The following is a 287,296-nucleotide window of genomic DNA, read 5'->3' as shown; positions in this document are numbered from 1 at the left end:
TAGAAAGCCTGCAAGCCCCTTCAGCCAAATGCCCAAGCACTAACACTGCACAGAGCAGGCCTCCTTCGACGGTGGGTTGGAGGAATCAAACCAAAATGGCACAGGGATCAGTTCAGTGCAGCGTCCAGAAGCAAATACCAGGGTGAGCTCATCAGCTCTTGCCCACACGAGTGTTACTAAAGGGATAATTTGGGCACTTTTGTTTTAAAAAGCAAGATAATACTGGGTCTGTTTTTAAAAACAGTCAGCAATCATTGTATTAACAGAATTGGTGCTGATGATTTCCTAGCAGATGTGAAGATCCCCTAGTTATACTATTTTAGGGTCATGGCATATTAGGTCTTCAGTGTTGAGAGTGTGTGGCATGTTCGTTTTCTGTGGGCATGATAGGACCACTCCAGGGATATTTTGATTTAGCTATCGGAGAAGCACCACGATTTCAGAAGGTCCTTGATTACATCCACCTCAAAGCCAAGACTCTTTCCAGCTCCTCGTTCTCATGTGCCTTGCTACCTTTGCAGGGCATTACTGGCTGATCGATGACCACAATGCCAGCTCCACAGTATGAGTTGAACTCTAAGCTATCGCAACACGAAGAAAAAGATCTTTTTTTTTTTTTTCCAGAAGAGTCATGTGTAACCTTTGAGAGGTGTCCTGACTTTTGGATTGCATCTGTCCCTCCATTCCCTGGTGTAACGGTGCATGAAAATTAGAAGGTGAAGACATAAGCAAAGTTTAAGTACAGAAGCAAAACTGAACTCTGAATTGTGCAGTCATTCAAAGACAGCTTTTCTCTGTGCCCTCTGCAGGGTACTACCTTCTCATCTTCCTTATCCTCGTAGTAAAAATGAAAACCAGGGCACATTTTTATTATCGTATGTCATCTCATGCATTGCACAGAGCTTTGATACAAGTGGCAAATACGTGTTGTTTTTCTCATACAAGGCTGGATCTGAGATTGCCAGGAGCATCGCTGTGCAGGGCTTGCTTTCCTCACCCATTCTCCCAGCTTTTGTTTTTCCTCTGAAGACTCACCCTAGCCCTTTGGTGAGCTTGTCCTGTTTGCCCAGAAGTGGGGTGGAATCTGTGGTTCCAAACAGTGTGACCCAGAGAGGGAAATCCACCTGCCTCTGCCCCTGCCCCTTTCCTTCTCCTGCTGAGCTCCCCTCTGAGCAGCTGAAGATCTGCCACCAGTCCCTGGTATACCACAAGACCTCAAAATCAGCCTGGAAAACCACGGAAAAATAGTAGTGCATCCATACATGCATATGCACACCGCTGAGCGAAGAAGGGACATTCATACTCAAGCCTAGTTTTATTTGCTTATGAATGGAGACAGTTATGGGCACTGCTTGAGGTGCTGCACAGCTTTTCATTCAAAACCATGAAAAAGCACTTGAAGAAGAAGGGATGCAACTGAAAGTGGGGCATGTGGTCTAGGAAACAAAAACCAGTTACAAATATTTTGGGGCTCCCCACCCATTTGGCCACGGATCCCTGGCAAAGGGAAGGCATCTTTCTCCAGCAAAAACGCACAGAATGACAGATAAGCACCGCTGTTTTCAGAAATCCTTAGGCAGGAGCACTGGCACGTAAAGCTGGTGGTCCAGGGGGCACCTCTGCAGCGGAGCGTTGCTCTGAGAGCAGAGTGGGCTACAGCTCTGCTTGCGCTGGCAGAAATTAGCTTGCAAGGAAGCAACTGCAGCAAAGATGTGGCCACATGGACTTTGCAGTGCTCTGGCAAGGACAGCGCATCTCCAGGGTACTTGGAAGAGTTTCCATCTGATGTGCTAATGCTCAGCAAAGCCTCTGCACTCTTCTTCCCTGCCGGTGGTATTCTGCTAGCGTAGTTCAGCAAGCACAGGGACCTAGCATGCCTTGTCATCACATCTTTACTTGCTGTGTAGATATGGCCAGGTACCTTACAACACAGTTAAATGGACACAAAATGTGAGTAGAGGGCAGTGGCAAGTAGCACTTCAAAGGTTAGGTGGCCAATTTTGTTTCCTTGTGGAGTCTCGGTATCTATTTACCCCTTTTCACTGGAATACAACAATCCTACATCTGCAGGAGTAATACATTGGCACAAAGGGACCTGAAACCAATTTTTTTTTCATTGCACAAATCAAAAGCAACATAGAAAATGCAGAATGAGACAAAACACTGGGCAGTTCCTAAGGTTTTGGGGCCGATATTTTTGGAGGAGCCTTGTGGAGCTGCAATGCCATGCACTGCTGGCATGTATCCCCTCCCGGGCACGCTTTAAAATCCTGGCCTTAAAACTCAGCTTGAACAAAGTGCTGCTGTTAGTACTTTTAGTAACAGCAATAAAGATTTTTTTTTATTGTTGTTTCATATAGGAATTTCACAGCGTGTCCCTATTGTTATTTTGAGGTCACTCCTCAGATCCAGCTGCTACAGCTGCAATAATTGAAGAGGGCAACGCCGAGCGTGTTCTGCACAGCATCAGGATGGGCTGTAGCCATCTGTAAAAAGCTCTGCTGGAGTGGAGAAGGATGCTCAAATTCCCTCGATGTGGAAGCCTTGGGAGCGCCTGTGGCTGCTTCCAGAGGAGGACTGAGCTCTTGGGAAAGAGCTACAAGGCTTCATGCAGTGATTTCTCTAGCAGAGAGCCAGGACCGTAGAGATGCGTGGCAATACCTGCGCTCCCAGTCGGCTCCCAGTCCCCGCCATGCCCCCCGCCTGCCCCGCAATGGCATGGGGAGCTGACGGTGACTTCACAGCGTTCATCCCGCCCGGGAGTTCAGCAGCTCGGCCCCTTCACCAGAAGGGTCGGGGCACTGCGCGAGCTGCTCTTTTAACATTCCTGAACATAAATCCTCCCTCTAATACACCGACAATTGATGTGCACGCTGTTTCTCTTGTAGCTCTGCAACGATGCCCATCTGCCAGGGTGGCACCGAGCCCACGAGGGTGTAACGCCAGTAACACGGCTGAGGTGCCAGCTAAACAAGCGCGGAGGGGAACAGCCTGCGCGACACGGAGAGCCAACAGATCCTCCTGTTTGCAAACAGTGCCAACTTTGGGCAACTCGCTTCACTGCAGAGCGTGCATCTGGAGCAGCTCGCGGGCACTACACCGCTGGCACGCGCCTCGGAGCTGCCGCTTTTCTGTCCGGTTGCCTCTGCGCCGGCATTTCTGCACGTGGGCGGCGAGCTGGGAAGGGAAAAATATGTTGTTCGCTTTTCAGACCAAGGGCAAATGATAACTCATTGGAGCAGAGCTTCTCAGGCAGTTTTTGCCAAGAGCTGGCTCATCAGATGTTCCCGGTGCTTTTCCTCCCTCGTTTCCAGCTGCTAAGCTGCCCATTCTTAGTATTCACTTTCACCATGAGTTTTTCATGCTGGGGGAAAGAGAAAGGTAGTCCCCGTGGTTGCAGAAGGTGGATTCATTGCCTGTCATACATAGTGTCGTGGTTTAACCCCAGCCAGCAACTAAACACCACGCAGCCGCTCACTCACTCCCCCCCACCCAGTGGGATGGGGGAGAAAATCGGGAGAAGAAGCAAAACCCGTGGGTTGAGATAAGAACGGTTTAATAGAACAGAAAAGAAGAAACTAATAATGATAATGATAACACTAATAAAATGACAACAGCAATAATGAAAGGATTGGAATGTACAAATGATACGCAGTGCAATTGCTCACCACCCGCCGACCGACACCCAGCCAGTCCCCCGAGCGGCGAATCCCTGCCCCCCACTTCCCCGTTTCTGTACTGGATGGGACGTCACATGGTATGGAATACACCGTTGGCCAGTTTGGGTCAGGTGCCCTGGCTGTGTCCTGTGCCAACTTCTTGTGCCCCTCCAGCTTTCTCACTGGCTGGGCATGAGAAGCTGAAAAATCCTTGACATTAGTCTAAACACTACTGAGCAACAACTGAAAACATCAGTGTTATCAACATTCTTCGCTCTGAACTCAAAACATAGCACTGTACCAGCTACTAGGAAGACAGTTAACTCTATCCCAGCTGAAACCAGGACACATAGGCTCTGCACTAAAACATGGTCTTCACTGGGAAACATGTATGGAAACCGCTACCTTTGAAATGTAAGCCTTGATGGGAAAGTTGCTCAGGTCCTCGTGCCAAGAGCCGCCTGCCCATGGTGAGGGCAGTTTTGAGATCAGAAGGGGTGGCAGAGATGGCTGATGCTATTTTCGGGAAGACTTGAGTTCCCAAGTGTGCAGATACCCTCTGCCAGACCTTTTAAGTTCCAGATAATTGGAAGGGATCATCTTGCTGACGGTGCTTGTTCATGGCCTGGTGCTCTTCACTGGCAACTGGAGATGGTAGGAGTTGGAGCGAGGATTTGTTTGATATTAGGTATCTGTCCCAAATCATTATTTTCTGCATTTGCACTAATCTTTCTCGGAAAGAGGCAATGCTATGCAGACATAACGATGTTCAGATCATAGCTGGACTTAGGGAAATACTTGTCATCGTGAAATCTATTTTATACGGGTACCAGTTAGCTTGGTCGTGTAGCTGAAAGGCATGAAGGATGAGTAGGAAAGCAACTGTGACTAATGGAAGCTTTTCTCAAATGTATGTAGTCATAGGAGTTAATGAAAAGAGGAAAAAGAGCTGGCTCTTGAACTCTCCATCAGGAGAAGTGAAGTGTAACGCTATGCAGAAAAAGGAGCTATCATTTTCAGATTCCTTTCCAGCAATTATTTTGTATTTTCAAGTCTGTCCGAACTCTCAGATCAGCTTAGGAAACTGTACTTTCTGAATATTTCCTGGAAAGACCCAACACTGCTGCAAGAAATCCTGCTCTCACCATGTTCCTACTCTTCCTTGCAGAAGCAGCAAGCACAGGGGAGGATTAGCTGAACTCCTGTCCTGCTGGATGCTTATCCCAAATGAACTATTTTATCACCCTAAGCCTGGCTCTCGCACCTCTCCCTGCGGTATCTGGCTGCCACTCATGCAATAAGCGGCTCAGCTACCAGTTCGAGCCACCCTTATTTATTGCATTAAGGAGCGTAAGTCCGAGCAGCTTAACTTCATTGCACTAGGAAAGTTTGCAGGAAAGGCTCCTCTATGAAAGCAAACAGGGGAAAGCAAGCAGCACCACAGCACTGAAAAAACTCATGGTTTATGTGAAAAGTTAGAGCTGGATTAATTATTTCTGGCTCTTTGTAAGAGATGACTACATGTTGCACAGTGGATTTTGAAGTCTTGCAAACAAGAGCTCCCTTCCTGCTCTTCAGTCTGGGGAGTAAGATTGAAGAATTATTTTTTCTACAACTGTGGATTAATCAGCACTTAATCGAGGCTCTGTCCTCGGCGGGTCGCTTGGCACATGGACCGAGCACACAGCTCGCAGCCTGGGAGTCTCTCCACTGCTTCCCGTATCCTCTAGACCCAGACCATGTTGCTCGTGTCATACTGATCATTTAGTTAGCATCTGTTTCAGACATTTAAATGGAAAATGCCTCACATGATGCATTTATTTGATTAATGCAAAATATGTCCTCCAAATCCTGAATTCAAGCATTCCAACTGGAGCTTTGCAGCAACCCCCCATGCCAAAAGAAGCCTTGGGAGTTCATGCCTTCCCAGGCTAGAGGTAAAGCATGGTTTTCTCTGGCCTGGAGGGAGAGGAGCACTCAACCTGCTCAGCACCCGGGGTGGACTGTGCACCTCACGAGCCCAAAACCCCAGGGCTGCCACCAGCCGAGGAACCACAGCGTGAGCAGAGCTCTTGGCACGTCCAAACCCTCCAGTCTGTGGAAAGGCAAAGATAAAAGGAGCTTTCTTGAATTTGGCTCTTTTATTCCAATTTGGCTCTTTTATTCCAGTTACATAAAGCTATTACCCAGCTTCAAGAGAGCTGGCCTATACCCTGCTGGCTTCAGCTTGCATCTACCCTGACAGATAAGAGCAAAGCTGCCTGCTTCCATCAGACAGCAAACAATCTGGGTACAGCAGGTGCTTAAAATATCCACAGGAAGAAAAATCAATTAAAGAAATGAAGGGCTGCTGAGGGAGGCCAGGTGGTTAAGGACTGGAGGAGGGTGAGGATAGGAGCTGGAAGGGCTTTGGGGGGGGGGGGAGGGAATGCTTGGGTAGGGTAGAAAGGAATAGGTGGGGGGATGGTGCTGTTGGCTCTGCATGAGGGAACCATCTCCCTGCTCCTATGTGTAAGCTGAGCCTCTGGGCTCTCTCTGTCTCTTTTATCTCCCCTTGATCCCCATTTCAGGTCTGGAAGGCAGCGTGTTTGTAACCTGACTGCCTGGGTCTCTGGTGTGGGAGTAGGGAGACCTACAAGGACTTTCTACCTGCTTTAATTAAGCTGGTTTTTAACAGGAAATCTCCTTGGGTAAAATCTAGCTCTTATAATAGTTAATAGCAAAACTTTATTGACTATAGAGGAGCTAGGATTGTCCCTAATTAGTCTTTGATAAGCCTGTTTTTTTTTTTTTCTGGTTCTCTGGACCCAAGGGCTCTGACTGTGCAGTGGGGCTCGCTGATCCTTGCTACAAGAAGATTTGCTCTATCTTTGCTGGGGCTGCACAGCCCTGTGTCCTGTCCCCATGCTGCAGCAAGCACACACCCTTGAGAGGCTGCATCTCTGCTGCCCTTCCCGAACTGCCACACGTGCCTCGGAAATCCTCGCAGACACGCCGGGGTGGTGCGTGCCATCCGCAGCAAAGGCGCATCCAAGCCGGGTGAGATCTCTGTAACGAGTAACTGCTTGAACCCATCCCTTGTGTTTCTACCTTCTTTGCCAATATGGTTTTTAACCTGTGCCCTTGTTTGGGGTTTCAGTTTTAAAATCAAGATTACTGCCAGCTGGGAGGCAAGTGGCAGCAGGAGCTGCAGGAAAGGAAAGTGATGGGTGAGGCAGTTTTGGGGACGGGCAGGGCTCCAGCAGTGCTCTGGTTTTATATCACCTTCCTTTGCTTCCTCTTTTATAGTGCTGGTGAAAGAGCCAGGCTGAATGAGGCTGGGGTTTTACTGTTGAGGTTTTTTTAAAGCTTCTTCCTTTTTCCTTTTTTATCAATAAGCCAACTTTGAAAGAGAGGCAGCGAGTTTCCCAGCTGGTGTCTTTGGGGGTTCTTGGTGACTGCGATAACCGTCAGACATTTATACGGTTCCGCATTTTGTACAACTGAACCTACATCCCAGCTTATTTACCAGAAACTGTGTTAGATTCTGGGTGTATATGTTATACTCTGGCTGTTCCTTGTTTTCTAGCTTTCAAATGTGTTGGAGAGGCCCATTGAAATCAACAGCAGCATCGACAATGGTTTTGCTGTGGATTTCATCATCCTGGTATTTCAGTACAACTCAGGGTGTATTCGTGGACGCAGCTGAGGAGCGGTGTTGGACATGCACCCTGGGGTGTGTAGCTGGCTGTTGGGGGGACCCAGGGCACCCAATGAGCACAGGGGACACCTCCACATCTGTGGGACCTTCAGGCAAATGAGTCAAACCCTAAAGGTGCTGTGGGCTTGGTGCTTCCCATGTGCATCTCCTGTAAATTACGGTCTGGAAAGCAGCAATGTACCTTTGTGGATCTCAATGTGAAAGTCTCAGCTGGCATTGGAGGAAAAAAAAAAAAATCTGCAAAACATTGCTAGCCCCTAAAATTAAGGGGGAAATCCCTGGGGCTCAGGGCTGGTGAGTGAGACCTAGCATTTATTTAGGTTTAAACCTTCTGATATTTGAGACCCTCATTTTTGGGGGGAGCTGGATGCTCATTATTGAACGCTTGGAGTCAGGTGCTGCCACCAAAAGCATTGGTCTCCCTTGACCACTGGCAGAGGTGGGTTTTCTGGGGCTGCACTTCTTTCCTGCTCTCTCCCATAGGCAGATATTCACACCAAGACAAAGTGGGGGCAAGTTATGCCCCACGTGAGCCGTGTTGGTGTAAATGACTCCGCAGAGATGCAAAGCAGTCAGTGGCCCATGGGCCCTCTCCATCCCTGTGCCACCGCCTGTCTGGGGCTCTGGGTGGTTGCAGAACTGGGGTATCATTCCTGCGGTTCAGGTGGCGATGGCCCTGGGGAGGCATCCAGCACAGGGGGATGAGTTTGAAGAGCTTGCTGTTGCATGGAGCTGACAGTTGTTCAGAACAATGCTGATGACCTGCTACAGCCTGCCCAGCAGGCAGATTTGTAATGACCAGGAATAAACGTTTTGGTGAAATGCCGGGGTGAGCCTTAAGGACATTTCAGCCCTTTCCCCTCGGGAGATATTAAGCAGACTGTTTGCTCAGGCAGCAGTTGATGCCGTGTTGGCCTGGCTAAACAAACAGCTGAATCCAGTCCAGACCTCCTTCACAAAACCATCCATCTCTCTCTCTCTCCTTTTTTTTTTTTTTTTTTTTTTTTTAAAAAAAATCCCTGCACTTTCTCCATGCTCTGCAGCAATGCTCATGCATCTCAGGGCAGGCAGCACACCCAGGCTGCAGCCAAGCGTCAGACTGCATGGTGAGGGACATCTGAGGCAAGACCCTGCCTGCTGACTTCACGCAGAGCCAAAATTCAGCCCACCGAGTACCGGGTGAGATTTGTCACCTTTACTTTCCAGCAGTGCAGATCAGTCCAAGTAGTGCCAGTGGATTTGCTGCCCTGAGTCCTGGCCGGGTGTTTTGCTGGGGGCTTTGCCCCATGGAGGGGGACTTACTGCTCATCACAGCTTCATCTGCATTGGGTCATGCCCTCACTGGCTTCTTGTGTGCCCAGGACAATCCCCAGAGCTCACCGGTCAGCCCCATTTGTTTAGGGAGCAATCCCTGGACAGTCTTCTCCCTGCCAGGTGGCCCCCAGCACACTCGTCAGCTCTCCAAAGTTGATTAATGAATTCACACCAGCAAATAGTTATCTCGCTTTCACATCTGCATGTTCTTGCCAAAATAACTTTATTTCTTACAGTCGGTCCGGGATATCCTGCCAAAGGCTGAGATGGGCTGCAGGGGCTGAGCCTGGCTGACCCAAACCCCTTGCTCCAGGGTGCTGCCTTCAGCTGCTCGGTGCAGGGCAGGCAGATGCTCGAGAGAGCAATGAAACAGCAGCAGCATCCTCCTAATGAAGGGGTTAACCCACAACCTCGCTGACCAGGTGCTATGTTGCACTTCTTGCTGAGTGTCCTGCAGCTGTTTTGCGGCTGATTTCAGACTGATCTCAAAGTTGGGAGACCCCCAGGTTGGTCTGAGCCTCTGCTGTGGCGCAGGGCAGCACAGGGGATCCTCTGGGGCTGTCTGCTGGGACGGGACCCGCTGCAGGCTGCAGTGCTGGGAGGGTGAAGGCTGCACGTGAACAGCAGGACTTCAGCGGGACATCCCTCATGAGCCACTGAAGTATCTTTTGGCTGTTCTCAGGACCTCTCTGGACTGGAAGAATAAGGATGCTCAAACCCTCCAATATCATCAGGTGTCTCTGAAACACATGAAGATGTGGTCTTCATTGAAAGACCTGTGGCAAACTAGCTGGGAGACTGAGACCAGGACATCCCTAGGCCACCTCCTCTGCAGCCTGGCCAGCGCGGGTAGGTGCTGGACACCCTCTTGCTGCGCTCTGCTCAGTCTCCAGGCTTTCCTTGCAAGTCACCTTTAGACGTTTCCATCTAAATATGCTCCCAACACCAACATGCTGTAGCTGGAATGCAACATTTTTGCCATCAGCCATGGATCTGCAGGTCCCTGATGTTTCCCGTGCCTCTTGCCCACTGGAGGCAGCTGTTTTGGCATCTGGCTCTTGGGGCCGGGGGTGGCTCTGAGCTGCGATAAGCTGCGGCATTTGGGGTGTAGGTGAAGCAGATCACAGCAATCGTGATGGATCTTGGTGGCCTAGAGAGCAGAGCAGCCTCCCATCCTGCCCTCGCTCCCCGTGCTGGTAGGGCAAGGGAGCAGGCAAAGGGGTTGGTCGCTTTGGGAGAGGCCATAATGAAGTAAGAAAAGTTTCCTTTCCAGTGTCTTGTTGAATTTTTAGGGTTTGATTAAGGGCTCTCCCTGAAGCAGGCAGGGACATCAGAGGCATCTTTAAAAGGGGAAAAATAGATGTTACCTGCTGTTATGCTTAAGAGAAAAAATGATGGATCCCAGAGACTCCTAATGCTCACTCTGGCCAATTTAAAGCCCCTGAGATGGCAATGTCATTAGCTACACAGCAGGACAAGCATTATCTCTGCCTTCCACCTTCCCCAGTGGAGTCATCCAAAACCACAGAAGCACCAGGAGATGATCCCAGGCGGGTATTCCTGTTGCTGATACCTGCAGCAGGAGACGGTGGGCACAGCTGGCTGAAACGTGGGCTTTCCTCGTCCCACCCTCATCGCCAGCCCAGAGCATGAAGGACACTAATGCTCTGTAGTCACAAGAGTTATTTCTGGTTTTTCCCAAATTCAAAAGCATTTCAGAGTTTTCCAACTGCCAATCACAATCATATTAAGGATTGTTTTTCATCAGTACCTGCACAGACTGTTTTAGAGGCTTACAGCATCTAAACCAACTGGCTGCCTGGGAGAATGTACCCTGCAATTTTGGGATCTGGTGAGCAGGAGTACAGTAAATACTGAAAGCCATCAGACTGAGGTTTCCAAAGGACTCTAAAGAGATTGATTTCCCCAAACCCCTGTGACTGCAAATGGAAATTTCATGCCAGCTTCCTTTCAACCAGCATTTCCCAGAGAGTCTAAATGTGGAGCTCAGATGTACTTGACAAAGTCGGGACTCGCAGTTCCCCCGTTAGCCGCTGTGCCGAGATCCCTCTCCTTCTTAGCAGTAGCTGAAGTACACGGGCTGCTAGCAACGACATGCTGTTCTGCTCAGACATGCCATGCTCTAGTTTTTTCTGTGATTCAGGATGTCTGATCATGTTGTTTTTCCTGTTGGCTCCCTCCATGCATCCTCCATCTCCCTTTTTTTTTTTTTTTTTTTGACTGAGGGTAAAATCTGGCGTCTCCAGCCAGAACTCCAGCACTAAGAAGTGCTGGGATCTGGGGTAGGAGGAGGCTCTGGCTCTGTTTGGCAGGCTTGCGGGAGGCTCAGGCTGGGAAGACGCGCTTGGCAGTTGGGATTACCCAGCGTGGTGGTGGAGCTCTCCTTCTTGAGAGCCTCCACCTCCGGGCACAGCACCAGGTTGGGCGCAACACCCTGACCAGCACAACTCTGAGGCTCAGCCTGCTCCCAGCCGGTGGGCGTCTGGCCCTGGAGCAAAGCCCGGCCCAGGGATACGTCGCCGCAGTCCGTCCCTGCAGACAGCAGTGGCCACGCAACCCCGCTGTTCGCACCCCCCTGATACCCCATCACTTCACGCGCACTGGGGTGATGTGGCAGGGGGTCTTGCTGCTGGTTTTCAGAGCCTCTTGCAGGGCTGAACCTTGGGTCGTGGCACCAGGAGGTTGCCCTCTTGCCGCCAAGGATCCCTCTCTGCTGACCTTGGGATGTTCCCAGGCTTTATGGGATGGCTGGTACGTCCCAGGCGGTGGTTGGTCTGTCTGCCCAGCTGCCCCGAGTCCCCTCCCTGGCAGGTCTCTAGTGAGGGAATGGTCTATGATAAGAATTGGAAATTGGGCAGATGATGCATCAGGCACGGATTTGGGGAACCTATGTGCTTTTCCCTACTTATTCAGGTAGCAGATCCGTGCTCTGCTGCTGGTATCTCCCTCCCGCTCTGGTTTGCCACAGCCCTGCATGTCCCTGCCCAGACAATTTGTGTTCTGTGTAACTATGGTGTTTTTCCAGGGCTGGATATTAACATTAGCGAGGAAGAACCTGATGCCAGGGAGCTCATCGGGCTTCCTAAGTGCGTGCAGCAGGTGAGGACCAGAAGGACAGACACCCTGGAGCCTTCGGGTGGCATCCCTGCCCGCCCATCCTCATCTCACTGGTCCTGGTACCTACCTGGAGGTGAGCAGCCAGGTCGCACCAGATGATCAGAGCACATAAAATGCCCCATGGCCATGGAAGGGGTGGATGCCCCAATGTGCGGGGCAGTGGGGAGCACCAGTGACCCCTGCCTGCATGGGGCACCCTGACCAATTCGGCTTTAAGCCAAAGAAGTATCGTGTGGGAATTTGGATCTCTCCTTGCGATGATAGCGATCGTTCCTGTCTCATGGCAGTGAACTTCAAGAATAGTCATCGTCCTTTACTGCCTCGGATGCCGGAGCAGACAGGCACTGTTATCTCGGCGTTGGTGGTAGGGAAATGGGGGCAGAGAGAAGGTGCTGACTCAGCACGGGCTGGTGCAAGGCTACAAGCAGCTCTCCTGCTCCTGGCTGGGACACGGCCCCTGCAGCCGCTCATATTACAGACTCGGGAACGTTTCCCCAGCTCAGCCCAGAAACACTAAAACAGGCTCTGCCTGTGCTTGCCCGAGGCCAAGCGTGCACTCGTGAGCAATCGTACGCCACGGAAGGCAAACTCTGTAGAGTAAGGCCAGAGAGCACCATGCCCAAACCATGTCAGGCAACATTGAAACAGCACTGGCTCCAAAGAAAAATCAGGCAGGATGAAAAGAAACAACATAATGATGTCAATGCAAATTCAGGCTGAAATGATGTGAGTGAAATCCCCAAAGATGCGATGCCAAGAAAAATAAAACCCAACAGAATGTCAGAAACCCAAATTGCAACAAATAACATAAGGGGGATGGGGAGGAAAGAAGAAGAAAAGGACTAATTTTGTGGAACAGGCAGAAGAAAACGCAGGCGATTGGCAGAGGCAAGTGGCATCAAACCGGGCGGTGCAAATCCCAATGCCAGCCAGTCACCGGGAAAAAAACCCAGAGGAGATGATGAGCAATGCAAAGCAGAACCAGGGCAGAGTGACGCTGCGCAGAGCAGAGATGGGGCCGCGTGGAGGCACAACGGGCTGGGAGTGACTTGCAAGCCAAGTAGCGATTCAAGGGCAGGAATAAACTCGTCTGAAGAGCAGAAGGTAAACCGCAAAGCAGAGCGATGTCATGCCAAGCGCAAACAGCCAGGGCTCCTGGAAATGCAGCTGTTTGAGCTGGATCGACGCTTAGTGACAAAGAAAGCAGAGCTGGGATGAGAGCCGGGGACAGGGATCTGGCTCCATGCACACTGGGGCATCATGACTCCCAGGACAGGGCTTGCGAGGTGCCTTTGCCACGGGGCTGCCAAACACTGCACCCGCGCTCACTGCAGCCACCCGAGGGAGCTCAGCCACCCCGTTCTGCAGATGGGGAAACTGAGGCACAGGGAGAGCAGGCAGCATGACTTTCAGGTGCCTTCCTTGATGTTCTCCCAACCCTGCTGTCAGCCCGGGGCCAGGACGGGAGTGGGAGCATCGCCCAGGTGCAGCCCTAACATCACCGTCCCGTCCCTGCCACTTCCCCTCCTCTAAACCTCTGGTTGCCTCTTACTACAACTGAGAAGCAAATTATACAGCAAACCTTGATTTCTGTATTTGCCCTGATAAAAAGCACCAGTAAGCGCCTGGCCCAAGGTCAGGCAGTGCTGGGGAGGTGGGAAGGGCAGCGTGGATGCCAGAGCCGGCTCCAACCGCTCCTTCCCGCAGTGCTCGTGCCACGCAGGCAGCCCTCCCCAGCACAAAGCCCTCGATGTTAAATTCATGCTGCATGCCTTACAATAAATGGAGCTGCGGAGACAATAGCAATCCTGGTACATTTAGTACATAAATAACTTTAAAATATCAGTATTGTGGAAGGAAAATCTCTGTCATCTCACTGCAGTACTTTTCCATCAATGCCAGGCGCTGCCTGCCCCGTGTTTTGTGGCTGGGCAGGCAGGGATGCGCAGGCAGGAGAAGGCAGGGCTTGCATGGGTAGGGCCAAGCTGTTTGTCTGGAACCGGGGCAGCCAGGGAGGACGTGGCTTCATCTTCCAACAGCTGCACCCAACATTTTGTGTTTGGGTTTATGGTGGGTTAATTTTGTCCTATCACCCTGTAACAAGATGGGGAGAAACCCTCACCCCACCCGTGAGTGGGAATTTGGGCTTTAATGAGGCCCTGGCTCGAAGCAGCAAATATACCAGTTTTCCTTCTAATTTAATCAGGAAATCTTTGCTCTCGAAGGCTAAGTGACAGCATGAAAGCTGAGAAGTCACCTGGGAGGGATCTGAACTGATATGGACAAAGCCCAAGGGAAGCCTCTCATCCTGCCCATTTTCTTCCTATGCTCTCAGCAGCCTGTTCCTGGGGGCTTGGGGGTCAAGGACCAAAACTGCCCTGTCCCCATCCCATTCCATCCCCTGCCTCTCAACCTCCTTGCAGTGGGGACAGGCTCATAATAGTGCTACCAAAGCTGTTAGTCATGCGGGGAATGTCACCCTGCAGTGGGATTCATCCCTCCTTTGTAAATAACTCCTTCCTGCAACCTCAGTTGGAGGATTATTTGTATCTGGCATAAATCGTCCCCAGCAGGAGAGTGATGGGAGGCCACAATGCTCTGGAGAACACCCTGGCATGGGGGACATTGCCTTCCGTGGGGAGATATGATGGGGTGGCTCTGGGCTGGAAACACCCTGGGCCAGCCCTTGGGTCCAGCATCTCAGGCACCGGAGCTGAGCCTGCCTGGGATTGATGCTCTAAAGGAAAAGCTTCTCACGCGGCCAGGCTTCCCAGATCCCCAAACCCAGACTAAAGGTGGGTTTGGGGGCTGGCAACTCTCAGCCCTGCCCAGGCTCAGGGGCACATAAGCGTGCTGAAGGATCCCTCCAGCGCTGGCACTGCTGGGTCCCCTCTCCCCATGCCAATCAGGGGCTGCTGCTGGGGTCTTTACTGGTGTTTGGAGTCAGCACTGCCTCTCAGTGCCAGGAGTTTCATCCCCATGGGTCCCTCGGCGCCTAAATGGTTGTGCTTTAGGACACCATAGGAGATGTAGCTGCTATACCAGCCAGAGAGGGGTCCGGTGGGGCAGCATTTACCAGCTAGAAGTTACTTCCCTTCCCTTTAAATGTTGTGCGTTGAAGCTTTTAAACACCAGTGGCTTCTGCAAATTAAAAAAAATAAGCGCAAGAAAAGGAATAAATATTTAAATGGTAAGAAGCCCATTTAGCCTCTCACAAACATCTATATCCCGGAGCAGTTTCTCGGCGAGCAATTTGCGTTTCATTACAAGGAGAGTGGACATGTGCTAGCAAAATCCATCCTTTGTTTATACCTCCAGTGACCGAGGCACTAAGCAGCCTTCCTATCTTCTTACAGCAGCCTCCCAGCAAATCAACCTGCTCCATGGCCCATTAAAACCTTTAATCAGCCACCTTGGTGACTCGCAGCAGCCAAAACACAAACAAACAAATCCTGCCACAGCGTTAGAAGGACCCAGTGCCGGACTTTTGGGAGCAAATCCTGCTTTCAGCAGGGTTTGGTGCGATGGAGGTCCCAGCAGTGTCTCGGTGCCCCCAGGTGCTGCCTCGTCTCTGCGTGCGGGGATGAAGATGCTCCCCAAATGCTCACCCAGGGAGGCGGGAGGGCACGTCCTCCGCGAAGCTGTGGTGGGACCAGGTATGGAAAGGGCTGCGGACAGGCTTCTCCCCTGGGAGCGAACCCTGTGGCGCGGGGCTTGGGCACGTCCCGCTGATGCCAACTGGTAGGGATGGAGGTCGGGCAGGAGCAGGCAGTTTCATGGGGCTGCATCCCACAGGGTTTTGGATCTGCCATTCTCCTGGTTCCCAGCTCCCAAGTGGAGAGCGATGGAGAGGCTCAGGCTGGCAGGGATGGGACTCAGCCCAAATCCTGCCCAAGCCCTGGCTGCTATGGGGGAAGCAGGAGCTCGACCCTGTTTATCTTCTGCAATGAGGACAGGAGAGGTGGGAGCAGCAGCGTGGCTGGTCCCCAACCCCAGGATGGCTGGACTTGTCCCCAGCCAACCACCCGTGCCCCAGCAGAGCAGCAGGTAAGCAAGGAAAAGCCAGCTCACACTGATGCTTTACACCGTGATGTTTCCCAGAGCCTGGGTCCTCTGCCCCAAACAAGCGGTCTAATTAGAGCCCGCGGTACAAGGACTGCCCACATGCAGATACAGACCCTACGTGCAGCTACAGACCTGAGGAGGGGACGGCTGGGTTTAATCAGCCCTCCATGCTGAAGGATTAACAGCAGCAATCTTGTTTCCAGCCAACCTCCAGATGATACAACATAATAAGACATATAACAGCCTCTTGGAAAAAAGAAAGTTATAGTTCCCACAGCAACCGTAACTCAGCCATATTACACATATATATATATTAAGGCATAAATTTAACAACATATATTTTAATGCAAAATACCAGCAATGCACACGGGGACAAATAACAGTGGTTGAGGGATCCATAACATTTGGCTCTCCCCACTTCCCGCTGCTTGAATCTCACCGGCAGCGGCACAGCGAGGAAGATGAAGCTGTCCTGAGTGTGGACCTTCTTCCTCCTGCTCCCATGTTTTGGCACAGGGAGCAGCTCAGGGACACGCACACACACCTGTCTGCATGCATAGACACCCCTATCCGTGCACCTACAGGTGGTCACCCACGTGCATGGACGTGGCGTGATGTATGGAAAAGCTATATAGTGTAATAGCGCATCTCGCGGGGCACCAACAAACGTGCTTGGATGCAGCAAGGATTTCTCCTGTTGCTCATCAGGCTGAATGCAGAATGAGATCCTTTCAACAGATTTCTGGGGTTTTTTTCTACTATCTGGTGGAATTGCACAACGGGGATATAATTCTCTATTACATTTTATGAAATGGCTCAAACCCATGTCATTTTAGCTCATTTTGCCAGCCGTCTTCTGGACGCCGGCAGCAAAGCATGCGCGGTGCTTTCCCCGCTAATGCCACACAGGTTGCTCCTGACGACTTGCAGGGGATAACTGCAGCTGCAGTAACAGAAAACATTGTGCCGGCAAGTGCCAGTCTGGTTGCTACCTCTCCAGGTCCCCTTGCAAACGGAGGTCCCCTGCTCTGGTCCCCTGCAAATGGAGTGGTGCAGCCAGCGGGACGCATCCCGGCCACATCGTCACTGCTTTCCCTCTCAGCCACCCAAAACCCATCCTGGAGGAAACAATTCCAGCTGGGAAAAGAGAAGGGGATTAATGCATGTCATAAAAGTGCATGAGAGGCTCTGAGCATCAGGGTCCTGATGTGGCACAGCTGTGACCAGGGCTCCTGCTGCTGGGGGCAGGTGGGTGCTAAGGAGATGGGTGCTAAGGAGGTGGGAGCAGCCTCATTGGGGACCTTCCCCCTTAGCTTGAGAGTTGCATTTAAGCTTTGCTCCTTGCTTGAGCTGTGGGGTGGTTTTGTTAATTGTCTTGCCAGTCCTGTTTTGTGGGCATGGTCCCCAGGTTTCCCCTTTCTTCTGTCCATTGCTGTGGCTGGTGCTATCAGAGGGCTGGCTCCGCTCACCTCCCACAGGTATGGTGGGTCTGCACCCTGTGGGGGGCTCTGCTGCTCTGCGGGGGGTCCCTGAAGCAGGGAGATGCCAGCTTCCTCCTCTTGTAGCGTTTTATGCCTATGTCTTAACTCTGCATGGCTTTATATCATCTTGATATTGCAATAACAGGAGCTGAACTACTGGCTGCAGTTATGTCTGATGTTGCCTGAGTGTCTGTGGTATAAGCACCTCCATTTGCACTTAAATTAGTTTGCTTAATTGCATCATAGCCTATATGGCTGTATTATGGGGAGGGCTGGTCTGTGTTACGATGCTTTGTTGCACTGCCATGTCCCCTCTTCTGAGCTCCAGCAGGGAGGCAGAGCTGGGACCTCTGCAATTCTGAATCCTGCACTGCCTGATTTAAAAAAAAAAACATATATATATATGTATGTGCACTGTTTACAAAGCAATCCCAGCTAATCTCTCTATCTAGCCAGGGCTTTAGGATGTCCTTTCAGCATGGATTTGTAGAGTTTGCTACAGTTATTTTCTAAGAATGCATTACTCGGGGTTTTGGATGAATAATGTAGGTCCTTGTTCAGCAAGTTACTTACAAATGTCGAACCTTAAACCGCTGAAGTCAATGGATCTACTTGTGTACTTAAAGTTAGGCACAGGCTTAAGTGCTCCAGTAAATCAGGGCCTTATAGCCTAATCTGGCACTCCTAATAAGGTCTGCTGATATAAATAGCAAATGGTATTGACCCAAGGGTATGTTTGCCTTGGTCAATGCTGCATCCTGCAAGACAAACGCTGATGGTGGCGGCAACCAAACCAAAATGTCTGTGGGGCTCCGCTCCGGGTGTCCTCAGCAGATATGTGGCACAGCTGCCCTTCCAAGAAACGCCGGGTAAACTCAAAAGTGCCAGTGCTCCTGGCCACGGGTCTGTGCTTTGCAACCCTGGGGGGCTTTTCATTCTAAAACCCCCGCTCTAAGGAGGGGGAGGTAGTCCCCTCCCTCCCTGGACGTGACGGATACGTGCGCCGAGTGCCCTTCCAGGAGCAGCTGAGTTGACCTAAGGGTTTGCTGCTGCCGGGAAGGGGATGGGAAAGCTTGAGCACAAATGCTTGAGCTAGTAATACTGGCTGGCCAGGCCAGGAGCTGGCTGTCCCCTGGGAGGTCCCCCTGTGCTGTGCACTGCTGTTCCTCCGCCACGGAGGAGGACGGGCCTCTCCGGGAAGGGGTTTGATGCCGGAGCTGGGCAGATGTGCTGCAGAGTCCCTTGGCAAAGCTTGCAGGAATAAAATCCCAGCTCTGCTCCCTGCAAAACCCCAAGGTGAGGGTGCTCCGGCAGCGGGGTCCCCCTGACAGCTGCTGGCCCCGCTTTGGCTGGTGCTGGAGAAGTGGATCTCTGGGCTCGCCCTAAGGCGTGCAGAGCCATCCCAACTGCAGGGGCAGCTTCACCCCTGAAGGCTGAACTGAATAAATGGGGAGCGCAATAGATCTCTCTTGGATGTTCCTGGCTCAGTGCCCTTGGCGGAGCCAGGGCTGTGGCTCTGCCCAAGTCAGCGGGAGCGTGATGTGAAATGCTTTGGTCTTGTCAAAAGTGATTTTTTTTTTTTTTTGTCTTTTTTTTTTTGGCTCGTGTGTGTGCAGCACGTGTGCTGCCAATGGGGTGGCACAGGCAGAGGGACCCCTTGGAGCATGAGGGACCCATCTCAGAGCACAGCCCACAGGCACAGAGCAGAGGCAGTGTTTCAGCAGAGATCTAATTAGCGGTTCTAATTAGCCCCGATTTCCTTGTCACCTGCAGGTCTCAGCTACTGCTCAGGCTGCATTGCAGAGCTCAAATATCAAGGGCTACATATGGGCAGGGGATCCCTCACAGCAAAAGCACCATGGGATGGCACAGCCCTCCTCACCTCTCCGTTTCCACGTCCCCTGCTCATCCAGCCCAGCCGCAGGGACACCGGCGGGTGCAGGGGAGCAGGCAGCGAGGGAGAAGAGCGCTGATTAAACTCTTCTCTAACCTCCGCCATGCTTTGGCTGGCAGGGAGCTACTCCAAGGGGAATAGAGTCACAGTAGAGTAGAAAAATGAGGGCATGGGGTAGAGGGGCAACAAGGTGTAAAATCACAGCTAGGCAAAAGAGGATGGAAAACACTTGCAAGCTGTGAGCTTTGCTCTCTATTTTTTTTCTTCCCTGAACAGCCCTGGGAAGTGATGCTCCCAGGTCACAGCCAGCCCATCCTTCCTGGCACAGCTTGTCCCATATAAGAAGCAAGAACCAAAGTCACGTCTTTATCTCAGACCTGTTGGGAAGTGGCTGGGACAAGCAGCACGGTGGTTGGGATGCCTTTTGGACAATGTAGAGCAGGAAAAAAGCAAAGCCAAGCTTAAAGCCTATAAACCCATGGTTATCCTGGTGAAGAGGGAGTCGCAGACATGGTGCAAAGCAGAGGGAGAGTCCGTGCCCCCTTGGAGAGGTGGGTGGGCTCTGGCTGCAGCACTGGGAGCCTGCAGGCAAAAGCCTTCATCCCCCTCACGCTCCCTTCCCCGCTCTCCAGAGAGGCTCGTGCTTCCCATGATTGCTTGGACAAATTCTTGTGAGCGAGCCAGCAGCTCTCCTCTTGTCTCTTGTAATTACTGTCCCGGTGTTCTCCTTGAGAGAGACCATCTGCTACTCCTCCATCACCAGTCATCTTCCCATCTCCCTGGCGTAGCCCTTTCCCTGGAGAACGTGGCTAATCGTGCTAATGGTCCATCTCCCGAGGTCCCGCGCTGCTTGTTACGCTCAATCAAATCAAAGGTGGCTGCTCCATCGGCTGATGCACCAGCCATGTGCTCAGGGGGCTCTGCTGCACCCCCCAGCCTTGGACAAGACACACTGGCCAAGAAATGAAGAGCCAGGCTGGTGCTCCTTGCTATGAGCAATGGGAGCTGGTGACCCCGTAAACCTTGCCCCCGTCCCTCCATGCCTTACACGGCTGCTGAGCGGACCAAGGCTGCGGCTGTAGGGGAACCCCAGGACCTTTTCAGAAGTCAGCTGGGGGGGTGAGATGTCCCCGGGGAGGCAGGGGCTGGGTGAGAATGGGCAGCCTGCGGCAGACATGGGGACCAGCCCAGCATGGGGTGGTTGGGAGCACTGGGGTGACACTGGGTGCTGTTTGGGGGTGTAACAGGTGAAACAAGCAGTTTGGGGATCAGAAACAAGATACTTTTCGGAGAGCTTTGGGGCTCCCAGGAGCAGCAGGGCCGGGCTTCAAGTCGATGCACCGGCAGCAGTGCAGGCGGGAAGCGGTACAGCGCTCGGCTGCACAACAGTGCCCCGTGCTATTAGTCTCTTGCTTTTAATCAACAGCAAATGAGTCTCTGGGGGCCTATTCTCTCACTGCAGGATACCAGAAACTTTCATTGAAGTCAATAGAAGTTACTTGTACCCTTAGGCAGAAGACTGTGGTCCTGGGAAGTTGCTAGGGAGCCGTGATTTATGCTGCGTGTCGCAGACTCGACCAAAGCTAGCGCCTGCCTCTTGGTATAATTCAAAACTAAATGTACATTTATATAAAAAATACAGTAAAACCATCGCATTTTATTAGGGGAGGGCGTGCGATAAATTTTTACGTCAAAGCTTCCAGCAGCCAAAGATGAAAAGCATCTTCAGGAAAATCACTGCCATGGAGATAGGCTTTCATCCTGCCGTATCAGGTGGCTCGTTTGTATTTTTAAGGAATCTCATTAGAGCATTAAATGATCTGTAAAGGGTAAAACATCATTTTTTTCAGTGGCTCTGGTGCTGGCCAAGCTTTGAGCACCACAGAGCAGGGGGTGGCAGACACGCAGTCCCGGGCACATGCCGAGACCATTGAGGTTTGCAGCCCCGTTCCCAGCCTGTCCTCAGAGCCAGGTGAGAGCGCTCGTTGTTTATTCATGCTGGCAAATGTCCTCCTAAAAGCCCCTATAAAACTGATTTTCTGTCTGTTAATCAAAATTATTGTCTACAAAAATACACGTGCACCTCCTCCAGAATTTATCCCAAAGCTTTAGCTGTGTATTTATATCCCTGTGCCTGCAGACGAGCCAGGTGCCACCTGCAAGTCTCCTCCGTCCAGTTTGCCCATGGCTTTGCATTGGCGCGTACATGGTCCCGTGTGCCGAGCACCGCGTGCTGACTCCTTGCAGGCAGCATCCCACCCTCCGGGCTGGGAAATCTGGCTCCTGGCTTTTGCTCCTGCACTCTCCCCAGTCCTGCTGTCCTCGCTTCATTCGCTTTCATCCAAGAGCTCGCACCCCTTTCCCCTCGTGAAGGCGCCTGCTTGCCCATCTGCGAGGCTTTGAGAAGGGCTTCCTGGGCTCCGAGTGGCCCCTCTGCTCCAGCTTCTGCTTTCCCCTCCCAAATCCCACGGCATGACTTTGTAAGGCAGTTGTATGCTGCAAATGAATGATTTTTAAAGACAACCAAGCATATAACATCAGAAATTCTTAAACTGTTCCAAGGCCAGAAATAAAATCTATACCTGAAGTCATGGAAGTATTTCAATGCAGTGTTTCAGGTTTAAAACTGCTTGAGAGCTGGTGAGGACAGTTTAAGCGTTTACAAGCTATGAGGCTCACTGTATGAAGGAAGAAATAAAATGCTCAGGACAGCAAGAGATGAGCGATTTCACAGACATTTGTCCCTTCTTTTAGCAGCATTTCAAGGACATCTGGCACCACCTGGACTTGAGGAGCTCAGTGAGTGCAGCAGCTCTGTGGAGGAGCTGGGAGACCTTCTCTGACAAGACAATGCACTGAGGGGACACGTCGGCAGCAGGGATCAGCCCTGGTGCAAGGAAAACCTTTGCAACGAGCCCCAAAAGCTCCTGTTCACCCCAGTCTGAAGTGTGCGGTTGTTGCATCTCCAGCAACCCTGGGCCACCCGCAAGAACCAGCCCGGCTGGGCCAGGAGAGGCGCGGGGAGGGAGCCGATTGCAAACGTCTGTGATATCTCTGTTATTCTCCATGTACCGGCTCCCAGAAGCATGCAGTTAATTCCCATGAAATCTTTCAATTCATTATTTTATAAGAAGATTGGTTTTCACAAATGAGCAGCTTTCAAAAATGTCTGAGTATACATAATCAGAGCCTCCTGAACTTAGTCAAGGTTGGACGTAAAATAAATAAAGGTGTGTGGTTGCTTTGCTTGCACGCATACTGTATTTTTAAAAAATGAGTAAGTCACAGAAAATTATCCCTGTCCCTGCACAAGAAGGACTTGCAAAATTTGTGAAGTAGTATTTTTTATGAAGTGTTTCTAACCCTCTTTTTTTTGTGAAGAAAAGCTTGGCAGAGGAGAAGCTTACCTGTTCATAAATTAGCAGGCGTTTTAAAGAGGATGTACAGTCTTTATTTTTTTTCTCACTACGTTTAACCCAGCTCAGGCTTTTAAAATATTTGGGGGTGGTAGGCTGCAATGGTGCTCCAGGAGGGGAGATTTGGCTGCCAGGCATGAGGCCAGGACCGGCCAAGAAGCAAATACGGCTGTGCCCGACTTGCCTCCATTGCATCACTTGGGTCCCTGCCCTGCATTTATAACAGGGAAAGGAGAAGCGTCGCTGTGTCATTAGCTGCTGAAGTGCTGACTGATGGAGCCTGGGAGCATGTACCAAGGGCAGGATCATTTTATACGTGGCCTGGATCCTATATTTTTCCACTGGCTTTTGCTCCCAGGCTCCATGGCACTTGGCCGGGCCATGAGCAGCCCAGCTTTGGCAGCCTTTGCCCTCCGAATATGCTCCTGGGTTTCACATCGCATGGCTGCCGGCACTGTCCGTTGCAAAGCTCCGTTAACTGGCATTTTAGCCTCTCATTAAAAAGGGGGAGGAGGCTGGAAAAAGGAACCTCAATTAAGAGAGGTGAAAGCTAAAACATCAAGAAAAGCTTTTAATTGAAGAGCAGCCCTGCAGGGAAATGCAAAGGCGAGTCGCTTGTTTGGCAGTTTTACAGATGATGATAATGTCACACTTTTAAGAGAAAGGAGAGGGGAAAAAAGCTAGCTGGGGTGGTCAGGAGCTTTGAAGAAGTAGGACGCGTACAAGAGGAATGAGAGGGAAGGGAGAAAGCACCGCTGCGTGTTGGCTGCTGGCTCCCTGTCGCAGCCTGCCTCCCAGAGATGGCCCCATCCCTGGGACCCAGCACCTCCATCCCTCCGGCCGGCACCCTGGTCCTGGGGTGCAGTGGTGCTCCTTGGAGCCGCCCGGCTCAGCCGGCACACAGAGAAGCCCCGTTTGCCCTGCTGAATGTGTGCGACTCCCCAGGCTAGGAAAAAGTTTCCCCTATTTAACAAAAAATGTTAAGGAAAAATACAGTTTCCTATTAATCATATCACGTAGTATTGGTGCAGCAGCCCCAGCCAGTTTGCCATGCCTGCCCGGATGCCACCTTGGCAGCAGGGACCCAAGGGAGCAGGACTGCTGCTACAGCCCTGCAGCTCTTCTCTTCCCTATTTTCATTTGACTTTCTTTCTTCTCCTCTTTCCACTCTTTCCTCTCTTTTATTAATTCTAGCTGCAATTTTTTGTTGCCCTCATCCTGTCCCTGGGGACTCGCCCCGAGTCAGGAGGCACAGCCAGCAGCGGCGTTTTGCACAAAAATGCCTTCCATGTCTCTAGTTTATGACCTGGAGGAACAATTAAAGGAAGGTTTGAATCCCCCCTCTACATCCTTAGAGAAACCACCCCAAAGCTCCTTTCCTTTGCAAATGGGGTGGGAATAACTCAGATAATTCAGTATTTGCTGGATTTTGTGAGCTCAAATTTTTGCTTCCAAGGGTTCACCGCTAATAATTCCTGGTCGGCTCTCAGCGTTCACTCTCTGACATCCCGGATCCCTGATTACTGCTCCCAGGAGACATTGCCTTCTGCCAGAAAGGGTTGCAATGGCTTTTGCCCACGAACTCAGAGCTCCCAGGAAGATCAACATTTTATTTTCTTTTTTAGGATACGGTCACCAGGGTTGAATTTCTCTGATTACGAGCACACTGGCACTACCCCGTCCCTGTGCTCACTCGCTCATGCAGAGCGCAAAGCCAGCACGGGCTCGCTGATGGAAAGCACCTCAAGGAGCGCAAGGAATGGCTCAACCCCAGCTTAATCAGTCTCAAGAACATAAATACTCCCAGGGGAGGGAGTTACAGCCGTGAAGGTCCTGTAGCTCTTGAGATTCACCTGGGTTTTATCTCGGCTCTGAATTAGTGGGAAGCATCAGCTGCCGTTCTTGTTAGAAAGATGCTTCTCTGAAGGGCACGTCACAGCGAAGAGGTGGAAACCTCGAAGCTGCTGAAATGGAGTGGGGTGCTCCCTTTGGCAGCGCCTATGCCTGGGGCTGAGTTATCATTAATATCCTAGAGAATTGATTTGCAGGCAGGAGCATTAATAAAGCTGGGATGCTTTACCAACCTGATCCCGCACTGAGAACCACGAGATCAGTGGAGGATTGTGAAGAATAACACTGAAATCACAGAAATCTCAGGGCAGGCTGGGAGCCAAATCCAATGCCGGATTTGTGGCAGGTCAAATTTTAAGTCATCTTTTCCCTAAAAGCCTTTTCTAGGTTTCATGCTCATTAAATCAAGGGAGGAGACCTCCACATCTGACCAAAACTAATCAGTCCAGCTCAGTTCTCAAATTCTGGCTGGCACACGCTTATAACAAGTTGCTGAGGAACACTCTGCAGCTGGGGAGTTATTAGCAAAAATTATTCAGTGAGTAGTTTGGAACAAGGAATAAACTTGAGAAACTTCAGCACTTGTTGGCTGATCACAGGGAAAAAGAAGAGAGAGAACTTGTTGCCTGAATTATTTGTGATGAGTTAATTACGCCGGCAAAGGATGATGGAAGATAGGAACAGCAGTCAAAATTTTCTGCCTTTTTCCACCTACGCAGTTTTCTTAGATCCATTCAAAATTAATGTGGTGTTCAATATTAGACCCTCTCAATTGCCAGGTGACTCTGAGCCTAAACATTTTTTGATTTACTACTCTGTCCAGTAGTACTGTGCCTTATTCTTTTGGATCTCTCCAAGATGTAAATCAGGTGGGAAGTGAAAGGCTTTGATAATCCATGGTTCTGCTTCTGCAGGGGCAGGTGACAGCCCTCCCCAGATGACCCTAAACACTTCAAGATGGGACACAGCTTTCACCTCGTAAGATCAGCCTAGAAATAATGCAGTCATATGAAACTAGAAAGCAAAATGCAAAGCCCAGGTGATGGGAGAGGAAGATGAGGCACAAAGACCATGAGCTGAGAACTCCTGGGGACATTTAGGGTTGGGAGACATGAGGCCAGGAGGACCATCTCCCATCAGGGTTGAGACTGGTGGATCGAACCTCCCTGCAGTCCTGAGCAGATTTGCTCCTGCTCAGCCCCTCAAGACTGGCACTGGGCAGGGGCGTCTTCTTCCCAGGTACTTGCAGCATTTACACAGCTCTAATTTTCCATCCCACTAAAAACTGCAGATCTCACAGGAAAGCTGCTTTTCCATGAGACTTCCCACTGCATCTTGTACATCCCAGGGGGCTACAGAGCACCCAGCAAGCTCCAGTATGTGTAGGCTAAGCTAAATCCAGAAGCACACAGGGTATTCCCCATGGGGGCGGGGGGGCATTACCTGCTCTTGTGCACAGAGCAGCTACCATTCGAACAGAGATGAAAACCCTGCTGGGATCAGCGCACCTTTAATTAATGGCAATTTTGCAGAAAATATTGTATGTTGAAAATGACCCTGTGAATAATTGAGGCATGTTCTCTCACTCTGTTTTTTTTTAATCACACGCACCGGGATTTATTGAGACATCCAGGCTGTGTTTTCTGAGCTTTAGGAGGCTCTTTCTATTACAAATCCATGGATTTTTATGCATTTGGTAATGGATTTCTGATGAAATTTTGAAACTGGAAAGAAGCCACTAGAAGGGACTCTTCAGGGCATCACTCTTGGCACCTAGAGAAAAAAAATGGAGAGGGAAAAACTTAATGAAAATATATATTTGTATAAACAATCAATGAAGATCGTGTTTGTGTGTTAAACAACCACCTTGAAATTGGTCTGTCTCAAAGGACTGAGCAATTGCAGACTACCTTAGCATGAATGATTTATGACATTCATGAACTTGGCAACTGCATCAGTTTTCCTAAACCTGGCAGCAAACACCACCTGCATATTAAGTGAAGATTTATGATTTATAAAACTCACCTCATTATGCAGAGGAACATGAATTGTCTTATGTGTGCAGTCTATAACTCCTGGGACAGATGAAAAGGCAGCTATGACACACAATTTATGTGTTCTTGCTGCTGAAGTTGGTGAGGGAAAAATAGGGAGAATAACTAGGTCTTTGAGTCGGGTATCTTCAAAGCTGTCCACATCCTTCTCCCTCCCCCCAGAATGATGCTGTGGCTAAAATTGCCTGCTCTCTTGGGGGGGAAGGGGGGGGGGAAGCCTTGCAAAGATTAATGGTGGAGGTCATTTGAATCAATGTACTAAACGATGCCCTCCTGCCAAAAACCACAGGGAGAGGAAACATCTGAGATGCCTCCATGGAAATAACATGCTTGGTGTTGAGCTCATTGCTCATATTTCTCCCCACCCTGTCCTTTTCTGATCTTTCTCATCCAAGGACACAGGTTCCCAGCTTCAAGGAGTGAAGAGTTTTGGTCTCAAAGAGACCAAAACATGGCATGCGGATAGGTGTGGAGCTCATGTCCCCCAGAAGGGACTGAAGCAGAAAGCACGTGAGCCAAGGGTACAGCTGGTTTCCCTCATTTTGGGTCAGGAGAGCATTCAAGAGGCTTGAAAACAGGCAGAGCTGATGGACTGAAAAATGAGTGACACGATCCAACGAGAAAACACCCCAGGGCAGAATTTACCCCTGATCTACCATGTGAGTTTGAGTGAATCGTGGTTTGTACGTCTCATTTCCTCATTTGCTTAAAAAAATGTGCCCAGAGAGCAGATGCTGGTACAGTTTGATAGGTAGTGCTGTTGGGGAGCTGTCTGGGGGCCCTGGAGCTCACTGGTTACTGCTGAGAGCAGGAGAAATCCCAGTCCAGGGCTTCCTCTGCATGCCCAGGGCATGGAGGACATGGACATCCCCTCCTTCACTGCCCCAGCTTGGGCAGGGCTCCCACAGACTGGACAGGGGCGTCTGTGCTGTTCCCAGGCTCCTGGATGTGTGCCCATGGAGCGGTCGCTGCAGCAGGGCTAGGACCCCCGCAGGGATGGCAGTGCAGGGACATCGCTGCTGGGGGCCAAGGTGTGATGCCCACTTGCCCCACCAACCTCAGGCTGCTCCTGGATCTGGCTGGTGGGTCACGGGCAGGACACAGGGGTGCAACGGGGGGATCAGGCTCCCTCTGTGCCTCCTGCTATGCAGTAGGGCAGCCACATGTGGGTGTATCTGATCTGGCCAGGCAGCACCTTCCCTGCGTCCTCACCAGAGCCATCTCCTTTTGAAGGAAGGGATGTGACCTGTGAGCAGTGGTTAGAGCACTCTCATCTGACCTGGCCCCTCAGCCACGCAGCATGCTGCTAATTACACCCAGGGGTTTTGGCTTCTCTTGCAGGAGAAAAACATGTGCGAAGACTTTGGGTTTGTAATTGGCTGCAGCACTACTTAAATCAATTTAAGCCACCTCTGTGCCTGGCCTGGCTGCTTGTGTACACCCTGTGCTGCAGTTGTCTCTGTAGGGAAGTGAGCTGGGGAAAACCAGCCTGGCGAAAGGGCAGAGAGCCCTCTGGCAACCCAGGTCCCCGCAACCTGCCAGCCAAGCACCCCCTGCCCCCAGGTAAGTGGGAGCTCCTAGAGATCAAGATGTGGAGGTCTTGGATGTGTCCTTCAGCAACAAAGGGGTTGGCTTGTGCCAAACATGTCTGTACCATAGCATGATGACAAGGCTTGGCTGAGCAGGAAGGCTCAGCAGAAGGTGAGGCTGAAGGCAGTCAAGATGTGTTCTCCTGCTTGGGGGTGCACAATTCATTGTTTATTTTCTGCAGTAAAAACCTGCATTGAAGCGCTTCAAAATATATGTTGGTGCTACTGGAAAGGAGGGAGCCAGCAATGTGAATGATTTTATGTTTTCCTCCCTTGTTGTCTTATTGCCAAGGTAGCAGAGAAGGAGCATTTCTTCTAAGCACAAATCAGGCATTTTTCTCCTCCAAATGTTACCCTTTTGTTTCACGCCTGTCTCATGAGGATGATTTCGAAATGAAATTGTTGGAACTGTACGTATTAAATAAATTGCAGGCTCTACCTGGGCTGGGTGCGTTGGCAGCGGCTGATCCAACAGGAGCTTCCTGGCACAGGCCCTGCCAGGCAGGGAAGAGTCTTTCCCTCCTGGCTCTGTGTTCAGACAGTCAGCACAAAGCAAAGCATGTTTGCACAGAGGAGCTGCACAAGGTTCATGGCATTGTAGCTTACAAAGGAAAGGACATGTATCTAGGAAATAACAAAGGAAATAGCAAGTATGTATCAATGGAGTGATTTATATTGTTTTCAGAATAAAAAGCTGTGTTCTTTCTCAAAAGACAAAGGCGCTGCCTCGGGACTTATGTGCTGGCTGGGGATTTTGGCATCCTCCAGGCTGCATCTGGAATGGAAAGTGATGGTTCTTGGCTGGTGGATACAAATCCAGAGAGCAGGTTAAATTAGCACGGGTAAAAGGACAGTGGGCAATGGGCACTGCGAGAAACTGCTCAGAGGAAATAGTGTGGTAACACACCCTCGTGATGGCCTGGAGGAGGGAGTACAGAGCACTCTAAGTTCTCATGGCTGGAAATTTGGTGACTCTGCAAATACCAGAAAGGGCAAAAAGAGCAGAGAGGCTGGGGAGGACAGAAGGCTAACAGCGAGGGAGAGATTCATGCCAACAGAGGCATGCATGTCACAGGGGAGTGATCCTTCCAAAGCCATTTAATGAGGGAGAAATTAGGGAAGCAGAAATGGGGAAACAGGTTTGGGTCTCATGCTGGGATGCTGGAGGGTATGTGGGAGAGCTAATGAGCCTATTCTGAGACACTGGGCCAGAGCAGAAGACTGGCATGTGCTGGAAAACCCCACCATGAGCCAGGGGAAGAGGATGAATCCAGCCCTGCTCAGCAAAAGGCAGAGGGGAGATTTGTGCCAATGCATGTGCAACCTGAACCCTTAACGGAGGGGTGCCCGGGGGCTTCCCCTGCCTGCAAGGTCGGCTGGCTGAGCCCCGTCAGCCTTCCCTCTGTGGCACGGCTTGGCTATGGGTGACCTTCAAGCCAGCCTGTCCTCTTGGCAGGGCTGAGACCAGCCTTCAGAGCCGCAGCATCCTTCCCAAAACCACCCTCTCTTTGTACCTCAGCCACTTCAGATCAGGGTAAAAAAATCTGCAGAGTACAGCATTTGGAAGTTTTCACTTGTAATGCACTAATTGCCCTCATTATTATGGTTCCTGGAGGCACCTCAGATCCTTGTTAAGGCAGCTGCAATCATGTAGGGGTGAGATGCAGTTTGCTGGTCCCTCCGGTCACCTGCATCCTCAGCTGAGTGACAGGTCTCTGCCACTTGCACTGTAGGAAGAAGGTCTGGTGAGCTGCTGGCAGATTCATAGGCAGCCTTTACAACTGTCTTGTTGCTGGTTTTTTGCTTCTATGTTGCTTTCTGATTTATTTTGTGATGCTCTACAGGCTGATGCTTGTTGCCAGCCCCACTGGAATCATGGGGGTGAAACCAGGGAAGCCTGGAAGGATGCTGTGGGGTTCACCAGCTCTGCATTGAATACCCACCCCAAATTCTCATGTCCCTGCTGCGATCCCCCCGAGATGATTACCTAGCCAAGCATCTGGCTGGTGGTTCATTACAATACTGGTGCATACAAACTGTTAAATACCCAAGCCAAAGAGAAACGCCTGCATCTCGTCCACCCCTGCAAATGGGAGGGCTTATTTTTGCCCTGCTGCCCTCTTCTCATTGCTCCTGTATGCTGCGGCCCACCTCTCCCCCAGCCATCCCTTCACTAAGCATTTGGGGATAACCCTGAATTCAAATACGACTTTCTCCTCCTGCGCACCGAGCATGGTGGGACTCGGTTTGTGATTCACCCTGACATAGGGTGCAGACTGATGCCATGCAGTGTTTGATCTGTCACTGCTTTTTCTATTAGACCCCATTTCGGTGAGCAGGAAAGTGCCTGAAGTGCAGCTGTTTTGGCAGCTGCCTTGACGAGCCTTTTCACACCGGTTCACCTAAAGTCCTACCATCATTGCTGAGGATAACTCCAATGCACATAGCAGCCAGCGAGCAGGAGCTGCCCTCAAATCCTTGCCGATTGGGAAATAATGAAGGTGGAGAAGCTAATGCAGAGCTCCCCATAGGCCTTGTCACACTGCCAGCAGCCCTGGCCCGCCTCAGCACTGGCAGATGCCTCCGACATACTTCTTCCACTGAAAACTGCATGTAACCTCCTTGCATTTTTGCCATTCACAGTGACATCCTTCTGAGACAGATGCCTACAGAGCTGACAAACGGAGTCAAGTGGCTTGAGGCTTTGTAGGAAAGGAGTTACGGCCCTGCTCTGCTCCTATGGGAGTCAAGCAAATGTTCTGCTGCTGATCTCTGTGGGAGCAGGGACAGGACATCCACGTGGAGGCCTGTGTTTGCAGCTGCCAAAGGGCTGCCCCGCTGCGAGACCAGCCTCTGCGGTGCTTCAAGGCAGCCTCACATCTGGCAACAGTTAACAGGAAGGAAATTAATTGGGTCCCCGCAGGGCAGCTCCTTCACTCTGTTTCTGTGTTGCTGTGTTGCAGGCAGCTGGTGCCTGGTCCTCGCTGCAGATTGTCCAAGCAAATCATATTGCCTTGCCCTGCAGTCCCCTCCCTGTCAGCCCCTCACAGTTTTTCCTCTTTCCCTAGGAAGGCTCAAGGTCAGGGAAGTGCAGGCCCAGTACCGATCCTGCCTGATGCAGAGCATCCTCTGGGTCACTTGAAGGCAGCAAGCTGGAAGCTCTGGATCTCTTGAATGGGATGCTCAATATGTCAACCCACACTGCCTGAGCACCAAGGGGTATGGCTGTGCATTTTGCCAGTGCTACTGGCTGCATAGCATGACTTGGGGAGCAGAGAAGATGAGCATCTCACATTTCAGGAGTGGAGACTGAACTTGCCTGCTGGCCTTTCCCCACGGGGTTCTGAGGGCCCTCGCTGCCTGGAATTTGCTGTGTCTGGAAGGCAGACCCCAAGGTGCTGTGCCCAAGGCTGCTGCAGGTCGTATCTGTCTCCTTACAAGCAGCCGGAGGGGTGATTTTGTGACCTTCAGAGCAGGAGCATTTCCTCTTTCTCTTGTTTTTACCATCTCCGCAGACTGCTGAAACAGATTCGCCTGTTGCTTTGTCAGTAGCTGTCTGAGCGGCTCCTGTCACGGCCCAGGGTGAAGGGCTTGTTTGCTGCGGAATGGGACAGCCTGCCTTCCTTGTCTTGGAGATGAAAGGAGAGTGGGGAGGAGTAGCGCAGACAGAGCTCCCGGAGAGCTGCTTCTAAGTGCGTTAGTGTTTTAATTGCAGCCTTGCCGACACTTGGGAGTTGTCAGCGATGTGAATTAAGCCGTCATTCTCCCAGGCTTATGATTCAGAAGAACAGCCTGAAAGCAGCGCTAGTACGGCTGGCTGCTGCCCCTTTCTGGCGATGGGAGAGGGTGACACTTGTACGTACCCTCCTACCTTGCTGGATTAGAGCTGGCCCATCCCAGGACTCCGTGTTTACATAGGCAAAGATGCCTGAGGGGTGAAGTCAGGCTTTTGTGAGCAATGCAGAAACAATCTGACTGAAGGGTTCTCATGGGTGTACGCTAATCCTGGCTCAGTTATATTGGCTGGTATTTACTGGGCCTCAGCAGTGGTTCCTGATCCTACAGAATTAACCTGCTCAGGCAGCAACAAGCAGACACAGCCATACCCTGCCTGCCCTGCCTTTCCCCGCTGCCTAACCCATGGGCAGATCCCACACCCGCAGTGCTGACGGGGACAAGGAGCCACGGCCCAGGCTGCCTCCTTCAGAGAGCCGGTGCTGGGTGAAATGGCGAGCTTCCACGTGCAATCCAGGAGTCACTGGCAAACTAAAAGGCAGCCTTTTGTGAAGCAGAGAGCGAGTCTGAGCACGTGTTGGTGGAGCACCAACGCTGGGTCACACGCTTTCGGTCTTCAGACGTGTTTAGCTGAATGTGCCTTTGAGAAAAGGGCATAAAACCGGCATGACTGGGGAAGAAACGAGGACGCAGCGCGGTGTGAGAGGCCTGCTATGTGCCAAACCCACACAGCCTTGCTTCCGGTTGCGCCTCCAGCATTCCTGGGAGCTGCGCGCAGGCCCGGACCCTGCACCGGCAGGCCCGGGGAAACGGAGCTCGCTCCAGCCTAGCAGGAGAAGACCCCAGGGTAGGCCCTGTCCCAGGTTCCCGGGCCCCGGAGCACGTTTCAGCCGAAGCAGCAGAGCAGGCCCGGCCCGCTCACAGCCCCGGCAACCCCGGGACCGACCGCGGCCTGCCCCGGCCCTTCCCACAACCTCCCGCAGCGCGCACTACCGCGCATGCGCGCAGCCCTCGGCGCGGCCACAGTGGGATGGCACCGCCCGCCCTCTCCCCGCGCATGCGCTGGGGGGGGGGTGGCAGAGCCAGCAGCGCGTGCGCGCCGGCCGCCCTGACGCAAGGCCGCTGCAATCGCCGTGCGCTTTATCCTGTCCGACCTTGAGTGCGCGGGCCGCCTGCAGGACCCGGGCTGTCCCGGCCGTGCCGGTGGGCAGCGGACTCCTCCGGCGCCCGTGTCTCGCCCCAGTCTGCGCCGGCCGGGGTAGCGACCTCCCTCACGCACTCAGGAAGGCAGCGCGCAGCCGCGCCCCGGGTGTTGGTGGCCGAGCGGAGCGCCGAGAGTGCGCGGAAGGATCAGGCGATCCTCGGAACAGCCCGCGCCGGGGGTCCTGCGCCGCGATCTCCCCCCCCCCCCCCGCGCCCCACGTGGGTGGAGGTTTCCAGAAGAGCCGCGGCACCGCACGTCCCCTCGTTCCCCCGCGCCGGCCCGGCCCGGTCCGCCACAGCCCCGCCATGCTCAGCGCCAGCCGCGCCGCCGCGCGCCTCCCTCTGCTCCTGCCGCGCGGCGCCCCCGCGCCCCCCGGGCCCGCCCAGGTGCGCGCGCGGGTCGGCGGCGCTGAGGGGACGGAGGGGACGGGTCGGCGGCGCTGAGGCGACGGGGGGGGACGGGGGAGGCCCGGAGGGGACGGGTCGGCGGCGCTGAGGGGGACGGGGGAGGCCGGAGGGGCTGGGGGGGGCATGGCGGGGGCTGTCGGTGTGAGAGGCCCGGCGGGGGCGGGCCCGGCCCCGGGCCGCGGTCCGGCCCGCTGGGCTGTTTCGAGTTCTGGGTAGATTTTATTGCAGTGGGGTGTTAATCGGGGCGCAGCAGCAGCAGCAGGCGGTGGGTGAGGAGGGGATAGCGTGTTCCACATGGCTGGGTCTGTTTTCGTGGAGTTTTATCGTAATGGGGCTCGATTCCTCGCACACACCCACCCCGTGTGAAAGCTGACAGCGGAGGTCAGGGTGGGAAAGGCAGGCGAAGACCATTTGTGGACGGGCAGCGACGCCAAATCCTGCAGCTGCCTAGTGCTCGCCGCTGTGTCCTGGGCTGAGACAGAGCAGGTCTCTGTTTCGGACATGGTGCTGGCCTGCTCTGACCGGGCCCTTGTGGCCTTACCTGCTCACGGAGTGTGGCTAGGCCAAGTGTCTTGAAGAATTAGCAAAATATTTATGTCTTGGCCTGGTCCCGTTTGCATTAAGATTAAAAAACTCATTCTCAAAACAGAAAAAGGGATAGTGCTTTCAGAGTTCTCCAAAATACTGATTTGCACGTGGAAAGTTGTGGCCGCTGCAAGAAAACTTAAGAGTTGCTGCGAAATCTCGACTGCAGATTCTTCAAGGGATGTCGTAGGTCATTTGTTGCTGACCACACATAAAGCTTTGAGAAATGGGGTTAATGTTTATCTGCTGCTGTTCATTGAAAGCTGAAGGTTCAGAGTTAATTTACTGAAATGTCTTTTGCTTGGTAGCATGTTTGTAGGCTATTTTGTATGAGCGAAATAGCTCAGTTCTGGTAATACAAAGCAGGGTTATGCCAGGTGAGTAAGTGTAGTAAGTGGGTTTTTTTTTATTGCAACCTGAATATTTCTCAAATTATTTCTTAATTTGCACTTAAGTTTTAAAAATAAAATGTTGTAGTAGGACTGTGTCACTTCAGAAGTTGTCTACCTTTGAAAGTCTTGGCTTGAAGATTATTTAATGTTTAAAACTAAATTTTCATTAGAACGTCTCTATTTTATAGACATTCTGGAATGGCCTCAGTCAAAATGTTCTCAGAGCAGCATCCAGCAGAAAATATGCGTAAGTGTTTCCTTGTTTTTTCATGTTTTGCTGTTTGATATTTATATTTGCTCTTCTCCTGATACCAGAACTGATTATTGGAGTCAGGAGATGGAGTAATGGAGCAAAACCAGTAAGATAAAACTAGAACCTATGCATATCAGTTTTCTAAGGCTGTTTCTTTATCTGTCGTTTTTTTCCAAGGGGAACTTTAAGAATTGTTCTTCCTCCCTTTTCCCACCACCAGCAGCATCCGCAAAATGTGGATTGTTGAGATTTGTTTGATTAAGAGAAAAACCAAACAACACAAAACCAACCAACCAAACAAGAATACCCCAAACACTGGTGAAACAACTTGTTTTAGACTGGCGTGAAATGAGCGTAATGAGTGGCTCCATTTCACTACAGATAAAATTTATTTCAAACAGCTTGTGCATTTTATTCACTTGTTTTTCTTGTTGCAAGGTAATGGGAAAAGAGTAGCAGTTAGTTGTGTAACTTAGTCAGATGTTTTGTGGCTGATGCTGATTCAGGACACAGGATGGGAAATGTGTTTGTGTTGGGAAAACTGCCCAGTTCTGGTTAGTACAGAGAAAAACCGAGCAGTTGCACATTTTCAAGATCGCTGCTTTATGTTACCTGAACTGGAGTCAGAGCGACTTGGCATCTTGGGGAGTGAGAAGGTGATATCCTGGTAATAAACATGGTTCTGCTCTGCCTTCAGTATGCTTTCTTCATCCCAGGACATGGCCTTGTTTATAAGGCAAAACTATGATTCAGGAGTTCTCTCCAGCTTTGAAAGGGGTAGTACACACTTCCTAGAAAGAAGGAGAAGATTCAGATTTGTCTTGTGTAAGGACCACTCCCATTTTCAGAATGAAATTAGTTTCTTGCTCCTCAGGATCAAAAAGATGGTTATCTTTGGCTCTCTGGCTCAGAGAAACCTGTGTATGGGTTTAGTAATTTGTTGTCTTTGTGTATTCTTATCTTCATGCTAAGCGGTGATAAATAAACCAATACAATTTATTATTAGCGTTTTGACTCCAGGTGGATGTTTTCAGCATGTTCTAACATCAGAAGTAACCCAAAACAAGTCCGGGAAACTTCATGTGTGTAGGGGCGAGATTAGTTATGGCTTTGTTTTATGTCAAAATCTTAAGGGATGTGGAGAGTATATGTTGTACAGATTATTCTGGTGAAGAGTAGTGTTTTATATGTTTAAATAAACAAGCAGGGATTTAGCTATAAGTGTTCTGATTGAGTACAGAGGCACAAGGTTAAATTCCTGTATGAGGCAGAGAACAGCTTAGGTCAGAATACAACATGTATTTGCTTCAACATCTGGTGGAAGAAATCACATTGTCCTGTCTTCAGGATAGAAAGCTTTTTTGCTATCTAGTTAGTTATTTTCCTTTAGTAGTAATTTTATTTTTCCCATAATATTCTTTACAGCTCAGAAGCAATTAAAGGTGCTGTTATTGGAATTGATTTGGGTACAACAAACTCCTGTGTGGCAGTTATGGAAGGAAAGCAAGCAAAAGTAAGTAAAAAATGAACACCAGCTTGCAGTAACGGTATTAGAAGTTGAATGTCCAAATTAGCATTTTCAGAGGCAATGTTTTTTGATGGCATCCTGTTACATTTTTTACATAGGTGCTGGAAAACTCCGAAGGTGCCAGGACAACACCTTCAGTTGTTGCATTTACGGCCGACGGCGAACGCTTGGTTGGAATGCCAGCAAAGCGGCAGGCAGTAACTAACCCACACAACACCTTCTATGCTACCAAGCGTCTCATCGGGCGGCGCTTTGATGACTCTGAAGTGAAAAAGGATATGTAAGTGAGGGTGGAGAGCAATTCCATTTCCAGCAGAAATGCATAAAATACAATGGTGTATAACACGACCTGTTTTAAAATATAACCCGCTTTTGGGTGAAATAGTTATGCCCTCATGTCTCAAAGGTTCATTGCTTATGTTGTGAGGGCCAAGCTGCATTTTGCTATGTTAGTTACTGATCTTTTTAGGGTTTTCAGAGAAGTCAAAGGTCCACCATTTAGTCTATCTTCCCCCACAGCCTTGCTGATGCTGTGCAAAATGGTCAGCATCTGCCAAAGGAGACTTCTGTCATTCTTGAGGTGTTTACAATCAAAGCTGTATGATAATACCTAGGGCTTGTGATTAAATGGTGTAGCTGATTAAAAGCAGTAGTAGTATATTGGTACTTTTGGGACTCCCTGGATCTGAGGCTACTGTTGGCAAGTTCAGTATTCTTTGTCTAGAACTTGTACATGTTCATCTGCTGATACTAATTGTAGGGGTTTTGTGCTGTATGCTGATACAGAAATTGAGTGTGGAATTCTTCTGTTTTTTAGTAAGAATGTTCCATTTAAAATTGTCCGTGCCTCCAACGGTGATGCCTGGGTAGAGGCTCATGGGAAACTCTATTCTCCAAGCCAGATCGGTGCCTTCGTATTGATGAAGATGAAGGAAACTGCAGGTTGGTACAGTTTGGTCTTTGCCATCTGTGCACACAAGTGTCACCTTGGTACTGGGCCATGGTAAAGGGAAGTGGCTGCAGCCATACAGATATTTTTTTGGCATGGGAATCCTTATATAGCAGGCCCTTATATGGGGCAGATCGTGGAAGGGTACAGTGATGGGCTGTTACAAAGCCTCAAGGAAGATCCCTGCCTACCTCAGTCTGGGATTTTTGGCAAGATGTTAGTGCTTTACTTAAAACATATTCTTACCAAAATTGAATACCAATTGAGTTGATACTCAATTTTAATTGAATTGAATGCACACTTACTCAGAAGGGGGAGCTCCTTTTCCTTGTAAACTGCAGTCCTTGTGCCTCCCAGGCTGCAGCTGAGCACGGGCTGTGGCAGCCAGGGTTTTGAGTGGCTTTGTTCTTATCCAACTACAAGATATGTAGCAGGAAAGGGAGTGTTCAAGGGACCTGATTATTGGGCTGAATTAATAGCTTCTTAGCCAATGGCGAGTTTGAATCTTCACTAGCAGAGAATATCTGTTGGCCTGGAGATTTTTTTTTTCTCCTTTTCAATTCCTAATGTAGTTTCTGGGGAAATTGAGTAAAATACACAGCAGTAATAGTCATTAGCTGCCTTCTGCAGCTTCGATTGGTAAACGTGCATACAGTGGTAGGTGTTTGGAGGGCAGGACTAAAGTTTGTTACTGAAGCTTCATCCAAAGATGCTATTTTTTCGGTATTAGGTCCTGGATGCTTGCTAAAGCTCCGCCCAAGAGTAAAATATGAGTATGTGGTATGTGAGCATCTAGATGTGATGAATCTGGCTTACTCTGAGGATGGTGTTCCTCTGCCTTAAGCAGGGGTCTGCTTCCTGTAGGTTTGTTGGCTTTTGGCCTGGATGCTACATGAATTGAACTATGGAATGATCTGGCTTTGCAAGCAACACAGAATAATGCAGTATGTAAGGTCTGTGTGGGGCTAGCGCATAGGCGTAAATCCTGTCTGGATTCGCACTGCATCATGCGCATTCTTATTTTTCAGCAGGTCTGAATCTGCGTTTGATGACATCCTTCTCTTTTTTTTGAGAGAAGTTTGTGGCCTTAAGTTAGGGCGTAATACATATTTTTCCTGACTTGCTATCTCAAACGCTTGTAAAGTTAGTATACATAGATTATTTGTACCATATAAAGATTACCTACAGCAGACTCTATGAAGAGGACAAAAATGAGTAAGTTTTAAGTGCATCACATGTTGAACACTCCAAAGAAATGGAAAACAACTTCACTCTCACACACTGAAAAGGCAAGCTCTCAGATGAATTCTCAGACTCACTAGTGGCATCCAGTTACTGATTGAATTGCAGAGGTGCTTTGCTGTTCCGTCAGAAATCCACAAACTATTCCATGTTGTGTGGAAGGACTTGTTTTCTGCACAGCTCCCTCTACATTTTCCCAGAAAGCAGCAGGTTCTTGAGCAGCAAGCCTGTCTTCTGTTCTTAGTTCAGGAAAATTATTTCAAACTACATGGTAATAATATTGTTACTCATCTTATAAAGATAACTTTCTGTTTTGTCTCCTTTTTCCTCCAGAAAATTACCTGGGACATTCAGCAAAGAATGCTGTGATCACAGTCCCTGCTTACTTCAATGATTCTCAGAGACAGGTATTCACCAAACTGTAAGATTTTGGGGCTTATAAATTGCATTGTTTCTCTCAGTACTTAGCACTCTTCCTCTTTTTTCCTCAGGCTACGAAAGATGCTGGGCAGATTGCTGGCTTGAATGTTTTGAGGGTGATTAATGAACCAACAGCAGCTGCACTTGCCTATGGTCTGGACAAGTCTGAAGACAAAGTGTAAGTGCCTGTTCATAACACCTACCCTGTCTTAAATAAGCATGCTGTAATTTGCTTTGTAAATGCCTCTTCTGCTTTCTGTTTTTTAAAATCATTGGTTGGGATTCTGCCAAAGTAGACTCACAGCCTTGAGTCAGTGCTATGTAATGTTACCTCTGTTCTATGCCAACCATACTTGTTAAAGGAAGTGAGTTCATAACTTGCAGCTACGACTTAATTTAATTGACACTCAGCTTTGATAATTATGTTACCTACTGGTAGCGGTGATAGGTGTGGCTAAGGACAACTGCGTGGGAGGCTGTCACCATTGGTGCTAAAGTGTAGCACGAGAGATGTGCTGAGGTTTGGTGCCTGCTATCCACAACTTGCATCATTTTCCCTGACTGCATTCAGTCACTGTTAAGGGTGGTTATATAAATGCAGGTTTTTTGTTACAGATTTTGTATTTCTGATGTGGATTATAGTGCTGTGAAAGCCTCACATTTTGAAAAACATGTTTCATAATGGTTCTGGTGTCCTTGCCCTTGTCATTGGATGTAGTGTGTCTTTTTTTGAAGACGGAGGAACTGCGCTCTCTGAAATAATGGGCGAGGTTAAGCATCATGCAGCACATCTTTCAGAGAAGACTTCCACATGGACTCGAGTGCTCAAGGAATGCATATGCTGTATAATTTGTTTACTGCTGTCTTTAGAGAGGCTTTTAACTTTTGTGGACAAGCAACATGAATTCTGCATACTTCATCTCCTAAGGAGAGTGATTTTTGAGCCACACAACTTTGTCTAGAAACTAATGTTTTCCTGCATCTGTTCTTGTAGTATTGCAGTCTACGATTTGGGTGGTGGCACTTTTGATATTTCCATTTTGGAAATCCAGAAGGGAGTCTTTGAGGTGAAGTCCACCAATGGTGACACTTTCTTAGGTGGAGAAGATTTTGACCAGGCTTTGCTACAGTATATTGTTAAAGAGTTCAAGAGAGAGGTAAGGTATCTCATCAGAATTCAATGTTGTGTTACATTGCTTTTCAACCTTGATTAACTTCTATAGAAGCACAGGAAATATTTTTAAATTATTAGGACTTGGTTTGTAATCTATGGCACAGTTGAAATTTAATAGTATTAGACACCTGTTAGCCTGGCTTCCAGTTCTTACGCTTGTTTTCTTGAGGTGGAATATTCTTCCCCTGAAAGACATAGAATGGCAGGACTTCTGCCTTTTTTTCATCTAGTGTAGCAGGACTATCCTATATACTATCCTATATACTGCTTACTTTCAATAATAAAAATCTGTGGTCCAATTGAATGTGTCAGCACGGATGCATACAGTACAGGGTTGGCTGCAGGAAACTGCAATGTAATTCCAACTCCTTTGCCAATCCAGTTTGCCTTTATATTCTGTGATGCAGCAGCTTTTCCAAGCTTTAATTGGTTACTTACTGTATAATCACTATCAGAGCAGAGTGGGCTAGCAGATGTTTTTGAAATGGTAAATATATTTGCCAGAAGTGAGAGAGATTAGCAAAAGTGCACGTATCGGGCTGTACTTCTACGAACATCTTCACAGTCAAGAGTGATAGGAAGGTGAACTGCAATGAAGAAAACTTCTCCATGACTCCTGTGCAAAAGCTGAGAGTCTGTTAACCCGTATCGTTTGTTGCTTAGATGGGTGTTGACCTGACGAAAGACAACATGGCCCTTCAAAGGGTGAGAGAGGCGTCAGAGAAAGCAAAGTGTGAGCTTTCATCATCTGTGCAGGTAGGTGGCTGGGTTCAAAGCAGTCTGGTGAAACATTCTGATACACTGAGTTTAGCATTATTTTTGTTTACAAAGCTCTATGAAATCGCTTTTTTCTTGTGGTGGCAGAACAAGCTTCTGTGCAACCAAATGGCATCACTTTAACAGAAAGACCTTTAGCAGGGTAGACTGTTTAGGAGCACAGTTAGTTGTTGGAAGCCAAGAATGTTAGCGGGTGCTGGGTTTTGCCTTTCTTCTGGCACCATGTTTTCTCATCTTGCAGGGAATGTGACCTTGTTCCCAACTTACTATGTATTTGAGAAGTATGATGGGCGTCAGGGAATTTAGCTGCAGCGAGTACTGCTGGGTTACTGGAAGCACTTGCAACTTTGTGCAGGCAGTTTCAAAATCTTGGTGCTACTCATTCCACTGAAACAGCTAATTTGTCTAATAACAAGAAATAATTTCCATAAGGAACCTTTACGTATTTCCCTATAGAAGTGTTGTCTAGACAATGGGCAACATATAACCCCTTTTTTCCACTGCTTTGTATATTAATGCATTCAAGCATGTCCTTTATTCACTACTGAATAAGGAGCTGGAGAAGCAGCAAGTTGGGGGTGTAATAGTCTCGCCTAAGTGAAATTAAGGTCAATTATATAGTAATTGAAATGGGGACACTGCCAGTTTCTAGGTTCTGAATAAACATATTTTTTTTTGATGGTGGTCTTTTTGTTGGCCAGTGGGGAGCTCATAGCAAGGAGTTTAGGCCAGTCACAATGGATGCATAGTTCTGCCAGAGACATAGCAGGCTCTGTTTTACTAGCTCAAGAGTTGGCAAATACAGTCTGTTCATACCAGGAAAAACTGAATTCCTTAACTCTTTAGCAGTGAAGGGAAAACAACTTGCTTTTGGCCCTATTTTCCCCTAATATTTTTGACCATGCTATTTATAAAGTGAATGCGCACTTCTAGTCAGTAACATGGGGTTAATTCTTGTTGTGTAAACTTAATCTCTAGAGCTTAAAGCATTAATGTTTTTAATGCTTTGCTTTGTAGTATCTTTTGATGTCAGCATGACTCAGCACTTGAACAAGATGGTTTCAATATAAGGTTTGCTTTAAAAATCCAGCATGTGAATTTGTAAGATGATTCACAAATAGCCATGAAAAGGGGGGATTATGGTCCCTGGCACTGATGAACTTTGTGTGAAATGGCAGTGGACTGGCTGTCAAACATGAGTTGTTCGCATTTAGAAAACAGTCATGAGTCACTTCCTTCAAGTACCTTACCTTACATGAAATGTTAGTCATTTGGCAAAATCTTTCGGAACTCTGAAGATGGGCTTTCTTCTGTGTTGTGCCAAAGGAAGAGGATTAAGGTTGTGACTTCTAATGTTTCAGCTCTTACCTCCTGGCTGTGATAGAAATTAAATTGTTTTTCTTAACAATAAAAGACCTCAGAATAACACAATATTAAAATTGGAACTTAACAGTTGTAACCATGAGATGTGTAACAAAGTAATTTTCCTATCTGTTGTCTGAAATGTCAAACATATAGGTATGCCTTTTGCCACTTAAAGACTGGGCTGCAGAGTGAGCAGGCATGTAGACGCTTCAGTACAGGCAGAACAGAACCTGTAACTTGATCTAAAACCTGTATGTAGCTGCCTTATTTTCCATTGCTGTTTTTCACTTTGTGTCTGATTCTGTGCTGCAGACTGATATTAATTTGCCATACCTTACTATGGATGCCTCCGGACCAAAGCACTTGAACATGAAGCTGAGTCGCTCGCAATTTGAGGGCATTGTAGCTGATCTGATCAAAAGGACAGTAGCGCCGTGCCAGAAAGCCATGCAGGATGCTGAAGTCAGCAAGAGTGACATTGGTGAAGTCATCCTCGTCGGTGGCATGACCAGAATGCCAAAGGTATGAGATAAGTCGCTGTTACAGGCAAAGCTGGCACAGCTACCCAGTGCTTTCTTTTAAGGGTGATCTGTAACAGAAAAGTTGGGAATCTGATAACTTCAGAGCTCCAGCAGCTGAAGGCCCCCAGGAGCAGAGCAGACATGCTACGTAGTCACAGGAAAGCAGTGGCAAGGGACTCTCCCATCCCTTTTAATTAACTCAGCTTGGATCTGGGGGCTGTAGCTGAGTTGCACTTTACAAAGACAAGTGGGAGGTATCAGGATTTGAAAATTCAAGTTGGCCTTCTGATGTGGGCCAAACATAATCAGCATTGTTCAGATACACAGGGTGTTTTGTCTTGTTGTGGACTTCAGCATGTGAAAAAGGTACATTTCAATGACAACAACCTGTCAAGTAATCTTTGCCTTGCAGTGGGTATCTTCCCCGTGTAGAGCACTTACAGCTAGCTGTGAAGAAATTGCACAAGCAGAACGGCTCTGTTGCCTGCTGGTAGCATGTATTTGGCTGCCTGTTTGAGGCTGGGTGTTGTCGAGCGTATTTAACTGGCTGTTCCAAACACTTGTTACCTAATACCTGGCTCTTGTATTCTGTGGTGGTAAGCACCAACAGGTAACTTAGAAGCTTGCTCTGCTGACATGCACAGTCTTGCAGATAAGGTGCTGTCTGCTGGTGATTTACTGTTCTTGTTCATAGCAGTGCAGACTTCTGCTTAGCTCCCCTGAAGTCAGAGCTGAACATGTACGTACACTGCTCTCTTCAAGGGTACAGCTTGTCCTTTTCTACAGAGATCATCAAAATCTCATTCCACAGGGATCAGTCAGGCTTGGACTATTTGTTTGCTGTTAATATTTGTGATTTGCAGGTCCTTTCTAGGATAGTAGGTGTGTACACAGTCCTGCTTGGGATTGATTTGGGGTTTGGTGGTGGGTTTTTTTCTTCCCTGTGTTAAATGAGCCTGGTGGCTGGAGGTGATATTAGTGAGTGCAGAAGGTCACCCAGGCAGGGGAACCAGAGCAACAAAATAAACAGAAGCTGCTGCTCTGGCCAAAGCTCAAGTGGAGTAACTGTGCTATACCTTCCCAACGTCCCCGCTGTTCCAGCTGGATAAAGGAAAAACTGTGTGGTTAGCTAGGTATAAAGTGATGAAAAACACTTCTAGAAGTAGTGAATCCCTTCCTGAAACATTATATATCCTTTGCGAGTGGAAGACAGTACTTACAATAAAAAATTAAAATCAATATTTAATTTTTACTTTTTTACACCCTATTTATAACCCCCAGCATCTGTGGCTTTGAGTTTACATAATGCTTTCCTGAGTGCCTGTAGCTACAGCTCTGGCTCCAAGATCAGCGCCGGCATGTTGCACACAACACAGAGCCTTCTCTCATGTACGTTGTTGTGCGTGCCTTCTTTGGAGCACTCACATGGCCAGTGCTCCAGGAAACGTACAGTGGGTGGTTAGAAATAATGTTTCTTTTGTACTGTAAAATATGCCTCCAGAGGGGGAAGACTTGCACTTAATTATATGCTCATACATAAAGTGTCTTCCTCTGTAATGAACGCTCCCGGCAGATGTCTCTTGGCTTCAGTGCAGAGGAGGTGGACATTTGCTTACAGCACAGTTTTCCAGGCACATCACACTCACCTGTGCCGATGTGTGCCTAACAAGCTGCGAGCGGGAACCAAGTCCTACACCCTTCTCTTGTAAGGTAGAGGAGTGGACTACTGAGCTGTGCTCTGGTGCAGACACCTTACTGCATTCCTGTGTGGATACTTCAGCAGTAAATCTGTTGCAATCATGAGCACGTCCTTCCGAAAGGGCAGAGCAGTGAAAAGCTAGTAACACAGCTCAGGCTGTCTGCTGACGTAGCAAATCTATTTCTCTGGTGAAACAACTCGTTAAATAAAGAGTTTGAAAATACTGTACTTCACACAATTTCCTTTTTTTGTTTCCTTTATTACACACAAACAAGATGAGCTGTCCTTCTGCTCTGGATTTTTTTTTTTACCTTCCCTGTGCTCTGCCTCCACAGCTGTACTGTCCTTGACAGCTGTGTTCTGCCCAGTGTTGGCTTGTACAAGTTCCCAGGGAGCAGTCCTTGACTCCTGCTTGATAAGCATGGAGTGATCCCTTCTGAACATGGCTGGGCTACATGAAAGGACTGATGTAGGTTGACTTGCAGCTGGCAAACTTGATTGCAAGAAGGTCTCCAGAGAAGGGGTTGTCTAGACTGAAAAGAGTGCATTTAATAGGGCGCATGGAAGATGGGGAATTAGGGAGCAGTCACAAGCCTGAAGCTTAGTATTTCTATCATGCTGCAGGGTTACATGGTAGCAGGAGCATAAGGATACAAACCTTTAGCCAAGGCTGGCACCTTCTTGTGGCCACAGCACTGGGCGGTAATGGCTCGCTCTGCATATGAGCTGTGCTTTCTCTTCATTCAGGTGCAGCAGACTGTACAGGATTTGTTTGGCCGTGCTCCTAGCAAAGCAGTTAATCCTGACGAAGCCGTTGCTATTGGTGCAGCTATTCAAGGTGGCGTGTTAGCTGGTGACGTTACTGATGTGCTGCTGCTGGATGTAACTCCCCTCTCCTTGGGGATTGAGACACTGGGAGGTGTCTTCACAAAGCTCATCAACAGGAATACTACCATACCAACTAAGAAGAGCCAGGTACAAATTGACTCTAGATGGGTGGGTCTTTTGTGGTGGTCTCAGACACCCAGTGAAGGCTACCCAAAGCATGCCAGTAGATAGTCTTGTCTCCTCTCATCTGGCAAGAAGCAGCAGCATAGAATCAGGTTTCATGTCAGCCCCTGAGTATCTCTGTTGATTATTAGTGTGCCCAAGAGGGGAGGTAAGTTGAGTTAATGTGCCAAGATACCCCAGGATGTTTGTGTCCTGGTCAGGATTGCAGTGTGTATGCCATGATGTTAACTGTCAACACATCATTCTGAAGAAGAATTGTGTGGACACCTTCTGTAACTGAGCAACACACACGTTTGAGACCACCTTGGTCTGCATGCCTCAGAAGGTATTATTTTTTTCCTGTGTTGTAAGGCCCTAGCAGACTTGGGTGTGATCCTTTCTTTCACTTTGCCTTGTCTGGGTCTGCTAGTGTGTGCTCTTACTGATAACGCTTGTTCTGTCTGGGGTGTGGGGTTGGGGCAGGAGCCCTGCTGCTTCAGGAGGAAATGTTCTGGTAATGTGGCTGGCTGCCACTGGAGCCTGCTGCTGGCACAGCATTGCCAGTTTTCATGTGCTCGAGTGCATTTAGGACAAGATGCCAGGGAGCTTGGCTATTGCTAGTCTTGGTGCCTTGGTGTTTGTCAGAGGAACAGGGGAATAACAAGCATTTAATGATTCTTTATCTCTTTGAAGAGCTTCTCGTTATTCCTTTCCTTGTTTAGTCAGCTTGTAACTGCATCAGTTCATGTGTTGCAATTTAGTAGCTATCCAGTAATTTCTTGTTCCTTTTCCACAGGTGTTTTCTACAGCTGCTGATGGGCAAACTCAAGTGGAGATAAAAGTATGCCAGGGAGAGAGAGAGATGGCTAGTGACAATAAACTGCTTGGCCAGTTCACATTGGTACGTTGGCTCCTCAGTCTTGATGACCTTAGACTTGACTTTCTTTGAGAAGTTCAAAGCCTTCTCCATTTCAGTTGACCCCTGAAGGCAGTGCTGCGGCGGGGTCATCTTACAGAAGACATTTGACCCTATTTGTAGTAAAAAAGCAGTCTCTAAAGGCACAGCCTGATTCTGGGACAGCTTTTCAGTGGCAGGGGAGCAACTAGCATTTAAGATGGAACTCAAAGTTTCTAAGCAGTCTTACGTGGCCCAGGGGCTACTGCAGCTTTAGGGCCTGGTCACGTAAAAGGGCTCTCTACTTCTGGGCACAAAGAGCTAAAAGAGCTCTGTAGTACTAGGCCTGTGCAGCAGATAACCTGTGTCATGGCCTTTCCTCTGGTGTTGCAAAGACAAGACTTGGAGCAGGCTCCGTGATACCTGTGGTCCTACGATAACCTATTTCTAGCCTAGTACTGCTTTTCTGTGAACGCCTGTGGAACTGCCCTGCTTACTGGAGAACAGATGTGTTCCAGGGATTCACGTGCACTGTATGTGGCTGCCTAACCAGCTCCCTGCGCAGAATTGGTTTGGTCAGTGTTGGCAAATTTTGGCACTGTTACAACTGTTTGTCCAAACTTACTGTTGCTAGGAGGAGCCCTGCAGAAAGGAAGGGCTTTGCCTTTTTTTTGTACTTTTGAAGGAAGCTGTACTGCCTGTCACTCTTTTAAAATTGGTAGCCTCAGAGGTAGGCAGTGAAGTCTAGTTATGTCCAGAACTGAGGAAAGAGAGCATCCTGCCATGTCCATGTCCATGGAAAAGGAGCTTGTTTAGTAATAAAGCAGAACCTGTGTCACCTTGAAACCTTGGGACTACCTCTTATGGTTTCTGAACACTGGTCCTGGGTAGAAATCTCTATCATGTTAAATCTGTCAAGATACTACTAATTCACCACATGCTGCCAACAGGTATTTAGAGTACTCTGCTGTGAGGGTTAGTTAATACTTGATTCAACTGACAGATCACCAAGATAACGTGCCCAACACTGGAGCCTTGTACCCTGAGCTCATGTCTGCATGGGAGCTAATGGCTAAGTACTTCTCGTTCTCAGGTTGGGATTCCTCCAGCACCACGCGGAGTGCCCCAGATTGAGGTCACTTTTGACATTGATGCTAACGGTATTGTTCATGTGTCAGCGAAAGATAAAGGCACCGGACGTGAACAGCAAAGTAAGTGCTCTGGGATGCTGCCTAGGGACAAGGAGAAAAGGTGTGGAGCAGCAATGGTGCCATAGCACACTGAGGACTGAGGGTAACACTAGGTGACTCCAGAGGTAATGGAGTGCTGCCATGATGGGCATCCCGCAGTCCAGGGTTGGGGACTGTGCAGCATGTTACTTGATTAAGAGTAAGGGTGACACAAGCAATCTGTTGCCAGGGCAGCTTAGATGCAGTTGACATAATCTTAGCCTAAGTGCCTCCTCTGGAAAGGAGGGCAAAGGGTTACTGCAAAATGAGGTAGGGAAAGGGAGAAGTGACAACTGACCTGTAGTTTAATTTTAAAGAAGTAAAGCTTCTGTAAACACGTAACACTGTTGCCCAATCTGTTAGCCTGCTGACAGAGATTGCTACCGATAGATGCTCTGTGCCTGGACTTTAGGCAGAGATGAAGCATCTGCCTATACCAAGGTCAAGGAAGTCCTCACTGGCAGGGTTTTACCACCTTCCAAGTCATTTTGCACTGTGTGATGGTCCTTTCTTGGTCTTGCCCTCTGCTGTGATCACTACAGCAATGTTTCAGCAGTGCACTGCTTCCTGTGGTTTCCTGTATGTATCAGCTGTGCCTCAGTCCCCAGAGAGGTGGTGGGCATACAGGTTGGCTAACTGAAGGCTCACAGGTGTTTGTGGAGCAGTGCTCCTGATGCTTTACAGGGGTGTCCTGTGTCCCTGAGGAGCAGTTTACGTTCTGCCCTACTTTACCCTGAAGGGACAGAAATTGGGGTTTGGGAATCCAGCACCCTGTGTGAGTTGTTTTGAGCTGCACTCCTGGGCATGGCATTCCTTTGGGAATGCCCTCTGCTAACACAGGAAGAGATTGCTGTCTGTTTGAGGCTGCCTGCATGAAGGTGCCAGCTTTTAAGGGAGAAATCAAATCAGGAAGATCTCTGTTGAATCCAAGGCATGTCACATACAGCTGAACAGATCAGCCCTGTGCTGAGGCCCTGTTTTGTTTCTAATTACTCCATTACAAAGGACTTGAAATTCAGGTATTTTGAAGCAGCAGGTATTTTGCCTAACCACCTTGTATATTTTCATCCATTTAGGCTGGAAGCATCTCTAAATGACAGGAGGCTTGGGGACTTCAAGCTGTCAGTATATTTTGCTCCGTAGTGCAATGAAATGTCAGGCCCAGTGTTCTGGGGTAATTAACGACATGGTTGACATTTTCGAAAGCTCTGTTGTGGGCTCAGAAAATTAATTTGAAGCATTTGTAGATTCCCCTGATACAAAAAATAGATCTCTTTTGTGCCTCTAACTGGGAAGCCTCTATACTGCCCTTCAGTTGTTTCTTGGAGGCAACCACTTGAGCAATCAAATGCATGCTCCACTTAAGAAAAATATTGTTAACTCCGTATTGGCAACTTGGAGGTATATGCTGGTCTTCACCATACTCCTTGGCTTTTAGCATAAATTTATTTCCAAAAACACTGCTTGTTACTTTGATTTTCTTGTAGATTTTCCATGTGTGGCAGCCTTCTAGCTCTGAGTAAATGTCTCCTGATAACAGGCAACCAGAATTTTTCAGCTGCCTATCTGTATGCAAATATGGTCCTAATTATAAAGCTGAACTACTCATACCATGCCTGCATTCAAAGGACACGTGTCTGTTTAGAGTTTTGTATTGTACTATGGACAAATGCTGTGTAGAAAAGTTACTTCTAATGAGGATCCTACTATATCTTTTTTTTTTTTTTAACTTTGCAATACGCAGGATCTTGGTCCTCTCTTTCCCAATGAAGTTCTGCTTTACTGCAGAACTTAGCTTACATCTAGGCTACATTTTTTGGCACAAATGGAGAAAAATAGGGGACCTTTATGACCCCACCTGTAGAATCATGTCATGTTGTCTTATCCTGCTACCAGCCTGGGCTGCTTTCCAACAGTAAAAGGAATCTCTGCCCCGGTAAAATGATTCCTTCTGTTTTGGTGGGGTTTTTTGGTTGGGTTTTTTTTTTTTTTTGCTGTGTTTTTCAGTTTGTGTTTTTAACCTGCTGGAATGCCCCTTTGGTTTGGGGGCTTTGTGTCCTCCATTTCCAGGAGGAGTAACTGAAGAACGGTCAAAGTGACTTGCAGATCAGTGGACAGGAAGTGTCTGGCAGAGCTGGGGAGCTCATAGATCTAAGATATCAGGCTTTTATTTTGCCAGCAGCATCACTGCCTCTTCAAAGATGGGCTGCCTTTGTACTGCCCACAGGGTCCTCACAGGTGCAGAGTCCCTGAGCAAGGCTGCTGCTGTTGAGAGGGTTTGGGAAATAATACTCTTCTCTCCTCAAAGATGAGAGAACATTCATTATTAATGTTTATTCTCTAATGCAGTTGTTATCCAGTCTTCTGGCGGCCTTAGCAAAGATGAAATTGAGAACATGGTGAAGAATGCAGAGAAATATGCAGAGGAAGACAGGCGAAGAAAGGTAATGTGATCATTATGATATCTTGCAGCCAGTAGTGTACCTGCTGGTTATTGCTGTCCTGTGCTATTAAGTGTGCCCACCTTTGAAGGAGATGTAGGCTCTGGTCTGATTAGTCTTCAGCTGTTTGCAGTTACCCGATTATCTGCTTGCTTCCTTATATTCAGTTTACAGTCTAGAGTTGCAAGAAGGTGTATGCAGAGACATTTGGATTTTGGGTTTGGGTTGGGTAACTTGCCCTGTGTGACTAGCATTTTAATTCCTCCCTGAAGAATTCCTGGGACATGGAGGCAGCAGTAAGCAAACTCACCTGCCTGTTGTGACAAACAGCTTTGCAACTCTAGTTATGCTTTTTGTCATCAATGCCCTTTGCTGTCCACCTGCCTCTTATCTTGGCTGTGTATTTGAAGCTAACCTACTACAGCTTGCAGTGATGTTCCATTTAAATGGAGGCAGTATGGGGATATTTAAGGTACTTTCTCTGAGTTTATTTTAAAGCTTAACTTACAGAACCTGCCAAGTAAAGTTGCACCTCAGCCTCTTCCTTCGTAAGTGGGAAGTTGCTTTCCATAGTGCTTAAAATCTCACTGTGGCATCTTGAATGCTAAATTCATCTGAGTGCAGTATTTGCCCTCGGAGCAGGTGAAGACATCAGGAGGTGTTTGAAAGCCTCACTGACTTTGTCAAGAGAAGGTGGACACTTGCCATGGTTGAGTGACTGAACCTGTGATATAATTAGGATTAATGGTTGGAACTAATTGGTTTAATGAGGGTAGTACTAATAAATTACACTACTAAATATAGAGCATTGATTTTTAAGCAGGCACAATGCAGGCCTACTCTGGGATATGGCACCAGTATGTGTTTAGCGATTGTTGGAAGGGGCACACTGAATTGATCCACTTTGTGTTCTCCTAGTCAGTAGAAACCTGTCTCAGGTGTTCAGGCAGTGCTGTAAATCTCACCCTCCATAGTGAAGGGATTAGAAGAGGACTGAAGGGGAGAATGCGTGGAATAAATTCACGTGAAGAGCATTGCCTTGCCTCAGAACGTCTAAAGCCACAAAGCATTGGCTCATTAGCATTTGTAGGTTAGATGGAGAACCTTTAAAGACCTTGGTCTGAAAGTCCCACTGTTTAAATAACTGCATGTTTGCCATGAAGCGTAGGTGGTGGCCTAGCATTTGAAGAGGCTGCGCTGAAAACTTTCCTGTAGCCTTACTTCAACTTTGTGTCTTAAACTGCTGAATAAGTTCTTCCCTGTTGTAGTCCTGAAGTGAGACTCATCTCTGTCCAGTGGCCTATCAGGTGAAGGTGATTAGGTTATTTCCTTAACTAACGCTTCTCTTGACTCGACTTGCATAACTGTAATTGTCAAAAATCTCTCGTTACACCTTTCTGATCATGGTTTTACTGCCATGGAAGTATCATGAATGCATAAACAGAGTTATCACTGTGCTGGACTCAGCATCCTGCTGTGAATTTTGACATCCCGCAAAGAAATGAAGACATAGTGTAGAAACAAAATTATTTTTCATCTGCTTTCCCCTGTAAGTGGTTAGTCTCCTGAGAACGTTATCTCACCCTTGTTCAGGTAGACTCTTCTTTCAGATGGAGAGGGCTGGGTGTCCCGGAGACTGTTGCTGGTGGAATAGTTCGTGTTGACACTGGGACTGAATTTTGTCTCAGCAAGACTACTGCTTCTCTGTGCTTAGAGCCTACCCTGTGCCCTGTTGGTTGTCTTTGCAGGAGTAACATTAGGAACTGGTCTTTCTTACCTAGCACAGTGGGGTTTTTTCCACTGTTGAAATGCTGCAAGCATTTGTAATAAGGAGACATGAGTAAAACAACTCAGCATTTTAGTAGTGTCTAGTGCCCTTGTTGCTGAAGAAGCTCAAGAATATTTTCCAAAAGGTCTGTTGCTTTCCTGAGGAGCAGAGCGAGCTGTGCTGTCTCTGCAGTTGCTGGCTTTTTCAGTGTGCCAACAGTCATGGTGCATTAGTTGCTTCTACTTCCAGGGAAGTGAGTTTGAGTGTGAAAGCGTGAGAATTGACTTGCATAGACTGCCTGTTTGGGCTTTCTGGTGCCAGAATGCATCTAGAAATGGTTTGCTTGCATTTCTTCTTGCCCCTTTGCCATTAAGAAGGACACTGTGTGGGAACTAGAATGGAGTTTGGCAGTTTGGGGAAAGAAATGTCACCTGCTAGATCATACGTACGCAACTTGTATCGCCAGTGACGTTTGCAGCAGGCCTTTACGAGCTCTTTTACCCAGGAACGTGTGGAAGCTGTAAACATGGCCGAAGGCATCATCCATGATACAGAGTCTAAGATGGAGGAGTTCAAGGATCAGCTGCCAGCAGATGAGGTAGGTAGTTTCTGATCCCATAACAGTAAAGGAGGTAAGATTCCTTACTAAATCTTTGCTCAAATTCTCACTTAACTCACAGCTGGCTTTGGCCAGTGGTACCAACTCTGTGCGTATTTCCATGCTGTGTAAAGAAGGCACAGTCATCGACTTCTGTTTTTTGCACTTGATGAGTGGGGTGAGCATGGCTGGTAGGAGGATGTAAGGACATACTTAGAAGAACATGGTTTGGATAATAGCAAATATCCTATTTCAAAGTGCGAGTTCAGTGTCACTGAAGATCTGAGAGCCTGGGAAGCTGTTAATGAAAGGTTCCGGCAGGAGTTTGTCCTTGACTTGGTGTTGCAGTGATTTGATAAGAACTGTACTGTGTGAGAGGAGAATTTTGCTCAAAAGCTAGAGATTATGAACAGCGCCTACCAGTGTGTTAGCAGAGGGACAAAGGCAAAGCTGCTGTGTGGTCCCAGCAGTACATACACAGCACCCAAGAACTTGGGAGGCAATGAAAATTACTGTATCCACTTAACTCCAATTTTTCTTCTGTATTTGGAATGAAGTGGATATTTAGTATCAAAAGAGTGCTTTTCACACCACTCTTAACAGTTTAAACTCTTGACAGTTTAATTTCTGCATTATGAATTTCAAAAGCCAAGTTTAAAACAGATTGCACAATCTTCAAGTTAACAACTCTCAGAAGTAGAATAAAAGGGCTCCTAGGGACTCCGTGAGGCGTTTGAGAGAACAAGATTATAGTTTATTGGTAGGTAACCTCTGATGAGTTTAAATGTTGTTTTTGAGCCCAGCTCCTCTCTCTGGGATGGATATTGGCTGACTCTGTGTTTGAATTTATGATCACTGGAGTTTTCTCTCACAGGAGCACAGAGCCTCAATCCCTGTTCCCTGCAGGGACCGTTCCCTGTAACATTTTGGGGGGGGAATACCAAGGGAAAGTGGGTAGTAGTGCTTGGAAGAAGCCCTGTGCTGTCTGGGTGGAGATGGTGGCCTGACATAGAAGGCATCGATCACCTTCCCCTTCCTGCGGGTCTGAATGAGAACTCTGCCCACGTTTTGACTGCGAACACTGCTGAGCAAGCACTGCCGGCACAGCTGTCCCCCAGTAACCTCTCTTCTCCAGGCCTGCCTCTCCAGCAGCGTGCCAGTCTGACAGAGAAATGCCAGACTGTGTGGAGGGTTTGACAGATGGCTACAGGGGCTGGGATGAGACCATATTGCTTTGGTTTGCCTCTCTGCTCCTTCTCCCACGTGCAACAAAGGGATTAAACAGGGTGGTGAACAGCCTTACATGTTGGCTTTCTGACAGTGCCTTAAATATAGATGAAAACCAGCTTTCTCTTCCCTTTACCCTGGCTCCTGGGGTGACTGACTCACTGGTGAGGTGTGCCAGGGAGAGCAGCTCTCATCCTTGGCGGGCTGTTCAGTCTCTGCAGGGCTTTCTGTCCTTGGCACCTCTGCTGAGACTGCAAACAAGGGGACCGATTAATGCCAACTGTGGCACATTTAGTGAAGTGGACAGGTGCCCATTGGGAACTGAGCACAGTCCTAGTCCCTGCAGACAGTATGGCTCAGTTTGAGACTTAACTTCATGCCTTCTGGAAAAAAAGTGGTACTTTTGCTGTGGCCAGGAGGTGGGTTAAAGGACAGGAATGAGATTCTCAGCGAACAAAGTGCAGGATTTCATCATGTTTGTTTGTGACTTAATTGCAGTGCAACAAATTGAAGGAAGAAATTGCTAAAATGAGGGAACTTCTGGCTCGTAAAGATGCTGAAACAGGAGAAAACATCAGGCAGGCAGCAACCAGCCTGCAGCAGGCTTCCCTGAAGCTCTTTGAAATGGCATACAAGAAGGTAGGTTCACGGTCACTTCCATTTTATAGCCGTCAGATGGGGAGGGGTGAGTCGGGACACCAAACATTTAAGTAAGATCTGTGCTTGTAGTTAATGCTGAGTCTCAGTGCAGCTCCCTTGCAGTAAGGTGACACTTGCTGAAGGGGCAGCTGTAGAAAGTCAGGAGGAGTTGAAGGCCTGAAATCTTGGCCATCCTGCTGTAGGTAGCCTGCCTCCCAGGCAATGTTACACTTCTGTACAGTGTTGTATGGAAAAGTACTGGAAGCTCCTATTAGGGAGCATCAAGAAGAACACGGACAGGGTTTTCCCCTAGGTGTGTGGAGTGCCTAAAGAAGTAACATCTGGACTTATTTTAAGGATGATTGTAAAACAGGCTACCTGTTCAGTCTGCCTAAAATTACAGTAGTAAGGCCATCAGGATTTTCTTCTCAGTCTCCTTCCCAGTGAAAGGCCCACCCATTCAAGCCCTGGCAGATGCATACTTCACCAGGATGGAAGTGGCACACTCTGCCCAGGTGACCTTGGTGGGGCTAAGCTGTCCTTACTGTGGAAAGCTGCTTTTCTAATGTCCAACTGAAAACATTCAGTGCTGCAATGCAAGCTTGTTGCATCCACTGGGCAAGCGTAAATAATGGGAAGATAATTTCTTCCCTCTTGGTAGCAGTCATGCAGAGATGAAGATAGTTTCCATTCTCCAGTGGACAATTACCCTTTTCACTGAAGGAAGGGTTTCTTCAGTCTAGAACTAACCTAAGCAGCTAGGCTAGCCAGGAAAAAGATGTCTAGGAGAAGCATTTTGTGGTTACTACAACTAATAAGCCAACTCTCTCACAGATGGCCTCCGAACGAGAGGGTTCTGGAAGTCCGGGGGATCAGAAGGAAGAGAAGCAATAAGAAGTCTCTGTCTTGCCTTGACTAGAGTATGAAGAGGAGGGCGATTTTCTTGGCGCTTGGGAGAGAAGGGACCTTCCTGAGCAGCAATGGGCAGAATTCAGACTTACTGTGTTTTGGCAGTATTCTATATATAAAATTCTTTAATGTATAAACTTAGTGATGTGTCTGCTAGATAAATTGTCACTTGATGAAAGTTAATTCATGCCAGATGAAGTTCTAAGTGTTTGGCCCTGCGGTATTCAACTGAGGCACCTGGGGATTCGCTGATCATTTATCTCTGATACTTGACACAATGGTGTACTAAATCTGATATCAAAGTTTGGAAACCATGTCACTAAATTGAAGGGTGGAGATGGAAGTCCTGCTGGAACTGGGAGGAGAGTAACATTTGTATGGACCCTCCTTGTGGATGTGAGTACTTGCAAGCAGGTAATAAGGCCTGCGAGCAGCAGTGGCAAGGCTGGTTACATTGCTAGAGAACATTCAGATCTGCAGCTAGGTTAGTACCCTTGTTCTGAAGGAGAAGGGTGACTTCAAATTTAGCTGTAACATTATTTCTTACGAAAGAGGCTATGTGGGAGTTAAATTCTTTGCTTGTCTGAGCCTTCTGCTCCATCCTGTGTCTGTTCTCTGCTTATGGTAAAACAATTTCCTTGATAATAAAACTGTTATTGGATCCATTCTGGATTTTTTTTAAATAAAAGCAGAAAAGTATCCAACATGGAGTTCTTGGTATCCTGGCCTTTGATGGAGAACATGAGCATGTTAACTGCCTGTGAGAGCTCCTGAGGGGGAACAGTCAGCCAGCTGTAGTGGCAGCAGCTTTCTGGAATTTGTGCTTCATTCATGTGCAAAAAGAAGGTATCTGGTGTCAGATTAGGGTCCATCCCTTCGGAGACTATCGCTGCTGCACTCGCACGAGGTGCCTGGAAGTCCTGCTGTGACCTGCAGTAGCAGTGGGACTTGACCTTCAGGCACTTCATGCTTGGGCTCAACCTTCTGAAACAGGCTGTAGACTCGGAGCAGCAGTTGCCTGCTGCTGCTTCTAGCAACCGGCTCTTCCAAGGTGGTGCAATCTCCTTGCCGCAATATATTTCTCTTTCTCCTTTTTCCCCTTTTGTTACTCTGTGTGTGTAATCGACTGGAAAGAAAATGCAAAGTTTACAGCTGTGTTGTCCTGACAGCTCAGACATTTAGGAGGGAGGAGAGGATTCTTTTTTCTGGCACTCTAGGCAGTTTCCTCAGTAAGAGAAGCTGTTAGGGAAGGCTGCAAGTCCTGATTCTGTGAACTTTAAGTTAATGGACTGGAAGGGACCAAGACTGTCTGTTTCAGACACTTGACCTCTCCCCAGCAGTCCTAGCAAGAAGGACTGTGAGCAGCTTCACTTTTGAGTAAATCAGCCTAGCCCATTGAAGTGGACAGAGGGAGGGGGGGAAAAAAACTAGGGAGTGACCTAACCGTAAAGTGAGAGGGAGCTTGAACCGTTTGGGCCTGGGCGTACAAGAAGGTGAGGAAAGGGGCCTGGTGCAGCCATAGGAGGAGATGAGCAGCAATGCCTTAGGTGCCCGGCCTGCGGCACTCTTGGTGTGCCATGGGGAGGGAGGCAGGCGTGCAGGGGGGTCTTAACAGCATTTTGGAGTGTTAAGCTGCCTGACTTCAGGTGGAGGGAGGAGTTCCAACCCAAAATTCAGTGCTTGGCTTTCACCAGGGGAGTTAGTGGGGCCCAGGGATCCTAACTGTTACAGGCGAGGATAGCAGAGTATGGTGCAGCATGCCAGCCTGTGGGGCTTTTGTCTGGCTGGTTTTGTGAACATAGAGGTCTTCCACAGATGTCGAGTGACACAAACAAATTGATTGCATGTGGGTCTGGGTCCTGGCTGGTTTGTTTGTTTGTTTTTTAACTGGCAGGGCTTTATTTGTCACAGACAGGTAATGACAGGCTGAGGTGTGCTTAGGTCATGGGACCAGCCATGGTTTCCTGGAAGTTTTGAGGAACGTGTGGCTAAGGATGTGCATGTTCACAGCAACTGCTGCTCCCAAGAGCTGTTTGTGCCACCTAGGCGTGCAACTCTGTGTCTTATGTGTGAAGCGATGTGCTTCTTTCTGTTGCAGTGTAACCCTGCTCCTGTTCTGTATGTGGGGTTTGGTAATGGCGGGGAGCACCTGGCTGTGCACCTCCTGAGAATAATCTCATTTACAAAACTCGATTACAGGTGAATTCTGTCCTGAAATTTCCCCCTGCTGCTGCTTCTGTCGAAAGTGATCCCCTGTATAAAGCTACAGTCTGAAAAAGAGAAGGAATTCTCTGGCAAAGCGAGTTGGGCATTTCACGTGCTGAAAGGAAATGTCCTTAAGTAAAATAGTTTAAAACCCATCTTCTGTGGAGGCTTTTCCTGCTGCCTCCCTGAAACTGCAGCCAGATGTTCCTTCAGCAGAGCCGAGGGCAGCCCAGGAGAGGGCTGCTGCCTGCGGGGGCTGCTGCTCGCACACTCTTACCTCTGTTCTGGGCTTGTAGTGGCCGTCAGGGCAAAGGTGATGGATCATCATTGCATGGCCTCCAGGGTCCTGAATCACTGATTGGGGCTGGCCTTTACTTACTCAGTGAATTATTTTCCCTGTCATATTTTAAATACATCTTTCATAGATGTTCTTTATTTTTTAATGTGCTGTTCTTAGCTCCTCCTTTAGAAGCTAAATTATTGAATTGGGGAGGGAAAAGTGAAATAGGGTGATGTGTGTCATGCTGAGAACAGTTTCTTGCTGTGAAAAACTGCCAGGAAGGCAGGAGATGCAGCAACTGGGCTGTTACCTCTTGTGAAGAGGAGCGACTCCTGTCCTGAGGAGTTAACCGCTGCCGTCCTGCTGCTGGGAAGGTATCTGTCAGCACTGGGAGAAAGGGTGTTTGGGCTTCATTGCCTGCTGTCATTTTCCATGTAGGCTGATATTCAGGAAGCCTGTAGCGCCAGCAGTGCTGCAGCTCAGGAATAAATTACTGGTCTGTGTATGACAGTAACTAAGAAAAGTTTTGCACGTGTTCTTAGGGGGAGAAAGGTGTCCAAGCAATGTTTGTGCTGTGTTCCTCTGCCTGCATGCATCCTCTCATGGTGTCGTCTGTGCATCGGAGCAGGTCGGTGCAAGGCACGGCCTCCTTGGGCTTGGTAAGTCAGGCTGCCTTAAAATAATAACATTCAGTGACAAAGAGGACTGGGATAGTAGATTCCGGTGTCACAGCTCCTGCCTGACTTTAATAGGGGAGGGAAGGCTGAGATTTCAGTCAGGTGCAGGGTATCTCCACTTGCCTGCAGTGGCTTCTTTTCCTTTCTTAAAAGCATTTTTCCCCAGCTCAGGACAGCTGCAGCGTGCCATGTTTGGGGAGCATGCCTGGTGAGGACAGGGACCTGCTGTGTTGCCTGTACACATGGGAGATGCTCCGCTTCCCTGGGGATTGCAGTACTGCACAGGGGGAAAGTGAAATGGAGTCTCTCCCCCTTCTCCACAAGACAATGTCTGGCAGCACGCTGTGAAGGCATGGCTCCTTTTTAAAACTCCTCTCTAAATAGCGCAGCAGTGTATTGAAAAAGTTCTCCCTAATTCAGTGGCTCTGCCCCCGTTGCTGCTCTCGGCTCCCTCCTCTTTCCGGCGGAGCTATGCCGGCTGTCAGAGACAGGCGCTGCTCGGCATCTGTGTCAGCCAGCCGGCGGCAGAGCTGCGGGGGGAACTGACAGCAGCGTCTGTCGCATCGGGAAGGCTGGAGCAGAACCTGCCACAGCAAAGTGGGTGCATCGGGCTGGGAGGCGGTAACTGGGATGCTCAGTGGGCACTTTTTGGAGTAGAGTGCCTGGATTGAATTGGAAGGGCAGGATTGCCAGGAAAGCGTGGGGTAAGTTGTTGTCCACTTGCCTATGTGTTTGCACTGTCCCTGTCATATCAAGCCCAGAAACTTCCATCTCAGCAGATCATCTCCTAAAGCCAGGCATAATCCACTGTCTTACTGTTCTGAGGAGGATTATAAAGGGCTGTGTGGGACCAGATGCATGTGGAAAAAAATACCTGTAAGGGTTGAAATTGTTACTTGCTCAGCCCAAGAGAAACAGGACTTTAAATCCAACCAGGTAGTTCAGAAATTCACAGCGTCTCCCCAGCATGACCCTGTCACTAGAAAAACCCAGCTTCAGGCTGAGTCCCAGACCAGTCTCTGCTCAGGTGACCGTGCTGCCCAGCTGTGCCCCGTGCCCAGCTCCCGGCCGGGCTTCAGTGCTGCTTTACCGGGCAGGGTGCCGCGCTGGGCCCGGGAGCCAAGAGGCAGCAGCGCAGGAGGAACAGGAGGCTGCAGCGGGCTCAGGCTACGGCAGCGCTTGCTGTCCTGGGAGCACGATCCCCCCACGGCATGGCGCAGCACAGCACAGAGGCCAGGCTGCCCCCGGGCAGGGCAAGGGTGGTGACCAGGCTGATGGCAAACACCAGAGCTGGGATGTCCCAGGGATGTCCCATCCACCAAGGCTGTGGATGTGTTTAGATGCAGCTCTTGGACGTGTGCTCAGACAGACACCGTGCAGGACGGGGCTGCGGGGGCACAGTTCCCCCAGCCGGCCACTGCCACCCCCACCCTGGGCTCTTGGGGCACCATTTCCCCAGCCTCTCTTAAACCTCTGGCCAGTCTTGCTGCCCTTCTCTGGACATTCACCGTTTTGTTGTCACCTTCAGAGCAGCACCCTGAGCACACGGCTGAGCTTGGCCGAGACTCTGCAGGCATCACGTGTTGCCCCTGCCCTCAGCCGTCCCCGGCAGCGATAAGGACAGCGGAAAGGTGACGTTTCCAGGGAAAGGAGAAATGTGAGATAAGCCTGTGGCTCCATAAAACACTTCCACGTCCCCCATCCCCTTTCCCAGTGCTTCCTGCCCAGCTTGGCTTCCTCCACACGTTGATGACTGGGCTGCGGGCTTTGGCCGTGCCGTGGTGCAGGGACAGGGCACAGCGGGAGGGAGAAAAACCCTATCCGCAGCCTTGGTGTCCAGGTTTGCAAACCCACAACCTGCCTTTTTTGCCCCAAAGGTGCCAGGCAGCGAGTTTGGGAGTGCCGCGGTGCAGGGAGCACCCGCCGGTTCTGCTTGTGGGACAGCCCGAAACGGGACCAGCTGGAAACACAGTGATGAAACGACACTGGAGCCATTTACTTGTTTTACCCGTTGCAAGGGGGTGGCCACAGCCCCCCAAAAGCGGCTGCTGGGGGCGGGGGGCGGTGGCCCAGGGAAGGGGGACACGCTCTGCTCCCCGGCCGGGTGGGCTGCCGGGCTGGGGAAGGGGTCCCGGAGGGTGCCGTGGGTTGTAAAACAGGTGGCACATGGCCGCGGGGGGGGGGGGCCCAGAGGGTGAAGCCACCCGGGGGGTGGGTGACACCGGAGCCAGGCGCAGGGCCCGGGCAGGGCGGCCCCGTGGCGGCAGCGGCGGGGCAGGCCCGGGGGTGCCACAGCCGGGACCCTGCCCCCGGCCGCGCCGCTCCGCTCCCCTCCCGCCCGGCGGGCGCGGTCCCTTTAAGCGCGCCCGGCGGCCGGCCGCGCGGCTCTCGCGAGAGCCGCCGTTGCGCCCCGCCCCGGCTCCGCCGAGCGCCGCGGCCGGGCCGGGGCGGGCCGCGGACTACGCGCCCCATAGGGCCCCGCGCGGAGCAACGGCCAATAGCGCCGCGGGCGGGGTCGGAGGGGCGGGGTCGGGCGGGCTGGCGGCCTATGGCGTGGCGCCCCGCTCCCGCGCGGGGCGGGGCGGGCGGCCGCCCCCCGCCCCGGTCCCCCGGAAGTGATGTCACAGGCCCCATGTGAGCCGATTGCAACACATGCAGCGCGGAGAGGGGGAGCGCGAGCAGCCGGTGTCCGACGTCAGCGCCGCCGCCAGCCGCGCGCCGCCGGGGGGGACCGGGCCTGAGGTGAGGGCGCGGCGGGCGGCGGGGACGGGACGGGACGTGGACGTGGACGTGGACGTGGACGGGGCCGGGGCCGGGGTCTAACCGCTGTGTCTGTGCCGCCGGCCCGCCGCAGGCCGCCGCAGCCGCCGCCGCAGCAGGAGGAGGAGGAGGAGGAGGGAGAAGATGGCGGACGATCCCAGCGCTGCCGACCGCAACGTGGAGATCTGGAAGATCAAGAAGCTCATCAAGAGCCTGGAGGCGGCCCGCGGGTGAGCGGCGGGGCCTGCGCCGCCCAGGGGGGCGGCCCGCGGCGGGAGGGCGGCCGCGGGACGGGCCGGCGGCCGGCGGGGGTCGCCCGCCCCGGGAGCGTTACCGGGGCGGGGGGTGGGGGGGGCGCGGTGGCGGTGGTCCTGGCCGGAGCGGGAACCGGAGCGAGGGGGCCCGGGCCCTGCCGCCGCGGGGAGGGCGAGGCGCGGCCCCGGCCCGGCGGCCCCTTCCCGGGCCCCCGGTGCCCTTTTGTCTCGCCGCGTGGTGAAGCGGCCGGGTGCCTGCGGCCGCTCGGGGCCTCGGGCTTAGAGAGAAAAGCAGATTTGCTTGGGGTCCGGCAGATAGGGCCGGGGAGGGAAGGCGGGGGGGGCCTGCGGCCCCCCCCGGGGACACCGGGGAAGGCTTAGTGGCAGAAAGGAAGCGTAACCGTGTTTCCCGCACGGGAAAAGGGCAGCGCCTGCCGCTGAGCTCCCCGCTGGCCTCGGCCTGGTGGCGGCTCGTCAGCTGTTCCGCCGCCCTCCCCGGCCCCGAGCGGACGAGTTCCCTGCGGGGGTGTCACAGGTGGGTGTCCCGGCCCCGCCGCGCCCGGCGGAGGAGTGGGGACGCGCGGGGCCCGTGCTGGCTGCCGAGCTCCGAGGCCGTGCTCCCCCGGCCGCCCCGTGCCAGCTGGCAGCGGGGAAGGGCGGATTCCAGCTGGAGTAGACGGCTCCTCTGCCCCCCGAGCAGGCCCGGGCTCCTCCCGGGGGATCAGCCGGCTCGGGGAAGGCAGGAAGGTAAGGGCAGGGGGGCAGCAGTTACTTTATTCCTTCTCTTACTGACGCTTGTTTGGTCTTTCTCCCCTTTCACCTTCCGGTGTGAGTGCTTAGCTCCATTTCCCTGAAAGCACGTTCTTCCAAAGTTCGGATAGCGTTAAATTTAATCGTCCTTGCGCTTCAGTTTCTTTTTTCCCCACCAGAAGTAAAATTGGCTGGATGTTCTTATAGCTTGCCCCATGCCAAAGGTGACATGGCGCCCGTTTCCGTGGGTAACTCCGCAGTGGCTTCTCGCATGGGTTGGGAAGCCACTCAGGCTTGAGTAATTGTAAGAACTATAGGTACCAGAGCTGTAAAATAGCAAAGAAAGCACGTGTCTCTGTATGCAACGCAATAAAATAAAAATGAAGGGTGACTCCTTAGCCAGCCTTGTGGCTCCCGTTTCCGTAGGCTCATCCGAACCTGTGTTCGTCTAGCTGGGGCAGCGCTGGCATCGTACTGCAGCCACCCAAAAGGCAGGTTGCCTTTGGACAGCTCACATAAGCCAAGACGCTGTTTTGTTCTTTCCTTAGTGCTGGCATTTGTTCTGGCGTGTGGAGTAGGCATGGGGAATCATTCGGCTGAAAACTAACCCAGGCAGGAGGGGAAAGGGGAGAAGAACCCAAGCCACAGGTCTCCCTAAATTTTTGTGATCTGACTTGTGATGTGGCTGTGCAAGGGATAGGGGTGTGGGAGAAGGGAGTGGGGAGCCAGGGTTTTCCCTCCCTGCAGCAGAGTGAACTTTTACTGCTGAAGCTGATCATTCAGCTGTGTCTTCGCACAGTGTTGACAGCATGCCTTGTACTCGCGGGGAGGTCCCAGCAAGCACGGGAGCGTGTAAATGACTTCTGCCGTGAAGTTGAAAGGGCTTGGGGAGCTACGGGCATCCGTTGCAGCTTGTGAAAAACAGCTATTGGTCCCTGTAACAGCGCTGAGGGAGGCTGGGCTGTGTTTTGGAAATGTACAGTTAGCATTTTCGCTCCCCCTGATTCAAAATGTGGTAGCATAAGCACGTCTACCTTTAGCGGCAGCGCTCGTGTTGTTTGGCATAGAGGAATGTTGCAGAGAACAAGATTAAAACTGGTATTGGAGGGCTCCTGGGAGAGGCGAGGCTGAAGAGCTAGCTTGGAGCGGTTAGGGGCTGTGAGGAGTGTCAGCTTCTTGAGGCCACAGCCCAGGTATCTTCCCTCTTCCCCATCAGTGATACCTGGCACATCTCTACTTCATGGCAAAGATGCTGCAAGCGCAATAAAATGCGTGTAGGAGGTTTAGCTGAGCCCTCTGGATCCAGCATATCTCCTAGATGTCATGATACTGCTGTTCCTTAATTTGATATGTGTGCTAGCTGCTAAACCGCCACCTGACGAAGGCTGCTGATGCTAGCAATCCTTGCTATAAGCAAGGTTATGGTGGTTATGTGTAAATGTGTGTCGTGCTTCCAGGGAGTCCTAGCTAAAATTATCCTAGTTTGCTCGGGCCCAGTAAGGGGAAGAGATGCTGCAAATTTTGCCACCAGAAGCATTAGGCTCCCCAGCACAAGAGGTGTGAGGCAGTGAAACAGGCTTTTCCGGCCTTTGGGAGAGTCGCTTCCTCTTCCTGCGAAGTAGGAAGACCTGTTCTGGGGTGGATTAGGGGGCAAAGCCTTTAAATAGGGTGATGTGGAGGGCCAGGGACTCCTTGGCGTCTCCACCTTCCCTTACTCATGTGCTCCTAATAGTGACCCAGCAGCAGTGTCCCAGATTCATGTGCTGGTTGTTCCTGCAGTGGATCAAAGGGACGGGAAATGGAGGAAGCTGGAGCTAGATGTTCAATTCGCATGTGGCGGTGGGGGCACCTCTGCTGTTATCCAGGTAGTTTGGTGAAATCTCAGTGAAATCTGAAGAATGTTATCAAAATGTTAAATGAGCATAAGAGCAAGGCAATGCTTTTATTGTGTCTGGGATAGATGAGGTGAGTGGCAGTATTTGGTCAGAAAACTAAGGGAGAAGATGAGAGCTTCAGCTGTACCAGAAGCTGATCAGCTGGAGGCCAGCAAGGGTAAGACTGCTTCTCAAACTTTAAGGTAACATCCTAGCAAGAATGTCCTGTGTTATTTTTCCAGCCCTGCTTAGGAAAGCTGGCTTTCTCGCTGATCTCTGGATAGCAAGAATCTGGCAAATGAAAACAATGAAAAATAATTTTTAAAACCCGCAAACCCTATCTCTGCTGGCAGGGAGTAGAAGGAGCTTTTATCTCTGTATCTTGCTTCCTAAAACAGAAGTGCCTGTTATCTCCTCCTAGCTCTTCCGAAGTTGAGTTGCAAACTGTCCGATACTGTACAAAGTTAATGAGCTGATTTCTCTGATTTTGTGAGAAGGGAAGGTGGAGTAGCTGGTATCTGCAGACTATGTGTGAGTGAGAGCACATGGGGCCCGAGTTCTGCACTACAGGCAATTAACCTTTCTAGCCAGAAGAAGATGAGGGTAAAAGGCTGGTGATAAGCAAGTTAAGCCCTTGTGAGAAGTCTAGCCTTGTCATTCATCTCTGATAGCTTGGAGTGCTCAGACTTTCATCAAGCATCTCTTTCAGTCCACAGTTAGTTTTTGTAAAACAGAGTCTTGGTGAAAGGCTGTGTCCCCCCCAGAAGTTGCAGCCCGGTATGCATGTGGATGTTGCAGCAGCTCAAGTAGAAGCGGTGTTAGCCACTATGTTTTTCCTTTATGCGCTCTCTCTCGGGGCTTTTCTGCTGTTGCTTGATGCAGTTTTCCAGTGTCAGTGTTAAACTGACAATCACTCTTTGTTCCTTTGGTCTCTGCAGTTCTGAATAGTTAGCAGGGCTATGGTCAGTTTTTTCTGCTAATCTAAGCTGTAAATGCTTGGCAAAATCAAGTATCAGCAACAACTAGCAGTCTCCTTGCAGGCTTAGGCCTGAGATGTCACATCTGAATCATGTTTGGAAAACTTCTCAAAGTCTTAGAAATGAGGGCTTGCTTTCTTCCTTCCTGCAAACGTCTCTGCTCAGAAACAGTTTACTAACACCTCTGCTGGCCAGATGGACTTTCTGACCCCGAGTGAGAGTGCAGCAGATGCTGATGCAGGGTGTGGAGCTGCATTATAATGGTAAAACCTTTAGGAACCTGCTCCCTTGAACTTAAAGGCAGGGCTAGACTTCTGTTCAGAGCAGCAGCCCTTATGAGTTATTTCACTGAAACAGGGAAAGAGGAGGCAAAGAGAATGGTGTTTTTGAAGGCTCTGTCTGCAAGCACAACTAAGGTTGACAAACAGACTGCGTCGAAAAACGTTTTTCCAAATTAAGCATTTTGGAATGTGGAGGGAACAGGGCATACGCAGGCTTCTGAGCAAATGCAGAAACTAAGTCTGAACAAGCAACTTATTCTGGTTATAAGTGGAAGAAATGTATCAAGGTAGGAGAATGGAGAAATGGCCAGAGAAGGGGAAGTCTTGGTATCTCCAGAGCCATGGGAAAGCAAAGCGATGCTGTTTCCTGCTGGGGTCTGGATTCTGCCGAGTTGAGACTTCCCTCTGCTATATGGGAGAAACCAAATGTGAGACAAATGAAAAGTCACCAGGAAGGGCAGAGACCTGAAAATGTGTGGGAATTCCTGCAAAATGAAACATACACTAGTTTGGCTTGAGGGTGGAAAAGCTGACCTGTTGCTTAGACATAAATTATTTGCCCAGCTTGTGTTGCAGAAAGCATCGTTTGCAGCTGGGTTCTCCTGCAGTCCGTCTGGAGCCTTGCTGGTCCTGATGGAAGGGCCCAACTTTGGAGTTAGCCTCAAGCTGCTGCTGCTTCCCAGCTTTGTGTGACAGGGACGGGAGGCTGCTTGGGAGAAGGTGGGTGGTAGGCTGTGCATCTCTGCGCCTTGTTCTGGTGTGTCCTGGGATGATGCTACGTTTGTGACCAGGGAAGCTGGCAAGGCTGAGACCTGTATGGACAACCTGGTGCTTCTGGAGAGCAAGATAGTCTTGACCTGTTCCCCTGTTAGCACGGTGGGCCTTTCCAAAAGTGACAGAAAAGCCTGCTTGCTTGTGAGTTAACACTGCAGCTGTGAATGCTGCAGCAGCGCTAGCTGCTGGGATGCATTTAGGGAATAACTGGGCTCACTTGCAAGTAGATGTCCTGTATGGGTTTGCCTTGTTCCTGATTTCTTTTGAATAAAGTGCTGGGAAACTGGTGGTGCTGGGGTTATATTGTGCCACATCGGTGAGCTGTATTTCTCTTCGGAATTAGGCAGTGCAAATGCTCAGTCACTCCTGGGAGCATCTGCAGCACTTGACTGTAGATGGCTTGTTCTGCTGATAGCAGGTGCTGTACAGCTTCGTTGCACTAAAGTTGCAACTGTGCTGGAATAACTGTTGAATAGTTGAATGTGCTAGAATAGTTTAATCTTAACTCCAGTGTGAATTTCTCTACTGCACCATATATGCATATAAGATACAGTACACCACTCTGTACTGTATGTTGTGTGATTGCAACAATACCACCATGTCTAGGCAAGTACCAGTATAACTATCTTGTCTTTAAGTGATGTCATACATCAGGAGGGGGATTTGGTGTGGTCTTTCATCACTGTGACTGGTTTCTGGCCGTGCTGCCGCAGATGTGTTGGTTCAGAGGCTCCCTCCCCTGCTCCCAGGCTGGCAGCAGATCTCCTTCCCTACCTTGTTTATCAGGATCTGTTTGTCATGGCTGTGTCGTGGGTCTGGGCTCTGGGAAACAGTTTAACTGTTGATACAGGATCTGTTTCTGCAGAGCTGAAGCTTTCACCTTAGGACGCGGAGTGTGATGGAGACCTTGAACTGGGTGCGCTGGTCGACCTGTGAAGGGCAGTGCTGTAGCAAGGTACTACTTGGCTTTCCAACTTGTGCTGTGTTAATTACGTTGCAGTGCTGATATGTCATGCTAGTGCCAGTCATGGCGTAGCCTTGAGGATCTCTCCACAGCAAGGTGATGCCTCCAGTGGACCTACCTTTGCTAAAAGTCTTTTGCTTCTGCTGAAATCAGGGCTGGGCCAGCCTTGGGGTAAACAGCTGTCTTTCACTCTCTGGAGAATGTGAGACAGATGAGTGGGGCAAGGACTGGAAGAGTAGCATCTGTAGGGTGGCACGTGGAATTTATCTTTATTGACAAGAAGTTTTCTGCTTTGGCTTTATGATCTGTCATTAAAGTGTGGCATATTTAGGGAAGAGGTTATGATTTAAGTTCTTACCTAAGCTGAATTGCTTCCTCGAAGTAGTGCTTTCTCAGCCTGCTTGTCTTAAGGGTAGTTTCTAAAGGAGGTCATGTTTCTGTTACAGAGGTAAAGGCTATAATATTAATACTGCCTTTTGCTTCTGGTAGTGTGAGGAGGAGGAGACATTTGCAGAGAGGCTGGAACAGAAGTAGTCCAGGGCAGAAGTGATACCTGAGGGCTCTGTGGCAGGTAATTGCGTAGGACGTACTGCAGCTGCTTACGTGCTGTTTTCCTGCTTTGACTGTTTGAGTCTCTTCAGGCTGCCGGTCTCCGTTGTGCTGGTGTTAGAAGCTGAATATGGATTTCATGTGAGCGGGGCTGATCAGACTTCTCGGGACTGAGGCAGTGCCTCTTAAGAACTTGTGTTTTGATGGTGTGGAGGGTGGATGGTCTGAGAAACCTGGCACAGGGAGAGGGCAGCTGAGAAGGCAGCTGGACCTGGGGAGAATGTCCAAAGGGTTGTTGACATCCTGCTGGTTGCCTGTGTTAACTGTTGTAAAACATTTCCTGGGCTTTCTCATTTGCTTGCTCTACCTGTTCCTTTTGAATTATACCAACAGTTAGGAAGTGCTGTTTTGAGAGTATGCGCTAGCAAGTGGCAGAAAATGACCTGATCTGGGAGAACGGTTACGTGTCAGACAAGAACTCCAGTGAGTGTTTCATAGCCCTTGGTAGTTCAGCAGCCTGATACCCTTTTTTTACAACTGCGTGAATCATTAGTGAACAGTGTGATTCATACACAGATCATCATTGACATAGAGCTAATGAATGAGCCCCTGACTGCTGAAGACAAACAACGTGGTAAAAGATGGAAATGAGCACCTCAAAAGAGGACAGGCTTTTTTGGCTCTGTGGCAACTGGATTTCTTTTTCCCCCTGTTAGCTCCCTATTCCCATGCAGCTCTGAGGCATTAACATCTTAACAAGCAAATCTGGATTTGTTGCTTCAGTCCCTCGGTGTACATCTTGTACCCAACTGGCCCATTAGCATAATGCAACAAGTCTTTTAAACTTGGAGCATTAATAATTGGAGAGGGAGGAGGGAGAGTAGGGGAGCTGTGGCAAAACCGAGCCTCCCAGTGAGTCACAAATGTCTGAAGTGCAGAAATGTCTGTTCCACTTACCAGTAATTGGGCATCCGGGCTTTCTGCATGAGGTCAGATGCAGCCAATAAGGCCTATTCAAAACATGCCTACGCAATTATGTTTTGTGATGTGTTGCCTTTGATCCAAGGATTTCAGAGTGGCATTGATTCACCTTCCCTGTGGGGTGTGCAGTATCCACTTGTGCTGATTCAGTGCTCTTCAGAAATACGGGATGAAGTCAGGGCCTGCTCCTGGAGCTGCAGAACTGACTCGGGATCCGGGTGCTGGTGGTTCCCTGGCTCCAGCTGGGGATGGGAGGAAGCTCGGAGGACGGAGCTGCTTACGTTGACCTCTGTGCGGGTAGCGCGTGCTGGACCAATGGGCAAGGGCTGACTGTTACCTGCTACCTGTGCAGCCTTCGGACACGTGATACCTGGCCAAATTCTCTGCTGTGTGGAGGAATAGAGGTCTATGACCTGATTCTTCTTTCACCTCCTTTCTGTCCCTGGGGAGTGATGCATGCTGAGCTCAGGAGGCAGATCCTGGCAGCAGGCCAGTGACTGCTGAGGGGGGGAAAGCACTACCTTGCCTGACCCTTGGTGAGACACTAGCCAGTCTTGCATCTGCTGCTTTGCTGAAGCAGCCATTTGCTGCCTCCCTGTGGGAAGCTATCCCTTGCTGCTGAAGCGGGGGGGCACAGAGGAAAGCAGGCTCACTTCTCTTTTTCCAGGGTGGGTTCTGGCTTGGTGCTTAGCTCCCTAGCTTGCACTTGGTAAGCTTGTTTGGCGTCTGGGGGCTTTTCCTCTTTGAGAAGGTCAGTGGGTTAGGGTAAGAGGGCAGAATACCTTTTCAGGACAGTCTTAATGCCCATGTTCAAGCTGTTTCTCGTTACACGAAGTAACCAGTAATTTTTCTATCCCATCTGCCAGCATTACAGGAAGCTGATATACAAGATTCCTGTCTAGGGCTCTGGGACAGAACTACAGCTTGAGAGCTTGGCATTGTGTGAGCCACGGTGGCAATAGCTGCATGGTCTCATGCTGTGCAGCTAAGTGATTTTCCTTTGTCCAGGGTAGAGGTGGCATTCAGCGACTGACAGGGGAATTAGCTATTGGAGTGTTTCTTCAACTCAGGGAAGGGGGGGCTCGCTTTCTCCAGTTAATGTGTAATTTGAAAAGTACTCTTGAGGAAAGAGTAACTCGGTCTCCTGGCTCTGTGATCCTCCCCTCATATCCACCCTGCCCCCATCTTGTGCTTTTTCTGTGCTTCTGAGGTGGCATTTGACACAGAGAGGTCATTGCTGCCTTATTTTTCCTTGGGAACTGGTCTCTTCCATATCTTCATACCTGTCTTTGGATGACCTGGAAACCTTTGAGGAACAACTTGTGTTGATGTCATCTTTCAGTAGATGATCCAGAGTTCTGGTGTATGCTGTGGCGAAATGCAGAATGCCTCCGAGGTGGGGGTTGTGAGCTTCTTGCTGAAATGATGCTGTAAAAAGTACTGCCAACAGCATGGCTTTCAGCTCAACTTTATATTAAACTTCAAAGGAGCTAATGGTATGTCCCATTGTCAGCTGACCAATGTTGTGTGCTCTGTCTAGGTATCCATGCAGCATTTGCCTCCTGCTTGAGCTGTGCTTTGAGCCCATCATCTGAACAGGGAGTGGGATATCGTCTATTTCTGATGGAGACATCACAAAAAGCTGTTGCTTCTCAAGCAGCAATTAGATTGAGGCGTGTTGGCTGTGTTAGTTGCAAAGCGTTCAACCGATGTTCTCACAGGCAATGCAGTCTTTGGGTAAGCTTCCAGATGACCTTGCCTCTGAAGCGCTGAAGGGATCCTAGACTCTTGTCTCTGCTCTTTTGTAGCAGGCTGACAGGATTTCCGGGAAAAGTTATGTAGCTTTTGCATCTGCTGTTGTCTCTCTAGATTTGGCATCTCAAGTGGACTTGAGCCACTTCCTAGTTGATGGAGGCTTTCTCTTATTAAAAGACATTAATTCTTTAAAGGGCACAGCTATGACCTGTTTATGTACTTCACAGCCATAATTCATAAGTTGTAAGAGCAAACACGTAGAACTTCCCTACGGCAAGGTCAACGCTGTTGCATACAGGGCTTGTATGAATAGGGAGTGTCTAATGGCCTGTGTTTTGTAAGAGAACCCAAACCGGCAATTTTGTACTTGCCTGTACCAAAGGACACTTACTTTTTATAGTACTTCATTCAACATCTCTGCTCAGATACAGAATCAAAAAAACCCTGAAATATTCTTTACTTACATCACTGCTTGTGTGGACTGTGCTCTCAACTTAGTCCTTTGCTGAAGTATCATGTGCCTGCAGCACTGTGTGGATATTTGTTCAGAAGTAGCTCTCTTCTCTTGGACCTGTGGTATGTGCCTGGTGCAGTTCTGCCTTGGATTATATAGATATTGCTGGCACCCATCTTGCAGCTGGCTGTGGATGTGTCAGTGATGGAGCTGGTCTAGCCATCGTGTAACTTCAGTAGTCTTGGCTGTCCAGGCAGCTTGGGCTCCTCGGCACCTGTGATGTCTGCCCAGTATTCCCCAGTCCTCTTGGATGGAGACCAACAGATGTTACCTTGGGAAGGTAACATCGCTTGAAGCAGTATGTGGCAACAGTTATTTCATAGAAAGCTTCCTAGCTGTGGTATGTGGTTAAGATCAGATTATCTGAAAGCTGTTTGCTCCATGGTCCTGCCAGTCTCTGGCAGTCACATATAGGCCTCCTGCTGCCCTTGGTTCCTGGGGAAAGCAAGGTGCTCATGAAGATAGCGCCCTGTAAAAATAAGCTCATTTTGAGTCATAGAGAATGACTGACCTTCCTTGCCTCCATATCTCCACATTACACAGTGTTCTATTAGTGTAAAATGTTTCATTGTGGAACAACTACAGCTGAGCTGCTGTTTGTCAAGTCTCCTCTGATACCACAGGATAGGCCAGTAACTGCTGTTTATATAGCAAGTCTGTTAAATTAATGCTCTCTCTTGCCAGCGCATATCCCAAATTCCAGGAGGCAGGTTGAGTGACTGTTCCTCCTCAGACTTCTGGTTGGGATTGCTCTTCTCTGCCAAGTCAAGGGTGGCTACAGTCGGTGCTTGCTGGTTTGGTTTTCGTGTGGTATGCGGCCATGCAGGTAGCCATTTTACTGACATAATGTGGTGTATGATGGTAGGAGTCTTTTAGAAAACTACTAGACCAGTTTCTAGTTTCAGCTGAAAGCTGAACATCTAAGGATCTGCTCAGCTGTCCTTCTGATGGGCTTTGAAAGAGCAGAAACCGAATCCCTGTAGATGAAGATGGCCACCCGGAACAGGAGGCTCAACTGCCAGCTGTAATGAAAACTGTCCATGGGGTATACTTGGCAGCTTATTTCAAATGTGATACACTGCTCGCTTTGTGCACTTGCCTTCTGTTGTGGTGGCTTCCTCATGCTGAACCGTAAAACGCGTACGCAGTGGGCACCGCTCCTGGTGCCAAACGTGGCCTGGGACTCGCACAGCAATCCAGCTGGTGTAAGTGTCTTCTGTGAAACCCCTGCTCTTGCTTCTGGAAAGAACTCAACGGTTCTCCTCCTGGTCTGCAATACCACAGCTGTCATCAGGCACGGTGAGATGCTGTCGGATGATGCCTCTTAGGCAGTGCAGGAAAAACAAGCTGCTTGGATGCTGTAGTACCTGCTTGCAGGAATATTGGCAAAACTTTTCCCTTCAGCTTTTTGGGGCTAGGTTAGCAATGATTCAGCACCGCACATGCTGCCACTCGCTGTGATAACTTGTTAACATTTGCTTTTAGGCCCCTCTGTGACTGGGAAAGCTGTTTTGTGGTACAGTTGTCTGAAATTCAAACTGTAGTAACACTGAAGTTTTAATAATAGAACAGGCTGTCCTATCCACAAACCTCAGTTTTCTAAAGAACTTGCTGTCTTGAGAGAGCAAAATGTGTTTGTTTCTGCTTCCCTCTTTGCCCAAAACAGCTCTCTGGCAGGTTGTAGGAGTAAGGTCGGAGCCCACCTGCAGTGGTTTAGGAGCAAAGTTGGAGCCCTGATCATCTTCTATCCTAGAGATACCTAATGCTGGTACCTTCCAGGCCATGCTAAATCTGAGCTAATTGCCAATTACTGGCAGGGCTGGCGTAGTGTGAGTAGTAACCATAGTACCCAGACAGTGAAGTGTTTCTACCTTTCCAGAGGTTGGCACTTAATTGCCCCCTTGTTTCTTTGTAGTGTGCGGACAGGTGCCCTTAATGCTCTTAATTGTTTTCTCCTCTCCAGTCCCTTGTGCGGTGGTACTGGTCCGGGATGCCAGTTTCTTACGAAGCAAACATCTCTGAGCATTTCGGGTCTCGATGCACGTCCTTGCATTACAATGGCAGCTATTTGGCTGCCGTGCAGGCACTCCTTAGCCCAGAATAGGGACAGCAACTGTCTAGCTGCTTAAAACTTCCTGGCTCAGTTCAGTCTGAAAGCATTACCTTCCAGCTGATCTCATATAATTTGTCTTGGGTGCACTAAAACTGGGGGGGAAGCCTCTTAGCCATGCTGCATTTTGCAATTGGGATCCTGCTGAGCAGAATATAATCTGGAGTGCTTCGGGTCCATCCTTCCTGCAGGAACACTGGGGATAATACAGGGAAGAACCAGCTCAGTGCACGTTCGATCCCGAGCTGCCAGTGTGAGCACTGCCCTTAATCTAGATTGATTACTTAATTGTTCACTGTAACAATTCTGTAATGAAGTTCTGTCTGGCAGCGTGCTCGCTAGGGGATTTGTGGTTGGCAGCAGCCTGCCAGGCAGCAAATGTCCTATGTGCTTCATGTGCAGCAGAGCCTGTTGGTTTTAGAGGTCTGCTGTTGGGAAAGGCCCCTTTCAGGAGGTCCTAGTCAGCATGATTCCCCCTACCTCCTTCCCAGAGGAAATGTACTCAAGAATCTGGTGCGCAGTTCATCTAGCAGCTGTGGAGGAGGTGTGCGATTTTGCAGAGCTACCTGTTGTCCTGTTCGGGCACAGTGGCTGCAAAGACCAATAGGAAACCTGGAAATTGTATTACTATGCAGAATAACCTATTTTTTTCTAAGTGTTTTTGAACAGCAGCTTTCTTAGAAACTCTTAGCTACATTTTGTCTTACCGTGGTCAATTTAGCAGATACAACCATGGGTATTTTTAGACCTTGTCATCCTGCGGTAAGATCACATACAGGTACAAACTTTCTTTGGGAGGGGAAAACTGCTCTTCTGTGGTAGGATAACAAGGTCTTAGTGGTGTGTGAGGGAGTTCTGCAGCCATCCTGGTCACTTGTGTGCAGATTGCTTCAGCTGGTGTCTTGCTGGTCTCAACCTCTCTGGGGCATGATCTAATTTAGTGATCAGACCCTGACTGTGCTTGTTTAAGGAAGAGGGAGATGAGCAGGGGGTACTGGCTGTTACCTTCAATTAGCTGGCTGCCTAATGAACTACTTGGGTAGATTAGCTGTACCCAGCAGGCTGCAGCAGCAGCATGCTGGCAGGGGTTGCCCCCCCTTGGGGTTCTGGGTGCCCGGAGACACAGGGTGACAAGCCGGCTGACTCGTGTGCTCCAGGCTCCAGCAGCCTGGGATGCCGTGAGGTGCTGTGGCTGCCCGTGGCAAGCTGCGTGCCTCCTATTTTGCTGGATTCCGCAGGAGTCGGTTAGTGCCTGAAATAGCTTTGGCTGTGTAAATAGTGGCGAAAACATGTCAAACCCAAGAAATGCACTTGATGTTGGTGATGGAAGGTGCTTTTGGATATAAATCCAGGGTGGAATTTGCTGAAGGGTTGGACTAAGCACAGTACTGTGCTGTGTTAAACTAGTTTGAGACTTAAATGAGGGAGAACACATCATCTAAGAGACCCTTTTCATTTATTTGTTTGCAGTAATAAATCACGATGGCTTGTGAAGTCCACTGTATTACCTCGGGTAGGGTGCTTTGGGCAGGGTGTTGCTAAGGAACAGTGATTTGACTGACACACGTGACTGCCTTATAGATAAGATGCTGTGTGTAATACAGTCACCAGTTACGGTGGCCCCTTCAAGGTGCGGGTTTGGTACAATCCAGCCAGCTCACGGTACACAGAGCTGCGCTCTGGCCGGCGGCTCTGCTAATGCCGGCGCTTTTGGGGCGGTGGAACATAACATGAGGCCCGGGGCTGGGATTTGAGGGGTGTCTTGCATTTGAAAACTGAAGGTAGCTTTAGAAGTGCTTTTTTACTGAAGAATTGGTCTTGGGAGGGCACACCTGGTCTTCCTTTTTGCTATTCCCACCCGCTCCCCTAGCTGGCTGTCTGTTCTTTCCCCTCTGTCCTCAATACAGGAAAAATTGCATGAAATCTCTTCCTAGCAGGAGAGCCATGGAGTGCCCAAGGGGCATAACGGTCCCATCTCCCACCTGCCATGTCGGGATGTCCTTAGTTTGTGCAGCAAGTTAGTTGTGATGTGCAGAGCTTTCTAATCTCTGGGAAGTCTGAGAATCTCTTCTTTCAGAGGAAGAAATGAACTGCGTGAGCTTGCCTCAAGAGTGCTACTTTCGGAAAATTCGGGAAGAGTTGCTTTCATTCTGATCAGCCTCTTACTCAAAGGAGCCTGCTGGGAATGATAGGCCATTATATCTTCCCTAAGGCTTGTGCCATTCACTGTGGTAGCTAACGGCTTTAATTGAGTGGTATATGGAGTATTCTTGGCTGGTGTGACCTGGAAGTCTGATAGCTGTCAGCATGGCTCAAAGCTCCTTCTGGGAATAATGCGTGCAAGTGTCTCTGTGACTTTCTTGATTAGTGTGTATGGGGATCTTGGATATTAAAACCAATTAGTTGTCTTTAAGGTCAGGGACTTATTTGACCTACCAGCATCCATTTCAACTTGGCCTGAATTGAAGATCTTTGGAAGAGGGCTGTACAACTTGTAAAGAGGCTAATGAAGTGCTGCTTTTTAAAGCACTTCCCTGCTGTCTCTGTAGCCCAAACACTTCAGGCAGGACGCTAGTGCATGACAATCTGAAACAGCAGCAGGCAGGTACTGTGTTAGGCTTCTCCTACCATAAGAAATGTAAAAGAGCGAAAACCTTTTTTTTTTTTTTTTTTTTTAAGGCTGAAAAGCACTTTGTTGGTTCTCTGACTCAGAATCTGGACTAGAGGTTTTTTTCAGAGCTTAGCTGGTTTGCCCTTGAGAGGGCTAGAGGACACCATGAGGTATTTGATTTTTATGCCATTACTCTAATGTGAAGTATGAGGTCTGGGTTAAATTTGAGACAATGCAGAAGCAAGTGTTCAGACATCTGGGATACTTCAATGGCAAATGGGAGGTACCTGCTGGAAGGCAGACAGGAACTTCCCTGATTTTTGTTTTGGCTTTGGAGGGATTTGAACCATGAAGCTGCTTTGGGGATTAATACCTCTGCAGGACCCACCCTAAAGCCATAGGAAAAACGAATATCATACTTATTTTTTTCATTTAATTTAAGCCATTTCTGTGATTTGTGGGTTCTTATCTCCTGACTATGTGCCTGGGGTTGGTGCTTCTGAACTAGCAGTCATGTGCTTAAGCATGCTTTATTTAAAGCAGCTGGCAGAGTTGGTGAGCTTCTCTATAAAGCAAAGTGCTAGTGGGAAAGTAGAAAAGACTAACTGCTACAAAAGGATCCTTCCAGTTGAGTTTTCTTTCTTAATCTGAGGAGAACAAAGTGTTAAAACAGTACTTGGGCTGGCTAGTGTTCCAGCTGTCTGAGAACAAATGGAATGGGCTTAATAATGTCCTTAAAGTATGTGGCTGCATTGTTTTGAATAATCTCTGCTGAGGACTGCTTACATGCCTTTAGCTTGCAGCCCTTAGCCTGTACATATGTTCTTCTTTCCAGAGTAGTATCCCAGGTTAAATGGCTAGCTTTTGGAGGACTTGCTTGGTAGTGGCTAACCTGAACGCTTGGTTATGGAGTCAAATCCTCTGAAGAGCCTGTTTTGTTTTCTTTTCTCTCCCATTATTGTCCAGCAGAAGGGGAATTACACCAATACCAGTGAAGTGAAGCATCCTTGGGGGGGAGGGAGGAGAGACAGCTGTGTGCATGGAATATGGTATGAATACACTTGTTGCTTTGGCTGGTGGCTGCTCACAACCCCTCTTTTTTCCTTTCTCAGCAATGGTACCAGCATGATATCGTTGATCATTCCCCCCAAAGACCAGATTTCGCGAGTGGCAAAAATGTTAGCGGATGAGTTTGGCACCGCCTCCAACATTAAGTCTCGAGTGAATCGCCTTTCAGTACTGGGAGCCATTACATCTGTACAGCAAAGACTGAAACTCTATAACAAAGGTAACTTCTAGCTTGTATGGATGCTGGCAAACTTCCCTTACTTGGAAGCAGCCCTAAGTTCCTGCATTATGCAGTTTTCTGCTAATCAAATCTATTGGCCTGTGCTGCTGTTTTGCACTGATATTCCAGGTATGTTGCCCATGGATGGCTACTTCAGGGGTAGACCTTGGGACTGGAATAATAAGATGGTCCTTGTCTTTAATAAGCGGGCTCATGATTCTGTCCTTAGCAGTGCTGACTCTTCTAAACTTGGCCAACCTTAAGAGCTATTCCACAATAGTTCATCTGCATTAAACTAGTGATTTTCTATCAGGCAGAAACTTATGTATGCCATATGCATGCCACTATGCAGCTACCATAGGAAATACACCCAGGTCATCTAAAATGAGGACTGGAAAAGTTTGTCATTACTATCTTTACACTGGCAAGTGGCCTTCGTTGAGATGGTCAGTCTATAAATCGCTGTATAAGAACTAGGAAAGCTTCATGGGGATGTTCAGCCTTTTTCTGGATTCTATGAGCTTGCAAGCTCATGGGTTTAACAGACAGGTACATGTTCTTGCAGCTTTGTTGCAAGTCTTTCCATCAGTGTTACCATTAGCTTCCTGCTCCAAGCTGTTTAGTATAGGTGCGCTAAATTAGTTTGTTTTCCATTGTAGAGAGCTGGGAGGGAATGAGGTGGGGGAAATGGAAAGTAAAAAACTTGGGAACTTCAATTTCAACTCTGCCTTAAGTCTCAAGGCCTAGTAGTTAGCTTTTGATGGGTACAGCTTGCAATATTTCTTAGTGATCTAAAATTGCATTGTGTCCTTTATAGTACCTCCAAATGGTCTGGTTGTTTACTGTGGAACAATTGTGACAGAAGAAGGAAAAGAGAAGAAAGTCAACATTGACTTTGAACCTTTCAAACCAATCAATACGTCGTTGTATTTGTGTGACAACAAATTCCACACAGAGGTAAGAAGTCTCCTATTGCCTGCTGGTCTTGCAGTAGTCAAAGTCAGACTGCTTTGCTAGACTCACTGGAACAGTCCTTGGTGTGCTTGGGTCCACAGTCTGTAGAACAGCAGGCTTTAATTAAGACATCCTGCTGGTGAAGCCACTGGATGGCTTGTGACTGGCTAGTATTCAGAAATGTGTGATATTTGCTAAAAGGAGTTGAGATATTGTCCAGCTCCTACTACAGCTGACTTTATGGCCCAGCTAGTAACTGCTGAGTTTGTGTAACCCACAGACATAAGCTTTTCTCTGTAACTGGAGGCAGGTTTTTTTCTTAACCTTAGAGCCCCATAGATCTTATTCCAAGTCAGGCCTTAAAGTAATGCCAAGATAATATTAGTGTTGCCAGTCTTGATATCAGATGTGTTAACTGAGACCTGTGATGGGGAACTGGCATGTGCCTAATCTGTCTGGGGTAAAGTGGGATTATTTTTATCCAACATCTACCTATCTTAGTTAAATGAATGGTTTGAGGCATATTTAAAGTAATGTGGATTACACTAGTCTCGACTGCATGAAGTCAGTTTATTGTGTCTGTTTTGGCTCTGTTGGCCATTGCAGAGGTCTCAATATTTGTAGTAGATGACTGGCTGCCTTTCACGTCTATGGCGTTCACCACGATAAATGTGTGGACTGAGACTTAATTGCCTGTCATCAAATCTGTGTGACATGGGCTTGACAGGCCCTTCAGTGATGTAGTTCTGCTTGTTTGCTTGGGTTTTGGAGGTCTGATCCATGATGGGGTTTCAAAGGGTAAGAGTAGTGCAGGAAGGAAGGGTATGCTTGTTGCGCAGGCGAGGTACATCCCTATTATTCTGTCTCCCCATCAAGGATGAAATCCCAATACATCTTTGACCTACCAGGAATAACAAAACTGCGCACAGGTACAGCTCTTGAGTTCTGCTGAGCCCACACTTCCATAGACAATTGAAAGCGAGAGGTAAATAAGAGAATTCAGGAGAGAGCCAGAGGTGCAAAGCCAAGGGAGATGTTTGTCCCCGCAGTTGTTGGCAGCGGGTAGATGGTGGTGGGTTGCCTTCTGCCCTATCAGGAAAGGGATTAATTTGGTCTTGGCTGCAGCTAGTGCCTCAGGGCACTGATTCAATACAAAAAAAGTAGCTGCTGCCCACTGGGCTGTTCCCAGGAGGCAGCTGTAAATACACTCTTGCTGGTGTGTAGCATTGCTCAGCAAGAGAGTGGCAATAACTTGAGAGGAATTTGTGGTAATTGCTGATGATGATGATGTGATTACTAGCGGCACCTTTCTCCATGGGCTGTTTGCTCTCCCGTGTCTCTTGAGTATGTGATTATTTTACTTGGTATTGTCTGCACTGCAGAATCAAATCTAGCTGTAAAAGCCTTCCATATACTATGTTGAGCAACGAGATGATGTTAGCACTGAAGTCTTGATTTATCTGTCTGTCTCATTTGGTTGTAGAGCTGTGCTTTTAACCCAGTGAATCCCCCCAACATGCAACTAGGACTCAACAGCTAGGGCATCTGGCTCAGTACATCAACAGATTTCCTATGAAAGTGAGGGTGTGTCAAGGAGCAGAAAAAGGATGTGGTCTTCACCTTTAGGCTGAAGCTGGAAAGAGGAAACTCGGCCCAGGCTGAAGGAACAGAATAAAAGCAATAGTCCCTTTTTTGTGCTTGATAGGTCAAACAGTGGAAGTGCTGACATAAAACGAATGAAGAGGAAACTGAGGGAATCACTGATCATTGGATACTTTATTAAAGTAAGAGGGAACCAAGAACATCAGAGCTGTAGTCATCTGCTGCCTGGCAAGAGTATCTGATAAGATTTCCTCTAGATATTTTATTGCCTGTGTGAAACTGAAGTAACATCCCAAGAGGGATATGAACCCTGATGTGTGTCTGAAGGGTAGGATTTACAATGACTTATTTTGATACCTTGGCTGGAGCGTTCATTCCAGTCACACGATTTGCTTGGCTCTGTCCCAGTTAAATAGATTGCAACGTAATATGCCACTTCCTCCTCTCATTCATCCCACTGCTGAGGAATTAATACAGAATATTTATTTTGGCCAGTAGATTCCATTAAGCCTTAGTGTCTGTTTCTTTTAAGCTTGAAAGCTGTAGACTTGGTTGTGTGGATTTTGGATAAAGATGACTGATGGTTTTTATTCTTTCCAGTCAGCCCAATAATCAAGCTGGCAGGCGTGCAGGGAGTTAAAGGTCCTGTGCAGTAAACCAACACCATCGCTCTTTCAGTATTAAACTGGTGACTTAAAACAATGTGGAATTTGACAAGTTCTCCATCCTGCTGATGTGTTTTTGCCAGCCAGAAAGAGGATTCTTGCTATTACATTTATTGGGCATGTATAAGTGAAGTGTGTGTGTGCTGAATGTGCCTACCCGCTCAGGCTGCCCTTGAGGGAACAGTAGCTGACAGATTCTCTGGAAAAAGGAGTGTGGAGTTTGGGTAGTTGTGGGTGTCCCACACCACCAGAACCAGGACTAGGCAGGAAATTGGACAAAAGTGACACAAAAGCCTTGATACTAAGCACGGCTTTAGTTGTTAGTCAACTTAAATGACCTTACAGGATGAATTTAGCTGCCCTTTCTAAAGGGAAGAAAATTGAAGGATAACTTCATTATCCAGCAAATATTATTGCTGTCTTCTCTATAGCCAGTTATGCACAGGACAATTATGGCTGCTGTTACTTAACTCTGCTTTGTAAGGCTGAATTTGTCATAGCCACTGTTCATCATTCTACTTTTGGGACTTGAAGTCAGCAGGTGGAGCAAACCAGTATTTGCGGTAGCTGGCAAGTTGAAAGCTGGTCTGTATTGGGGCTTTGTAGTATAAAACTGACTGACCAGTGAACTAAGCAAGTTCTGCTTTCCTGGCTGGAATGCTGGGAAAATTACTGTTCCAGTTTTGCCGACCAGAGAGGTGATGCAGCCTCGTAGAAGTGTGATCTGTTTCACTAACACTTTCTGGAGCTGATCTTTAGGGTTTTGCTATTACACCTGCCTGTGACGTCATATGATGAACTGGTAATGCTGTGAAAATAGTTATCAAGCTTAAACATTAGTTTTCTTTGTGCTCTTGGCAGCATTGTGTGAGAGAGTAATCAGGGGTAGTCTCAACTCTTGAATCTGCTGCTCTTCATATAATGTATTTGTAAAAATAGCAATGACACCTACAGAACTAAAATTTATTGAGGTATATTGTTTCTGGTAGCCTTTCTGAACCAGGATCCTTAATAAACTGGTGCTTACTGCTGACAGCATCATTTTCTGTTCCAGGCTCTTACAGCGCTACTTTCCGACGACAGCAAGTTTGGCTTTATTGTAATAGATGGTAGCGGTGCACTTTTTGGAACTCTTCAAGGAAACACAAGAGAAGTCCTGCACAAATTCACTGTGGATCTTCCAAAGAAGCATGGTAATGCACCAGTCCATCTCTAGACTGTTTGCAGCAGAATATCACGGGGTGGGATGCGAGGGTAGAAGCAGGGAACTTGGCCTGTAGATGTTTAGTTCTACTCAATTCTTTGCTCCCCTGAAATCTGACAGCAAAGCCTCTAGTCTGAGCCTTCTGTCAAAATTAATGAATCACAGTAATGTGCAGTTGATCTTCTTAAAGTGGCTCTTCTTATTTTTTGGCACAAGTGACCCTTTACTTGGTTTTGGGATAGTCTTAACTAGATATTACTAGCACAAGTAGTAATACTACTTGGTAGTATCTTTAAAGTTTGCATCTGATGGTGTTGCATGCAAACCACAGCGAAAGCAAGAAGCTGTTCCTTGCAAGAAGCACAGAAGTCTAATGGAGCAAGCAAAATTCTAGTTCTGTTACACGATGCTGTATTGTAGTGAGCCACTGATGAATTCAGCAAATTGTCTGTTAGCTACTCCTGGGTTACCGTCCCTCTCTGTAGATTAGGATGGGAAAAAATGAAATAGAAATGTCTCCCCCGTTAAGTCTCTGCAGCAGACACTTTGGAATGCATTGCAATGGCAAGAAAAGTATATGAGACAGTGTAACAAAGGAAGTTGCTTTTAATCAAGGTACAGGACATAGAAAAATGTGTACAGATGTTCAAAATTTCTATAGAGAGTTGCAAGTTTGTATAAAAAAAAAAAAAAAACCAACAAAAAAACCCCCCATATTGCCCTCTGTGGGATACATGGAGAAAAATCTCTTGCTGTGAATGAACCCTCTTTATTCACTTGCTGTTTCAATGAGTGCCCCTGGCTCTGCTTGTGGCAAACTAATTCTGAAGGCTGCATCTGCCCTTGGCTTCAGTTATTCAGGGCCCAGTTGGGACCACGTACTAATAATCTTCCTGAAATGAAATGACTTCTAAATTGCTACCTCGCATCTGTTCTCTCACAAAGGTAGAGGAGGTCAGTCTGCCTTGCGTTTTGCTCGTTTGAGAATGGAAAAACGACACAACTATGTAAGGAAGGTAGCAGAGACAGCTGTGCAACTGTTCATTTCTGGCGACAAGGTGAACGTGGCTGGTCTTGTTTTAGCTGGATCAGCTGACTTCAAAACTGAATTAAGTCAGTCTGACATGTTTGATCAGGTGAGTGGCCTTTTCTGAGCAAAGCCTAAATGTTTAAGCTGTCAGTAGTAACATGGTGATATTAGTAGTAGCTCTGGTTTAAGATGCATCTCAGGAGGAATGTAACTTTGGTGTCTTAAGTGATTTGATCAAAACTAAAAAACTGATGTATCCTAGAGAGGTCTCCCTTTCCTAATACCTCCTGCAAGGAGGTAGGATCTCCTTTTCTTAGTTACAGTGCTAATAAGAAACCTGTCCTCCCCATTTTGGAACCGGTGTTCACGTTCTCGGTGTTCCCAAATCTAAAGTAGAAGCTTTATTGGAATTAAACTCCACTAAACCTAATCTCTGTGGTACTGTTGCCTGAAAATTGTGCTTCAATATTAAGCATTCAGAGGTACCTCTGACTCAGAACTTCTGCTTGCAAGTGAAGCAAAATAGATTAATGCCGTGACTCTTGCCAGGTACTTATTCTGTGGCATTATGAAGTAGTCTTATGGCAGTGCTGTGTAACAGACTCTTTTTCATGTCTCTTCTTTTTCTTGTTTAGCGGTTGCAATCCAAAGTGCTCAAACTAGTTGACATTTCATATGGAGGAGAAAATGGATTCAATCAAGCAATTGAGTTGTCAACTGAGGTCCTCTCCAATGTGAAATTCATTCAAGAGAAGAAACTAATAGGTACGTGACTACATGCTCAGCCTTTTCCTGAGCCAGGTATGCTTGACTGAATGTGCTGATCTTGCTTAAGACCTCCTGATAATGCCTTTGTGTGCTGCCTCAGCCCCGCAGTGCTTTCTGAGTTGAGCTGAACATGACTTGTAGTGCTTCTTTCTGTTACCTGGACACCTTCTCAAATGCTGCAGGACTTCAATGAGACTTTAAGGAGTGGGGGGTTTTGTCGTGGGTGTCTGTCCGTTCCCCCCCCCCCCCCCAACTTCTCGGATCTTCTCTGCTTAACTTTTCATCAGAGATCACCTTAGTGTCAGGCATTCTGGTGACATTTGGGCGAGAGGGGAAAAAATGCCACCTCAGATTGTTTGCATCTTCAGCAAGATGAGAGTTAAGATTTATTTTGTTTTAAGATGGCAGTAGAAATGATCCTTTGTTTGACTGTCAGCAGACACACATTGCTAATCTGAAAGCACAAGAGGGCAATAGTAACAGTAGCTACCTTATATGCTGAAAAGAGTGAAGTTAAATACTGCCTGCTGGTGGCTTAGTCTAATTGATTGTTTCATAGCTAAGGTAAGCCTTTCAATGGGGTGAGATTCCCAACAGGACAGTGTTTGATGGAGTTGACTTTCTGCCAATGAATGTTGTAAATTACATGCTTTGACTTGTTATCGTATCCCTTGCTTTCTTCAGCAGCATTGCAGTCTCCTTTTCCAGTTTCTTCTTGCATCTTGCATTCAAATCAGGCTTGTTAAAAATCCACGTGGCATGATCAGTGTTCATGACAATCTCTTTCGTTGTATCCTGGCTGCAGGACGATACTTCGACGAAATCAGTCAGGACACGGGGAAGTACTGTTTTGGCGTTGAAGATACACTAAAAGCTTTGGAAATGGGAGCAGTAGAGATACTGATAGTCTATGAAAACCTGGATATAATGAGATACGTTCTGCACTGCCAAGGCACAGAGGGTAGGTAGCGCTTCTGTGAGACTGAAAGGTCCATGAGAGTTTAACACCTAAGCCGTCTCACTTGGAAAGATTACACTGGAGAAACTCCCTAAGCAGATCTTTAAGGACTTAGTCAAGGGGGTGTTGTGTAGGCAGGTCACTAACTTGCAGCTTCCCAGCTACTCTTGGGGGAAAGTCAGAAACTAGCAAGCTTCCACTGTGGAGAAAGAATTCCAGTGCTGGGGTGGCAAGTTGTCACAGAGCTAGCAGGAAACCTGCCTTTCAGTTGTGTAAGTTTAAGTGTGATACCAGTGCATTACAGAGGGGAGACTGACTTGACCCTTGTGGCCAGAAACACAATTCTTACTGACTGCAGACAAACCATATGCCTACAGCACAATCTCTGCCTTTTTTGGGTTTGGCACTACAGTTATTCTCTACTGGTGTGCCCTGTTTGGTTTTCCATAGAGCTTCAGTTAGAAAGAAAGGCAGCGTCAGTGACCAAACCCTCTGCGTCGTAATTGCTGGTTGTTGTCAGTCTCTTTCTGTCTTTAATCTGCATCCGGTAGTCTTATCCAACCTAATTTTTTTTTTCTCCCTTCTCAGAGGAGAAGATCCTGTATTTGACACCAGAGCAAGAGAAGGACAAATCCCACTTCACAGATAAAGAGGTATTTCAGCTTTGGGGCTTGTAGATTTATTCTTAGTGTACTGGTGCAGCATTCTGAATATCTGAGCTCAGTTTGTCACGAGCATGTGAGCACAGTGATCTTTCTGGCCCTCAGATGAGACTTCAAGACAGTAGCCTGTGGTTCCTCCTGTTCACCTGCAATGTAACGCCTGGATTTCTAGACTTGCTTTTCTCCAATCTTTCTTATTGCCAATTCCAAGGTCTTGTAAATGATTTGAAGTGACAGGCAATACAAGGTCTTTGACCACCATCAAACCACCTGCTAGAAGAGTTTGGTAGCCACTGTACAACATGCAGGCTAAGGTCCCAAACTATTGTTACTCCCTGCTTATTGTGTACTGATTTGATCAATACGAAGCAACTGTGAGGCTAGAAACTATTGCATGGATGTAAGTGCAAGGGAGGGTTTGCTTCTAGATACATTTGAAATGTGGATCTGTCACCGTCTGTGAGTTTCTTGCCTGGGCAGGTCAAAAAACCCTGACAGGGCGGGAGGGGGTCTGTATTACTTTGCAGAGTAAGCTGGGCAAAAAAGTGCAAAAAGGGTGGTGATCTGTCTCATATTAGGACTTCCAGGGTAGCTGTTTCCAGCTGCTTTCCCTCCTGGTGGGGTAACTGCTAATTCCTTCTGTGCACAGAAGGTTTACAATGTTATCTGCAGTAATGTAGTGTTTCTGTGCCAATAATCACTTGACCTTCTACTTAACAAAACTATGCTTTTTGCCTCTGTATTTGCATAGATCAGTATTTCCTAGAGTAAACAGTGCCTGGTTAGATGAGTGGCGATGGACTGTTTGCAGGGTATAAAGCAAATCTAAAGAAACAGTGAAAACCAAGGGTGTAGCATGAGGTGACACTTGAGCAGTAGAATAAACAAGGCATTTTCTCTTCAACTTCTGCAATAACTTCTGTAGTATGGAGACCCAAAACAAGGCCTGTCAATATTTAATTTCTTAGCACCAGAGCCTTCTGCTTCTGCCAGCAGTTGTCTGGTACAGATGTGTCAGGAATGACTACCACCTGGACCCTGGCAAGTGGTTGGGCTGCTCCAGCCTGTGGAGCATGAAGGCTGTTGTCTATGTCTTAAGACTGAAAAGACAGTGGTGATGTTTAAGCCAAAGACAACTTTTGGTATGATTTTCTCAATACCTAACATGCAGTGACTGTAACTTTTTTTTTTTTTTTCTGCCCCCCCCGCTCAAATGTCTACATAGACTGGCCAGGAACATGAACTGATAGAAAGTATGCCCCTTCTGGAGTGGTTTGCAAACAACTACAAGAAATTCGGAGCAACATTGGAAATTGTTACAGACAAATCACAGGAAGGATCCCAATTTGTGAAAGGATTTGGAGGAATTGGAGGTAAACTGCAAGAGAGAAATGTGTTTGTATTTTTTGATGGTTGATTTGATAATCTGGTGCCAACACAAGTGGGATTAATCTTACTCCTGTTAGTCACAATACCAGTTCAAGAAACTATCATGTTCATCAGGGATCTCCAGGTGAATTCATTCCATATTCAGCAAGATGATGCTGCATGTTAGGCAGCTGTCACTTTCTGTCTGTGTTCCTCAGATCCCTTTGTCCTTCAGAAGGGCTGTGAATGGCTTCACTCTGTCTCTGCACAGTTGTTTTGTGGCAGAGCATGCCCTGCTGTGTAGAAGTTGGGTATGACAAACACCAGCCTAGTTTCTGAAGCAGTTGGGTATCTGTTATTCATCTCCTGGAACTTCTCTGTACTTAGCTCCCCAGTCTTCCGCTTCTTTTCAAAATAAAAGTATTTTTAGCCCAACCTCATGGAGAAATGAGGCTTCTGAAATCCTTCGGTCCTTCCCTTGAGCTCACTGACCAGTTTCAGCTAAGTCTGGCAGAGGTACAGATAGCTTATGTGCTTCAGTCTCCAAAAATCATTAGCAGAGTAGAGCAAAAACACCTGCCATGCACCTTATTCTCCGCAGATTAGGGATTCCAGGACAAAGCTGTTGCTTATTTGCTGATAAGCCAACTGTTGCCACTTGCTGTGTTTAGGTTGATGGATGTAAAACAGAGATGAGTGTATTGTAAAGGGGAATTTCTAGGGGCCAGAAAACACCAATCAGAAGGAAGCAAGCTTGAATTGTTTGGCTACATAAGGAGCAACAGGTTTCTAAGCTTTCAGGTTTTGTAATTCCAGGAGTCATTCCTGTCCCCCCAGATCCAGCCTCTTTGCATGGAGGGATACTCTTTGCTACCATGCTCTAGTCCCTGTAGACTTGAAAGGAAATACTCCTTGAATACCCTTCACCTAAGTAAATGTTTCCAGGGATAAGGGCTTCCCAGAAACCCCAGTTGGTGTTTGGGGTGGGAAGAGTCCAGGAAGACAGCCACTACCTACTGCTTTTACTCCATTGTAAAGGTTACTTCAGTGCCAGCTGCCTTCTGAATTTAACTGATAGGCCTTTGTCTGAGCAGTTATATTAGGACAAATGATCTGTTACTGGTGGTTTTTTTGGAGATACAGTCCTCCTAGAATAGGCTCAGCTTTTCCAGAAGAAAGCTGGCCTATGCTGGGCAGGTAGGTATTTCTTCTTTTTGGCAATAAATTACATCAGGCTGTGACATGGATGTGGTGTTTTCACAGTTTTCAGCTGCGTGTCTGCTGTCGATCATCAGTTTGAGCCTAATTTGCAATACAAGTGTTAAGTCAGTTTCTGAAGATTTAATTGAGAAACTCTTGACTTGTAGACAGGGCTCAGTAAACTGTTTAAAATGCCTTTCTAGTTCTTTGAATTTTGAAGAAGCTAAAGCGTGTTGTTTTTACCAGGTATCTTGCGGTACCGAGTGGACTTCCAGGGAATGGAATACCAAGGAGGAGACGATGAATTTTTTGACCTTGATGACTACTAGGTAGTCGACCTGGGTCCGGCAAAACGTGCCTCGCCCCTCCAGCATCCAACCCAAGGAGCAAACTCATGGTGGAAAACACAACAGATCCCTGCCTTAGAATTGGAACATTTCCAGAACTTGATCCACAAGCATTGGATTTAAAAAAGCAAAACCCTACACTTTGATTTGTCATAGTGTCAGTACAGCAGCAAACTACTAAGTTCCTATATGCCACTTTGGACTAATTTAAAATGAATCCCGGTTTTTACTTTTACTCAATGGTGAAATTGGTTGCTCTTGTATTTTATGAAAATGATTTTTTTAACCTTCATGATACATTAACTGCTGTAAACCTCTTCCTTCAAAAAGTAATAGAAGTAAGATCCTACTGGTTTGTTTCTTTTTACTTTGATTGGAGAAATCAATTGCTGCATTTTGCAGCAACGTGACCCATTTACATGGCATTCTCAGCGTAGACTGCAGAAGAAGAAATGTAAGGAAATTGGAGCCATTCATTCTCTTCAAAAGAATGAGAAGGCACTTACCTAGAGTGCTAGCTTATAATGTGTGGCTTGCAAATTCAGATGGTTTGGGGAGGCTTACCAGCCAAACATGCTTTAATCTATTTGCAGAAGCACTGCTCTTACAAACTAGGAAATGCACTTCATTGATTGCGATGGAAATGCTGCTGAAGTCTTGGGCTTAATTTGGATTTGAGCAGTGCAGCCTTCAGGATTTTTTTTTTTTTCAGTCTTGACAAAAATAAACATACGATTTAAGTGAAGTAAGGTACACTTTGCTTTGTTTTGTTCCTCAGTAAGTTTCTTTTTGCTTTAGGACTGCGTAAAGTTTCCGTGATTATGTGAATTTGAACCCACAGTTCTTTAATGGAAGCAGGTGTTTTACAGGAATAATTGGTAAGAGGAGTCCTTGACTGAAACCCTTAGTACTGGTGCATTTGGAGCATTTGATACTAATATGGTGAACGTTAGCACAACCCACTGGGGACATCCATCTCCCAGCACTAAGGCAGTCTGTCGTATTGGCTCACAAGTGTCCTGTAAATCTGATGCTGGACTCTAATGTGCCCTTAATGGGTTAAAACTTCTGTTTGCATCAAGACTCAAGAAAGCTTTTTGTCATGCCTGCTATATAGAATGCATTTCAACCTGCTAGAAATGGTTAAGGGTTTTTCAGATAGTCTTGCAGGCAGAGGGTGAAGTGAACATTGGCACGAGATAATGCACAAGTCTTGCTTCTTTTGGGGGGTTTTGGGGTTCTCTGACGGGCACTCTGACATCACGGTGCCTGGTAGTTCTGTTCTTCACTGGCTCTGTCACTCCTGGTGCATCGGTCAAAAGCAGCTTCTGTTCCAAGTTGCATACCTGCCTATTTTTCCAATAATCCTGTTTCACTTGAATGGAGGGGGAGCTTGTCTTAAAATTTCTGCCACGCTGTTCTTTGAGGTCCAAAATTACTGTCATTGTGAGCAATATAATTTGTAACCCTGGTTTATAACCTGGCAGATGGCTTTGCTGTTGTTTTCACATCAAAGCTGGAATCTCTCACGGAAGGTGTGACTGGGTCTGCCGTAGATTTGCACAAACCCAGGTTTGAGCACATTTGCGGTCTTCACAGCGGTATGTTCTGGATTTTGCCATTGTAAATGGGTCTAATGTGACATGACAAGACCAGAAAAATTGGATGTAAATTTACATTTTTGAATATACTGCTTGTTGTTTCACATGATACATTAGGGTATGCAGCTCCTTTTTGTAGTTTTTATTTTTACTATTTAAGTTTGGAAATGATGCCAAATTTTTGTATTTCTTTAATCAATGTGTTCTCTTCAGTGATATATATTGCATTATATATTGATGTGTATATCAATATATACTGATATGTATTACACTTACACATACAAACACGTTAAATGGGGGTGAAAAATCCTAGCCTTCGCATACTATATAGCCTCTGCAGAGAGATCCCAAGCAGTGATATCTTGGTGTTGTGATGTACAGAAATGGAGAAGAGTATTAAACCATATTTAAGAATATAGTACGGACTCCTGATTTATTTTCTTTAGTCCAGGAAACACCTGCTTTACTCTCAGCTTGGTGCCACCTTCAGGTCAGTACTTGAGTTTTGAGGTAGCTGTTTTATAGCTGGGCTTGAACATTGTGTTTCTTCATCATACTGAGTTGCTCTTTTAAGCCCTAGCAGAAATGTAACTTCAGAAGGGGGAAAAAACCAACAACCAAAGTTGAAAGAAAGTTGTGCTCTGAGTGTTACCTAAGGTGGTCTTCTGAACAACTGAGGCAGATGGAAAAATATCCTGCAGGTGCAGAAACCTGCCCTTAATATTCCAGTCACAGAACTCCTGGGCATTCTTTTTAACAAGCCTTTTCTACCTGCCTCTTTGTGCGGGACAAATCCAGATCAGAAGCGTACTTGCTGCATGGGCCTGCCGCCTCTGGTTTCTCCTGTGTCCAAGCTAGATGTATGGATGAGTTTCCCAGAGAGGACCTGCCTCCTTCCCTAGCTGGGAAGGCGATATGTAAATGACATCATTAATATCAGAAATTCTGATGGATGCTTTTAATCATCTGCCAGCTGGTCTTGCCTGGCAGTGATTCTCTGGCTGAGGCTGAGCATCTGCCTTCTCATGCCGCAGTACCAGAACAGAGCAGGATCTGTGCCGTGTAGCTGTTCGCCTGTTGAGGTGACATGCAGGCTCCTACAGCAACAGCTCTTCCAGGGAGCTTAGGCGGACTTCAGTTTTTGTACTTGCTGCCTCACACTGTCTTTGATCTGCAGTTGTAGCAGATGGCAGAGCGTGGCTCGTGGTCCTCGGGTCTCCAGATAGCAGAAGTTTTGGAGATGCGACGTTTCTGCTGGAGCAGAAATAAATGATGCACAAAACCACTTTGCTGTATGCATCTTATGCTGTCTACAACCTCGGTACAGAAAACTGATCACCATTCAGTTCATGGTGCAGATAAAAGCATCAAGCTGAGATCAGCACAAAATATATATATAAAAAAAAAAAAAAATCCCATCAGTCAGCACCTGTCATGGGAGAAGCTATTGCTTGCAGAAAACTACCCATGCAGTCTGACCAGGTGGTAACCAGGCATGTGTATGTATATTGTTTTCAAAAAAACCAGATATTTCTCAGATAACCCTTTACTGGCAGCAACAGCAAAGCTGGTTTCTGCTTTTCAGTTTTGCATTCCAAGGGAAAATGAGGAGCAGCGAAGCCTGGCTGCTGTGGAGGGATGCCCGAGAGCTGTCTAGTTCAGTGTCACAAATACTCCACGCCAGACGTGCTTGGAAGCTGCTACTTCCTCACGTACAAATCTTCTTGGCTGGTTCTCATGTCTCTTCCCCTTCACGTTTCGGTGAGAAAACACAAGTGCATCTAGTCCGCAGAGCAGCCGCGGGAGCCGTGTGCTGGGGTTCCCTCTGTGCTCGTCTGGTCCCCTCCCGCTGGCTGACTGCAAAGGTGCTCACATCTACCTCCTCCCGGAGGCACTTCACAGTTACAGAAAGATGAGGCCGCTGGAGAGAAACGTGTTGAAAGTATTTTCTTCCTTGTAGCTGCCAAAATAAGGTCGCTGGGTCCATTTAACCCTTCAGAAAGCAGTTTCTGTTGCAGGCTTGCTGCTGACAGGGGTCAGTGTGAGCACTCGGATTGTCTCCTATTTGAAAGCGCTGATTTACAGCCGTCTTCCTTCACATCAAATATTGCAGAGCGCCGGGTGGGTTCTTCCTGGCGTATAAACATGAGCATCACCTTGCAGCGCGTTCATCCGGGGGACTTGACTGCCTTTGGCACGCTGGATTGCTGCAACGTGGAATTTGGGAGTTTGGTGGGGCCAAGTTTGCACCCTTTCAGGCATAAGTGATCAGAGGAGGCAGGTTTGTGTTTGAAAGCTAGGCAGGGTGGCTTTCCATGTGCCTCCTGTACTGTGGGCTGTTAAATAATGATGTCCCAAGAAGGGATCCTATCTTGATTAGCTGGAATCAAACGAATAAATAAAGTGTCGTTTCCTGTATGTCACATGGAGCTGCTTCTGCGCACCTCAGAGAGGTTTAAAGCGCACCCCGAGGGTCCTGTCCCTGTGCTGCTTCCACACCTGAACTTGGAAGCCGGCGTGCTGCTGGGCACGTGCTGCCGCAGCCGGCTGCGAGGAGGCTCGCGTGAGCGGTTGGAGCGGATGATCAGCTTCTGCTTGCTGTCTGAATGCAATTTTTTTCTTGTGCCAAAGGGCTTCAGCTCTTCTAAACGCTTAACTGCGTGTGCCTTAATGCCCTCAGTAATACCCCTGAATTTTTATTTTATGTATAGTAAGTCCATACCGCTCTTACTGCATTCCACGGTTCAGTTTTAAGTTGGCACCGCGTGCTCAGATATTCCGATAATGCTCTTTTTAAATGCTACTTTTTGTATAGCTGTAATTAAAGACAGAATTTGCCCTTTATAACTTGTTATTTCAGGAGCTGGAGCCCGGCCTGCGCTGTTGTTGCTAGCAGGCTACAAATGCCATTGTCCTGGGAAGCCGAGCACAGCCGGCGGCGCTGAAAGGCAGCTCTGGAATTTCACTCAGCTATTTTTAGTCGGTGGTGAAAAATTGCGCTTCCAACACTTTTGAATCTTTCTCGGTGCTTAACTAAATCAAAGGGCAAATCCTGACTTCTCACTGACGAGCGGGACGAGGAGGTGACCTTAAGCTGCTGCGGAGGCTGAGCTGGTGAAAAGGTGAAGTGCGGGGGGGGGGGGAAGAGCCCCAGCTCTGTCCGATCGCTGCCTCGTTCGGGAGGGGAAGGGGCTGTGAGGGCGGTAGGACATGGCTGCGTGGCCACAGCCACCGGCCTGTCCGGCGTTCTGCAGGTTGTCTGTGGCCATTGCTACGCTGGGGTGGCTCCTGGCTCCTTGCTCTCCTCCCCGTGCCCCTTTTGGGGCCAGTCCCCCCCATTTCCCTCTGCCTCCCCTGGGTCTCCTCCTGTGTAGCTCCGTGACGGTGCCGTGTGTGCAGGTCTGCTCTTCGCGGAGCCGCGGCGGTGGCCACCCTGGACGTGGCAACTCTTGGAATGCCGGGACCCGGAGGCAGGAGCTCCTGAAGGAAACGGTGCGTAAGTCCAGCTGGCTGCACATCAAGCTGTCATGTGTCGGACTATTCCCTTCAACCCCAACCACCTCCGCAGCTGTTAAGGCAAAACCAGCTTCTAATCCACAGTTTCTTCTTTTCAATGCCAGGGCAGGAGTTTTCTGAGAAGCTGCTTCACCTGTTTGGCCACGAAGTTTCCACAATGGCACAAAAAACCTCGCTCTGTGGCAACGGGATCCTCACAGCTGAGTTTCCTTGCCTTGGTGTTCCCTGCCATGGGCACGGAGAGTCCCGGGTGGCTGTTTTGCTGCTTTCTTTCCCCTGTGCTCTGACTTCAGGACTTGGTATGAATGGGGAGACTTTCGACTAGGCTTGGTTGCGGCTTCCAGTAGCCTCCGGTTACCCAAGAGCTGCTCTGCACATCGCCCAGGCTCCAACAGCCCGGTGAAGGTAAGACGGTACCAAGCACTAGCTCCTGGAAGGACGTTTGCAGTGACCCTGGCCACGCATGGGCTGCCCAGCTGCCAGAAAATCACAGCCGGCTCCAGGACACCCTGAAGCGTCCCCGGGGGAGGACACCCACGGCTGGCTCCAGTCCTGGATGCGGGCAGGACCGACCCTGCCCGCGCTGCTGGGTGTCACAGAGCCGAGCACCCCGGGGCCAGCCCTGCCTGTGCCGGCTCCTGCCCTGCCGCGCTCCTGGCGGCTGCTCGAAGTGCCGAGCTGGAGGATGCTGCTGGGCAGTAAAGCCCCAGCGTCACGGTAGAGGGTACAGCACAGCAGGGAGGCGGTGTCCGGAGAAATCCGGGATGGTAATGGCTTGCTGCGGGATCGCTGATCACCGACGGCGATCCCGTTACACTCGGGACGCCGCGGTTCGCTCCACCGTACCTGCTGTTACCCGTGCTGAGGTTCCCCCGCACCCCTCAGCCCGCCCCGACGCGCTCGCCCTGTCCCTGTTCCCAAACCCACCCCGAGGCACAGGACCGAGGAGACGTGTCCCAGCCCATGAAGCCTCAAACCCTGAACAGGGCCGATGGTTTCCATCTCGGTGGTGGTTGCCATCATGCCACGTTGTTCACGCAGGTGCCGACCCTTCTCCTGGCTGCTCCTCTGGGGTTATCTGCCCCTTTTGGGGATTTGCCTGGGTTTGCAGTCAGGGGGGCTGCTCTGAGCGTCCGAGCGTGGGGCCCTGAGCCGTGCTGGGAAGGAGCTGGGCCCCCGCAGCGCCACGGGAGGCTTGCCCTGTCCCCGGGCACGGCACTGTGCGGCCCCCGGGAAGCGGGCTGCAGGCAGAGGAGCTTCACCCAGGCTCCCAAAACCCCTCTGCTTCTCTCTAGCTGGTTTTGTGGGAGCTGCTTGCAGCCCAGGTTGCTGTAATTTAGTAGAAAAACTGCTGAATGCTCCCGTGTTGCTGCTCAGGCTGCTCCTCATGGGAATGCTCAGGACACGTCGGACAGCCACGCCAAACTGCTCTCCAGTTAAGCACACTGAAGGGTGTTTAACCATCTGATTTGGCAAAAGGAATTACCTCTTGCTTGAGCACTTCTCCCCGTGTGCAGCCATGTGAAAGCTCCGTCATGTCTCCCTCCATCTTTGCTTCTCTAGCCTAAACAAACCAGCTCCTTTGGTCCTTCCCCGGGGATCAGGTAGTGCCACGAGGCGAGTCTCTCTCCAAGCTGCAAGCCTGCTCAAGTGTTTCTCACTGCGAGGGGCCGGGCGCAGGATCTGGCCAAGGCTGCGCAGGGTACAGCCCGTGTCTCGCACGCTTCTCGGCCATGGGTGGTTTTGGGATGGATTTGGGGTTGCACAGGAGGACGCTGACTCAGTGGACTGGTGTGTGGGAAGGACATGCAGTATACAGACCTCAGCATTACCCCCAACAGGTCAGTTCTGCACAGTCATGTCTAAATTTACCCAAAACAGCAGAAGTTTGTATTATTTGAGGACAGGAGGGGATGGAGGCAGGCAACTTGCCTGAAAGCTAAAAGCATGTGAAAAAACTATTTTCCTAGCAAGGAAAATGGAAAGTATAGAGGAATTAAGTGGCATAAGAGAAGGGGGAGGGATTGCTGATCTCATCTGAGCGTTGCTGTAGCTGGATGCCATCCTTCAGGAACACCGGGTGGCTTTGACTGGTTGCAGACATCCCCAGTGGTGGGGGACACTGGTCGCAGGGTCCCCAGCCGCACGGTCGTGGGGTCCCCAGCCGCCTTCTCGCTGCTGATGCCCGGCTGAGATGGAGGTGCCTCCCTCCTGCATTCTCCTGCTTTTTTCCTGCTGATGTGGTGCCTCCATCCGGGCACGGGAAGGGGACACCGCAGTCCTTATCGCTGGATATTTTGTGGGTATCTGCCTTTCAGCGTAGCACATGGCTCCCGCGGCTCCCAGGTTGCTCCTCTGGGCTGAGACCTGGGTGATGCTCAGAGAAACCGGAGCTGTTCAGAGGCCTGGAAACATCCATGGTTATGTTAGTAAAAAAGCATTTTCCTAAACAAATGTCATCCTACAGGTCACAAACTAAACGCTGTCTCCAGGGAGGGGTGGAGCGATGCGCAGAGGTATTTATTTTGGAGTTGTCTGCAGGAGCCCACTGCAGGGGCTGACGATGGGGACAGGCAGAGGGAGCACTCACACCCCTGGAGCTAGTTTTCCTTAAGAAAAATCTCCATTTCTACATTGCCTGCAAGGACAGCCTAAGAAAGCTCCCATTGACTCATTGCCTGTGGAATGTGGCAGGTAACCAGCCAAAAGGACAATGTTCGTGCTTTGCATACAAGATCAAGCATGGGGACTTTCCGCGTGAAACATGAGCGTCAGGTGTAGCAAGTGGTTGCCATGAGCTGAAGTCGGTCGCCTTCGCTCAAGCGCCCCGCTTGGGAGCCAAGAACATATTTCTGGAGGGTGGGGAGGGAAGGGAGGATGCTTTAAACCCATGTCACGGCCGTCGGGCCATCACGACTGTGGGGACACCTCGCGTACCTCTGTGCTGGGGATTCTGCCGTCATTTCTCCTGTTTCATCACACGTCAAGGTGCCCTGTCTCTTCCTCGCCGCTCTGCCTTTACACTTAACCTGCTTATTTTATTACACCGGGATGGATTTTGGTTGCATCTGCGGCCGAGTGAATCTTAAATACCTCCCTCCCGTGTCCTCTGTGCGTCCTGGGTGTGACCAGGGTCCGTGCAGTTTTCCCGAGCGCATTTAGGAATGGCAAAGACGTGCTCTGCAAAGCCGGGAACAACAGGGGACTGTCTTTCTGTAGACCCACCTTTGCATTTCTATTTTGAGATGAGCCTTGCTGTGCTTTGGCCTGGCTTGGTTTAATGCCTGGGTCACGCTCATTTGCTAGAGCAGCTCCAGGAGGAACATCCCGGGGGTGTAAGGAGGGTGCTGAGGGGGAACGTGCTGCGTGTGGCTTTGGTGTGAGGAGCATCGGGAGCTGCGCCCCAGCTGTGGCTCAGAGCCACTCCAGCACATCGGGGGATGCCACGGGTCTGGCTCTGACGGCTCGTTAGCTTTTGTGTAGCATCTTACTTATCTCAAGCATATCGGCACTTATTTGTGGGCAATGCAGGGGCTGGGTTTGAAAGAGTGATACATGTGGGAGGCGAGTGGAGATGGTACTGGGACAAGCTCCTCTGCTGTGAGCGTAGCTGAGGATAATCTACATTAACTAAAAATTATTCTCCTGGCCTTTTCCTTGCTGAGGTCGACATCCTCTCACCCCACGGGCACAGACCCCAGCGTGTGCCACTCTGATGTGCCGTGGTTTGAGAGGTGCCCCGTGCCACGTCACCCACCGTCTTGTCTCCCCTGGTACAAGCCACCAGGGAAATCAAAGAGCTGCCGTAAATATGTAAAAGTACACCCGAAACTCAGAAAGAACTTTTGCTATTCCTAAGCCTCTGTCTGTGAAAAGCTGCATTTCCTTTGGTTTCTGGCCAGACGGGGGATGTGGGGGTCTTCAGGGCTCTGCATTGCTGTAGCCTGGGGGGCTCCCGAGCAGGGTTCTCCAGCCCGGGCTGCACTGCCTGGGGCAGAAACCCGGGCTGCTGGGTGTCAGCGGGGATGGCAGGGTCCGGGGGGAACCCCAGGGCACTAATCCTTCCCAAAGTCTGCGCAGGTGTAATATGTGGTAAAAAAAATAACCTGGAAATAAATTCTGATTAAGACCAAAAAAAGGCCTGGGGCTTTCCCTTTCACTTGCAAAACCAAGGGGTGGTTTAATCCCTTGCTGCGCGGTGCTGGGAATAAAGACCCTGTGTGTGAATTGCTTTTGTTCTCACATTCTTATTAACGGGGTAACTGAGCTACTCACAGTCCCTCGCCATTTTGCTTAGGTAGGTGAATGTGCCTGAAGGGTGCTGCATTGCAAAGCAAGGCTGTTCGTAGCTTTGTCATCTCCCAATGGATTATTGGATTCATGAGGTTGTCTTCCAGTTGGCAGGACACCAGCGGCCCAAATGTCACCTACTCCCGTGCAGGACGGAGAGCCAGCACCACCCGCTTCCACATGTAGGAGCTACTGTCCTGCCCTTACAGTCAAAATCTTGTTCTGGGTAAGTTGTCTGCTTCCAAGCAGTCTGTTGTCAACTCTTCTGTCTTGCCGATGGGTCTGTAAATTTAATTAAATACTGAGGACTGAGCTCTGCAGCATATTCACCACACGTGATCCAATTCTCAAGGGCAACAACCACGTAATTGCACAAACCTAAACCAAAGCTGGGAGTGCAGCGAGCCACTGCTCGCCTGATGGTCCGCCAGCTCCGCCGTTCCAGCGAGGAGACTTCATAGCACCGGTGGGGAATACGGTCAAGTTCAAGCCGAGCCAAAACAAGCTGTGGCCGAGACGAGTCCTTAGGGTTTGTGGTTGGCCGGCAGTGATGGCACCACCACATTCACCGTGCCACAGCCCACCTTGGGATTGACACCCCCAGGCTGAGCTTTGGTAAAGAAGGTTGGTTCTGTTTTCAAATCATGCAGTGACAGCAAAATGGAGGGTGATGTGCCAGGCAAGGGATGGAGCAACTTTTTTTGTCCCACCTGAAAATACAGGTGAGAGCCCTGGGAAGGCTGCAGAGCAAGGCTGGCTCTGAGGTTAGAGTGGGGATTTTGGTGCTGGCTTTGTTCTCTCCATCTAGCACAAGGTGAAAATACATTCTAATTTCTTAAGTGTCCAAAACACGCTGAAGGTGTCGAGAAAATAAAGACAATGCTGGAATAACCTGACAGCATGTCTACAGAGAATATTTCCCAGTGAGTATGGAAACAAATGTATTGCAGACATCCAAGACATGAAATAAATAATTAGAAGGGTGCATAGGGTTTGGGTTTGGTTTGGTTTTTATATTGGGGCACCAGAGCTTCAAAACAGCATTTTGATCACCCCAGGGTGTCTGTGAATGCTGCAGATAAGTCAGGAGAGAAGCCAGGCTGGGAGAAGCCGGAGTGGGGGCTGAGGATTGCCCAGGGGTGTCTCTCTGGCAGGGGGTGTCCCCCCACCGGGGCCAGGGTGGGTTCTGGCAGGGAAGGATGCGTGCGGTGGGGCTGGGGGATGCCGAGCCGCTCGTTTCCCTGTGCTGGGCTCATGCAAGGGGCTGGGGGTGACTCCAGCCCCAGAAGTGCTGGCCAGGACAGGGCAGTTCCCACACCATAAGTGCAGACCATTTTTTTGAACAAAGTGAAACAGTGTCAAAAACCTCAATTAAAGGGGGGGCTACAGCACACGGTAGTCCTGGGGCTGGGCAGCTCTGGTGAGCCAGCCAGTTCCAAATAGGGTTTATTAAAAATTTGGGGGTTTTTTTCTTAATAATCCAAAGCTGACACTCTGTAAACCATTCCCAGTTTGCAAATATCCTTCTGAGTTGTATGAGCTGATGGGTTTTTTGTGATTTTCGTATGACAGGCAATTTTACTCAATATTCAAGACCAAGCCCCATCATACTGGGGGGTATTTTATTACTGGCTTCACCTGCCTGTGTGTGAAAAGAGCAACTATGTGCTGTTTTCCTTCATCTGAGAAATGATTTCTGGGTTTTTTGGGAGACCTGAGGAGTGGTGCAACGTCTGACCTGGCTGAGCAGCAGTTTGTGAGCAGAAGGCAAGAGGGTCTGTGGAGGAGTGCGAAGGACAGCGGTTCTCCTGTGGAGTGCAGAGGGTCAGATGTTAAACCAGGCTTTGGAATGGGATCTTCTGGTTCTCTAATCTTTAGACCACAAAATTACGTCCTCCTTTATCATGTAGGACGTGCCAACTAAAGCAGCGCAACCCAAGTGCTGTGTGAAAGCGGCACGCGTGTTGCTGGAGAAGGGGAGCTGCAGCCGTGAGTCACAAAATCCAGGCACTGCAGCTGGCAGCCCTCTCACTGCCCACGCCTGCTCTTCCTTCTCCTTTCTCCATTCCTTATCTCCAAACCTTGAACAAATGAGCAAAGCCACAGGGAAGAAAAATTGGGGTGCTGGATCCCATGCTTGGAAGCATGGGTACCGAGCAAGCTCTGTGCTCTCTGTGGGTGCTGGGTGCCCCACCGCCCCAAAGCAGCAGTGCCAAGAGCCCCGTGCCCACATCCCCGTGAGCCACGGCCGTGCGAGACGCTGCCCTCGGCCCCCCCGGGACAGCCGTGCGGGTTTTGCTGCTCCGCGTCCCGCATGGTCCTACGGCAGGTGGCACCTCCTCCTTCACCCGAGGATGTGGGGGCTTTGCATTGGTTTTTTTTTTTTCCTTATTTGCAAATAGCAGTATTTTGACCCCCTCTCACTCCTAACTTCGTTATTTTAGGGGCCGTAGCAAAGCTGGATAAGGACCGGCTGCTTCTCTCTGGGTGGCGGCAGAGTTAGCGCATTTGTTATTGGGCAAGGGGGAAGAATCCTTCTGAATCTGCTCTTTCTTTCCAGATCCTTAAAAAAATCATCAAACCTAGTGTCACGCCATTTTGGCTATAAAATATTTCTTTGAAGGAAGACTAAACTTTTTCATACTTCTAGAGCAGCCCTCCCTGCCCTAAGAAGAATGTTTATTTATATCTTACTCCTATCTGCTCTAAATTCAATAATTATTCTTCCAGCAGGAGCATTTGAAATGTATCTGCCCTTGCTTTTCTCGCACTGTGACTTGTTACTGCCCATTGAGTAACCGCTGATCCCTATCCAAACAGCCAAATAAACAATCGTAAGATCTAAGATGAGAGTTTTAGTGAGTAGACTATGTTAGGCTGGGGATTTCGGGAAGGCAGCCGAAGTTTGGGAAATGGATACACGCGGAGCTGCCGGAGGATTTGAGCAGCTACCTCCCACCGGCTCCATAGCAAATCCCAGAGATTGTGTTGTTTTGCCACTGCCCGTCTCTTATTTTTCTTTTTTTTTTTCACCTGTCTGCAGCCTTGCTGGATCCGTGGTGGGACTGGGGGCAGCGCCCTTGCCTGTGGGTACAGAGGAGCCTGTCTGGGAGGCACCCGTGGTCGGTCACTTTTATCCTCGTCCTGTGGGTGTTTAACGTCAAGGGGGATCCCTGAAATAAGGGACATGCTGACAGGATGACTGCCATCTGACTGGGCTGTTCAAGGCCTAAAATATGCAGAAAATGGACGCAGGCTTAGAAGTAATTCACTTTATTATACAGAAAAGGTATGGGGAGAAAAAAATCAAATCGTGTTCTAACTGGGAAATATTTCTATACTGTGTCAGTCCCAATATCCTCCCCCAGGCGCTTTGTGGTGCCGGTTTGCGGCAGCGTGAGCTGCAGACAGACCTGCCCATGGGGGAGGAGAGGTTGGAGAGGATTAGTGAGCAAATCCTTCCATGGGGCTGGCAGCATGGCTACCTGCCAGGCTCTCCCCATGCCGCCCGCCTGGTCCTGCCAGCAGTTTGCCCTCTCCGCCTGTCTCTGAGTGCAGATGATCACAGGTAAGCACAGGGCCCTCTGGAAAATACCCGCTGGAAGAGGAAATCGGTACATCACGCAATGAACATACAGAAAACGTGGACTCATCGCCAAGTTTCGGCAGAGGTCCCAGCCCAGAGGCGGTGGTTTGGGTTGGGGCTGCCTCCCTGCGCATCCCCAGCTCATTGGGGCAGGCTCTTGCCCCCTCGCAGAGCGGACGCAGCGACTCGGATGCCCGCAGCTTTCGGGACAGTGCCAGTCTTGGGACCCACGATACAAGCTTTCCAGGGTTTTTTTAAACATGTGATTACTTTTGCTTCGATACAGTGACATCAACCTCAATGAATTCTTGCCGTGTTGCACAATGTGGAGGCATCTCCGGTTCGTTGGCACTGGGACTTTCCCTCTTCCACTTCCCCCTCATCCTCGCAGGAAAACTGGCAGAGCGAGTCCTCTTAGGCTGAAACTGCCCCACCGCCCTGGTGTGCTTCCACCTGAACAAGGTCGTCATTAGCGCTTAATGACCAGCTTTGTTCCTCCTCTGCTGATGTGCAGATGCGTGACACGGATCTGTCAGCAAATGGCAATACACACGCGCACACACACACAGAGGAGTTATTGATACAGCGTTGTGTTAACCCGAACACAGCGCGCACACCCAGAGACACGCTCCTCAACTTACTGCAGTCGTGCGGTTCGTGTAGTCATGGGAATACAGTGCTTGGCTTCATCAGAATCCAATGGGTTTGTATCTTAGAATAAGTTTATCAAAAACTTGACTTTTCATCCATCTTATTAGACTATGCCTTGGACACGTCACTGAGTCCTGATGAGCTCTTAAGTCATGAGTTGCTCAGAAACAATTTTACTTTAATTTACAGATATAAGGATCGATATCCCCTGCTCTTGTTTTTCTTGTGTTCTGCATTAAAGCCAAAAAATTTGATTTTTTTAATAATGCTTTCCTTAATTACTTTCAACATTCTTCTCTTTCTTTCATATCATAGAAATTGTTTTTTTCCACACAATTAAAAGCAGATTCCAGGAACTCAAGTTCCATCTTACAGCTCATGCCACAGTTTCAGAGACCCACGCCTGCTTCTGTAGTGTCTGTCGTTGCGAGGCATTAACCATTCAGACTGCCAGAATGAGACCACGGATTTACTCGTTCTTTAAATAAATGGAGGAATTTTTGCCTTTTTTTCTCTTTTATGTTTCTTTTCTCTTTTCCTATGCCCTGGACAATCTTTTCCACAGTCAGAAAGCTCGCCTGACTGTACAGCTGTACTTTGGGAAGTGCCATGTAAAATAGCATTGTCCCGGTCAGCAAATCTCTTCCCTGCGTATATTTAGACTGAGACATGCTGATTTTTTACTTTGGTGTCACAAACAAATATCTGCTGCCTTGTTTGATCTCCAGAGCGAATGTCTGATTACAGGGAGAGCAAAAGCAAGCTGTATTTTTTGTCCCACCTTATTCTCGGTGACACCTTTGTGAGCTCGCCGAGGTCAGTGGCGTTACACAACGTGAAGGACAGGGTATAATTGGACCTGCGAGTCCTTCGTTATAGGTCATGATGTGAAGGTGGAAAGAATTCAGCTCAGCTGCCAGCCTGGGTGCCCAGGTTTGACAGGAAAAGCCCTCGGATGTTTTTTCACGTGGAAATGGAGCATGTCTGGGTAAGGGTCAGCGGGCGCTTGCACAGCCCAAGCTGACATGAGCGCCGGTGTGTGAGTTTGGGCTTCGTACTCCCAGTTAGAGGGACTCTGGGGCAACGGCATGTTTGCTATTAGCTTTCTCCAGAAGAACGTCAATGGGGCAGCTTTTGGGGCACATCAAAGTTTCACCCCCAGACGCTGAGCTGCAGCAGCTGTTTGACGGGGAGGGAGACCTGCTGCTCTTGGTTTACGTTTTTACATGCTATGAAAAGAGTTTAGACCTCATGATAAGTATTCTTTTAAGCATTTTTTAATTAACAAAATATATTTCTGCTGACATAAATGTCCTGTAAAGCAGGTGTGTTGTCAATAAGAAAGGACTTTGCACTATTTCCATACTCCATATATACTTTTATGTACTCCATACGTACTTTTTGTTCATACTCTGTTTCTTAACCATTTGGCAGAGATTTAAACAGGTAACAGAAAAAAAAATGCTTAGCATGAAGCTACCAAGTCCATTTTCATCGCAAGCACAGAGTCGCTAGTGCTGTGCTGTTATACCAGATTGCTGCTTATGACATTTTTGCTTCCAGTTCCCAATGCCTACAAATGCATTTGGTCCCTGCTGTGTCATCAGATCGCAGCCTGCGTGCCCTTGGTCACCCCAAGCACCTGAGCTTTCAGTGTCGCCGATCCTGTAATCCCACCTGACACGCCAGCTGGCTCCCAGCAGCCGAAGCCTGCAGATGCTCGGTGCCTCTCCATGGCGGTAGTGGAGGATGGCGGCAAGCCGCAGTCTGCCAGCAGGATACAGACCCTAAAGGTTGAAAAAGCTGCTCGTTGCGAAGGGTTGTGATTAGCTAGATGGAAACGCCACCACCTTATCCACGTTTCCACATCTCCTTGCAAGCATGGCACATCTCCTTTTCAAGCTTTTGTATTTGGCCCCTTCTGTCTTCATCTAACCTAGGCTGAAAGCTTCCTCTGGCGAGGACCATCTATTTATCTTCCAAATGCTGTGCCTGCTGTCACTCAGCATTTGGTGAGTAATCCCATTTCAGTATATCCACGATGGGGTGGATCTTCATCTTGTATGGGGCTGAGCAGCTGGAGTAGCAACGCAAGCAGAAATAGGTACTCCGCTTAAAAGCGCAGACAGGATTGCCTGACCGAGCGATGCCAGCAAGATAAGTCCTGAGGCACATGACTGGGCAGAATGGGACTTCTTAAATAAGACTGTTTATTAAATAAACAGTACAGCGTGCATAATCAGCACGTGATTCTGCATATCGTAATGCTTTCCTAATTAAGTACAGTTTGCAGAAGCTGGTATTTTTCATGGGTTCTATTTTCATTTCTTATTGCTACTTAAGGAAAAAAACACCACCACTTAATAGTTTGGTAATTCTAGAAAACATGATGCTAACAAGTTTGTGTGTTCACCGTTTTATGAGGGAAGAGGTAAAAATAAAATGCTGTTGGTGCGTTGTTAAACAAATGAAGTCCCATTCTCCAAACTCGGGTCCCTACAGACTGATTTAGAGCACTGTGAAGGTGCCAAGTCCCAGGCAGTGATGCCGCCTCCCTGTTATGCCGTGGGCCATGCAGGAGCTCAGACAGGGAGGTTTCTTATTTCCCAAGGTACGTGCTGCAACTTCTCTTGGGTTTTTTAACCGACATTTTGGACTAAGTGGGTAATACCCAGCTCTGCCGCCAAGAAGAAACTCGGTCAGAGGTGCTGTAACAGCTTGCGGCAATTAGCTACAAAACCAACCAAAGTATCATTATGAAAATGTTACCCTTCATAAACCCTAACACAAATGTTACTGCCATGTTGACCTGTCTGCCAGTGCAGGGCCCGAGTTTTTTCAGTCCTTTCCAGCTTGGCCCTCCTTCCTCCCCAGGCATTTCTGAATTTTAATCAGCAGAACATAGTCCTGAGGTGTGGCACAAACACAGGGGCCAGTTTCCCCTCTGGGTAAAGTCAGAAGGATTTTAGAGCCGTTTCCTTGTGCACGCTTCGGAGGGATTCTCCCAGGGACTGGCTGCCGGAAGGTTCCGCTCTCCCTCCGTCGGCCTGGGTAGGAAAGCAGGAAAACGACATCACGCCAACTCCTGGTTCAGTCCTCGGATACCAAACCCGACTGGGACAGAATGAGTTTAGGGAACCCTCGTCCTCGGGAGCCTGGCGAGAGCAGCCGCCGTCCTCCTCGGGCCCTCCTGCTCCCTCTCGCCGTTAAGGCCCCCCCCCGGGCCCTCCCGCCTTGGGGCCGAGGCGCCGCTTTGCTCTGAGGGCGACGGCGCGGCCCTAGCGCCGCTGCCGCTCTCCCGGGAGCGACGGCCACCGCAAGGCACAGCGGGCACGGCTGAGGCCCCGCGGCGGCTGCCGTTCAGACCGGGGCCGCCCCGGCGAGGCCTCCCGCCGGCGGGCGGGGGGACCGCCGCGGCTCCCAGCACCGCCCCCCTCCCCTCCCCGTCGCGGGGCACGCCGGGAAAGCCTCCCGCAGCCAATAGCGGCGCGGGGCCGCGAGGTCCGCCGGGAGTTGTGGTCGGTTACTGAGAGGGAGCCGGAGCGGGTGACGCCTCTCCTCTTCCGGGCGTCGTGACGTCGCGGAGGACGCAGCGTGCGTGCGGCGGCGGCGGCGGCGGCGGCGGCGGGGGGGGGGGCGGGCGAGCGAGCTGAGCGGCGGCGGCGGCGGTGGGGCCTGGCGGGCGCGGGGAGGCGGCGGGGGGGCGGGCGGGGCGCCGCGGCGGAGCTGCCCGCCGCTATGGAGCCCGACTCGGTGATCGAGGACAAGACCATCGAGCTGATGGTGAGTGACCCCCGCCTCCCGCGCTGCCCACCCCCCCCCCCCCCCCCTTCTTCCCTCCGCCCGCCGGCAGGCCCCGCCGCCGCGCCCGGGCCTGCGGGGGGGCCGCCGCCGCCCCGCCGCCGAGGTGACTGTGGGCAGGCCGCCCTCGGCCCCGGCCCGCTCCTCCCGCCGCCCCGCTGTGTGTGTGGGGGGGAAGGGGGGGGATCCGCTCCCCTCCCCTCCTCCACCGCGGCCGGCCGGCCGGCCTCCCGGCGCAGGCCGGGGCGCGACGAGCCCTTTAATGCTATTAAAAGGATAGAACTAAAAATAATAAACAACCCCCCCCCAAGCCCCCCGAAAGCAGGGCCAGTCCGGGAGGCGCGGAAAACCGCTCCCCGCTGCGTTCAGCCAGAGTCAGCCCGCCCCAGCGGGTGATGCGGGCACGCTGCAAAAACCGAAACCGAAATGCCTCGGAGCACCCCGGCGGTGCGGGGATCGGGCTTTCCCTCCCCCTCCCCCCCCCCCAAAAAAAAAAAAAAAGCTGCAGCGTCTGGTTCCCGGCCGGGGCCTCCTCCCGCCGGAGCCCCCGGGGCCCGCCCCAGTGCCATATGCGAGAGGCTGGCGGGCCCCGGGGGGACACACGGATTTAAACTTCCAGCGTGAGGATTTGGGGCTCCTCTAGCAGCCGTGCCCCTCGGGTCGGTGTTTTTTTTGGGGGGGGGGGGGGCGGGGGGGCAGCTCCCGTCTTCCCAGAGCAGCACCGGTGCTGGAGCTCCGGTCCGGCCAATACGGTATTATCTAACTAGACCTAATGGGTGTATTTGTTATAGCCCCTAATTAACGCTTACGCCGCTAAATTCGGGTTAGTGGAGAGGCGGCCAGATGGAAGCAATTGAAAGAGAAGGGTTTGGTTTTTTTTAAAAATAAGCAGATCTTGGCTTTCTGCAGCCAAATATTAGGGGCCCTAGTTTTACTGCCTTTAGGGATGAATAAATTTAAGTTAGGCGTTGAGGGAGAATAATAATCACTAAATATCTTCTAATTTGTTTGTCATAAGCATAATTTGCTTTCACGTACAAAATGTCATGCAGTAGTGCAGAATCGAGTGGTAAATGCAAAAATTTGCTTTTAAGGCACTCTGAAGGTGAGCTGGGTTCAGTGGAGACATTAAATTTTTTTTTTTTTTTTTAACCGGTAGAGTCATTGCTAAACTACCTGATCTGGAAAATACGAACTTTCTTCCAGTGTTGTCTGTTCTCAAGAAGCAGAAATTTCAAAAAAAAAAAAAAAAAAAGGGAAACCCAAAAAACCTTTGTGATTCTTTCTGTATTTGTTTCTGATCGCTGAGGCCAGTAGCTTAAAAGCTGTTCTTAACGAGCCTCCTTTCCTGATCCCTATCGATTCGGTGATCTTGCACTGGGTGACATCAGAACCGTTTCCGCGTTAGTGGACTGCAGCATCAAGGACAGAGGCTGGGGGCAGCTGTGCGGGTATCCGTTACAGGATGAGTCGCCTACAGAAAAGATGTCTGCTAAATTTCCGAGGTGTAAAGTGAGTTCTAGTGGCTTTTTTCCTACCTGGGACAGAGGGTTACTAATACTCCTCAGCCTAGGGTTATGCGAGGTGCCAAAGTAGCATTTGAGGCTGGAAGGTACGTTTGCTTCGCTCAACTTTCTTGCGTGTCTTTTTGTAAATGCTCTCCCTTTTTAGAAGTTTCTTCTATTTGGGGCCACATTGTTAGCAGGCAGAAGCAAAAGTAACTTTTGCTGATAATTATTGCACCCTATATTTACAGTTGGACCTGGGAAGTGTGCTAATCGATGCAAATATCAATGGGGCTACTCAGATTTTTATTACATAGTAGCAGATTTAAGAAACAAATTTTTCTCTCTTTCACAAGAAATTAGTAAATATAAAAATTCAATAAGGCGAATGATTAATTCTGTAGTTTCCTGTAGAAAATGGTACTCTCTAAAGTGTAGTTGGTAGTTGAATTTAATTTCAACTGTAGTGGAGGCCTGCATAGAAACACTTGTGTTTGAGTGTAAACGTTTCACTAAAACCATTGAAAGTCATTCCTAAATGAAGGCATGGCTCGGAGGTTTTGCCTTCCTGTGCGTTGTAGAAGATAAGATTCTCCGGAAGATTTGTTTAAATACACAAAGCAGAAGTAGAAGCTGTATTGACTGAGTTTTCAGTCAGTGATTACAGTATTATGTGCAAACTCTTGTATCGGTTGTTAATGCTGGTGGCAAACATCCCTAAACCAGGGACTGTCCTAGTGTGTCAGACTTAGTGGGATGCTTTTCTTTTTAAGAATGTTATTGTTTACTAAAAGCAGGATGTTCTATGCCTCTCTTTGATACAGGAGATTGGTTTTGATGCGCTTTGGGTACTCGATCACTTCCCTCCAATGCCAAGGATGAATCTGTAGTAAATACAGGAGTAAATGTATGATGCAAAAGTACTGAGGAGCAAATACACTATCATTCTGAGTGGCTGATAAACAAGAGATAATGTGTCAACATGTTAATTGCACGGAAGTTTCAGAACATGATGTTCTAGCCCTCAACTGTGCCTTCACTGGATAGATCATTTGCATTTATTTAAAGAAAAATCAGTCATGGAAATAATACTGTTCTATTTTTAAAGCTGGAATGTAAGAGAAATATTTGAAGGTTTCAGAGTGACAATTTTCATTTGCTGTATGAAGTTTTAGCGAGTGTTCTGAAGTAACTGTATCTTTTAGGACAGTTTAAGGCTTTACATCTCTTGCTCTAGTTTTGCAAATCATGTCATCTAGCCATTTTAACGGTGATGAGCAACTGATTTAGTGATGACATTCGTTTCATGGCTTTCATTTGCAGATGCTATCTACGTCTATGGGCAGGATACCCGTTGCCTGTAGAGGTGATTTCAGGAGGGCACGAGGCCTCAAAGTTTAGCTCGTGTTGACTGCGGGAGGTCCAGATTTAGGCTAACAGCGTATCTGATGAGGTTGTTTTTAGTTTAGATACCTTTGTACTAGGGTGTCTCAGTTAAAAATGCTTTGCATGAGTGAGCAAACTATTAGAAAATGAGTAGTAAGGAAGTAATCCAGAACAGATGGAGGGCTAGCCAAAATGATTGAAAGGGCTCTTTCTTCCCCTGGTTTTGATTTTCTCTGTGAAATTAGATAACTGTAACCTTTTTGCTCTTTTAAAGAACCAAACGTTTTTCTTTCTTATAGTGAAGTACCAACAACAACGCTCTGTGAAATAGTTTTTTTTCCCTATAGATTCTGAGTTGTGTATAAAATCTGTATTGTTCAGTTTATATGCATTTGCCTTCAATACCTGCTAAAAGCCTTGTGTTTTCATTTTCTCAGGAGGCTTCACTGAACCATACCTCTGTTGTACCAGCAGACTTTCAAAGTAGGGAGTAATTAGCTTCTTAGTTTGTATTAAAGTGGTTTTAAAAGTATGGCAGGTAGGTTTTTTTATACAGGTTAAAAGGTATGCATTTATGGGGGGAACTGCATGCAGCATAAGATGTGGACAGTATAAAAAAAAAGAAATCTGTTGCTCCCAGCTATTGTACCCAGCAGACACCTATGGGACATGGTTACTGAAGCAGGAAGCCAACTGTGTGTAAATTCTCACCCTTACTGAGCTTATTATCATCTGTCTTTCCACTGTGTCCTTGGTGCACATGCCGTTTTCCAAACACAGATCCCTCTGCTGCAGAGCTGGCAGTTTAAATTCAATATAACACTGCTCCATGTAGTAGCACGAAAGGGTTATGGAAAGACCGTGCCGAGGAATAAAACTGACAAGCACTTGTTTACACTGTATTATCATTTGTATCTTAAAGTTATACATATGGAAAATACTCTTCCTAATATACTGCTTTCATTGTCTAGAACGTCTCTCTCTGTCTCTCATAAAAGTGTCCAGTGTTTAAGTGCCTCTCTAAATAATAAATGAAGAACTATAATTGAATATCTTGCCAAAAGTCTTTCAGTTTCTCCTGGCAGAACTTTGATGTGAGCTGAAGGTCTTCAAAAGGTAACAAACTCAGAATAAAGTATCTCACGTAGGCATGCCTTGCCAGCAGCAGCTTCTTCCGTAAATCATGCCAGCAGTACCTGAAGTTCCTTGGGTTGGTGCAACTGGAGATGGCTGTGCCCCCAAACTATTTAAAGCTTTACAGTGCAAAATAAATCTTAGCATTCTGTTTGGAAACTAAAATGCAGCTGCTGTATGTATTTCAGTAGGGCTGTAACGTTCTGGCTTTTTTCTTCCCTGTCTCAATCATTGCAAGCCAAGCAGGCAGTTACATTTTTCTGAATTTTTTTCCACATGTTCTTAGAGGAATCCTTTAAAGAGTTTACTTTCATAGCGATAGAGATACAGGCAACAATCATCTTTGCATCTGAAACAAAGAAAGTAGTGTTCTAGCTAAAATGTGGCTGGTTCTTAGTCAAATGCTGGGAGTAGATGGAGAGTTAGTAAGATGTTTGTAAACCTGTGTGTAAACTAGTGCTTTCTTCAGTGGGATAACAATCTCTTTGCAGTTATCTTTTGTTTTTAATCTTCAGTAGCTAAGTTAGCGGAGTTGAGAGCTGCATGTCAGACATTAAAGCATGCAGTTGATGGCATGCTGGACAGTTTCATACATGGCTGGGAAAAAAGGAAATGGCTAGAGCAGATATCTGAAGAGGGTTAGATGGCTGTTAGGAAGGTGCAGACGAGCCGTTGGGGCAGAGGATGCAAGATCTGTGCTGCTGCACAGGCTATCAGAGTGACAGTCACATTTCAGAGAGTGCCTGTAAGAGGAAGGATGCAAATATAAAGAGAATAGATTGCTGTGACTTTGGCAGCGGTGCAGAAAGTGGGAAGGAAGAGCTTAAGAAAATGAATTAGAGCGAGGCAACTGCATTTAGAGCCAGCAGAGTGATGATGAAGTGAGGGAAGTGGACAAAAAAGTGTGGAAAGCTGTATCTTTTGGGAAGGGTTAGATGAAACGATAGACTAATTGGGGAAATGGAGTGGCAAAGGGAAGAAGGAGAATACAAAGATGCAGAAGAGGGGTTATAAAGAAAAAAGTTATCTGAAGCTTGTGATCATTATGGCAGCAGCCATCAGTTTATACAGGCGAAGGAACACTGCAGATGCTCCATTTGTAGGGAAAATTCTGAAACTAAATTGCTTTTAGTTCTTAACAGAAAGAAGACTAAATGGGGAGACTAAACGCTGGTGTTTCACCAAAGGCTTCTTAAATCTCATTCGAGATTCGGAGACGTTTTTTGCCTCACAATGCAGTTAAATTTTGTAACATTACTAAATTTTCCAACCTTTGCAACAACGCTGAGCAAGTGAGATCCAGCAGAGAAAGTTCCCTTGCTGCCTGAAACATGTGTAGAGCTTCCTGTGTGTGTGAGCACCGCTGGGCGCGTTGCGTTTCAGGGCGATGTGTTGCCTGTGAGGTCCCGAATTGTGCTCATAAATCCAGTGTCCAGGTGTCACTGTGGAATGAGATCACATCTCTGCAGGCATGCTGGTATGCACGCCAGCTGCCCTCTCTGAAGTGCTATTGGGTTGCTCCTTTAAAAAGTTGTAAAGCACATGTATGCCATTTCTACATTTCAGACCGTTCTGACTGTATCCCTTAGGCAGAGTTGTTGAATGTTGCTAAAAATTTGGGTCACCGATGAGCATTGAAAGCAGCATCTCAGCAAAACAAACTGCCTTGTTACAAGCTGTACCCTTAGAGAGAATTGGGAATGTTCTTTGAAGGATGGATGTACCTTTTCATTTCATGTGTGTTTTCTAAAACACCTTTGCTTCTTGTTAAATCAACTTGATGTATGTCTTTTGATGCGTTACATTTTACTGCTGTGGAGTTTAGAGGTCACTGTTGCTTTGGCATTTTCAGTTTCATCTTTCTGTGCTGCTTTGAGTGCTTGTGCAGCAGCGTGCAAAGTGAGATTGCTGATGGGTTTAAAATGAAATGGATGTTGCAGCAAACGTGCCAATGAGGGAAGAATGATGTGTGGGAGAGAATAAGAGACCATGGTTATAAGAGGGCTACTCTGTGACAATTGTTTTTGTTGCAAGGGAGAAAATAAATTGAAGGGAAATGAGAATATTTACTGAGTTGTTTAAACTAATGCTGATTAGTAACAATACTTAACATTCCAGCTTTATTCTCTGGTGATGTCGTCTTTATACTAATGCCACTGTTTATGTTGTTATATAATCTGATTTCTCGGTTTGATTTTCATGGTATTGGTAGTACTTCATTATTCACAGAAAATCCACTTTTTCTGGAAAATCCCTTCCTTCCCCAGTTTATTGGTGTGTTTATGAGCTCAGCAGTGCGACATCTGACAGCCTACTCTGTTTTCCTGTACTACTTCCACACATTTCCCAGTACGAGTAGTGCATGGCTGAGACCAGATAATGCAAAAATAATGCAACACCATTTGTATTTTAACAACAGAAAAGCACTGACTCTTTTTGGAAACTTAATTTGCTTCTCATGCAGGCTAAATTAACAATGGGAGCTTTTGAAGGCATGTTGTTTCTTCATTGCTTTGTTAATCCAGGTCCCCTCAGGACTTGCATCCCTGTACTTCTACCCCAGGAAATGAACATTTTTATTGAGGATCAAAGAGTAGTTCAGCTTCCTGGGCTCATTTTTTGTGTCAATACAGACAGAAATTTGTAAGATGTAGGTAGGTACCTACTTACTAGGAATAGGGACTGGTGTGCTTTCTGGGTAAAATGGTAAAGAAAGGCTTTTCGGATCAACTTTTAGCTGTGGCAATGCTACAAGGTTTTGTTTTGTTCATTGATTTAGAGGAGAAACACAACTATATATTCAGTGTTATGAGTTGTGGGGCTGTGTTCTGAGTTTCATACTGTTGAGGAGTTCTTGAACATGGAGTTTTGTTACAGAAGTTGTGACGACTTGCGTTCAGGTTGCCTCGCACGGTGATACCTTGTTCAAATCTTCTATCCTTTTCAGTCACGCCAATTTAAAGATTTCAGACAAAAATACAGACAGCTTTTTGAAAATCTATACTCAGAATCTGTTTGCAAAATTTAAGTTACAATTACAGCTTGTATTTGATAGAGAATCTTTCAGGCAATTCTATTTGGGCGACGAAGGACTAGCCAGGGAAACTTGATATTCAGGCTGTCTCCATCACGCCAGTACTTCTCGAGACAAAAATCAGACCTGTGCTGTAACACTTGCAAATACTTTTAAGGAATGCCTTCATGGTGAAGTGCCTCTCCTTCCAACACCCTGCTGACTCTGTTGTGACTTAGCAAATCAGTACGTTATATAATTTTGATAGCTGGCTTCTTACTGAGCTGTATTGTACCCTTAAAATTCTGAGTCATATGCCTTGACATCTTATCACTTTACTTGGCAGCCTTAAAAATCATAGATTGGACACGGTATCAGGCTTACAGTGCTGCTTTGTCCTTGCGATGTCGCCCTATAATCTTTTGCTTTGCCAGTGGTAGAAAAGCAGAAAATTGCCCCACGATGAAGATGCGCCTTTCTTCGGGTAGCTCTGGGCAGTCAGGGACATGACTGTCTTCGAGACAGTGTCTTGGCACAGCTGCGAACAATGGCAGTTTCTCCGACTCTTTGCCGAGCTGCTGCTGCTTTGAGACGTGGAGCACGGTTGTGGAGGCTGCAGAACACTTGGTTCAGCTCTCTGGAGGAGTTGGAGAGCAGAGGAAATGGTGAGAGACAGCAGCGGCATATTCTTCTGTGGATGTTGCAGCATTATGTTATAGAAAATGTTGCTGTTGCTTCTGGCTGCTGTTAGGGGAAATTTTGTAGGCCACATCTCAAACTTTTTGAAGATCTGACTGGAAGGCACACAGTCTGGTCTCTCTAGGATACACTTTCTGTTACACACATAGTATGGGCTTTCCGCTGACTCCATCTTCTCTTAGGTGTTATTGTTACAGCTGCTTTAAATTAGTCACCTATACTCTTAAGCGTACTGCTGAAAGTACTGGATGAAGGCCTTTTATCATCTTGCTCAGTAAGAGGTGACTTTTTCTTGTCTTGGGAGTAGCATGCCTTGGCTTACTCTCCTCTAGTTTTAGATTGTTTTCCAGAGACACAGCAATACTGAAAATTTACTGAATTCAGTGCTGTCATTCAGATCATAAATGTCTTGAAGACTCCATCTTTGTGCTGCAGATACGTAAGGCAAGTTAGATCATTTTGAGTCTGGAAACAGGGAAATAATCATTGCAATAAAATGCTTTAGAGCATGTATATGGCAAATTAGGAGAACTGTACTGAACTGTTTTGAAAACCTGTGTGACCATTCTGGCAGTTCATTATGGAGCAGGCTCATGAAGTGTAAGCTGGCAGTTGAAGCTTTAGCATTTTGCTTCGTTATTTGCATTGTAGTTTCTTCTCATCTTCCTTAATCTTTGCAAAGTGAGCTGTAGCCCCAAAACACTGCTGAGCATTGGGTGTTTCAGGGCAGGGGAAAGCAATTTCTTGTCCCTAAAACCGTTTCTTTGTCTTAGATCCACCAATCCGATGACCCCACTAACGTAGTCATTACTGGACTGGTAAGGTGCGTAGGCTGCCTTGTCTCTCTAACAGCATTAGGAGTACGTAATTGGGATTTCGTTCAAGAAAGAAGTAGATACACCAAGCTGAAGATGATTGGCTGCTCTCTTTTAACAGACAAGTCTGAGAAGGAAAACCCATTCGAATCCCCTTTCATTCTGGATTGGTGGATCTGAAGCCCAGAAACAAAGTTTCAGGTAAGAAGTCACCCTGTACTATATCTTGCTGCTTCTGCTTAGATGAGTTTGTCCGCAAATTCAGTATCTTGCTTTAACTGCTTAATGTCCCTAAAGTGTTAGAACATACCAAGTTAGGTGCTGAGCTTACAGTAAGAAAGGGCATATTCAGTAAATGCACATGCAGTTTATTAGGAAATTGCAAATCTCCTGTGAAAAACAGACCTAGGAACATAAGGTAAACTTGCTTTCTGTGGAGCTGGAAAGCAGTATCTACAGGTACAGGGGCACTAAGCGAACAGCTTACAAATCCTACTTCTGAAAGGAGAAAGCAGCCTTACCAATGACTTCGCTGAACTTCTCAGTCAAGTTCAGGAAAGCAATAGCTATCTGCTCTGATTTCTAGCCATGTCCTCTGATGAGTTCATCAGAAATTTAGAGAAGTTGTCTAGTTGCTCGTAGTACAAATTCCAGTAGCTTTATCCTGCTGAAATGCCATTTGAAATCTTGTTGTGGGCAGCACTTGGAGTCAGCCTTTTAAATCCTTGAAGAGATTTCAACATAAAGTTCCGTTCCTAGTTGTTTTCAAAGCATAGCTGAGCCAGTTGCAAGGCACGGTTTTCAAGATGAGCTTTAAAGTTATAGTGGGTTTATTTCAGAGTAAGGGAGTGTGGTTGTATTTTGAGTCACATTCATCTGAGATTTTGAGATGACTGTAAAAGGCTACAGCATGTTATCTTAAAGACAAGTTTGGAAGGTATTTGTGTGTCTTAGGAAAGAAAGCGGGGTCCCTGGCTGATAGGAAAATAAAGTTATGCAAGTTGAATACCTGGTGCGAATGGGAGACTTGCACCTCTCCTAATGCCCAGCTTTATTGTAAGTTAGTGCTTTAATGAACTTGGCAACTTATTTCTAAAGTTAGTACGAAGCAGTATGCCTCAGTTCCTTTTGATGTTAATAGCAATAACACTAAGCCGCTTGAGTGTTCTCTTTTGTAGACAGCTATTAAAGCAAATTTTAAGGCCTCAATATTTAATCTACTGTAGAAAAAACTCTTGTAGGTGCTGTTGATCTCATATTGTTTTAGCTCTGCGTTTGTTTTGCTGGCGTGGTATTTTGTGCAAAAATTATACTTGAATTTAATTGATGAATGCATATATAATGAATTATTTGTGCACAAGGTACTGTTGTTTCCTGGTTTGATTTTTTGAGGACTTGAATTTGTTTTTGTTAGGGTGGAGAAGTCTTGGGCATGCGTAACTCTTTAAAAATATCTGTGGGAAAATCTAAGGGAAATGCTCATTAACCTTAGTCTGACACATTTCTTGCAGTCTCATCTAATACCAAATTGAATTTGTCCCACACACCAATCAGACTCACCTTGGAGTTAACACTGCAAAATAACATCTTCCCGTGGAATATTTGCTGTGCAGGGTGTGCCTTTTTCTAAAATGAGAGAATGAGGAGGCAGAAGCGAACTTGACATCTTTAATGATAAAAACTGAAAAGAGGAAATAATTTAAAATACGCTGGGGGGGTGGGGGAAGAGGAAGCATAAACGTGTACTCCTGATTAAGATACCCGATGTTATGATATTTAATATTGCTTAACTTTTTGAAACATGGAACAGTCCTATCAAAGGCAGCAGTAAAGCTAAGTTGAATTTGAGCGCAAGTATATGCAGGTTGGAGGCTTAGTTCTTGCCCAAGTTTTGAATCTTACATTTCAAAAAGTAAAATGTGAGTCAGCTATCAAAGGCTGTGTAAATATTCCTCTGCAGCATTTGGGGTACAAACCCTGAATGTGAAGCTAGCACTTTATTATGTGCTGAGCCCAGACTTCATATGCATTTAAACTCGTCAAGTTAAAGTGCACGCTGCCTTGTCTATATTAGATTCTTAGATGGGGTTAATATTATTTTTGGATTGTGTTAGGCCTCATCCTTAAAAACTTAACACAGAAAAGAGTCTAAGACAACTTTTAACTTCTTAGACAAGTTTCAGCCACATTTTTCTAAGTGTTTAACTTACTCAAAGTTTCTACTATTTCAGTTGGCAGTGTTAGGTCTGTTTTCCAAGTTTCTCTTCACCCCCCCCCCCCCCCCCCAAGTTATGATTTACTAAGAGCAGGTGTGCAGCTGTCTGTAGATGTCTGTAACACCTCTGTTCCTGCTGCATAAGACCATAGGAAAGCCATTTTTCTTTTGAAATGGCCTTTTTTATGTAGCATAGGATATGTTAATGCAGAAAGGAATATCACACTTCTGGAGTTTTAAAACTGAGAATTGGGATGTACGTACATGAAGGAAGCAAGAGTTAATCTAAATACTGCGTATTTTGGAAAATTTAGGTTATTTCAGTTAACATTCAGAGTGACTTATGTAAACATACTAGGATTTTCTTCCTAGTCTTTTGTATCTTCCTGAAAACAAGCTACTGCATCTCATGAGTCTTATCCTGATGAATAAATTATAATGGAGTAAGATTGTTGTTATATTCAAACAAAGCGTTTAATCTTTTCTCCATTGAACCCATATTCCTTTTATAGCATTCATTTGGTTGTAGCAAACGCATACTTTGATCTTCAGGAGCAGAGTGGGACTGCGTTATCGATCACCCTTCTGTGAATTCATTGTCCTATCTAGAAGAACGGTGTGGTAATGAGGAGAATTTATCTGATAAATTATTTCCCTTTGTCTTGCTTTAAATTTCCTGATTCCTCACTTAGTGTTTTTCCCCAAATGCAAGAAATGTACGTGCAGATCTTGAATGGTTATTGGAAGGTTGTAACATCGAGCGATTTTTATTTTGAATGGCAATCATTTAGCTAAATAGATTTTTCTAATGGAAGTGTGCCTCAGCTATTGGTTACTGATTTTTTTAGAATGATCTGATAACAGTAAAGGAATAATCAAAAACATTTCACAAGTTAAAATGACCTTGCTACTCTGTGAATACTTATTTTTGAGAAATTCACTTTTGCATTTGTAGTTCATTGAAGGACAGAAATGCAAGAGTAAGTTACACCTAAGACAACTTTCTTGATCTGAGAATGTAGCTGTTCTTAAATTGAAGCAGAACACTTGAATGCATATGTAAAACTCCATGGATTTTGGAAATGTATTGTACGAATGGTACTCAGCCTTCCAAATCAGACACTCAAGACTGGATGTGAGATTGCATTTTGGACATGGAAAAGGTAGTGATGTGATGGCACCGATTCCAACAAACTTGTATGGAGCATGTGAATACACTGCATCTCTCAAGGGACAACTTGGTTTTGAAATGAGAATAGGAAGAGTACCAAGTACTACTATTGGTCTGATGTAAATTGTTTCTTTGTTTACGAGTACCTCAGCAAAGATATTAAATGTTGTACCAAAATGCGCAGCATAGTGAATGTGTTATCGTGCCAAGCCAGGCTGTCACTTGTGGAACACGCGTATTTGTGTTACATGCATGCCCTCACACTTTATTTCTGATTAAGTATTCACATTTAAGAGTATACTTTGACATTTTTACTTTTCCACTTCTTGCAAATATCCAGACTACTTGTTCTGTTATCTCGTTGGTTCAACACTGTTCTGCTTGTCACTATTTTGAATAAATCACTTGAAGTAAAGACACCAGGTAAGATCTGGATGATATCCCAGCTAGCAAAAGGGGATGGAGTTTTAGTAGTTGGCAACTATTCCCTGCCGAGTGTAAAATAATACTGAAGGCCTTTGAACAGTGTTACTGCTTTATATTTTTTTATGTCTTATTGTGGTTAATGCTGATTTTTGAGAAACTAAGATCTGAGCTTGATATTAAATTTGACTTGAGAGCATATAGCTTTCATAAGCGGTCATACTGTCCTTAAGTCTAAGTTTGCTTTTCAGAATACCCCTTTTTGCAGCATTAAATCTGAGCTACTGGGGAATGTGCCTGTCATTCCCAGCCATAGAGAGGGTTTTAAGTAACAGCAGTTACCCCATGAATTTTTCAATATTAAGTGTTAATGGAAATGAAGAAGTATCAGTTCTGTTGGTCCAGGCCTAAATCAAAGTAAACTGAACAGTAAATTACTGATGTTGAATAGCACGCGAGTTTCTTATAGCTAAAAACCTGAAGACAATTCAGAATGAAGGTTGAAGTTTTTTGGTTGTACCTTTTTTGCTAGTTGGAGTCTGTTCGTAGCCCTTCAGACATCTAGAACATGAACTAACCTTACTGAGGAGCTGGCTTGTCACAAGAAAGTTGGGAAAAGCATTTCAGACTTTGTAAAGTCTTCTAAACTTTAAATTTTTACTCTTTTAAAAACTTTTAGGTTTTGTAAACTTGAATGATTTGTTAGGTTCTTATGTTCAATTTTGTTTTGTAATAAACTGCAGAAGAAACAAGTTGCAGGAGGAGTGAATTTGTATAATTAGTAATGCTCTTTAATAAAATGGAGTAAATTAGCTCCTTCATTTGATTTACTGTGTTTTTCTTTGAAATTCCAAAATACCTCCCCTCACCAGTCTTGTTTGGACTCTGCCTAGAAACTGATTTTCAAAAGCAAGGATATTTTTGCCTTAAAGAACATAATTTCCCAAACTGTAAACACACCAATAAATTTCGATTCCTTAAATTATCTTGTGTAAATAAAATGAATGTGGTAAAAAATTCTGAGTTTTGTAAATACTTTATAAAACTTCCAGCAATAAGGCTTGGTTATGTACATGCTGTCATTCTTAATTATGACACTGCAGTATTTCCATCACTGGATATCAAAGGTGTTTTAGTTCCATCAAGATCACAGGCTATAGTCTGTATTCACTTCTTGAGCAATTTAGTGGGCTTTGTAGCATAAATGGGAGATTTTTTTTTTTCTTTTTTTTTAAAGGGTAGGAAAGTGTGAGGATTTCTGTTTGGATGTAACTCTGAATTTCAAATGCACTGTAATGAAAGGTTTCTTGACTTTTTACAGTGCTTTAACAAAATAGCAGCACTGTACATCTGAGAGATACCAAGGTGAATAGTTTTGGGGTTTGGTTGGTGTTTATTTTTTGTGCCTCCATTCTCTGAGTTACTACCTACAAAAGTTGATTTATTGGAGGAACACTGCTGTGTGCTTTACTATTAATATAAGAAGTTCTTAGCATCTGACCTTTAAAGACATTGAAGCATATTCCTTTTTATTGATACTACTGAGAATTTATAGTTTTGAATGCAAGTGCAAGCATTTGCGTAAGTTTCTTAAATTTGAGATTTAAGATTGAAACATAAATCTTGAAATGTAATTCCTGAGGCTGGACCACCAAAGCAGTTCTTTGTGTATAGAATTACAGTAAATCATATAATAATAAAATTAATGTGTTAATCTTTCCAAACATAAGGCATCTAAAAGATCAGAATGAGGGTTTCTCTATTTGTCTTTATTCTTTCAGCATCATTTACTCCTTGCCATGAAGCTGTAAAGCCCCTCTTTCATCTGCTTGCTTCTTCCCTGCAAGTAGTGCATTCAGATGAACACACAGCTATCTTAATGTGAGTTGATTAAAACTCTGCATTGTGAATTAGTTTGTTCCTTAAAATTTGAGTTTTGGTTGGCCTTATCTTAACCTGTATGGTTCTATTTTCTGCTGGTGGGATTGACACTGGCTGATATGTGCATTTAATATTATGCCTGTTGGCCAGCGTCATTTTCCCTTTCCCAAACTTTATTAAATAGTGCTGTATCTCCCTGGCATCCTGACGAAAGGCAAGTGGAAAGTGAAGGCATAAGTTCAGGCACTTGTTATGCAAAAATTAAATCATTACTACACTATTATGCTCTTATTATGACAGTTCCTACGCAAGCAGGGTCAAGAAATAACATGTCAGTGAAGCACACAAACATTTGCACATTCCTGTTTTAGTGTGAAGTAGAATGCAGTACTTAATTTGTGGTACTGTGCAATATCATTGCTACAGCTAAGTGTCCAGTGATTTTTATAAACTGTTTTATTCAGTGTTCGTAATACTGTGGAAAGGGGTTTGTGTGGCTTAAACTTGGCATGGAAATGGCCTCTTTGTCTAATGTATTTTGAACTAAATTAAAAAATTGTTTTCAAGTTACCCATATTTCTCAAGTTCTTAAAGTTCAGCTTATTTAGCTAGAGTAGTTCCTAAAAGAAAACACAGTCTGATAACCTAAACCAGTGATTTTTAGCTTACAATTTTTGGATTCCTGTAGGTGTAGATTGATTATACAGATTATATGCACAGTTTTGTACACCTTATCTGAAACCCTTAGGAGAGAAGTTTGTTGTGTTTCTTGATCAATGACTTCTACTAAGTGATGTGAGCAGAATTAAAATTTTTACTGGGCCTGTACGTTTAAAAATGCATAAATTTATTTGGGCTTTAATAAATACCTGCAGTGATGCCCTGAATTTCAGCATTTTGGTGTTGCAGAAACACCATTCAGGTATTGTGCCAAATGTATGCACCCACTATATATGCATAGTACAGAACATCCATATGGAATTGCAACCTTCCCGCTGGATAAGAGGAGAGAGAATTCCAGTGTGGTTTGGTGCTGATAGGGTCATTCTTTTCCTGGTTTTGCTTTAATTTCTCTCCTTAGCACAGAGATGAAAATATTAGGCTTTCTTTTGTTTTATTCATAAGATACGAATTTTTTAAACAAATAATATGTTTTTAACCTCTTAGTTGCTCTGGGCTCCCTCCTTCCCCTCATTACTGGCACAAACCACTTTCCCTGAGTCTTCACCTCTGGTTATTCCACTTTCAACTTTGATCTGTGTGGGATTTTTCTTATAAAGATTTGGTGTTTGTTATAACTAAATTGGAAGCCTGTGTGAAAAGTATTGAAAACTAAGTCCTTGCCAAATTTTAGAGCTGGGTTTGTGCACTGCTTGATAGTGAGGAATTGAATCCTTTTCCCTAACTTTATCTGATGGTTATGTAGTGTATGTGCTATTCTGTCCTTAAAAGGAACTGTGAAATAATATCATGGAGCTATAAACGGTTTGGGGAGTCTGCATCAAATTTCTTCAGCTTCAGAAAAGAAACAAAAAGGATTTCCAAACTTTTCTGGACTTCTAGTGTCAGCAACATGGAGTCTGGTAGTTAAGCTTGGTTCTTTCTGGCTTGGGTGGTGGTATGAGTAATAAATGTAGCTAGGGTATAATTTGGCTTTGCGATACCCTCAACTGATAATACAAACTTTTTTCCCCAATAACGCATTTAATCAGGATACCATGCGTCTTGACTAAGCAGAACTTGGTCTTGCAATTTGAACTTAGCTAGGTGGTGTTCCTCTCTAAAAAATACTTAAAACCTTTTTTTGGTTGTCAGTGTCCCAGTACATAGACTGTAACCTCAGAAGTTAATGTTGGCTTTGCTGTCAGAATAAATAAGCACAAATTGTTTGAGAAAGTTGAGACAGTGCGGGGTGCCAAAGCCTAATTACCGAAGCTCTTCCAGGTTGTATTCTGAAGACTTGCCACCCTAATGAAAAGCTCCTGCACTTCTGTTCCCCAAGGGTGACTGCAAAGGTAAAAACCTCGCAAGCAATTACGGCCAGGCCAGTTCGCTGAGTAAGGCATCTTCCCCGTTGCAGCAGAACTTCTTTTGTCGGTAGCGATGTGTGGAAGCATTGCTGAACTGATGGACCCAAACTGTGAGAACTCTGATACTACTGGTAGTAAGTTAAAATGTTCAGCTGGGCATTAAAGCCAGGCGGTTGCAAATGAGGAAAATCAGCTTGTTATCCTTGATAGGACAGAGGTATGGCTTATTTTCTGAAAAGGATCTTCAGTCATTATTTTACCCTTGGCCGCTAACCTTGTGATTAATGTAGAAATAACTTAGATAAGTACCCACGTTAACATACTAATGAGTTGCCTGCCTTGAGTGATTTGTTGTGGCATCTAACTGCTTCTTCTCTTCCTTCCTTTTTGTCACCCTGCAGTGTTCTGTGCCAAGGTCTTTGTGGCTAGGCTGCTCCAACCTGGTAGAGAGCATGTGCGCACTGAGATGCCTGCAGAGCATGCCCAGTGTCAGATGTCTCCAGGTGCCTTTCTTCTTTCTTGTTGTAAATGTTATGCGTATGCTGTTGAACATTTGTTAAACTCCCAGGACTCTGTTTAATCAAATTGTTAAGTCTGCTAAATGTTTTTTGTGCATCCTTTTCTGAAATCTTCTACTTAACTGCATTGTAGGAGTGAATCTTAAGAGGGCTTTCTGTACAGTAGGTTCTGGCGGGGGGTGGTGAGCTTTTGTGTTTTATTGCCTGTTTACTGAAGTTGTGATATAAGTAGCATAGTTGTGCATGTTGCCTGCTACGTTTTGCTTTCTCATTTAATTTAAAAAATAACATAATGAGCTTTGCCATTTCTCTTAAATTGCAATGAACTGACTACCCTGTAATATTTGTGTGATTTAATTTAGAAAGGATAAGCTTTTTATTTTCTACTAAGCGTGATCCTGGTTATAGCCTTACATTACAGTCGTTGCGCATGTTTGAATGCAGAATAGTTAGCATGGAGTCCTGGAGCTCTTTGGGTTACTCTGTTAACTTAGCTTCTTAACTTAAAAAGGGAAGAACAAGGGATGGGGGGGCTTACTCTGCATAGAAGACCGCTAAATCTCAAGTTCTCTGTTGTTTGTCTTCTAGTAAGCTGTTGAAGCTGAGCCTGCGTAATTTATAGATGGGGAATTGCTGCTGTTTCTTCACTGGTTTGGGAGGGATTGAAAATGATAAAAAGGGAGATTTTGATACCAGTTAACAATTTTCAACTCCCAGGATATTTACCTTGGAAAGAAAATGCAGACCATGTGTAGTAACTGTGTGGCACTTCCTTAAGTGTTTCTGAATGCAACATTTTCAGCAGTACATAACTGTTATTTAATATTAGTATCTTTTATAACAATAGTGTTATTCTGTGCTTCAGTCTTTCATGTGTACAAAATGACTACTTAAAAGAAATTGCTTTTGTGAATGAAAACTTAAACAAATTGAGTTTTGTTTGCAGTCAGTCCATTTCAGTTCAGACACTGGATAACAGGAATGTCTTGCTTTAGAGGGTAACCATTTATTTCAAAATCTTTCATCTTGCCTGCAAAACGTGGCCACTTTAGTTCCAGCAAATTTGAGTTTCAGAATTGAAAATGTCTTCAAAATTTCTGTTAAAATACAAACATATTTTTGTTTGAATGCTTTGTGTTTCCAATTTTGAAATACTGTTCAAACGGGGGGGGGAAACCTGTGGCCAAGGTAGACATATAGATGGATAATACAATTTTATAGAAATTGGCACTACCTCATGGCCAAATAATGTTTATAGTAGATGCTTATAGTCATGACAGGGCAAAGTCACAGAAGTTTGGTGTCTGTTTTGGGAATATTTACAAGCTAGTTCTAGTCTAAGATCTTCCTGCTCTCTTTCGCTGATCCGCAGCATTTACCCCCTCACTGGAAAAGTAAAATTAAACTTTTTTTCAGTGGGAATTCTGAAAATTTTTTTCTGCTGCGGCCTAACTTGTCATTGGCCAAAGAGCATCTCAGAATTTTTCAGCAAGCTGTCATAGTTGTTTTTAGGATGGATAGTGATGTTGGGAGTAGGTTGGATGGAGTCTGGTGGGATGGGTCAGTAATCGTTTCAAGGGTTGTTAATGAACCCTGGTGAGGGATGTGAGCAGTGAGCTCGAAACAATTGCTGCTTTGCTGTCAGGAGGCTGTTCTTCGGTGCAGACCTAGGATTGCAGTTGTATACTTTCTTGCTTAATTTTTTTGCCTCCTCTTTACCTGACTTTTGAATTTGTGACTTATGCCTAACTGTAGTTAACAGTTCGAGAACTCTTTCAGGATTGGACCAGTTTTGCTGTTAATAACTCTTTTAAATGGCAGGTGTAGATCTTGGTTTCATGGACTGCAAGCATTGGGGAGGGCTAGCTGCTGGACCCACATACAGTGAATTTCGAAAAGACTCGTCAGGCAAGCGGGGTCCTTAACAAGCTCAGGTTCCCTCCTGCAGTCAAGGCCTGCATTTCTGCAAATACCTGGTTTGGAAATTGCAAGGGCTTCTTAATGATGAATCTGAGAACTTTGACTGCCACAGGTTTCTTATAAATCAGCTCTGGAAATTTCTCATCAGTTAGAACATCATGGCAAATGAACTGGTTTTTTTACCCAACTGAACTTTTTATTAAAACAATATTACAAACAAAAAATCTATATATTCAATTGAAATAATAGTAAACCTATTTATTAGGAACACTTTTTTCTTTCTGTTACAGTATCTATCAGTAGGTACATAGTAGTTAACTGTAAATTGAACAGGTGAAAGTTCAGAGCAGGCTGGGCAGTAGATTAATTGATGCAGAATACATTGCATTACATCTGTTGATAATACTGATTACAGGATAAAATACAAAACAGTTTGTTCATGAATGTACTGCTTTATACACAAGATTTTTGGAAACCTATTATCACAGATGTGGTGTCATTTATAATTAAAAAGCATAGCTAATGCAGCTGTTATGTCAGGATGTGTCACTGAAAAATTTCTCAAACCTATATTGTTTTCAGGAATTGTTACAGATCTGTCAGCTTTCATGAAAACCACATCTGAAGTACCAGTTGATTTGTGTAGGCTTTTTGCTTCATGTGCCTGTAGGAATTTAACAATCCCAGAACATTTTTAACTATATAATAGTAACAGCTGACAGGGTTAACAAATTCTAGTAATAAAGTACATTACTGCAAGGACAACCACATTTTTCAGGCTAGTGGGATTGCTTTGAAGCTGTTGGGAGCTCAGTGTGTGGAAAGAAAAAATTTTGTGTATCCAGCCTGTTGCACTGCAGGAGTTACTGAGGAGGGATTTTACCAAGGTGTTTCGCCCCTCTCTGTGTTGCAGGGCTTGTCCTTTTCTGCTGGCTGCACCCTCCTGATGGGTTAGTTAGAGAATAAGAGGGATAACTGTCCTAAGCAGATACCTGTGGGGCATGCTACTTGGTAAGGTGTAGAGAGCGCTTTGTTGTTTTAAATTTTGTTCCAAAAGAAAGACTTTTTTTTAAGTCTGTTTTTTGTAGAACTGCAACCAGGAGTAAGAGGTTTTGAATCTTTTAAAAGCATCTGTGGGAGATTTAAAAAAAAAAAACACCAAAAAAACCAACAGAAAAAGGTTCTCCTTTCAAGTGTGTGACTCAGTGGCGCCCGCAGGGGAACTTGGAAGTGAAAGTGGCACCAGCTGCTTTTCCCCGTTTTTTTATTTTTGGTACCATGACTTGCCCTTCATTGTTCCCTGAGCTATAGGCCCCCATGTAAAAACAGGTAGGGCATATATATCAGGAGATCTTTGTTCTGTCGCACACATTCAGTTAGCCTAATGATGATTAATAGGAAGTTTAACAAGGGAAATACAGAAGCCCTTCTGTGATTCACAGGAGTTATCTGGGAGTTGTATCTGTTATCTGTGTGTGTTGTGTGTGTAGAGTAATTAGTGAATGGACCAGAAAGAGGGGAAAAAACCCTAGTCTTAAATCTGGAGCCTTGTAGAATTTCTTCAGGAAGCTCTTATTCAGTCTTAGTGCTTTTTCAAACATTTAGGCTTCAAGAGTAATCTACCATCAGTCTAAAAGAAGAAAGCAGAGATTAGATTTACTCTTGCCTTTCCATAATGTTCTTAGCAATCATAAAACCTAACTAGGCTCTTCTAAAATAAAGCTGTACCATTTAAGCAAATGTCCTCTGATGCCAGCGGATCGGAGGTAGTGTTCCAATTCTCCACAATTAGTCTGGTTTTGTATTCTGTGCTTTTTCTCACGCAGTAAAACACCTTCATAGTTCCTGTAGTTTACTGGAGAAATACTTACTTTCTGCATTCTGAGCTGTTAGTGAATGGAGGGGAGAGAGAGATAATTTATTAAAAAAATATTTATTCCCATTTGTGGTACTTGAAGTTTGCTCTCATCTGTCCTGATTTTCAGTGTAATTAATATTATTTGGAAATAAAGTCCTTGACACTTATTATCACTTATTGTTGTATTGAAAAGCATATATTAAATACCAGTTCATAATACTTGAAACTACTATAGATTCTGAGGCCTTATTTTTAACTACTTAATTACCTTTAATAATGTTCTTGTACCAAGGAGCTTATGATTGTGAACACACTTGGATTCAAATAGCTGCTGTTTTCATCCTCTTTGATATGGATTTGACTGCAAGATTAAAAGTATACTGGTCTCTTATTTAGGTTTTTAGAGAAACCAGTTGTGTAATGCAACCATATGGATACATCACCTTCCATAGCTTCATCCTTGTGAAGCATTGCAGTGGTTTTGAATATATTTTTTCACGCTGATTTGGGAAATGGCTCCAACAGCGCTGTTATGCAAAGAGAAATGTCCAGTGTTCTTAGTTCTGTAAGTAAACATCTGCAGTGTGAATTGAAGACTAATCATTAAGCAACTGAAGATAAGTACTCAAACATGGCTTTGAATTATTGCGTAATGTAGGATATGATGAGATAATGCTTGGGGAATATGTTATTAAATAGAGGTAATGAAATTAACCTGGTAACCACATACTGCTCAACCAACTCTTTCTTCCTTGTATTCAGTTATACCTTTCCTTGACTTTTTTTAGAGAGATCACTGTATCTTTCTTTTAAAACTCTGCTTAGTTTTTTTCTTGCTTATTTAGACCCCCCCAGCATATTGGGGTTTTCTATACACTTTCCCTATATTGTCCTTAAAATTTTCAGCTTAATTGTATGTAGTGTCTTGCTCTTCCTTTTATGTTCATGTGTTGGGTATGTAGCTTGGAAGCTCTAACAGAGCACTGATTCACTACAGGAATAATAAACTTCTCACTTCCAGAGCTTCCAGTGTGAGAAGTTGACTTGTTCCTCCAGAGGCCAGGTCTTTCAATTCATGTAGTGGCTTTCTTAGACTTGAAGCTACCCTGACTCCTCCCAGCCTGTTTGCTCAGTGGTCCGTAGGCTTGTGATAGTGCGCTTCACTGTCCTTTATCCTTAACTTCTGCACAACGGGATGTCCAGCTCTGTAGGTTTTCCTTGATTTGCATTTTCATTCTTATACCACGTGTCCTGGTGATGGACAAGCAGTAGGAAGGTGACATTGACTTAGTTCTTGCCAGTGTCATTCCTTCTTATAGATTAAGACAGGGGTGTATTGATTTACTCTCCATAACTGGAAGCTGTCTTCACAAAAACGTGGTCTTAAAAGCCTTTTGAATTGGCCAATTCATAATTTATTACTGTTCAGAAGAACTTACTATTTGCCAGTGGCAAGTGGAGTTCTGGAGCATTAGGGTTTTAATATTTATTCCTTACAATAGCATTCCTTGCAAAGGAGATTATTTGTTAGCAATAAGGAATGTCAGTGCTATCACAGCTGAGCTGAGGCACAAAGGAGGAGGTTTATCTTCCTATTTATTGATGAGATACAACTTAGCATTAACTTGCTTAAGCTTGTATTTGCTATTTACTGATTTTGAGCTTCTGTTGGTTGATGTTTCTATTCAGATACCGGAAGTACAACAACGGAAACTATAGTTGGAAAAAATTGTATTTAAAAATGAAGAATTTTGATTTATTGACATGAAAACTTCATCATCCTTTTTTTTCACAGTACAAATTCAGACACAGATATGCAGTATTCTTAAAATGACAATGAGTGCAGTAGATGCATTCTGCAAAAACCTTTTACGGTGCATAAAATCACAAATTGGAGAATGATGAATAGCCTGTTGCAGCGTAGTTTGCATCCTTCTGAAAATGTTACTCTTCTATGCAGCTGTTAAAGTGAGTTGTCATAGTCAGACAACTGCTTTGCTGCTTCTGTTAGGTTTGAAGTAATTTACAAATACTTCTTTGACATGTTTTCTGGTATTTTGCCTCAAAACAGTGGGACTGTTACCATTTCTTTTTGGAAGCAGTCCAACAGGTCCATTAAAAAGAAATGCATGTTTGATTCCTTTTCTTTAAAGGAACAGAATGTTCTCTCCAATATCTGAAATATTTGTGCTTGTCCCTCTGTTTTAAACACACTTCTTCCTGAGACAGAAAGCTTTAAAACTAAGCGTAGTATTGTAGAAGCAATTAAAGATATCCATGCAGTAGGCCTGTTGCCATTTTGTGCTGTGAGATGGCCTGAATTACCCAGTCTGTAGATCTGATGTAAAAATGTCCAGTTTTCCCTCTGTTAATCAGCACCAGTGCTTCCCAGTATTGTTGTTACTTCTGGCTGAAGCTGGAGTCTCCTCTCAAAATTAATAGCAGTTTGGATTTTGTTTTCAGCAGTTTCTCGTAATATTTTTTTTTTTTCTTATTATGTGTGCGTTGCAGACTGAGGGCTGATGTGACAGCTCAATTTGGTGTTAGTTGCATATATTCCAAGTATTTTGCAAGTATTTTTGCTTGTGCTCCAGTGCTTGGCCATCCTGGTGGTCTCCACTAGACCACACTCCAGTATCCCAGTGAATTTCTTGTAGTGGAGTGCCCAAAACTGGGGCTGGTGCTCTGGATGTGGTCTCATGAGAGCCAGGTATGGCTCTGGCTGCAGTCTCTTATGGTTACAGCAGCTTGTTGCTAGGTCTAGACACCAGTAGGATAAGTAAATGTAAAATGCAGGGATTGGGTTTTTTCGAAGCGTGATTTATTATCTGAAGGAAAGTGTTACGATAAGCACTTTTTTCAGTCATCCTTTGTGTATCTAAGTGCTTTCAGTTTTATGACTTTAATTATTAACTAAGCCTGTTCTTTCTTAGGGGCAAGAAGAGAGACCTTCTCTGTATTGGGTCAATTCATAGTGTTTATTTTTAAGTAGAAGAGGGTGGTTACTTACTAGATTCCTTTAAACTTCAGCCAGTGAGCCAGTATTGAGCTATGAACTGGAGCTCTACCTCTTTAGTTTCCTTAGCTGAGGAGCAGAAGTGTGTTCCCTGACGTCAGAAGACTAGTAAATGGAGTAAATATCTGTCAGTTTTGGTTCCTGATTTTCCCCAGGCACAACGTACATCAGTCACTTAGCTGACTGTGGCTTCTGCTGAACGGGTCCGGCTGTATTCTGTCTGGTCTGTGGTAAGCGTGCAGCAAATGGCGACTGCGGGCTGGAGGCGAGAGGCAGGCTGTGAAACCGCTTTGCAGCTTGGGGTCATCTGCAGTGGCCTCTCCAGGGTGGGGTTGTTTGAGTGCTGCCAACCACTAACCTTTCTGCTTGTGGGTAAAGGGTTTTGCTAGTATAAACAGCTTAATATATACGAGTGCTTTTTTTTGGACTTTGTTTTCAGCAGTTTTTAGAGAGCACTGAGGATCATACACTTCATCCCCAAGCTGCAAGCTTGCTTGAACAGAAGAGTGACTCCTTTCAGGAGCCTGGTTCTCTTTCTAAACAGCTTTTCAAGTTATTTCACCTGTGGCTGTTAGTTGGTGGGCAGTTCTCTCACCTTTGTTTTTTCTTCAGAAGTTGCTGATATTCAAAAGTTAGTAATTTACTTAATCAATAATCTTTATGGTAGAGATTAGGAGGAAATGGTGATATGACTCCCTCTTGAGATATTTCACTAAGCTGCTGTCTGCTGTAGAAGGGACTTCCAAACATAGAAAAAGTAATGTGAGCTTAGAGATCTGGTCCTTGCTCCTTTGGGTGACTTGCTAGCCTGCCTTTTGCTAGTGTTTCTCTTTTGTACCATTTAGAGATCACAATATATTGTGTCTGAGACTGGGAAAGATATGTCCCTAAGGAGGCAAGTATATTTCTTCATGACGGATTCATGTATCAACACAAGATACTAGACCTTGCCTCAGTAAATCCAGAGCTGTTGCTTATAGCTCATAAATTCACATTCCTCAGAAAAGCTAACACAATCACACTAAGCTTAATGTATTTCACAAGTAGTGGGCAGGAGCTGCAAAAGACTACGTCTCTGAGTGGAGGGATGTTGTTAGCCACACCTTCATGTTTATGCTTTCTCAACCTCCTTTGGAAAAGAGGATTTTTTTGCTGTCTGATCCTGTTATGGTGCAAAGAAATTTGCTAGGTAATGTGTCTTGCGCTCTGCCTGCCTTCTAGTAGTGCCATGCTTATGCTGGCAGGGAGTGAAATCTTTCTTAGGAGAGGAGAAGGAAATGCAAGGCTGTCTATTCCAGGTATATTTGATATAGTCCTCTTCCTTTCAGGTGTTTGGTCTATTTCCCATGGAAGAATTTTCAAGGAAACAGAAAAATATAATGAAATATTTCCCACTAAGGTTGAAACTAGATTTTTGCAGTGTCTTCACACAGACTTCTTATCAGAAACGTCACCACCAGGAGGATTGGATCCCTTCCTTGTGGTGAATTAAGCAGCAGTCTTGATACCAGTGTTAGTAGTGATATTGCTGATATTTATGATTCCACTCTTAAGAGTCAACATCACAAGGACATTTCAGTGTGAAAAGTTCCTGGGGTGCTTAGCAGGCAGGCCATTCCTGGGTTTCCCTGGTTTCCTTTATTTGCATCCAATGAGCTGTTCTGTGGGTCTTCAAGGCTGTGGCATATGAGAGTCTTCACATACGTGGTTTGGTTTTTGTGATCCTTTGAAATGGTGGTAGAATTCAAATAAATCAAAGGAGGCATTGGTGTCAAGGATAGGACAGCTATCAAACCCAACAGCAGGATTGAGCAAATTTTACCAATACCTATCTGTCAAGTATGGGAGAAGTGGTACAGCAGAGAAAGAAGGAACTATCACCAAAACCTTCTACTACTTTGCATAGTATTTCTATGGTAAAATAGTCATGTTTGCAAAGCCCCACTACAGAAAGGCATTACTTTGTGGCACAGGAGGGTCTCCCAGTGCTTCGGACAAGTGGATTTTACAGATACTTCAGAAGTTTGAGTTGACTTTGTTGCCCTAGAGAAATAATATAGGTCATCTTCATCCCAACCTTTTCACTTTGTAAGTATTGAATTCTGTTCATTGCACTGGTGTTTTTAGAAACTCTCAGCTGTTGAAGCTGAACTGTTTGCTTTTTAATTCTTACATGTTTTTTGCATTCCTCAAGTTCACACACAATTTTTGATGCAATTACTAAGCCAGGCTTTAGAGATGATCCAAACTACACTTCTAACCTGGTTTTTTTTTGCATCTATTCAACTTTTTAATATTATTTTAGAATAAATAAACTCATAGAATCATAGAATGGTTTGGGTTGGAAGGGACCTTAAAGATCACCTAGTTCCAACCCCCCTGCCACAGGCAGGAACACCTTCCACTAGACCAGGTTGCTCAAAGCCTTGAACACTGCCGGGGATGGGGCATCCACAGCTTCTCTGGGCAACCTGTTCCAGTGCCTCACCACCCTCACAGTAAAGAATTTTTTCCTACTATCTAATCTAAATCTACCCTTTTTCAGTTTAAAACTGTTACCCCTCGTCCTACCACTATACTCCCTGATAAAGAGTCCCTCCCCATCTTTCCTGTAGGCCCTCCTCTAGGTACTGGCAGGCTGCTATAAGGTCTCCCCGGCGCCTTCTCTTCTCCAGGCCGAGCAACCCCAACTCTCTCAGCCTGTCTTCATAGGAGAGGTGCTCCAGCCCTCTGATCATCTTTGCGGCCCTCCTCTGGACTTGCTCCAGCAGGTCCATGTCCTTATGCTGGAGCCCCCAGAGCTGAACGCAGCACTGCAGGTGGGTCTCACAAGAGCGGAGTAGCGGGGCAGAATCACCTCCCTCAACCTGCTGGTTACACTTCTTTTGATGCAGCTCAGGATACGGTTGGCTTTCTGGGCTGCGAATGCACATTGCTGGGTCCTGTTGAGCTTCTTGTCAACCAACACCCCCAAGCCCTTCTCAGGGCTGCTCTCAATCCACTTATCACCCAGCCTGTATTTGTGCTTGGGGTTGCCCCGACCCATGTGCAGGACCTTGCACTTGCCCTTGTTGAACTTTGAGGTTCACATGGGCCCACCTCTCAAGCCTGTCAAGGTCCCTCTGGATGTCATCCCTTCCCTTCAGCGTGTCGATTGCCACACAGCTTGGTGTTGTCGGCACACTTGCTGAGGGTGCACTCAATCCTGCTGTCTGTGTCACTGACAAAGGTGTTAAACAGTGCTGGTCCCAATATAACCCCTGAGGAATGCCACTTGTCACTAGTCTCCACTTGGACATCGAGCCATTGACCACAACTCTGAGTGCAACCATCCAGCCAGTTCCTTATCCACTGAGCGGTCCATCTGTCAAATCCATGTCTCTCCAATTTAGAGACAAGCTAATTTAGAGCAATTTAGAGACAACTGTTAAATATTTACTATAAAGTGTATGAATGCAAACTTCTTTTGGCATGTCTATGGACACTTCAGCTGGTTTTCCTTATGTGTTGTAACTGATAAATGTTGAACATCATTGTACTAAATGGATTAGGGCTACTAAGAGTTTAAATTTGATAGGAAAAAAATATAAATGATATTTAAAAAAAATTACTAATGAATGAAAGTGGACTTCAAAGTTCTCTCTCTGAGTTATTCAGTAGCTAATAATTAAATGCCCTACTTGAAAAATCACTTAAACAAGGATCAAGTGAAGATATCTTTGAGGTTGTATATATGATTGCAGAATTTGAATGCACGCTTGAACTTTGAAAATCATAGTTCTTTTGTCTGCTTTTGAAGATACTTGAACTAGAGAATTTATTCGAGGCATATAATACTGAAAAAATATTTACTGTAATGTTACAGGAATCCATGTACAGTTCTGTATACTTAAGCTCAGGTTGTTAAAGCAAATGTAATCTGAAAGTCTCAGGTTTATATGTAAGTATGTGTTTTGGGAAAACCGATAAGAATTAGGCCAAATGCCTTTGAGTTCAGTACCTGAATAGTGAAAATGCAGGTTGCCTGCTGCTAAGTGATTGTCATCACTCTACTGTAGAGACTTTTATATTGTCCTGCAGTATCTATTAAATTCTTTTTGAGCCCTGCTAACTTCAAAGGTATCCTTCAGTGCAGTTTGTCGGAAGCAAAAGCCCTTTCAGATTCCCTATCAGGCCACAGAAACCATAGCTGGAACTTTGTATAATGCTATCCTTTTGTTCAGAAATAAGAGAAACATACAGCAGTTTTCCTATTGAAGTGACATCAAACCCAACTGTCTTCAGGAAGTAAGGAGATGGTTGCTGGCATGCTGCAGTGGTCACAGCTTTGGTTTCAAGGCTTCGTTGCACAATATGTTGGTTTCAGCTGTCCCCTGCCTTTTTGATCTGCTGCCCCATGCAACAGCTTGCCACCTTTCATTTACGCCACTACAAGATGGTGTGCTGCAACGTAAAGTAAGTCACTGATGTGATACAGATTAAAAATTATCTTCCACAAAGAGCAACCTGAGACATTGGGCAACTGTTCCTCCCATTCTCAAATCCTTTTCTGTAGAGTCTTATAATGATGTGCTTTTTTAATCAACTGTATTTTGAAGTCGTAGGGGGAGAAATGGTGCTGGCCTTATAGGTCAGGCGCATTTAGACATCCATTATATAAATCATGTGAAATCTAAATTATGCAATTGCACATTCCTTTTAATACTGAGATAAAATCAGCACTCGAATCCAGAGTGTCTGGCTAACCCCAGGCGAGGCTGAGTGGATATTTGAAAAAATGATTTGGGTATTTTTTTTACATCTTGTGTTACTGAAGGCATCTTTCCTTAGCTGAAGTTAGTCTGCAGCCTTTTTTGAGATAAGGTTTTCTCCACGTTTTTCGTTGCTTGGGTATCGGCAATTACAAGAACACACTGAAATTGTGTATAAACAAAAGACTGTGTTTCAGACACAATTAGGATTTCCTGAATAGTTAGGAGGGATTGATACAGTTTCATGAGTTGCCAAATCTGGAATATGTTGCCATGCATCTTTGGAGGAAAAAACTGGACTTATAACAGCACAGGATTTTTTTCTTGGAGTAGCTGACCAGTTTTAGGCTTTAGTTTTATTGAATATTTCATTGTGGTGGCTACTTTTTCTACATTTCTTTTGTGTGCAAATACCTTCTATTTTGCAAAAGACAAATAATTGAGGGTTACTGCAATTTTACTATTTCAGACTCCTCAGTGTTTTTGAGTAACCTTTTTATAACTTTTACAGAAAAAGTTTGTATGGAAACCTCTTCAAAATCTGGTTAAAGTTTTGTTGATCCTTGGGGAGGAGCAAAAAAACAAAGAACGAGAATAAATTCTGATGTAGTTCTGGTGGCCAGGGAAACCAAGAAGGGTTGTAGAGGAAGAAGTGCCAGAATCTAGTCTTAGAAAAATTAAGAGAAAATACATAGGCATGCTTGGAAGAAAGTATTGAATGTTTAATTGAAGCTCATAGCTTCTTTTGCTTCTCCAGTCCTAGTGTATTAGTATTTAATGCCAGTGAATTGTGGCTGTGGGCTTGTAGTTGTTTGGAGTGTCTTATTTTTAAATTGTTCTTCAGTTACGTGTGCTTTGATACGTGGTATTTATGTTTGCTGCTCAACCACTTTTCTGAGGCTGGAAGTGCATGTCTGCTGCTTCTCTTCCTTCTGTTCCTTTTTATTGTTTTGCTCAAGGGTTAAAGGGCTACAGATCTTTTCTCGATCTTCAGGGAAGAAAAAGGTAATAAGCCCCAGTGCATGTGTTAAGCAGTAGTGGATATGAGAAAAAAATTGATAAGGTTTTGAAAAAATGGCTTAATGATCTGGATCTTTAACTGGCTGCAGTGTCTGTATTTCTGATGCCCGTTATTGTCCTGTGCTTCATACAGCTTTTTAGACACCTTCGTGTTGAGGGTTGTGCCTGTCTTCTGGCCAGCACATCGAGGTAACTAAATTTGGACAGAGCTGGTTTCACATGGAACCAGCAGCAAAGATCTGAACCTAAATTCCCTCTGGGAATCTAGGAATAACCCTTGAAGTATTTTAACTTTGCACCAGGCAGCCAAGTTGCAAATGTAGTTAATCTTAACATAGGCTAATTTATTTTTGATGAATCTGAAGTGATCTAATTACTAGCTTAGCCTGAAATTTGCTTCTGAGATGTTACTTATCTTACCTTTAACCTGAAATACTGTTAGGGGGCTTATTAATTGTGTAGGGGAGAGTGGTGCGTTTCCTGCCTTGTTTACCCATGAATATAATGCAGAGAAAAATGTACAACTTGCAGCTTTTGTACACAGCTTTGTACAGTGTGAAGTGTAATTTGAATTTGGCCTTCCACCTGACTCAGGGTGTCCACACAGTGCAAATGCTTTTGGAAACGATACTCTGTTTGAACTACTTGGCTTGTAGGAGGTGCATGCAAGCTGGTTCAGGGCACTGAAATGTGAGTGCTAATGTAGAAGTAGTGTGTTGTAGGGATGCATCAGTTAGCTCTAAAATGTCTTGGCTGCTTATGGAGTCCTTGAAGTCAGCTGCCGTTTGTGTGCTTAAATTCCTCGGTTAAAGTGGTTCTGATGGATGTACTAATTTGAGCAGTCAGCAGTGAAATGCAACTAAGTAGTTTGTTTTCCTTTTACAAGTCCTATAAATGAATAGATGAGTTACTCTGAAGAGGTTTCTTTGCATCTGCTCTGGAAGGAAGAAAAGTTACTATAATCTTGAGCCAGTATTTTCTTCTCAAGTTTTCATTTGTCATGGGTTTTTTAATACAGGAAATAAAAGCTGAAGAGGCTCTTTACTAGGTATTGAGAGAGTTTCTAAGTAGTAAATACTACTTAATGTTTCCATTATTACCCCCCCCCCCCCAAAAAAAAAGCTTGACATATCTAATCCTCCTAACTGCCTGACAAAATCTATTTATGTAGGGTAGCTTTTGGTATACTTGTAGATGCAAATGGTCTGAACAAATATGTAGCATGGGACAAGCATCCACAATGCAGTGGATCTGAAAATGTGTTGCATTTAATTCAATAGTTTCAGCAAGTTCACTGTAGAGGTAACATGATTTGAAGTTTCCCTTAAGTCTTAAATGTACAGAGGAAAAAGTGTTTTATTTCATGATGGATTAAGATTAGAAGTGCAAATAGGTTCTACCTAAATAGGTTTATTTGGAAAATTAATTGGATGAACCATTAGCAATATTGGTAGTGCAAAAACAGTAACAGTAATTGTAGCTGAGAACTTGAGATAACTTCTCTTAATTAAAAAAAAAAAAAAAAAGAAAACCAGTACCTTGCTCCTAGTGTCTGTGTACCTTTCTACAGCCAGTTTGTCATAGCCATGTTTCTGATGTAAACATTTTACTATTAAAAATATTATTTGTAGGTGGAAAGGATTTCTCTTTTTGTACTCTAGAGTTACGAAAGTTAATTCAGAAATGTTTTAGGAAAGTGATTGCAACCATTTGCAGTGATATCAATGATAAGCCTGATGACTGCTTTAATATACTATTTAAGTATTGAGATTTTTCTGCTCTGGGCAAGAACGTGGATTTCTAATGTACTGCACACATACAGTATCTGCCAAGAAAGGCTGAGTGACCGTATAGTTAAAAGCATGAACTGAGACAGCTGAAAAACAAGCAACACTTGTAAGCTAAAAGTATAATTAAACCTCCTATTAGGCTGGGAAAGGGCTGCAGAGTCCAGCTGGTTAGAAAATAGAGCCAGTTTTCATCTGAAGTAAAACATGATCAGTAAGCTTCAGGTGGAGCATTGCATTAAGACTTGCTGGCAGCACCTTACTGCTGGATGCTCTTTCACAATGTAAGATGATCTTATTATTCTTATTATTTTTATTCTTATTATTATTTCTTCAAATTTTTTTCAACTACCAGCTTGAGCTGAGCAAGTAGGCACTGTGGCAAATGTTACAGCAAGGCTTAATGTAACCCCCAAACCTTGCCTAGCTGAATTTAAAACTGCATTTGCTTTTTTTTAGTAAGCTGATTCTGCAAAAAACTGGTACTTTCTGTTTTGAGGGGCAGGTTTAGAGAAAGTGATTAAAAATATGTGCATATATTTGGGACTCAACATATTTATATTCAGCAGAATAGTTTGCATGATGTGCAAGTTTTGCAAGGCTTCATGGTTCAGTACTCAGAATGGTGCAGGGATGAGTCATCAAATTGCTACAATTACACAATTCAGTACTCATTGTCCTTGTAAATACAACATATTAATATAGGATGGATACAGGCAGTTTTTGATTAATGACTCTTTACTCCAGACACTCAGAAAATTAAATGAGAGTTGGGGTGTCTTTGAAACAGTTACGCAAGGAGTATGTTAAGACACGATCCTGCGGTACCTGTTGAGGTAAGCCTGCCCCTAAGAAGTAATAAGCTATTACATATTTACAAAAAAAAAAAAAAAGCATGGAGAACTTGAATTGGCTGACAGATCAAAAGCATTCTCCCCGTCTCCCCATTTTATTTTAGAAACTATACCTGCTGCAGAAAACACTGGATATCTCTTGGGATTGCAATAATTGTATTTTTTTCTAGTGACATCTATTTGCTGACTGGAAATAGAGGCATGCTGGAAAATAGCTGTTAATTTGGATGAAAGTAGCACTTTGTCGTTGTTGTTTCTTATTACATCCTAAATTGTCTCCTAGTTTAATCAGTGAATTTTTTTTTTATACTAACCTTTATGAGAATCTGTATTACACTGTTTCTGAAGTTCGAAAAGCTAGCAGGGTGATTTTGCAGTTACGGTACTTTATTGGCAGTTGTGCTTTGCAGGTTGGGGTGTGAATTAACAAATTAACTGCTCCGCTGGATAGTTTCAGAATGCAGTTTGTGCATACAACTGCCTATTAAAAGGATGTGCCATTACCAACAGCTCTGTGGTGGAGTCAGAGCCTTTGCTTAGTGTTTCGTGGAATTGGATCGGAATAGTAATTCTGAACTGCTGATCATTTTTGTGTATAATTTCATTTTAAAAACAAGTTATGTAGTTTAGTCCTCTGGGTACAGCCCACACTGATCTGACTTCGGAGATTAACTTCATGTTAAGTCAGACATATTGAATGTTAAGAGATATGCAGTTACGTATTTAGAGAAGATCAGCAAATTAATTTTGTAATGAGGTTAAGGTGAAGACTGATACTTTAGAAACAAAGTTAAAATAGTGGTACTAATTGCCGGTCATCAAAGCATTAGAGATTAAACAAGATAACCTGTTTACTACCTGCTTATATTCGTTTGAACCTGCAAAAATAACTGTTCTGGAACATTTAGGTGAAGAGTGACTTGAGATTTTCTTTCTCTGATCAGAGACAGGAGCAGGTGACTGTTGGTTTGGGGGGATTTACTGCTCTGGACAAAACTTCCTAAAAAATAGGCCCTTGAGAGGTGTCAAACCGGGTATGTAAAAGCATTAGGTATCTTTTAAAAACATCACATCTACAACTTGTGGTCAAGCTACAGTGTTTGTTTTTCACAACTTGAAACACAAACTGGATAACTGTCTGCTGGTACTGAATTTACCCTATCTTCGTGTAAACCTTTTGGTGGTTAGTCAGAGACCAAATAAAAATGGCACCTTATTTTCAGTATGAGGATTTTTTTTCTAATTTTGCCTTCAGCTGTTGGATCTTGGTAGACTCTCTTAGTATTTCAAGTATATTTTTGTTTGAACTTCCAGCAATAACTGCACTAAAATAAAACGTGGCAACTGGGAGAATAGCTAGCTAGGTAAGAAATGAAGCATATTGAGCTTAATTTGTGCAGTTCCCTAGTGCTGACATAAATAGTTTAATTTAAGCTGAAACAAGCAGTTACTAATACAGATGTCAAATATAGGCATGTCCATGGTCAGCAGTGTTAACTTTCAAGTCAGTATCATAGAATATCTCAAGTTGGAAGGGATCCATAAGGATCATGGAGTGCAACTCCCTGTTCCTCACAAGACTACCTAAAACTAAATCAAGTTTAACTTGATGTACCTTAGAGCTTTGTTTTCAAAGTGCTTTATAGTGACTGTGGACAGTGGATTGAGCTTATCTACCATCAAATATTTTCAGAAACTCCTTATTTGGAAAACCATTTGGCTGTGGGCTCTATTTTCTACTTTTCTCAAGGTTTGGTTGGTTGGGTTTTTCTGCATGACTTGATTATCTCACTAAATTAAAAAAAAAAAAAGTGTATTTTATCTTGTTACATAAAACTGTCCATATCTTTTTATGCTTACTCCTTTGATATAGGAATCTTTTATGTCGGTCCTCCATATATAGCGTATGGCTATGCTTCTGAAGAAATTTTTTGAAGTGATGAATCTTTGCAGAGGTTAGGATAAGCACACTCTGTCAGTGACCACCTATTTCTGATCTGGCATTTGGAAGCACTGTAGTATTTTTGCATTTCTTTGCAGACTGGTATATACAGATTTTGAGGGGTGCGATAAGTAAGAGATTTGGTCCTTGCTGTGAGAAGAGTTGATTCACATCTTGTGCAGTTTGAGTTAGTGGTTCTCCAACTTCGTTTAGCGTTTGTGCTACAGTATATTTTTATTAAGAGTGTCTCAGTAGTTATAAGAAGATCCCCTCCTATCCCTGATCAAGTGTCAAGATGTTGTTAATAAACAGTGTTTAACAGGTTCCTGGATTAGAAAATGGTGACCATTACATCCTAATCAGAGGCTTGCATTCATTTTGAAATGCTTTAAACCATTTGGGGTTTTCTGGCTATATTAAAAGCGGGAAGCCATGAGGGACACATGCTCATCACTTTTAGATGGTAAAGATGGTTACCCAGCTTTCTTCCTTACTGATGTGGTCCAGTTGTCACATAGGATGGTGGATTCCTCTCCTCCTCTGGGTAAATGTGTAATTAATACCTTCAGCAATCCTTGTGCTGGTAGAGCTGGTTTCAGAAGGCAACTTGAGTATACAGAGCTTGAGCTTTATCTGCTGTATTTGACTTCAAGATATCCAAGTATGTATTAGTTTTTTTTTTTTTATTGTTTCTTCAACTTCTCTAAAAAGTCAGATGTAGACATGATTTGTTAAAGGAGGTCAAAGCCTGTTTAGCTGAACTGTTTTGATTAGTTTTGCTCATTTTGTAATTTTAACTGAAATTTCCTGGTATCTTTTCCAGTGAGTGGGAATTTTGTCAAAAATTAGATTTTTAAAGTCTTAGCTTGGTCTTTAACTCAGATCAGAATTACTGGTGTAGTCTCAAGGGTAGTGGGAAATACAAGTTCTTGTTTTCTGTCACTTTCCCCTTCATTATAGCCAAAAATATAATAATTGAAGACTGCTATTCTTTTTTTTTTTTTTTTTCTCCAAGGTAACACAGGTATTGTCTAGTTTTGTCCCTCCATCCTTTGTATCCTGTGAATCCATTCTTTGGTAGGGAAAAGCTTCTCATGAAAGAAACTTAGCGATGTTGTCTGCATTGCTAGGTACTACTGCTGCTACTTGTGTGTCTTGTCCCAGTTCCCAGGATGGCTGCTATCACTTCTATAATTGCTGTCTCGATACTGGAACTAAATCTGGGTTAAAGAACAAAGCTGCACCATGCTGTTTCTCTTCAGAGTCAATTAAGTGACTAAAGGCATTCCCAAGTCCTGAAGCATGGTGCAAACCCAAGCATTACCTGCCTATAGCTAACAGAAATCTGGTTAGCCTGTACCAGTTTGATAGATTTCTGCAAGAAAAGATGCAGCTTTTTTTCATATATATCATGAGTGAGATAAGCCTTGCAGGCTGAGTGCCATTCATCTACAGAAAGACTTCGGTGCTTTTGCACCTAATGTCATAGAACCATACATATGTGGAACTGTTATGCTTGAGATGCCAGTTTTAGTTGCTACCAGGTATCTAAGGATCTTAATTGAAACTGATTTATGAAGTTTTATAACACCTATAAAATTTTTGCCTTTGGGGATCATTCATAGTTGTTTTTATTTTGGAAGCTTTTCATAATCTGCAAAGGAAATGAGCTTTATCTAATTATGCTTGTCAGTACCTCTTTCTCCCCAAGTAACTTTTGAACCTGTTTGCCATGTTCATCTACATCTTATAGAAATCCTGAAGACTTGCGGTATTGTGAAGCAGAAAGACCAAAGAAAGCTTGAAGTTACTGCAGAACTAGGCGAGGAATACGGGATGCAAATCTCCAGGAAACAAGCTTTTAAAATTCTACAGCTTGTAGAGCAATTTGTAAATTTTATTGCTGCTGCTGGTTTTAGTGTTAGTGAAAATAAAGACAGAGGCTTTTCTCAGTGTAGCTTTATTCGGCTGGGTTATAACAACTATAAGGCAATGGAACACAGCTATGCTTAGACCCATTGTTATCACTGCGCTGTTGCTGCCATTCCCAGTAGGGGATGGAGAGCACTTATTCCAGGCTGACTAATTAAGGAATGACAGCTGGTTGGAAACAATCATTCTGCTTTTGTAAGAGCTGTGAGCAACTTAACAAGAATTTCTGGAAAAAATGAACTTATAAACAGGATTAATTGACAATATTTAGAGGCTACGCTTCCACCGTGAGAAGCTGCTAGGCTTTTATGGTTGTGGGGGTAAAAAAATCAAGCCTGTTCTTTCACAGTCTGCAAGTCTGCAGGTCAGTTGTATTGCAGGGGCTTATGGCCTTGCCAGAGTGACTGGAATTGAGAGTTCATCGTTTGCACCAGCTTTTGATGCTGTTCAGCAGCAGAGCTGCAGGGAAATGGAGTGAAGTCCATGATAATGCCACTTTAAAGCTACTTGGGAAACCTGTGGAGGTGGCCGGCATGGTAGCTTTATGTAGAGGGTGGGTGGGGTGAACAACAAGGTACAGGTTGAGAGAAGGGAACAGCATGCGGAAGGGAAGAGTTGAACTTGTAGATGCCTATCTGTCTTCTTGCACAAGAGCTGGAGACCTTCCTGAGCAAGGACTAGTGACAACAGCTGTTAGGAATTTTGAAATTCTTCTTTTGCCAAGTGCTGTGGATGTACAGGACAGATTAGAGTTTTCTAATTGCTTCTTCCAGACAACAGGACAGGATCCACCCAGTTATCTTTTAGTCTTCAGTTAGTAGGCTTAAGTGCTTTAGAGACACATTAGAGTCTGAGTTAGGATGTATGTGATCTGGGGAATGACCCCAAAAATCAAGTGTTTTAGACTGAAGTAGAGTGCATTTATTAGGAAGAGAAGATATAATAGGGAAAACAAGCTATACATTTGGGAGCAGAAATGGAAAGAATGAAGGATTAAAACCCTCAAGCTCTAAAATATAGTAGAGAAAACATGACGTGAGTTTAGGATGGGAAAAGAGAGAAAACGCAGTAAACGCTGTAGCAATAGATACCATTAAATTAACACACCTGCCTGCTTCCCAGTTAAATACATAAAATACAGTGCTAAATTTCCAGCCTAAAAATCAGTCCATGTAGTCTGCCCTTACATTCATGGCCCAGATGTTGAGAGGACATGGAAATATCTCTCAGCAGCAGTACTACCTGTGCCAAGTCACCCATTTGTGGATCTAAGACACTGTCCTCTTAGCTGAGACTGTGCTCTGATGCTCTTCAGAAGGAGGGACAAGTGGAGAGGGGCAGGAGGAACGCAGTCCTCCTGCTTCTCCCTTTTATCAGTGGACATGCCAAGGATGTAGCATCTCCCTAAAGCCTGCTACCCAGTTTTTTTTACCTAGGCAGCAACAGAGGCACAGTAGAATTGAGTAGGTGCACACCAAAGACAAAAACTTGCTCTCCAATCAACAGCCTAGTAGTGTGGAAGTTGGATTGTTTTGGTAAAGTTTGTGTTCTTGTGCACTTTGCATTGCAGGGCTGTTCTGCTATGGCTTTATTATATGTTCCTAGGATGAAAAGACGTAACATTTACGAGACACTTCTTAGCCTACATCCCAAGGAAAGTTAGCAATGATCTCTGAGATGTTTTCCAGTAAAGGAGCAGAAGAAAGCAATGGCAAAGTCTTGCTGTGACCTACCAAATGAAAGCTAGGTTGGGGCTGAGTTGATATAACGTGGAATTTCTGCTGAATATGCTGACCCAAGGCGTTTGATTTCTCAGTGAGAGTTCCTGTTCCTTGCTCTTAGCTCATAGGATCGATGCATATATTTAGCCTTCAACTGCAAAAGGGATGAGATATTCCTTACTCATTTAAGGACATACTAATTGAAAACATTATTACAACATATAATCACTGTAATGTGTATTTCTACACATTCAAATTTAAAATAAAAAAACCCCCAAACAACGCCCCCCTGCATAATTCCCTGGAGTCATGTTTACTTTCCAGAATAGTTTTAACTGGTGTGGGCCAGTTGGGTACCAGTAAGTCTACGGCTGATTTGTGCTCCCTCTTGTGGCACTGTGCGGTGGGAGAGCATGGTTTGCGAATCGTTCGCACGTCAGCGATAGTGCTGATTATGAACAGTGTGTAGTTATGAATAACTGGAATGCCCCTCAAGAGACTATAATTTTGAAAATGTGGAAAGCGTAGTTTATTTTTCCAGTGTTACTGTTTTGTGTATGTCCAGAAACATTAAAATATATGTATCGGTGGAGTAACGCTAAACCTTTACTGCCTTTGTCCATTTTTGGATTCCCCACTAGCCATCTCCTGGGCTTGTGTTTGTCATTGTCATGTGTGTCATAACTAGATAGACTTGAGTTTGTCCATCACCTAGTGGACATAGTTTTTATAATGTAATCTTTCGTCCATATGATGCATGTTTTTTTTCATACCTAACTGCAAGGCAGAAAAGGGTTCAAGGTAAACTTTCGACAAAGCAGTATAGTCAGGCAGTGGAGGAAGGCTTGCCTACAGGGGTGATACTGTTAATTTTTCAAGTTTTCTGGTTTTGGTGCATGTCGTGGTTTAACCCCAGCCAGCAACTAAGCGTCACGCAGCTGCTCACTCACTCCTCCCCCCGCCCCGCAGTGGGATGGGGGAGAGAATCAGGGGAAAAAAAAAAAAAAAAGTAAAACTGCGTTGAGATAAGAACAGTTTAATGGGACAGAAAGGAAGAAAATAAAAATGATAATAATAACAACAATAAAATGACAAGAATAATAATAAAAGGATTGGAGTATACAAGTGATGCGCAATGCAATTGCTCACCACTCGCTGACTGATGCTCAGTTAGTTCCTGAGCAGCGATCCCCCCCCCCCAGGCCCACTCCCCCCAGTTTATATACCGGGCATGGTGTCACATGGTATGGAATATCCCTTTGGCCAGTTTGGGTCAGCTGCCCTGGCTGTGTCCCCTCCCAACTCCTTGTGCCCCTCCAGCCTTCTTGCTGGCTGGGCGTGAGAAGCTGAAAAATCCTTGACTTCGTACAAACACTACGTAGCAACAACTGAAAACATCAGTGTGTTATCAACATTCTTCTCATACTGAACCCAGAACACAGCACTGTACCAGCTACTAGGAAGACAATTAACTCTATCCCAGCTGGAACCAGAACAGGTGTGGTACATGCCTTATGCAAGAAAGAGAAGGAGATGCAGTGAATACTTTTGAGGTGGAATTGTGTTTTGAATGCGGGTGGATGTAGTTGTTAAGGGGTTAATCCATAGTCTGTGATGACAAGAGTAAAGGAATTGTGTGACTTATTCCATCATGTGTTTTACTTGAGCGTGTTGTTCCTCTTTGTGCTGAGACAGCTGATAGAGGGGAGGAAGGCTGAAATAGAGACAATGTTTTAAGACATTCAGTTTTGCATGATAGCCCTCTGCCAGGTCGCTGGTGTCTCCTGGGCATGAATGGTGAGGAGGACAGGGTTGGTGGGAAGCTAAATGAGCAGTAATTGCCTAGGTGTGGGGTACTAAGGAGTAGGTAGAAATAGATGGTAATTATGGTAGGGACAGCAAAAGGGAGCAGATAATTAAAAAACAAAAAGGGAAGAAATGAGTGAAAGACTTTGAAACACTGAGGTAAGCTCCAAAAGAAACATTTGCAGCTGAATGTTTATAGAAATTCTTACATCTCTCATTCTGGAACAAAAGGGAAGAAAACAGTAGGGAGGAGCGGTTATGATGTGGGGAGAGCACTGTAATTAAGTCAGGGTGAAGAAAGATGGTGACAGTGAATTACAGAGGTGTTCTGCAGAGAACAGTCCCTCCTCCTTGTGGTAAGCTAGAGCTGGAAAAAAAAAATCATATTCTGTTGCATGTAAGTAGTGTATAGTGATTTTTTTTTTTTCCTCTTTTTCCCCAACTTAGATGTATGCAATTTAACTTTGGCAGAAAGTGCTAGTTGATTACTTTGACAGGTTTAATTACTTTGGCTTGAGTAGGATGAAAGTGAATTTATTTCCCAGTGAGAAAAGCGTTGAAAGGCTGCATGAAAACCTGTCAAAGGAAATTGAAGAGGGGTTGGGGAGTTATCTTTACAGTAAATGGAATTGATAAACATGTCAGTTAAAAGGGGAATTTATTTATAATACCCAGGTTTTGTGGCCAGAAACCTTTGATAATTCTGTTCACTGGGAAAATGAATTTTATCTGTTAAATTGATTTACTTCTTCATAATGCTTGTAGAGCAAGGAACTGCCATAGAATAAAAAATTGAAGTAATAATTCTTCTTTTTCCTAGAACACATCAGTAATGGAGGATCAGAATGAAGATGAGTCTCCAAAGAAAAATACCCTGTGGCAGGTAGGACTCACATTTGTGTAGAAAGAGAGCTGGCATGATTTTGTATGTTCTTGCTTTTGAGAAGCCAAATCTTGCATCTTTGCATCCTTGTATGTAGTTGACTGTATCATCCTAAAATTAGCTCAGCCTTCAAGTGAAGGGTGACGCCAATGAATAATACTTGAGAAATTACTAGATCTTCTCAGATTTTGTAGTTTGTGCTGACCTTGAAAGGACAATTCTGTGCCAAAGGATACTCGGGAATACAGTTCAGTCTTTCTGAGCACGTGACTGTCATTTAAAAGGAAAAATTCAATACTTTCACATGGCAAGGAGTTGCAACCAATTTGCTTTGAAGAAGTTTGGGAATATTTCAGAGAGCTGACAGTTGTTCCCCAGCAGCTCTCTTGGTCTCCTGAAGGGCTCAGAAGAGCCTGGCATTAATCTTTGGTTCTGTTTACTAATTAGCAGTAAGTCCTGCGGTGTTCTTTGTGTAGCATCCTTATTTGTAGCTAAAGCTCCCAGGATTTTAATGATGTTTTTATGTGGATGTCCCAAACATTGACATGAGCTGTTTTTCAAAAGCAGAACAAGCCCTTGACATTGTGTAATTCTCAGTTTTCATTTATGGACAAGCAGTTCAACACTGACATGAGGGTCTTGAGTTTTTTTGTTAATTAGAGTATTAATACCTGACTTTGGTATGTCTCTTAAATGTGTATTATTTCAACTGCTGGAACCTGTGTAAATCACTTGTGGAGGCAGACTGCAATATGCAGCAGAAACCACTGGTTTAATCTGGCAAGTTTGTTCTAAAAAGAACTAAATTCCTTGCTGTTTAAATGGTAAGAGTTGTAAGGGAATTCAAGTCTTTCAGTGTAAGAAGTGACTTGTAATTATGTGCAAAGTCCTTTCATTGATCTTTATCTATGAAAGATGAAATATATATGACATAAGTCATAGCTTTAAGAATGTGTTTTAAAATTTAGTTTTGTTGATTATTTCTTTGCATCTTCTCATGTTCTTCCTTGAGAGTGTTCTTAGAAAGCTGTTCCTATTGTTTGTATTTAAATACTGATATTCCTTTTCTAAAAACAGATAAGTAATGGAACTTCATCTGTGATTGTCTCAAGAAAAAGACCATCAGAAGGAAACTACGAAAAGGAAAAAGACTTGTGTATTAAATATTTTGACCAGTGGTCTGAATCAGATCAAGTTGAATTTGTGGAACACCTTATTTCACGAATGTGTCACTATCAGCATGGACATATTAACTCTTACTTGAAGCCCATGTTACAACGGGACTTCATCACTGCGTTACCAGGTAAACTAATATCTATTTTACAAGAGGTGCATTTATAAATACTTATTTTTGTTTAATACTTTGGGTATATGCAAACTTTTTGGAACATCTTCCAGATTTAGATGGTCTCCTATAAATAAAGTGATGATTCCTAGTCAAAAGAAGGGCAGGAGGGCGGCTGTGAAGTCGTTCATTTCTGTGATTAATTGAATTGGCCACTGGATGCCAGTGTTGTTCCATGTAAAAGTAGTTTGAGTAGCATATCCTGAAGAATAGTTTGTGTTAAAATTGGAACGGAGTTGTCACAAAAGTTGTATCTCTGCAAGCTCTGGTCTAAATTCCTTTTTCATATGAACCCCATAGGTATAGAAAAGACTATACAGGTGTTTTCATTTGTGAAGTCGTCACTACATTTTAGTTTTGTTCTAAGTTTCCTAAATCTTAAATAAAAAGCTGCCTGCTTAGACGAGTGAATCTGCTTTGTCTGGTCTTGTGACTGACTCAACAGCAAAAGCACTTGTGGATTTTTATTGCATAGTCCAGCCATGATTCCTTCCTTCAGTTGCTCAGAACCTCTTCTGTCACCGATCAGTGCAAACCTGTATCAATAGTTGGAATATGAAATCTGTTCTTACACTTGCTATATGCCTTTCTTCAAAAAAATATGGAGCAGTAATAACTAGGTATGTAGAATCTCTAGCTTTCAATCTCCTGGGAATTTGCATATATTTTCCCATTAATTTCTGGAAGGAATTGTATCTGTGGATTTTTGCTGCTGGGGAGAATGATTAATTTGATTCTTCGAAAGGTAAATGTGTGGACATCTAGAGCGGGAAATAGGCATGAAATAAGTGGTCAAAATGTCCTCTTTGCCACTGGCAGGATAATAGCACAGATTCACACCTGCAGTGAGTCTGTGGATGTTATCCCAAGAATGCCAAGACACAGCAGTGAACACTGAGGGTGGATGAGAAGGTGATGCAAATCGTGAAAGGAATTGGAAACTGGTAATTTCTTGAGCACAGGGACCACTGAAGTAAAGTTCCTTTAAAGGTTGATAGTATTACAAGCTCTGAAGGTTTTTTAGCCATTGGTGTGCTTAGGTGGTCTTGTGTGTATGGGCTTTCCTGGTATCTGGGACAGAATGCTGCTTGGATGTTAGGGGGTTTCTGTTCTCTGTAGTGCTATATTTTCACAAAACCTGGAGGAATTCAACTTTTGGAGGTGATGGGGGGATTTTGGCTCATCTGTCAAGCATGGTTGAAATGAACTTCTTAGTAGTTGGAGGGGAATGAAGAACATAGGGTAGGACACAGGAGGTGATACGGAATTTCATATGTGCTCTATTTTCTTAAAAAACAGGCTTAAAAATGTAAAAGAGGGCTATGAAAGGGAGGGAGCGTCCTTTCCCCCCACATCTCAGTTTCACAGAAGTTACTTTATAGAAGACTTAGCTTGTCTGGCGACACATAAGAATGTGCTCTTCATTTTGAGTGGAGAGCTGTCTCCTTTAGGTAGCATGGATGTTTCTTCCAGCTTGTTTTCAAAATATTAAATGTTGACTTCTCTAGGGAGTGTCTGGGAATAACTAAAAAATAAAATGAAATAGACAGTCATGGTGATCGTGTGCAAGTACGAGTTTCAATTATAGTTTTATTTTGTTTGCTTTTCTACCTCAGGGCTGATATGGAGTTAGACAGTTCTTTCATATTATGTATTTATTCCTAAGAAATTTTGGGGAGCTGCATAAGCTGACACTTACTTACACCACATTTGTATATATAAATATATATTTACATTTACAACTTTTGTTGTTTTTTAAAGATGTAAATACTGGGAACTGTTCCCATACTCAGCCTTTCTTGAAGGTAATGTGGTATGTGAAGAACAGCTGTATAGATTTACCCAAGAACTTAACCTGAGCCGACTGAAATCAATCCTGCGTTGGGCTAACATCCCATTAAAAGATAACAATAAAGTACTACCTTTTAAAAGATAGTTTCACTTTTCTTAAAGAAGTAAAATTCCTTTGTTTTAAAGGGCAATTGGTTTTGCTTTTGCTATTGTCCCTGCTGATTTTACACCTATGAGAATGCAGGAAAAAATGAAAAAGTTTGTGGTATCTGGCTTCCCTTCACTTTAGTGGAAAAAAGTCATAATTCTGGTGTGCTTTTCTGTAACTGGTCGCAGAATGTTTAAGTCTGCAGGGTCTGTTCTTACAAGTTGGGCTGTGGTTGGGCTCTTTCCTTTAGTGCTAATCACCATCATGGAGTATGGCTAATACTGTATCAGCTATTCCAAGTTCCATTGATCAGAGTGGCTCAGAAGCCTATACTCATTGTTTTTCCACATCTGTCAATGGTGTTTCCTCTGGCACGTCAAAAACAACTCTCAAAAGACAGTGGTGTATAATGGCCAGCATAATTGCAAGAATAACTTATGTCACCTCTGTGCTTTTGATTCTCTTAATTATCTTTTAAGATGTTAATATTGCTCGCGTGGTCTCATCCAAATTGTGCCCTTTCCTTAAACGACTTACAACTTTGACCCTTGAGCACTACCATGTCACCCTTGATTAGGAAAGAAAGTCCCTTTCGTATCTGTTTTGTGTGTTAAAACTCTTAAGAGAACCGTACGCTGTGTCAGGCAAGTAAAACCCTGCCAGGCTTCTTTTGAAATTTGTTTCTAAAATAATAAAAGCCTGCACAATTGCATGATCTAAGTGACTGTTTCATATCTAATGTTAGTCAGTTTTATGGAGTTGACATCCCGCATTTGGGTTTCATTTTCATACAAAGTGATATTTACACATTGAGCTTTGAAATCCCTGTGGATTTTAATTGTTTTAATTTATTATTGAAATTCAACCAAACCTTCATCTGGTATCTATAATTAACAACAGCTGTAATTTTTCACCATTTTCTATAAAACTGCAAAAGCTCTTGTAGAGGCGTAAGATTTGGAGTAATGCTTTTCTTTGAAAAGTGTACCAATAAATGCTAGATGCGTTTTGCTAAAGAAAATTGATAGGGTTTAGTACCTAATTCAGAGACTGTTTATAAACCTAAATACTCACTGTCTTCTAAGGTAAAATAGGTATATGCAGCTATTTCAGGCCTTAGTGTCTCTTAAACTTAGTCCTGCATGTTGTCTGAAATAATTATAGTGGGCCTATGTAAGTATCTGTGCTTTGGACCTGTTCCTACTATGTTAATTAGGGTAAATATTTTACTTGACGTCTTTTTTAATGTGAACAATTTATATCTCTGCAGTTTTGCAAGCAGTAAAAATCTTAAGAATAGTCTTGGTGGCAAAGCAAAGCATTTGTGTGTTCGTGCTCAGTATGCAGCTTTCAAGGCTCAGTGTATGCATAGAAGATGAGATTGTCATATTTTAACATCAGAAAACACTTGAGTTTCTGACTTTTTAAAAATCTGTTTTAAACTGTGACCAGTGTTACAGAGAATTGTGAAAATTGGGCATCTTAATAAAGGGCTTCTGCCTAGTAATTCACAGTTGATCCTTAAAACTAATTGAAATACTGGCTTCATAATGAACAGGCTGTATGTGTTAAAAGTGTACAGTCCCAGACTGATATGCATACTTGTGTATGTTATCACTGTTGTGGAGATGTGGTAGCTGATTGCAGTTAGCTTTTATTGAAAACCTTGGTTTAGTTCAATTAAACATTAATGAGCATTTGGTACTAGGATTACACCACAAGCAAGAGTCTGAAAAAGCCTTGGGTTAGTGAAGTGAATAAAAACAAGCTGAGCGCTTGTCACTTGGGTTTTTGTCTCTCCAAACACTTGGTCTGATAGTTCCATAAAACATCCTTCTGCTGATAGCAGTCAAGCCTAATCTTCTTGAGAACATTCCTAACCTGTAGAAAACAAAAGTCATCTTAGGAAGAAAGATTTTCCTTGTACTTTATTTGGAGAGTTGCTCTCCTTAGGAACCGCGTTCTAGCCCTGTCTCTAAATGCTTGGTATGTATGTTAGAGTGAAATGATTTTTTTCAAAATTGGATTTTTAGAAGGACCTGGGTCTTAGCCTGGTACTTGTGAGTTCTGCACATGCCACAGAAAGGCACCAAACACATTGTAATACCCAGTCCCATGTGCACTCTGGAGCATAGTCTCTGTCACACTGTTCCCCGAAGGGGAGGAGAGGCTTTGGTTTGGGATGCTGCGGCCAGCTCTCCTGGGGCACGGTGAGTTTTGTACCTCTGTCTGAGGAAATGGCACTAAGGACTACTGGTGCCTCGGCAGTGGTTTGCCAACTCTTCACCTCTGCTTCAAATCATCCTGTCGACAGCTAGAAATGGCAACATTGATCTCTCCAAGAAAGGCTTAGTTTTTGGATGAATTGTTGGTGGTACCTTGGTCATTCAGGTTGCATTTCTAGACTTGAAGCATCAGAAGTGGCTTTGGATCCAGATTTTCGCAACTGTTTCTCAGAGGATTGTTACCGCTCTTTTAAAGGCAGTTGTGTGAAAGACTGAACAATTGCAAAATGTTTCTGCTTTGTCGTGTATCATTGTTCTTGATCAGTTCTGTGCAACTGCGTTTAATCTGGAGAACTATCTTTTTGAAAAATAGTATTTCACAAGGAAAAGAAAACTAAAAGCAGTTGAACCTAAGTTGATGAATACACACATTGTATTACTCAGACATCACATTCATTTCTAAATAGGAAATCATAAAACCATGGACTTCAACAATCCTATGTTTGCCTCGTGCTAAAAGGTGTTAGGATAGAAAGCAAGCCCTGGTGTATGCTGTCTATCATCATGACTGTGATCCAAATACTTTTTTTTTTTTTTTTACCGTCTCAAAATTGTAATCTAAATCAAATTCTTCTGAAACTACTTAGATGACATGTACATTCTTACTCGCACAAAGTGTTTAAAATACAACATGGATTTCTAATGACGGAATATGCTGCATGCTGCATATGAAACTCCTAAAGTGTTTGTGCTTGATTCAAAACCACTTGCCTGCTATTAAAAACCAAGTGATGCAGTAGTCCAAACTGTGAAAGGCATTTCAAGGTCCATTCTCAAGCTGACCTGTTCAGTATGTTCTGAAAGATGATACAGGTATGTTAGAATAGGGGGAAAAAACCCCAAACCACCAGCAACACCAAAACACGGAACCATGTACTTGTTGAATTCAAAGGATGCTTTGCAGTGTAGCCTTTTAATTAGGTTGGTTATTGGTAACTTTACAGCTCCTTGGAGTTCTCATCTCTCGGGGGAGGATAATGATTTAGTTTGTTGCCAGGAGATGGCAGTAACAGATAAACTTTAAAAATACTATTTTGTGCATGAATATCATTTGAACATCTTCTATTTGTCTGTCACTTTCTCCCTTGGGAATTGTTCATTTCACATCTGACGTGTTCATGATCTTTACATTTCAAAAATTGCTCAAAACTGTAAGCAAGCTGTTAGCAGTATATTCAAGTGCCTGCGTGGCTACTTTGTCCCTTAACCTTTAAGTACATGGTTGAAATAAGTGCAGGGTTACGGTTGGCTTAGTGCTCTTTGACTAAAAGCATTTTAAGTTTCCCTCATCTAAGAAGGTTAGTACACATGTGATGATTGTTTTACCAAATTATGCCAGTTAGGCAAAATTACACTTCTCAACTTTGGAATGAGAAAAGCATCCAGTAGATGGGTACCTGTTCAGTATGGATCCCAGCATGCCATCTTTACTAGAGATAAAGAGTAGATTTTTGACCAAAATGTGCCTAAGGATAGCTGTTCCTTTGGTTGTACAGACAGTTTATTTGATGAACTTTGCATCATTCATTCGCTCATTCACCTGCAATCTTTGAGGTGCATGAGTAAAGAATTTTACACCTCAAAAGTGCAGTCATTGAAAGATTTGCCTGTCATGAGTGTATCTTGTGCTACTGGCTTTTTTGGAACCCAGGCATAGCTGGACTGTGTTTTTCTTCTAACAGATTGGAATTAAGGTCATCTGAAAAGGTTAGTTTGTGTGCCTATGTTCTTCTGCCATGCCACCCCTGATTAAAAAATGCCTTTCACATGGAAGGGACAGGACAGCATCCTTGTACCTCTGGGAAAGCTGGAAGCTGAAAGTTGGTGCACTTGTCATTCTGCCACATTTTGCAGAAATACTGTTGGCATCAGGGTGTTTTCCTCCCTTTTTAATAATTTCTGGGTCTGCTGGTTTAACTGTAACCTACTTTGGTGTTTACTCCTAGTTTCTTCTAACTTCTTCCAAACTTTACAGTCATTCATTTTTATATTTAATTAGTAACCTTGAAACATAGTAGCTTGATAATGATTGAACTGAATTATCAATTCTGTTATTTCTTAGCACTGTAGTCTCTTTTATTACCTAATGATTTGACTGAATATCCCCACATGAGGTAAATACTAATACACCTTTAGCCCTGCATGACAGTACCCGTGCTGGGAGGATAGTGAACGCGCTAACTTAGTACTCTGGAGAGGGAGGGGAGGGTGATCTAAGCTCAGATGTTGTATAATGGCTATTGAAAGAAAAATTGTGCAGTGAAATGGGAGTCTTAAACACCTTTTATACAGGAACCTCAGTGTAGTTCTCTACTAATACAGAGTTTGCAATTATGGTGGTTAATTGCCATATCCTCTGCACTGTTTGCTTTGGCAACTGCAATGCTTTTTTTAGAAAATTCTTCCTCTTCCTCTTCAAAATGTAATGTGCTCTGTGCTGGGAAAATACATAGGGGACTGCGTTGTGCGATTACAGCACTATAGATGTACTAGACAGTCACTTGCTCGGCATAAGCTGATTTTATGTTGTTGAACACAACTATTTTGTACTGAAGTCTAAAATAACTGTTAGATCTGTTCCTGTTAAAACATGGTGTGTGTGCCCTGTTCATACCTGTAACCTTCAAAATCAGAGAAATGCTTACTTAGCAGACCTGTTTGCTTTCTTTATTTTTATCTAGTGGTGTCCTCCACTTCGCACAATGAATTAGTTTGTCTCCTTGATAACCAAGGATTCATGATTTTAAACTAACTCTTGAAAATGACCTTGCAATGATTACATTTTCCAGAAAAACCTTGAACTGTTTCAAATCACATAGCATCACAGTAAGATAAATATATCCTAAGTAAACAGTGTTTAGAATCTCAAAGTTGTTATTTACTAGAAAGATTGGGATGTGGCAGACTGGAAGACCACTTTTACAATGTATTGAAATGCCCTGGTATTTTCTTCAAACGGCTGATGTAGGAGATGGTGCAGCTTAAAGCTGCTCTGAGGCATGGTATTGTTAGGAGAGAATTTGCTGGTTTGGAAGTGTTTAGACTTGAGACCCACCAGTTATTTGGACCTTGTTATGTTTCAGTTACTTGAATCTGTTGTTATGTCTTGTAATGAAAAATTTTTGTAAACACAGTTTACATTGTAGGAGCTTTCACCACTCTTTAAAGCCTTTTTATAGTTCTCTAAATTACATAGAAGAAACGAACAAATGCTCTTCAGCTACATGTATTGGTTTCTCCTTTCTATTGCTGTTCATTTTTACGAAGGCCATGCCAAATTTAGTGTGCAGTGGAGGACTATATGAACATACTTCTTAATTCCTTAAAAAATTAACAGTAGTTCCTTTGATTTTTCAGGACTATTTGAAGCCTAAACTAGGTTGTCATGAGATAAAGTGGAAAATTAAAAAGGTCGTCATCTCCTAGTTTGAAAGATTTTTTTCATGCTGGGCCAACTGGCATACATTATTCATGAAAATGAAGTTATTCTAGATCTCTGATTTAGTGGAGTTTTTGGGAAAGGAAAATTGCAGGTCCTTTGAAATAAGTAACAGACTTACCAGTGATTTTTGTGGGACCAATGACACTGCAGTTGGAATATGAACAAGAAAAGTTTGATTGCTATTTTAAATTTAGTGCAAGTATATTATCTAAGTGGTTTCTATGTATGTACCTTTACTCAACTACAATCACATTTTTAAATCTAACACCCTCAGCAGGAGACAAGATCTAGGCAAAGACTGTAAGCAAATGCATGCAGCGTTCCACCTGTTTTATGTCTTGATAGATCTGTGGTGGCATCTTACTGTATTCATCATCTTTATTGATGTGCTTATTCCTTCTATCAGCTTCAGCTTAAGTACCTAGTGCTTTTGGATAAGTATTAACTGATATTTATGAAATAATATATTGCAGCACATTGCCTTACATAGACCTGGATCAATGGGCAGGAGCCCAATTCTGGTATATTTGAACTTCTACTGGCATGTTGAATGCATTTAATATGCAAATCTAACCCTACCATGATACAAAAGGATCACAGGGGTTAATAAGCTGCTTCTGGTAGCTAGGATCTTTATGATGAAAGTCAGTGTTTCCCCAGTCCACTAACAACTATTGCTTATTCACCAACATACCTTGATGCTGCAGGTGAAATTAGAGCATGAGAGTTGCCCAGGTAGTTGTTATTTCTGGGATGTCTAAGTACTGCCAAAGGGCTTTCATTTGGAGTAATGTTGTTTTACTTGGGAGTTCTCTTGTGGTACATTGCTGAACTCATTCTTTGACCCAGTAAAGCTAGCATTGTCAAATCAGTAGTATGCAAACTCGCACATCGCTCCTTTGCATAGAAGGTAGTGCGCCCTCAGGGTGGGAGAGCAGCAGATGCAGGAAAGACGCTAAGATAGTATCTGTTCATATGACTATTGTAAATACATTGGGAAATCTCTGTGAAACTAAACTAAATGTACTTTGCACTGAAATTTATGGTGCAGAAGCTGAGCTGTCCCCTGTCATTATTTGAGAGTTACTTGACTCCTGCTGATCCTGATGTTTCTTAGCTGATTCTCATACTAGAAACAAATGCATCCATTGGCGCAAAAATAAGTGCTGTATTGAATGTTACAGTCTGATTTACTCAGCTTGAAGTTGTTTCAAAAAACTTGTCCCTCTTGAATTTTTCTCTAGCTGAAGAGAAGCCTCAAAACCCCCAGAGTCTGGTATAAGTCATTCAGTAATAATTTCTCTAAGTATGGAATCTAGTGACAGTAAACCATGAATAGGGATAACTGCCTTGGCTGTTAAAGCACCATTTGCAATTAATGAATTGCTGTCAAACTCATTTCCCCTTCTTACACCAGGCTGCAGGGCATGGTGTCTCTGGCATATGCTCTACCACCAGAGTCCTGAACAAAATTCAGGCTTGGCATCTGCAGGTTATAGAAAAAGCTTAAATACAAAAGATGTCCTTGCATGTGATGCTAGAAATTTTTTGCAGAATCTTTGCTCACGCTTCCACTGGATATGTCTGCATTTGTTCCTGTGGAGTCCTGTCTTCTGCTGAGTTGAACTATCGTTATATGTAAGGGAGTAGTAAAAGAATCAATACTTTAATTTCGCATTACTGCTGCTTAGTGAAGCATCTGCTTGAAGATGATGATCTTTTTGGACCATGTAGCCCAATGCATTACATGCTCAAAATGTCCAGGATTCTGTGCTCAGGAGAAGCAAAATGCTTTCTGCTGCTTGCATACTATGCTGAATTTTGGTTTGCGCTCATTCTCACTCTGTGGAATTGGGACAGTCCAGTAGGCAGACTGCACTAGAAAAGGAGTAAAGTGTTAGAGATGTTTTGGTGTACCTGTTTGGATTAATTTGTAACTGGTGCTTCTGCGTATGATAATTCAATTATCACATTGCTCCAGTGCCTTAAAGCTGTGTTGGCTTTCTCCAAATGTATTGCAAAACTTGTTTAGTAGTTTACTGTGAAGTGATTGACGTTTTGATTGCCTTTATTTCTTTATAGAGCAAGGCTTAGATCACATAGCAGAAAACATCCTTTCCTATCTTGATGCCAGATCGCTCTGTGCAGCAGAGCTGGTATGTAAGGAATGGCAGAGAGTCATCTCTGAGGGAATGCTATGGAAAAAATTGATTGAAAGAATGGTACGCACAGATCCACTATGGAAGGGACTGTCAGAAAGAAGGGGTTGGTAAGTACCTTGACAATAATTAAATTCACCTTTGCAGTCTTCTCTTTTACAAATTTCCCTAATCATGAGCTCTGCCAAAAAATAAGTTTATAGTAAATTGGTATCACTGAGATCCTTATCTCTGCTATGGACTAGTAGTGGTAGCTACAGTGAAAGCTGTCAGCTCCCGTTTCTACTTTGGCTTTGTCCCCTGTCCTTTTGTGCACCAGTGTCTTTCAACACTTGCTTTCTTATGGTAAGTCTGTTTGCAGTTTGCAATTTCTTTTTTGCAGGGAGAACAATTAGAATCGGCTCACAAAAACTAGCAACAACATGTTTTGCAGGGCTTTTTCTCAAGCAAAGTATTTCCAATAAACTTTTTTTGCTTAAAATGTAAAATAGCTGATTGGGCTGCAGAAGCCTCTCTCAAAGAGAAACCATTTATATTTGTGGCAATGAAGTTTTTCTGTACTTTACGAGAATCTGAAGAGATGAGGTGTTCTGTTTTAGAAACCTGTTTTTCTGTGCTCTCTAGTGGTGTGCCTAAGAAAATGCAAGGCATATTGTAAAGAGCAAGAGGACGACACCCTGCTGGCTAAAAGCTTTATGAAGCAGTGAACCCTAATTTGGAAAACCATAAGGAAAACACCTGTTATCTTTTTAGTTTTGGACATTTTAAATACAGCTGTCATTGTAAAGTCACAAGAGTTGTAACACCAATGCTAAAAATTCTTACAAGTATTCTGTGAGAATATGTCAAAGTTTTGTTCTGTGCAGATTTTGAATTCCTTTAAAGTCTGGATTCTTTGTGGTACATTGAAAAGTATGTTTCTGTTTTTTTCTAGGGATCAGTACCTGTTTAAAAACAGACCAACAGATGGCCCCCCAAATTCATTTTACAGGTCCTTATACCCAAAGATAATACAGGATATAGAGGTATGTTTTCTGATATATAATATCTGCAGGAGAAATAATGTTGCATATTGTTAGTGTTACAAAGGTGGTGCATGGTGGAGCAATGAAGCGTATCATATATATCTGTATCACTACTACTTTGTGAGTTCTGGCTCTTCACACTATGTAAAAAACACCCTCGGCAACTTACTGCCACAGTATGTGCATTAACTTTAAGTGTTAACACCACCCTTTCTGCATTTAAAGATTTTTGGAACTCTTCTGGGACTATGGATTTTAATAAAATCGCTGTTTTGGGACACGCGCTACTCCATGACAATTCCACGTATTGCTGAATGTTCTAATATATTGGTTACACGCACTTAGAAGGTGATCTGAGGGTTAATGCCTTAAACACCAATCATGTAAAACGTTGCTCATTTAGTAACTTATTACTTCTAAAGTGGTGACTGTTGCAAATACAGCTTTCTTCACATTATGGGATTCCCCCCCCCCCCTTCAGTGGTTTGATGAGAACAATAATCAGTCCTACAATGATAAACCCCTGCAGGGGTGTCCGTGGTAAAGAAACTGCAGAAATGACTATTCTTTTCTTTGATATAAAATTTTGCTTATCTTGCTTATGATTTGGGCTTGCTCACTCATTTTAGAATGTTTCTGATAAATTAGGATCATCTTAGTGTTCTGCCTACTGGCAGAAAATCTGTCTTGCTCAGTTTGCTGTGTACCCACCACAAAACTCTTAAATTGTACCACAGACTGTAATGGATTTATTTCAACCACGTGACAGATGTGTAATTATTGGTCTGAAATTCATTAGTGGGGAAACACATGTTTTGATGTTTAAGACAGATGTGAACTAAGGGAATCATTCTGCTATGGCAGATGTGAATTTGTGTTGCTTGGCACTCAGTAAACAAAATTATTCAGAACTCTTAACCTATCTGTAAAATGTATCTACTGAAAAACAGAATCCAATTTTCAAATATTTTTTTATAACCCTTGCTATACAATTTATAAACATTTAAAGATAAAGAACTAAGCATGAAATGTAGCCTAGGTAAAATAAGATCAAACTCGATATTTATTTGTGAGCTGAATGATACACATTTTATTATTTGAAGGGAGATGTCTTATCTGTGTAAGGGATGACAGAGTGACATTGCAATGACAAGAAGCCCATGGGATTAAGGAGAACTCTTAATGTGACGTTTTCTTGCTTTCTGCAAAATTCTGGCATAATTCAGTAAAGAAAATGGGCAAAAAGCAGAAGGGAAAACCTTTGTGTATAGCACTGAAAGAGTTCAGCATTATTATAACTCACATTTTTAAAGTTACTTCTTCATTTGTTTAGGTATAAGTGGAACATCTGTATAGGAATTCTTATTAATAGAGATGGGAGTATTCCTTAGAGATGTTCTGAGGACTTTGTGAGGCCTTTTGAACTGTCACAATCTGCTATTTAGTACTTTGATTCTTTAAGTACAATGCACAGAAATGAAGCTCCTGAACTGGACAGTTCTTGCTAGTATGAAATAAGTAGGGAAAAACCAAAACCCTCATGCTTCTTTCATCACCAGTATCAATATTAAATGTAAAAAATTTTCAGTCTCTAGATGTCCGGGAGTGGGGAAAGGGTATGCCACTAAAAATATATTGTAGTAATGAACATAATCCTTAAAAAAAAAAGAAAAATTTCATTAATTTAACAATAAACATATTAAAGCCTCAAATTAGGAGAAAAATTTGCACTGCACAGTCCGAAAGGTGAGGGCTCATGTATTCAAAATGGATAGAAAACACTTTGATGTCTGGGAGTCAAGAAACACAGATTTATAATACTCTTTTGAACCCTAACTTTCTTTGAGTTTCAACTCACAAATTTTTATTTTTCATTATATAATGCTCAGGTGGATTATGTGATAAATGTAGAATACGCCGAGTAAGGGGTTATCTTGTGACAAGCTTTGAGATGGAGCTGGAGTGGTAGAGCATGCTGTATGTGAAACATGCTATGCCACTAGTACTTAAAAATAGTAATGTGGGTAATGAGCGTGGGAAAAGAGTTGTCTTTTCTGTGGTGTACAAAGAGTAAACTGTAAGCTGTTGCCATGGTTTCTGCCCACTCCAAACTCCCTGGCAATCCAGCTACTTTTACATATGATTTCCGTGGTTTCTATCTAACGCTTATATCCTGAATGATGTTAAATATTACTGGGACATGCAATGAACTCCTGTGTGTCTCAAACTCAGATGGAGGGAGGCAAGAATAAAGAAGCAGAATTAGGGCCGTTCAGGGAAAATCTCCTGTAGGTCTGTACTTTCCATTCCGTGCTTGTGTCTATAAACCTATGAAAAACCTTTGGTCGTTAGTGGTTGTCAATCATTTGGGGTAGAATTTAAGGTGTTGGCAAATAACCTCAATGCTGTCCATGGCCCGTGGATACTTTGGTAGAGCAGTAAAGCTGAAAGGAGCCAGGACCTGTCAGCTGCAGGCTCTTGCCTCTGAACTTCACTTTAGCAAAAGCAAGTGTAAGCCTCTGTTTGCCCAGATTCTGGAAACAAATGCATCTTTGTCCCATCTTCTAGAGTGGTGAAGTCTCTCTTTGAAAACTAATGGCTACTTCCAGAATCATCACTGCTCAGTTTGTACAGGCAGTGCGTTTCCCACTCCTGGTTCTTCAAAATTGCTGAACAGGAGGGGGAAGGCAGAAGTATGGGGGTATTGTGCCATGTCAAATTTTTCCCTGTTTACATATTTCCTTCAAGCCTTCTGAAATATTGCTGTTTTCCAGGCTTCCAACCTGGAGTGGGCTTAGTGTTTCTGCTAATAGTCAAGGGTCCAGTAATTCTTCCACTTCTGAAAGTCTATTACAATTTTTCTAATAAATCACCCTTTAAAGCACTTTTCACAAATTGCTTCCCTAAGGGACTGTCAAAAGAAGCTTTTAACACTGTTTAAAAATGTAGATGGTGAGTAACAGTAACAACAAAATTAGCTATAAGATTAGGAGCACTTCTTAACTTGTTCCTCCCCTTATTCTGTTTTTAAGCCTGAATTCATGCTCTCCCTCAGTTTCATACTTTTCCCATTCATTCATTTTTCAAAGCAATGTGCAGAAGGTCTTAAATAAGACTTTCATCTTAGCTGTGATGAAGAATTTTGTATCTCTGAATAACAAAATGTTTTTTCTTCAAATATTTGCCTGGACCTTTAAGAAGATCTTCCTGTTTCTGTCAGAGGGTCCGAGTTTAGGGAGCTAGTGATGAGCCAAAGGCTACGATATTAGCATTTATATAATTATGTAAGTATTTTTATAAGACATGTATCTTGTGTTCAAAGGACTTGATTTTTTAATACACTAAAATATATTTGATGTAACACAAAAATCTTGTCGTTCAATATTTTATGTGTGGAGCACAATGATTAATGAAATTCTGCTAGACTGTTTCTAATGATAAGAGTTATTAATTTACTGCAGCTGGTACTAAATTGGGTTGTGGGTAGAGATGAGCTTAAAGGAGAATGCACTCTGTCCTTTGGATTGACTGACAGAATTTGAAAAGTAATCCAAAACCTGAATTAACAATTGGAAGGAAAAATGAGGAATGATAAATAGCAAATTTGAATTCTTTCCCTTGGGCTCGATTTGCATTTTGGGTCAAAAGTCCATGCGACCACAAAGTGTTGTTAGCTGCAAGGTAATACAGGCAATGATTTGGCAAAGTGAGGTTCCCTTGCCTCTCTGAAAATTTATTAGTGCCAATATCTGTTTATTTCATGCCAAACACATTTTAGGAACATAATGTCACTTCTGAAATCATTGGATTTGAAAATAAGAGGACATTTAGAGATCTGAAACCAAATTCTTGGAAAGAGGTAGTTACTCTCTACCTCCACTGTGAAGCCAAATATTTAATTAGGTTTCATTTCACAAGAGGTGGTCCAGTAATTTTAAATGTCTCCAAGTCAGATGTTGAATTGCCAAGCTTCTTTACGAGCTTTTTTAAAGGGAAAACCTGATTTGGGGCTTATCCTAGAAACCTGAACCTGGGTTTGCAAGACCTTGTTTATGGAGATGATCTGGTTGGTGCAGGGTATCCTGTGCCCAGGTGCAGTCTCAAAGCATCGTGGGGAAGGTCAGCCTTTTTAATGGGACTGTGTTAATCGGCACGCTGCCAGGATGGGAAGTTTAGTACTGCTGATTCCAGAACCCCAAGTCCCTGGATTTTTTCCATATTATTGGTGAAGCTTGGCCAACTATTCCGTTTTCCCCTCAGGATTAGCACAAGTATCTATTTCTTGTGATGAGTTGAGAAGGCTTATTTCGTAAATGTTCCCCTTATCTTTAGGCACGTGGTAAGTGCCCTCATCTTGTTTCCATGGAGATTTAGGTCCACCTAATTAAGATGAGAATTAAAATGTGATTTTGCTGAAGACTTTAGGAAAATGTGGCGCCAGGCCATCAGATAAACACCATGTGTTCTTCCGAATTTTGAAAAAGTTCAGATTTTAGGACCGGAACTGAAATTTTAAAGCCTTGGGAAAATTTGAAAAGGGGAAGAAGTCAGCTCTTGCCCTAAGTCACTGCCAGCATTGGGAGATCTTTGTTCATGAAAGTTGCAGTGCATAATGTCTGGGGGCAATGCGTTTGTTTAGTACTGTTCTAATTATGATGCCGGAGAAATTTTATGTGCGTGTGTGTGGAGAATCTGGTCAGCATTATATGCCTAGAAATTATTTCAGCCAGCCTTTGAAATCTCTACTCCACGGGCACTTTCCAAAAGGCATTTCTTAAAAATGAAACTGGCCAAGGAAAGGAGAGAGTTTTGAGCGGCAGGGACAAAGTTCTTGTGGTGCATGGCACAGATTTCGGCTCTCATGTCTGAACAGGGCAGATGACTCCTTTCAGATGCCTCTAGCGTGGGATGGATCCCTGGCTTGGCTTTTTTTGTTCACTTTGACCGTGTCACACCTACTTTTTTCCACAAATGGGCAAACTAAGACTGCCGTTTTTCTTCTGCAGATTTGAAAGAGGGATTTTATTGTTCCCATTTGAGTACTTTGAATGCCCTGTGCTCCGATAGGGGCTGATAACTACCTGTTTAAATAGAACTTTGTATTTTTATGGGGTTGTGCATAAACTTAGCTATTGTCTCCAATGGAATCTAAAAGGTGCAATAGTTTTGTTTTTCAGCAGCATTGTTCTTAGTCAGGTGTTGTGTATAGTCCAGATGCATGTGTCATTGAAGTGCCTCAGAGGACCTCCCTCTGTTTTCATTGCTGTTGGCTTGTATTTTTAAGATTTCCTCTCCAGGTCTGGAAGTTACAGCAGTACTTCTCCTGTATCGCTTTGGTGTGAGCAGGGGTCCATTTAAAGTTAGTATATTTTGATCCTGTGTCTGTAACTTGAAAGCTTGAAATTTTACTCTTATGTGTGTTAGACCTAGTTGATGGAAGTTGGTGGCAGTGGGGATCCTTTAAGAGAAAACCAGCAAGACCCATCAGTGGGTGTTACTGTGATCATGGCAGCTGCAGAGATGAAAAAGGTTTTCTTCATCAGATGCTGCCCTTGTATCTCTTTGGGGATCTCATGCTTTGTGGCTGCATTTGCAGAGGTGCTTGATAGAGAAGACAGACCTTTCAGGGAAAAGCAACTGCTTTGCTTATCTGTATCCTCCTGTTACAGGTTCTCCTGAGTAGAAGTTGAGAGCGTTCTTTACTCCCTCCGTGGGGAAACAGAACAACTGTACTGGTCAGATCAAAGATTGGCTAGCACAGCATCCTGTCTCTTGACAGCATCCAGAAACAGATGCATGGGGCAGAGCACGGGGACATGATGCAGCTACACGTCGTTTACATGGGAGTAATCAAAGTCTCTCATGTCCTGCCTCTGTGGTGTGTTCTTTCTCCCTCAACAAGTCAGGCACTACCTCCATCCTGGGCAGTAAGATAGTCCTAATGCTGAATTACTGTTCTTTAGGTCTGAAACTTCAGTTTGTTGCCTTTTTTTTCTGATTTGCCTAAGCTCTCTCTGGTGTATAACACCATTTTGACACTTAAAGAACATGCTGTCTTTGCTTCGTGCTTGATGAAATGGTCAGTATTATACTGTCAGCTTTCTCCCTAAGTGATTTCCTATATTCCTTGTATGTCAGTGGCCTTTAATGCAGTTTCTACAAGTCGTGTTCTTGTCCTCTGTTAAGACATTAGCATATTCCAGTGTCCAGATGTGTCTTGTTCAGCACTGTAAGTTCAATCTGTTCTTTTTAAATGTGGCTTTAAAAAGGGTTCAGCAAAGCTGCAGCGAGACTTGGGAATAGTTTTACTTGGTGGACCTTTGAGCAACTTTGTGCATATTGGATCAATAGCATGCAGAAAGAGACAACACTTCATCAATTTATATTGCCTGCATTTGCATCTTATCTAAGCAGCTGTAAACATTAGGAACTCTGATTTTTAGGTCTCAAGTTCTGCCAGGAAATCATGATTTAATTGTAACACTTGCTAGGAAAAGCTTCCCATTCTTTTTTCTCTAGAGTTGTTTAGATTTTTGGATATTTTTGGACTTCACAGTTTAAGGCTTTTCTTCTGGTCTTGGAGTTCATACTAAAAGTGATAAAGCCCATGTAGTGTTCAGATGTGGAATGGCTCTCAGTAGTACACTCCTAACATTTTGGCTTCCCTTTAATTTCAGACTGTTCTTCAAAACATAGCCTGAGTATCCTGTGATTTTTATAAATCACTCCAGAAGCCCACTTTTCCATTATTGGAAGTTTTTTCCCTTTATTCTTGTGAAAGTGGGCCTTTGCTTGTATTAAACAAATGCATGCTGAACTTTAAATATATACATATATATGTATAAAATTAGCATATGTTATATGTTAGTGGGGTATAGTGAATCCTTATTTCTCTATTTGTTAGACTTGCTTCAGTTGTTCTTCATAAAGGTGGTTTTTATTCTTATTTGACTCTTCTGTTTGCATGAAATGAGGTAAATACCAAAAATCAGTTGATTGCTGTTTTGAATTAATCTTCACTTAGGTTTACTTCCTTGCATTCGTTTACTATGTTTACTACCTCTTCCCATGTAACATGGCAACAATTTCTTCCATGTAATTTTTTGTTTTCTTCTGGACTTTCTCTTAGCTTTAATTGTGAATAATATAAAACATGAAGGAATTCATGGTAGTGGAAAGTGCAGATTCTTTTGATGAGCAGTAGTGCCTGCATTTTCAGATCAGTAGTATATAAAATTTAACTTAAACACTAAATAGTTCCCATAGGAGGGACACAGTGTCATGCAGCTCCCAGTTGTATAGCTGCTGCCTTCCACATTTTAAAGCATTTTGAGAGTAAAATCCAAATCTATTTACTCTTCTGAGTCCTGTAGTGTAGCATGAATCGTGTTGGGTCAGCTTTTTCACGGAACAGGGTAAGATAATTAATAGGGAAAGGCAATATGCTTAATGGTAAAAGTAGGATAATAAATGGCAAGATGCGGTGGTGGATGGTTTGCAGCACTTGGTGTTCTCTCTTCTAATAGCCGTGCCAATTTATGTTCAATTACTGCTATCTGTATACCCTGCTGCTCGCTTCCAAAGACATGTTTACTGGCTGAGGTGACAATATGCTGAAGTCTTAGTGAATGTGTAATTAGATATACCATGCCTGCAGCCAAAACTCTTCAGCTACTCCGTTGAGATGTAGCTCTGTAGACCTTACTGACCACATAATTTTCATGTTCATCACTTCCATTATGCAGCTGGTCTGAGGAGGAGGTGTTTTATGAAGGGGATGTTGGATACAGTGCAAGTACTTTTTCTACCATACCGCTTTGATGCAGGGGTTTTATTGCTGTCCATGTACAATACCCGCCTCAGTGCTGATCCAGTTCCTGTGGTCTGTGAGTTTTTAGTTGTCTTTGTTGCTACATGCCTACCACTGGCACTTAGCTCCTTAACAGTGGTTTATAGAAGTGATGACACTCACAAGAAAGATGGTGATGCTCTTTACTTGCAGGGTTTTCATCCCTCTGCGGGCTGCTTTGGAAGGAGGCTTTGCTGCTGGCACGTTTTGTCATCTGTTGCTGTGAGGCAGTCATCCCTGTGTGGTCAGAAATCTTGTGGTTTATGCTGTTGTGGTAATGACAGGATAGCTAGCTCTCTGCAGATTCCTCTCGAGGACCAGTTCAAGCCTTCTAGGTAATAAGCATCACATAGCCTTTCTTCTTCAGGCTGATATAGAGACTACAAAAGCTCTTTGGCCCTCCGTGTCTTAACAGCAGCTTGGAGACCCAACAGTGAACTCCAGACTCAGGCCAGGATCTAGGGAATCCTTCTTCAAGAGCTTGATGCTGGTTTTTTCCCCCTAATGGTTGTAGCATCTTCAGAGAGCCTGAGAGAGGAAAGGCCTCAAAGATGCAGGGAGCCTGGTGCTATGGCCAAGCTGTCATTTTGTCTTTGCTTATCAAACCCTCTTAACTTCATAATGAAATATTAAGCCCTTTCCACCCTGATGACATGTTCATTTGCTTTTGCCTTTCCTCTGCCACAGTCAGGAGGGCTTTTCTTTTTTCTCTTTGAAGAAAGCATGTGAAGAACAAGGGTTTGGATTTTAACTGCCCCTGGTGTAAATGCTTAATGCTTCAGGAGAAATCCCTACGCACGTAACAAATGTGTATGTTCCTTTTTCTTTTTTCTGCCCCATTTGTCCTGCAGGAGAATTGTGTATTCAGAGGGAACAGAAACTCCTTGGTTTATAGGATTAAGATAAACCCACTTACTCTGCAATAACATTCACAAGGATAAAAATGTGATTTTTTTAGCCAAGGAGCTGAACACAGTGTACATTATCAAATGGGAAAAAACCCTGTTCCTAGTAGATTATTCTTAACACTTCCAATGTATAGTTAATGTTCCAACTGTTAATCCAGGTGAATTGAATCTCTTTTTACAGTGCATCTTTGTACTAGTGAACATATTCTGGCATGGTCAAGGCTTGGCTATACCTCTACATCTTGGACTATTTTCTATGTGTACTTTTCTCTCTAAATGCCTTTTTTATCCATTTATGTATTTCTTCAGCTGCCAAATGGCTCTCCTGCTGTGGCAGATGCTTTGGCTTCATGCTTGGTCTTTATCCCTTGTATGTCCAGATTTTGTTGGTTATACAGCATTTGTCAGCTACTTGCTGCTATTGCTCTAGTGAGCTTTTAGGAAAGTGTGAGAAACTTTTTTTTTCTGTGTGTGTGAACTAAGGAGATAGTGTTCTGCAACATCTTGCTTTTAATTGTGAAACCCAAGTTTAGAGGCAGTTATCTTGGAAACTTTGGGGGGATCTGTAGAAAATACAGTACTGGGTGTTGCATATATTGGTATTAGGTTTGGTACCATAAATATGCAAATAAACTGTGAGTCTCTTCATCATTGACTCCCTGATGCTTGTAACAGTCCATAAAACATAGCAATTTCTTCCTCACCCCTTGTACATGCATGCCTACCTACTTGGTGTATACACAGTTTATTAAGATATCTCCTGGATGGAGTTGCAGATGAAGACTTTTACGTACTGCCCTATTCAGTAACAACCAGAAATTTTCTATAGTGAGAAGCTTTAATGTGGTTGCCAGTATTGTATTAAACATGTTCCTTTTCAGAGGGTCCTCCGGGTTGCCCACCCACTCAGCTGTATTTAGTCATCTAAAATAATGTTATTTCTCTATACGTCCACATCTGTTTTCACTCTATTGCCAATTGAAATGCTGCTGTATATTCTCTGTGTATTGTGGCTACTTTCCCAGCATATTGAAAATTTACGCAGTGTAAGGGGATTTTACAAGTTCTCGAAAAACATGAAGTATTTTCCCACAGTAGCCACACCGTATAATGTCTAAATGAAATGACATCTATTCACAGAATTAAAATGTGCACCTGCATATGACTTACTGCTTTATCTTGCCTTCACACAGATATAAATAATACTTTAGTTTCTTTTATTTGAAGCCAACATTTTCTTATGGGGAGCTTATTAAGTAGCTTCCTATAGTGAACTTCTAAGAATTAAGCCAGCTAGCATCCCAAATGTCTGGTAAACACACTTTTACTGACTGCTGTTTTGTTTAGGAAACTGTTACAAGCAAAATTTCTGATTTGTGGTGTTCTTAATGTATTCTGTAGCTATTGGTAATCGTCGCAGGAAGCTGAAGTGTGAAAGTGTTCAAATGGTGTTTGAGCACTCAGCAGCTAGAGTAATCTGGCACGTGTTACGTACAACTGCTTATTTCAGACCTTCCCAAGAAAGTTGCTTTGGGGAAACTCTCCCTTAAGACTTCTTAGAATTGAATGTTTCAACATATATGGTTTTTAAAACTAAATTGGCTAACTCGAATCTGTGATGCTTTATCTCCTATGTCTTCAGTGTTAGTATTGCATTTTTAAATATCTGGCCTTCAGATCTGTAACTATATTGGTTCATGCTATTAATGTCTAAAATCCTCTCCTGTTTCTGAGGGTCATATCTGTAGCAGCAAAGGAGTTAATGAGTTGCAGTTCTGCCTTCCTAGCACAGATGATAAAACTTCAGATAAAGCTTGAGAATTGCCTGTCTTTCCTCCTCAAAACCTCCATCCCATGCTGAGCAAGTAGCATAATGAGCAGTCTGCTGCCTTCAAGGCAGGAGTCCAAGGCTGAACCAGCGCAGTGTCAGATTTGAACTTTTTAAGCCCAGTTCCCAGTGTGACAATCAGCAGTGTGCTAGCTGGCCAGAAGAGCTGATCCCAAACTGACAGATGATTTGCTATCTTAATTTCATTAGCTTCCCCACCAAATTGGAAGAGAATGAGAGGGGATGAATAAATTGTCAGCATGCTCCTCTAGAAGCATCTCTTAATACTTATGATTTAGACAAATTCCTGTGGCCCATCAGGTTTGTATTATGACTATGTATAAGTCTCTCCAAATTGCATAATGGGAGACAACTGAAGTAGTAAATGCATGGAAAACAGAGTGGTAGGTTAGTTCTCCCTTGGAGCAGACGTGTTTTCCTAGAATTGGGATGTCATAGTCGCACTGCACTTTTGCCTTTAATAAGCATTTCAGTTGTTTTCCAGTCTTGGAGGAGCTGCAGAGGTGCCTGCTATTGCTTTGAAAGTTAGGATTTGATTATAAATATGCTTTTCCAAACAAACTGACAGTCGATCAGCTTCTCCCCAGGTTTCCGTGCAGTATTTGGGGGGGATCCCAGGGAAATAGCTAAATAAATGGCCTGTTCTGGTGCCTATACTGGAAGACAGAAAGCATCCCAGCCTGTCCAGGTACTGCAAGCCTGGAGATCTGTGCATGGATTCTCTTACGATTGTCGTTATGAACTTCCTATCCAAAATCCCACATTTCTTTGAAACCAACATTGGTTGTCTTACAAGTAATGAAGCTGATTAAAACATGGAAATCATCCTGGTTCTGCTATGAAGTAGTTTGTGGCTTTTTGAGGTGTGTCAGGTCTCTTTCCTTAAAAATAACTCTCAGAATGAAAATGTTGAGAATTACGCTTCCACAGATTTTAAGGGGGGGGGGGTTAGTAAGTTTGGATTATTTGAAATCTTTTAGTCCCTGTTCAGTTTTATTTTTATCAGCCTTTAAGGTACTTAGAGGAGGCTTTCATATCTCAAAATCCCTTTCTAAGATGTGTAACAACAGTTAATAGGTGAAATGACGGGGTAGCAGAAGTAAAGGTCCAAGAACACCCATAACCTCCCTGTTGGACTCAGCAGTTCTGTAATATTAGTTACTCAGGTGAGGCTGAACATGGCACCATATGAGCTCCTGGTTTAATCTTTGCTGCTTATGTCAGAGGGTCGTGTAAATATGTGGGGGGAACTGAATTGTTATGAAATGTATCACTCTAATGGCTCCTTTGGAAATTCTTATTAAGGTTAGTTGACCATAATTTTCACCACTAAACACAGCTTTTGTCATGAAAAATTATGAAAGTCCTGATTATAATTCATTGCTTTTTGTGTATTGGGGTGGAGAAAAGATACATTTAAGTTTTATATACTTCAAATTTAAGGATGACATATGCAAAAGTGGAAAGATTGCTGTGTACGTGTTGCAGTACTCATGCTCAAGCATGCAGCCTCATGCCTAACTCCTGATTGTTTCCCCTCTTGTTAGACTATAGAATCCAACTGGCGATGTGGGCGACATAATTTGCAAAGGATTCAGTGCCGCTCTGAAAACAGCAAAGGCGTCTACTGTTTACAGTATGATGATGAAAAGATTATCAGTGGCCTACGAGATAACTCCATTAAGGTAAACACTTTTTTCAGTCTTTTCCCTAGAGATAAGTGGGTAATTCTGCCTTGGAAAGCTAACTGCTTGTGTTTCCTTGATTTCTCTTGTCTCTTCATGCGACAGTATTTATCTGTGCAGGGTTTATGAGGATGGGATGTCTTCTGTAGCCTGGCAAAGTTCTCACCTGCGCTTTGCTCTGGAAACTTTAGGGACTGCCAGCCAGAGATCAATACTATTGATCACAAAGAAATGCTTGTGAAATCAGAGTTCGCATAACTTGAATGAAGACTGCATGTGCCACAGGCCTTAGCTGTGTCTTTTGTCATTGCTAGTAATTTGCTTTTATGCTAGTAGGTTGCTTTCATGCTAAATGTCCGTGGCGTTTCCTTTTACAAATCAGGCTTTTCTTTTCACGATCATTGGTTATTTCACTGTTCTGTCAAAAACTTGCGTCAAGACCTCCTTAAGCTAAAAGGGAGGACAGGCCCTTCAAAGGGATTGAACAAGCTAACTGCCCATGGATTATTCCTGCTATCTCGTAGTTGTCTTCCTTCCTTCACAGTTGTGGCAATGTTCAAGTCTGGGATCCATGTTCTTGATCTTGATAAGCCATTTATGCTTCTTGTTTTTAACAGATTTGGGACAAAACAAGCTTGGAATGTTTGAAAGTATTAACAGGACATACTGGCTCTGTTCTTTGTCTGCAATATGATGAAAGAGTCATTGTAACTGGATCTTCAGATTCTACAGTGAGGTGAGTGTTAAGTTTTTCCACAAAAATCATTCGAGTATCAGGGCTGGGAATATTTACAATAATCTCTAAATATCAGAAAACATCCCTAATGTGAATGTGATACTATTATCCCAAAACCAAGATAGTCATACTTGGCAAAGCATCACACTATATAAAGTTTTTTCCAAATCTGTTTCATTTTTTTAGTGTTAAGAATTTTGGGGGAATGTGACCCGAGTGATTCAAGGCCTATCCTGAAGTTGTAGAATGGCTGATGGCCAACTATACAGTAATTTCTTCTTGCACTGACTTCTGACATCTCTTAATTAGGACTATTAATGAAAGGGTATTTGGTATATATGGAGCACTTGTCTGACTGCAATTTTGATGATACTGAATTTAAATCCTTGTATGAATTCAATGGTCGGTAGATGTTCGATATAAAGACACTCGGGTAGTTCAGTGGAAGGGCCTTGCCTCCTCCTGGTGTCTTGCATTGGTATACCAATGTCAGTCTCTACAAAACTTCTCAAAAGTTAAGAGCTGATCTTAACACCATTCAGGTACTATTAGTAGTGATTTTTCACTTCATGTAAGCTAGGAGGTAGCCCCAGAGGGTGCTATGTCCCAATTGCTACTGGTGTGCGCAAAATCTGAATGAATGGTGTAAAACTGAAAAAAATCCCTCATATTGGATAGTATTTGTTTTGGTCTGTTCCATCAATTTATACATCACACCAGTTTTAGTCATCCTGGAGGAGTTGTAGAATTGTTAAGCAGCTCTTTCTTTTAGCAGTGGTCCCAGCTGAGGCATAATTGTTTGCTGCTGTTAATTGTTGCTTGTGAGTCTGAGATGTGAACTAGGGTACTTCCCCAGCACCCGCCTTCCTGCCTTCCCACCTTCCCCACGCCCTAAGAGATGTTAAACAACCAGAGAGCTCTCCATTAGAGATAGTGGCAGACTTGTGCATGTTTATGCTTTATACCATGCATAGCCGTCATCCTTCATTAGGAATAAAATTCTTTTCTTTTGCAGAGTTTGGGATGTAAATACAGGTGAAGTTCTGAACACGTTGATTCATCACAATGAGGCAGTGCTTCATTTGAGGTTCAGTAATGGCTTAATGGTGACATGCTCAAAGGACAGATCAATTGCTGTTTGGGATATGGCATCACCTACTGACATCACCCTGCGCCGTGTCTTAGTTGGCCATCGTGCTGCCGTTAACGTGGTAGACTTCGATGACAAGTATATTGTGTCAGCGTCAGGTGACAGGACCATTAAAGTAAGTTGACAGAGCTCTAATCTAGGTCTGTGTGCCTACCAAGCCAGAAAAGCTTCTGAGCGTTATTCAACTCTGAATAGCCAAGGTGCTCATAAGCAGTTCTGTGCCTTTTTCTTTACCATTCAGCTAGCTGCTTCCTCTTGCTAGCTGTTAATGTCTTTATGCACATAACTAGGCTCGTAACATTTTTGTGGCTTCTGTCGTACAATTGCAAGAAAGTAAAGCCCATTCGCTGTTTGAACTCTAGTCTCAAGATCGGTTTGTTTGTTAAATGTGGCACATTTTGTGCCTTTTTCCAAGCGGTATTTTTTATTTCAATTGGCAGTCCTGTTCCAGATGTGAAATTTATCAGCAGTTGCCTTTCCTCACCACGCCTTCCCAGCAGCACAACCAGACTTTGCCATGTTTGAAGAATTAAGAGGCTGTATTTGAAGACTATTACATACCAGAAGATTTGAGTTACCCCAAGTGTATTAATGTAACAAAGGCGTTTCCACCCTTCCCTTTCTAGAACCAGAGCTACCTTAGACTGTGCCAAAAAACTCTTGGCAGTTTAATGTCCAAATATCTGCCAGAGATCCTGCTGCACTCTGTGTTGGAAAATGAGCCACTGGATACTCTACATTACAACTTCAATTACAGTTCATTAAAAATGGGCAAAGTTGATTGAATCATTTAATGTTAAGAAAGAAGCAGCCACCGAACTTTTATAGGCCACGGTTTTGGCCTTCTCTTACTAGTAGATTGCTAGCAATTTCTTTGGTAAAAAAAATGTGGGGGTGTGTGATAACTTCCACTTTTAAAAATTATTACTAATTTATCAAGATTCAAGTGTAATCAAGTTGTTGATATCAGTTGGGGCAGTCTGTACCACCTGAAAATATTTTATATGCAACCCCCACCCCCCCAACTTTTCTCATTGACTTGACGTGCAATAGCAGTGCCCGTGGCTCCTGTCACTGCTAGGTCCCCATAGCGCCGGTCTTCCATTGATGCCAGGTACCCACTCTTTGCTCGTAAAAATACTATGTGAGTTTTTATTCCACTATCTAGCAATAGTCAGCCTCAGACCTCTTCTGTTTATGAATTCATAATGGCTTCTACTGAAATTCAAAAGCCTCGTTTAGGCATAATTCTCAGAGGAGCGTTTATCTTGTGTTTCACAGGTCTGGAGTACAAGTACATGCGAGTTTGTTCGTACACTAAATGGGCACAAGCGTGGCATTGCATGCCTCCAGTACAGGGATCGACTAGTTGTCAGTGGATCTTCAGACAATACCATTAGGTGGGTGCCTGCAAGCTGCTATTGGTATGTAACAGTGCACGTTTGCACATGTGAAAGTAGGATTTCCCCTGACCTTTGATGCTGTCCTGCGCTGCTGCATGCACAAAACATCCTTCATATGTCTTGCTATTGGAGCAGATGATGTATGAATGAAGCTTAACTCAGTGTGAGAGTAAATGTATCGCATCCCTGTGAAAAAGTGGGACACCTGAGGTTTATGTCAAAGGTAAACAAAACTTCTTATCTACTGCTGTAGTTTATCATCTTGTCTTCTGCTTGGAGAGATGAGGAAGACATTGGTCACTGGTTTTCTTACTTTCTGAACCTCCAATCGTTTGTTTATGCAGAATAGAAAAAAGTATATTAATATTTCCCAAGATTACTTAACACGTATCCAACCTTTACTTGTATGTAATTTTGAATGACTGAATTTTGATACACTGCAGCTACGATGCAAACTTATCTCTGAAAAGCATGGAAGGAACATCTCATGGTTCTCATGCCTTTTTAAGCAAATTATGTGATATGTCCCACAGAAAACCATTCAGTAGCATGCTTAAATCGCTGCATGTGAGGCTAAGGGACAGTGCTGAACCTGAAGTACTCAAAGACTTTCTCCTCTGTTCTCTTAAGACTATGGGACATTGAATGCGGTGCCTGTTTAAGAGTATTAGAAGGCCATGAAGAACTGGTTCGATGCATCAGGTTCGACAATAAGAGGATTGTTAGTGGAGCCTACGATGGGTACGTTTTTGAAAGCGATTTCAAGAAAACTTGCCTTTCTTAGCAAAGCATCTTCTGAAAGCCATTGAGCCTTGTGTAAGGGCTCTTTCGATTTGGCTAATGGATCAATATTTAACTGAGTGGGTTCTGCTTGAGCATTTCAACGCAGCAGGCTGCAGTTTTAAGTAGCCGAGAAACTGCTTTTCCAGTGCTCTTTAGCACACTCCTAAATTGTGTTATCACTCAAGTTTGACTTCCCGTAGAAAGTAAACGTTTGTTTGGCTGAAGTGACATTCCTTTGTTTCTTCTCTTAGGAATTGCTCCTTGCCAGGTCCTGTGTGCTTGGAGTGGTTTAGGCTTTCTATTTTTGTAAGACAGCAGCACTGAAAATGTTTATTGTGAGCGTAAATGTATCTTGTGGGGCTCTCAGAAGTCTTCAGTGACCATTTCTGTTGGGTTGAGGGCAGGAGCCCCACTGTTAGCGCTTCTGACTTGCTCAGTATTTTCATCGTGTAGTGGATTCATGACAGCTTACATCCATGTCCAAATTCTTCATTTCTTTCTCTGCCTGATTTATATTTCAAGTGAACAGTAGAGTTACTGAAAACAATTCCTGAACTGTGTTTGTCTCTAGCCTTTTATTTGGGTTTAGTGTGTCACTGGGGTTGGCAGTTCCAGCTTAATTCCCACTGGAACTTTGCACCTCATCAGTAGTGCTGTGAGCTTTTGAGATCTTCTGCAGTTCCAAAATGGCTTGTGCATACACAGTCAATTTGTCTTTCACGTAACCAACCCACTTGGCCCATCACAAAGACATCACTGTATTTGCTGCTAAAAAGAAATACAAAACTATCTGTGTTTTACGAGATCTAGCATTAGTATTTTGGTGAAGATAGATTCTAACATTTTGCTTGATCCTAATGAACTAGCTGTAGGGAAATTCTGGCATGCTTTCCATTGCTTTAGATGTTTCTTCTATGCTTATACTTGAAACAGTGCTTTCATAACGACCTTGTTTTACTTTATAGCAAAATTAAAGTTTGGGACTTGCAAGCTGCTCTTGACCCTCGTGCCCCAGCAAGTACATTATGCTTGCGTACATTAGTGGTATGTAAAATTAATTTACTTGGGGTTATCTGAAATCTTTTATTTGTAAGTGAGAGGCATTTTATTACATTATAATGGGATAGGTGAGAAACTCAGGATGTTTTATAAAGCCTAGGGTGCCGCTTATTCTAAGAATAAAGAAAAATTTATATATTGTTATATCCTCAATGCTTTGCATCTGAGCTTAAAAGAAAGATCAAGTTTTTCTAGTTTGAGATTCTCGGATACTCTTAAAAAAAAAAAGATCAGCGTGACACAGTATCAGATCATTCTAGTTATTGGTGTGTTTCCCAAATGTCATTGTAGGACTGGCTTTAAATTTCCTCTTATTAAAAAGGGGGGAGGAATCTTGTGAGCCTTTCTCAAACCTTTCTCCTAACCCTTCAGTTTGGGAGGAAGAGACATGAAGAGGGAAGGGAGGTTGAGTCGAACCGATTATGACAGGAATTCTAATCACTTCAGAGGACTATCAGATTTAAGGCTGTTGCTTAAGTTATATTTTTCCTTTGTAATGAGTGTTTTGGTTTATGACAGTAAATTTAATTGAAAATAAATTAGGGAAATGGGTTCATAGTTCTGTTCACTGAAATGTGCATGAAATTTTACTTCAGGAGTCACTTTGACAAGCTAGTAGCAAGCCAAAGTTATTGTCTGTATGTGATAGTAACTGGCTTATTCAGCATGTGCTTGGCCTTTCCAACACCTAAAGAAGTGCTTACATGGCCAGAAATGCTTCTCATTTTTCTTTCTTTTCAGTGGTCTTTGCACAGAGATGAGATTTAACTATTCTTTTATTCCATATGAATGCAGTGTATTTAGTTTTATTGAAAAAGTTGATTCTTCCCCTTCTGTGGGTATACTGTAGCTCAGGTTATAGTTTGGAGATCAATCTAACAGCTTCAGTTAGTTCTCCAATAAAAGTAGTGTACTCCTTTTAAATTTATTAAAAATGGATAAGCTGGACAAAGAGGAGAACCTTTTCTCGGCCTCTTAGTGCCATTTTGAGATTTCTTGGAAGAGCTGATGGAGCAGGTACTCCTCCACCTTCCTTTCTTACAGCAGCGTTTGAACACAGTCATCTTGACTAGTAAGCAAGCCATAATGGTCCTTTCAGCAGCGTGCCCCAGATGAAGCTGTGACGTGGTGTATTAGGGCTATACAAAAACAGAGTTAGCAGCGGTGTTGAATGCAAATGTTATGTAAGAGAAGGAGCCCTGGCAGATTGTCAGTGCCAGCCAATCTTCTAAATTGCTGCTGCTTGATTGATAGGCTGCTTTTGTCTTTAATGATTCGGTCTCTATGGCTGGCACCTCCAGGGGAGGCTCAGGGTTTACAAGCACTGGATTTGGAAGCTGTGTGTTTTGCTGAAAAAAGCTTACATACAAAACCAGCTTTTCTTAAACTTGAGTGTAATTATAACTAAGGGTTTCTTAACCAGCACACTCGAGTTTGAATACACCGTTCTGTGTCTGGATACACGTGCGAGTACAAAAGTAATGAAATGTTACCCTCTTCTTGCCTTGCTAACTGATTTCGTATTACTCACAGGAACATTCAGGACGTGTCTTTAGACTCCAGTTTGATGAATTTCAGATCATTAGTAGTTCCCATGACGATACAATTCTGATTTGGGATTTCTTAAATGTGCCACCCAGTGCCCAGAACGAGACCCGCTCTCCATCTAGAACATACACTTACATCTCCAGATAACAGTCTGCACTTTACTACCCTCAGAAGGTAAGCCTCCCTCTTTTTATTGGATGTATAACAAATATCTGAAATTATCACCCTGCCTGCAGGTTGGCTTAGTCAAAACAACAAGCTGATGTTTTCCTTAGGAAAATAAAACCTATTTATGCCACTTCTTTCACTGTCTAGTCTTTGTATGGTCATGCTTCAGCTTATAAAACTTGTCACGTTATCTTACCCCCTTCTATAATCCCTCCTGTTTATAATTGGGTACTTCAGGTATTTTATGGAAAGTTATTACGTATTCACAGCATTCTTGGAAACTGAGGAGATGTGGTGTATTGCACAGGTATTCCAGATATCCTGTGAAGTCAGAGCCTTTCAGAGTTCTTGATGCATCTGCTCACTATGTGAAGCTTTGTAATGAGCATTGTAATACACCTCTAGTAAACTGAACGTGTGTATGATCTTTGGACAAATGCTCATCAGAAATGAGCAGTTCTGTGATAAGCACAAATAGTAGGGAAAGCTTTCAGAACTAAAAATTACATTGTGCTAGGCAACCTGACAAGTCAGAGCTGTCAGAAATGGTGCAGATGAACTTTTCCTGTTGTGTTTCCATTTTTCTGCAAGTCAGCTTCATTTAGTTCTCGAAGCACGGCGGGTAAAAGCTCTGCTGTAGATCTGTTTGTTAGGACAGTGGATTCTTTTCCTTATGTCATCTATATTGCTGCCAACAATTGCACTTCAAACTATAAATAGCTGTGAATGCTGGGACTTGGAAACATAGAAATTGCCTTACCAAAGCAGAGCAGTCACCCCTTTCTCCAGTGCCGCATCTCTGCCAGTGCTGAGACTGGATGCTTCCAAGGAAGTGGAGACACCATAGCAAGAGGAGTTAGGACTAACATTGCCCCAACAGGAAGGATTTATTTTATTTGAAGTAGATAATTAATAGTTTGCTTAAACATTGTGGGAAAAGCTTTCCCTGGCTTCATGTAAGCATGGATTTTCGTTACCTATCTGTATATGTTTATTCCTGCTGTGGCAATGAATTCCTTGGGTTTTTCCACTCCTCCTGTAGGATCTCTGCTTCTGGCTAGGAAATACCTTCCTTTGTGAAGACACACTTTGCTTCTTTGAGATGCTGGTTCTTAAAAATTAGTTTTCTTTCACCTGTGAGCATTCCTCAGGAAAGTGTTGGCTGCGTTTCCTGCTTACCGAACTCCAACTCATTTTAAAAAAAAAACAAGATAATGTCCTCTCTGGATATGACACTTGGGTCTGTTGGTTCATCAGGTTTCACAGAGAGTCAAAGCAAAAGGCTGGCCATAGCTAGACTGAGTTTCCTGTCTTTCTGAACCTGTTATTACTTCAATAAAATTAGGCCCATGATTAAGGAAGAATTCTTATGCTATGATGATGAGTTAGTGTGCAGAATCAGCAGTTAATGGAATTTTCCCTTAAAACCACATTTTAAGAACACTGCTGCAAGGGTAGTTTAGTACAACTCACGGACTTCCTTATCCTGCCTGCAGTAGGAGGACAACAGAAATCTGAAAAGGCTAAACTGCTAACCTTAATGTTTGTCCAGAGTGGGGAAGTGGCTAAAAGACACAACTTTCTGGGAGATAAATCCTGAAACTACCCAAAGAGCCGGGTCCTCCAGCGCTGCTTACCTGTGACTTCCACTTCAGAATGATTTTGTTTGATCCAGGATGACATACGTGCATCCTTGTTGTGGAAAGCTTGATGCTGTCACTGATGGCAATGTCCCTAGGGACTTTGTCCTGCTCCTTTTGAGACAGAGATGCTGCCATTGGCTTCTGTGCCACCTGGGTCCGTACCTAGGTGAACTTCTGCTGTGGAAACTCCAAGGCTTGTTGCAGTTGAATGGTTTTCCCTCTCTATGGAAAACTTTTTCCTCCTTTCAGAATAATTCTTTTTTTTTTTCTTTTTTTGCCTTTTTTTTTTTTTTCCCTTCCCCCTTGCCTTTTCAGGCAGATAGAATGGGCTGCGTGAGAAGACGACAATAGTTTTAGGAACAATCTCCATCTGTCTTCCAGTTACTACACCAGTGCTTTCTGCTGTTAACTTAGAAGATAATTGGAGATTGACAAATTTTTTTTTTTTAATTAAGTTACAGCAGTATATTTGGCAGGCTTCTTTTATTAGTTTTGATTCATGGAAAAGCTATACACAGTGTGTCTTAAGTGTAAAAGAAATTAGGAGTTGAATAAAACTTCTATCAATTTGCTTGACCAGCAATATGCTGGTGTCTTACTTTCCTCTCTTGCCACATGTGGCCCACAAGACCCACTGTCATTGAGATTTGTCAGTGAAATATCAAATGCCTTTGGCAGCGTGTTCTTCCATTCAAATTCTGCACACTTGACAGTTTTGCACAGCTTATGTCTGACTTGTCCTGTGACAGACAACTGAAACCATGCCGACCTCCATATCCTGGAAGTTGTTGGTGTTGGTAATGACAGTCCCTTAATAATTATTTCCTATATAGGAGAGATGCTGTGATGTCACTTTTTGACAGGTTTGTCTGACTTCAGAATCCAAAAAACATAAAGCTACATAAAATTATGGTCAAACAGTTAATATTTCATTATGACATTTAATGAAACAGTTTTATATGCTTTCAAACATTATAGTTTTCTGAATTTTGAAGCAGCCCCGTACACTTTTTTACAAGGCTTGCAGTGTTATGCCTCTTCAAAGCGGATCATTTTTGACAGTCCTGGCAGTTGGCTGCGAGAGTTTTATGGCTTTCTGTTGAATTCCTGTTGTTTATTGTAACATGATAAAAATTGTTACCATATGATAGTCTAATATTCTTACATTAAGCAGTAGGCATTGGGCTGGGGGAAGGGAAGTCAAGGGGAAGTGCCTAGAGATGTTTTAACCTTTCATGGGAATTCCATATCAGAAGAGGGCAGTTCTCTGTAGTCCCTAAAAATGGTTTTGGGAAGTGGCAGGTAATATCAAAGTTCAGATTTAATTACGTTAAGAACTTGCACTGGCTCCAAGCTAATGATGGAGTCGTGTGGCTGGAAAAGGTAACCGAAATACAAAACTACTTGAGTTTTTTGTCGGGTTTTCTTAAAAAATCATGTATTAAAGCAACTGAACTTGCATCCTGTGCAAAACTTGCTCCTCTGCGTTGTGGAGAAGAAAGGAAAATTTTCTCGCAGTTGTATGTAGGTCACTGTTTCAGTAAATAGCGTTCAGCATTTAGCGAGACTAGCTGGTGGCTCACCTGCTGGTCCCCAAGAGGGTTTTTGATTCTTACTACATCTAAGAAAACTGCCAACCTGTAGGTGACCCCCAAGGACTAGTGCTATTGAGAATCTTGCTCTTACTTAACTGAATTCAGAGCATATTCTGCAGCAAAGGCAGCGTCCTGTGGAGGTGCATCTCTCCTCGAAGGAAGGACTTCTAGCACAGAGGGAAGATTTTAACGGCAAGCACCCCCTTAATGGGTTGCGTAGGGGTTGCACTCCTTGCACGTATTTTGCCATTTTAGTTTCAGCCTGGAGTGCAAAAGATGGCGTGGGCCTAACCTCCTCCGGATGTCTCCAAACGTTGCTTTTTGATTTGTATCTTCTGTCAGTTCAGCTTGTCTTTTGTCTTTTTCAGGGTTTCACAGTCTTGAACTACTGGATTTTTGGCTACTACATGCCTGAAGATGTTGATTGACAGCTAAAGTCAGAATTGGTTCTAGATGCTGTGTAGATGCAAAGCAGCACAATTCTATATCTAAATTTCTTAATCTTTCCTGCTCTCAGTGGTCGTCTTTGAATTTACTACAAATTCACTGACTTCGAGTAGATGAATTTCAGAAGCCTATCCTTCCCTGCAATGAGAAATCCAAAGCTTCACATGTAAATTGTCCGTAGAAACTGAACTCTGATGGCTTGTTTTTCAGAAATAAATCGGAAGTCAAGAAAGGACTTGGCCTAATTTATATTGCTTTGCACTTTTGTCTGACTTTAAACAAAAAACATTCTCCAATGAAATTTGGGTGCCAAACACATGCCCAGAATGTACAGAGCTTTGCTTTCAAAGTCACCATTGTCCTTTAGACTTTACTCTCATGACAGATTCAGAGCCTGTTTTGTTTGATAGGAGTGTATGTTGGACTCTTAGAAATATTTCTGAATTGCTCAGTAATATTTTTGGATTACAGTTTACTTGTTTCTGCACCAATAATTTCTTTTAAATTAAAGATTACCTGTAATTCAGGCTAGGTTATCTAAACTAGTTGTATAGCACTGTCTTTTCCTTTAAACTGTGCTCTGTACTACAGCCGTCCTACGCTTCCTAATGTTTGGTATAGTAAAACCTTTCCATGTGTGCTTGCCTCATTTCAAATACTGTATAAGCATGTAGATATGATGTACATAACAGTGTAACCTCCAGGTGCTAGGAGTCAGGATTTCCTGACACTACACAAAATGTGGTAGCACTTGGCAGCAGGATGTTCTAACTACTGGCACTGTAGGGGTTAATATGAGTTACCTAGACATTTTCTCTGCAAAAGGAGGTTTTCAGTATTCATTAGGATTTTTTTTTAATGGGAACTACATATTTTAAAATGTAATTTCTAAACTTTTTAAAAATTAAAAAATGTTTAATTTATGTTCTGTATCTTATATTTTTGTGCCGCAGTATTTACAGATGTCTTTCTTTTAACACCAGTAGGTCCTCACAAACGCCTACTGATGTCCTTTAGCATTAGTTTGGCTGCTCAATGGAGAAGATGCCATGGGCCAAAGTTAAATTTATTTATGTTTGATTTGTAACACTTCCTTACGGTGGAGTGGAAGTCCCTTCAAGTCAATGCTGTGGTTACCATGCTGATTACCATGCTAATTACCATGCTAGTTTTCTTTTCCATAGCTATCAGCTGTGACCATGTTGCGATGTCCTGGTCATGGTTCCTCTTCGTTAGCATGCTTTTTTTTAGGAAGTCTCAGTAGTTTCTCCTTATGTTGTCATAGTCTCCCCTCTAATTTATGTGGTCATATAAATGCTACTGCATTTTTCTGATGTCAGAGTAAGACATGGATAAATGCAAACGTGAATATTTTATTCGCATTACTCATGTGTGACTACGCCTGTCAGTGGCTTTTCTTCAGTGCTTCCGTCGAGCTCAGCGTGAAATCCGCCTGTTTTCCTGGGGAAGATGCGTGCTGGCACAGAAATGTATTGTCATTCCTTTGATCCTTTGTACGTCGTGTATTTTTTGTCCTCTGGCAGCACTTTCTTGGGTTTGCATTTTTCCCTTGTACAATCAGAAAGGTTAGGGGACGTCCAATTGCTGAGGGATCGCTCCCACGTTACCGGCGGGACAGCCGTGGTTAGACGCATTGTTTCTGTGTCAAGCGAATTCAGAGAAAGCGTATGTCAAGGCGTTACCGAACCGTTACAGAAGTGCGACTTAAGGTTTTCTCCTCTTCACCCTTCACATTGAGAGAGGTGTTGGGATCAGTGTTTAAGTTAAACTCCCATTTACGTGTTACTACAACAATATTTATTTCATCGAGATGACCGAATGTGATGAAGTACAGAAGATTAAAAACACGCTCCTAAGCGTCCATAAGATCACTTTTTGGTAAGCTTGACAGTAGTTCGTGAAAGTGTCTTATTTTACCCTTCTCATCTAATAGCTTTAATATTAAACTGTTTAAAAAGAAAAATCTGTTGCAGCCCTGAAGAAAAAGGTATTTGTTTCCGAAGAACGGAGTCCTTTTTTTAAATGCATGTGTAAGATTTAAATTCATGTTTTTCCTTGGGAGATAATGGTATTTGAACATGCAGTCTAAACTTCTTTGTGCTTTGTGTAACATAGCAGTGGACTTTTGTGATTGGCACCCAAGGAACTTGACTCCTGGGATTAATGGTAGTGATCCTGGCTGCACTCTGGACTTTGTTTTGCTAACCATAATTGAGCAACTGTACATTACTGCTATATTAATGTTTCAAAGCACTGGGATAGTCTAATTCTAACTTGTAATTATGTTTGCCAATTATCTGTTTGGAAAGTTGGTGTATGAACAGCTTCTTGAAACTGTTAAATTGTACAGATATGGTTCATGATCTAAAGCTTTGTACTGTGGAATGTGCTTAATAAAAAAAAAGTTTGAACTTAATTTGTCAAATGGATAAGTAACGTCATCTAACCAAACGTCGGTATTACGCATTAGTTAATACAAGCTCAGCGCGCAGTTATGCTGACTCGGAGCTCGTGTTGGTAAGAGTTCGTGTTGGGCGCTGGTGCCAGCAGCGCTGACCCAGCGGGTGCCTTTCCCCGCTCATTCGGCAGCACCCAGTGTAAGGCACATGGCTACTGGCCAAAGCATTCTGAGTCCAAAAGGGGTCTGCAGTGGCCCAGCTGCGTGCTTTGGCACAGGTCCGTGCAGTTCTGAGATGGTTTTTTTTACCCCGCTGTTTGTTACAGTGCATACTCTGGGAGGATGCAGTGAATAACAGAGCTGAGGTAGTTCATCCATCTCAGAGGCACTTAATTCCTCCGCTTTGCCGCAGCCCTTCCATGTTGCGCATCAGCAGAGACATCACAAGAAGAATTTTTTCTGACCTTATCAAGAATGCAGATAGAATTTTTAAAATATTACCCATTTCCGTTGTTGCTAAAGCAATCTGTGTTCATGCCCTGAGCCCTGTGCAGATAAACGGTCTTTCAGTGCTAGCTCTGTCTCAAGAAGAACTTTTTCTTGGGTTTTTTTTAGCTCACGTGCAGTGACTAGCGAGAATATGCGATTCAAAGTTCTTGTCTTTGGCCTCTGTCCCCTGGTCTTCTGTCAATAGTTTTATTTGTGAATTGAGTTCGCTTTTAAACAGTTTGAGAAGCTGCTGCTGCATGATTACTGAGTTGCTCCAGTTCATTTCTGAACGATCAGACCAGAAGTGATTGACGGTGCAGATCCTCTGCCGCAGCCTCATGCCATTAGCGCAGGGGGACTGGCCAGGATCTTGCTGGCTTGTCGAGGTCCAGGTATGAGGGCAGCAGGGGTGAAAATGTCTTGTTAAATCATTGTGCTTCAGCCAACTTTGTATGCCCACCATGGGGCTCACCAGTGATCTTCTCCTGAAAGTGGTGTTTTTTGGTAAGGTGTTTGTTGGAAGCACTAGCCTGAAATGTTTTTAAAGGTGCTATAAACTCTGTGGTAAGAATCTGAGCAAAGTTCTGGCTAAGTATTGGCAAATTCAGTCTTCAGAATATCCCTCTAGATGTAGATTACTTTTTATTCTCCTTGGCCTGCTCTGACACTGGATAATAATTTTCAAAGCAACATTGCTGCTGCTCAGATTGTAGCTGCACTTTAGTGAGAGGAGAGCAAGTAAAATCTCATTTATTTTCTGCTAGAAGTGCACTGTAAAAAGTGAAGCCCTGCCAAACCATTTAAAGGGGTCCTGAATGTCCTGCTGAATATCGTTATCCAAATAAGCCATAGAAGCTCTGTGATACATCTGCTAAAATCTGGAGTTATAAACTTTGAGGTCAAACTTTAAAATTCCATCTCACCTGGGTGGCCTTTGGTTTTGGTTGTTTTGTTGGGTTTTTTCCCTTGCAGTTGTAGCCTATTTAACAGTCATCTCTTAATTCCCACCAGAGAACCTCACTATGAAGTTGCGGAGGCACCTCTCGGCCGGGTGCTCCCACCCATCCTGGCGTGGTCTGGGGCCCCTTTTCCCTCTTCCCTCTCCCCAAAGGCTGGGAGCGGTACGCTGCCCCGGGCACCGTGGAACCCTGCTGCTGCGAAACACCCCGAGAGCGTGCGGGCAAGGAGGGCAGATGTGGGGAGCATCTGGCCCCGGTTAAGGAGAGGCCATGGGGTGTTTTCAGGTTGCAAGGGATGAGGTAGCCCTGGCCATTAACCGTCGAGTGGGTTTTGGGGTTTACCCCGCTCGTTGCCTTACCCCGCCGTACAGCAGCCCGTGGCTTCGCTCCGTGTCGTTACCTGATGCTCTGGGGAGTGGGGAGCTGGGGGACCCCAGGCTGCTGTCGGTCCTCATTGCTGATCGCTTTTGGGAACCGGGCAATGGGAAAGGGTTTGTGCTGTGAAATGAGGTGATGGGGGTGTGTGGGTGTGAGGTCCCTCGGTGCCCTGTGTTGGGGGGGAGGGATGTGCTCATCGGGAGCTGTGTCGCTGTCCTGATTCGTGCTGTGTGTTAGTTTTATCTTCTGGGCAGCCGTGGGTTTGCTTGCTTCAGCACAGCTGTGGGCAGTGTTTGTCAAGAGGGTTGGAGGGGACAAGTGCTCAACAGAGAACGACAAATTATTTTTATGAGATTCTTTTAAAATTCATATCTGAAGGTACACTGCAGTGGGCTGTGCTGTTATACTCGAGCTGTGACTTTCAGGCAAGGTTTGATGTCGGTGGCTCCCCTGGCTCCGGTTATCCCACCGGAGTGTGGTTCTCCAGCCTCATCTGTCACCCAAAGAAGGTGGCTGCCTGTCCGTCACTGCTAGGACGGGTTGCTACTGCATGTCCGCGCATGCAGGGAAGACGCTTTTGGCTTTTCCACCGTGTTAGCACTGTGAGGCAACAGCTTCACAACAAACCTGCTGCCTGGAGAAAGGCTCTTCTTAAACTGGATTCAGCTCATCCCAGGCTGGCTGGCGAGGTTGGAGCTGTGTTGATGAGTTTAGCTGGGTACAAATGCACTGCAGTCAAATTAATCAGTGGAAAGCGTGATGGAAGGAGGCAGTGGGAGGGCAGTGGGATGGGTGCTTGTGGGCTGAGCAGATGTTTGGGCTGGAGACTACAAACTGTCCAGCCCTGAGCTTTATCCTTGGTGCAGAGCTGAGCACTTCAGGTCCAAGGTTTTGCTTGACTTTGCTGAACTTATCCTCTGCTGCAGCATGTTTTTTCTTCCCAGATGCGTGCTCTTCATTTACCTCTGCTTCTCACCATTTCCTGAAGCTTTTTTTTTTTTTTTGTGGTTTCTCTGAACAACTGTGAGATGGCCAAGACCGGAGCAGGGAGTGTGAGCAGGACTGCAGGGACTGTGGGAAGGAGGGGGGGGGGGGGGCCCTTGGGAAAACTTGCAAAGACAGGATAGCTGGCAGGGACCACGGTGCGCAGGGAGCACTTGGATGCAGAGGAGCACCTTGCCTTCCTGTCCTGTGTGAGGCCAGTCGTGTTTCTGCGGAGGCTGATTGTGCCAGACCTCCTGTGGCAGGGCAGGACCTGCCAGGGAGGGCAGTGGTTCCAGGGAATGGGGTTTTCGGTGTTTGCTCTTGCCTGGCTCGGCTGTAGAGGCTGCCCAGCACAGTCCTGCAGCTCACGCTAGGCAGACACCAAACCTCTTTGCTAGGCTGGAACTGGGAGCTTTTAATCAGGCTTGTAATGTGGTATGAAGGTAACAGGCCTGTCCCGAAGCCTTTCCAGTTCCTGGTGTAAGCTGGAGAGTAAATGACATGTCTTTCTGGAACAGATCTTTCTGGCTACATATGTATGGACGACTCCTTAAGCTGCCCGCTTACAACAGGTAAGGTACGAGGTATCACCTCGTCCTGAATAGCATAAGGACTGTCATAAGTCATAACAAAGTTTTGCTAACTAAATACTTTCTTAAAAATACTGTTACAGCTATTGTTTCCTCCAAGGTTAACTGTCTGCCAAGCTCTGCACCCCCGTCCTGCTTACTGCCCGGAGCTCTGGTGCCCGCTCAGCCAGACCGAGTGATGGCTGAGCTGCTCTTCAGCTCCGGCCAGGGCTGCGAGCTCGGCCCAGCATCCACCTCCCCTCTCGAGATGTCTTGCTCCGTGTTGCCTCAGTGGCGTTGCTGGGGCTTTTATGCGATTGTTGGCAAGAGGTGACTCTGGAAGCACTTGCCCAACTCTGAATAACTCTGAATTGAAGGGTCTGTCATCTCATGGGCTGAATTAAGCAAGCACCTGAAATGACTTGTTGGCCTTTCTTCCCGAAGCTTTACAGCAAGGTGTGCAGTCATGCGTGCAGGGAGCACTACAAAGCCTTCCTGTGCCAAAAGCATCAGCAGATCTTACCCCTCTGCCCTTCAGGGGAGCAGGGATGAGCCTCTGGGGCTGTAAGTGCCCTGGTGAGAGCAAAACGATTTGGGTCAGGGTAGAGCAAACTTCCTTCAGTACGCAGAGGTGAATCTCCCCTGGAGCCCTCCTGTGTGCGGGTGCAACGTGCTTCAAACGTGTCTGTAACCGCAAACTCCCCAGGCAGGGCTTTGGTGGCTGTTTTCTCACTTGTTCCTATTTTTGAGCTCACGCTTTCATGGTTTTGCTGGTTTAAGTCCACTCCCTGGGTTGAGGGGCTGCGACTTTCAGAGCCGTGGGGGTGGTATGGGTCAAGGCAGCCACTCGGGCAGAGCTTGGGAGAAGTTGGGGGGACGGAGATGCTCGCTGTCACTGTCCCTGGCTTCCCAGGAAGGCAAAAGCAGGAGCTGAGCATAGGGGTGACGTGCTCCTGGTCCTCGCTGCTGAGCAAGGCAACTGCCGAGTTTGAGGCCAGTCTGAGGGTTTTTCGGGTTTCGTAGCACCGTTTGCAGCAATGGAGGCTCAACTCTGTGAGCCGTCTGCACGCCACGGCCAGGGCTGTGCCGCAGGCAGCGGGCTCTCTCAGTCTGGCCCAGCATCTGCTGCAGAAAGCCCTTCCCACCCTGCCTGGGGCTGCCTGCAGGCTGGCGCTGGGGCAGCGCAGACCTGTGCCTTCCCCGCTGCCGTGCTGGCCCCGAGCATTGCTGCTGGCACCTGGGAAGGGTGCTGAGCACCGGTGCCCTCGTGTGAGTCTGCGCCTCCCTCGAAGCAGCTGGGGGCTGTGGGGAGGAGGGATGGGGTGTGGGGCATCACGTAGGGATGCTCTGGCTCTGCTGTGGCTCTGCACCTCCAAACCCACCCTGGCCACGCATTGCAGAGGCCGTGTGCCACTGGGGGCTCCGGTCTTAATTACAGAGATGAGAAAATGAAAGGTGATAGGTTAAAAGATAACAGCAAACCAGGTAGATACGGAAGAGGGCAGGTGCTGAGCAGAGCTGTTGGCCCCTCTGCCGAGGACAGGCAGCAGCGGGGGGATGCTGCGCTGAAACCCCAGCAAACGGCACAGCAGGCTGTGGGGAGGAGCGAGGGGATGCGGTGGGCATCCTCCAAAAGCCACAGCTCAACGTGGCCCAGGTTCTAGAAGGAATCTCAGATCTATCCCTTGTACAGGCCATCCGAGGAAAGTTTTAGAAATTGTTCTGGGAATCAGGTGGAAACAGTCACGGAGGTGCTCGGAGCAAGGGTAGCCAGCATTGTGCTGGGGAAGGGGAAGGAGGTGGCAGCATGTGTCCCCTCCTACCCAGGCCCACAAACCGGAGCTGCTGGGGGCAAAACATTGTTTTATGCTCAACCTCTTCATGACTGAGGCAGTGTGTTGGCTAGTAGTTAGGACCTAAACAGGCCAGGGGATGGCAACAGGAAGGCTGGTGCTGAGTACTTGCGTGCTCGTGACACGCTCTGAGGGCTCGGGAAGCTACAGGGGACCAGGACCTGTGACCGGCTGTTTGCAGCGCTCTGGTCCAGTGAAGTCTTTGGTGTCCCTGTGGTTTGAGCTGGTTTCCACGCGTGGGTGCTTCCTGCTGGCTGCACGGGGCCATTAATCGTGTCAGGGACCGCCTTGTCCTGGCCTCTTTTCCTGTCTCCGTGGCAGGAGCTTTGCTGCCTCTTTTCCAGGGGATGTCCCTTTTGTGTCCCCACGGGTGGGGGTTTTCCCTCCGTCCTTCTGAGCTCCTTCACCCCCAAAATCCACCCTGCCTGTGCCTCCACCATGCCCTCATCCCCAGCACCCTCTCGCGCTGCAAAATTGCAGGGCCAAGCCCTGCCAGGGTCTGCTGGGGATGGCGGCACGGCTGTGCATCTCTAGCGGCCACGGCTCAGAGGTGGTGGGTCCCCAGGCTTGGCACCCACCGCCTCGCCTGGGCCGAGGGGTGGGTGCTGCCAGCCCTGCCCGTGCCCCTGCCCGCAGGAGGCGGCCGCTGCTCTCCCCTTCCACGAGCCGCTCCGCTGCAACACGGAGCCGCTGCTTGCACGAGTCAAAAGCCTCCGGGAGGATCGGAAACAGCAACTTCCCCTTCTGGAGAAGCGCGAGGGGTGTATATTTTCGGAGGTTTATTCTTGGTACTTGCTGGAAAGGCTCCACGAACAGCAGTGGCCGCACATGCCAATGGGAGGAGAAGGTGGCTGGGGGCGAGCGCCCGCTCCGGGGAGACGTTTTCCCTCTGGACGCGGAGAACAAGCTGCGAAAGGTTCCTGCTGCGTCTTTATGGATCCGCTGCGCAGGTGGCCGTTGCTCGGCTCCGGCACGCTCGTGCGAGATGTGTCAGTGCAGGAACAGCTTCCCTCGCATCTGGCCGCGCAGATGGGGCGGCTGGGCTGCCCCGGGCCAGGAACTGCCCCAGCCTCTGCTAGCCAGGGCGGTGAGGCAGCCCCTGGGTGGGTGGCCCCTTTTTTTATCTGGAGACGGGTTCTCGGGCTGAAGTAGAAACAGCTTTCCTTGTCTGAATGATTTAAAGAATCGCAATTTCATCTTTTCCTTGGCACAGGCCAGTGCAAATAAAGTGAGATGCATCTGTATCTCTTGACTATTTTTTTTCCACAGTTGAAAATTTCGTATTTTCTTTTCCTCCTTTTTTTCCCTTGAAGGACCCCTTTGAAGGTTTTGCTTTTGATTTCTGAACATATTGAGCTCAGAAGAAAAGATTGCTTTTTATTTCTGGAAGACTTCTGCCGAGACAGGCTGGCCTTTCCACGTTGGGGGAGCGGGTGAGCTGGGGACCAGGGGCTTTGGCTTTGCTGGATGAGCCTCTCGGCCAGGCGGGCAATGGGCAAAGAGGTGGTGCCTGCCTTTCCAGCTGGAGAAGATCACGGGGTGCCTGCAGAGCCACCTCAGTAGCAAAGGCTTCTCCCAAGCTGGCGCATCCCTCCAGCAGAGCCTCCTCCAAAAGGAAAGGTGTGTCCTCCACAGCCAAATCTCTGCCTTGAATAGAAGAGGCCAAAGGTAAACCGAGGCACCAGGCTTCTGCATCCAAAACCAGCAGTGCTTTGGGGCGTGTGGAGCAGGGGAGGGCTCTGTTTCTCCCCACTGCTGGCAGCTCACGGCTCTGGCTGCACAGCCACGGCTTGCCCAGTGCCACGTACAACGCAGCCTCTGACGACCCGCAAGGAATTACTCAGTCACGTCCTCACCTGATCTGGGGAGAACCCTGAATTCTTGCTAGAACAAAGAGCTGCGAACAAAAAAGAGGAGCGTTGTGCTCGGCTGTGGTGTGTTTTTCCAGGTTCTCTCTCCTACTGCCATCAGATTTACCTTCTCTATGTTCAATTAGGTTACTCTTTCACCTTGAATCCTTGGGTTTCTTGTTAGAAATGTGAGCTTCTCTAGAGCATCTCTGGAAAGCAGGTATTGAGCTGTGGGATGCACAGCGCTCAGCCAAGTGCCCTGGGTTTTTCCCAGGTGGTGGTCAGTCCTAGATCTGATGGAGCCTCCTCAGACTCAAGGTTTTGGGATGCTCTGAGCATCTCATTGTTTTTTAATAGCTTTACTGAAATTAATCTGTTGCTAAGGATGTTAACTTACGGGAAATATGTTTCTCTAGTATGGTTGGTGAAATCCTTGTGTCTTTTATAAAAAAATAGCCAAGCAAACAAAAAACAAAGAAAAGCTGTAAAGAGATTTTTGGAATTTGAATCTTTCAGCTGGAAGGAAATCCCTGGGCTGGTGGAGCCAGTGCCTTCATGCAACTCCTTAGGCTGCACCTTTCAGCCTAGAGAGGCTGAGTTTCCCACGGGAGCCACCTGCTTAATGTCAAAAGCAAGTTACAGGACTGACTTCTCAGTGCTTTTCCAAGAGAGTGAGTCCAGATTCATGCCCTTAGCATCTGTATTTTTACAGCACCAACCACAATATCCCATTGGATCAAGATCAAGGCCTTAGTCCTTATTTTCAAGGTGTGTAACGGTCTGGGCTATGGATTTCTGACAGCCAAAAGCCTGAATTAAACAACATGGCATCACTGGCAGTGTGGATGGGCAGAGCACATCCGTGCAAGGCATGGACCTTCCTCTGCACTGCACTGAGGGCCTCAGGACCTACAGCACTCAGGACCAACCTCTCCTAAAAAAAGAGCATAGGAATAATGCAAAAAATAAATTCAGGAAAGATCCTCTTCTCCACCCCACTCCAACAGTGCTTTTCCTAAAAACCACAGGCCAGACCCAATCTGCAGCAGCCCTCCCTCGAACATGCCAGCAGAGGTGGAGAGAAAAAGCATCGTGTGCCAGACACAAGCCGCGTTGCTTAGAGCACCATTGAAACAGGCTGCGATCATCACTGCAGTTTAAAACCCACCCTTGGGGATGCTAAAACTGCATTTTGGTTGCTCTGTCGTGGCTTGATGGGTTTTTCTTGTGATCCAGGCCCAGCCTGCCGAGCAAACGGCCGTGCTCTGCGTCAATGGCAGGTTTTATGGCCGCCCCGTGCAGTGTTGGACCCCGTGTTCCTGCAGCCCCGCCGTGCCACCGCTCTGGAGTGGGGGGGCTGGAGCATTCATTGGCTTTTCCAAGCTCCAGCTTTTCCCTGGATACTTTAAAAGCATTTGTGCTATGCTCTGTGGTACTGAAACAGGATGCGAGTCAGTTGTTAATCACTTACATACCAGGAAAAAATACTGCTACGGGAGGCAGTGTCTTCATGGTAGTGCTGTATGCCTTCTACAGAAATGCTTTTTATTTTCCAATATAATGGGAATTCAGGACATAAGATGACAAAGATCAGCAGTAATTACCCAAATCTACAGCTAACATCCTCTTTGAAGATGTAGTTGGGGCTGAGTCCAGGTACTGTAGCAGGATGAAGGCCTTATTTGAGCCTAGCCCTCTCTTGATTTAGTTGTATGAGCTCACTCAGTTTCCCTGGGTGTTCCCACTATCAGTAAATATGTGGCATGTGCCCACTAAAAGCTGTTAGCGCTGGCTGAAATAATAGTTAATTTTCACCGTTAGAAGATTTTCCTTTCATTATAGCATTTAGGGGTTTTTTTTTTGTAATATTCTAAATAGTAATTTAACAAGTCAAAATTACAACTGAACCAAGGAGAGATTCCACAGAATTTTCAACGTGGTTTATGCATCACTGCACAACATAATTGGATGTATCCAATTAGGCATTAGAAATTTTTTTGTCTTCTCTTTCATAATGACTTAACGCTGCTCCACTGCCTTGCCTGAGCACCATCAGCGCTGTGGGAACGGTATTTAGTTACGGCTGCATCTGGAAAGGTTTGGAGTTCGACCACCCTCTCTCCCCATATCATCTTTCTCACTGTCTGATCGTGGCTGTAAACCCGGAGCAGCCCTCATGTGCGGGTAATCCAGCCGTGTCAGAGGAATGCAGGTTCTTCTTGTCTGTGGGATTTCTGGTATCAGTGCAACGAAGCTTCTCGCCAGCAGATGAACGCGATGATCTTGCAGGTCTTTCCTGTCTAAACACGATGTCTCTGATGAGTTTTGCATGTGGCTGCACTCTTCACCCTGCAGCGTGCTTGTCTGCATTGCGGCGGCTCCTTGGAGGTGGTGTGGGGGGAATTGATTGAGAAAAGGATCTTGGAGTACTCAACACACGCATCGTCGACTCCAAATCCCCTGGGCTGGTTTGGCAAGCGATAGGCAAAGACATCCTGCCGGCTCCTCCCCAGCGCTTGTAGGCATCCGTTTATCTCGGCACATGCTCCTGGCTAGCTCGCAAACCCTTGTCACACTTTACAGCAGATGCCACGAGACTCAAGCTGTGAAAGGAAAAGTCCAAACCACCAGCATTTGGATTGAAATGCAAACATTTCCCTCTTGAACAGGATTGCGCTGAGTGAGGGAGAGAGGCGCGGGGCAGTGGCCAGGGTGGTGGTGCCCCAAACCTCTGCTTCCCCTTGGGCGGGAGAGAAAAATGGCTTACTGGGTTTGCATGTGGACCCTTGGTTTTAGAGAGACACAGGCATAGGTGGGCAGGTAGGTCTTGGTGTACGGTCAGGCTGTGATCTGCCGAGGACCCTTCGTACTCTCTGATCCCATCCTGCTGCTCCTTGGCACAGTACCCCATCCCTCTTTGCAGCCCCTCTCCATTTGATCCTGGCCTGCAGACAAAAGAGGGGTGCGGAGGGGGCATGGGGATGGGAAGAGCAGCAGAGCGGCAGGGTGAGGAGCAGCCCCGTGGTCTGCCATAAGCGGTGGTGGCAGGGAAAGTTTTCTTTGCAGAGATGCCTCGTCTGTCCCGGTTGCACCAATTTCTTAGAGAAGCCAACGTGGATCTTGCTCAGCGCCTCCTGGATGAAGGCAGCAATGGACAGCCACAGTGACTGGCGGGGGGGCAGCTCTTTGCATTGTGAGCTAAATCTGATCTGCGGGGCACCCATCTGGTGCTCCCAGGGCATCCAAGGCAGGGATGGATGTACGACAGTGGGTCCCTGAGGTTCAAAGCCCATCACTGAATGTCCCTGTGCTGTGGTGGTTGTGCCTATCTGGGCTGCAAAGACCAGCTTTGTGACCATGGGACTCGCAGCCTTTGTGGAGGCTGTCCATCACGGGCGACCTCATTTCAAACACTGGGCCTCTGCTGTAGCTACGTTGACAGTGAGGTATAAGACTCGCTTACACCATGCTGTTGGGGTCTATTTTCTCTTCAGAAAGAAGTGAGCTGTTGGGCTTAGCAAGGGAAGGGTGGAGAAAGCTACTGCCGCCTAGAACGATGGCTCTGGGGACAGACGTGACAGTGAAGAGTTGAAAATGCTGTCCCTGGGCTCTGCATTAGAGCTCATGTTCTGGGCTTGTGCGTGGAGCTGAACCGGCACTCCTGGTCCTCCCTATCTGCTCGCATCTTACTTGGAAATGGAAATCAGCAGAAGTTGGTGGAAGGACAGCAGCAGAGGGGGAAGGGACTCTTCAGCCTTCCTCTGACCTACCATTTTGGCTCTAGGACCTGGTACCTGTTGGCTGGGGAGCCCACCCAGGCACAGGGCAGGAGAGGGGCCATGCCTTCCAGTGTACGTCCCGTGGGAGCCTCAGCTGTGTCCTCAGGGAGGACGTAACCCCCGCACAGACAAGCTGTCTTCAGCTGCGAGCTAAGGGCACAGCTCTGCCAGGAGGTAGGTCTCTTCCCACCATAAGGCTGGTGCCTGGGGTGTCCAGATGCCATGGGCAGCAGCCCGTGCAGGCCAGGCAAAGTCGTGCTTCTCCCCAGGAGAGCCAAAGTGGGGCATGTTCAACAGGAGGCTGAGCCGTCACACCCGCCTCTGCTTGGCTGTGATGACGGGAAGCTGCTGAACACCAAACTCTCCTCCGGGATCAGCTTCTGCCCGCACATGACATGGGTGATGCTTCACAGCACCTTGAACCCACTAGAAACTGCATGCTGCCGTGAACATTCGTTGGGATGGATACAGATGAGTATGAAGCACTGGAGGGCAGTGAAGAGACAACCTTCTCTTCAACGATGGTTCCCGCCTCTGTGCCTGGTCAATGGATGCGCTTCAGAAGTGAAGTTCGGACCAAAAGCCAAGCATCCCGGGAGCCACCTGAGCGCAGCCACCTCCGTATTGCTGGTCCAGAGAGACCCTGTGGAGGACAGACGATGCTTTGCTCGCTAATCGCATTTCAGGACATATAATCCTTACTTCACACTTTTTCCCAGACAATATCTTTCCATATAATCTTAATGATTCCTGCTGCAATAACAAATAGGCAGCCCTGAGAATAACTTCACACTTAATTGCTCGTGCCAAGAATCTCACCACTTGGCCCTTCTTTGGGTGTTTTCCCTCCAATCCATCTGCACAAACAGAAGTGGGCCAGTTCTGTGCCTCAGGAATGAGGAGATAAAAAGGCAATAATTTATTTTTCCACCAAAGCTAGAAGTATTTTATAGAATTTGCTAAAGTTTTTGTTTCAGGAAATTTCATCATGTCTCCAGGAAAAAAAAGCGCCTAATTGGCCTCAGATTTTCTAACTCCCTTTCCATTTTTGTAATATGAGGAGGTCTAGGTCATCTCAAGGTCACTGCAGTTAGTGTTGCTTTAGTGCACCTCTGTGGATACCTCGTTTCTGCAGCAGTTTTTGCCTTTAAAAACAGCCCTAGCCTGCTGCTGTAACAGCCACTTTCTTTGGCAACCATTTGAATTCCTTCAGCATATGGAAATATTTTTTAAAACACATACCAGTGTATGCTGCTTATAGGTGAAATTCTCCATCAGAAACGGAGCAAATGCATCTAAGCTATTTGAATGTTGTTGTAAAAAAAAAGAGTAAATCCCTCAGCTTTTAACAGAAAGCGGCCATTTCCCATTATCTAGACTGGAATCTTAGTTAATGTCAAAATAAAATGCTGGTGGTTATCAAATTAATAAAAATGTTTTGCTTGGGAAAAATTTAATTTTACCACCCTTCCAAGACTTCCTACTGTCTTAATGTGTTGGTTTACATAGCTTCAGCTGGTGAGTTTATTCCAGCCTGGGTTTAGCTTGATTTCTCTGATCTATCTCAGCAAAGCTGTGGACTCCAAATCTTTTATCTTAGAAAAAATTGTTATGTGGTATCTTGAAAATGGAGCAAATGCTGAGTCTGTATATGCTGTAGAAACATAGTTCAAAAAAAGAAGTGTGTGTACCTGAATGACCAGATTTTTGCAAACAGGTAAGGCCAAAAAAGGATGGGAGAAAGGAGGTACTATCCCTCTTCATTGCTAAGGAGCTGCGGCACAGAAGAAAAGAGCAGTTTAAATCTTGGATAAAGTCTGTGGCTAGATCACCACGTTGCATTAACCTCTGTGCCAACGCTGCCTACAGCAAGGCTTTCCTTTGGACATCATCATCTTAGGCCGGAGTTACTGGGTGGTTCAACCATACATTTAAAGCAAAGCTGATGTATTCTACGTGTACCCCCATGTTGTCTCCATCTGGTTTTGTCTCTTCAGGCTGCTGGTGTCAAAAACTGGCAAAAATTTGCAAATTCACATACAAAAGGCCCAAATGCAAGCGAAAATTGGAGGGGAGAGCCTGGGCAGGCATGATGAGGGAGAAGACGCTACAACGAAGATGTGCTTCCTGATCCCATAGGAAACACGACCTTTTGCATTTTCTAGTGATGCTGAGGACAGACAAACTGCCTGGCTCTGGGAGAGAAAAGATTAACTGAGAGGACCAGGCAGCGTGTTCCTTAGTGGTCTGCCACAGCAACAGCCCTGGTGCTTCTTCTCAAGCATCGGAAAGGCTTGGTGGAAATATGGAGCAGCTCAACGAGCAGCTGCTGGACTAAGAGGCTGGGAAAGGACCTTAGATGATGGTGATGCTATGCCAGGGAGTTTAACTATAAGCAGGATTTGGAAAAAGATTGGTGTGGAAGTCGTTGTGTTCCCATGGGAGATTTTCTTTTTTTTAGGCAAGCATGTGGTTAAGCAGAGTGCCAGGCTGGATCCCGGTACTGAGGTATCTGTGTATTTATTTGTTAAAAACAAGAGGAGAGCCTGCGCTGCAGTTTGAATCTCTTGCTGGAGATGCACCGTTCCTCACTTCTTTCCGGCTCTGATTTTGGGTTGCACCTCGCAGTCCCTCTGGAAATGTGACAAAGGCACAGGTTTGGAGTGTGTGCGAGTGTGCATTGTTCGTCTTGAAAAAATACTGTCTTTTCACTAGCAGCATCCTTACTGTTCTGTGAAAAAGCTACTGTGTGCCCACTGCCAGCGATGCCTTAAAAGAAAGCTATACTGGCCTGAAAGGCAAGAGAGGTCAAACTTTGCTTTGCTAAAGATCACATTTCAGCAAACGGAAAGGCCATAAATGCCTGCACTGGTTGCCTTGACAGGGGTTGGAAAGAGAATTGGAACAGAGGGAGAAAAATCATATATTCAGGGCGAGAGCAGCAATGAAAGCAATACCAAAATTAGCCCTGCATGACCAGCAAGGCAAATAGTGATGCTGAAGAATGACTTAACTTTTCCTTCAAAGCCACGCTTACAGGGCCTGGTTTGCTGCAGAGACAGACTGCGGCAGGCATGGGGTTAGCAGATGCTTGAGCTAATTTGCACACCGTGACGAGCGTGATAATGCTAGCACGTGCTTGCTCACGTGCCCTCCTCGTAGCACTTTGCACTTTGAAGTTCCTTTGGGAGATCAGTGAGTAGTACATGGGCCTTCCGGAACAGAGGGAGCAGAGGAAATACACGTGCTGTTTTCTTCTGTAAGAGAAATATTCTTGCTCCCGTTACTGGGCAAGAAAACAGACAAGATGCCCTCCTGAGTGTTCCTCTGGGTGTATTTGCTGGGCTGCATGGAGTCCCTAAACATGGATATTTGCAGTTTTGAATCTGCATATATGAACTGGTTTCTTGCTTGTACTGTATGTGTCTCTTCTGTACTGCCCCTTCTGAATATTTACATATCTGAGGTCTTTTTACTTTGCATAATCCTGGGGGAAAATATTAAGCCTGCAGGCATTTGCACTAGAAATGTCATTTTAGATATGACTGGGCCCTGTTTAACACAATCGTGGGATATAAAGTTGTGGACAAAATGCCCTAAATTGCTCAGTGACATTTTGTTGTAATGACAAGCAATACCATCAAACAAGTAAAACAAAGACCTGCCTGGGCAGATTGGTTGGTTGTTTTTTTTCCCTGTGGTTCTTTTGGAGTGCATATTTTTTGTGCATGGATGCAAGAGGGAAAGCGAACACAGATACTGTATTTGGCTAATTAACCTTAGAGCAGCCTAATTTCTTGGAAAAGATGCATGCCTCAGAGCAGACTTATTCATGACTTTACGTGAATCATTTCACTCGCCCACAACAGGACCTTGATCTTGCTTAGGGGCCCTTATTCCACAGCCATATACAAAGGAAAATTTTGTAGCTATTATTCCAGGGCTTAAGTTCTCTCTCTCACGACCAGACACATGGCCTAATATCTGTTGGCAAGCTGGGAATACAAAATGAAACACCATTATATATGATCTATTTACAGCTGTATATGTGCTGGTGCTGATCCATCTGTGTTTCAGGCCATGTGCCACTTGGGGTATAGTGGGAGGGAAGCCCATTTAGAAAACAAGTTTGCAGAGCAATGCGTTTCTACTGATGATGATCTTGGATAAGATCTTTCGACCTCAAGGTTTCATTTTCCTCCTGCATCTGATGACCACTGTGAGACAATAGCAAGCCTGAAGCCAGGTTATTAACTTTGAATGGTTAGTTCCAACAGAGTTCAGCCCTCATTTAGGGACCAAGTTGGATGGCTGGGTTTTCAAAAGGGCTTTCTACGTCTGGTATCACATGCTTTTGAAAATCTGAGCTGTGTCCAGGGCTGAAGTGAAGCAAAGCTTTTGGAAATTGTGCCCCACTTGTGGTTGTTGAGAGGTCTGAATCCTGCATGGCAATAAAGTCAAGTGTCCTTCCAGGTGGTATGGGACCCTCATACCCAGCTGGTTTTCTGGTGAGCATATCGTGGTTTGTTTGCACCTTCTGCTTCATCCTTACCGTGTTTTGCCGTATTAGGCAAATAATAGAACTGGCAAAGATGCCGGTAACGAATACCGTATTTTTTTTCTGTTGATGAGTTTCCTGCAAACACACATTTCTAAGAGTCTGCTAGTCAGAGCTGGCTGAACACTCCATACAAACGTATTTCAGCTTGCAGAGTGTTGGTGAATTATTTGCCGTGACTAGCCTTTGGCTATTTACTGTGAGTTATGCAGAGTGAGTGATTAATCATGTACATTGGGTGCTTTTGTTTTGTTTTGCTTTTTCACTCCATGACCGGATAACTGAAACAAGAGGAGTGAAATGAGGAAATTCAAGTTGCCACATAAAGACTTCCAGCATGAATGCTAGAGCCAACACACATTCATGTGAGAGCTGGCGAGACTTTTACTTCTTCCACTACCTCTGTGACATTTTGGCAATTCCTGAGCCCATTGCTGAGCTTTTAACTCGTCCCATGTGACACAATCCAAATATGTTGGGCCATGCTCCTTCTCAGTTACTGCAGTGATAGAACCGTTGTCCAGATGATATTCCTCTTTAAGGAAAATCAATATTTTTTTGTGCAGGAACTTCATGGACTGGATATGTGTCCTTTTTGCTCAGCCAATGTTGCGGTGTGGTGTGAGAAGACCATCAGCACTCATGTGAACAACAGGGCCATCAGAGTTCAAGGTAAATGGGGACACAACCCTAAGGCAAGTTTTATTTTAGCTTATTCTGAGATAGTTCAAGGTCACCTGTGCCAAACCAGTGGCTTTAATTCTCCATCTTTGAGGAGAATTCAGCACAAACCCAGCCTGATTCCCAATAATAAAATCCCCAGCAGGAGCAGGGTCTCGTTGATTAGGAAGTCTGTGTTGTTGTATGGGCTGACAGCATGAGAACTCTTCTCAGCTGAGACCCTTTGCTTGTCCTAGTCACATGCAGGCTAGTGCCTGCTCTGCTTTGGCTGAGTTTGGAGTAAGCAAAGTGGCTTGTCAAATGCAAAAATTTGGGCACTGGGTGGGGACTGGTTTGAGCTGAAACATTACTTGTGCATACAATATGAAAACTACCAATTTAAAGCATCACCTCAAGTCACCTTTAAAGTGCCTTCAAGCCCACAGTTGGGTGAAACTAGCAGACATATACAGCTGAGGTTTATATTGCTCTCTTTGGATTTATATTCCCTGTATAATTGGGTTTTGTTACTTATGTGTATACCTGTTCATTACCTAGTTCCTTCTTAGCAGCATCCCAGAACCTATTGCTTGTAAATAGCTTGGGAGAACCTTCAAAAAGAACCTCCTCCAAATGTATACCCTCCAACTTTTCCTGGGGATAAAGTTTCCCTGCCTCCTGGAGTAGATGGGGGTTTTTTTGTCCTGATTTTAAACTCATAGGCAAAGATTTTGAAAAATGTCACATGATTTTGGAAATCACAGTGGTTGAAGATTAATTTAGAGGCATTGTTGAACTACTTTGCAACCCGGGTATTGAATTTCAAGCAGCTCAAGTCATACCCCAGAAAAAAATGTTTAAAATGATCAGTTGTTTTTTAAATTTTTACTTATGATATCTTCTATTACCTTCTTATACTTTCATTCACAGAATAACCACCACATTCAACTGCAACTGTGATCCTGGGCAGCAGGTACAAAACAGAAGACGGAAGGAGACAGTCAGTGCCTTGGCAAGCCTGGAACCCACATGCAAGGCAAACAGAGAGTAAGAAAAGGAGCAGAGAAGCTGGCACATGCAAGTTCACTTTATTGCCCTGGTAGTTCTTCAGGTACATTCAAGTGAATTTATACCTGGATCTTTGACCACATTTTTAATCTAGGTTAGTTTGTTGCACACTTTCATTGCACAGTTGTTAATTGTGTGCGGGTTTGTTTTATGTTTCCTTCTTTCTAACACTTGTAATGCTCTGTCTTGACTTTTGAGTGGTCGGAAAGATTTGGACTACTTGTCTGGGTTGTTTCCTTGATAGGGAGGAAGAGTGGAGTCTATTTTCAATATCTGTCTTATTTGTAAGTTATTTACACCCTTGGACAGGATTTTGATGGCAAAGCTGATGCTAATAGCAGGTGCAGATCTATTTTCAGAGCTACAGCAAGAGCAGCACTGTCTCTCAGCACCTCCAGCCAACAGCAGTCGATTCGCTGCCCAAAGCATCCCATGACACTGCGATTCGGAGTCCTAACTCTTCCCCAGCACAAAATGGGGCCCCACTGTAGAGAACATGAGCTTGGCACGCAACTTGGAAACGATTTCTCTCCCATATATTCAGCCACCTGGCTCAGCTGTTGATTAAGTAGGTTGTTCTCCTCACTTATTTTTGGGGCCAGTCCAACTGGGGTAGTCTGGCTGACAAAGGGAGTGAAGGGGTCCATATTTGCTTATTGCACTTGAATGGAATGGCTAGCATGTAAGCAGATCAGGCACTTCTCCCCTCTCCCCAGTGAAGGCACTCACCCACTTGTAAAGAGCGTGTGAGCACAGGTATGTCACACAAGTATCCTGTTCCTGCAGCACGCCTCCTTGGGAGCTTTCAAATAAAGCTGCTTCCAAACTTTTACAGGGAAATGAGAAGTTGTGTAAAATTCCAAAGGAAGCAGAAAGTATTAGATTTTTCTTCAAAATGAAGTAAAACTTCATAGCTTACTGATACCTTTTTGGCTAGTACTGCTCCAGTGCTTTATCATGTTGGCTTATGCACATCCATTGCCATTGTTACATCTGATATGATCAAGAATACAAGCCTTTCTTTTGGGAAATGGGCTTGCTTTGTTAACTTGCCTTCTCCCTTTTGGCTTGGCTGTGAAATTGTATAATAAAACACACACACAAAAATAAGATCTTTTAAAATTTCATTTGTTGCCCCAGATAAGGAGTTCAGTGGTATTGCTGATGAAATGGAAGGGGCAGATAGCTGTGAAAATATACTGGGACTATTTTAAGCAGCTGGTGAAATGTGAATGTTTACCAGGATGAACCATTTTATAGTGCTTTAGTTTCTCCAGTTTGGCCCCAAAGACAACCAGAAATAGAGCAAAATATTAAATTATAAATGTATTCTTAAGGTAAGTATAAAGAATAAAACTGGCAAGATGAAATCTGGCACCTCCAAGGAGTATATCCTATCCCTTGTCTAATTCCAGTGATTTGGGTGAAGCGAAGTTCCTTATGTTGGGGATTGCACAACTTTTGTGGTGTTACATGCAATTACCTTTTACTGCCTAGACAAACTGTCAGAGCATTAACCTGAGGTTTTCCATGTAATGTTCCAGATGCATGTCCCCCTTGAAAAGGCCCATAATTCAGCTTATTTATAGCTGAATAAAAAACAATGCCTCCAAATAGGAGTCAAAGTTCAGAGGGATTGGCTGGTACAGCATTTTAAAGCCTAGTTCTCAGCAGGTTATAGGGCTGGAGAGAGGCCATAATAGGATATTGAAATGTTTTTCTTTTTCAGACTTGGCAATAAATTCCTTGACATCCCGTTATAATTTTATGAGCTGGTTGAGATTGTCGTATTGCATTAGCTCCTGACAAGCCCCCACGCAGGGAGGAGCACAAGCCTGCGTCTGTTGTTCACTTATGTGCAATGCTGGAGATGAGCAGGTAGGTTTTTGACTCATCTGCCTGTGTGGAAGGAGATAATGGAAGAAACCTACAAAGTAGCCAACTGGTGTGGCATTTTAGTGCCACGGGGGGCTATCTCAGATCCCTTGAAAAGCCCGGTCTGAATCCTGAATGCCAGTGCCAGTTCACGCATGGAAACACGGGTGTGGAAGCCAAAACCAAAGGAATGAATATGTGAGCAGGAGCTTGCTGTCCAGGCTACATCGGTTGTCCCATGTGTGGACTCATATCACATGATATTGCAGCCCATGGTGATCTGTAAACAGACCCACTGCAACACAGAATCATAGAATTGTTTAGGTTGGAAAAGATCTTTAAGATCATCGAGTCCAACTGTCCACCCAACACCACCATGCCCACTAAACCATGTCCTGAAACACCTCACCTGTATGAACTGATTTTGCATCTGTTTGGTTAAAAAAGCATTAGCAGTCCACCTCGCGTGTCTTCTCTGAGTGAGTGTTTTATGTGCTGCTTCCCTTCATGCAAAGTAAACAAGTAAATGGACTGAAGGGAATTTTCTATGTAGTAGTTATATACATAACAAAAATGCACATATGACCTGTCATCTGTTTCTTTTTCCCAATGAACTGCAAAATCAACACACACAAATATGTTTATATGAACAGGCCAGAAAAACAGCTGGTTCATCAAATAAAAAGGGGCATGCTTGGCTCCACTAGGCCAAGTGTTCAACTGGATCCCACGTATTTATAAAGTGAGAAAGTAGAGCATATTTGAAAATGCAGGTGTATAAATATTTCTGCCAGACCTGTTGGAGTATTTGAAGTCTCCCTCCAGCCGCTGCTCTGACTCACCACTTTCCAGCGCGCGGGGAATGCTGCGCTGTGGGCAGCAGCAACCCAGATCCCCGGGACGACATCGGCCATGGCCCTGGGCAGGGGCTGCACTGCCCTAAGGGGGGGGTTGCCCGAGGAGCACTGGAGGACAACCCGGGTCTGACCTCCTCTTGACTGCAGGAGCGCGATGGAGCTGGGGCCAAGTGCAGGCTGGGTGGAAGCTTCGTCCGGGGTGGAAGCGGTGGGTTGAGTCTGTGGAGGTGCTTCAGGCAGATGTGGAGCTGACCGTTTGTTTCCTTGGCCTGCCATCCGTGGAAGAAGGCTGCAGATTAACTGCCAACATGGAAAAACCGTTTCAGTTCTTAAGTCTAAACTTCAAAGACAGTCATTATATTTAATGTTACAAACCCCCTAATAGTCCCGAGGAGGGAGAGCAGAGCAACAACATTGGCACGCTGACACAAACTGCAGACGCAGTGCAAATATTATATTAGATACTTCCCAGCTACGACTTCCTCTGGGGTGCTGTCACTGCTGCACATGGAAAAGTAAATCCTTTCATAATAAAACACATGCACGCACGTATACGCGCACACACGCCCAGGCACACACCTGCACAGCCATAACCCAACTGTTGTGTAACGTGGGCTTTCTCAGCAAAGCTCGTGCAAGATCTCTGTCTGTTATAGAGCGATCCTGTGGTTTATCTAAGCTGCAGCCAGCCAACACAGGCTAATAGGTTTATATAAAATGCTTATACAAAATAAGTTTTCCAATATTTCATCTCCTTTTCTGTGTGTAGCTAGAGTGTCCACAACTAAATAAAACAATCGTTAATAGCTTTTTCTCAGTTACAGCCTTTTTTTGTTAAATGGGCCTTCTATGTTGAAAGTTTGACCAAGTAACGAAGAACTTTTTGATCCAAAGGGACAGAAAGAAATATAAGATCTATGGTAGAATTTGAAATCACAGTAACTTTTAATAGCCTGAAGCTCCAAAGAATTTGAAGTGACAGTAATGTTTAACAGCCTGAAGGTCCAAAGCCAGTTGAGCATTGTTAGACAAGCAGAATCAGCTTTGTCTTCAAAGAACATCTGGCAATTTTTGTGCACAACTAAATTTTGCGGGCAAGCTCAGAGACAAAGAAAGGGAACCCACAAGTTTGTTGTAATATTAATGCTATTCCACAGTTAACAAAAAAATATTTTCAGCTACAAAGCTGATGATAAACTTCCATGCCATCACCAGAAGTGTTACATTTACCAAACTCTGGTGTCAGTTTTACTTCAGGAGCCCTGTGAACATTCCCTGCCTCTGCCAGTTTGGTGATTGTCCTGCCTCAGTCCTGTTACTAAAAGGCCAATCTTGACCCTTTTCAGTGTTTCTGAGTGTAAAATTTCATCTGCATGCAAATGTGTCCTGGCTGAAGGCCTGAGAAGGAGCTTCAGCTCTGAAAAAAATTAATGGCGAAGACACGATCTTGCTTTATGGAAAACTGTGTCAACTCCTGCTTCTTTCAAAAGGAGCTGGGCTGTGCCCATGGTATTCAGGCTGCATGGTCTGTAAATTGCCTTAGACTGAACATCGATTTAGAAATTTGAGAATATTGTTTCTTTAGTTCATGGTAAAGGATGTCCCTAGTGTGAACAATGAGGTATTTCTGCTGGGGTAAAGGAATTCAGGAATTTTACCTTACTTGTTATAACCATGACCTGAAGAAATCACCCATGGGTGTTATACTATTAGAATTTCCTCTCTCAGAGTTTATTTTCATGATACTACTAGAATTTTCTAATTTTGATAAATTCTGTAGAAGAGCTCATCCAACTTCCAGTGACTCTCAACAATGGCATAATAAAATCCCTAACTGGATCTGTTCCCACAAGTCCTGCCAGTCGCACCTCTCCCTCGCTCATCATGACGCTGATGAAAGCCACTAGATGTCACTGCTATATTGCACTAATAAAGTTAAAATAATATTTTTCTGGCAATAAATGTCCTGACTCATAAGGAAGTTGGGTTATAAAAGCCGTGGATAGTTTGGATTCCTTCCAGTTAAAAAACAAAACAAAACTTTTTTCCTTTTTTTTTTTTACTAAAAATATTGGATCCAAGTTCAAAACAGTCATTTAACAAATAACATTGACTTGTATTTTAAAAGGGAAAATACTTTGAAGTTAATACCAAGTAAAGAAACATGGTCTGTGGCTCTGTGAACTGAGATGATGGGAAAAAATTAAATCTGAAGGTCTACAGTGCTAAAGACAAGGCTTGACTAAATGCAGGGTTGGGGACATTCAGGAATACTCATATTCTCTTGCTCAACCAGAAAGTGAGGCAAAAGGCCAGTGAAATAATAGTAATAGCAGTAATAATATTGTATATTTATATGGTGCCTTTCATCTCCCAGGTTTCCACGCTGCAGTGTCTAGCTGACTGCAGATACAATAATCACTTCACTCACCACCGAGCAGGAACCACCCTTGGCAAGGCCATGGCAGCTGTCAAACAGCACATTAGGAATCGCTGCTCCAATTCAAAAGATTGTGAGGGCATTTTTGAAGCAGGTAAAGTGTATTTTAATGGGCCAGCTCTTCATTTGTCCATATTGCTGGGGCTAATTAAAGTTCTCTCATATGTTTTTCTCTACTGGAGGGGGAGGGTGTTTTGGCTTTGTTTTGTTTAAGACTTTGGTTATCGAAAAATTGGCAAGTGAGCTCAACTTTTTCACCCTTCCTGGGAGGAAATTCAACGTGTCTCAAGTGGCCACGTGATTACACCTTACTGTTACCTAACTGAATCCTTGTGTTTTTCTTTTGATGTCACCTAGGCAAGAACCAGCCAGATCTGACTTACACTGCTGCAGGTAATGAACATGCTGAACCCTTGATGGTGGAAGATGCAGAGAATATCCTAAATTCTAATAAGAAAATGCTCAGCTGAGGTAGGGCCTGCCTTCTCTATCTAGGGAAGTTCTTTCTTGAAGAGGAAGAATGCAGGGTTCTTGGGATGGGATGGGATGGGATGGGATAGGAGGAGAGGGGTATTTTTGCCCCATGTGAATCCTTTGCCTTTTGTCTACCAGTAAGTGATATGGACATCATGCAATTTGGTAACCAGCATTTTGGTATGGATGTGAGAGCACATATTAAGAGGGCAACCATTTTTGGCAGTGTAGGATCCTGTTTCCCCTCATTCTTAATTTTGTTATCGCAGTAGAATTAGCTGAAGTTATTGCTATTTAACAGAGGAGCATTTTACAATCTGAGGAACCTCAGTGCAGCTGCAGCCTGGAGTGGAGCCCCATCCCTGTGTCTGGGTGGATCATGCTGCACAGTGTGAGGGGTTGTCATGAGCCATTTGCTCTCATTAAATGCAGCTGCTCTGTGAGCCCTTGCCCAGAAAGATGGAGAAGAACTGTTCTGTACTACTACTGGCACATGTGATGATTGAGAGAAAGCAGTTAGGTTCCCTGTCATGACTTGAGTAGTTTTAGTCTGTGTCTGCTGCGTAACATGAGCGGGCTGTGGTATAAAATGAGTGTAAACCATGCTCTGGCTTTCATCCACATGGGAGGAGCTAGTTAACTGACCTGGAACTAGCATCAAAGGTAGGTGAGATGTTTTTTAAGTGTCTGGAGCTGGGCTGGACACAATGCCTGAGAAAAAGCCCGCTACACATCGGCTTTGCAGGGAAAGTGCCTACTGTGTGCCTGCTCTTCTCCAATGATGCCTCTGTTTTAATGTTAGTTAGGATAATTTAGGTGGATGAATCTATGGTTTGGAAAGGACTTTGGGACTAATGGTGCTGTATCACTGTAGGCTTCTGTTAAGTACCTGGTATCAAGCAAAAAACTCATCCAAAGACACTCACAGACACACGCTGTAACTAAAACTGGAGGGAAAGGTACTCGGCGTCTCTCCCGACGGGTAGTACTACAGAGCTTGTATGTTCTAGGTCTAGGTACACTCCCAGACGGAGAACGAATGAGACAGAGAAATGAGGCACAGGCAAGAATAACTCACTTCCCTGGCTCAAGTTACTGACAAAGGCATGAAAGCCTCAGCCTGTAGTGTGAATTATGACCTATCAACTCAACCAGAGTCATAATAAGAAGGGAGGAATCAAATGAGTAAGGCAATAGGGGAAAAGCAAATACTGTGAGTAATGGCAACAAGAGGTTAGTTCCCTAGAACTTGTCTAACCACATTAGATAGCACAGCTTAGTGACTAAGTCTGGGCCCAGTGTCTAGAGAATAAATCAAATGGTTTTTTTGTTGTTGATAGAACATTTTCTCCACAGCAGATGGATTTAATATTTCCTGGATCCATACTGTTCAAGACTTGGAGTGGGGATGCTTTTCCAGGATTGCATTATTGATGGCTTCGTTTCCAAGGGATGCAAACTCAGAGAGTTGTCCTAGGACTCGTTGCTATAAACTGTTAAGTGAGGATTTTTGTCTGTGTCTTCTTTGATTCCTTCTTCCATTTGTTGACTTGAGTGTTTGCTCCCGATCCACTTCATTTCTCTGGGACCAGCTAGTTCCTCCCACTATTACTTCTACTTGCTTCTCTTCCCTGCTCCTCCTGACTGTCACTTCCACACCTCTCCGCTGTCCAGGTTGCGGGGACTAACCTAGATTTTGCCAGGCTGACAGCGGTAGCAGGCAGTGCTGGTGTCAGGATACCACCGAGCTCCCCCTCACTCAGTGTGCCAGCTCCCCTCCCCTCCAACTAGCTCCCAAGCTACTCTTTGCCCAGAGCAGTATGAATGGTGGAGTATTCCCAAAGTGCAGTGTGAGGAAGCAGAATGACCCTGAAGTGCGATGTTCTCTCAGCTGAATGGGAAAGCCGAGGTGACTACCATCTCCTATGACACAGGTTGTTATTCTTTTAAAATGATGTAACTGTAAAGGGTATTTTTCTGAAAGGTACCTCCCAAAATAAGCCTCTTCGAACTAGGTTCTGTGCATAAATACATCCAGCTGGTGCATAAATACATGCAGCTGCCACAAGATCATGTAAATTCATAGGTATCAAATGGTACATTGCCAGCTTCTTCAGTTGAGATGTGTGATCTGACCAGGGCTCTTGAATGCAAGAGATGTAATACATCTGGGCTAACTCACTACCAAAATGCTTTTTCACATGTGAATTTTCATTCTGCTGTATCTTATCTTTCAGCTTTGTCAGATGGTGCTGGATTTGCAACAAACTTGAGCAGCATAACCTTTCAGTCCTCTAAAGAGGTTGTGGGGAGCTCTCCCTTCCATCCTGTCAGGCTGTCAATTTGGTCTTCTTGCTGACCAGTTTACACTCTAACCAGACGTGAAATTCAGACTGTCTAGGTCAAAGAAAGAAGGTTGTTTGGCAAGTCTAGATGGAGATGTATAGTAGACCAGCCACTACAGAAACCTGTCAGTATATATCTATATATGTATATAGATATATACATTTGTCTTCAGATAGACAAAATTTTAATTCCCAGGCAGTTGTGGGGCCTGGGACAAGCCATGGCTGGCTGTGTGCATGACAGCTGCCCTACTCTCCAAAAGAGAAGTGCACCATTCCCACTACAAGAAGTTCTTCTTTGGGAAGCGGTTATTTGAAAAGGCAGGAGGAGTGAGTGGCTGGGAAGAAAGGCCAGCTTTGAATGTGAAGAAAATACCTTTCCAAAATGGTCCATGACTGGCTGTAAATTCTTCAAAGCCCATCTTTACATATTAAATATACTGACTACACATAAGTCAAGAGGAGAGCAGCCTCTTTATAGACCAAGTACCCCAAGAGTTTCTGTAGGACATATACTGCTCCCCTGCTGAGCCAAAGTCTGGATTATGTTTTTTTCATCAAAAATATACATAGAATTAAGAATCAAGTTTTTCCTACCATGCTTTTTGCTGTCCTTCAACTATATGAAGGGGGGTCACTGCAAAATTTGAGTAACAGAAAAATTTAGCTGTCAGTGATTAGTGCTTGGGGTTTTTTTTTTAAACTAATTCATTAAGAGTAGCTGAATTTAATTTCTTACTCAGCCTGTAAATCCTTCCTCTTTGTCTATCTCTAGCCCACTTCCTCTTACTTCAGCACTTCCTGCAAGGTCTATGAGGCACTCACAAGACAGTGTTATTCCACAATGACTAAGTTGTCCTGAAGTGTGTTATGGTTTAATAACAACAGGAATTAGGTTTGCTGCTACCAAAACTATTTTATTATGACACATCCAAAGACATAAAACCCTCTTGTGCAATAATAAGGGGAAAAAACTCTTTCCATCCACTTGTACAAAAGAAGCCTCAAGAGATTAGTACTATAATAAGAAGAAAACAAACATGATTCAGTTTAGAAGAATGTAGCTAATATGTCTAAAGGAAACTGCAAGTACTTAATCAGACAGAGAGATTTGGGAAGCAGTATTATTGGACATGACCTGTGAGTTATAGGGAGACAGCAAATCAGATATTAAATAGATAATTATGCTTTTTGCTGAGATGGCACTGGCATCATGGGGTTTGGGATATTGTGTTCAGTTGTGTGTGTCCCAATTGGATGGAAGATATGAGTGAGTTGGTGGGAATTAAGTAGCTATGAAAATAATCAGGTGAGGGAGACAAAAAAATTTGGGGGGAATAATTAAAAAGACAGCATGTGTTGAGAGTTTGACAAAGTGATGGCACAAGGAAGGGTGAAGGAGTTCAAATATATGAAAGCCCTAAGTGGGAAGAGGAACCACATAATGAAACACATGAGACAAGATCTGAAGGGTGAGAGGAAAGAAAATTTTAGGCTGACTAGCAAGAGAGGACTGTGGAACCTCTTAAGACTCATAATGGCTACCCCATCCTTTCATTTTATTTAAAATAAATACATGAAAGTACTAGGAAATACCAGACTAAACAACTTGAGTTACTTTGGGCAGGAATGGGAAAAAAGGGCTAGGAAAGGAAAAATGAGGTTAGTCTTTTGCATCTGTAATTTCAGGACTGATTCAGTTTCATGTCACTAATGTACTTTGAGGTTATCTTGTCCGAACTTCAGTGGATCAAAAGGTTGGGTCAAGTTTAGCGAGGCTTATCTGAGTTCTCTGGCAGAAGTGTTGTGAACTTTTTAATTGGGTCAGATAAGGGGTAGTTGCCTCTGGAAAGCTTCCTATTTACTCAAAAGTTTGAAACAGAGGGTTTAACCTCCTCTCCTCATCAGTTCTTCCAGTCTTAGGCAACTAAGAGCTATACCTTCAGGGCTACTGCTGATACTGAGTTAAGGTTATCGTATTTACTTAACCAAGGTAAAACTGTAATGTACAGTTACAAATGTGAGCACAGTGTTTCTTCTGTTTTGGCCCTGCACACCCTCTGGCTAGATATCAGAGGTGAAAAGACAATCTAAAGTTACGTATTATTGATATTAAAAAGTTAATGGAATCTTTTCAGGCCTTACAGTGAAAGGTTCACTTTGGTTCACGTCATTTTCTCCAGGCTATTTGCGCAGCTTTCTGTATTACATAGGGTATCAGATAAAAATTAAAAATGCTAATACTTGAGAAGTTTTCTGATGATTGTGACCTCTGTTTCACCTGAGTAGGAGCCACAGAGATATACAACTGAAATTTTCAAGAGCCTACGGTGCACGGGAACTGAGCCACATGACCTGCAAGTCTCCTGTTCGGTGGCTTTCATACAGGCTGACAGCGAAGCAGACGGGAAGTGAGAGTTCACTGAGAAACAACACATCCTCATCAGTGCGCCGAGACGCAGGATGCCAATCTGAATTCCTGACATATTAGCGTTTGAGCCATAGGCAACTGCCAATGGCCCTCTGGCCAAGCCAGGCCAAACAAAAAGTTCCTCTTGAATGTTAAAATTAGAAATAAGATATTACTCAGTTGGACATCACAATAATAGCAGTTGCTCACACTTGCTTGGAATTATTCTAACAGGTTTAGGACTAACTCTCTCCCCTCCTTTCCGGAGGCTGCAGGTACATAACGCTATTTGGACCTGTCACGACTCTCTTCTAACGCACTTGCTGTAGTATCGCAGGGTGCAGACTCTGTAGCTATGAAACAGCAATGCCTTCTTTTCTTGGACTTTGTAAGAAACAAGAGGTAGTTTTGTTTTTACTTAAAAGCCTTTTAACAGCGCTTTGATGATGCACTGAACCTCTCAGGTAGTTGGGTCTATTACTTGTATGTGTTTGGGGACAGGGATGAAAAGAAAAGGGATGAGGAGCATGGGGGAAACCAATCAGCAGAGCCTGGTGTCCTGTGGAGTTGTCTAGTGTAACAAACAAATAAATTACTTACTTTGAATAAGTCCTGAAGTTTAGTATTGTTTGTAGCACAAAGAGGGTCTCTGTTCCGTAACTCTCATCAGCACAGTGAAAAAGTTCTCTGCGTGAAGGAAAATCACCTCTGTCCTCACATGCAAGACTTTGAGAAGAGGCAGACAGATGGGCAGGCACACACCCACAGAGTGGCTGGTGCCTTGTTTTGTTTTGTTTTCTTGCTCTACCTTGGCTTCAGAATTCTTTGTTTCTCTAGCATTGTTTACCACCTACCTAACATGACAGGTCTTTGATGTAGAAGGCATGAGACTCTGCAGCTTGAAATAAAAAGCCAGCCTTGAAGCTGAGACTATAATGACTTCGTGTTGCAGATGGACTTGTCTCAGTGGGAGAACTGTGACATGCACCAAAAGCAAAATTTGTTCTTCCAGAGTTCAAGTCTTTTAGTTTAGATTAATAAAAATAAGGGTGGTGCATCCCAGCAGAGCTTGATTTCTCTGTCACTGTGGAACAATGAGCAGTTAAAGCTACATTATCATCTGAACCTGGCTTGGCTGGGGCTCTCTGCAGCTGCAGATTTGAAAGCAACGTTAGAACTGGCTCTACTAGATATGACTGCAGTGGGAGTTTATGGGGTGGGGAGGGGTGATTGTTAACTTGAATTGCATACTTCTGGGTTGTTCTTTCTTTTATTATTGGTAATGAAGTGTTCTTTTCTTGCTAAAACTTTGGACTGCGCCAGTCAGCAGCATGGGTGTGTAGCGAAGACTGTGCTGCCTGCCCACCATGAGAATAGCACTCTCGTGTCATGGCTGGCAAGCTTCTGTGCATGCATGATCACCAATTTTTTGCCATTGGGTGAGACTTCTACATCAAAGAGGTTTATAAGCAGAACCTCCAATGTGTTTGAGGTTTGCCCATCACTGCATGATACTTCCCAAGAGCATATTTCCTCATTAAAAAGTAGCCAGACTTGTTCCTGACTGCATTATGGTTAGTTTTGATTCAAGGCTGCCTCCAGAATCAATGGGAGTGTGCTCTTGGAAAGTACTATACAGAGATGGGGAAACCTCAAACATTTTGGAGGTTCAGTTTGGAAACCTCTTTGGTTTGGAAGTCCACCAAAAGCATGTCATGAGATGGTTAGAAAGCTGGGTGGGGTTTACATCTGAGGATAGAGTGCAAAAGTGAGAATTGTTTAGCTTGGAAGCAGAAAGGGTTGGAGAGTATGTGAGTGAGGTGTTTAAGAAAGATACCATGAAAACTAATCCACTCCTCAAATTAACATTGCTCCCTAATATGAAAGCAAGGGGTCAGTTAGCAAAAATGAAACGGGGAAAATACTTTAGCATGGATGATTCAACTGGACTATTTAGAAGTCCTGATCTCCAAAGGCTGTAGACAAGCAATTGGTACAAACAGCACAATTTAGCAGAAATGGCATTGATTTTGAGACTTTGCTGTGTGCCCCTAAGCAAAGTTTTCTCTCCTCTATATGCCTCCCTGTCTCCTCTGTATGTCTTGCCTGTGAAGGTTATAAATAAATTAGAGTGGACAATCGGTCCGAATTGTGTGCTATTAAAGCACTTCTCTCAACAGAGCATCAATCCTGGTGGTGCACTTCAGGCTTTTCCTCAGTATCATATCTAGCACAGGTTTTTGTGTAGCTTTGATGATAGAAACAGTTGGAGCAGTCTTTGGACTGTTTAGGCACTTAATGATGACATTGGGTGTCTGATGGGATTTTTGAAAGTACCTACATGACAAAATCCTGTTAGGAATCCAGTATCCAGCTTCTTTTGAAAAGTCTACCAGGTAGGTGTTTTCATCCCAAGAGCTTATATGCAAAAATTTCTGGTTGTCTTCCACTGTGCCTCGCAGTAACACAACAGGTATAGCAGCACCACCTTCTCTTAAGGGTACCTTGTGGTGGTAAATACATCAATCTGTGAGATGCCTAGATAGTAGAAAAGAAATAAAGCTTAGAATCATAGAATCAGAATCATTTAGTTTGGAAAAGACCTTTAAGATCATCGAGTCCAACCATCAATCATGCCCACTAAACCATGTCCTGAAGTGCCTTGTCTATGTGCTTTTTGAATACCTCCAGGGATGGTGACTCAACCACTTCCCAGGGCAGCCTGTTCCAATACCTGACAACCCTTTCAGTCAAGAAATTTTTCCTAATATCCAATCTAAACCTCCCCTGCCACAACTTGAGGCCATTTCCTCTCATCCTATCTCCAGCCACCAGACAGAAGAGACCAGCACCCACCTCACTGCACCCCCCTTTCAGGTAGCTGTAGAGAGCGATAAGGTCTCCCCTCAGCCTCCTTTTCTCCACACTAAACAGCCCCAGTTCCCCCAGCCGCTCCTCATAAGACTTGTGCTCCAGGCCCCTCACCAGCTTGGTTGCCCTTCTCTGGATACGCTCCAGCACCTCAAGAAAGACTGGATTCTGGACAAACTTAGGAAAGAAATTGTCCTAGTTCTGGAAAGTGGCTCTTCATCCAGACTCTTCAGACTAGTGGTGGTGTGACAGTTTACTCCAAGAACATTTCTGGATAAAGTACCTTGCTGCTGAGTGCATTACCTGCCAATTTATCTAAGTGGCCCTTCTGTTCTCTTCAGAAAGCTCATGATGCACTTAAATCATAGGAAGGGATCAACTGAATGTAATTTAAAAAATGTAAACCATAGATGACAATATATAGTACAAATCCAAAAAGGAGCTGAAAATAGAAATCAAACTGAATAGCCTGGGGTTGAGGGGTTAGTCCCTGAAGTAGCAGTGGGAGGCAAGCTGAATTAGAATAAAAACAACAAACCAAAGGTCATCTGTCTCCGCTGGGGTGGTGGACAAAACAAAGCAGTGTGAACAGGCAGTTTTGTGATGCCTGCAGCCTGTGACTATTAATCACGGCCCAGATCTGTGTTGACCTCTTCAGGGGTGGGGGTGGAGGAGGAGGAGACTTTTGTGCAAGTATCAGATTATCCTAAGGGTAAGAAGTAGAGATTTATGAGACGCTGTATTCCCAATCACCTTTTGCCTCTATCTTCCAGCCTGGAGCTGCCTGTCAGTCTGTGACCTAGGTGAGGCAGGGCATAGGTAGTCACCACTGGCATGGGGAGGACAGTGCCAGGCAGTAATCTGCTCTGCTGGCACTGCAAACTCTATTTTGCCCACCCTGCTGAGAAGCCTTCAGTTGCTCATGAAGATAATATTGCTGTCACCTGGAGATGTTTCTCTTAGCAACTATCAAGCCCTTATTAGACTTTGAGGACCCAGAGCAGGGCTTCAGAACTGCAGCTGACAGAAAAATGCAGAGGCATTTGGCTTATCAGAAAAGAAAGCAGCAAGGACAGTTTTAAAGTTTCCAAGGGCTGGAATAGCACTGCACATGGATAATGGGTACAGCAACTGATCCCTTCCATAGAACAGGTATGAGCTCTGATTTCTTGAGACAGGGTTGATGTAAAGCCCCTGTGATTAATGTATCTCACCACTGGATGTCATTGTTTCTCTATAGGAAAGCATCAGGGACACTTTTATTTGGCAGTAAAATTGTTTTTATTGTCTTTTTTTTTTCTTCCCCCAAATAAAGAGCCTCACATATGGGATATTCAGGTGTTTGGCACCTTTTCCACTTGGCTACAGCAAGCTCAGGAACCAGATTACGCTTCTTGTTTTCCTAGGGTGGGGAAGGTTTACAGCCTTGTGATGAATATGGTCTATCCTCAAACTTGCAGCTATCAGGCCAGCTCTTCAGCTGGTGTAAATTGTACTGCTCTGTTGAGTCAAAGAAGCAATGCCAATTTAAACAGGCTGAGGATCTAGCCTGTTATGCCTGCTTCTTTCAAGTCCCACTCAACTACAGCCAATCCTTCTTGCTGCCTCATACACCTCCTTCATGCCTTTGTGTTCCACCTTTTTCTTAGTGTTCTCTTGCAACAGACCTAATCCTTTGTTCTCCTTTCTGTCTCAGTCCACTGTTTGAAAATTTCATCCAAATTTTGGTATCAGTCATTTTTCCACGTTCTTTCTGCTTTTGTTCATATTGTCTTCAAGATACCCCTTCCAGATGCAAATCTGGAAAGACAGCCTTAGAGAAATGTGGTCAACTGGAAAAGGAAACAAGTCACATAAACTTAGCCCAGAATCTTGTCCAACTTAACACCTACCTTGGCTTTTTGGTTGTTCTGAATTTGCTTCTGATCCCATCTCAGTGTTAATTTTCCACACCCATCCCTCCATTTTTTTAAAAATCTCAAAGTATATGTTTGGGCAGGTATAACTGTAACATGGAAAACTAAAACTCTTTGGTATTAAACAAGCAGCATGGGATTTTACCTTGTTAGTTCCTGACATGGGCACAGAGAAAGTCTGGGAGGAGGTTAATTTTAATGCAATCAGCAGCTAATCTGCTGATAAGGCTACCATGCTTCCTATCAATTGCTGCTTCTGCAGATGCTCTGTGCCATTCGCCAGTACAGAGGGTAATTTGCTTTCTGGAGGTTAATGAACTGAATGGCACCATTGACAGAGAATTACAGAATGGGTTCAATTTTCTTCCGGTGAGTAGTTTCCTTAGCATCCTTCTGTGAAAGTTCAGTGTCAGCAGGAGGCTCTCAGGCTTGATGGCTTACAGTACTCTTACCATCTTTCCATCGCATTTCCTTACCTAGAATGAAAAGTTAATTAAACCAGTTAATTATTCATACAGCAATAAGCAAGGAAAAACATCTTTCAGCATCACAATGATAAAACAGACCAATTCTTTTTACTTTCTTTATATCTACTGTATGTCCATCAGCTTGGGTAGAGTATTATTTGAAAGATGTTGAAGACTGCTTTTCTGATCACAGGTGTGAGGGCCTGCAGGAGAATATGAGCCTGCTCAGTCAAATGAGCTGTCGTTTGATTTTTAATAAATCTGCCTGCCCACCTTGCACATGTGCAGTGATAGATCTAATGCCACTTTACACTGAGCATTATCTTTCTCAGAAAAGCTGTACCCCAAGGTCCGAGGCTGCAAGCATTGAAGTTAGTGATGAATCTGACAGTGCTCTTTCTACACCAAATCAGTTGGCTGTTCTGCTAGTAAAAGCACTAAATTGGGGCTGGAGAAAGTAATTCAAACATCTTGTTTCACTCAGAGTTCTGGAGGAGATGAAGAGGATACCATTGCTGCTTGAAAAGCGGGCATAGAAAACAGCGAAACAGTTCTGTGAGATGGTCTTCATCCAATTCATGATAGATTTTTGGTGTAAGTGAAGATAATTTGTAACTAAATAAATAGAAAGATGATGGAGGCGTTTGTGTGCTACAAGGATTTAGGAGATCTATGAGGTAATGAAACCATGCAACTTCAGAGTGTAAGTATAGATGTTGCTCTGATGAAATATAATTAAATTCTTAGTTTCCCTGAGGAAAAAAAAAAAAAAAAAAGACTTGGCATCTCCCACAGAGAGTCTTTTGGGGTTAGATAAACTGAAATCTTATTGAGTTTTAACATCAAAGTGTGTTATAATCTCAAATGTGGCTGTAATAACAATACCTTCTTACCAATTAAATAGGTAGTCTGTGTGGGTTTGGGATCCTGCTCACTGGGTTAAAACCAAAAAATATTCCTAACTCCTGTTGTACTCCTGTTACCTTACCTAGTCATCAGGGCTGCAGCAGAGAGGGCTATATTCTGCTCAGATTTCACAATGGTAATTCATTTTATATCCATTTTATAATTTTCATGTTTTATGTGGAAAATGGTGTCTCTGGCAATGAGATGACTAGTGAGCAAGGCACTTCCAGGGGCTGTTTGGTATGTCTGATGGAGTAGTAACTTCTGAATCCTTGATGGCTAATGTAAAGGGCTAAAGTCTCTAACTCAGAGTGCCTCTCAGAGGTCCCTTTGTTTAACAAAGGAGGACTATGAGCAGCAGGTGATGCTCTTGATGTGACGTGTTGGAGAGAAAGCCATCTGTAACGGGCATCTGAAGAAAATTCATGGTCAGAGCCTCCAGGATGTCTGACTTTGAGGACAGTAGGTTTGGGTTTATTGTTTATTTATCAATACACCACAGGAAATATTTCAAATAGCTTTGCAGATCTCAAATCACTGGTGAAATATGTTCTAAAATAGATACAGGAGGGGCTGAATAAGATGAATCACATTTTCAGAAAAAAGATCTAAACAGATTCAGCAATATGAAGCCATCTAACTGAGGCTGTTCAACAAGGAAATAATTTAACTGAAAGCAGGACCTGTATTATGAAGGTTTCTCTTGGTCTCTGACATGTTGTGATTTTTAATTCTGATGCCAAAATCAGTTATTTTACACTGAGAGAGTTCATTTCCTTATTTATTTTGCCAGCTGCTCTCTTTTCTCATCTGCATATATTCTTTGGTTATTACGTCAGTATCTTTTGACATAATGTGTTCAGGTCCTTGCTCATGAAGCTGTTTAGTGACCATAACTGAATAAATAATTAATAAGAGTGCTGAAGAGGGAAGACAGAAGGTATTAAAAATACAATAGGACATAATCTTGTCTTTGTCGTTAAGACAATTTGCATCTCAGCTCTACCACTGCTTAGGTTACATACTCAGAGATACTTGTATAAATATTTGTTCAAATTTACTTATTTATACAAATATCTCAGTTGAAAACAGTAAGACAGCTTGTGTGGATATGGTTCAAAGTAATTACTTTTTTTCCTGGAGTTTCTGGTTTGTCAACAAACAAGACCACCATCAACAAAAGTTGTCAGCTCTGTCCCAGATTGCTTTATGGGTCAGAGTCCTCAAGGAAGTAGTTTTTAAGGACACTAAAATGAAAAGAATGAAACTTTTACTTATTCACATTTGGTCTGAACATTGTCATTGTTTGTTTTGAGAACAATTCAAAATTTTTTATCTGCAATGATTCTTCCCGTGTTCCTAACCACATTGGCATTGCAGATCATGTGGCAGTTAGCATTATTGCTCAACAATTGCCATCTTGTAAAACTGAAGTTCCTGCAGCATATAACATACAGCTACCAGTATCACAGGTAATAGGTACACTGCTGAGGGGTTTTAGCAGAATGTAAATGGTTTAGATATTTAACTCCAGTGAAATAAATAAGGCTTAGGCTTCTTCATAAATCTTAGCTATCATGCCTGTACATTCAATTTGATGACTCACTGCTGTAATCCATCTGCCCAGGCTGGAACGTGGCAGCCATTCTGCGCTAACAACTCAACACAGCGGTTTATTTTTCTGAAGAGATGTGAGGAATAATTTGTCCAATTGAAACTGCAAGGTGAGTCACAAAGGTGATGACAAGGATTAACTTCCTGCAGCCTGGTCTCATGACTGCAGAAACATTTTAGTGAGTCTTGCAGGAGACAACTTCACACAGAGCTGGAACACATCTGGATAACTGTCCATCAGGAATGCCCTTTGAGTAAAGCTAGCAGCGTGGGCTTTTTCTCTCCAACTTTAAAGAGGAGACTTTAAAGTCTTTTGTCTGCGGCTGTGAATATTTTCAGATGACTGGCCAGGATTGAGAGCTCTCATCGATGACTTTGAAAGCAGGCTGGTGTTCATTTAAACGCTATTTGTTTAGCACTCCTTGCTGCTCCTCCAAAGTGCAAAGGAGAAGTTCATTACTTAAATACTTGTGGTCTTTCAATAGGAGTGTGATACCCAACTCCTTTTGGGTGCCTTGAAAAATGTCCCTTTACAGTCCTGCTGAAACTTGCTGTGCTAGTTGAAAGCAATTTGTCTCATTTCACGTCCTGAACTCTCATATAGCACAGCTACCCTTGCACTAGTAACCAGCTCCAGAAGTGACAGTCCTTACTGCATGCTTTAAGAGAATGTCTGATGGCAGGATTATGCTGACAAAGGGAACAACATCTCAGAGTCTCAGGTTGTTTGGGTAACAAATTAAACTTCTGCTTGTTTCCCCAAACTGTAGCTGTGATCTGGACATTTTGCAGCTGCTACACCATTAAGTAGAAGTTCATAGTATTGCCAATAAAAGATATGAAAGAAATAATTTTCAAGTGGTAGGTTTGACCTGTCTTCTTGTTCTAGGGGCTCTAAAGTGGATTTCAATCACGTTCAGTCACAGCCATGTCAAACTCAATTGCCCAAATTAAGGCTGTTCCCAACTGCCTAAAACTGTTTTTGTGTCAGGAGATCTATGTAACACTTCTCAGAGCTCTGACCTAGTAAATTTGCCCTCTGGAGCTACTCTTTTGATTTTTTCCAACAACTAAAAATCCAATTCTTTGAACCAAGTATTCCATAAAAGACTCAGTGGCCAGGTCTACTGCACAGTATGTATCATGGAAGGAGAGGCCAGAACAAACCAACCACTGCAAGATATTAGCTTAGACAAAACTGAAAGTAGCCCAAAATAAGTTAAACAGTAAAAATGACTGTGGTGCTCTCAGGGCTTAAATACAGATCTTGATAATGACTGTAAAAGGCAGCGATGCATTTCTCTTAGATGAAGAAGGAACAGACACGCAATGTTCTCTCTGGCTTCTTTGGAAAAGCATTTAGAAGCTCTCATGTTATACGAAGAAATAGGAGAAGCAATTAGCACTGAAGCCAAACTGCAACTCTCAGTCTGAATAGTACTTCACACAAACAGACCTGCCGAACCCCACGGTTTTATTCAAGTAATGAAGTGTTGTTGCTCAGTGTAATTAAGGATTGCCAGCATTGGACCCTGAAAGTATAATAACAGCTTTCATCATGTAGGATCTTAAAGCATGATGCAGGCTACAAATCAAGTTCTCTGCACTCTCTCCTTTCAAAATGAAATCAGACACATTTTCTGCTCTTCTAGGCCCAGTGTCCCATTTAGAAAACGTACTTTTTTGTTGAGCCAAGGAGCAACTGCTTTACTGGCAGTAGTTAATGTCATAACACTAAGAAGGGTACTTTTGACAGTTTGTATCATCCTCTCAGCTTGTTCAAAGCTTCAGTGCAGGTTATCCTATTAGATGTTGCTGCGGAGGCTGTCTCCTCCCAGCCGCTGAGAGCCCGGAACCTGTTTTGCAGAGCTCACTGACAGCAGAAAAAGTACAACTGTGACCATGAATGTTAAGACTGGCAGTGAAGTGCTTTTTCATGGGTGAGGTCTATATTTCTTTCTGATGTGATTCTATGCTACGATGCTACCCTGATTTGTCATTTTGGACCTCCTAGGTTATTTTCATAACAAATAAACTGCAGGTGCTTTGGAGGGCCACCTGCTATGTCAGGTGGGATTGATGTAAATGTCTGAAGTACTTGCAAGTTTTATCCTTTTGTTAAATCTAATGTTACATATGTGGCTGAATGTGCTATTGCACTATGTGTGTTGAGAAGCAACAGACCTGAATAGCATATATGAGAAATGATGCACAAAGCCTGTGAGTTTATATACTCCTTTTTGGGCCAAATACTTTACTGAGGGGGATTATTGTGAGTTTTAACTTCTGCAGCTGTTTCTCTGTGTTCATAAAAATTCAAAGTTCAGTCTCATGTTACACCAGGGTAAACCAGATGTACTTCGTGTTTCAGGTACTGCCCACTGAAAATTACTCTCAGTTCACAGCAGCAAAAGCATTGTGCAACCAGTATGAATTTGTCTTTCAGTGAGGCTCCTTGTCCTTATCTCTCTAAGTAACTAGTCCAAAACTCCTGTGACTATAAGATCTTCTATGATACTAATTCCTTCCAGTATTGCCAATTTTTACAGTTTAATCATAAATCTGCTGGAGCTGGATTTGCATTAAGATGAAACATGTCAGTTGTCACACTCTGTTCTTGCCTGCCTGGGGGAAATCTCTGTTTGGGTTGGATACCTCTCCTGCTTCCTTCTTCTAGCAAAATAGATGGGTGCTGGGGAGAGCAGGCAATGCTGTGTCCATTCCCTGGGGAACTAAAAGGAGTTGTGAGATAGGAGAGGGGGACAAGAGGAAAAGAAACCAGGCTTACGGATGATAAAATATCTTTGCCCCTCTTTGAACTACAGGTTGTTCTGCTGTATGTTCCTCTCAGCAGCAAAGCCAGGAAGGAGGGTCTGAAGGAAAACAAAAGGTCTCTTAGCTGTAGAGGGACAGTGGCTTGAGGAGAACAGAAGCACAAAGGCAAAATATTGGCAAAAGGTGGAAGATAATTATGCAACTGTGAGTTTTGGGGACAACTAGCAGTCTCGTATCGTCAGACAGCGCCTCATGCCAAACCATAATCTTTACTTTGTTCCAGCGAGAGTTTCCGCGAGTCTGGGATTGCTGCTAACAGACTGTCAAACTAGAGGGGAAACAAGGAGGGAAGTTTAAATGTCAAAGGGTAGGATACAAGCTATTTGAAAAACGCCTGTTGTTTTTTGAACTTGAGCGGTGGGAGCAGCCAGGAGACGTCCCCAGGAGGGACCCGCTCTGGTACTCCCTGCTGCGCAGGGCACCCGCAGCCCACTCCTGTCACCCATCAGCGCCCGCTGACAGGGAAGTCATCGGGACGGTCCCAGAAGGGAGCACTTCAGCCCGTTTTTATCACTCTGATGCATAACTGCATGATTTGTGTGAAGGGGCATTGTATTATTTTTGTTATTTTAGCGTTACTTCACCATCAAGAACACGGAGTCTGTTGGGAGGCACACTCCCTCCCAGTTCTGAGGGAAGCCAGCTCTGTCCTGAGGGGAATCTTCCCCTCCACTCACTCAAGTGCTTGCTCCCAGCCAGCTTTGCTTTATTATTGAACTGAAGAACAGCCAGATAAAATCACCTCAGGTAAGGCGCGCCCTGCCAGCAGCCCCCGCGCTTCCCCCGCACCGCGCCAGAGGGCGAGCGGCTGGAACGAACCATTGTGCGGGAACAGGCGGGAAAGGAAGGGTCGCTGGTTCTGGCGAAGCAGCTGGGTTAAATGTCTGGTCTGCTTAATCCCTCCGCCTCCGCCTTGGTATTTCAGCGTCAATGATAGAGAGGGCATTTCTGTGGTGCCGGCTCTTTGCCACCTCTTCCCCACCCCCCGTACCCCGCCGGAGCGGATGGTACTTTCCAGCGTGGCCGTCACAGGTGCTGGCGGGGCGGGGCTGCACGGAACGTTCTGGAGAGCGCGCGCGGCATCGCCCTGCCCCTGCACCACGTGATCGCGAGGGCGGCAACTGCTGCAGCAGCAGCAGCAGCGGTGGCAGCGTGAGGTGTGAGGCGTGAGGGCGGCGGCTCTGCGGACATGAGTACAGTACATGCTTCGCTGCTTCTGCTTGCGAGGCAGGAGCTCAGCGGCACCCTGGCAGTCTCTGAGGGTGGGTTTTTTTCTGTGTCTGGTGCTGTGATGCTGTGTGAAGTGAGGTGCCATCCCCGCCCCCCCCAGCAGGAGCGAGGGGAGGCCTTGCTTGAGGCTATACATTTCTTAAACTCTTCCAACTCAGTTGTTGGTCTGTGGCTTCTCTGCTAATTAGGTCAGGCCATCAGTGTAAGCAGGTATAATTTCAGGAGATCGATGGTAATTGCCAACCGAGGATGTTGCTGTTTGGCTGTAATAGTGTTCACAAGGCAAACTTGCATGGGAGGGAAGACGCTGCACGTTGGCTTGGTTGCAGCCAGGATTTGTCTGGAGTTCAGTAAATAGTCAAAGACATTAATGCTCAATATTTCTGTTGAAAAGAAACAGAGTGACAGAACTGGATTTAATTGTATCTGGTTTATGACCTGTGGGGTGGGTCAAAGGAAGGCATGCAGCTGCCACAACTATATGCTCCACCTCTGCAGAGCTATGAAAAGATACAAAATTATCGTGTTGCCACAATGTAATCAGAAATTAATAATTCCCATTAATTTATACCTGTCTTTAAATAACATTCATACACACTTGAAGACATTGTTTACGGTCTGTGGAATAATTTCTACTAAGGAAGGCATAAAAATGACACTTCTGATAACACTGGCTGGGACCAGGCTTTAAGGGGAATTGGTCTGAATTGATTTTTAAACTAGATTAATTAGATGTTTTTCAGAATTAAACTTTGATTTCATGTGGCTTATTTTGTGACAAGTTTTTTGCTTGTTGGTTTGTGGGTTTTTTTTGGTTTTTTTTTTTAAGCTTCATCTGTGGTTTAATCTTTCAAGGTTGGCTTGTACAAAGTAGATGAGCTTAAAAAGGTTTCTTCTGAGATCTGTAAAAATGCTTATGTTGTGAGCTCAGGTGCTTTTTGGAGCAGCAGAATAATGGACCCTTAAGGATTGCTCCACATGTGTAAGAGTATATGGTAAGTCCACTAGAGTAAGCAGTATCAATATCAAGTTCAGCATATGCACTGTAAATAGTACCGAAGTCCTCAGAGTCTTTGTCAGATTTCTCCTCTGCTATTCCCAGGGCTGGGCACCCTACCGCAGTCCCAGAGTGATAGAAAAGCCAGTTTCTTCCCTGTATGTCCTGAAACTATCCAGAGGATGCAAACCAAGAACGTGGCTAAGAGATTCGATTCAGTGTCAGATTACCAGCTGATTGCCGAGTGTGGCAGTGTCTCCTGTGCCATCTTTAGAGACTGAAGCCATTTAAAGGATGGTCTGAGCAGAACACTGAGTAACCTGGAGTTGAGGCTGTTTTACCATAAGAAAAAAAACTTCTTTCAGTTTTTTGATTGGATTGGAGTTGTTTGTGAAAGATGGTATATTGTAAGACTTAAATTAGGGTCCTGTGTTGACTTTGAAAAGTTGTAGCACGTCCAACCTCAGATTTGGTTCGAATGCACATTGCAATACAAAATTATCTTGCACCTGAATCCTGTCTGTAACCACCAAGTCCAGCCTCTGCCCCATGCAAACCTCTTTCCTCAGGGTAAGTGGCAGTCGCCCCAGGTGGCACAGCTGTGTGAAGTGGCTTGTCCCTGATGCTGTAGACTTTGTGGTACCACAGTGCTCTGCTCAGTTCTACAGGGTTAAGTTTTAATTTATGGGAGACTTACAGGGATCATTACTTTACTTTGGAGGATACAGATACTAACTGAGGAATCATTCCCATTTTTACTCGTGAACAAGCAACTTTGTCTTTTGATCTACTCTTTTCCTTCCTGACCTCTCTTCCCCTTTATTTTTTTTTTGACAGTGTAAACAAGTCCCAGCAGAGTTGCTGAAATTACCTCCGAGTGACATATTCAAGCACTGGAAAGGTAAGATCTCATTTATAATTAGCAGTGAATGGCTTTGTGCGTATCTGCCGTGTGCATACTCATCATTGGCTTACGCATGTTCTAACAACACTGGGAACATTGTGGACTGGCAGACTTTGATATTTCTGTTTGTATTATCAACTGTCAAATAGGGAATAGAGTCCTCCAAAAAGCTGGCTTGCTGATAGTCTGCTCAAGTCCTGTGCCACAAGAATATTTTTTGTGGCTTCTGATAGGACGTTTATGACAGAGCATGAAGTGCTGTGTGGTACGATGGCTTTTCTGGGTACCTTCTTGCACTAAATAACTGACTGTGTGGTTGCCTGGAACAGATGACTCAAATGATGCCTCTCCTTCATACGCTGCAGTACCGGGTTAAGTCCTGAGTCAAGAGCATTTGAGTGTACAGGAAAAATGCCTTGCTTAGGCAGGAGGAAATGTTGATTAAATGTTTAGAAAAGATCGTGTGAAGACCGTTCTTTGCTTATGGTCAGGTTACTGACTCAAGCCAGACCTTGCAGTGGTGTATGGGCTGAATTCTGTTCTAATGTGGAAGTGGTCTTTTAGCAGGTGAGGAGGTGTTTCTACATGTTTTGGGCTTTGACTCATCGGTTTGGGGGTTTTGTTTTGTTTTGTTTGCTTGTTTGTTTCCAGATCCTTGGTTCTTCATGAGTTAGCCTGTGGGGGCTTACTTATGGGAGACAGAGATGCTTCCTAAGACCCATCTCAGGTAGGGAATATCACTTCCAGGTCTCAGAAGTGGCTCTCCATTTAGTCATCCTTGTGAGATAGGGTGCTGAAGGAGGTGACAGCAGAGTGGTTTCCATGACTGTTGCCAGGATTTGAAGGTCCCAGATAAAAAGCTGACCAGGTCAGAAGGCAGTTTCCTACAACATTTAGTTAAAAAACACCAAAAGTGTGTGTGTGGGACTGGTTGTCTACGTTTGTTTTTGCAGTGAAATACTATGACAAAGAAACAAGATTTTGAGTTTTCTCCCCTATTCATTTGCTTGCTGCTTGTGTTTTTCTAATGCCCCCTCATCCTGATTTTTATTTATTTCTTGATTTTGGAGACAAAAGTGTTCAGGTGCTAATGGGCTCTAATTCTTTTTATTTGATTAGACAAGGAAATCATTAATAAAGAGTCTGGTTAATCTTATTTGCTCATGTTTTACTCTTCTCGTTCTTGGGATGTCACCATTACTGTAGTTCTTCAGAGTGGCTTCTTGTCTAGGTCTGAATTTCTGAAAGCAAGTTTATATATCTCCCTGTGCTTTTGAAACAATGGTTCAGGGTAGTGAGGAACTGTCAGGTTGGGAGCTGGTGTCACTCCATAATGGTAAAATGATTTGCCTCTCCAGTCTGATTAGAGTGAGAAACCAGTGTTCATGGGGGAGCAGTCTTCAGTGGTGATAGTTTTAGCTGAAGACCAGTAAAGTGCTTGGGGAAGTAATTTAAGAATGAAGTAATTTTATGGTAGAGTGTTCTAGCATGACATTAATAAACAGCATGAGCTTTGACATACAGTAGTAGAAAAACGATTGATTTATAATGCTGTTATGTATTACAAGTCTATGGATATGTAAAAATAGTGTTGTCTGGCAGGAAGAAATGCAAAGATCTGCTGTAGTTCACAGTGTAAGTAAAAAGATAATGTTCATTGCAGAAAACTGTGAGGCAATAAACAGTTTTTGTAGGGCATTAAATGAGGAAGTGAAGTTATGAACTCTATCCCTATGAATATGGCTCCTGCTGGAGGAGAAGCACAATCTAAATGAATAAACTTCAAACTAATGAAAATAGTTTTCCATTTTCAAACATGTCTGAAAGTTCAAAGTTGCTGATGCCTTGGATTTTTCATTGAAAAGATATAAGGTGGTGTCGTGGTTTAACCCCAGCCAGCAACTAAGCACCACGCAGCTGCTCGCTCACTTCCCCCCCCACCCAGTGGAAGAGGGGAGAGAATCAAAAAAAAAAAGTAAAACTTGTGGGTTGTGATAAGAACAGTTTAATGGGACAGAAAGGAAGAAATTAATAATAACAATAACAAAATGACAATAATAATAATAAAAGGATTGGAATATACAAAATAAGTGATGCACAGTGCAATTGCTCACCACTTGCTGACTGATGCCCACTTATTTCCCAAGCAGCGATCCCCCCCCAGCCCCACTCCCCTCAGTTTATATACCGGGCATGGTGGTGTCACGTGGTATGGAATATCCCTTTGGCCAGTTTGGGTCAGCTGTTCTGGCTGTGTTCCCTCCCAACTCCTTGTGCCCCTCCAGCCTTCTTGCTGGCTGGGCATGAGAAGCTGAAAAATCCTTGACTTGGTCTAAACACTACTTAGCAGCAACTGAAACCATCAGCGTGTTACCAACATTCTTCTCATACTGAATCCAAAACATAACACTATACCAGGTACTAGTAAGAAAATTAACTCTATCCCAGCCAAAACCAGGACAGGTGGTATGTTTTTAGGGACCAAATAGCTGAAGGCAAGTAATTGAGGGAGAGAGAGAGGACAAAGTGAGTGAAAGAGACACGTGACATAATTGAACACATTTAGGGATTGGTTCTTTTTTGCTTTCTTCCTGGAGCACAAAGCTTGCAACTCAGGTCTTTGTAAGCATATAAAACTCTTGTCCCTCTTACCAAAAAAACTGAAAATAATTTTATATGCTGTGTATAGTCCTAATAAATTTGGGGATGTAAATTTTTATGTGCATAGAATTTTCTAGACTAGGTCTTAGACTGTAAGTTCTTTCTGATTACATCTGCTTAAGTGTGTATGACACCAGAAATTACCGTTCTCTATATGCAGTGAAGGTTGTAAGGCTGTGTTATCTTACACTTATTGATAGCAAATTAGTATTATTGTATGCAAATTTAGTATCATTACCCAATTTACGGGTAATAACATCTCCCTAGATAGACCTAATACAGATCCTGTTTTATAGAAATGGCACACATCTTCCCTTTTATTTCTGTTTCTTCTCAGACAGAAGTGCTTTCCTGTCTTATTTTATACCAGGTGCTATTTCCTTGTCCTGATGTCAATGTGGCATTGGCCTCACAGTAATCCTTTGTGTTTACTCTGTTTCCTGATGTTTGTATGTTCACACAAGTCTTTATTGCTGGCTGCATTTGGCTAGTTTTCAAGAAGAAAGCCCATAATGCTCTCTGGGCTTCTGCTTAAGGAATAAGCAGATACAAGGCCTGCCTTGGTTTTTCTTTTGCTTCTTGCTTTGCTGACATGCTTTACATATAAAACAATGCCCTGACTGGACTTAAGGTGTTTTAGCCACTTTCAACTCCTGCCTCTTCATTTTTTTCCTTCTTTATTTAGTCCGAGTGGCTTCTGGGATGTCAGCAAAACCTGCTATTTAAAAAAATATTTTCTGATGTAATGTTTCTTTTTCCGCATCCTGCCAACTATTTCTGTTTTGTTGCCTTCATCCCTTCTACAAATTTGACACCTTTGTAATTTAATCTCCCAGTCAATGTCTTGCTTTACTCATGTCTCGAGCATACCAACTGTTACACTTCTCCCTTAGCACATGTGCTTCTAATTCACTGTATTGTCACATACCAACTCCAAGTGTTGCTACAGATCATGTTTATGGTTCAATGCTTCCTTGTCTGCTGCAGGGAGAGGGAAGTAGTAAGGCATAGTTCATTCACGCTCCCTGTGTTACCAGTGTGGGATGCTTCCCAGTGAACTGAAGGGTGGTTGTATGACAAATATTTTTTTGCTAATGAGCTTCACTGGGGAAAACAGACTTTCAGCTAGGAGTCTTTAATAATGGGATCTTACATGCTACCTTGTTTGTGTGCAAAAATGTAATCCTAAATTGAAGGCTGTATTCTTTCAATGTTGACTTCTGCCGTTACTTGCAGTATTATGTTCTACTATTTCCACCAGTTGGCTGCTACGAAACGGCTGGCCATGCTGTATGGATGCTGCTGTAAGCTGCTTTTCGATAAGGGGAAGGAGAGTGCAAAAGATGAGGCTGCCTCTCCTGCCCTTGTTAATGCAAGTTGTTCCGTGTGTAGCAGAGTTGGTGAGACCAGGTTCTTAAGGGTTTGTTTGCAATAGCTGGGATCTCTGGTATGTAAGAGTGAACTGTGAGCAGTATGTAATAAAGGCTGCAGTGCAAGTTCATCCCTCTCAGTCATGAAATAATCTCTCTTTTCTATCTGGCCATGTGTTTTCATGACGTTTGCAGGACATCCAGTTTCAAATAAATTCAATAGAGATGCAGTAACGAGTGACACAGGTTGCTGGGTGGAGCAGACAGACTTTGTGGTTGCTTAAGCCTTGTTTCCCTAAGAAAACAAGCCTAAAATCAAATGCCTCCTGGTATGGGAGGACGTATGAAAAATATTTGCATAAGGAATCTACAGTCCCCTAATTGTGGCATTTTCCATGTCTTTCGAAACCATTTAAAAGCTCTTTCTGTAACTACCAGCTCTGTGGCTGTGGCATACCGGCTGGTATTTTTGGCCAGCACTGCTGCTCTGGCTGACGTGGAGGTCAGGTTTCATTCACACAGCAGTATTACCCATCCTTGACAGTCTCGGGGATGATCCTGACTCTGGAAGCCTCTTTTGACTTCTGAGCTTTGGACAGTACCCCCAGAGAGCAAAGACCAAATACATATGACAGTTCAGTTGGTGTAACTGCTAATGTCTTGAATAACAGCTTTCTTGAGGTCATACCAGTCTCCATGAGCTAGAAACGGAGGAGAGTAATTCAGGGGGTACAGGACCTGACCATGAAGGCCACGAAGCATGTTGGGTAAATACTAGGTAGCTGATCGGTGTGTTCTTCCTGAGTAATACCACATTAATAATACACATTGCATGTTAATAACACACGTTTCTGCAGCTTATGATATAGACTGTGGCAGCTACTGCAGCTTTCTTCAGAGTTGCAGGGTGTTAAAGGGTCTTCCATGAAATGCTGTCCCATTAAAGCTGATGGCAGCAGGTTGGATGTACCTGGTGGGATGTATTTATTTTCTTACAGCATTAGCGCTCTCTCTCTTTGTCCTTCAGCAGTTGATGGCTTTGAACCTAGAGGCTCTGCCTGTTAGGCTTGGGAGAATTCCCAGGTGTTATCTGTGTAAGAATATGGTTATGAGAAGGCATATTAGTTTTTGAGAGTGGATCTTTTTTACTGCACTAATAAATCTTAAGAGATAGCAAACAATCCTGATTTATATGCAACCAGATTAAAGTTTGGTAATAAGAACATAATTCCTATCTTTTTTTATCACGTACAGTGTTCAGCTAGGTAATGACAGACTTATCTTTGTATTTGGAAGACAATGCCATGTTGCATTTATAGTTTAGTACAAATAAGCAGAATTCTTTTGTGCTTCAGTGAGTGAGCGTAATTGCTGGCAGATGTGAGTTTTAGGTTAGCCTTCCCAAATTGCTCACCATTTACAGAGTTCCCCTGAAACCACGCTGCAGCACAAGCCTCTAGATCAGCAATGGGAGGGTAAAGGCTGCACCGCTGTAATACGAATGGGCAGCGGAGGCAAGACTTCTCCCTAGAAAGACCAATGCTGCAGTACCCCTAATGCATCACAACACTGGCAGGCATCCTAGATGTTTCTTATGGAAAAATGCAGCTTTGACTGTTTTTCTATGACTTGATCTTCCAGACGTTAGTCTGGTTTATGCTAGATGCTATGCTAGTGTATTTTTGGTAGTTCAGGATTACAGTAAAGTTTACAGCCTGTCATTCTGTTGTTCTACAAACCCTTTCCTTTTCAGTGATGTTGCATCTTGGGTTAAAATGTGGCTGTAAGAAAATCTTGTCATTTTCATTAAAACACTGCATGGAAAGAGATCTGATTTATTGGCTTGAGTGAAGACATTGTTCCCCCACTATGTATTTGATACAGGAGAAGTCTGAAGAAATCTGTGTATTTTTATACACCTGAGATCTAGGATAAGTGCTGTAAAAATGCTTCGAGTTGAATATTATCAGACCCTTCTGAACACTTCGACAAAATTTGATGCTATAGTTTTTGCATGCCTAAAACTGCTTGAACACCTTTTCCCCATCCTTCATTCCTCCTGAGCCTTCCAGCTCTTGACGGGGGCAGAACTGGGGGTGCCAGAGTACTAACACTGAAAAGGAGGACTAGGTCTATGGGGATAAGATAGCTTAACCCTTTCCTGAACTGCCCACAGTGCCACAGAATAGTCTATATCCCTGGACAAAAAAATCCCCAATTCTTGAATATTCGAGACCCCATTTGAACCTGAGGTCCCAGGGAGTACAGGCAATACGGAGGCAAAGCTGCATCATGAGTCTAGTTTTGAGGGTAAAGGCATTCTTGTCAGGCTGGGTTTGTATGAAGTCAATATATAACTACTGCTAGTTCACTTCTAAGACAGTTGGTGAAAGTACTCTAAAATAGGATGATTTCACAAGTGAAATGGTGTTCTGTTACCAAGCTGTGGAAGCTCTCCTGCTTAGTTTGCAGCTTCCTCAGATGTAGTCATGTCAAAGCTGGGTCAAGTCTCATTCCTTTAGAAACCTTCCCTGGGATATAGTTAGAGAGAAACAATCACCGTTTGAATTTTCAGAGCAATGCCTCGAGCAAAAAATGTGATGGTGTTCTGCAGCAAAAACAAGCACAGATTTTTAGGAGAGATGGTAATGGATACCTGCATTAACCAGGGAAAGATCCATATATGTTGATCTTATATATAAATATGCAAACTGGAAGACTAGTAAGAACTTGCTTAATGTAATTGTGTAAGAGATGAAATGAAATACACTGAGCTTACAGATAAATTGGATGTAGCTGTTGTCAGTATACCAATGTATCTGCCTGGCTCTGAAAGCCCAGCTTTTCTATGAGGAATTGCTTGCATTTCTGTAATGTTGGCCTGTGGTGATGCAAATAGGCCAAAGAAATACAGATGTATTCTCTAATTTTTCATACAAAATGGAGGATTTTCTTTACTATGAAGAGCAGTGTGCCTTCTTTCAGCTGCTGAAGCTGAGCCCCTCAATGTCAAGTACAAGTCTGAAACAAATTTTTATAGTTGAATTGTAACCTTCAGGAGATGCTTCTAATCACAGTGGTGCTCTCTGGCTTAGGCAGACACAATGTGAAATTTGCTGCTATAAATAAAGTTCTTCTGCACTTGTTTTCATAAGGATGATGTTGCACACAAAGCTTAAAACCTCAGCATCAGTTTTGAAAAAACCCCAACAAACAGCTGTGCTTAGCTGCTGAGGGCCACCTTAGCTTTTTTACAGTTGATGGTTGTTTCCCAGCTTTCTTACATCACCTCCATTGGTGCTGCAAGATTGATGTAGGAAACTTTGTGCACATACACTCAATCAAGAAGCCATTGTGTCACCGTGAGCTCTTAAAGATGTTCATTGCAATGTAGCATAATTGGCAAGGTCACCATGGAACAAACCTCTGTGATTTATAAGTTACAAATATGAAGTCTTTAGGAAAGTTGGAGAAGTACTTTACAGGTCACCTTTATTTTTCCTACCATAGATGCCTTGCCTCACAAGCTTCCTTTATGTCACTATGTATTATTGAAGTGAATAAAGAAGTCACTATACATTTGGCTGAGTAGAATATTAGATGTAGTTTGCGGGGGGGGGGGGGGGGGCTCAAAAGAAGCAAATTGAAGCAGCACCAAATAAAATATGAGTGTTTAATTAAAATGAATGGGGGTGTAAAACTTGCTGGAAAGAATGCATTTAATCAACTGACAGCAGAGAGAGCTGGGATTTATTTCTATTGTAGTAGTGCCTTGAAATCCCCCCAGGATGTGTTGCTGTTGTGCAGGTGGCAGTATACAACGTACAGGATGAAACAGCGCTCGCCTGGAAGAGCCTACCAACTAGAAAAGAGGAGGAGAATGGAGGTGGTGGTATTTACACTATAAAAATAGGAAGCTGAGGCCTGGAAGAGATAAATGAATTGGCCAAATTTAAACAGAAAGCTTGTAGTCAGCAAGAGAACTGGAGCAGATCTCCTGTATCTCAGGCAAGGCTTTGGCCAGAAGCTCATTCTTCCTCTTGATAAATGCATTTTGATTGCTTGTAGAACAAAATAGAACTTGACATTTATGTAAGATATATTTTCACTCTTTTTAGGAATTGAATAAACAAGAATTTAATAAACCAGAATTTAATACTGAGAGCACAGAAATTCATTCCGTGCTCTTGCAAAATTTTCCTTCAGTCCCCTCACTACCATATTCAATTTCTGAGTTCCTGTAAATCATTCTTTGAATTGGTAGTCAGTAGAAATGGGGTAGGAAGCCTACCACCATCTTCTTCAAGTTGAAGCCCCTACTGGGTTTCTACTTTGGCAGTAGTTTTACAACAGTTTTCACAAAGAAAACTGTAAAACTCTGAATCAGTAACTGTGGTGAGCAGTTTAGCATTAGACAGGAAGCTAGTTGTATATAGTAATGCTGCTGCCCCCCTATAAACTAACCCCCAAATAAAAAAAAGTATGTTATGGTCTGGTGCTGTCCTTAATGTTTCTTTGTAATCCCGACTGTGTGTTTGGACCTTGAGAATTCTTTGATATAGGTACGTGCTAATTTATAACCACACATATGTTGAAGGTTGTGATTTATTACCTGATAAAGAATTAATCCAGTGTTGCAAGATAACATTGAAATTTGTGGATTCCATCAAGAATAGGAAATGAATGCAAAATACATGCTGCAGAAGTCCATGGAGAAAGCTGGGCCAGTGAGAATTGAGCACTGCGATGATGCCAGCCAGCTCCTTGGACACCAGCATATCTAACTGTCTTCTTTGAACTTAGTTCCTTTCCTTTATTCCAGGCACTAATTATTGAGCAGATCTGCTCATTTCATCAGATCTGCTGAAAATTCTGTATTAAGAATTTGCTTTTATCTTGAAACCAACTTCTCACAAAAAAAGCATCACTGTTTGACCAGCTCTAGAGTGGACTGAAATATACAAACTAAAAAAAGTCCGTGTTAAAACTTGTGGAAACTTGAAACTTTTGTGAGTATTGAGATCCTTTGAAAACCTGTGACTGCTTCTACTTCATATCATATAAGTGAGATTTTTTTTTTTTTTTTTTTTTTTAAGTAATGACTTCTATGTCTGATGGCTAATGCAAATAGCTGTGTTGTAGTTTTGGCCAAGTTTGTGAAAGACCCCAGACTTACAAACACAGTCTGAAATTTAAACGTATGTAAGAAGGTTCAAATACTTCTGTACAGTATTCCTAGAAAAACAGACCTTGCAAAGCCAGTATGAAATTTTAGTCCTAAATATATTATAAGTGCTGCTGGTAGTGCTGCCTGTAATTAAGCTTGCCTCACATTTCCCATTATAAGACCCTGTTTTCAGTGGCATATAACTTTGCCAAATTTTAACTGTTTGGGCTGAAACTTTCCATGCTGAATGTCTGCCTCAGATGAATTGTTTGGAAAGCTTCAACAAAAAATGGTTTCACCATTTCTGGGAATGAAATTAAGAGAAAAATATTTTCTTTTGCCCATGCAAACTTAATTCTGGCATTTCCTAAGTTTTGAGTGCTTGGGTCTATAGCCTTGATGTTTTTGTATATGTATATTTACATTTCCTTCAGAAAAGGAAAGTTTATAAAATAATGCCTACATGGATATATTTGGATAGCTAGAGAACTTTTAACTCAACATGAAAACTGTAAATAATTTACTTAGGTTGGAAACAATCTAATTACATTGATTTATTGTTTATCCCTGGGTGAATTGCCTGAGGCCTGATTTCAACAGGCCTATCTTTCATAAGGGACTAGACTATGGATTAGTTTTAAGATTGGTCTCCTAATATAACTTTTACTTCAGTTCTTAGATATGAAGTATGGCTAATGCTCACCTCCTCCACAGTTTGCTGCCAGGCTGAATTAAAGTTTACAAAGCATTTTGATTTGAGTTGTTGGAATACGCTCCAATACCACCCAAATCTATTCCAGTATCAGGCTTGATCTTTAGCTGTTTGAAGTGAGGTTGTCTTCTGCACTACCCTGTGTGTCTCCAGATACCGAGACCATCCAGAAATGGCTGGATCCAGTTGGATCTCTGATGATTTCTAGTAGCCAAAATTTGAGACTTGCTACTCCCTAAGTCTCTCGCTCCTCCAGAGAAAGAAGTTAAAGGAATATCCCAAAGCTTGAATTTAATAAAATGGGAAGGAAAGAGAAACTGTAACAGACACTCAAAATGCTTCTGAAAAATATTGTTATTTCTAGATGCATATAAAATGGAGAGGAGAGGTGAGATATTGGCCACCATTATTGCATGTACAATAGTGCAGTTTTGTCCTGCTGGCTGCAAACTCCTTAAACAAGGAGGGATGAACTCTTGCTCTTGGAAAACAGCTTAAATGTTGTTTCTGTTTATCATGCTGGCTGGAATTATTTCTTTTGCTTGTGCTGCCCCTGCATTGAGCCATTCCCTGTAGCTGTGTGTTTCAGTCCTAGCCCCTGCTCAAGAAGTATATCTGCTGGGAATCACCCTCCAAGAGATTTTGGGATTTAGGGCTTTTAGCACTATAGCCAGTGCCTTGTGGTCCAGCTCTGACTTTACTGAATGCTTTCGTTGTACGTAGGATCGCTACCAGAGCGGGCACTACACACACATGTAAAGCAACATAGTCACTGCCTAAAGTTCAAAATACAAGACTTGATGGGGGGGAGAGGGTTGGAGAGCTGCTTGGACAGGCCTTGAATTAGTCTGTGAGCATTCAGCCAAAGGCAGAGTGGGCACCTACTGCTGCATGTTAGAGGCCATCTCAGATGAGTGGAAACATCGCTTTATCTTTGCATGACTTTAAATTGTCTCTCCTTGGTCTGAGCTAGCCTGGTGATACATAGCCAGTTTAGCATGACTGGCTCGCATGTTGCTCCCTGAATGGCTGTGAATAACGAAGGATGATGTGAGCCAGTAGAGAAGATAGTTGGGGAAACTACAAACATGTTAGTATTTGTCTATGAGCTGACATGAGTGGGAACAAGATGAGGGAGCATACCAGATGGGAGCATAGGACTATATTCTATTTCCATTAAGGCATCTGGCCTGCAGATGGATGGTGGACAAGTCACTACTCCTTTGATCCTGTTTTCTGCTCACCTTCATCTGTGTACTTAGCAAGCAGTCTCCATGGAGCTGTGAGCACACTGTGTGCCACATGTGTGTTGGTGTGGCCACCACCACGAGCTAGAAACCTCCCTGGAGCCTCTGAGGCCCTGTTACATGCTTGTATTTGCTCTTTTTCCATCCCAACTTTATTTTCTTCCCTTTTACCTCCATCCCTGGTGATTACTCCTGACTGTAACTGAGATCCAGTGTAGTCCTGCAACTAAAACTCTGCTTTCTGTTCCTGCATCATCTTCCCTTGCTGGCAGAACTGAATCTGAAGCAAAGGAAGGAAGCAATCTAAATACAGGTCAGTTCCAGGGACAGGTCCGAGCTGGTACACGGGATCTGAGGGTAGTTACGTTGATACCTATTCTGAAAGAAGGATGCTATTGGGAAATACTGCCTCTATCAAAAGCAGACCCATGCTTCAGAAATTGCCATGTGATGCCAGAGTCCTGAAAAACTGCTGTCCCATATGCAGGTATTTACATTTAGATTAGCTACTGGTGATGGAAACTCTAGGATATCTTCACGTTTCCTGGCTTTAACCATAGATGCTTATTTACTGTTTGTTTGTCATTGTTCACTTATCCAAAATATTTCAGAGAATTGTGTTTTCCACCAGGGCAAAGTTTGTAGCTGAGGCTTGGTTGGATTCCTTCATATTTTAAATCCAGGGTTTTGCTGGCTTAGATTCCGGAAATGGCAAAAATCCCAGGAGTATTTTGTATCGTGGCTCCTAGGAACCACAGCAGACTTCTGGGACCATTTCCATTAGCCTGGACTACGGAAGAAGAGTCTTTGAAGTTCTTGCAGTTTAGGGAGGGACGCAAAGGATGAAGATAGTGAGACACAGAAGTGAAAAGCCTTGTTTGATGCTATGTTAACTGGTCATGGCTGCAGTGGGACCCTCCCCACCACCCTGCTTGTGATGTGGACTGAAGAGACCTAGCTGGTATACAGAGGGTGTTTGTAGGAAAGCATTGAGTGGATAGTTGTTCAACTTACTGAATAAATTTGAACAAAACCACAGTTGGTTTGTTTCACTGACAACAGGGGAAAACAAAAAATAGTTTAGAGAAGGCAGGTGTATATGTGTATGGTTTTATCCTGCTGAGTAAAGAGATGCTTGGGTTCCTGGGTGTTGTTTTGGAAACTGTTCAGAAACTGACAGTGTAACTTGCATCTTTGGGCCCCTGACAGGTCAGATGATCTAGTTATGTGTGGACACAGTTATTTTAGTGGTACCCTCAAGGTTACCTCTGTTTTTGTTGTGTGTTTGACTTTAATTACCGGACGGAATTTTTTTATTATTTAAAAAAAAGTTTCTGGTTGAAGTATTTGTGAAGTTAATTGAGATGGATTTTTTTTTTTAAGAGGAGAGTTGTTGGGGAATCAGACAGATGTGTAAATTATATCATTTGTTGTGTTAACATTATTATTGCCAGGGGTTTTTAGTTGCACTGTCCAGGAAATTCTTCTGGAAAAAAAAAAAAAAATGGTGCCAGCTTGATACATTTTTCTGTATTATTGGCAAGAGCTGTGACAACAATGAAATCATTTTGTGTCTCTGTGCTGCAGGCCCAAGGCAAGATTTTCTTCCTTTCACAGCTTCTTGTGTACTTAGCTCTAACTAAAATTAACTCTAAATAAATGTAGTTTGATCAAAAGAACATGCATGTCTATAAACTACCTTAACTCCCTCCTGAGGCTAATAACGACTGCCCTCAGACAGAAGTGGTGCAGTCCTCCCTCTTCTAATGGTGGCCATTTTCCATTAAAAGAAGGAAAAAAAAAAAAAGACTTTGCTCCAGCCTATCAAGAAAGGAATTACCAGAGGACTATAAACTGCATTCCCACTTCAAAGGCTTTTGAGCTAACTTGGATTAGACTCCTGTCTTGAATGCTCTCCTGTGGAAGGGCTCTATCCAGCAGCTAACAAGCTTGGCCCCATTATGTCTCTGAACTCGGTCCCTCAAAGATGGGAGTGGTGGTATATACCGAAGGGGAAGTTGTTTGCATAGCATTTCTCTTGAAATGTTGTCTCCGTCTCACTCTGTTCCTAAACCACGTGTGCATTCTTTCAAATTAAATTTCAATGGATGTGGTATTTTCCTTCACTTCCTCTCCTGAAGGGGTGTTGACGTGCTATTAAACAGCAGCTTTGTTTTGCTCCAGAGATGGGTGCCCTTTCGGAGTAGCTGAAATAACTCCAGCCAGCCTACAACCTGCATGAAACTGTTGGGATTGCTCAGGACCAGGTTCATGGAGGAGCAGTATGTCTGTGTGGCAGGTGATCCGGAAAGGTACTTTGTTGTGTATGTGGGGTTACACGTCCAGTTTGTATCTGTTACCACCATCGGAACCTGTCATACAGCTTTTGTTCTCAATTTGGCAAAATACTGAAGCAATTCTACACCTTTACTTCTTGCAGCTCAAACATTTAACTAAAAACCTGTGGTACTGAATAAGACCCTTAAGAAATTAGGCTTTCTTCAAGAATATTTCTTGGAATGAGTGTGACAGGAAAGTCATCTTCATACTAATCTTATGTACCAGTGGTCTGCATATGTTGTAGTCCTTGCTTTCCTCTCCCAGCTGCTCAGTGGGCTTTTTTTACATACTTTGTACCTTCAGCAAAAGAACGATCTTTCACTCTTACTTCTATGGTCATCTAAGTCTGGAATACTGCCATAATGTAAATGATATCTATACTCCTGATGGGCTTCCAATTAACGTACTGCTTCTGCAGTTGAATCTTTCTAGGAGTATCTCTGTTGATCATGCAACATCCTTTCGGGAAACTGGCTATCTGGAGTTTATTAATAGGGGAGTTTACAATATTCTATCAAGGCAATGATTTAACACTAAATAAAAAGTGTTCCTTTATTAAAATTTAAAGTAATGTCATGTTTTGAGTTTTATAACTGTGCTTAAGTGCTGCTGTGATCTTTTTCATGAACACCATACCAAAAGTAATGCAACAAAGAAGGCACTGCAGAAGTTGAAGATGAGTCAAAGTTGGGCATCATATGCTGATTTCCCCAGAGGACTCTCCTTCAGTGTGTGGAGAAGTAATTTCAACATTCATCTGTTGTCATTGTGACGTAATTACTTGGTATTTCTGTCACTTCATTCAGTTTCTAATTTGTTAAATTGTTTTGGATTTGCTCCCAGAAGGGGGTTAAAAAACCTGGATTAAAGTATATGAAGAAAAAAAGTATTGGGATCTAAAACAAAAAAGAAAAAAATGAATCAATAAATAAGATTATTCTGTTTATGTAACAGATGATACAGCCCAGTTCTCTCTGATGAGAAAACATTATGTTTATAAAGGTTTTGAAGAAACTCTTCCCTGCTGAGATGATCTAGTGCTGTTGTAAACTTCAGGGTTTCTTCTGGTGTGAAGATACCAACAATGGTTTTGAAAGGCTGCAGTGGTGAGATCTGGGCTGCTTTCGTAGAAGTTCTGCTGACTTTCTGAGGTCAGGATCTTTCTTTCCTGATGCCTTCAGTTTCTCTTCTCAGTTTTGCAAAAACTTGGACCAGTTGGTCTCAGAAAACTGTGTTTTCTGAGGCAGTCACGCTTTGCTTCGTGAATCCGACTGCATACAGACATTGCCAGAATTCCCATGGGATTGGCAGTGTTTGCTAGGTGTTGGCTTATGTTGTGATGTAGACCAAACACACGACAATGTATTATCTCTGAAGTGGCTCACCATGTTTAATAACACCTGCTAAATGTTTTGGGATGTTAATGATGTGTTCACCAAGGACCTGAGGAGTTCTGCAGTATATACCAGCTGGCTGGCCATGTTTGTGGTGTCCACCATGTGGTACACAGCTCGCATACGGGCATGTCTTTATTTCTGATGCTACTCCAGACTCTCTTGAGATTACATACGTGGGATTATACCAGTGATCGGTTTGGTACAAAATGTCTGTTAAGATTGTGATGTCTGTAGGGAGGTTCTCTCTAGGTAGGGGATTTTTTCCCTTTCAGTAAAGCTAAATAGCTGTTAATCCCTGAATTGGTGTATCACTTTGTTTTTGAAAGGATTGACTGCCTTTTTAATTAAAGTATTGAACTTAGTGTTGGGACCTGTAAAATTAACTGCGTGTTTTCTACAACCTTGATTAAATTGCTTCAGCTCTTTGTGCCTCACTTCTTTTCCATATGCATTAGAGACTCTTAAGACCTTCAGAACATAGTTTCTATCATTATGTGTTTGTATAGTGCCAAGTGTCGTGGAGTCCTGCCAAAGTTATATTTGGTGGAAGCTATCCTTAATTCAAGTATTCAGCCTCCAGCATGTGCTTCCTACTTTAGACTCTGGACTATTCATCTGGGTGGTGTAGAGAAATGCTGTGCACTGTTAGTTATGTGTAAATAATTTCTGTGCCTTACAGAGCTTGTACAGCAATTTAAGACCCTTGTGACCCTTTTTATATAAAAACATAGATAGTTATTACAATGTATAAGGATACTAATGGTGACTGTAGTCACGTTGAGCCCAGAGGTAGAAGCTGTCACTCCAGTAAGCTGGAAAGGGGTATGAGACTTGAGTCAAGTATGAGAACAGCAAAACTGTCTTTTTTTTATAGCTATTATACAATATTTGACCACACATGCTGTATCTATGGCCCAAAATACAATTCTTGTGCTTATCTCACAGCTGAATGATACTCAGTGTGGTGTGGAACCTTTAGAGATCTTAATCTTTGTGAATGTGCTGATTGGGGTAGGTTCATTAGGCTTCAAGGTATGCTAGTTTACAGCAGAGGGTGCTTATATGAAACAAGCTTCCCATTAAATATATAGAGAACTATCTAACTTGGGGAATGGCAACTTTGTTCTGAAATCTAGCATTCTAGCTCTGGTCCGCGTTAAGAAATGGAGGTGTCCTATCAAGGTGAATGTGAATTGCACACACATGTCTGACAATGGAAACTTGTTTAAAGTTTTCTGGGAGCATCTACTGAGTATATGTTGTGGTCTTGAATCAATCTTTTTTCCATAAATGGGAAATACTATTTCATTCTTTAATGTTTCTTGTGTTGTATGTAAAGCTGTGTTTTCAATATCATAACTTCATTCTTAAATTCTCAAAAAAGAGCAAAACAAGTGAACAGTAGCTTTCAGGATCTTTTTTTTTTTTCCTGAGGGCTTGTTTCTTGACTGAAAGCTTCTGAAACTTATTTTGTTGCAAACACTGGGGCCTGATTTTTCAGCTTTTTCATAGTAATGTATTTTTCGGCTAGTAATTTCTTGGGTATGAATCATTGCAAGTGCAATTTATTAGATGCCTGAAGAATGGACTGCACCTAGAAGTCACGTACTTTAGTCATGCAGGTGATGAAAATTTGTCTAAAACTTAGCCTACTGTGCCATCATTCAGTAGCTGGACAGAAGCCCGCTTACCTCCTCACTGAGCAGCAGCTCTTCAAAGGAAACCACAAGTGTCAGAATGTACCTTTGATCCTGAATTTCTTTTGCAAGTGAGAAGTAATGCTTTGGATGTAAAATACATTGCTTGAAGAATAGCACAAAATGCTTCACAATACTTAACAATTTGTTGTGGGAGAAAAAGTGAGAACAGAGATCATTGTGGCAATAACTTGACTACACTAATTTAATTTTTCTCAGTCTTGGACTTACTGCTCCTGGGACCGTCTAATACTCTAGTTTGTACGGAGGAAAAATGTATTGGTTGTGCCAGGGTCATGAGATGTATAATTAGGTTTAAAAATGCAGTATCCTTCCTCTCTGTAAAGCTGCTTCTGATACCTTGTCACAATTTCTTGGATCCCAGTTCAGTGTGCATTACAAGGTCTTGCTCTGATGCATCAATTTACTTTTCTCCCAAGAACTGCTTTATTGGGTTTATAAACTATTTTTCTTAACCCCATAAAACTAGGGCTTGACTTACAGGGTGCTGGTTTTACAGTTTTAGAGCTTGTGCAACATAAAAAAATGACATTTTTACCATGACATCCTCATTATACATGTGCTACGTAAGGCATTGTAGCTCAGCTTCAAGGTTCCTTCTGAAAGTAATGATCCCCAGCTCATACCTGTGAAAGAATTAAAGCAAACATTTAGGCATATCTGGGATCCATTATGTGATAAGAAAAACTTTCAACTTTGCTGACAGCAGTCTTTTATTTGGCTCTTGAAATGCAGGAGATAGAGGTAAGAACTGATGGAACTGGCCTATTCCTCCTCCTCCCACTAAAGCTCCATAAAATTCAGCAGCTCTAAAATGGCAGCAGCACGTTGTAACCCAGCAGTGCTTCTGCTTTGCATGAGTATGCTCTGAATGATGCTGCCATGCATCTCAGCAGGCAGCCTAAGGTAGCTCTGCTCTCTGGGCATATTACTAGAAATTTTACCTGCTGCTTCTGTTGTTTTGTAATTGTGCATTTCCTCTGGTGAAAGGAGAACAGGCGGGTTAATTTATTTCTTACATAGTAGCAGGTATTTCTTCACTTGGAGTGAAAGGTTGTAATTGTGAGGTGGAAAGTCAGCCTCTGATCTTCAGCTAAAAGGTGGTCACCAAAAATGCTTATGTACAGAATTTGCAATGCTGTGTGCCTGCTCTTGGTAGAAATAAGAGGTGAAAAACTCACTTTGAAAAGTGTTAAACTAATTTCTAGCTCAACAATTTCAGTACAAATCTGGGTGTGTAGTCCTGAATCAATAATGCCATATAAGGTGGTCTAATAAAAGATGCTTACCTCTCCCTACAAACTTTGCTTCCCGCTGTTCCTTAGAAAGATTCAGCAGCACTGCTAATAGAATGCATCAGGCTTAACTAATTACTTTCATCGTGTCAGATGGGTGCAAAATGGGAGCTGTGTTCCCCAGAGACCATCGTATTGCAGCGGTGGTTGAAACTTAGCTTCTAAAAAAGCAGAAATACTACCTGAAATTGATAGATTGAAGACCCAGTCATCTTGACAGACTTCTGGGGCTGCTAACATGAGGAATTGGGTTTAATTTTTTTTTAATCTCAGAATTTTAAAAAGAATCACAGATATATATTACATTGGCTTACATTGTTAGCATAAGGAGATTTTGTCCATTATAAAGAACGAAGCTTAAACTGCAAAAGTGATGTTGAACTTTAGTTAGATTTAGAAAAGGGTTTTTTTTAAATTTTAAAACCAAAAATAATGTAGGACAATAGAAAGCACTATAAAAATGCAAAGACTAAAAAAGAGCAATCTTGTAAGAGTAAGAAATCTCTGCTAAGAAATACGTTTCAGCTCAACTTGAGATGTCATGTCCTTAACTTAAGGCAGACATTTAACATGAAATGATGCAAAAGGCCCTTGCTTTCATGCTTACTTATAGGTGCTCCTTGTTGAAACTGCTGCCCCATTATTTCATCTAAATCCAAGTGGCGGCTTACTTAGATCGTGGAGTGTTTTCAACCTCAATAATTCATCTTGCCCTCCTCAAAAAAAAGGAGGAGGTCCCGTGCTCTAGCCATCTCCTGTTTCGCAGAGTGCAATGGATGTTGCTGATATGTCCAGTGATGAGGCTGGGTGGAGTAGGACAGGCTTCCTGAGCAAGTGGGTGTTTCCCATCTGTTTAAAGGTTTGCCTTTTTTCCTGATGGAAGTCTTTTGCATTGCAATGCAATACAATCCAGTGCACAACTGTCTTTGCAATTGGAAAGCTTTTTCTAATGTCTACATCTTCTTTATGATTCTCAGTAGCTTTATCTTGTCATTTTGTGAAAAACTGCAATATAAATGGAACCCTCTTTTAGGAGTCAGCAATTTGTCTTAATGAAACTGACTTTAATATATACAGACAAATATTTCTGCTTTTACTCATGTGATTCTGCTGTATTTCCACATTCTGCATGCTACTTGAATATCCAGGGTGAAAACAAAGCAGATAATTTGTTTTATCCCAGAAGAACTTGAAGACTAATACAGTGTCTCTTAGTCTTTTTTTGTTCTAAACAACTTCAATTTTTCCGGTGTTTTCTTCAGACATTCAGTTTTTGACATGTCTGTTCATTTATTCTCTTATGCAGTCTTTATATTTTTGAGGAGGAGTTTTTAAAACAGGATATAATGAGCTGAGATTCATCTGCTGAATACATGTCTCTCATGCTACCATTTTGTTTATATGTACATTTTTTTTCTGCACCATGGTGTTGCTGCTGATGTTCGGATTCTTCAATTATAATTCCACTATTTGTCTATATGTTTGGTATCAGACACAAGGTATTCCCAGTGTTTGATTTATGCAACTGATTATTCTTGACTCAGATTAAATCTTGCATTTTTCCACATTGAGTTGAATCTTCCCTCCTCCTCGCCCCAAAACACTTCTACAGTTTTTTCTCTCCACTGTGCATAGTATTCCTCTCCACTCCCTTTGCAGTTCTGTCTGGCTCAGCGTTAGCTGTGTGTTTAAGAAGCATACTACCTATTCCATCATTTGAGTTGTTCAGGAAAATACTAAATAAACCATAGCTAGGACAGAACCAAGCAGAGCCTGGCTCAGTGCAGGGAACCGTGACACCAACTTGGTCAGTTTGGTTTTTCTTTTTTCCAGCCAGCTTTGCACGTACATTGAGACAAAGAAATGTCCTGAAAGGCAGCATCAAAACATTATTACATCATGATACTCCTGCTCCTGTCCTTGTCACCCTGTCTACTGCTTTTGATAATTTAGGGCATGAACTACATCTGCTGCTTTTCCCCAATCTATGTAACCTGTCTATCCGCTGTTGATGGAAATAGACTGCTTTGACGTGATTTGCTCTTGAGAGACCCATGTTGGCTATCAGTCATCTCTGTCTCTTGCTGAAAATGTTTGTGTAATGATTTGTTCCAGCATTTTTCCAAGAACTGAAGTTAAGTGAAAAAGCAATTGCAGCAGTCTCTGAACTTTTCAGATGCTAAGTACCCTATGATGCGATGCATCTGGGGCAGTTCAACTGTAACAGTTAATCCATTTATATACCCTCTTAACTCTTCTTTCCCAATGCTAAGGTGAAATTGTACCTCTTTGTCTCTGATGCTGGGTTGTCCAACTCTGCCATTACTACTTTCTCGAACTTGTCACTTGAGTTTTGTGGGTAATATATCTAATTAGTTAAAATGTGTTCCAGACAACAAAGTCTCCAGCAAAACGCTGGCACTAATAGGAGGCATTTAACATGAAGTGTACAAAACTTACTGTAACTTTAGCTAGTGCAGCTTTTGGCATCTTGTCACTGCATATTATTGTTGTTTTGTGTTTGAAAACAAAATTACAAATAGCAAACAAAATGGTTTTGTTAATTAAAAATTGTTTTGTAGAATTAAATATAAAATAGCCTTTCTTTCAAGGTTCTAGCAGTTCTTGAAACCAGTCAGTGCTGTGTTTCTCTGCAATGGTTGAAATATGTCAGGCAGGTGTTTCAAAAGTCCTTATGCTGCAGGGAAATATACTCTGATGTAATCTGCCTAATTTGACTCTTTGAATTACTTTCAAGAACACTTGCTGTTTGTAATGGAAATAGCTCACCAACCACTTCAGAGAGGACTTTGTAATGTGAGCTGGTAAAACTCTGCAGGTGTAGCGGGTTTTTTATTTTATTTAACATCTTAGGTTTGTTTACTTTAATGTGTTACTGAAAAAGTGACATAAAAGTGGTTTAACAAGTCATTTTTCATTTGAAAAATGTTTTCTTATTAACAAAGTTAACATCCAGTATTCTGCAATAGAACTACTGACTCCAGGAAACCACATTTTGCCCGGGAGAGTATGTTTCCTGAGGCTGAAATTCCCCAAAGACACTTGTTTGGGATTGTACATACCTGAGGCGTTTTGGCATGAGCATCAATTAAAAAATGGGAAATGGTGTTTTCCTTGCTAATTCTTGGCTACTGAATGGAGGTTACCGAAAGCCCTCTGTTTTACTGAAGCTCTGCTTTAATTTACCTCCCCCCCCAATGTAAGTTTATGAATTAAACTGGGTTTGCCTCAGGAAGAAGATCCTGAGATGTCAGAGTTCATCATCTGAACTATGGAGTTAAGCAGTAAGCGGTTGTACTTGACCAAAGGTTGTACTTTCTGAGTGAATTGTCATTTAGAGAAGTAGAAAACCATCTGTGATGCTAACTTGAAGATGATATTCAACACACAATGCCATTGCAGTAGCAACACGCAAACCCATTTAAGCTGGAAAAAAACAAATGGAAACTGATAATGACCAGCCGGTGCAGCCATTGGTTTTCAGGTACTGCTTCATCGTGCCAGTGAAAATTTATTCCCAGTTTGGCTAGTGTATTAGTTAACTTTGTTGGCACGTACACTGTTAAGGCTGTATTTCAGTAGAGATAAAAAGATTAACAAAATAATATGTGCCATTTCAATGAGATGCTGTTTTACATGATATTTTGTTGTGGGACTTCGCAGGGATAGCAGATTTCAGTAGATTTTTTTTTTTTTTTTTAATGGGCCCTTATTGTATTTCATTGCTCATGTTGCTTCGAATCACTCCAAGTTCAAATATACAAATGCTAATGTAATGTTTCAAATGCCTGCCTCTGCACCTGCCAAAGTTCAGAGCACTTCTCATTGGTATTGTGTCAGGCTCAGTAGTCAGTTTTAAACATCCATAAGGTGGTTATTTCAGAACTTAAAGCACAGCTCTCGTTTTTCAGTCAAGGCTACCATTTGCCCTTGCCAAGTCTGGAGTTTTAAATCAAAGCCATTTTTGAATTATCCAAGCACCAAAAAAAAAAAAAAGGATCTGAAAAATAAAGTTGACAGCTGTGAGGTGTTTTTTTCCACATTCGTCTACCTCAGAAACAGCTGAATGGGTTTTATAAGACTTTCCAAAAATATCCCCCTTTACACTAAGGGCAGAGTTAGTTAAACAGCAGAAAAACTTAGCAAATCTACTACAACTCACTTTCTGTTTTGACAGCTCTTGTCTCTTCCTAATTTACTGATTGAGGTAATTTATGCAAGCATGTTTTGTTTGTACTAGTATTTTAGGGATGGCTGCTCTTCATGTAAGTATCTGTGTTTACAAAAAGGTTAGTTGCAATTCGTTATTTTCCAGTGCAAGAAGCATGGTGTTAGTCAGAGGTCAAACCAGTGACTGGAGCAGTCACAACTTGTGAACATTTTCTAGCTGAAGTTAAAACTTGGAGTGACCCACAGACTGAAACAAGTCTGACCAAAATATAAAGTGAACAATGGCAGTTGAAGAAAAGTCTTTGTAAAAAAAGTTAGTTTCATTTTCTGAAGAAAAAACAATAGTAATTTGCAAATGTGATGCTTAGGGAAGGAAGAATAGCTACTACTTCCCACAGAATAGTTCTGCCAGCTCCGAGTGTGCCCAAATGAAAGACATTTCTGTCCCATTAGTTAATTTAATGGAGAGTTTACAAAAGGGTTGCAGTGAGAGTTCACACTTGCTTTGTATTTCAGTGACATTGTGTGGTGTGTAACAACTATTTTCATTTGACTATTGTCCCTGTGAACCGTGTGTGCATGCCCCAGGATTGCCATGGTAGTTCTAATTAGGTGGAATAGAGTTAACAGCAAACAGTGCCCGCATTGCATTCCCTTTGAATGAGCCGTAATGAATTTATGCTCTATAATATGATCACATAAGTGGGAAGCCATAATGAATTAGCTGGTGGCTGTTCCTGCAAGTGTGCATTTTATTACAATAGGCACATCTGGGGAGCACCTCGTGCTCTGCAGTATCCACGGAAAAGGACCTGCATTCCAAACCATAGCTGATTTTGACTTGTAAATCTGTTTTTATGAGGTGTATGTATGTGCCTGCCCCAGGAGAGTGAGTGCTGTTTCCAAATGGGCATTTGGATACCATATGCTTAGAAAATGCTGGCTATCACTCAGTAAAAGTGAAGTTCCTCCTCTTGGTAAATGCTGTAGATGTTCTTAGTGAAAGGTTTATCTCTATAACATGCTTTGAGAAATGATGAGCAATAGATGAAAAGCTTGAGTTGGTGTCTGTGATCCAGTCTGAAATTTAAGCTGCTCAAGCCTTGCAACTGAGGTTCATAGCCATCTGAAGTATTGTCTGTCTATGTGTTCAATCAAAACCACCCTAACATCAACAAAAACATTCCTGCGTGGTTCAGGTGATGTGAATTTGGCCTCATATGAGTTTGATGACTGCATGGCAGCCTTAGTATTTAATTTATAAATTTAATCTAATAGCTTCATTTGTAGAAGAGAACTAAAGCTGGTCTTTAGTTTAGATTCAGCTTGATTACGGACTGTGGTATCTCAAAGCAAAAGTCAAAGCATGGTTCCTGGGAATGTACAAAGCTGGGGAGCATGAACTGCTGGGCAGTATTCTTTGTTTTGGCAAAGGCTGTAGTAGATAATTTAACAGCTCCTGCCAGCCACCCCTAGAAAGATTCAACTGTTTTAAAGGGCATAAAGATGATATCACAAAATTCATGGCATGAAAGAACCAGATTGTGGATGTAGAATTGTCATCATTAGGACATGCAGTCTAAGACTCTGGTGCTTTTTTCCCCGTGGCTGAGTTAATGTGTAAGGCTGAGCACTGAGCCAGTGTGATGGGAAGGGGAAATGCCTGTCCTAATGCTCAGAGCAGGAAGTGTTTCTATGGGATTTAATACTGATGTGCTGGATTTGGGGGGTGGAAAGATCTACAAAACCCTCTAGTCTCATTTTTCCCTCCCTTCTCTGTGTCTACATACATCCCCTAAATAATTTTGTACTGGCAGCTCCAAAACCCCAATCATTTCAAGACGCAGTGGTTTAGCAAGCGGCTGCCTTTTGTGACCAGCCATGGGTCACAAAGCACCACAGTGAGGACAGATGCCCCCTGGGGATGCACTGGCTCGAAGGCTCCAGTCTCAGGCAAGTCCCTTGGGCTGGGGATGAAGAGGCAGTGAGGCGGCAGCAGCTCACGAGAGCACTCGAGGAGGGTGTTGACCCAGGGTCTCGTCTGTTCCTGAGCCTCTGCAGGAAGCACTGGCCAATTCAGATGCTTTTTCTCAAGAACAAACCCTAGGTATGTTTTCTCTCTCTTAGGTATGGTTAGACTGGCTTATTGCAGCTTACTGCATTAAGGTGCTTGCTTCAGTGATGTCAGCTCTCTTGCCTGCAAATCTACTTCTTAATGTCACTGCTGATAAAGAAATAAATTTGATCAAGAGCTTAACTTTCATTAAGACAGAAGGTATCTTGTTCTTTCATTTTCTCTGGAAAACATGACACGAGAGTAGCAGTAGTCTAGAAAGCAAAAAGCAAGGAAAAAAAAATCCTAAACATACTCTGAATGCTTGGGGCTGGCGGTAGCATAGCTGATGCATGGGTTGAATAACTTAATGAGGTTACCAGACCTGTTGTGCGAGTGCACGGAAGCTCAAGCAGTTTTTGTGTAACAGCTCTGATGTTTTTGTAGGTGTTTTCATGACAGTGGAAAACAATGTTCTATAAAGAAACAATAAACCACATGGGCAAATGCAAACATCTATTTACATGTGTAAATACATGTTTTGTCAGCCAAGAGGCAAAGAAAAAACCTTACTGCACTCCCACTAGCTGACATGAGGAAATATGCAGCTCCAGGGCTTGCTTGTTCCACCCAGAGGGAGGATCTCCTCTCCAAGTCCACCTTGGTGGACACTTCAAGTTCAGGAGGAATGAATTCTTGAGATACTTGCAGTCCATGTCTGTAGTGTAGTGCAGAGTGTTGGAGAGTCTTCTGGGTACTAACATACACTGAGAATTTCCATACAGTCAGGGAGCAAGGGGGAAAAATAGAATTTATCCTTAGGAAAAAAAAAAAAGAAAATTTTGAGCATTATTAATTTTTTTTCTGGGTGATGACCAGAAGTCCAATGGCTTTGTGTCTTCCAGGTATTTCTGGGTAAATTGCTGGTGAGAGCAACTTGGACTCAAAACCATCCCTGCCAAATTACTCTAAGACTTTGATATTTTTTTTTTTTGACTTTTTGCTGTTTTGTGACTTGACAACATGTTGCCATGTTGAATGGTTCTTCATTCTGATTATGAAAATACCATTTTCTGAGCAGTGAGGTGATTTCTAGTGACACCAGGGAACTTGTTGCTGTTGCCATAAGGTTGAAGATTTGTTTGTTCAGTTATTTCACATAATTTTGTAAGATTTCATAGGAGGCAGATTTCTGGTTTTCTTGTTCCAAGAGGCAACGTTCTTGGGCATCTCTGGCTTCCTGGTAGGTTTATCCAGGATGCTGCTGTACTTGTGAAGGTTGAGATCCCGTACACTAGAGCATATGTTGACCGTCTGCCCGTTTAAGAGCTTTCCACATGTCTCATGCGACAAGCAGATGCACACTTAGTGTGCTAAAAAGCTTGTGTACGATGGCTAACTCGGTCTTCACCTCTTGTTGATGCCCAGGCTGCAGTGTACAGCTAGGTGGCTGAGTTGTGCCAGCTAGTGATTGCATGGTTTCTGGCCAGCATCCTGGCGTCCATAATCCTGTTTTCGAAGTATTTTTCATTTTCACAGTCTGTTTGCTCTGGAAGGGATACTCTGAGTGGGCAGGGGTTTTGTGTAGTTGTTTTATGAAACTGAAGTATAAAGATTGAGTAGTTTCTCTCGTCAGGATGGCTTGCCTCAGGTCTGACTTGAGGCTCAGCTGTGGACAGAATGGGGTTTTTCTGCCCTGAGAATGAGGGGCTGGGACAGGCACTGGTGTTTTACTGGGATTTTCATTGCAGAAAGGGGAGAGTCAGGCTTACTGTCCCCACCACCCTCAGCATGATAGGACCATGGCCATTGCTAGTGGTGGGGTGTGAGCCTTGCTGTCCTCCATCAAGCGGTAGCTGTTGCTAAGCCCAATGCGACTCCTCTTTCACTGCTGAAGCAGTAATCAGCCTGGTTTTTCAGGGCTCTGGTGTAAAGACAGGTCCAGGTCAAGGCAGAGCAAGTGTTGCTGACTTTCATGAGTTTTTCTCCCGTTCTTTGAAGGCCCTGTATAGAGAAATCTCATGCCTGTGTGCCCCCGTTTTGCTTAAAATAAATTTTTATCCCTCAAAGATGCTTGAGAACAAAAGCTGAGAAGCACCTTTGGGTTCAGCAAGCAAAGGACAAGTACAGAAAGTACAGTTATTGTTTTTCTGAAACTTGTGACTGTAAAGGCAATTTTTTGATGTTTTGAAACCTGATGTTAATTAAGTACTTTTGGTTGCCATTGCTGGGTGAGTTGCTCTTTCTTTTAGTTCCCCATCTGCAAAATGGGGATAAATATTTTCATACCACATAGAAAAATCATGTTAAAAATGTACAAAGTCCAGATACCAAGGTAGTGGAGACCATATAAATATCGAAGATAAACACACTTACACCAGGATTGGAAAATGCATTTTATTTCTAGCAATATTCTTTCTGTCCCTTTTAACAGACCTGGTAATTTGCAATATTTCAGTGTTGAGAAAGCCATCAAGGCAGATTAATAACACTGTAGATGTTTTATTTTTGTATGTGGGCAAGATAATATCATTAATATCTGTCTTCCCTTGGCTGGCTTCGTGTGGATTTTGCACAGAGCACTACATTAAAAAGAGATTACCCTGCTATGACCCACTGAGTTTCCCTTTCCACCCAAAAAAATACAGGAGAGCGCCAGTATGCTTTAGTTAAATATAAATGGATGTGCTTCACCAGTGCTCTGGTATGCTTTGTAGTTTTTAAAATAAAATTGGAATTCAATGCAAAATGTCTGCTTTGCTACAGCATTGAGGCTGTGATAGCCCTGATTGAGGAGAGTGCCAGGGCTCGTTCCCTTTCTGTTGAGCTGGCGTGTGCTTCCGTGTGGGCTTACTAGCCCTTTCTGAATGGAGTTTCGTTCCTGCACCACATTCTTAGAAAATGGCAGACCATGGCAGCCTTCCTGTGGATTTCTAGGGGCTCTGGATCAAGTCCTTTTTGTAAAGAGGTCAGGGTGGCTTTTTTTTTTTTAAGGTTTCTATGGCAACCTAAAAAAACACAGCAACATAAACTTTGTTATATTAGCCTTAAAACCCAGGGAGAGATGTCAGAACTGGAAGGTATGCATTTGAATTCTCAGTCACCAGGGTACACAGGGATTTGCTTTAGGTTGAACTTCATCCTGGTTTCCTGAATATTCATGTGCAGAGGCCTCTGGGCAAACCTCCCTTCTGTCCTCTGCAGCAGATGAAGCTTTGCAGGGGAGAGGCAGAGGGAAATAAAAATTGCCCCAGCTAAGAAAGGCTCTAGTGCCTCCCCTTTTCTCACCTGTAAATAGTGAGTCAGTCTGCTTTTTGTTATTTTTACTGGTTGTACGGTCAAGAGATGCAGGATGGGTGCTGAGGACCATAGCATCTTCCACTGGTGTGGCTATCAAGCCAAAGCTCATCTGTAGGAGTCAGGAACTAGGCTGCTTCTTGGAGCTTTACTGGCTATGGGAGCTTGTTACGTTATGCTGAGGCTAGTTATTTCCTCTTGTCTTAGGAAAATTGCTACCCAAATGGGCTAGATCTGGGGTTTCAGCTTTTGCCCTGTGTCAGTTTTCTTATTATATATCTTTTTAGATATCTTACTGTTTGAGCTGGAAACTTTTCAGAAAATATTTTGGGTTTAATTAAAAAATAAAAAAAATCCAGGTTATGAAATTGAAACTTTGGACAAAAATACTTTATTTAATTTAAAATTGGTTCTGTAAATACTTCGGTACTGCTATGGATACTTCCACAATTGAGCATTTTGAAAATTTCACAATTATTTTAGCAGACATCTTGAAGAATTGTAGTTTTGAAAATTTTAGAGTAAGTATAATTTCAATGAATTTGAAATTATTTGTGAGAAATTATTCTCATGATCTGAAATGAATTTTCTCCTGATTATTATTTAGCAAAGTATTTTGTCTCTTTTAAAACTAATTTTTATGTATGAATGTTCAGGGTAGAAACTGTTTTGTCATCTTAATCTTTTGTGGGTTGGGAAGTCTGTTTTCCTTTGGTTCTGGCCATTAGACAACTGGGAAGGTGCTTTCAGTCCCCATAGGCATGGGTTTAAACTTCCCTGTGCAAACATAGCAGAAAATGTCTGGTACTTGATGAAGAGTGAAAGAGTTGGTAAGCTTCTCCCCAGGAAGTATGTAGCCAGCTACTAACACTCACTTCAAAATGAAAAAACAAATTTTAGTAAATCTAACTAAATGGCAGAGATTTTAAATAAAACCATTCTTCTGGTATTATTCTTTTCCTTGATCTTGGAGAGAATAGCTATTTTTTCTTAAAATTTTCTGCAGTGAAAAACACCTTCTTATCTGGTTTTTCTTTTGCTGAGCTCCTGCATGTGGCTTCACAGTCTGTGGATGCAATAAATTCTGCTCTCACTTAGGCCGTGTACATATCCAGTTGGCTGTGTTTTATGGATCAGTTAAGAGTTCAGGTACCTGAGTTAATTGCATCTCTAGCCTGGCAGGTACTGAAAATACTAAAGTTGGTAAAATGTGGATTTGAGGCCTTTCCTCCAAGGAAAGGTCTGCACTGACAGAGCTTTGTCTTGTGTGGAGAGTGGAGCTCACGACATGGGACCAAAGAGAGCTGAGAGTGCATCCTCATTCATAGCACAAGGAAAATGAGGTGGATACCTCTAAAATGGAGGTTCTTAGGAAGAAAACCCCTTTGCTTTCTAGAAATAAGGGCAGCTGGCCTTCTGTGTGGTAGGTGATTGAGGGGTTTGGTGGGGCAGGTGGTGGTTTTGTTTTAAACCTGGCAGTCTGGGACTTGGAGAAAATACTTCACGTGCTTTGAGGTATTTATGGAAGGCAATCACAGGAGGAAATCATGTCAAAAATTTGTCACTGAGGTGTGCCTACCTCTGAGGGATAATGCAATAGTTGTTTAAACATGTGGTGTCACAGCAGGGTGGGTTATGTAGTATAGAGTATCCAGTGTAATGTATACTCAGCACGTGGACTCGTATGTGCTAAGCTCAGAGTAGTGGTGGCCTATCAATAGGAACTGGCTGAAGCCCAAGCCTGGGTTCCAAGTGCTTCGAGTTATGGGGTGTGCAGTATTCAGATCCAGACATGACTTTAGACTTGAGCCTGTATCTAGAAAAATTAACTGTTAAGAGTATGCCTGTGAAGTCCTTTGGGATTCTTCCAGCTGTAAGTGCTAACTATGAACGGTTCCTAACATTGCAGTCAGGTTTGAATTCCTTCTTCTAATACCATACAGTACCAAGCAATGAGGAGTGGCTTTCTGCAGTATGAGAAACATTGCTGTAGTTCTGAGGTAATAGAAGAAAATCAGTATTTTTCAATCAACACACTTGAAAGCGTATACTTTGCTATACTGTGAATCTCATAACCTTGATCGGGTTTCTCTGATCGAGGACCAGTGTGATTATTAAATGATGTGGTGTAGTCTGACGTTGTGTCGACATTTTGTGTCACTCACACCTTTTGTCATTGCTGCCTCTCTGTATCACATTTCAGAAGAGGATGCTAACAAAAGCAAACCCAGATTTCTTTGCACATGGATGATGCAAGTTGCCCAGTTTTCACAGAAAATATGTTTATCCTTGTTACCATTGTATTTGTTTGGAGGTCTGTCGGGAACATCTCTCAGGGTTTAACTGATGTTCTTTCAGTTCAAAGAAAACAAACACAAACACGAAAATTTTCCTTCAATTATTGTCTTGGCTTCCATATTAATAGACACCTTTGTTATTTGCTACTTCAGATGGAAAGCTACCAGAAGGCTCATCGTAAATGTAGACCGTTATTTATAGAAAGCTTGTATTTTCTATTCATTTTGATGCATTAATTTTCCTGCAGGCATCCATTAAGTTGTATTTCACATGTAGCTCACTGGATGGCCCAGTTTTCAGACTGGATGAACATCAGAAACTGTCCCTGATTTCAAGCAGAATTCAAATGAACTTCTGGGGTCCATGCTCTGAGTTGTTTAACTGTGCCCAAGACTGTATTGCCAATCAGGGGTGGAAACACATCCGCGACACTTTCTTTCACACATTACCTGATCTGTTCAGAGGTTGTATTTGCCATGATTGAGGCATGGCATGGATCATTTATTCTCAACAAAATATTTGAAATACTGTGAAATAGTTAATTACTATAGTTAAGGAAATCAGAAACTGTCAAATGAAATAACATATTTACAGAAATAGTCTGCCTCTGTTTTTCTTGGAAACTAAGTGGGCTCATCCAGGAAATAAAATATATGGAAGTCACAGGTTGCAGGAGTCATTTTGATTGCTGAACTCTCTGGTCAAGCATAATTATTTGCTAGGAAACATTAAGTAAGCCTGCTGGTAGTGAAAGTGTAGAGATCAGACTGTTACCAAATTCAGCATCAGCTGTCCAGTTGGTAGCAGCAGTGCAGGAGGATACATCAAACTGGGGATGTAGATTTTGCAGGCAGGAGACTTGTTTTTCCCTTGTATTACTATGAATATCCAAATGAGTTTTGATGATAATTACAGATGTTTCACCGGCTGCGGAGAGTATCTTAAGGACTCCTCCAAATGTCGTCATTTGCATTTTTTAAACTTTCCTGAAATAATTTGAAGGGATTGTGAAAAATAGCAAAGTGGGTAACTGTGGTATAAGGCTGGAGATGATGAGGAACTGACTGATGCAGAGCAGAATAACATAGCATGTTCGAAGAGCTTGGGCAGAAAAGGCAGAAGGCTGAGGATCTGCTATGAAGTGTTTGAGATGCATACTAAATCAAAGAGGATTTGAATTTAAAATACCAGGATACAACAGAAAAGGATGGGTTAAAATGTTTTGAAAATCATTCCCCAAAACTCATATTTTGCATCCCTTTAATGCAGACTTTTTTACACATGAAATTGTGCTATGTTTCTGTCTTTTTTCTTTATGGAGAACAATCGCACAGCCTGCACCTTTCTGGGAAGCTGGATTAGACTTCAGACATGCAGTAATGAGTTCCAGTTTGGAAAGAATCTGCTTCATAGTTCTCAAGAGTCAGTATATATAAAAAACCCCAAAAGATTCAATGAATTTCATGTTTAGGAAGAACACACCAGTTCTCTGCTGCACTTCTCTGATTCTGTTGATGTTAACTGATTTGTCTTGGCAAGTAAGTGGGGAGAATATGAGAAGGTAGCAAATTGCAAGATTATGTGAAAAGCCTATGATTTTACTTTACCAGATAGGTTCTCCTTGTTTCATTTTCTATTATATTACAATAATTAGTCAATAGTCTGATTGCTGTATTGAGGGATTAGTGTCACAGACAATTCATCACAAGCTGAGTATATGTTCTCTTGGATGCACCGTATTTCCTTGCTTATTATTACACTTTCATTGTGCACACTAGTCAGAGGAAAAACTCTTCCTCATTAATATTTGGTTGAACATACTCGTACCAGATCTAGATTACTGTGGGTTTTTTTCCATCTGGGACAAATCAATACAGATACTAGTTTAGCTCTTAAAAACAATGGACAGAGGGTATTTTGTACCTGTTAAGGTTGTGTATATTCCTGGTGTTGTTAATTCATCTAACCGCATTGGGTTTTTTCTAGGCAAATGGCTTTTCTGTCAGTTTTAATATTTTTGCAGTGGATATGGAAGAACTACTGTTTAACACTTCATAGGGCAAGGAAAAGGCACAAGCCCGAGAACTGTGCACAGAAATTGCAATTCTGATCTAAAAGGTACAGCCCTAGAAATCTGCAAAAAAAAGGTGAAACCATTTTGTCAGTGTTCAGCACTCTCTCGGAGCCTACAGCTCTTACTGCAGTGTATTTGCCAGTGTATTCTCAAAAGGCCTCAATATACAGAGCCTTGAAATTGTTTGAATACCTGTCCCTTAACTCTAAGCCCATGATACTTAATTGGGCCTCTCAATTCTTCAAAACACCTCATAGCCTGATGTTCAGCTCTTTTGTGGGATTTGTTGATTTTGAGGCAGTTTGTATGGGCAATATTTCTGCGCTTTTGATGTAACTGCCGTTAGAAGTCAAGCTATGCAGCAAGTTCACAATTGCAGGAGTCTGGTCCAGTTCTCCAGGAACTGTGTTGGATTAGTCCCGTGGAAGACAGCAGAAACAGCACAGCTTCACTGATGTGCTTAATGACAAAGCTTTTTGAATTGAAATACCCTTAATTTGAAATAGTCTCCTGGATCATGTTCTCTTGGTGCCTGGATCCACTTCAGGCAGTTGAATCTTGTGTTAACAGTAAGGTACAGATTGAGGGATAAGTTTTTCTTTATTAAAATCAAATTATATTTAAACAATGCATGGTGCCCTTTGGGATAAGATCAGGGAGGCCCAGTAGTAATCAATATAATATCCATATAATGATTCTTCTCTTACATATAAAGTGTCAGTTTAAAACAAAACTGCTAAGGCTTACCCTCACTGAAGTATCTGCAGGTTGAAAAGCTGTAATTCAGTGTAAAGCTAGGGATTCAGTGGAGAAATGAAGGAAGCCTGCCCTAGCTACAGGACTTTCCTAAAATGAGTTGAAAGACCATTAATGTACTGGGTATCTGAGTTTACCTCCCCTTCTTGACCTATTCCTTGAGGATTAGGCGTGTATCAGCTGCAGGAGAGCTCTTATTGGCACTGGTGGGAATGCATGTTTGAAATGTGGATTTGCACTTTTGCTTATGGTATTGAACAAAACAACTGTTTACTAAAGCCCCATAGGTGGGTTTCCGTACAGCAGCCTCACAGTAATCACCTTTGTCAAGAACATCTTCTATTGGTAATTCTGTGTAACACACAGAGGCATCTAGTGCAATAACAACATACTGCAGGTCCATGTGATGTTAAGTGATGGGGTCTTGGAGCTTGGAAAGTGGGTTTATTTTTCACAGAATATTAAGTGAAAAAATACTAGGTTAATAGATGCATGACACTTAACCGAAGTTGAATATTGAATTGAATATTTCTTTGAGAAGATTCCATACTTTTAGCTGCATTCTCCTATTTTTCATTGCAGTCCTCCCAGGGTTGGGTGGCCTTTCTTGGACAGTAATGAGCTTTAAGATGTGCCACACATTTGAGTGAATCTGAATTCTTTGAAATGTTTGTCCTACTGCCAAATCCACGTAAACTCCTACCAGCCTGTGTAAAATGAGCATTTTTTTATGTTTGATGCCAGTTAGGACTGTTTCACTAGGAATCTAGCTTGAGGGGTAGCTGCGGAGTGGGCTTTCAGGGGATGTACAGCTGTAAGCAGTGCTGTAGTGGGAGTTAACTTGTCATAGCCTTTAAGGAACTGTGAGCTGGGAATCGGAAAAAGTACCAATGTTGTTCTGGGCCTTGATTTTTAACTTCACCTGTGACTGGGAATTGTAGTTCACAAACCAATTATTTCCCAAGTGGGATGAGGGAAGACCTAGAAGTGGAGACCCAAGTTTCACACTTGCAGTTCAGTGACAGGCGTTGCGAGGTCAGTAGCCTTACAGGTACAGAGAACTGGAGAAGCTTACTGTATGCCTGCAGTGAAGTGAAAGCAAGTGAGAAAAATGTGACCTGTGATCATCCTGCTTTTTGAGCTGATGCTGGGTTGAAGCAACACACTGCCTTGTACATAGCTTAAGGTTAGAGCACTATTCCACTCCAAATTAGTTCTTCTACCGCACATGTCACCTTAATATTTGTATCGGAGAAGGACCCGAGATTGAGATACTCATACATCAGAGGATTTCCACTGCAAAAGTTAGAGGATAGATCTGTGGGCTGGCATGGCCTTCGAAATACTGAAAGCTCAATTAACATTAAACATACTGAACTTTTTTTGTTGTCAACCCAAATAAATAAATTCAAGGTCAATAGCAAACGGATGTAGTAGAGCTGCGGATGCAGGACTGAGTAGCAATATGTTTTGTAGATTATGTGGAAGTTTTCAAAAGAAGCCAGTTCTGAGCCGGTGTTGGGAGGATTTGCAGTTGAGTCATGCTTGGGAACCTGTAGTAATCATCACTCAGTGGACTAGGTCACAAAATTGTGGAAGAGTGGGAGGTTTTTATTCCTTTTGTGTGTGAGGGTCCCTTTATTCTGGCAATTTTAAAATTCAGTTTCTAAGTTAAATCTCCAGTCTGAGAAAAATAATTACAAGTGTCAAATCCTGTTCAGGTCACTCAAACCCACTACCATTCACTTCAGTAGTGCAACTTCTGAGAGTAAGCTTAGCTACGTGATTTCTTGTAATTATTCTTGAAATTAATAGAGGCTCTGGGTATAAGTAGTGAGGAAAAAGTGTGATAGTGAAGTGATACCAAGGAGAAGGTCAAGGAGACCCTATTAAGTCAGAAACTTAAACACATGGCCTAGTTTAAGTAGTATTTCAGTAGTCCTGTTGTTTTACTTAAGCACAGATGATCCCAGTGACCGCAGCAGAACCACTGGTATGCTTAGAGCAGGAGACATCTGGAAGCATCTGGCAAAGTGGGGCTAGATAGAAGTCCTGTCCCACCAAAAAAAACCCCAAACTGCACAAACCCCCTCCTGCCCAGCAGCAAAAAAACCCCCAAAGCTGTATGTGCAACACTGCAGACACAGAGAGCAAGACTTGGATTTGCTGATCTGGAAGCAAGATATGTATGTATTGCTTCATTTGTCAGGAGATGAATGCTCCAGAAAAAATTCAGTAACTGTGTATTGTAATGAGCTTCAGAAGAAGATAGAAAGCATTCTCCTTTAGTTTACCACATGCCTGATTTATGCTTTCTGTTTGTTTTCATTATCCCTCCTAAATGAGCAATGCCCTGAAGTCATTGGTTGGGTGGCCTAACATAATTCACTGCTCCCTAATGCTTGAAAAGTCTTGCCTTGCTCTGTGCTGGTAGGTATGTTGAAATAATAAATTATATAGTAATGATGAAAATAATAATAGTTAGTTTTATACCTATTAAGTTTCAAATCATGCTGCTCTATTGTAGATGATCATGCTTTCTGCTTGGTAGTGTGATAATACAAAACGCAGTCAGAGGCTGATGGTAGCAGAGCCTGTAGTCCCCTCTCCAGAGGCTCTGCCAGCCTTCACTGGGATTTGTCCCACGCCTTCCCATATTCTTGGCCTCATTTCAATGGCACTGTGGAAATTGATTTTAATTACACTTACTTTTAATAATGTGATCTCAGAAGGGGATGTAGGTGAAATAAAAAAGGCAAAAGAGAGAAGCAAATTAATTTGATGTACTTTGGGGACAAGAGGAGTGTTTTATCAGTGGCATATGGGAAGAGAAGGTTAGAGACCTGCCTTAGCCAAAGGAAGTTGAGATGACAGTTAGAGCAAAGAAAGTGGGGTGATGCTTTCTGCTTAGACCATAATGGTTGAACTGGTAAGGTTAAACACTGACACACTGTCCATCAAAGCTGTGTCAATTATAATGAAGTCAGAGAATTTCCTTTCATTGACCTTTTCAGGACTAGAGATAGGCCTTTCCCTTTCACTTGCAATACCCTTCTCTTTCAGTTGTACAAATGAACAGTGAGCAACAAGTAAGAGTAAAGCAGAATTCACACCAGTAATGTTTCTCGGTGTGTTTTCTCTTCACTAGTTTAAAACAAAACCCCTCAACTATTTTACCTTCTCAGGCTACGCATGTGGGTTGTATTTTCTGTGCTCATGGTTAATTTACTTTGGTACCTGTCCTTGCCTCTGTAAATTCAGTGTTCTGCAAATCCAGTTGGCCAAAGTGAAGCAAACTGTTTTCAGACTTGAGCACTTTTCTGGGGCCTTTGTCAGAGAAGCATGATCCCTATTTTGCAGTTCAGATCTGACCTAAAACACATGGATTGCACTGCGAAGCCACTTAAAAATGTCCAACCTGGAACTCTCATCCTGGGTTGGATCCTCAGCAGATGTGAGCTGGCATAGCTTCATCTCTGTGCAAGGCTGCAGCGACAGGTTACTTGAAGTCTTCTAAAACAACAGCAAAATTCCTGCTGAACTTACTATAGTTACGAGTGTTTGTATTGTGATAGTGCATTGCATGGTGTGTCATCCCCAACTGTAGAGCCTGCAGTCCCTGACAGGGATCTCATGTGTATATAACAGGGCCAAGTTTTCACCCCCTGTGGGAATCTGATTCTGATATATACTTTACCTCATCCTATGTTATTGAGGTAAGAAAAAATTTTGCTACTGACTGAATGGAAACCAGGTCTGGAGCAGGTGAAGGGAAACTGCGCAAGTGTTTTGTGCGCGCCTTGGTAGAATCTGTTGTAGCAGAAGACTGAATACCATCTCCTTTTAATGTTTTTACTGTAACACTTTTAAACTCAAAATGATGTAGCATGTTCTCATCATTAATTTGCTCTCGAGTCCTGTGGGTTCACTCGTTTTGTTTTGCCTTGCCTTTCCTACAACAGTGCAAAGCATTAAAAGCTGAGGGCCCATAGTGAGCTCTCCTGAACACCTCAGGGTTTACTCATGCTCTGGATATGTCTGTATTTTGTCTGCAGTAAAAGGTAAGTGTTGAATGCCGTGGAAACAGAGATCTGTGCAGTTTGCCTGGGAAATACTGGAGGACGTTTTTTCCCCATTTTTCATAGCATTTGGACTCTTGATTTCACTACTAAAACTAGGAGAGAAGTTGTCTGAGGACAGGGGAAGCTGCTTTTTCTTGATTCTCCTAGACAGGGACCATGTGGTTTTCCAGCCTGAATATCTGGGAACTGGGTGGTTCCTGCCTTCCCCTGTGGGGCTGGGGATGTGCTGGCAGAGCTGGCTCCAGGCAGGTGCCTTGGTTGAGCGTCATCCCTACCTGGTCGGCATGGCAAGGCTCTGCCCCAGAGCTGGTGGGACGGGGCTGTGGCTTGTGCTGGCGCTGGGTTGGTTTCAACCTGCCAGTCTTGCAGCCGGCCTGCCTGCAAGGGAAGCGCTGATGGTTGTCTCCATTCATGGCAGAAACCCTTTAATTGACGCAGCTGAGATTTCTGAATAGTGAGCTGTGAAAAAAGAAAGATAGCGTGTGATTAAGCAGGCGCTTTGGTGCATTGCAGGCAGTTCTGGTGGGGCTGCTGCCTAAAGCGCTCCGAGACGTACCTAGACATCCAAATCGCCTCTTTTTAAGAAGGCCAAATGCTCTTCCAGTTATTGTTCTGGGAAGCTCATGTCACTGGGTGTATAATTCATTTTGTTTGGAATTTCAGGGTCAGACATAAGTGTCGTTATCCACTTCAGAGGAAAAGCTTTAGCAAAAGGAGGAGGGAAGCTGAATTGATATTTGGAAAAATGAAAAATGTTTAAAATACTTTTGCAAAAAAAAAAAAAAAAAGCCCTCACTGAATAGTCATTCTACTCGGCTTCTGGCCAGTCTCGGATGCTTCTCTTCCAGAACGTCTGAGTATGAATGAATCATGACACCATCCTGGGAACTCTGCAGCCATGCTCGTTATTCTGTGCATGGCATCAGGCACCACCTGCAGATGGAGAGACTGGAAAACATTGCAGTTTCTAAACCTCACCTCATTATACTGCAGTGTACAATTAGACCTGTATAGGCAGTTCATAGCTCCCAGGAGAGGGAATAAACTAGCAGTATTGTAGAATTCACAACACTATTTGATGTTGGTACTGAAGCTGTCTTGGAAAACTAATGTACTAACTAGGTTTTGTAAGAGGTCATGACCAGAAAAAAGGGCTTATAAGAGAGAAGGAAAAAAAAGAAAAGATGAAGACTGGTGGACTCTGGTGGGTTTTCTTGAAAATAATCAGAGCAAACCAGCACCAATATGAAATTAGAGTCACTTTTGCCATTTCCAGTGTCTGTTTACCTTCCGGTGGACAAAACATCCGAATCTGCCAAAGGATCTCCTTTTTTAGCACTGAATGTCAAATTCTTAGGGTAAAACTCCATAAATACAATGAAAAACCTTGTAGAGGTTGAATTCTTTTCCCAGGAAAGCTTGAGTAAACCCCTTTGATAAAGAGAATTTGGCCATGAGCAGGGAGGAAATGTGCTTTATGGGTGACAGCATGAGCATAATGATTGAGATTCAGCCTTCTGCTCTTATAATTTATAAGTTCTTCTGAAAAAAAGAAGTTTTATGTATCTATTGTACCAGTCCGTTTGCTCTGAATTTGAGTGGATGTAAATGAATTCAGGAGTAGTCTTATTTATTTTATCATCTGTTTAAGTGGATTTGAGATGTTTGGCTATCATATGATCAAATATACATCATTTCTCTGAATTACATTGGAGCAAGGCTTACAGCTTTTTGTCTTGCTGGACTGACAGGCCTGGCAACTTACTGGTGGGCATTGCTAATAAATGAACATTTAGGAGAACATGAAAGCCGCAAGAAAAATACGTGTTCATTTCAGCCTCTCCTTTTCCCTAGTCTAACTAGAAATTCTAAATAAAGCCTTGGAGACAATCTTCTGAATCCAGGTGCTAAAATGTCTTAGTGCCTTAATGTATAACCAGAAATGTTGCTAATGCTCGTAAAAAATCCGCTCCCATTTCAGAGTTCAGCCATGGGACTGCCTGCTGGATTAAATTCTGTAGATTAATTGTATGCTATTTGAGACATAATGATTCCTTATTTTAAAAGATCATCAGCTGTTTTGCTCACTGAGGTGTATTAATGTATCAATTGGTATAAACTCAGTGGGTTTTGAAGTAGTTGCGTTGCCTAGTACAGAATATTTAAGTAAAAACTCACAACTGTTCTGGAATTCGAACTGTGAGCTGTGTCATCTGGTGAGTATGTGCCTGTTGCATATGAAGTCCTTCCTCATCCTTATCCTCCTGGCTGGCCTCCTCACCAGGTGAAGGTCTCACTATAAACTTTCTACTACAAACAGCAGTTTCAACCTGAGCACAGGCTCTGTTACCTCTCGGTTTCTCTGTGGTACCTCCCTACTTTAACAAGTGATAGGATGAGAAGAAATGGCCTCAAGTTGCACCAGGGGAGGTTTAGATTGGATATTAGGAAAAATTTATTCATTGAAAGGGTTGTCAGGCATTGGAACAGGCTGCCCAGGGAAGTGGTTGTGTCACCTTCCCTGGAGGTATTTAAAAGAGGTGTAGATGTGGCACTTAGGGACATGGTTTAGTGGTGGACTTGGCAGTGCTAGGTTAATGGTTGGACTTGATGATCTTAAAGGTCTTTTCCAACCTAAATGATTCTATGATTCTACTGTGTCAGTCCTCTATTACTGTCAAGGTGTCCTCTCCAGTCCTTGGTTTGCCACAAGATCCCAGGACCCTTGAAAAAATTTTCAAGTTGGTGCCTTCCTGCATTCTTAGGTATTGTCCCTTTTAATGATGAGGAGCATCATAGTCATCTACAGAAATAATCTTCTTAGACCTCTCCCTGCAATTGCCCTTCACTTCTGTTTTGTTGATCTGCATAATAATAAATTTCTCCATTAAAGACCATTGTTCTGCAATATCAGTCCGTGTCCTTTGTCCTGTCTGCTTTGCTGTCACATCAACTTAATTGAGTTTTTCTTCAGTCTGCTTTCCTTTTGACATGCTGAGAATCACAAGGATCTTGAATCAACTTCATCTTGATAAGCTTCTATGAAACCGTAATTTGCACTGCCATGAATTTAGTCCTGCTGGCCAAACATGGAAAAGCAGACCTGTCATATTGAGAAAAGTCTTGGTATTTCATGCTTTGCATTTCCTTAGAAAATATCAGGAACCACCAAAATGTGCAGAAGGAACCTTGCCAGTGTGATTGTATCAGGTAGATCTGATTTCAGGACAAGATGCGGTGTTTTTTGTAGAATCAAGGGTCTGGTCCCTCAAAACATTGGATAGCATGAGTTCTAGGTGACATCATGGTTTATAGGACTCAATGATCTTAACGGTCTTTTCCAACCTAGATGATTCTATGATAGGCTAAGGTTTTTATGAAGTTGTCAAGGAGAAGTTACCTATCAGTACCTCTCTGCCCAACTGACGTATGTGGCATACACTGCTAGGACGTTCATTCTTCTGTGTTTGATGACATAGATACTACATATGTAAACGTGTGTTAGGGAATTAAATGTTTCCTTCAAAGCACAATGAGGGCAGATGAGGGGGAGTGATGAATTTTAATCATACCGTGGAGCTTCAATTTGGCAAAGCATTTCTGCTAAGCAAAGCCCTTGGGCATATGTTTTAAGTCTTGCTGTTTCCAATGGGACTCAAATATCTGTTTGTTGTTTTGTGAAATTGCGTCCCGAGAGCCCAGTTTTTGCCTAGAGAAAAGAGTATGCTTGTATATCTTGTGTGCTCTTCAGCAAGGACTTATTAAAGTTGGTCCTGGATATTCAGTGAGGGAGCAGCTCAGTGAGAGGCAAGCCCAGTTGGTGGTGGGAGTCCTGAGCCAATGGGTTCCTATGCCTCTGTCTAGACCGAAGAGGTTTGGAAATTTTCAGATTAGCTTTGGATAAGCCTCTGAACTTCTGGATGCTTCTCCTAGCCAGATCAGACCTCTAAAGAGCTTGAGGTTTGTCCATTGCTAATTTTCATATGCATTACATTAAAACCCCTTAAGTTGAAATATTTCTTATTTTAAAAATAGAATAATAAAACAGTAAATCAGAAGGAAAAGCATGCTGAAAAAAATGTAGAAAACAGATGAAAAACAAAAGGGAAAAGTGAACTTCGTAAAAATACCATACATGCCAGACCCTTCAAATATGATTTCCTGCATATTACACTTTAAAAAGCATGATATTACAACATGCTTTCACATGCAGGGGCCAAAAATATGAAAGAATAAAGCCTTGTTTGATCTCGAGAGTTGAATGGATGTCATTTGACCCATCCATGATCTGATCCTAGACCTAGGACATGTCAGATGATTTTCCACTCGATGAGTGTCTGCACCACTCCCTTGTCTCTTCTCCACCCTCCTTTTGAGCAGATAGTGCTGACACGCTTCCTGTTATGGGCTGCTGGGTACCGCTCCGGAGCATCCTGGCACCCGAGTGCCTGTGGGTTGGGCAGAGGACTTCAAAAGCAGCTTCTGGCACAGGGAAGAAATATTTTGAAGTGAGTTTGGGTGCTTCCCAAAGCGACCTGCTCCAAGCAAGCAGAAAGAAAGCTTACATTATCTCATGTAAAAGACCCAGATCCTTTAAGGAGCCTGCCAGAAGTTTATGAAATACCATGTTACTGCTGAGAAACCTTGACAAATGCAGTGACTGCTGATGAAAATAAAAAGCATAAACATGATGCAGAGGTAATAGCTCAGAGCTGTGTGTCTGTTCTTAATTGCTTAGAACCTAGAATATACTTGATGCATATTTTGCAAATGGTAAAATGTACTTGTTTTGTTATTAGTCAAAGCCAGCTGAGTGTGTGGTGGAGGCTACAGAAGACAAAAGGAAGGGAAACTTTAAAAATAACATCTGCTTAATATGAAGAAGTCACAGCCATTACTAATACATCTTCTGGAATTAATGTTTCATACGATTTCTCTCTATTTAGTGAAAGGTTGCATAATTAGAAGGACTTTGGGAGCTTTAAAAAAAAGATATAGGGTAAAAAGCAGATACACCTTGTATTTCAGTACAGAAGTAGCACTTGCCAGAGTCTTTGAACACATAATCTTGAAACAAAGTGGAGTAATAACTACATTATTTTCTTACCAATGACTATCCAGACACATAATTTGCAGTTAAAAGTTGATTGGTTTTCTGGAGGTTTCTACTCAACCGTTCTTTTCCCATAGTAAATAAATTTCAAGGTGGCTGCTCATGACTCTGCAGTTCAGTAGTGTCAGAAAATACCCTTCACTGGAAATCATTAACGCAAAAGCTCAGAAAAAAGCTGAGCTGTTTTTCTCCTTTTCAGGAACCTCTTTGGCAGTCTTATTGAAACGTGCACTTGGTGCCTGTGTTGGAGGACCTGGTATTGTTTCTGCTTGTGGGAATTGTGAGATGGGGACAGGCCACCTTGCATCTCACCCCTATGTATAAGCAGGTAGGAGGAGAATTTGAGCCTGCAGGGCTGTTGGCTCAAGAGGTTGGGGTTTTTTTTTAATCTCTAAACGCACTTATTAGTTTGTCTGCTGTAAATTAGTTTGGATAAATCATTTGGGAAAAATTGCCATGTAAGTAAAATTGTATAAGTAGCAACGTACTTTCCTCAGTCGTCTTATTTTGAGTACAAGATTGGGAGAGCAGGTGGCTACATGGGGGGCATGTGTGAGCCTAAGTAGTAGATTAATAAGGTTCTCTAATGAAGTGCAATAAGCTGAAGGTCAGCAGCACCTCTAGCACTTCAGAGCAACAAAGAATTTTACGAAGGCGAGAGACCCCCTGCCAGACCATTGCACCAGGTGCACACACTAGTTCATCTTGCTTTTATCCTGTAGCATTTGTAAATACAGAGCAGCTGAGGGGAGGAGAGCTTGTGGTTCTTCACATGCCAAGGAAAAGCATAAAAAGAGAAAAGCTAAGCAGCCATTTGTGTATTGGTTGTGGGTTCCCATTCTAGCAGGAGAGATGACAGTAGAAAGGGCAATTTTACATGTTTAAAATTAATCAGTAATTGGAGATGAGTATTGGGGAGGTTCTGTCTTGTCTAATAGTAGTCACAAAGCTCAACAGATGAGAGCTACATATCCAGTGGCATGGCCCTGCCCCCAGTCACTGAATTGTGCAGTAGCTGACTTCTCCATTTGGCATTGAATTTCAGCACTTGATTGCTTCTGTTTCAGCTGGGTCCTACAACAGGCTGCATTTTGGGATGCTGAGTCTTCCTCAACCCTGGGGGCATCTCCATCTTATCCTTGTGTATCTGTATAACAAATAATAAAAGACCTACTGCATGATGTGTTTGGTATTGGCAGGCATTGGGATTTGAAATGCCTTTGTGCCTCCCTTCCACTGATAAAGATCTAGTGGCTTCTGGTTCTTTGCTTTGGAAAGCATCCAGCCTGTACTGTTCAGCGCTGTGATCTTTACCATGTTTCAGTGTATGCAGGCGAGAGATGTAGGTACATCATTGTCTAGCTAGTTTATTTTTGCTAATTGGCAAAAGCATCCAGAGCAAGAATGTGCTGTGTGTGAGGTGCTGTGAGATACTGCTGACAGGTGGGATTACAGTGGGGATGGCGGATGCTCAGTGTATACCCAGGGTTGTGCTTTACCACTTTTTTGGGCACTGACGTCCTGCTCTTGACTTTTTTTATTGCTAGTGTGGATGTGGAATGAATATAACCAGGTAACCATGCTTATCTCTCTTTCTTCTTCTTCTAAATTCCACTCCCCCCCTCCCCCCGTAATGTTCCTTGTTTATTTGTATCATAAATTTAGCAGTCATTAGTGTTGAGTACTGAGGTCTCAACTTGGGATATTTAGCTTTACCACAGTTTAATAACTGCTGGATCACGTTGCTGGGCAAAGTGGTCACTCTTCGGGGGGGGGGGGGGGGGGGGGGAAGGCATTTGTGGGAAAACTAATGCTTTCTTCCCTTTGTGACCAATATTACCAAAATGATCTAAAAGTTACTTGTACCTAGAGAGCCTGTACTGATTTTTTTTGCCAGTGAACTTCAGCATATGAATGACTCCAAGAGTGTGCACACGCTGGTATCTGCTGTTTGTTAGTAGATTGAGTGACAGCTCTCACACAGTGTTCTGTTTCCTTACATGGATGACCAAAACTACCTGGAGCACAGCATCAATGAAAATAACACTTCCTGAGTATGCTTTCAAAATTCAGGACTGTTTTTGTAAACTAGCTTTCTCAGTATTCATGAAAAATTGTTACTATCCCTGCACTAATAAGAGCAAACTACAGTGGGTAGTTTGTTTTTGAAGACTTCAGTAGTTTCCTGTACAACATTTGCCCTTTGCTGACCTTGCCTGTCAACACTCATAATTTGTGTTTCTGCTAGGAATCCTCTCCCAATATCTGCTGTATTAAATCCACCTTCCGAGGCTTATGGCACTTTTAAATAGTACAGCTTTGGCTCCCCTCCTTTAAATTACATTTTCCCTTTGTTACTTACGCAAATCTGTCATATTCTACTGCTCCATTCATTGATTAAAGTACCTATAATATATATCAGACCCTCCAACACTTTCTGTTTTTCTTTCTAGTCTTTGTGTTTTAACATGGGATTACCAAAAACTGGCAGAAATGGGCAGAAATCTGAGCAGAGGCGTGTCCAGAGGAAATCTGTATTTTTTAATGTTTATATAGAGTTGATTAAAAAAAAAAAAGAAATCTCTTATCTTTTTTTTTTTTTTTTTAGGATAACTGAGATGTGAAATTTCTTGCCCTGTTTCATCAAGTTTCATTAAAAACGTGGGCAATCACTTAATATTGGATCTTGGACTATGAATGAAATAAATGCTGAGCAGTGCCAGGTCAGCTCATTCTGGCTAGGATATCTAGCACGTAGCTGGATGCTGTCCTGGTGTAACCCAGCAGAGCTTGCTGGGCCAGGGAAGCAGCAGCACAGGCACTGTGACCTAGACTTGCGGTGCTGCTTGTGTTAACGGGCTACCCTTTCTTCTCAGCTGGGAGTGAAGATGCAAACGAGCACAGATCACATTGCTTTGCATTTAGTCATCACTTTTGTACTTTGAAAAACATTTGATACATTTGAGTAGTTGTTTTCTTGTGACTTTTTAAAGAGGCTTTAGGGCACGTTAAAAAATAACTTTGAAATTACTTAAAAATTGAAGTCTTATTTTTCAGTTGACATAGATGGGGAAAGTCTAATTTTACTTGAAAAATCACAGAGGATTGATTCCAAGGTCATGACGGTGCCTTTGAAAATTTTGCTATTAGGCTTTTCAGTACAATATTTGCTCTTCTCGCAGTGAAAACCACCTTATTTCTCTGCTGTATCCATCAGGAAAGGTTAGTTGTTTCAGATAAATATAACTTTAATTTCTCTCACTGACTTGTGTAATAATATTTAGTCTATCAGTTCTTTAGAGTTGCTGTCTTTTAGTTATTCAAAATGCATAACTGATTGAATGTGTTTGTTTTGTTTATTGAGAACATAATTCTCAGTCAAATTTGTGACACAAACACTGTTGCAAATGCAAAATTCCCTTTTCATGAACTCCCGGCACAGTTCCTGTTTTTTAATCCCCTTAAATATTCTTGCCAATAAAATACTGTGAACAAACAATTTATTCACTGTTGTTTGAAAAAGTCAGCTGAGGCTCTGTGGAAATGTTTTCTTGTAAACTTGTCTGTGACTGCAGTAGAAGGACAGCTATAAATGTGAGGACTTTGTTCTGTCTGCCCCTGTTCTGTGTCAGAGGATATTATTTAATGATGAAGGAGGGAATGAAGAGTAGCACTGGCTAGATAACAAGCATTGAAAGAGAAGCTGTGTTGTTCATCTTAATAGCATGATCTACATATTTTGGTTGGGCAGAAAATATATATTTTTTTCCCCATTTATATTATCATTTGAAGTAAAACAGGCTTTTTCAAGTCAAGGGGAGATGTCATAGTACCTTGTCCTAGTGCTGTTTTTTTGCAATAGAAAAATACACATCAATGTCCGTGACTGCAAGGTGAGCGTACCGAGTATCAGGAAACAACCTAGCAGAGCCAGCTGCATTACTGCCCACCCCACCAGGAACTGCTGGCTTTGGAGTATGTTAATGAAAACAGTAACCTGTTCTGGAGATGCGGCTGTGATGACTTATGCTATGACTTTATATAGTTACTGGACAGATAACCTAGTCCTATCAACACTTTTCACCATTGCCCAGTGCTGCTGTTTCCAATGACAGTACTGAAGTCCATGCTTTCATTTTGAAACACAGGTGTCCTTCTTATCATGCCAACTAATTTTTTCTCATTTGTCAGAAATTCAGAATTTCCTAGAAGATGCCAAAAAAATTATCTTCCATTCCCTGGATCTCGGGCAGATGTTGCTTAGAAAGAAGCCCGTGGCCCAGGTTTTCTGCTCTGGCCAAGCTGTCTTTGAACCAAGACCAGGGAGGTGAAACAAGTGTTACTCAGAGCTATTTTTATGATTGCTTGATCTTGGGACTAGTCCAGCTTCTGAAGCAAGTTAGAATTGCTCTAGTTCTGTGCTAGCCATGCTTGAATTGGAGGCTTCTTGGTATGCAAACACATGTCCCTTTTACTTAGAGACTGTCTCCCCATGCTGTGGACTAGCAGAGCTGGCGTATTCAAAGTGTGCCAGAGGATGCGTAGGTAGTACAGCCTTCACACGGTTGCATTCGTAATCCCTCAGTATCTGCAAAACACAAGTTCATGGTCAACACCATGAGATCCCATGGTTCCTCATCAAATGGTTTTCTCAGGTTGGTGTGTTCACATGACTTAGCTCCATTTACAATGGCAGTGGTTGAGGGAGACTCATCCCTGTGCATGGTTCCAGCATAAAGTCAAGTTATGTGCCTGGGACATCCCAGCAATGACTTTCTGTAAAGGAGTGAGGCTTTCTTCTTTTCCTAGGCTATTTGCTTCATACAGCAGCCTCATGCAGTGAGGTAATTGGGACAGTAAATTCTCTAAACTGTTCCTACAAAGAGAGATGGCTATTCCCGAGGCTGACACCAGCAGGTAATGGATATGTAGTCTTCTCTTCTGCTGTCTGCACCCAGCTTTGGTCACAGATCGTCTTTTACTCACTGAATACCTGAGAAGAACAGGTCTGCTCCTGCTTTTAGAGCCAACCGAGTGTCCACCTATGTCTTTTATGTTATCCTGCATTGCTTTCTAGTAAAAAAACCGCCACAAATAAACCTAAACCAACAAACCATACCTACTCTGCCTTGGCATGACCAGTGATCCTACAGAAGCTCAGCCTGACTTTTAAAGAGTCTTTTTAAATTTTCTTTTTGCTCTTAGAGGTCTAAAATGGGTGTTCAGAGGATGCAGCAATGTCTGGGAAAACTGAGCTTATTTAGATAGTGGGAATGTCTTTCCTGTGGTAACAGCAGTGAAAAGCCTCAGATAAGGCTGAAAGCCATAATGTTAATTAGACAGGAATTTCCTTAATTTGTCGGTCTGTTTTAAAAGTTGTAAATCCAGGAAGCAACAGATGGCTGAGGAAAAATGAGAACAGATTAAGACCTACATCCTCTCTGTAATGCCAGGTACTATGGAAAATATTTCTGAACACAAAACTTAAGCACTTTGTTTGAACTATCTGACTCTTTATCTACTGTCTGTGCTGGAAAGCACTACAGCACATACATCAACTCTAAATGGACATGTAATCCTGTAACTATTCCCTGCTCTGCAAAGCTCTTAAGCATGTACTTCAGTCCCAAAGAAATCAGTGGGTTTAAAACATATGTTCAAAGTTAAAGGCGCATGTTGAAGTGCTTGTTAAATTGCTGTCCCGTGCATCGGTAACAGTGTGCATTTTATTTCTGCTTACCCTTTTACCTTTATATTCAAAGCTAGACAGCAAAAAGAAATAAAATGTTTGTAAATGTGATGTCAAATGTTCAGTCTCTAGCTACCCCGAGATCAATGGGACTATGCCCTAAAATAAGTACTGCTCATTTGCTTGTGCTACTTTACTAATTCATCAGTTTGTATCATTTTTATTATCACTTCATGAATTATGCCTTTGCAGAAACTTAAGGTCCAATTCAGAAAGATAAAAGACAACTGTTGGGGTCAGTTAGGAAACCTGTGAAGCGTTGAGAGCAGTTTCTGGGACTTGCCAGATTCCCCAGATCTGAAAAATATGGAGAAGGAATTTGAAGAACTTCTTATCACTTCTGTAATAGCAGTCCCTAATGATGACAGTTATTTTTTAACAAGTTGTTGTACACAACTGAGGGCAGTAAGAGAACCACACGGTTGTGGTGGTGGTTTTTTTTTTGTTTTGTTTTTTTTTTTTAAGTGGGAAGAATGTCTGCTCTAGCACTCAAAGAATAAATGTAAATATGATGAGAACATTTTAGATCGCCAGCATCAGTGAATAGCAGATGATGATCTCTGCTGCCTTAAAAAATAAAAATAAAAACATGCAAGAAAGGGACAAACCCAGTACTTTATTGTATAAACAGAAGTCCTCTGACACATTTATGTTCCATGGTGAGAAGCTTTTGAATCAAAATTTTGAAAAAGCAAAAAAGTACTATGGGGAACACAAGTTAATTTGAGTGGAGAAATATATTGGGAATTTTTGTGTACACCCTCCTTTCAGTGAAGTCGCTCTGGCTTTGTGCGGTGTTGCACCAGTAGGTTTGCACTGTCCGGTGTTGGAAACCCAGGGACTGGCTGTGCCACACATTTGGTGTGGTCCTGTGTATGGTAAAGTGCTGCCATCGATGCTTCTAGGTGCTCTGCACTGATTTCCTTTCATAGAAAGTAACACGTGAGGCACTCAGGCTCTTCATTAATGTTAGTGATTATTTGAAGTAGTGGAGCTTTTAGCCTCTACCTCTGTAGTGGAGCCGTTGTGGGAGGACATATATTGCCATAACTGACAGTGTAATTACTCTGATGTAAATAAAATGATGGAAAAGTACAAAATTTAGTTTCTCCAGATACATGTGACACATCTGTTAGCTGTAGAGCAATTCTTGCCATTTGTGTGATGGCTGCAGTACATAGGACCTTACTAAGGTCATAGTTACTTATACCATCACAGCTCTGGCACAGCAGTTATCCCACCACCTGACATGCTCAGCTGCAACTTCACATCTCTTCATCCAGATCTTGGGCGGAGCAGGATGGGCTGGGAGTCCCTGTATGTAACAGTTGTTCGGTTTGCTCCATTTGTAAATGGAACGCTGTTTGCAGTGTTTGGTACAAGATTTGAAACTTGTGTGTCTAGAGTTGACCCTAAATCAAGCAGCGGGTATGTGCTTATTAAAGTGAATTCAGCACCATCACAGGTTTGTTAGTGACTATATTAAATTCTGTAGGTTCTGCATGTAAATACTATTGAACTCATGCAGAACATGTCTATATCTTGAGTGTTGTAGTGGGCCTTTTACTGAAGGGAAGAAAAGGGGGAAAATAAGGACCTTGAGGGTAAAAACCCAACCAACCCAGTAAATAAAAAGATCCAGTTCTGATGTTTGTAATGGGTCTCAGAAACCTTAATAATGGGAACATTAAAAATGTAGAGCTGTATCATTTAGTTATTTGAATTGATGGTTACAGAATAGTTTGTTGAGAGGCATGCTAGCTGTTCTCTACAGTGGCCGAGCCCTCTAGCCAGTATATACAGTGAGAAAATCCAGACTACTGTGCGATCAAGCAGCGTTTCATATTTTGTCTTTTCCACATGCTTTGGCACTCCCTAGCTTGAGGTGGGACTGGAAGCGAAACTTCTGGAATACACGAGGAAGACCATTCTTGTGGTATTGCCATCCCAGCCAAAACCAGGAAGCATTGGAAAACTTGCCAAAGGAAAAAAAAAAAAAAAAAAAAAAATCAGACTGCTAGGGAGAGTTTGCCAGCCTGGTTTCCAAGCCAAGGGGATTTGGAAAAGCATCTGAATGTTTCAGAGGTTATCCAAACCAGACCAGCAGACTTTCACTCACTATTCAGTGTATGAGTACAGCCCTCTGAGCTGCGCTGTCATTGAGGAGGTTCCTATGTTTGGTTGCTTATTAGCAGCTCTGACCTACCAACCGTAATAACTTATTTCCCTATAACCGAAGGCTGTCCTGCTGTCCAGCCAACCTCAAACGGCAAGTTAAAAAGTCTTATTCTTGAAAATAGCTAATGGAGGGGGGGAAGAACGCACCAAAAAGCCAATCTTGAAGTTGTTCTAGAAGAGTCTCTACCTATCATCCTCTCCAAATGTCATGTAAAGGCAAGCAGCTCCTGCCCTTTCTTCTTCAGCCTTAACTCTACCACCAACCTGCTTCTCCCATGACAATCCCATTGCCTCTTTGGCCTCTCTTTGCTTTCTAGGATACCCATCTCTTTCTGATTTGCTGTCTTTCCATGTTGGGAGATGCCTTTCTGGTTTTCACAGCTCAGCTGTGAGACTTGGTGCTCTGGTTGATAGCATGTCCTAAGCTCTGTTATTGCTGTCTGCATTCAGGTGGGACACTCATGTCAAGTGGGACACTTCACTGTACTCCTCAGCAATGCTTGCCCACTGAAGTTCACTTGCAAAGACTGGTTGTTCTGATGTCATTGTATCTGAAGAGGAGGCATGTTGTTATAAGCCACTGATATTTGTGATGTATTATTGAGAAGAAAATTAGTGAAAACTGTGTTGAAATGTGCATTTATAGACTTAAATAGTCTTTTGAGACAGCCTTAGCCAAATCGCGTGTGTCAGTTTTACAGACCCCAGGGTGGGCATAAAGACAAGAATGTTAATGGTTTCTTCCTGTCAGATTAGTTTATGACCGAAGGTTTTCTTAATAACCAGCAATGATAGCATTAATCTAAACAAACCTATTCACCCTGGACTGCTCCTGACAAAGTGAATCATGGCTGCCTGCTGGCAGGGGATCTGTGTGTTGTCTTCAGGACAGATCCCATGTCCCTAGGACGAAGAAGAGGTGTGCTTATAAATTACCAAACTGTGGCGTTTCTGTATCTTCTCACACCTTGCAAAGATAGAAGCTAAATAACTCAAGATATGAAGTATAGCTGGGATGAAGAGTGGAAAGGGCTGTAAAACCAAAGCAGCAAATAATTATCGTGAAACCACTTTTCCTGGTGAGTCTGCAATGTAAAGAAAACAACCAACCTGATCCAGGAACTCTAGATAGACACAGGTTTTTTTGCCTTGTACTGGAAGCACCTGATAGCACATGACCTGTCACAGTTAAAGAGTTTCAATGCTTGAGATATATCATAAGAAAAAAAGGTGGTTAAAAGTTTTCTTTCTAGAGAGTTTTATTTATAATAAATTTTGTAAGTTGAGTAAGTAATATTCAGACAGTAAGTAATACCACCTCAGTTAGCACATTCTGATTACTCAGCAAAAGATATAATTCAGTTGCAACAAAACCCAACAGAATTTTCTGTTAGGAGATGTGACAAGAAAACATCCATCAAGACAACTTGTCACCCTGAGTGTTTATGGCAGAAGGTCTCCTTCAATAGAGGAACTATCTTCAAGATAAAATTAATTTGGCAAGTTGAATCAGCAGACCTTCTGATTATGTATCAGCTATTTGTTAGGATCAAATCCGAAGAATAAGTTCTAGTTACTTGTTTAATCTTTGAGACCGGTCTCATAAGGTATGTGGAGCTTTCTCAACAGAGACCTGAAGTTCATTCCATGCTACAGAACATGCCTAACTACTTCCCTTATTGCTGCAAAATACTGTACCATCTGTATGGTCAGCAAGCAAGGAGGTGTACAGAGTTGTGTGAGGATGTGACCGATGGATGGAGAGGGGAGCACACATGTAGTACAGCTGCAGCCACTGAGAAGGTACCTCAATAGCTATGACTTTGCATTTTGCTTTTCAATTTCTGCTACTTTGCGAAAGGACCAGCAATTCAGCTTCTCCTGTCTCACTTGTCCCTTCTATTCACAGCTTATTTTCTGAAAAATCATTCTTAAAAGCTTGAAAAAGTGATTCAGTTTTGATTTGAATAAAATATTGCCTATATTAGGTAAAAATATCTTTTTAAAAGATTTTGCTAGGAAGTGCAAGGAAAATTAACATTTTTTACATCTCTGCCTTCTTTAGCTTGACTGCAAAAGGTTATCTTTAGTGCATGCAAAAACCTAGGCAGTTCCTGTCAATAGTAGAAGTAAATTTGGAAAACGTAAGGTTCAGTTTTACAGCCAAGTGAATATGATGGAGTAGGAATTATCCCTGCTTTTCTTCTCTCTAGGCAGCTGTGTCCTCTACTGAGAGCTTTGAGTTTTCTAGCTATGAAGACTTTTCTAGTAAGGGACTTCCTCATCTTTTTTCTGTTTTTATTGTGACTCTACCAGGAATAATAAAAGTGTTCAGCTCTTACGCTGAAAGACTTTTGACTTCACTCTAGAAACGATCTATTAGGGAGCATTTTACACCTTTTGCTAGACACACTGAAGGATAAAAAAAATCTCTGCAAGAAGTCTTCTTACAAAAGGACCATTCACACTACTTCAGTTGTATTTCTGTTTTCAGCTTGACCACGATAGGAAAAAGAACATTTGTTTGCAACAGCTTTTTAGAAGCATGAGCTGCATGTGAAACTTTTCCAAAAGAAACAATAGTCTAAGAATAATGGTATAGCTTATTTACCTTTTGTTTTGATTTTTTAGTGAAAAGAAAAAAGGAATGCACCTGCATTTCTTACTGAATATGTTGGGAGATACACATAAAGGCACTGGAAAAAGGGGAAATGGAGAAGATAATTCTGAGTATGTGCTGTAATTCTGGGTATCTGTTATGTCAAAAAAAAGAAAAGTGTTTATAATAGTTAATATGCACTTGGTTCATGATGCTTGATGTCAGTTACATCAGCATAAGTGCAGAGTAATGTTCACGAAGTCCAAAGAATCCCAGCAAGCAAAAAACTGGGCTGAGGTCAAATTCAGACCAGTAGAGTTGTCGTCTTCAATGCCTCTGCATTGTTAGACTAGTGAGGGCTTAAAAAAGGTTCTGATGCTGCAGTCATTTAGTGTATGTGCTGCATATCTAATTACTTCTCTGAGGTCCATGTGAGTTAAATGCTTAACTAGAGTTTTGATGTCTACAATACTGCTTCCTTATAAAAAGCACGGGAGGACTGGTTGGTTACTCTGGTCTGATAACCTTCAGAAGTCCATGTTTATTAATAGGCTAGGTGAGAGCTCCGCATTCATTATGGAGTGTCTCTTGCTGTGTTCCCCTATTTGGGGGGAAAAAAATTACATCTTGTTTAGATCTTAGTGGGAACTAAATTATCTTCTAGCTTAAGTGGAGGTATGCTAGCAGAAGATGTGACCCTATGCTGTTACAAGGCATTGTAAGAAGCCCTGAGCTCTCGAATCCAGTGGAAATCTTTGAAAATATCTCTGTAATTTTAAAGCAGAGGGAATATAACTATTTACTCCTCCTTTTACAATCTGTTTTGGGTTATTCTTTGGTAGTCCCAATGCAGGCTAATAAGATTTTTTAATTTTTTTTAAGAGTGCGTGTTTTGGGGCTACTGCCACTCATTATAAAGAGACACTGAGTGGTTGTTTGGCTTGGTATCCTGCTGCAGAGTTGAGTAAAACAGCTGTAATGCTGTCAGCTGGAGTTATTTAAAACCTATTGAAATTTAATGGGATTATCAAATAGTCTACTTTTATCCATGTTTACTAATATGTAGTCAATTTTTTTCCTCTTGAACAACAATCCAGGGGAACTATGCTGTTACTGGAAAGAAAATATTCAGTATATGGATAGAGACCACAACAGAGAACTCTTGCCTGTTAGGATGATCATATCTGCCATTACTGAGGGTACACTGGGTACCTGTAAACAAATAATCAAAATCAGTAATATGGGTATATTGGGCTACTATCATAACAAAATTAAAGAAAGGAAAAAATGCATGTGTCTGTGGGATGGGACTTGATTCTCGACACAGACCTGACTTTGCTCTTCTTAAAGTTAACAGGTGTATTACTAGGGATTTCAGCGAGAGCATGGCCGAACCACGTTGAGTATATCTGAAAACTCTGCCTGCAATTAGTACAGTAGACATGAAAGCTTAGCTTGGTGGGCTCACAGGAGTGTTTAAATTTGCTGCATTGGAAAGGTGACACTATCTGAACCTAGAATAATGCTAATATTTAAGGCCCCTATTTTCTAAAGCACGTACTCTGTTTCCTCTTTATTAATAGAAGCTGTATTTTGGCACTGTGCTGGTTTTGGCTGGGATAGAGTTAATTTTCTTCATAGTAGCTAGTATGGGGCTGTGTTTTGGATTTGTGCTGGAAACAGTGTTGATAACACAGGGATGTTTTAGTTACTGCTGAGCAGTGCTTGCACAGAGTCAAGGCCTTTTCTGCTTCTCACCCCACCCCACCAGTGAGGAGGCTGGGGGGCACAAGGAGTTGGGAGGGGACACAGCTGGGACAGCTGACCCCCACTGACCCAAGGGATATTCCATGCCATATGATGTCATGCTCAGCATATAAAGCTGGGAGAAAAAGAACGAAGGGGGTATGTTCGGAGTGATGGCGTTTGTCTTCCCAAGTAACCGCTACACATGACGTTGCCCTGCTTTCCTGGAGATGGCTGAACACCTGCCTGCCCATGAGAAGTGGTGAATGAATTCCTTGTTTTGCTTTGCTAGTGTGCACGGCTTTTGCTTTACCTATTAAACTGTCTTTATCTCAACCCACAAGTTTTCTCACTTTTCTGATTCTCTCCCCAATCCCACTGAGGGGGAGTGAGTGAGCAGCTGTGTGGGGCTTAGTTGCCGGCCAGGGTTAAACCACGACAGGCACCATTGTAAGCCGCTAAGATATTCTTGTCTTTTAGGGGAATTTGGAACCATCTTTGGTGTTCCAAGAAGCTCAGTAGAGGTTTGGTTGACTTCAGTATGAGGAGTGGAGCTAGTCTGCAGACTTGACGAAGTTTTGTCCATGTTTGTGATGGAAAGATGAAGAAAAAGTGTTATGGCTTTATTTCCATTTCATTTTCCATTGTGGTCCATGCATGCTCCGTGGCCCTTGGGTTTGGAATAGAGCATGTATGGATTCTTCAGAAAAAGACTTTGTTATCCAGATAAAAATGTACATTTCAGAAGGAAAACACATCTGCATTGCAGCATGGCAAGTTCAAAGCCAGTCAGAGAAGTTTATGGGAAGCAGCTGCAGGTTGTCTTTGCTAATTAGGAACAGAACATACTTGAGGATTTGACACAACAGGTTTACACGGTGTGATTACGTAAAGAAAGTTAATGTCTGCTTTTAATAACAAGAGCAAGTAGCAGAGGTGGCAGAGTATTTTTAATGACATCATTTGCCCAGCTGTTTTACACATCTGTAATGCAGAATGTCGTTCCAATTCTGTAACACTTCATCCTTGCTCTTCCACACCTTTGGGATAAGGGATAAAGTTACCTGTTTGGTAGGGAGCAGCCTGGGAAACATTTGTATTTGCAGTTAGTTATCAGCGTTGGTCATGTTAAAACATTGGCTAAAGCGTACTGCATTAGGTATATATTTTTTTTTTCAATGTGCTAATTACTTCACTGTGAATTTGGCACTTATGCAGAGATCCCTGTGTTCTCGGCCAAGCTTACATCTAGGAATGAAACATTTGCAGCAGCTGCAAAAATGTTTTTACTTATTTAGAGCATTATAGTGTTTTATAGCCATGAATAATGACAAGTATATAAATCACTCATTAATTTGTAATGTTAGATGCTTCCCCTTACAACGTCTGAGACAATGATGGCACGGAAATGATACGTTAGGTGGCTATACTGCATTTATATGCAGGCACATGTGTTGACTATGTATATAGGGTCTGTTTCAACTCCTGTTAAATTCAATGGGATTTCCATTTGAGTGGGCTTTGATTCAGGCTCCTTTTCTCCCTTTCTTTTGTAAGGGTGGTGTAGCCCTGCAGAACTACCATTAAGGTGGTGCCTAGACTCCTGTTTTCAAAAGAAGGCCTTGTTTTGTGAAGATGGCATGGCCAAGTAAGGATGGGATCATAACTGCATCCAAAGCATTATTGGAACAAATTTGATTGTGTGCTAGAAAAGAAGAAAATAATAATAAAGTCTCTTATGTTGTGTATTTCTTTTTCATAAACCTGAGCAGTTTGCTAGCTTAGTGGGAAACAAGGGGAAATTTTCTTTCAAAATAGTTTTGGGATTTGCTGTCTCTTTGGATCAATCTCTTGTGCTCTTCAGCCCAGTAAGCGGTTCAGCTGTTTTGCTCTGTTTATCATTTAGATCTGCTCTCAAATAGCTATAATGTGTTTGTTTTTCACATCTAGTGTTCCTTATGACATATGGATTTTCTTAGAATGTTAGTACATTGACAGATTGTGCATGGCATGCTTTATGAACATGCTTTATGAACATACCTGAGCTGTATGATTTCATTACAGTGTGAATTAGCCTTCTATTTGCAAGAAATAATGAGAACACTAACTTTGATACAAAATTGTAGTGTGCCTGGAGAGAAATAAGATACTGACTAATATTTAAATGCAAAATAAAAGAGATTCATGAGATATTACGCTGTGGGTTGGAGAAAGAGGCACTATTTATTGTAATATAATAGTTAAAATCTTCTTGCTGTTTTTCTTTATTACCAGTGCAGGGTTAAGGTAGATGGTCTAAACCTTGGGGGCCAAAAAGATGTCTTTTTGGGAAGGGCATCTTCTTTTTTTTAAGATGATACTTAACACTGAATTTGCTGAAAGCTTAGGTAATTAGTAAGTGCACAGATAAGTCTAACGGTGTTCCTTTCAGCCAACAGCTCCATTTCATCACAACTTCCTATGTTCTGTTGTGTTAGTGGTTTTGTATGTACATTTTTACTTATTTGTGTGCAGTAATGGTTGACTTTCCATCAGCTTCATTGCAAAAACACATGGGTATTTTTCAAAATCAGAGTTTTTTCAGAACTGTTGAAATGAGCTATAAAATTCCTGCAGGGTTGGAAAGTCTGAAAATTTAATTTGCTTCTGAAAAATTAAGTTTTACTTTTTGGTGTGGAAAAAAATGAAAAAGTTCAGGTGGATACCACAAGTCTTAAATAAGCAATGATAAAGTATGATTTTAGAGCAGGCGTATAGATTCAAAGACAACAGGAGAACACTTTTTTTGTAATGAAAAATGAACTTTGTATACCTTGAGTTTTGTGTTAACTAAGTTAACATTTACGATTTTTCCTTTCAGGTTTCTTTAGGAGATATGCAAGTGATACAATTTAAAAAAAAAAAGAGAGTGAGAAGCAAGCAGTGACAATTTGCATCAGTTGGAGAGCTACCATGCAGAACTGGTAGAAGATTGCATGTGCTGTACATATTTTAGAAGTGGGAATGTCTGGCCAGGTAATAACAGAGAGTCAAAGTTGCACAGTTTTGATTCCCAAGTGCTCTTGAATTGTAATGTGATGTTCAGATGAAGATCTCAGGTCAGAAGCCAAGAATTTGGGTAATATTTCAAGGGTGTACTCAGCACTGAAATTCTTTGTATTTAACACCTCTGTGGCACAGGTGTGATGGGAGGTTGTGGGTAATCTGTCTTGTCAGCCCCTAACCTCACCTACGAGCACAACTCCATGTAGAAGGCTCTTTACATGAGCTTCACAAATCTGTCTCCTTTTCTAAACAAAATTAATCCCAAGGTAAGCACTATCCGTTATTCTTGGAAGAGATGGGGATTTCCAATTTATCTGTGTTTGATTAGAACTACTGATAACTTGCTGAAAAATTGCTAAGTCATTTCTCAAAAACTCAGATGATTCAAATCAAGACTGAACCTTTTTCTAAAAACATATCTTATCTGAACCAAAAAAATTTGGCCTGACAAAGGAATCATACTTGAAATTCTGTATGCTGTGTTGTGCAGGTAGTTAGCTAGATGATCATAAGTTTTCCTTTCTGGCTTTAAAATCTATTAATGCTTCCTATAGCTTGAAAATATTGCAAAGCTTAATGAATCCGAGTAAGAAAAAGCAGATGAATTCAGCTATGTGAAGCTAATGTGTAACTGTGTTGGTGTAGCCCAGCAGGTGAGAGGTTAACATGCATGAGAGGGTTTTCTGCAGCGGGTGCATGGATCCATCCTGGGATGCAGAGGGATCAGGGCTGCCTGGAATGCAGCATGGTGCAGTTTGCAGAGCCCGGCCGGCTGCCAAGCCATTTAACAGTCGGCTGTTTTTGTTGAAAAGGCAGCTTGAAAAGTTAAAACCTTCTGATTTTTTAAAATCAGCTGGAGAACATTATAGTCACGCAGAACTGAAGGCAGACAACTTGTTAAAATTAGCATTGGCCATAATTAAAAACATGCTGGGGGAAAAAGACCATGAGAAGAAACAGACTCTTGGAAAGCTCCTGATATTGCTAGATGTCTGAATGGAAACGTAGCTTGCTAATTGATTTAAATAATTGCTAGGTTACTACATGCTTTACCCGCTGCAGTAGATACCAAAGCTGTCCTCCTGTGTGTGGTGGAGCCCTGGTAATCAGGTCTTGCAAACCTGGGAACAAATAAAGGACCTTTACGGAGGTGAGCAGAGAAACCAGCTGCTGCATTGTCAGGCTCCCCTCCACCGTGCTGGGGAGAGACCTGTTCCTCCTTTCCAAAATCTGGTGTTAGTCTTCCATTTTTCTGTGTGACAACTTTACTTCTCATGCCAGTTAGTAATCAGCATCGCTTAGGAATTTGCTTGGCAGTTTGCATCTTCCTCTAGGGCTCTCCTAGAGGTTGTGTGCTACCTTTTAGGTATAGGTTTGATCCATGCCAGTACGCGTTTTCACACCTGGTCCACATTTAAGACTACAAGCATATACACAGGAAAGATTTGGGAGGGTGGCGGTGGGGGGGAACAACTCAGAACTGAGTTCAGCCTTTGCTGTGAGTGCAGATGATGGCCACTGGTCATGCTGACAGGCTTGAGGCCAACTTTGGGCAGAGTGGAGGGGAAAACGGGACATTCTAGGTCTGTACCAGCTTATATTGTGATGGGATGGGCATAGTATGACCATCCCAGCACACTTCCCATTGCTGTGTTGCTGTCTGCAGCTCTAGAATTCCTATTTGTCAACAAAACGTTGTGAGTTTCTACTCAATCTGCTGCTCTCACCCCTTACCGCAAGGGTCAGTAAAACTAGGTGTACGGGTGAGGTGTAGTCTGAGTCTTCAGCAATGCATGTGCTTGCGAGGGCTGTGGGATCTGAAGACAGTAAAGCTGAGGAATACAGGTTGCATCTATTACAGATGGCAATGGAGATGCATGATGGCAAGTCAAGGAGCACATCTGGCATCTGTCTGCTGCCTGCTCCAGGTTCCTGAGGGTGGCATAGCTGTAAGTACAGGGAGTACAGTCAAGTTAGCATTATCATCAGGTGCATTTGGAGTATTGTTGCTAAAATAATGGGGCTACCAGCATTTATACCTGCACGAGGAATTTCTCTGCTGGGTAATGTAGTGTTTCTTTTCCATTTGTTCTGGAAAATACACTTAGTTTTTACAAAAATTATCTTCAGAAGCTCCTATTGTAACTTTTCCTCAAAATAAACATCATTATGGCTTGAACACTACCTCACACTGTCTTGCATGCTGGCTTCAGATGAACAAGCAGCCCGAGTGAATCCTCCTCCTTAATGTACTATTAGGCCTGATTTTGTAGTGCTGCTAATTTTACATCCATCCTGTCCAATTTAGGAGGAATTCTTATTTCATAGCTATTGCGTATGGTTAGGAAGTGTCCCTTTCCACACATCATAATTCATTTTTCTTTTGGCTTCTATTGTATAACACAACATAAGCGTGAAAAATCCTCTTCTCATTTAGTCTAAGAAGCCCCATTTCATATCATCATGCAGAGTCTCGCGGTTTGTACATGTTGTTATGAAGATAACAAATCCTGCTTCATAGCCTTATGTAAGACCTACTGGCTTCAATTATGCATTGTAACTCAATGACTACCCCATTAAAATCATAATGCAATTTATATTGGCTTTTACTGCACATTGTAACATGATGATAGGCCCTTTTCATGCGATGCCTTTTGGCTTTTTTAACACATCGAAATGTCACAGCCCACCTTTTTATATTCTAATGTAATGAACTCTTTCCACAGCTCTGTCTGATGCTTATTGGCTTCTATGAGAGATCCTATTCCTAATTTAATGAGTCCCTCTTCGCATCATAATGTAATTCATGCTCATTTTTACAGCATATCCTCACACACCGGTGCCAAATCGTATTGTGTCATAAAGCTAAGTGGCTTCTAATGGACATCACACCTCTGTAACCCTGTCGCGCTCTATAACGTTCGTCTCTGCTCTCTAACACGTTGCAGAAGCCTGGCGGCTCTGCGGAAGTCTGCTTCGGATGTGAGCCCTGCCAGGACTCGCCCAGCAGACTGCTGCAGCTTGTGCTGAGCTGCTGCAGGCTCTTGTGCATGCAAAGCGTGTGTCACAGGCGTGTTTTAAAGGCTATTTTAGAGAAATGTTACCTGCCAGACTTGAATGACTCCCTTGGTCCTCCTCGGTTATCGCACAAATAGTGGGCTGAGGTCCTTTTCTCTCTTCGTGTATTTTAAGCACGTGTAGGGTTTATCCTGCCTAAACTTTCAATAAGGCTTTTATTTGTTTCCTTAGCAAACTATAATTTTAGGGCTAAGATTGTTTTTTCCATTCCAAAATCCATTTTGGGCTTTTATATTGTTTAGGGGAAGGTTTTCCACAGTGGAAAACCAGAAAATTTCTTTTCAGTTTGTATTACTGGCAATTAGAGAGCACTCTTGTTTGAAGGCAGAAGAGATGGTGACCCAATGTTTTCCTCTGCTGGTGCTCAGCGCTGCTGATATAAATGCCTGCTGTCCCAGAGGTTGCTGGGGAGTAAATAAAGTATTTCACTGACTCCTCTTGAAGCCTTTAAATGTTCTTCAGAAGAAAAGGATACACAAATATTTACTGCTCCAAGTGGGAACATTAAATAGCATTGGTTTCAAGGTATGCAGGTAAGTCTGCTGATTTAGGGCATAATACTGGTTCCCCTTAAAGAGTGTCTCAATGGGGTTCACATCTTAAATATTGTCAGTATAGTAAAGCAGATGCTAAAAATGGGATTAATTTTCCCAAACTTCAAATGTCTACATCTTGTCTAGTCCCCTTAGACCTACATTTGTAGGTGGGAGAAATGACAATGTCAGTACATGATCATTGGATTTAGTATAGAAAACTCCTTGTAGCTGAGGCAAGTTGCTCCCTGAAAAGCTTTTCTGTCCACTGATGGAAAATGGGATCTGATGACTATTTAGATGAAGAATCCCAGTCTTGGTAAGATGACTGTTGTAAAAGTATCAAGGCCAGATACTGTAAACTACACATTTGGGATTTTTTTTTTTTTTTTAAATCTCCATCATATCTTCTGTTGTTCTAAAGTTTTCATTAACTTGTAATGACTCAGCTTTACTCCTTTTCTTATCTGTTGCTTTGTAGCCTGTTTCCCCCCCACCCTGCACCTTTTTTGCCTCATTTGACATGCATCCAAGACGATGCTGGTTGTTACTGAATGTTGTTTGCCAATATTCAGTAGGATCTTCCTTCTCCAGGTCCCTGAGAAGACCTGGTGAAGTGCAGTCCAGCAGCCTAAACATGTGAATGTGTGCAGTGCTGAGAAAGCAGGTGCACCGTGAGACCGCTGAAGGATTAGTGATTTTGACACACGCCTGATCATTTCTGAATGCTCTTAATGAGCTGTGTGTTCCCTCTCTGTTTCTCCATGGTGCTATAAAAGAATAATTCTTGGTCAGGGTTTCAGGCTGACATGGAATGTGGTCATTCTAAGCAAGCTATCATTATAACTCTTTATAAATCAACCATTTTGTTTATTGCATTACAGGTTATAGATCTGATAGCAATAATTTTATAACTGAGATCCTTTTAACACTGTCATAAGATTTAATTCCCTGTAAAAAGGCAAGTGATGAACTTTTACTTTGTACAGGACAAGCTGTTTTAATTGTTCCTCAAGCTTTGGTAAAAGAAAAACTGGAATGTCAAAACTTTTTAACAGAAGTATGAGCTTCTAATAGCATTGCCGCTGCTCTTCTCCAGGTTTGAAGTTGGGATAGCTCACGTCCCTGTTCTCTTCTGTGGGCTGGGTTCATCAGCCAGATTATATTGACATTGACTCACGATGACCTGATCTTCCTACGAGAAATATTTTAAGTGGGAGGGAAGATCATGGTACATGGTGTGGCAGTACATCCCGCCCCCCCCCATCCTGCCAGCAGGAAACGAAACTTCTCCAGGAAGGGAGAAGGGGAAGGAAACCCTGGAGGCTGCAGGTTGAAATTTGAACTGGCCAATCGAGATGCGCCAGGTACACCAAGGTGACCCTCCTGGCCAATAGAATTAAATGACCACAGGTCAGATTCGACAGGGGTATAAACGGGGTCCCGCCGGAGGACACATTGGCAGTCCTCCTCGGAGCAGCGGGTCTGCAGTCGGGGACTCCCTCTCGGGCTGGGGCACCGCCCGAGGTAACTCCTCGAGGGAGAGACCCCTCCGCTTTTAGGTGAGTGATACACACATTTTGGAGCCATCGCTTTAAATCTTGGGAATTCTTAAGTCGGCCGTGTAGTATTAATTCTCTTTACATCATTGAGCCTGTGGTTTTATAAAATGTTACCGGACTTCTAACTAACTTTTGCTGGAGAATAAATCTGAGTTTTAACACCTGTTGGATTTGGTTAGTCGTGCATCCGTAACACATGGTGGAGTATGAAATGAGATCCATGGAAGGTGGTGGGGTCAGAGGAGTCAAGCTCCTGTAAAGCCAAGCTTTGCTATTTCATCAACACATAGACTCTCAGCATAGCTGAGGTTGGTGGGGGGCTGGATTAGGGGTCCCCCAGAGGTCCCCTAGTGCAGCCCCCCTGTCTGGGCTGGGTCATCTAGAGCATGTGGCTCCCAAGTGTGCCTGGTCAGATCCTGAATTAGTGCTGAGGATGGAGACTCCACAGCTGCTCCAAGCAGGCTTTCCAGTGTTTGACCATCTTGCAGTAAAAACAAGGTTTTTCTTATCTTTAAGTGGAAATCCTGGGTTTCAATTTGTGCCTGTTGCTTCTCATCCTGTAACTGGGCCCCACTGAGGAGAGCCTGGCTCCCTCTTTACTCCCCCCATCAGGTATTTATACACACTGATAAGACCTCCTGCTACAGGCTGGACAGTCCCAGCTTGGTCAGGCTCTCCATGTATGACAGATGCACCAGTCCCTTTATCATCTTCATGGTTCTTTGCTGGCCTTGGGGTTTACCAACAGCTCTTACACACCACACGCTAATGTTGAAAAGACCGTTGTGTTCCCTTGACCTTAGCTTTGAATGAAAGCTTTTGTGATCACTGAATGTAAACCATTGGCAGTGTTCATTTTTCAGTGCAATATATATATTCTGGGCTGGAGTTGGTGCAGTAATATTATACAAACGTGTCAGTGTAGGTAATTGGTGAAGTGTTGTGTGGACAAAGCTATAATATGAAAAAGGATGTCACTGCTAAGTACCACTGTTCCTGTCAAGTATGCTGGTAACGATGATAAATTGGGAAGTATTATCATTTTAACATTTAGGGTTTTAGAGAGAGTTATAACTTTATAGAATCATAGAGGTAGAGTTTGGTGCTCAAAGTTA

General features: G+C 44.0%; 3 protein-coding genes and 1 non-coding gene across 8 annotated transcripts; all 4 read left to right on the top strand.

Annotated features, from left to right (window-relative positions):
• Positions 1-33,303: 33,303 nt before the first annotated feature.
• Positions 33,304-55,818, top strand: HSPA9 (heat shock protein family A (Hsp70) member 9). The gene is made up of 17 exons (XM_052816376.1): positions 33,304-33,486; positions 34,673-34,731; positions 36,163-36,250; positions 36,364-36,545; positions 37,083-37,207; positions 38,790-38,863; positions 38,948-39,054; positions 39,871-40,033; positions 40,714-40,806; positions 42,505-42,714; positions 45,160-45,387; positions 46,199-46,303; positions 47,391-47,508; positions 49,876-49,970; positions 52,241-52,333; positions 54,059-54,199; positions 55,034-55,818. The coding sequence occupies exons 1-17, from the start codon at positions 33,406-33,408 to the stop codon at positions 55,091-55,093; spliced, it is 2,022 nt and encodes a 673-aa protein (XP_052672336.1). The 5' UTR covers positions 33,304-33,405; the 3' UTR covers positions 55,094-55,818.
• Positions 45,637-45,707, top strand: LOC128134513 (small nucleolar RNA SNORD63). Its single transcript, XR_008232769.1, has one exon. It is a non-coding gene; the product is annotated as a small nucleolar RNA SNORD63 (small nucleolar RNA).
• Positions 55,819-60,881: 5,063 nt separating the features above from the next.
• ETF1 (eukaryotic translation termination factor 1) lies at positions 60,882-89,489 on the top strand. The gene is made up of 11 exons (XM_052816630.1): positions 60,882-61,012; positions 61,125-61,260; positions 76,537-76,712; positions 77,530-77,669; positions 80,988-81,126; positions 82,083-82,273; positions 82,803-82,932; positions 83,741-83,896; positions 84,482-84,546; positions 85,781-85,928; positions 87,370-89,489. The coding sequence occupies exons 2-11, from the start codon at positions 61,175-61,177 to the stop codon at positions 87,450-87,452; spliced, it is 1,314 nt and encodes a 437-aa protein (XP_052672590.1). The 5' UTR covers positions 60,882-61,012; positions 61,125-61,174; the 3' UTR covers positions 87,453-89,489.
• A 15,282-nt stretch (positions 89,490-104,771) lies between these two features.
• Positions 104,772-182,685, top strand: FBXW11 (F-box and WD repeat domain containing 11). 5 transcript variants are annotated; one of them, XM_052816137.1, is made up of 16 exons: positions 104,772-104,897; positions 113,589-113,668; positions 116,195-116,303; positions 121,589-121,690; positions 145,133-145,195; positions 146,273-146,498; positions 156,289-156,475; positions 157,300-157,390; positions 169,544-169,681; positions 170,299-170,417; positions 171,433-171,682; positions 172,849-172,967; positions 173,601-173,711; positions 174,719-174,797; positions 176,346-176,534; positions 180,135-182,685. In XM_052816137.1, the coding sequence occupies exons 4-15, from the start codon at positions 121,640-121,642 to the stop codon at positions 176,505-176,507; spliced, it is 1,596 nt and encodes a 531-aa protein (XP_052672097.1). In that variant the 5' UTR covers positions 104,772-104,897; positions 113,589-113,668; positions 116,195-116,303; positions 121,589-121,639; the 3' UTR covers positions 176,508-176,534; positions 180,135-182,685. The 5 variants fall into 5 exon arrangements, with proteins under 5 accessions (XP_052672097.1, XP_052672098.1, XP_052672101.1 ...); XM_052816138.1 differs by lacking the exon at positions 116,195-116,303; XM_052816141.1 differs by lacking the exons at positions 116,195-116,303; positions 121,589-121,690.
• The last annotated feature ends 104,611 nt before the right edge of the window (positions 182,686-287,296 follow it).

Source organism: Harpia harpyja, chromosome 20 (assembly GCF_026419915.1).
Source record: "Harpia harpyja isolate bHarHar1 chromosome 20, bHarHar1 primary haplotype, whole genome shotgun sequence".
Lineage (NCBI taxonomy): Eukaryota > Metazoa > Chordata > Aves > Accipitriformes > Accipitridae > Harpia > Harpia harpyja.
The sequence above is the reverse complement of the archived record's forward strand: the minus strand, read 5'-3'. Positions and strand labels throughout refer to the sequence as shown.

Bases quoted from the DNA above. Each gene is read 5' to 3' on its own strand.
- ETF1 (XM_052816630.1), top strand. From the start codon at position 61,175: ATGGCGGACGATCCCAGCGCTGCCGACCGCAACGTGGAGATCTGGAAG. The intron at 77,670-80,987 runs GTAAGAAGTCTC...TTTCTGTTCCAG, and splicing joins ACAACAAATTCCACACAGAG to GCTCTTACAGCGCTACTTTC. The intron at 81,127-82,082 runs GTAATGCACCAG...TCTCTCACAAAG, and splicing joins GGATCTTCCAAAGAAGCATG to GTAGAGGAGGTCAGTCTGCC.
- HSPA9 (XM_052816376.1), top strand. From the start codon at position 33,406: ATGCTCAGCGCCAGCCGCGCCGCCGCGCGCCTCCCTCTGCTCCTGCCG. The intron at 38,864-38,947 runs GTATTCACCAAA...TTTTTTCCTCAG, and splicing joins TCAATGATTCTCAGAGACAG to GCTACGAAAGATGCTGGGCA. The intron at 49,971-52,240 runs GTAATGTGATCA...TCTTTTACCCAG, and splicing joins AGGAAGACAGGCGAAGAAAG to GAACGTGTGGAAGCTGTAAA.
- FBXW11 (XM_052816136.1), top strand. From the start codon at position 104,853: ATGGAGCCCGACTCGGTGATCGAGGACAAGACCATCGAGCTGATG. The intron at 157,391-169,543 runs GTATGTTTTCTG...CCCTCTTGTTAG, and splicing joins AGATAATACAGGATATAGAG to ACTATAGAATCCAACTGGCG. The intron at 173,712-174,718 runs GTACGTTTTTGA...TTTACTTTATAG, and splicing joins GTTAGTGGAGCCTACGATGG to CAAAATTAAAGTTTGGGACT.